At 50.0% G+C, this 287,097-nt stretch overlaps 2 protein-coding genes and 1 pseudogene across 14 annotated transcripts; all 3 read right to left on the reverse strand.

The window, feature by feature from the left end:
- Window positions 1-12,707: 12,707 nt before the first annotated feature.
- Window positions 12,708-204,678, reverse strand: LOC136109597 (dynein axonemal heavy chain 9-like). 13 transcript variants are annotated; one of them, XM_071816766.1, is made up of 69 exons: window positions 204,612-204,678; window positions 203,800-203,958; window positions 202,928-203,008; window positions 202,187-202,317; window positions 200,343-200,554; window positions 199,916-200,149; window positions 197,236-197,403; window positions 195,239-195,355; window positions 194,364-194,514; window positions 193,289-193,403; window positions 191,408-191,476; window positions 190,334-190,460; window positions 188,189-188,444; window positions 186,107-186,348; window positions 183,228-183,363; window positions 181,997-182,193; window positions 181,478-181,902; window positions 179,261-179,483; window positions 176,827-176,993; window positions 175,590-176,460; window positions 172,438-172,568; window positions 171,200-171,326; window positions 167,643-167,795; window positions 166,306-166,431; window positions 165,436-165,675; window positions 164,185-164,345; window positions 162,996-163,152; window positions 161,489-161,593; window positions 158,684-158,841; window positions 158,241-158,379; window positions 156,754-157,041; window positions 156,068-156,278; window positions 153,673-153,800; window positions 153,094-153,202; window positions 152,265-152,412; window positions 150,822-150,996; window positions 147,688-147,861; window positions 146,097-146,304; window positions 141,480-141,645; window positions 138,306-138,408; window positions 136,823-137,062; window positions 128,912-129,073; window positions 127,926-128,122; window positions 124,779-124,941; window positions 122,053-122,176; window positions 119,105-119,247; window positions 115,755-115,916; window positions 114,373-114,606; window positions 108,245-108,505; window positions 104,058-104,483; window positions 100,067-100,186; window positions 90,753-90,941; window positions 88,551-88,786; window positions 86,339-86,461; window positions 84,296-84,500; window positions 79,500-79,664; window positions 77,533-77,673; window positions 73,219-73,389; window positions 71,294-71,416; window positions 57,399-57,592; window positions 52,713-52,861; window positions 48,254-48,381; window positions 37,611-37,838; window positions 33,071-33,262; window positions 32,420-32,611; window positions 31,476-31,646; window positions 28,821-29,003; window positions 19,920-20,309; window positions 12,708-13,560 (listed from the first exon to the last, which is right to left on the reverse strand). In XM_071816766.1, the coding sequence occupies exons 2-69, from the start codon at window positions 203,955-203,957 to the stop codon at window positions 13,333-13,335; spliced, it is 12,927 nt and encodes a 4,308-aa protein (XP_071672867.1). In that variant the 5' UTR covers window position 203,958; window positions 204,612-204,678; the 3' UTR covers window positions 12,708-13,332. The 13 variants fall into 13 exon arrangements, with proteins under 13 accessions (XP_071672867.1, XP_071672854.1, XP_071672855.1 ...); XM_071816753.1 differs by lacking the exons at window positions 161,489-161,593; window positions 165,436-165,675; window positions 166,306-166,431; ... (21 more) ...; window positions 203,800-203,958; window positions 204,612-204,678 and having other exon boundaries at window positions 164,185-164,264; XM_071816754.1 differs by lacking the exons at window positions 115,755-115,916; window positions 165,436-165,675; window positions 166,306-166,431; ... (21 more) ...; window positions 203,800-203,958; window positions 204,612-204,678 and having other exon boundaries at window positions 164,185-164,264.
- Window positions 204,679-209,140: 4,462 nt separating this feature from the next.
- On the reverse strand, window positions 209,141-238,132 carry LOC139829321 (glutamine-rich protein 2-like). The gene is made up of 10 exons (XM_071816359.1): window positions 234,795-238,132; window positions 212,036-212,708; window positions 211,804-211,898; window positions 211,584-211,675; window positions 211,311-211,449; window positions 210,953-211,141; window positions 210,574-210,705; window positions 210,293-210,370; window positions 209,848-210,007; window positions 209,141-209,154 (listed from the first exon to the last, which is right to left on the reverse strand). Exons 1-10 carry the CDS (start codon window positions 234,906-234,908, stop codon window positions 209,141-209,143), a joined length of 1,686 nt encoding a protein of 561 aa, XP_071672460.1. The 5' UTR covers window positions 234,909-238,132.
- Window positions 221,854-228,446, reverse strand: LOC136109472 (fas-binding factor 1 homolog; annotated as a pseudogene).
- Window positions 238,133-287,097: the final 48,965 nt, after the last annotated feature.

Below are 287,097 nucleotides of genomic sequence, written 5' to 3' on the forward strand. Positions count from 1 at the left end.
ATGGGATTGAAGAGCTGCTTTTACCCAAGTCTCCAAGGACTGGGCTGGTAAATGAGGACTGCCTGGGAATGTCACACAGGGGTGGTGCGGTCGGTCTGTCCTGCCCATGTTTGAAGGAGCTTGGCCTGGGGACATGCATAGCTGGCTTTAAATATAAAGAGAATCAGCCAACTGTGGTGGAAAAGCTTTACCACCAGGGGAATCTGACAGTCAGCTTGGACTTCGCTTTAATCTTTAATCTTCTCCACTAACTCAGCCCCCTCAGGCTGTTCGCGTGCTGGGATCAGTTGACTGCAGCCAGCTCACCCATCAGCTCCCTCTGTCCTTCCAGACCGGGCTGTTTTCCACACGGCAGAGCTGGCTCAGCACCACCTCTGTTTGCAAGTGATTTGGTAGGAAAGCAGCACAGCTTTGCTTCACGTGGAGAGGGAATGGAACCAAAGCATTTCAGGACCTGGCTGAATTCAGCTGCTGGTTGCGCTGGTGGATTCCTATCTCTGCTCCACAGCAGCCCCAGAATCATGCCCTAGAGACCCCAGGATTATTCTTTATACTGAAGTGACTTTGCTGCTGGGGATTCAAAGCCCATCAACTAGACCATCCTCCTCCTGCATCTTCTCCCACAGCAGCAGAAAACAACTTTTAACCCAAGCAAGAAAGTGGGAGACATTTTCCTGTCAATCATGAGGCAATGCACACTGAAACGGAGAAGGCGCTGAGTGTTTCATGCATCTGCTGGCTGTAGATTTGGCTGTAGAGACAGAGTTCAGTGGCTGCACTGTTGTTCTGGAGCCCTGCAGGGTGCGGGTGACACACGGCCCAGCTCTCTCCTCAAAGAGCCCTCCTGCAGGCCTCAGCTCATTCACTACAGCCATTTGTCACTGAAGAGTGTGTGAGCTCAGGGACACCCTTGTCTCCGCAAGACCCATCTTGGTGCTGGCTCCAGCACCGGTAAAGGGCTCGTTTTGTTTCCCCAGTGGGAAAACCTAAGCTGCAAGTAACCTTCCTCCATGTCCTTGCTATGGGCTCCTCTGTGACTTTGCCAGGAACAAATTATCTCAGAATATCACAGTCCACTCATATTTACTTTTGCATGAGTGCATGGGAAATCCTCACACTTCAGGACCGTTTCAGGACTGTGGAGGTTTGGGTGTCCCCTGCAGCCCAAAACGTGCTGGCTGGGCCATGGCACCGCTGGAGCGACCTTCAGGAGTAGCGGTTGCTCATCCTTGCATACCAGGCTGTGCTGGACCTGCCGCCCCATTATTGGCCCAACTGTGAGCACTGGGCTGCTAATTCATGACTTTCACCCGCCCCTGTTACGGTTTGGAGATATTTTTCTACAGCAGCTTGGTGTCAGGTAATTGAGCAGATAAAAAGATCAAGAAAAGGGTTTAGCAAAATGTTGGACTATGTGGTTAATCTGCCTTCCACGTCACGTCTTTTTCCCAAGGTAAATTCAAACTAGCACCTGTTTGAGAAGCTATTAGTCAATGCCTGGGCCCTGGTGCATTGGAATTCAAAGGCTTTCTGTGTAACACGAGACCATTTCTCACTGTCTCAGGAGCCGGCGGCCACTGTCTTGATTTGTAATTAACAAACCCACTACACAGCCACAACACGTAAGACCATTCCGGATGTGTCCCCCCACCCTGAACAGCCTGCTGTGCTCTCCAGGACATGGTGGCTGCATCTTTCCATCAGCCACATTTGTGGTCCGGATAGGTGGACCTCAGTGTAGGCATTGCCCTCGCAGCAGGGCTGTGTTGAACAGACTAGCTCTAAACCAATGGATAAAGGATTTTGGCAAGAAGATCCAGGGAATACACAGACAGTTGTGATGGTTGGGGGTACAGCCACAGGTTTAGCTAGTAAAACAACTTTCCAACAAGACTGGAAGCATTTGCTTTCTGGTTTGTTTCAAGATAGATATGGGCACCGGACTATCTCAGGCTGTTCTCCTCTGCCAGGGAAGACCTGCATGCATCTTGTTTTCCCAGTAAAACTCTTGTGGCTGCCATGGTGTCTTAGAAATCATGTTATTAAAATAACTCTGAATAATTATTATGTGTTGTGTATAGCACAATGGAGAGCTGGAAGGGGTCAGCATAGATTTGAGCATGGGGCCACAAGGAATGTTTGGAAGATCCTTCACTACTTGTTCTATTGTCATCAGCTCATCATAAGCCCACGGATGGACAAGCAAGCATAGGTGGGTGGTATGTGATGGCCAGGGTAGGGAGGAAGCTCTTTTGATGTGTCTCAACAGTAGTCCCATCCTATTCTTTAGACACAGATTTAACCTTAAACCATACAATCCACAGTGTGCACATGGAGACTGCGGGGGGAAATGGCCCCTAACAAAACGCTTCTTCAGTGTCATCCCTTCTCATTTTTTTTAATTGTTATCTGCATGAACTCATGTCATTTATTCTACTCTTCTGTTTACTGGCACTGCTGCCAGATGCAGAGGTCATCTGAAGTTGGGAATATCCCAGCCAGCAATCAAATGTCTCATTAATTTGCAGAGATGCCTCTTGTTCCTTTCCCCACACACCATCCTCTGTGCAGTGAGCGTGACACTTTGCTCCAGAAGTCCTCAGTCACATACCCCAGGTGTGCGTTTACTCTATCGCACCAACCTGGCCGGGGTTGACACCAGATGCTGCCACTGACTCAGCCCAGATGTTCCAAACCAAACAAGCCTGAGAAAAATGACTCCTAAAAACCAGCTGATAAGGAAGCTGGCCTGGCAGGTACAGACAAAGGAGGAGCAGGACCAAAGACCTATGGGCAGGCAAAGCAAATACCTAGACTTGCTGAATACAAGGGGTATTGGCTCCACGGTGATCTCCAGGTGGAACCAGGATTGGTTTTTCCAATCAGCCTTGGAAGCACCTTCTCTGAGGAGCCAATTCAACCTTTGGGCTAAAGCACAGGAGCAGAGTTCTGAGTGCAGTGCACACTGTCCAGATGGGGATGGGCTCGTCTCTGGAAACAGCCCTGTGATGACTTTTCTCCAAGGATGGGAAGCAGAAGCAAAGACAATAGCTCGACTCTGCTTCTGCCTGCAGGGATAGGAAGATCTCAGCTCTGCACCCAGGATTACATCTGGGTCGGTAACTAAACACAATGTACTGTAAATAGCCCTGGAAGCAGGGGTGAGTAGTCAGGTATCCTGATCAAAAAACAAGCTCATTTTGTGGTGAATAGCTGACAGGTCTCAAACTTTCAGCTAGCTCCAAGCATGAGCTGAAACTTTTAGTGGACGCACATGGTTTGTCACGAACCCATGTAATGTCACAGAGTGGTTAAAGGGAGGCGCAGAGGGAATGCCCTCAGCTCCCCACCCCCAGAATGTGCCAGGCAAAACCTGAGCCTCAGAGGTCTCCAGCTCCTCCAAAAGCCGAGCTCAGCTGTGCATGCAAAACATCTTCTTTAGCGCCTCACCCTGCCTCTTGCAGAGCTCACCCTGAATCATAGAATCATAGAAATGTGGAATTGTTTCAGTTGGAAGAGACCCTCAGGATCATCGAACGCAACCATAACCTGACTCCAGCCTTTTAGGTGACTCCACCATCTCCCTGGGCAGCCTGCTCATGGGTACACAGGTGGGCAGGACAGCCCACCTGGCGCCAGGTGATGTTCTGGGTGGGATGAGGGCAGTGCACAGGTGAGCTGGAAAAGCAAGATGCTGTAATGCACAGAGGCTGCTCAGCATGAGCACCGAGCAGCATTGCCTGAGGTGGGACATGAGCTGGTTTTGGTGGGCTAGTGTTGCCACTGCAGCTTGTGCTCCCCAGTCCCAGCTTACCCAAGCAGCTTTCCACTAAAACCACAGCTCAGAGCCCAGCAGGAGCAGCTCAGCGGCCTCCTGCCACATTGGAAACTGAAGATGAGACAGGGGTCATGGACATCTAGTGTAACCCCCTACTCAGGGTATCTCTGTTGGTGCCTGTCCATCACGGATTGTGTGTGGGGACATCCCACAGGGCTCCCCCTCCTCTCTGGTGATCAGGACACGGTGGTGGTGGAAGACCTGCAGTGCTGTAACGCAGACATGGCCTGTGTGACATGTCACTGATTTCCCAGTAGAGCAGTGGTAACAGAGCTGCATGAGCTGCTGCGGAGAGCAGAGCCTGTCCTGAGCCTCACAAGAAAATCAGTGAGTTCTCAGCCAGCGATTCCGTTCATTACTGTAAGGTACATGAGCCAGTCAGTGCCAGAAAGCCCCTTCGACATCCCACCCCAGGCAGGTCCCGAACCACTACCTCAGGGCAGCCCTGGGCTCTCGGGGTACCCAGGACCTGTGGGGAGCACGGAGTGGGACATGGCTGGGATAGGTCTCCCTTGGGCCCTTCCTCAGGAGGGTTAACCCCCAGTTGAGACAGGGTTTTGGGGAAAGCCCCCACTCTGCTTCTGGCTGCAGTTGTGACAGCCCAAAGCTCCGCTGCCCTGGGGCTGACGTGAGCAGCAAAGGGCTGGCAGCCCTGCTCCAGTCCCTGGGGACACCGGAGACCTGCAGTGCAGGGGACACTGTCCTCACCATGGCACACACCAAGGAAGCCCCGAGTTCCTGGGTCTGCATCTCCACGGATGTTCTGGCAGCTTACACCTCTGCTGCCTTTAGGTCTCACATCCAGGCTGGCAGCGAGGCACTGCCCCATCCGCTGCCGTTCGCATGAACAGCCGCGCTCAGCTCCACCTGGCCCGATCCAGACCAGAGCACACACTTCCGTAGGCTCACCTGCCTTCCTGCTGGCCCTGCCAAAGGAGATGTTAGCGCATTCATGTCTTAGGTGCAACAGGGCTCACTGGGGAAACTGAGGCACGCACAGTGGGAATAACAATGTGGCACACTCCCTCTGCCCAGCTGTAACAGCACGTGTGATCGAGGGGCAGCACATCCTCCATGGCACCGTGATCTCCTCCTCTGGGGAGCAAGGATGCACCATCCCCATCCCAGCAGGGTTGCATGTGGAGATGGTCAGTCCTCCTGCTGTCCTAGGAGAGGACAATCCCACTGTTGCCTCATGGCCCATCATTACTCAAAGCCTCATCATTCCACCACGGCACGTCATTCCCCCATAGACCACAGTTCCCCCACGGACCATTGTCATCTGCATGTGGGATCTCAAAGCTTGGAGGACCCAGCATGGTCTTCCACCAAAGTTTGGGCCTGGGAAGAAGCTTGCCATCCACCCAGGCTCCTTGGACAGAGGCCTGCACCAGGTGCTGCCACAAGTTGGAGCTGGAGGACGTGTGGGCAGGTAGGAACAGGCCTGCCAGGGTGCATCAAGTCCAGCTGCACCTTCCCCTACGCTGCAGTGCCCATGTTGTCCCTTGGAGGGGCAGCCAGTGAGGCGCTGTGGGATGTGACTCCAAGGTGTGACACAGACGGGGACTCCTGCCCAGCAGGCTGGTGTGAAAGTGGGAACGTTCAGGTCTACACAAGGAGGAACAGATCCTGCTGCTCAGGTCATCCCAGTTTCCCAGGTAAAACATTAGGAGACTAATTACCTCAGCTTGTACCAGCTTTGTTGGGTGGAGGCATCTCCATGTGTTTACAACCAGCATCGTCTCCCAGTCCCATTCTGAGCAGACCTCCCACCACTCCCAGGCAGCCACCACCTCCATCCATTGCTGAATAACTTTCTGGAGAGAGGTAAACCACTCTGTGTTCCGCAAGACACCTCAGATAGCAATTTATTGCTCATTATCTAATCATTTTCCTCCTATGCTGCTTCTTCCCAATAATAACATTACAGTAATTAATTGAAACACTTGTTAAGTAGACAGAGCACAGTCAAAGTGTAAGCAATGTCATAACAATCCAGTCCCATAAAAAGCACACAGATGGGAAGCAGGACAGGATTTTCAAAGATCATTTTGTTCAGATTTATCCTGTTAATATTCTGACAAACTGAACGGACACATCCAGTCAACTAATCTGCCAGGCTGCAGCTAACAAACCTTTTATTTCACTTCAGCAATTATGCAGTCACTGTGTAATTTTCTAAAGCCCTTCGAACCCTGCCTGTCTCTTACAACCATTTCCCCATTTGCGCAGTCCCACATGTACCAGGTGTTTTGATGACTCTCAAGCACGATTCTGCAGTAAAATCTCTATTAAGCAGAGCGGACGGTCCATCACATAGCTCAGGTTTGTGTTCAGCAGAAATCATGAGTCCCCCACAGTGATCCATAACACCCCATGAATTGTGCAGCCCTCAGAATTGTCCAAGCACCATGTCCAGCAGAGCATCATCCACTGCTTTCTGATACCACCCAGGTTGGTTATGCAGCTGGGGGTGGGTCCTCTGGCACTCGGAGCTGTGGGTGCAGAGAACCTCAAACCACAAAAAGGAACATGCAGCTCTTGTCCACAGTAGATTGATGGGCTGGTGGTTTGATGCAAGTTTGTTAAGGTCCAGATTTGACCGCAGGGGTGCACTCCAGATGCTACAAGGGTAGGTGCAAAACTTAAGGCCATCAAGCCAGGAAATTGTAACTCTCAGTCACAGAATCCCGGAATGTCAGGGGTTGGAAGGGACCTGGAAAGCTCATCCAGTGCAATCCCCCCATGGAGCAGGAACACCCAGCTGAGGTTCCACAGGAAGGGGTCCAGGCGGGTTTGAATGTCTGCAGAGAAGGAGACTCCACAACCCCCCTGGGCAGCCTGGGCCGGGCTCTGCCATCCTCACCATGAAGAAGTTTCTTCTCCAATTTAAGTGGAACCTCCTGTGTTCCAGTTTGTACCCATTGCCTCTTGTCCTGTCATTGGTTGTCACCGACAAGAGCCTGGCTCCATCCTCCTGACACTCACCCTTTATATATCTGTAAACATGAATGAGGTCACCCCTCAGTCTCCTCTTCTCCAGCTCCAGAGCCCCAGCTCCCTCAGCCTTTCCTCACACGGGAGATGCTCCACTCCCTTCAGCATCTTTGTTGCCCTGCACTGGACTCTCTCCAGCAGTTCCCTGTCCTTCTGGAACTGAGGGGCCCAGAACTGGACACAATATTCCAGGTGTGGTCTCATCAGGGCAAAAAGCGCGTGGATTCAGCAACAATAATGGATTTGATTCTTCCCAGGATATCTGGTGTTTTAAACTCCAAGGTTTTTGGCCCGCTGCCCTTGCCTGCACCCTGTGCTGGAAGGGAAGGAGGATGCTTCACTGTTTGCTGCTCTGTGACCCCAGCCCTTCCCAGTGCTTGTCCAAGAACAGATCTTGGGGCTAAAAACAAATTCTTGCAGCTTCTGCAGCCCTGAGCAGTGAGTCGGAAAGATCCTGGAGTTTATTCCCAGCCTCTATATGGATTACTCTAAGATGTCTCCAACTTTTTACTGAGAAATGGGAGCAAGAGCTTTGCTGGTGTTTTTCCACTGGATGGAGCAGTCCACGTTGAAGAGTGTGCACCCAGGAACAGTCCGTTGTTTGGGTTCTTCTCATCAGACAGATGTCCCACATGCATTCTCCTCTCATGACTGCCTACCAGCCTGGTGGTGAGCTCCAGCCACCCACAGATCAGTGCTCAGATCCTTATTCCAACACAATGCAAAGCATCAAGACAGAGTCTCATGTGAACACCCTCAACGCCAGAGTCTCCAGGGCTGTGGGGCACGTTTGCTGGACAACACTTCCACTGTGGACATGAACCACTGTTCCCTGCCTAACTGTCATCAAACCTCACACAATGTTACAAATATTCTGATTTTTCCAAGGTAGCATTTTCAACAGTGAGGTGAGGACACCTGAAATAGCCCTTCCCAGAACCTGGGGGCATTGCAGCACTGGAGCTATCACCGCCCGGACCTTCCCCAGCCCAGCTCCTGCCGGACCCTTGGAAATGTTGAGTCAAGGTACTGAACACAGGCTTGTGGTTTCGCCACAACTCAAAGTGAATGCTGTTAAGTGTCCTAAAAGCGAACCTTAAAGTTTTCACACAGGTAAAGACGATGTACTTATAGCCTCAAAGAATCCTTCTGCACCAACAGGCGCATGAGTACTCAAATTATTAGGGCTGCTTATAACTCCATGAACGTCTTCTACAGTCTAAAAGCTTTTTAAATGAGGTTCACAGGCATTACAAGGTAAATGTATTTGTAGATTTGTTTGGGCAATTACAGTCATTTAAAAAACAATGCATTATAATGGACATGAATCTAATAAGCCATTGCTAATTAAATGTATTAATGCCACTTCATAAAATGAATGCATCTAGCTAATACATTACATCTAGTTTTGTTCTGTAAATAATTGAGCAGTGATACATTCAGAATTTGCATCACTGGGCATTGCCAGTGCCTGATAATAGTTGCAATAAATTTGGCCCAGTGGAACCAATCTACTGGCCAGGTTCTCCTTTGATGTGTATAGTCTATGGTTTCCTTTGTTCTGTGAGAAACAGTTGCAGTAGAATGGAGCTGGTTAACCCCAAAATATGGGACACCTTTACAACGAATTTGTAAAGACTTTACTGTGAAATGTGGTCTTTTTGCCAATTGCAATTTGCAGCAGGTACAACATTCCCAGGCTATGGAAAAGCTATTTCTCTGTCCTGGAATAGTTCATTCAATTTTACCTAATATTAAGCGTTCAATAGCACCATTTTTGTTCTTTCACTTTCATCCCTGTGGAAAATGTCACCAGTCTAGAGTTAACTAATTGACCACAGAGCTTTCAAGGAGTCAGGCCTAAAGCCAGGCCTAAAGCAGCCCCAGAGGCGCAGCTGCAAAGAAACACAAGAAAGGATGAGATCAGTCTGGGCTTCCCTGGCCTTGCGTGTGAAATCACAGGATGCAGGATCTGGCAGAACTCCTGGCACAGGGTGAAAGGGAAGGACGCACAGGCTTGACGTCAAATGTAAGAAATTCCATCTCTGTCTGACCTGGTGACTTCATGTGTGTTTGGCTGAAAGACTCGGGGCACTTTGGCAGGTCCTGATCTCATCATAAGATCAGTAAGATGGGCCAGATAAATCACTTGAGTCCATTTCTTTCTGCTGGCTATAGACTATGCCCAGAGACCAGCTCAAATGGCGACACCTTTCCAGTGCACACAAATGTTGCGCTAAGAGTCCAGCTGGTAAGCAAGCCCAGTACTCATCTTCAACGCCGTGATAAGCGGCTTGCTGCATGGTTTCTGCTGGCACTCAGCACCTTGCCAAAGGCCAGAGAGCCTTTTTCCTAGACGTTTAGGAGCATCCCACCCTTGTTTTTTATGTGGGTGCTCAGGGGGTGCAGGAGTAGCAGCAGACTCAGTCTAACCAGTGGGGAGTGCTAAAACGTGAGAGAGATCGCTTCGGTCTGAAAGAAAAGTTAGCCTAAAAAAAGTGGCCACTTTTTGCATAAAGAGCCTTGACTTCTCGCTCGATCCAGGCTCCAGCGGGTCCTCCACACAGCGATGCCCTGGTAGAGTTCAGTGTGTGACCACTGGAGAAGGGACGGCCGGAGGGCTCCTCTGCCTTCGGGAGCAAACTCTCTACTTGCAAGAGGCATTTCTTTGCTCCAGGAACACTTTTTTAAATAATTTTTTTAAAGAGAAGGAAGGGTGAGGGTTGCAGCAGGCCTGGGGAGGTGAGCGGTGAAGCTGGGATGAAGGCTGAGGGGACTGCAGGGCAGGAGAGCGGCCTCAGGGCTGGAGACTGGTCTCATTAGACTTGTTCCAGTGATGGAAAAGTCACTTCCCAGGGTCTTCAGCTTTCCCTAGAAATCAGCCCTGTTGCCAAACTGTCCTGCCCACCCTGTTCCAGATCAGCCTCAGCCCTGCCTTGGATGTCAACCAAAGTGCTGCAGCCCCCAGTCCCAGGTTTGGGGACAAGGTTCTTTGTTGCTCTGTCCCTTCCACACAAACAAGGCAAAGAGTGGGGAGGAAGGTGCACATGGAAATGCCAAGTTGTCTCCAAAAGCTCACCAACAGAAGATATTCACCTTTGATTAACGCATCGCTCCTAATGAATAGCCTGGGCAGCTGTATTTAATTGCCTGGTTTAGGCAGATGTGGCTGGAAAATCTCTCTCCTGTCAGATTTTTTCTCTCCCCCTAAAGCACCACATTATTCACTATTCTCTTGTAACATTTTGCAGCCAACTCTTCCCTGTGATGATTTTCAAAGGATGAAGAATGAGCACCCTGGTGACATTCCTAGTATCTATAAATACCTCCCCACTATCGTGCCTGCCCAACTGGTGAATTATGCAGGAAGATATATATATAATAAAACAATTGGATCCATTTTGTTGTCAACATCCCATTCTTCTTCAGCAGGCAAGAGAACAGCCCAGGCTGCTGCTATGGAAAGAGCAAGCGGTGCCTGGGGAATTACTGAACTTGTCCTTTCCTGCAGGGACGGGGACAGGTTGGAGGGCAACACGGAGCAGAGAGGCCCGAGTATGTTGGTAAAAAAAAGGAAGAGGGGATCTAAGACAGAAGAAGCCCGAAGTTTAGGACAGTAACAGTCTCCAGAATGGCAGAAATCGCATTTACAGAGCACTGAGAAGCTTGTGGTAAAAGAAGCATTGAAGAAATACCAATGAAGGACTAATCCAGCAATGTTATCTGGAGCACGATGCACTTACTGTACATTCTGGTCCTGCTTTTACGTATTTTATTCAGCAGTGCTCTGCTTATGCAACTAAACCTCCTGCATGATAAAACACATGGAAAATTCAATGCACTCAGGTTTGCAAAGCTGTGGGAAGTGACCAGTTTACAGCACATATCTAATTGTCAGGTTTTAATTTAAATTGGGAGGGATTTAATTTAATAGCATCACTTTCCCTAGCTAACAGACCTCTTGTTAGCCAGATCCTCATTATGTGAGGTAGTCTACAGAATCTGTCACCTCATTTATGGGCAGAGAAGCATTTTTAAATACGAAGCTCAAGACAGGTCTCTCCCTTGAATTAGAGATTTGCAAATGTCTTTTACGAAGCCATAACTAGCTTAGTCATTAATTTTAGGGGCTGTGCCTTGGAGACACTGCTTGGCAATTAAACAAAGTTCTTACCAGAAAAGTTTCCCACCTTACCTTTGTCCAGAAGGTCATAGTTCTCCAAGACCGCAAAGACACGGATTTTGCATCTCCTCATTCCTGCAGGAAACAGCTGCCATGTTGCTCAGACCAAGAGAGCTACTTGGGATCTCCTGCAAAGCCTGAGGGCTTTACCCTCCTATGTTACTCTGAGTAGGAGGACAATATGCTGTGGAAAACTGATACACTGCACCGGCAGAGAATGGATCGTGTCCCCACCAGTGTGTGCTGAGGCCACCCACAAAGCTGCTCAGTTTGACATGAGGCTCTGAGAAACCAAACGCTTCCCGTAGAAACGCTGCTGTTGTTTAACCCCGGGAGGCAGCCAAGCACCACACACCCACCTGCCCAGGGGAGAGGCAGAAGGGTAAAAGAGCGAAAACTCATGGGCTGAGATGAAAACAGTAGAAGAGGCAAAGCCACAAGTGAATGGCACACAGGGCTGTGCAGATCTGCGCACAGGGGCACGTCCCAGCAGCCCAGGGAAAAGGGGTGGTGTAAGGCATACAACGATGGAAAAGAAGTGACTGTGTTGCCTGCTGGGAGTGACTGGGGGCACAGCAGGACCATGACACACAGCCACACAGCCAGGGGCTGCAACACACACAGCAGAGCCCAGGTCAGAGGGGGACATCAGCTCTGGTGTTTCCTGGGGTTTCACTTTCTGTTTGTTAGGAGATTTCACACATACTCACCTCTTTAAGATGCTCTAGCTGAGGAACAAATAGGCTGTTGAAACCTCTGATTTATGGTCTGCTCTGGAATGTTTTCCCTGTAGAGCTCTCTGGCAATGCTGGTGGACTCCTGCTCATTGAGAAGCAGCAATGGGCTTGGTCCAGGTGTTGGTGGAGCCTTTCACAGCACTTCTGAAATGGCCAGGGTGGCCTTGGTGACATATGATAGGTCAGAGTGGGCTCAGTAAGTAATCCCCAGATACCCTTTGTGGTTTGTACATGAGTGTCTTGCCCATCTTCCTCCGAAGATCTGCTCCACCATCCTGAGCACTGCACATGCATCACAGCTGCCAACAGACCATCTGGTGCTGCTGCTGCTGCTCGTCCCAGGTGCAAAAACAGCATCACACAATCACAGAATATTTAGGGTTGGAAGGGACCTCTGCAGATCCCCAGTCCAAGCCCTGCTCACGCAGGGTCACAGAGCAGATCACACAGGTGGATCCAGGTGGGTTTCAATGTCTCAGAGAAGGAGACTCCACACCCGCTCTGGGCAGCCTGGGCCAGGCTCTGGCACCTCCCAGCAAACAAATTTCTGCTCATGTTCAGATGGAGCCTCCTGTGTTTCAGTCTGTGCCCGTTGCCCCTCACCCTGGCGTTGGGCACCACTGAACAGAGTCTGGTCCATCCTCTGACACCCACGTGAGATATTGATCCCATTGATCAGATCCCTCTCAGCTTCTCTTCTCCAGCTCAACAGCCCCAGCTCTCTTAGCTTCTTGTCACAAGAAAGATGCTCCAGACCCCTCCCCATCTTTGCACCCCGGATGCACACCCCAGTCTCCCCTCTCTGTCCTTTCTGCTCTAGAAACACATTAGCTCTCACCCACTTCATTGCTAATCATGAATACAACTACCCAAACAGGTGTGTTTGCCCCCCTGACCCTGCATGCACTCTCCACACAGGGAGTGAGCAGGTGATACAGACCTCCAGGTAATCTTTAGAGACTAGCGCAGGAATAATGATTTTTATTAGCAAATTCTATCACCATGAAACATTCTTCTTAATTAACCCCTATGTTGCATTTCTCTGTTGATTACATTTAGTACATTGGATATTAGTGCTGTTTTCACTATTTCTAGAATTTACAGGAATGTTAGCAAGAAAAAGTTTATCTTCACCACACCTACTGATTATACTTACAACAAATAAACATTTGTATAGAAAATAATAAGGTCTGGAGAATTTCACAGGTCACCGGACTATGTAAGGATTCTGGAGAAGGCAACTGACTTTAAAACCACTTTGGATGATGAAAGAGAAATAAACCTTAGATTCAGATTCAAGCTTAGCACTCTCTGGGTGTGGAAGACCTGGTGGTGGGATTTTTCCCAGATTTTCCAGTGCAGCACAACAGGAATTACAGAACATTGATTTACAGCAGTCAAGAGCCTGGTTCATGTGTCCCTCTGCACCTCTGTCACCTCCTTGCGGGCCATATTTAGGCTGTGTGCCCAGCAGTCAGAGAGATGGATCTTGGGTTCAATTGCAGGATATTATTTCTTTAAATTGTCTAAGAAAGACATCATTAGGGACTCATAAATGAGGCGCTCTGCTGCTGAGCCTAGATCTGGAGCAGCAATGCCACACCAGCGAGCACCCACTTGGAGGGATTTTCTCTAGTTTTCAGGTTAAAAGTCCACACGTATGTTGGCCCCCTCTGGCGTGTTTTGTACACAGGACACCGGTACGTACTGCGGATATCCTGTTTGTCAGCAGGAATGGCTTTGATGAAAATAACAGGCATCGCTGGGGTTAGCTCCTTGAGCCTTGCCTCTGCAATTATCCCGGCCTACAAAGGAAAGAAGACAAAGTCTTACTTAGATTTCCACGATACCCATCAGCTGTACCCCAGGACGCACGATCCTCTGTAATGTTTGCACCAGCTGATTGTTTTGGAGAGGTGCAAACGTCTTTCCTGAGATCATGATGGTGGATGAGTCTTTTTGAGGTACGGAGGGTCTGGATCAAACACCAAGTGTAGCTTCTCCCAAGGATACAAGTTCCTGCTCTCATCAGATGCTCAAACCCACACACACCTGAGCAGGCCATTACAGGAGAACGATGTTCCTGGCTATGTCCAGCCACATCATCCTCGTGGAGCTCATACTCAAGAGCAGAACCAGCTCATGGGAAGTGTTGCTTGTGCTGGGACCAGCTGTGACACCTGAGCAGGGCTCTGGATGGAGATGCTCACTTGAGAAAAGCCTCAAAGGCACCAAGCCACTGTCCCACTACGCCACCAGAATTTGAGCATGACCTGGGATCCACCTGTCTGGGCAATGAACGCACACAGCATTTTGTGTGGCCACAAAAGGCACCACAGGCCTTTCCACACCAGCAAGGGGGATTCCAAGAGATTGTTTCTAAGGGAATATTGTCATTTAATAACAAGTCCATATTATTCGCTCCAAAGCAACACTGAGCAGGCTGCCCGACCCGGGAGAAGGAGAGTTCCGCTGACAGGGCATGAAATGAACGGCTTGTTTCTCTAACTTGGGTCTCTCTGGAAACTTATGTTTCTCTTTCTGACAATAAAATGCCCCCCACATCAATCCATTTCCAGGAAAGCCTGCAGAATCACTTAATGGTGGTGAGAGAGACCAAATTAAAACAAATATAGAAACGGAAATAAAACTTCTCAGTGTTAAAGAAACTGCCTCTCACTGTGGCTTAGCCTCACATACCGTTATTATTTCAAATGCTTTTAGATCAGAGTTGTAGGATGAGATTCAACCTCTCCAACAGTCTATTTAGCTCTGCAAATGAGTGAAGAAAAGTAATCTCTCTCACAACACATCTCAGTTTGCTGTACTAATGTACTAATGCCATCTGTTACACTACGCTATGATAAATCCAACTCTGATGTAGGATTTTATATTTCCAATGTGCTGAATAAACATTAAATAATTCTTATAATACCTTGCAAGAAAGCTATTTATCAAACATTATTATGCACTCTTTTTAAATCCGTATCTTCCATTTTTGAGGCTGGATTTTGATCAGATCACTCTTTCTTTTTCCTGCTGACAATTTTTCAAATAGAATTTCCAAGTATATTCTACCTATTTCTGGGTTAACAAGAGTTGAAATATTCCTGAGGCATCTCTATGGAATACATCATTTTGTTATGTCTGGGCTGATTTGCATTTGCATTTTTTATGGCTCTCATCATCAGAAATTAATTCTACTCCGAAAGCAATTTTCCCTGACTACCGGCACAGCACACCTGGTAAAAAGCCACCGTTGTGCACTCAGAGAGCCCAGGCCTCTGATCCTAAAGAATTCCTCACTCCTGCTTGTCCTGCTTCTCAACAGACAATCTGAAGAGTGAACATATTGTGCTGCCACATATTGATGGGTCCAAAGACTCAAAGCAGTTGTCACAAGCCAGGGATGCTCACAGACGGGCCCAAATAGATACACGGTCAGGAAATATCCCCCCATTCAGCTGCTTTTTGGGGTGTTTAGGGCAACAAAGATGCTGAAGGGAGTGGAGCATCTCCCGTGTGAGGAAAGGCTGAGGGAGCTGGAGCTCTGGAGCTGGAGAAGAGGACACTGAGGGGTGACTCATTCATGGGGATCAATATGGAAAGGGGGAGTGTCAGGAGGATGGAGCCAGGCTCTTCTGGGTGACAACCAGTGACAGGACAAGGGGGAATGGGTGCAAACTGGAACACAGGAGGTTCCACTTAAATATGAGAAGAAACAGTAAGGGTATCAGAACACTGGACCAGGCTGCCCAGGGAGGTTGTGGAGTCTCCTTCTCTGCAGACATTCAAACCCGCCTGGACACCTTCCTGTGGAACCTCAGCTGGGTGTTCCTGCTCCAGGGGGGATTGCACTGGATGAGCTTTCCAGCTCCCTTCAACCCCTCACATCCTGGGATTCTGTGTTACCAGTACAGGCACCCCTTCACCACAGCTAATTTGGGGTCAGTTGGCTTAGAAACCTTCAGCAGAGAATCACAGAATCATTTTGGTTGGAACAGACCCTTAAGATCAAGTCCAACCATAACCAAACTCTAGCACTAACCCGTGTCCCTAAAAATCTCATCTCTACGTCTGTTCAGCCCCTCCAGGGACAGTGGCTCCAGCACTGCCCTGGGCAGCCTGTTCCACAGCAAGGCCGGGCTGTCTTTCAGGTAGAGTTGCCGCTCTTTGCAGGGAAGGGGGGCTGAGGATCTGACCAGCAGGTAACATCGCTCCAAGGCTGCACAGAGATCAGTAGAGTCAGTGGCTTCAACTGGACATGGGGAACGAGAAGAAGAGCTGTCCAAGGAGCACACAGTGAAGACGACCTAATGATGTGCTGTCCAGTGAACGCAAATGAGAGAGGAATTTTTATTACTGAGTAGTTTAAGAGTTGAGATACAGATGGAAAAGGGTTTTCCAAGTTGTTAATTTTTGAAAACAGCTATAAGTAAGAGACTGGATGTTGACAGCACAATTTACAAGTGTCCCCTTCAAGGCTCCATTGTAACTGTACCACTGGAGACCTCACCTTGAGCCACATCCTACTCGCGCCCTCATAGCTCCCAAATACACAGGCATTACTGACAGCTGACATCTGCAGGAAAAGGCTTCACCTGATGTCCCAGCTCCCCACTCTGGGAAATATTTCCATTGGATTTGATGTACCTGGTGCCTCTGCAGAAGAAGGTGGCAAGCTGTGATATTTAGGACTGGACCAGCAGAACTGGGCTGTGCCAGGTCTGCGTTGCAAATTGATGCTGTTTTCATCTGCATCCACTGCTGGGAGGATCTCAGATAAAAATGAGCGGCATGGAAGTGTTCCCAAAGATCTCGAGCTACTTGAACTGTCAAATAAATGTTACCGTTGCTCACCACACTGATCTGCCCTTCTAAGCCTCTCTGCTGGTTTAAGACTGGTGCTTTACACAGGCATAGCTTTAAAAAGGACACAGAGACCACGGCTCGTGTGGCTTGAAGGAGGCACGATACGCTGTGCACAGACGGTGCATCTCGTCCAAGGACACAGTGCTGTGCTGTCCACACCTGGCAAAGCTTTGGTGGCGCGTGTGCTGCCAAACCCACCTCTGCCCATGTCCCGTCACGCTCCAGGACCCGCGGTGAGGAGCAGGTCACACACTTGGCCTCAAATTCTCCATTGCTGGGAGCAAGAGAGCCAGGAATCAGTTTGCCATCTCCTGTGGCTTGAGAGAAAATGTCCCATAGTGTCACCAAACTATCTCTCACCGAGTCCTACTGACTTCAACAGTGCTACAGCAACACATCATTTGGACCCGAAAGAATCCGTTTGGTTTCATTTCATCTAATAGCTGCCTGTTGTTTTGTAATAGATGTTTTATAAATATAAGACACCCAAGGGCAAACATAAATGTTTAAATAAATAGAAAAATGTGAGTAGCACAACATAGAGGGAATTTTGCATTTTTGGAGGCGCAATCTAAATGTGAAATATTCTTTTAAAAGTGGAGGTGATCCCCAGAGAAGTTCTTATAAACATGAACTGCTGTTCATATCAGAGGATTAATTTGGAAGGAGTATACAACCCAAAAGAACTGTGCACCTGGTTTAAAAATCCTGCATCCATTAATAGAGCTGCTGCTCACTGCATTACAGGTAAAATGAATAGTTCCACTAGGTGGAAATGATATTTCAGTGTGAGCAGCAACACACGAAAATAAATATTCTTTTCCTTTCTGAAATAAATGGAAGCAGGATACCCAGAGATTATGAATGGTTCTGTAAAAGTAATTGCTCCGTATCTTTCAATCACAAGGAAAATGTTACCAGAAAAACACATTTACTGAAGTCTGGATGGTCTCTGAAGACAAACCTCATTGCTGAACGCAATCACCCACACATGTTATCAAAGGGATGCAGAGGGCCACGTGTTGCCAAAACGATTTCTGGCTTTGCACCATCAAAAATTCTCTCTCATCGCTTCCACTGCCACTCGGGGATAGGTGAAACCTGGGCAGAACTCGGCCATTTTGACCAGGATATTGTATTTTCTAGCAATGGTGGCAACAATGGTAAAGGAACACTTAACAGCAGTCACTGGAATTTGTGTTTAATGGAGTACTCTGCATTCAAGACCAGGGATTTTTGTAAACTTTCTCTGTACTGTTGTGTCCAGCTGATTCATTTCAGCTTAAAACGTCAGGTTTTGAGGGTAACCGAAATGCAGTGTTCCCTGCACTGAGGGGCTGTGGTCCCCAAGAGCCGCAAGGGCTTTTGTTCGGCAGCGACACCAAGGGCTTGAACAAGGGACCAGGCAGGGAACTGTAGCACCAAGTCTTAGGAAACGGGCTGGACTGGTCTGGGTTCTGCCGCTGTGACTGTCAGCGGAGCCAAACCTGTGGAGGCAGGAGATCCGACCTTATACCCACGTGAGATCATCACTGAAATCTTCTGACAGAGCCTTTGCCCACATTCCTGACTGCCTGTGGCTCTCCAGACCCAACGTGCACGTCAAGCCATTTCCAGTGAGAAGATGGCCTGGAGCTTTGACCTTCCCAAGGATTTGTGATAAAAGGCACTGGCTGCCATCAGTCAGTGAGATCAAAGCTTTGCCTAATTTCCTATCTTTTGTGGAATACTACTGCAGAGAAAGAGCTGAAAAATCAGCGAAGAATATTAGATCTGGCTGGGATACGGTGTATAACAGGCATGGTCTCTCTCCTCAGCATCCTGTCACCAAGCCCCGCAACGGATAAAGGAGGATCATGAGGGTTACGATCCCCAAAGAGCTGCCTCAGAAATAAAAGCCTCTTCTTGGGAGAGGGTAAACGTGACACAGATAAGTTGTGGGTGACCCACTTTGATCAGCCTTCCCTCTCTCACAGATCGCGGGCAGCAGGAGCATCTCACCGGCTGCACAGAGCACGAGCTGCAGGAATCACCGTCATTGAATCCTCACGCGCAGCACGAACTGGGAGTCGTGGTGCCACAGGCCAGGCAAACCGAAGGCCCAAGCCCCATTGGGATTTGTCAGCCTAAGGACTCTGGCTCCACAGACCGCACTCCTGACAGCTGACAGCTGTCAGAAGGAACGGCAGGGACAATCGTGCTCCTCTGGGACGCTGCTCTGAGCGGTGCGCTGCGAGAGGAGCGCTGACAGCAGCCCTTCGGCTGCCCGGTTGGTGGGTACGGTTCTTGTCTTACCTGCCCTGAGACTGGCTGTGCTGGAGCTGAAAGGTTCTGGGCCACATCCAGATGGGGAAAGAAGAAGAGCAAGAGCCACTGACACTCTTCTGTTTGTCCAGGATCAGCCCATCCCCGCCCATGCTGAGTTTGCACCCTGAGCCGCATTGACCATACAGGTTAGACCTTCACTAAAGCTCTATTTGGCACCCTAAGTGGGGGGGCTAAAGGATGTGATTAATTTTTCTCACAGACCCTACCTATGCAGATGACATTCTGCAGCACCTGATGGTAGAAAGACAGTGATCAGGATTTGGCACATCCCACCTATTCATCTCTGGGGACACAAAGATGTAGGACAAGAGGAAACGGCCTCAAGTTGCACCAGGGAAGGCTCAGATTGGATATTAGGAAACATTTATTCACAGAAAGGGTTGTGAAGTGTTGGAACAGGCTGCCCAGGACAGTGGTGGAATCACCATCCCTGAAGGGGTTGAACAGACGTATAGATGAGGTTCTCAGGGACATAGGTTAGTGCCAGATTTACGTTATAGTTGGAGTCAATGATCTTAAGGGTCTCTTCCAACCAAAATGATTCTATGATTTGACAAAATCAACAAGGACCCCATGTTTTCTGCCTGTAGTAACACCATGAGTACTGATCACAGTTTAGTCAATGCACACCGCAGTTGAGATTTATGTTGTCAAAAGTAGATGTACCTGTTCAAGTTGGCTGCCCTGAACTCCCTTCAGAGCTGTGGAACAGACAACTCCAAGGTGGGATTCACCTGACCAGCTTGGGTACCCACTCCAGGCTGCAGAGGAGAGGCTCATCTTTCACATCTTTACCATTCCTGAAGAGTCAGCTCAAATTGCTATTTTAGATGAGCACCTGGCTGGGCTGAGAAGTTCTCCAGAGCACAATAACAAGCAATAAGGGTATAACATAATAATATATATGCAATATATATGTAATACGTAATATTCTCTCTCAACAGAAGAGCCTTGGTGAGCTCACCTGTGCATCCCAGCGCGCACCCTCCATGAACAAACCGTGGACATACGCCCCTTCCCGAGGAGGACTGGCAAAATCTTCTCTGTTCTTTTTTGTCACGTCACACTGCAAGGTCATCTTGTCCAAAGGCCACTTGTTCTTTCGGGCTGTGGACTGCATGATGGCTGTCAGGAAAGACTGGGGATTGAAGAATCCAGCAAGCCACACGGTGGAGGGTAAGGAAAAGTCTCCTGTCCAGGCCTCCAGCTCCTTGATGCGAGTAAGCAGGTCAGCAAACCATGTGCCCAGGCTGGCCGTGGAAGGGTAAGCCCTCTTTATCCAGGACTCGGGCACTGTGTCCAAGAAAAGGGCATTCTGCAGGTTCTCCATGTCACTTGTCATGGTCAGTTCACCCTGAGTGAGAAAGGATATAATTAGCACTGGTAATCATTTAACCTGAACAAAGCCTCCTTGAAAGCAGAAGCTAGGAAGTGTGGAAGAGCATGACACCCTACAGGGTCACTAGTGTTCACATACTGTGAATTTCTTCAGGAGTTTTGTCTTTCAGTAACACCTTATATTACATATTCCTGCATTCTCATCTTCCCTTCCGTAAAAACACTGCTTGGAGGAAAAGCTGTGCAACAGAGTGACAGCGAGCATGGGCATCCTCAGTTGTCCCAGGGCTTTTTCTATTTTCTCTCATTGACTGAAGATCATAGGGCAGATTTTCAGAGGTGAAAAACTCTTCTCACGCTGCCAGGGCAGGATCCTGGAGTCTCTGATGATTTACTCCCAAACTCTCCAAATGTTTGTTGTGTTGAGTGCTGTCCCCCTCCTCTCCTCCACTTCCCCTCACTCCCTCCACTATTACTTTGCAGCGTAAGATTTTCTTTTTGACTTCACATGCCTGCAAATGTAATCACAGTTTCTTTCACAGCAGGGAAACACACAACACATTAAGATATGATTCAGCCAAGTGAGATATAGAGAGAGGTTTGGCTTTTCCTTTATCCAGCAATTAATTATTTTTAAAGCATTTAGAAACCTGTATCAGTTTCTCCCAGGCAGGAGAAGAGCTGGAACATCACTGCAGGGCCAAAAAGGGTTTCTGCACAGCAATCCCAGCATCCCTCTTCAGCTGCTCTGCAGAGGGTCCCCAGTGCCTGCTAGTCTAAAATTAAGAAAATTCCTGCTGTATCAAGCTGAAATTACATTGAATCTAAGCAAGAGATGCCAGGATGGCATTAATCACAGAATCCCAGAATGTCAGGGGTTGGAAGGGACCTGGAAAGCTCATCCAGTGCAATCCCCCCATGGAGCAGGAACACCCAGCTGAGGTTCCACAGGAAGGTGTCCAGGCGGGTTTGAATGTCTGCAGAGAAGGAGACTCCACAACCCCCCTGGGTAGCCTGGGCCAGGCTCTGCCACCCTCACCATGAAGAAATTTCCTCTCATATTTAAGTGGAACCTCTTGTGTTACAGTTTCAACCCATTGCCCCTTGTCCTATCACTTGGTTGTCACCAAGAAGAGCCTGGCTCCATCCTCCTGACACTCCCCCTTTCCATATTGATCCCCATGAATGAGTCACCCCTCAGTCTCCTCTCCTCCAGCTCCAGAGCCCCAGCTCCCTCAGCCTTTCCTCACACGGGAGATGCTCCACTCCCTTCAGCATCTTGGTGGCTGCGCTGGACTCTCTCCAGCAGTTCCCTGTCCTTCTGGAACTGAGGGGCCACAACTGGACACAATATTCCAGGTGTGGTCTCACCAGGGCAGAGTAGAGGGGCAGGAGAACCTCTCTGACCTACTGACCACCCCCAAATTAATGCTGAAAGGACAGTTAAGAGAAGCTGTTAAAAGATGCAAAAGTTTTTCCAGCAGGTTGCACAGAGGAGCACACGGACAGGGCTCACAAGCCCTGCCCAGGGTGGCGGGCACTGCTCAGCAATGACGGTGACATGTCATGGTGCATTGTCCCCAGCACCATCTACAGCAAGTGTCCCTGGCACAGCAGAGGCCTCAGCCCAGCCCAAGCTCCTGACAGAGCCTGCAGCTCACCACGTCCCCTGTAGATCTGCAGCTACAGAAGAGGTTCAATACCCAGGTAAGAGACGAGGGGTTGGGAACTCTGTCCATCAAAGCATCCATGCTGATGGAGCCACACAGCACGCAGGAGGGATCAGTGAGTGCCAGTAGCAGGTGACTCCCTTCTGCAGAGGACAGAGACCCCCATCTGCCAACCTGTCTTGCTCTCTGGGGACATTTGCTGCATGGAAGTTTGGATCCAGGACACCACTGAAAGACTGCTGACTACTATCCCCTTGCACTCTTCCACAGGGCCACCAATGATATCCAAAGACGGGGGTGCTGCTGTTCAAAGGGATCTGAACAGGCTGGACAATTGAGCTGGGAAGAACCTCATAGAGTTCAACAGAGGGAAATGCCAATTCTTGCACCTGAACAGGAATAACCCCACGCAGCAGCACATGCTGGGGACCAACGTCCTGGAAAGCGGTTGCAGGAAAGGGCCTGGGAGTCCTGGTGGAGAGCAGCTGAGCACGAGTCAGCAACGTGTCCCTGCAGCAAGGCCACCCGGGCTGCACTGGGAGCAGCGTTGCCAGCAGGTTAGCGGCAGCGAGTGCCCAGCACTGGTGAGGCCACAGCCGGCATGCTGGGTCCTGTGCTGGGCTTGTTCAGCCTCAAGAAAAGATGGCTCAGGGAGGATATTTTTGATATCTATAAATATCTGACGGTAGCAAGTAAAGAAGATGGAGTCAGACTCTTCTCAGTGGTGTCCGGTGACAGGACAAGAGGCAATGGGCACAACTTATACCACAGGACACGCAGGTACAAACAGACCACTTCCAGAACAACTCATCTGTGATCCTGTGACACTCAGGCCAAGCAATCTTCAAAGACAAAAACTTGCAAATCTGGGCTCAGCTTCTACAGGTACATAACGCCCTTCGCAATTTAAATCTGTGCATGCCTTGTGCTCAGCTAGAGGGGTACAACACACCATAGCATTTTGGAGACTTATAATTAATATTGATCACAGGTTTCCACTATAAATACTTATATTTGTCCCCTTCTCATATTGCCAAAATTCATCTGACTTACAATCTCTCTTTGCCTCTGGCTGCGTGTTTTTGGAAAGATTAACTGAAATCAGCGGAGTTGTTGCTGAGAATGAGGGCGAGGGAATTGGGTCAGTCTGTTCACATTAAGAAATCCCAACTGTTCTTTCACAGGGCTTCAGTGCCTCCAGCCATGGGGTCAGCAGAGGTGCCCTTTACTGGGGCCACAAAAATCTATGAAGCTTTAGCAAAAGCTGAAATCTGCTTAAAGCAACCCTAACACATGTTTAGCAATGCTTGTCAGAGTTCAGCAGCTAAAAATCTCTGCCGTTTATTCCTGCGCTGACTGTGCCCCGGAGAGCTCTGATCTGCAGATGACACCGACAGGCGACAGTAGGACAGATCGCAGCTGGACACCCAGGAGACCATGGGACAGCAGCAACCAGCATCCTTGTTGGTGGCCTGTGCTGCATCTGCCACTAACAAACGGCAGTGGGCTGAGTGACCAAGACTTATGGCAAACGAGTATTCGGCACTCTTGAGTTAGCAAGCATTTTCACAGAATCCCAGAATGTCAGGGACTGGAAGGGACCTGGAAAGCTCATCCAGTGTAATCCCCCCATGGAGCAGGAACACCCAGCTGAGGTTCCACAGGGAGGTGTCCAGGCGGGTTTGAATGTCTGCAGAGAAGGAGACTCCACAACCTCCCTGGGCAGCCTGGGCCAGGCTCTGCCACCCTCACCGAGAACAAGTTTCTTCTCAAATTTAAGCGAAACCTCCTGTGTTCCAGTTTGTACCCATTGCCCTTTGTCCTATCATTGGTTGTTCTGCAAACTGACCCGAGCTTGGAAGACAACTTGTCATCGGAGCGGGGAGCCTCTGAGCTGACCACGCTGCTGCCAATGCTACAGTGGGATGCCAGCTCCAACAAAGGGCTGCAATGCCATCCACCCTCCACACCACGTCTTATCAAAGGAGGGAAGGCCGTCAGCTGAATCCAGGCACTGGAAACAGCCATTCTAGCACATCTGGGCTTTTAACACTTTTTTCCCCCCCCTTTTTGTTTCTGTGAAATTTTCCAAACAGCCACAATAATATTGCCTGACACTAAGCAAGGGCAGTAGATGTGTCTCCACAGCACCCATCAGTTCAAACCGGAGCTTTGCAAGCCCCCGCAGCCCTGGGATCACCGCTCAGAGTTGCCCCCCAGAGATCAGCGGCTTCCCATGCAGAAATCCCCTCCCTGGCAAATATTCATCTCTCAACAGGATGGATGGGTACAAGGCGTTATTAAACCTCTGCTCCAAAGCTGACTTGCTAAAAGTAGTAAACTTTTGAAGGCAGCAAGTATCTGAACCTGCTGGGTTTCCCCATTGAGGACAAATTTCTGGTGGACAGAGAAAATCATGCATACAAAGGCTTTAAGGTGTTTTTTTGTTTAAACAGTCTTGAAGTTAAAAGCAAGAAATAGGGTTAAATGAAAAGGTGGAAGCAGGACTATTTGCAATTAGTCCTAAAACACACAACTATAACCACTTTTCAAAATACGTCACCTTCTGTCATTTCACGTGAGCAGTGACCAGGTGTCTGCCACTAAATAATCTTATTATTTCTTTTCAATTATTTTACATCTGTAGGGAATCCCAAAATGACGGGTTACCTGGTAAAAGGTCTTTAAAGTCCTGGGTGATTTCAAGCACAAGAATCCAACACAAACTAAAGATTTCTCATTTTGGTATTTGCCATGAAGTGACAAAGAAACAAAAGGCAGCGCATGCCCCATGCATTTCTTCTTAGGCCGTTTCACTTTATCTATAACACACTTTAAGACAATGTACTGACCCACATATAAAGCTCACACAACAGAAAACCATGTCGTTGTCTCATCAGGGGTTCTATGAGCTGCCCAAGGCTGCTGATGACTTGACCTCATCAGGGGCAGTTGCCGCAGGTTTCTATTGAATAACTTCTACTGAAGCACTGGTGTGACCATGCATGGCAAACAAACCTCCGAGGGAAAAAGTCCTGCACTGGCCACAGCAGGACGCTGAGAACCATGGGGCCTTCTAACAGTGACACTCAAGGGGTTTGCACACTGGGAAAGGGTTTAAAGTGAGTGAAAAGATTGCAAAACGTGTGCGAGCAGTCACATTGATTTAAAGACGTAACTCTCATGATCATATATCCTGTCTGGTTTTATTTCCAGGAAACACATGAATTAGAAAATGTAAATCTCAGGAAGACTTAAGAAAAGCAATTTTTAAAGCCTGCACACTCAAGCAATATGTGCTTGAATCTCCTGTGAGGGTTCGCAGCATCTCTAACAGCTATCTCAAGTAGTTGTCCAAACACAATTATGCATAAATATGCATTTGAGATGCTGAATACTAAAGTACATCCAGAATTATTCAAGTTACTTTTTTTCTGGTTTTTTCCAAAATTCTGGGAGTAATTTTGATTAAAGACACCCTTGAAGGAAACCCCAATCAGCCTGCAGACAGTCCCTCAGGATGAGCAGACTATTGTCACAGATGGTTTGCTCAGTTAAGGTTATTTTCACTTGATACAGTGAAATACCCAGATAGCCTTACAAAACTTGGTCTTACTTTATTCTTTTATAATATTTATTATCCTCATTTTGGAGTCTTACCCTTCAATGAAGTTGCAAAATAGAAAAGCTGCTGGGAAAAATGATGCAGGGTACAACATTAACATGCAAGTGTTTGAGCCCAGCCTCTGGTCTCACCAAAGTCACCCAGAACAAAGGGCTTTGAAATGCAACATGCCAGTTATTTTTGATGGCTACCAGTCTATTGCAATTTCTCTTCCTCTTAATGGGATGTCTCCTATTTTTGGACCAAACAATCACTTTCCGCTACACAGATACAATGAATTATTCAAAAATTCAAATTAGGCGTGACATTTCCAAATCGCCTTCTTTGAGCAGATAGTCAGTTAAAAACAATAAGACTTGCTTCCTCTGTGTTTTATTTATTCTTTACTGAGATCTGTGGTTCCTGTTATATAAACTCTCCTCCTCTGAGCGCTGTCAGTAAAGATCCCCGAGCCCAGAGATTAACGCGCATTAACAGCTTTCCTAGGAGCTGCTCTTAGAAGGAACAATTAAAGACTGATTTCCCTCCCAAACTGAGTGCGAGACCCAGCTGTCACGTCGGGACAGCAGCACTGACGACAAAAAGAGCCAACAGCATGGCCAAGCGTTCCCCGGCCCTCCTGCGGTCCCCAAGGCACAGGGAGGGCTCATGGGGGACGCTGAGCAGTGACATGAGTCATGAACAACATCTCACCCAGCTCTGCAGGGACCCACACACAACCTCTGCTTGCAGGAACAGCATTGCCCACTGCCGGGGTGTCAGACCCTTCAAACAAATCTCCTCAGCACACACAAGAAGGAGAAATGCAAATACAAACAGATACTGCAGCTCACCTGCTCTTCAACAGTCCCCTGGTCCTGGCCCTGTGCTGTCTCTGCACCGCAGCGCCGGTGCTGTGGCGACAAACCTGTGCAGTTGTCAGAGGTGCCTTTTCTGCACATACCACCTCACCACTTTGCCATAATTTATGGCAGGCTGTTGGGGAGGAATTTGCACCCTCTGTTATTGTCCAATTTCTGTGGTTTATTTTGTCTGGGGTTTATTTAAGCCCATGCATCCACTCATTCCCCCTACCAATATTAAATAGCTTATTCTTCTCCACATTAAATCTAATTGCTACATATTGTCCCAGTTACAATTATATCTTGTTTGGTGCTCCAGGACTGAAACATTAAATCACTTCTGTTTACCTGTCTCAGGAAACAGAATTTTCAATTCCACCTTCTGCTAGAAAATAAAGGAAATCCATTCATAATAATTGACTACATAAATATCAGCCTGTTTTGAAACTGATCGTACATACTGGGCCACCATGAAGTGGATATGGTATGTGTCTGTCTTTAATCAAGACAATAAGCATCAGCAGGGAGTTCAATGCAGAAGGGTCTGAGGCAGCACGGACCCAGGCTGCTGGTTCCCAGCGCACAGTTGGGATTTAGGAGCAGCCTAGACCTGCCCCTGCAGAGCTGCAGCTGCCGAAAGCCACAGAGCCACCCCTAGCAGCGCTGCGTGCAGGCTCAGGTATGTCCTGGGAAGATCTCTCTTTGGAGCTGCCCTCAGGAGAGGCCGGGATTGTCATTTGGTCTCCAGACAGGTCCTCCTGGCTCCCCTGTGAATCTGTTCTGCTAGCGGGGTCACACAAAGTAGCTGCAGTTCATTCAAGCGCGATGGTTCTCTTGCCAGGCAAAGTACTTCTGCAAGCTGAGCATTTTGGTGAAATGGGATGACAACTTGTCATTCAGGAAATGATGGGACAGGGAATGCCCAGCGACTGATGTCCTTCCTTACTGCCTCGCACCATGAAATGAAAACTGCCTGTAAGGAGGTTGTAGCATGGAAGGTGTTGGTCTCTCCTCCCAAGTAACAAGTGATAGGACAAGAGGAAACAGCTTCAAGTAGTGCCAGGAAAGGTTCAGATTGGATATTAGGAGACATTTATTCACAGGTTGTGAAGCATTGGAATGAGCTGCCCAGGGCAGTGGTGGAGTCACCATCCCTGGAGGGGTTGAACAGGCATATAGACGAGGTTCTCAAGGACATGGGTTAGTGCCAGAGTTGGGTTATGGCTGGACTTGATGATCTTGAGGATCTCTTCCAACAGAAATGATTCTATGATTCTAAATCATCCAGTGAGCAACTTTGAGTTGATGATGCAGAGAAAGCATCAAGGTAGCACTGAAGCCACCAGCTTTCTGCTGCAGGCTCCAGGCAGCGTTCCCCTGCTATGCTTAGGCCTTTCCAAGGGCTGGACAGCACTCGGCTATGGTGAAGCATATTTCGGGATGACAAGGTGAAGGGGAAGTGTTGCCACAGGACACCAGGGCTGGGCAGGCAGGTCCTCACTCAGCGCAGTCTGATCTCTGCTGGTTTATCCCCTAAGGGGCAGTCAGTAGCCTTTTATATTTTGCCCCACCAACTGCCTGGCAGGGGAGTCAGCAGATGAGTTCCCAAAGCAGCAGATGCAGCCTCAAAGCACAACCCTCCAGCACGTGCTGCTGAACCCAGAAATTCGCATGCTACCTGGTGTGTCCTGCCAGCCCCAGAGCTCCTCACTGTTCTCCACAAGCAACGGTCAAAGCCACCACCCAGAGGGACACACACGACACCTCCCTGGAGCAGAGTCCAGTTTCTGACCAGGATGGAGAAGCAGCTGTGGGTGGAGCAATCACGGACAGTATCTCCATAGGGAAGGTCCACTCCTGACCCTCTTCCATTAGCAAATGACTCATACCCAGCAAGGGGAGTTGTATGTCTTCTAAAACTTTTGAATTTTTAGGCTTTTTCTCTTATAGCTCTGGACATTTTGTGTCCTTACCCACGAGCCTTACCCTTTCCTTTGATTTCAGCTCAGCTTTTGCCTTTAATGATGCTTTGTTACAAGTTTCCCCCAGTAACTGGACATTTTGTGAAAAGATGTGATTTTTTGGCTCACCTTTAAATAGGCCATCTCTCAACTTCTGAGTGACCTACTGTTGCTGTGCTGCAGTATCAGGTGGATAGAACTGCCTCTGTTCCCAAAAGCAGTCTTTGCTTTGTGTATCTTTAACCTCTCCCAGTGCCTGCGGACAATGTGCCATTTGAAATCCATCTGTGAACCCTTCCCCGTGGAGTCGAGTTGGTTTTGCAGCCAGCAGTGCTGAACACAGACTGTGACCCCTTTTATTCCCTGAGCACCTTTTCCATTCATCAAGATTTTTAGGGCAATGCACTCGCAAGCACCCAGAGCTCCTACCTTCAGCCCCAGGTCCAGCTCCTTGAGAGAGCGCTTTATTTCACTGGTGAGGATGTTCATGCGCTCACATTCCTGGAAGGCAACGACAGCGTATGGTGTCCTCTCTTCCACCTTTGCCATCAGTTCTGCGATGTTAAACTCATCCATCAGTTTCTCTAACATCTCTTCCAGAAGAGCTTTCACCTGTGTGCCGAAGGGAAAAGAGAAAGGGATGTCAGTGACCGACCCGCGGAGCTTCCCCCGGTGACAGCTGCCTGAACGCGGCACGAAAACTCCATCTGCCAGTTAGTGTCTCCGGAACAATCAGTGTCAGCTGCGCTGGGCATCGCGCCTCTCAAAGAGCTTGCCCCATCCTATTAAAATTCAAATGCTTACAAAAGTTAATGTCAGATGAGCAGCTTTCAAAATGATGGTTTAAAAATGTCACTATGACTTGTAGCAGTCTCCTTTCCTCTTGAGTAGTTTTAGTTCTCCAGTCAGATCCAATGCAAGACGGTGGACGGGGCTATAGACTGAACTGAGCTTCAGGACAGCTGAGCTTATGAGCTGGTTTTCTGTGGTATATTGACGATTATGTATGTGGTATATTGGTGATTATATAAATTATATTATTAATTATATAAAATGTAATTTTAAGCTGAATTTGGCATTTTGAACTAATAGAGATGTGGAAGAAAAGCATAATGAAACAAAATTATTTTCTGGTCACTATCACAGCTTGATTTGGAAACTTTATATCTCTAAACACTAAACAGGGAAAGCTCCAATGGAACAGGATGTTTCCAGTGTCTAAAAAGTATATAAATCAGATAAAAACCTTTCTGGTTGACAACAAGGCGTGAAGCCCCTCATCTTCACAGGATCAGCTGTATCCTTCATGGTTATGTGGACTGTTAGGCAGCTTGGTATAGAAGTTTCTCATAAAACACTTGACTTCTGTGCTGGAATCTTCTGCTTCTTGGGGATTTTTCAGGAACGCAGAATGCACAGTCACAATTCTATGATCTGATGTGCAAATCTGGGTGTGCAGGTGGCAGAGGCGACCCAGGGTGATTTTATTGCCATGCCCACCAACATTCACATTTTGGACTCTGTACTCCAATTTCCTCCCATTGCTGCTCTTTCAAACCCTCCACACACGTCAGACGTCACCAAGAGGTCGTTATTGCAATCAGCTATGTGGCTAAAGCTAAAGCTCATCTGGAAAAACTCTTCAGTTGCACCTCAGGTCCGGTATAGAAATATTCTCTAATTTCAAATTCCCCTGCAAATCTCTTTGGCTCTGATTTTTTCACAACAACTACAGCTCATTTTCTGTAATGTGGCCCCAGAAACCTGTGGGAATAACTGGACTTGTCACAGCCTCAGGAAAAAGAGAGGCTCACCATCTCCCTGCAAGCTCCCTAAAGCCACCCTGTGCTAGAAACCCTCAAACAGACGAGCTAAGAGACAACTGTTAAATCACTCATTCAAGGACCAAAAGGAAGGGATACAGCCAGTGCCAGTTATAGCTCAGATAATGGGAGAGTTCACCTCCAGAAGAAAATCAGCCGTGGGAGTCCCCCAGGGGCAGCGCAGTGCGATGTGGTTACAATCAGGTTTATTTTGGGCCACTTTGCTTCTGAGAGAGATCACGAAAACCATGAGGACTCCTGTGCTCCTTTGACAGTTTTCCTGACTGTCACCAGGAGGTTGCAGGGTGGCTGTGCCCTGTGATACCACTGTTGGATCACTCGCTGATCATTTTGCTTCTCTGGCCAAGGAGTCTAATTGTATTTCAATAGCAAAAGGACTGGGAGGACAGATGTGCTTACACTGCCTACCTGTGAGCACCTCCTTGGGCTTTGCTACCTCTGGATTGTTACCCACACCTCAAATTCCAGTACAAACTGAAAACTGAGCACTTGCAAGAGCCCCTTAGGAGAAGGCAGCAAGTTCCCCAGCTCCACACCGAGCCAAAGGAAGCGTGTGTGAAACCACAGACTTCATAGAACATTTCTATTAGGCATTCATTAATTTGAAAAGCCTGAAACACAGAGCTGGGAGCTTAAGACTGCAGAAATAAACAACAGAGCAAGTGTTGGCTGGTTTCAGATTCTGTTATGGATGCTCAGGCCAGATTTTAACGAGCTGTGAGTTTCGAGAGGAAGGGCTGAGATCAGTCTGGTACGTAGCCGCAGCGAAGGAGTTCAGCTGGCAATAAGGAGTTACAAGGCCCCTGGGAGCTGGGTGGGACCTGATGGCAGCAGAAAGAGGTGGGGTGAGCTCTGGGTGGCACATTGTAGCTGCCAGATGATGTGCTCGGGGACCCATTGGTATGTACATCACAGCACGGGGCACAGGGACCAGTGGCTCAGAGACAGCGGAGGTCACAGAAGGTTTATTTGCAGTCTCTTCACAGGGTGATAATGAAGGTACTGCAGTTCAGGGGGTAATTAAAACCCACTGTTCTATCACTGACAATACTCCAGTGACATCCCACCACAGTGATGTTCTGCATAATATGAAGCTAGGGGTTTTAGACACTCAATTTGTATCCAGCAAAGGCGGAACAGATTATAATAAGCAGTTGTGAGAGAAATCTGAGCTAGACAAGGCTACTTATGAATGAGATGGGTATCAAAATTCAACAGCTTCTTCCTCTACTGCTCTCACCGTTTCGTCCCTGGTCCCCACTCCTCCTTCGCCCACGCTGGTGTCCCGGGGCTGCATCTCCAGCATGGTGCGGAAGAGCTTCTCGGAGGTCTGGGTGAGGAAGCCAATCTCAGCATTGGGATGGAGGCCATACAGATAAGGAGACTCTGGAGGCAGAGCATCATCTATGTACTGTACAGAGAAATTCAGGTTCAGGTTAGATACAGAGCCGGGGCCACTCTGCCTGTAGAGTTTGCAGTGCTGGAATTATCACCCATCTGAGTAAGTAATCCCAGGCTGATCTAACTCTGCATGTGGCTGGAGCGCCAGCGAACTGATGGCAGAGAGGAACGTATGATTGTTTACAGAACTGCTGCTGCTCCTGCTATGAAAACTCAGTAATTGCCAAAGTTTGCCTTGGCTACATATCTCAGGCCTGGACCTTCTCTAGCAATTATCCACTGTGCATTTCAGCATAATATCCTGAAATCTCTTGTGAGAATTTAGCTTCCAGTAGTAAAGTTTAATGAATAAAACCAGCCTAATGCGCCTATCTCTGCAACTGCATTTGTGTACAAAGAACAGATGAGATCAGTAAGTAGATCAACAAGACCCGTCAGTATTTCTCATCAAAACTGATGATAAAAGGAGCTTGAAAGGGCCATTTTAGCAAACAGTATGCGGATGTAATTTTCCAGGAGCCCCACTCAAGTCTCAAGAACCGATACAGTTGTTCTATTCATGCATGAACAGAATGAGCCCATGATGAAGTAGCAAATTATCATTAGACTTGGTTCATCCAAGGGAATGCTGAAACATCTACAGAAAAAAAGATAATGGGAAATAACAGGAGGTGTGTTGAAACACTGCAGTCCTATTCATTGCCTCCTAAGACAGATTACAGAGCAGTTATGGAAGACATTATGGTTATGTGTATAAACAATGCCAGAAAACAAAGAGCTTACCTGATGATAGCCATTATAGTCCAAGTTCCCTGGGAGGGGGAATCCTGGAGCAAGGAGGAACTCTCCCTCCAGCATTTCGGGCTTAATAAATTCTTCCAGGTAGGTTTTGCAAAGCCGCCTGTCCCAGTCATCTGTGATGTGACCTCCGTACATAATCTCACCAAAGAGGTAGCGTAAATCATCGTATGGGACCTGAAGAATAAAGCAGGAGGGTGTGAAGGAGTTGGGACAGCCGGAGCTCCACCAGCTGTGCTGTGGAACCACACTGAGCCCCAATCTGCACAGTCGGTGCCTCCACTTCACCGGCTCAGTTAACAAGTAAACAAGAATTAGATAGAAGTTAAATCCTGCCCAAGAAAAACCGGATCACAGCAGAGATTTCTGTGCAGCTTCCCACTGAAGTGCAAATTTGTTCTAAGCTCTGCTAAACTAAAGACCGCTATGTATTTTCAAAGAATAAAGACCACAGGCACTATTTGCTGTGGTTTGTGAGCTGCTACAGATGTGAGTGGCACTGAAGCTTCTGATTTCGCCACAGAGGTTTAACAAACTGTGAAGTTATAAAACCAAAACCACCAAGGAAATGGCATTTAAGGAGACTTCCCAGTAGTTTCAGCACAAGCCAGCCCATTTCTGGTCTGAGTTACGTACCTTTGTGCTGGCCTCGAGGTAATTATACAGCACGTTCACCGAGATAGTGAGGTCGCCAGTGTTGAAGGGGTAGGAACGGTTCCAGCCTTGGGGGCCAAATTTGCGCCTTTCTGCCACGGCAGCATGGAAATAGCAGAGGGCAAAGAGGATGCTCTTGAACTCGTTCTCCCGGGTGCACATCTCCAGCGTGTCCTGCAATACAGGCAGAGAGGCAGGGTGTGTAAATTCACACTGCCCTCAGGCTCAGCGGCTCTCAGGGCCTCCCAAATACACCAGACAGTGGACAAGAGTGAACTGATTTGCCCAGTCAGTTCATTTCTGCGTAACAGACCCATTTGCTAATCTTCTAAGTTAGTGCCTTTGCATTCCAAATTCACTGGCAAATTATGATGCATATTTCTGAATTAATATTTTCTTTCCCAACTCAAAGCAGCTTCGTACAGGAACACATACTGACAGGCCTGGAGAACAGGAGCTGAGGGGAAACATCGCTCTCTGAACTGCCTGAAAGGAGCTTGGAGCATGGAGGGGGTTGGTCCCTTCTCCCAAGTAGCAAGTGATGGGATGAGATAAAACGGCCTCAAGTTGCGCCAGGGGAGGTTGAGGTTGGATCTGGGGAACAATTTCTTCCCCAAAGGGCTGTGGGGCATTGGAACAGGCTGCCCAGGGCAGGGCTGGAGTCACCATCCCTGGAGGGGTTTAAATGTGTAGATGAGGCTCTTAGCGACATGGGTTAATACAAGAGTCAGGTTACAGTTGGACTATCTTAAGGGTCTCTTCCAATCAAACTGATTCTATGACTCTATAATTAGTGCACCCATCCAATGCCCCATCACCTGCACGTGCCCCACATCCCATGAGAGACATGGAAAGAGGCACCAGACAGGACAAACGTGGCAGCAGTGGGATCTGGACCACGGCTCCGCAGGAGGCTCCTGCCGAGGACACTGTGCCCGGCAGAACTGAAGTCCATCCTGCCCCTCAAATACAAAAGGTTTCCATGGGGCAGCATTTCGCTGAGCCGCAGGGGGTTATCGCAGAGAGGTCTCTGCACAAAGCCAGCCCTGGTGGGAGCTGCAGCAGCTCATTTACTGACACCATGACTTTGAGCAGCACACCAGGGCAGAGATGCGGGAAACTGCTGAAAATCCAAGCAGGGGAGATCAAACATTTGCAAAAAAACAATCTAATGCAGCCCTTTAAAGTCAGCACAGCAATGGGTGCTTCCTTTCCCTTCTTCCTGGTGACGCTTAAAGTTCGAATATCTACGAACAAATAAGCAGAACTGTGGTGTCGGAGGTGGAGAGTCTGGAGCCTGAGTCGTTCAGTCAATGAACACGAGCAAAGGGAACAGGTCTCCAAAGAACTCTGAGCAGTGCTGGGAATGAGGTTTCAGCAAGCTGGCACCAAGGGGAAGCCGTCTTTATCTTAAAAAATACAATATTTGACCCCTGCTCAGCTGGGGAGCATAACAGAGTCTAGAGTCTGTGCTGGAAATAGGGAACCCATCACTCTAAAGTGTGCAAGATGTTGACTGAGTGCATAAGATGATCAAGAACATCCCAAACCGTGTTTTCCCTTTGATGAGACAGCACTCTGAGCTTCCTTCATTATCAGAAACCTGATGAAGAACTGAATCAAATATGTGCTGAGCACCTTTCTCATTTTAGAAAATGTCCCCGGACTTCAAGGGGAGCCTGTGTGAATGAACATGAAGTTAGAATACAGCTCGGTCACATTCGGCCTCTCCAGTTGTGCATTCTTCCTCAGCTACAAAGCAGAACAACATTCCCTGCACAGAATAACAGTTCTTCTTTGTAGCTTTCAGCTGAAAGCTAAATTTGAACATCCATTCTGTATAAAGCAGGGAAATGAGGTGTAAAAGGACCCTACCCACTCACTCCAGGATTTCTGATAAGAGCAATTTAGAAAATGCTAATTATTATGTGATTGAAATGAGCAGAGGCAGGATGAAAATGTTACTTGGGACAAAGGTTCTCCCCTCCCTTTCTCTCCAGGACATTTTGTGGAGTTCAAGAGGATGAATGACAGTAGATAAAAACAGAATAATCTTCCCTGACTACTCAAAATAATGCTGTGTGGTGCCTCCCCGCCTCACCCGCTCAGCAACATGAGCTCTCACACTCCCGATTCCCTCCATACCAATGTCTCAGGGCAGAAATTGTTCTGAGCTACCCCCATTTCTCTGCCCCATGGACCAGGGCCTGGCGTTCACAACAGGCTGGGGTTGCTCTTGCCTGGTCCCAAATGACAGGAGGCTGTATGGAGAGAAAAGAAAGCAATCCTGCCAGGTTTGCCCTGTGTATTCCCAGCACAGTCGTCGTCAGAATGGAGAGGCCACAGTAACGTCAGCACAAGTGATCCAAAACGGCAGTATGAGGGGTGGTAGTTCCTCCAGGCCCTTCTGGTTGTGCAGGTTTAACAGCCAGGGTCTTGCTGTGAGAGGCTGGCGTGCTGAGGTAACGGTGAATGAAGGTAACGAGCGCTCAGGGTGGCAGAACGTGATGGCCTGTGTCTTTAGGAAAGGTATCACCGTAAATGTGGGATGTTAGCCCTCAGCCTTTTGTGTCATGCAGAGAACGGGGTCAGCAGAAGCACGGCTGCCTGCAGCAGTGAGACGCACGAGGCTCCGGTGCGGTGACACGTGGCTGCTCCCTGGGGACAACGGCACACGGCCCCTGCCCCACGGTGCCCAGAGCCACCAACGGAGGCCACAAAGCTGGCTTGTTCCATCACTGCGTTACAGCTCTAACGCTGATCTCTGCTCTCTGCAGCGCCAAGAAAATGTTTCCCATCGTTTTTACGTGCTCTGTTGTTGTGTGCCCTGCACAAGGCTCAGATGCAGTTCCAAAGAGCGGGGACAGCGGCTGCTGGAACAGGAGCGTGTGTACGTGGTCACCATGCAATACAAGCAACGAGCAATCTGCCATCAGCTATTCTTCTGTGGGCCAGCAGTTCTCAAGATAGCCTTGTCTGGCAAAGCAAGCCCTCCCCGCATGGAGATTTCAGGTCTAATTTACAACACCTGATGTCAGCAAGGTTGGAGCTGAATGGCCTTTGAGCACACAGCATCAAGTCCCTCCACACTGCTCTGCAGAGTGATGTGGGATGTGACCACATCAGCAGTTCTGAACTTCTAACCCTGGCTCAAAAGAAGGGCAAAAAAAGCAACATTTAACCTGCTGGCCTCTCCATGTCTTTGGGTGTTAGATGTAATATGTCTTTTGCCAGTGCAAAAAGGAATGACACAGACACAGAAATCAAGTCAAAACATGACAAAAGTCTACCAAATGCTGCATTCAGAAGTTTGATTCTATAAGAAAATAGCCTTTCTAAGGATCATACCTTTATGACAAAATTATTAAACTGGGCAGAATCATAGAAATATTTTGGCTGGAAGAGACCCTCAAGATCATTGAGTTCAATAGTTAACCTCACACTGCCAAGTCCACCACTAACCCATGTCCTAAGAACCTCATCTCCACGTCTGTTCAACCCTCCAGGGATGGTGACTCCAGCACTGCCCTGGGCAGCCTGTTCCAATGCCCCACAGCCCTTTGGAGAAGAAATTGTTCCCCAGATCCAACCTCAGTCTCCCCTGGCGCAACTTGAGGCCGTTTCCTCTGCTCCTGATGCTTGTTCTTGGGGAGCAGAGCCTGACCCCCCTGGCTCCAAGCTCCTTCCAGGCAGTTCAGAGATCAGAAGGTCTCCCCTCACCTCCTGTTCTCCTGATGAATCCCCCAGGTCCCTCAGCCGCTCCCATCACACCTGTGCTCCAGCCCCTCACCAGCTCCGTTCCCTTCTCTCAACTCGCTCCAGCACCTCAAGGCCTTTCTTGGCGTGAGGGGCCCAAAACTGACCCCAGGATTTGAGGTTTGGCCTCCCCAGCGCCCAGCACAGGGACAGATGCTGCCCTGGTCCTGCTGGTCACACCAGTGCTGGTACCAGCCAGGACGCTGGTGGCCACCTGGGCACACACTGGCTCACGTTCAGCCACTGTCACCAACACCCCCAGGTCCTTTTCCTCCAGGCATTTTCCATCCACTCTTCCCCAGCCTGCAGCATTCATGGGGTTGCTGTGACCCAAGTGCGAGACCCGGCACTGGGCCTTGTTGAACCTCAGACAACTGGCCTCAGCCCAACAATCCAGCCGGTCCAGATCCCTCTGTATGGCCTTCCCATCCTCCAGCAGATCAACACTCCCACCCAGCTTGGTGTTGTCTGCAAACTCACTGAGGGTGCACTCAAAGTTGTCCGGTATCCTGTGACCTCTTGCAAGACAGAGGTCAGTCAGGGTTACCTGAGTCCTCTCTTGGGAAAATCAATGCTTGGAAACAGATCTGTGCCCAGCTCCTGGAGAAAAGAGGAGAGGGTTGTCGGATCCAAAGACTACACAGCACCAATGGACTCGCACATCTGCAGCGTCAATGCCCATGGACATCACCCTCTCCACACGGCTCCAGCAGCTCCAAGGTGACCTGTCGGTCGGTCCCCAGTGTGAGCCCGGCTGTGTTCCTACCTGGTTGAAGTTGTCGAGGGCTTTGTGCAGGTTTGCATGCATCCCGGTCGGGGCCTCGCTGGTGATTTTGATGGAGTTCTCCAGGATGCCCTGGGGAATGATGTGGCTCTCAGGGGAGGGTGCCGGCTCCGCGCTGATGAAGACACGGAAATCCTGGTGGCTGCCCTCGCTGTGCTGCTCCAGCTTCTTCTCCAAGGAGCTCAGCCACTTGGCCACCAGGTGGATGTTCTGGAAGGGACAAAGGGGACAAAGCTTCATCAGTTCCCCTGCATTTCCACCTGTGCTGAGCAAGCACTGAATGTATCGAATGGCACCTGCCAAGGCTATGCCCTACAAGTTGGTACTTGCCCCACTAGTCCCTATGTGCCATTCACAGCCTCAAATATTTTGTCACATTAAGTACACTTGTAAATTCAAAATAATCAGTATAAACCACCAACAATGAAGGAAGCTGCTACTGGGTCATCTGGGTTCTTGGTGACGATGCTCACCTTGCTGTTACGGTAACGTACGGCTGACAAAGCAGAATTACTTCCGTGGATGTACCAAGCTCAAATGGAAACTTTTGTTCATTTTTAACAGAACACTGAGGACCCTCAGTATCAGTTACTGGGTAAACAAAAAGTCACACAGGTGGTTTTTCAAAGACCTTTAACATAAAATACTTATTTATTCATGCAACTAATTAAACACACTTGCGAAGAAACTAAGCAGTACTATGTGAAGGTGGTGAAATGAAAGAAGACTAGCTCAGTTTTTCAGCTGGAGTCCTACACAGTGCTGCAGTTTCCAGGCAAGAAAACAGCTATTGTTTTTTAATATTAGGAATGGGGCAGGTCACACACAGCAGGGATTCATGGGCTAAAATCACCCTCATTTGAAAGCTAGGTGTGTAATCCAAATTGACTGTGTTAATAGGCATTCTGGAAGGTGATTTATCCCATCCAAAGACAGAACAAAGCACTTGCTAAACTTAAATTAAAAGCAGCCGCCAAAAAGATAAACTGCTTGCAGGTGGCAAGGAAATTACATAAAGAAAACATATTAGGGGCTTAGAATGAAAATATATCACCTATAAAAAGCACCAGAAAAGAGCTCTCATGGTTAAATAGCACAGTAATGGGGACCATTAGGAGTAAAATGACATTCTTAGGAAAGTGGAAATTGCGTCCAAATGAGAAAAACACAAAACAGCACAAAATCCAGTCATGGTAAGGCCAAAAAAGGTTTTAAGAAGCAATATTCTGAAAACCATAAAAACTAATAATAAAGCCTTTTCCAGAAGCCAGAAACCTACCAGGGAGCCTATAAAACTGAAAGATGACCAAGGTGTACAGGGAGGAGGCAAGAACGGCAAGGCCACCGCTAAACAGCTCGTGTTTGCAGGAATAGTCACTGCAGAGGGAAATCTATTGCAGTTTGTGCCCATTGACTCCTGCTCTTTCACTTGGCAACACTATGAAGAGTGGGGCTCCCCCTGCCACGAGGTATTTAAACACACTGCTGAACCCCTCGGAGCCGTCACTCAGCTCTCTCAGCCTCTCCTCTTATGACACATGCTTCAATCCCTTAATTATTGGAAAGACTCTTAAACTGAAGCAGTAGATAAAGTTTTTTTCAGAAATATTAATAAACTAGTAATAATAATTTCCTAGGACTAGACAGTACCCACGCTAAAGAAACTTGGATATGGAAGCGCTGCATCACTCCTCAGGATGCACTAAGCAAACTGGCAGAGACTCTAATGAACCATGAACTATCACACGAAGAGCATGAGTAAGAGAAAACCAGGAATCCAAGATTTCCAATCCAAGAACTCAGGAAAAGCTCCTGTGCTTCCGTCTCCTTGCCCAGAACCTCTGCCACATTCTCTGCTGGTTGGTAACTCCAATATTCCCCTCTTCTTCACAAGACTCTGTGGGTTTGTCTTGATGCCCCGAGTCAAATAAATTGGTAGATGGTTCTGCCTCTGAGACAGCAGCTGTTTCAGAAACATGAGTCAAGAGAATTATTGTTCGGAGAAGCCATGGACACCTCACGCCTTCCACTTCTGCTGCTCAAAATCTGATTCACATGGCTGGGAACAACATTTCTTATTTAGAAGTGCATAAATTCAGTGTTCTTCCCTGAAAGGATGTGGGGTTGTGCTCGTGTTACACAGACAAAACAGAGTTTGGGGTGTGCGAGGAGACAAGGAGGAGATTCCTGAGCAAAGGAATCATGGTCTGGGGAAGCATTGCTTTGTTGTAAACAAGGACAGTGTGAAGAGCAGCAGACAAAATACAATTATGTCTGAGTGCTGATGCACCAGCGCTTGCCTGATGCATTTAGGATTTGAGAAGATGAGTATTACCCCTAGAGTCCAGGCAACCAACTCACTCTAAAAACACGAGTCCAATAATCACACACAGAATCGACTGGGTTGGAAAAGACCTCAGAGATCATCAAGTCCAACACTTGGTCCAACTCCAGTCCATTGACCAGATCATGGCACTAAGTGCCATGGCCAATCTCAGTTTAAAAACCTCCAGGGCCGGTGAGTCCAGCACCTCCCTGGGCAGCCATTCCAATGCTGACCACTCTCTCTGCACAGAATTGCTTTCTAATCTCCAGCCTAAATTTCCCCTGGCAGAGTTGAAGCCCATGCCCCCTTGTCCTATTGCTGACTGCCTGGGAGAAGAGCCCAACCCCCACCTGGCTAGAACTGCCCTTCAGGTGGTTCTAGAGAGTGCTGAGCTCACCTCTAAGCCTCCTCTGCTCCAGACTGAACAAGCCCAGCTCCCTCAGCCTCTCCCCATAGGTCTTGTGTTCAAGTTCCTTCCCCAGTCTTGTTGCTCTTCTCTGGACCCGCTCCAGCACTTCAATCTCTTTCCTGACCTGAGGGGCCCAGAACTGAACACAATACTCCAGGTGTGGCCTCCCCAGTGCAGAGCACAGGGGAAGGATCACTGCCCTTGTCCTGCTGACCACGCTCTTTTTGATACAGGACAGGACACCACTGGCCTTCTTGGCCACCTGGGCAAACTGTTGGCTCCTGTTGAGCTTCCTGTCAATTAGTACCCCCAGGTCCCTTTCTGCCTGACTGAATAAAGTAGGAGTGAACCAAAATCTGCAACCAAAGTGTTTCCAACAGCTACAGAGATTCAGTAACACGGGGAAAGAGCTAAACAAAATAGCAGAAGAAAAATTGTTCCTTAAGTATCAGTTTAATCATAGTCTACATACCTGACCTTGAGTATTTTCATCTTTAATTGGTAGTTTCTTCCTGTATCTGCCTTTGTGGTGTTAGATGGTTGAAAAGTAATTGCTTTCACTTGTGTTGACATGAGACCAATGATCATTATTTGTCAGTATCACTGCCCGCTAACAGCCAGCTTAGGGAATATTTCTAATCTAATGATAATTGAGTGCATTTATGTACTATCCTTTTGTGACAGAAGGGATGGAAAAGAGGAAAATATGCAGCAAATATAGGTTCATACTAAGAATTCATAACTTGATCAAACAAGTATCTCTGCAAAAAACATGCTGTGGAGGGGAGTCACAGGTTTGAAGAGAACTTTGCAAACTAATTATCAGCAGTCAGATAACACAGCTTGACAGAACATGACTAATGATAACATGTGTGGTTAATAATAATTGCATGATAAGTCAATTATCAGTAACGATGTAACACAGACAATGCTGCATTAACACCAATCACAGCTGAGCTGCACGTGGATTGAAGCACCACATCCCCTTGCCCGCTTTGAAACCTGCTTGCCACCGATTTCATGGGTCTCTTCTAGGTCTTGTTCGGGAGAACAAGGGGACAATCCAGCCTGTGCGCATTCCTTTGGCTCAGGGCTTCATGTGCTCCCAGTGCTATCTCCAAAACCACACTGCGCAGTTTACACCGCACCGGTTTTACGTCCTCGTTCCATGGGACTCCCTGAAGACACATTTACTCAGGACACCGCAAGGTGACTCAGTGCTTTATTACATTTTTTCTTAGCCAGATTTTGGAGTCTGTGGAAGAACTGTTGTGCAGGGGTACAAGAGAGCTCCCTGGCACCTCTGCTTTGACAGCGCATGTCTAGGTCTGTGCTGCAGGCAGAAATAGGCAATGGTCTCAAACTCATTACCTCGCTTTGTGAATGGAGGGTGGGGGCCAAATCCTGCTAAAGAGCAAACTGCTGAAAAGAAGGCAAAAAAAAGATATCTGAAACATCTTCCCTTGCATGCTGACCGTTACCACAGGACCGGGAGCAGGTACCGGAGGATGAGGGTCTGTGGCAAGAGCCAGGGTGCACATGAAGAAATGGGGGAGTACCGGAGGCTTCGCTTTGGAAATTCACATCCAAGCACCTCTGTGTGTTTGTACTTCACAAGGCAGAACATATATCACAGGGCGCGAGTGTTGCCATGGTAACCATCAGAAATAGCACCACATATATATAAACTGGCACACGCCCCACAATGCGCTCCCTCTGCTGACAGCGACTGCAGACCCTTCACATCTCTGACAGTGCCTTTACTTCACAGCTTGGCACAAATCACCTCCCAGAGCAATGAGAATTACTGGGTTTTATGGAGTCGCATTTTCTTGCGAGGTGCTCTCAGAAAATAGTCACTGCTTTTACAGCAAATCTGAAGCTGAGCTTTACAGTCCAGAGACAGCCCAACACTTTAATACTCACTGCAGTGTGCTGGGGTATGAAAAAGGACAGTGAGGAGGCACTGCCGAGTCTGTTCCCCTGGCCGTGCTCACTGTCAGTGGTAGCGAGAGGTTTCATCGCATGAGAAGATGCCACACACGCTCAGGAACAGCTCCATCCCTGCCATCATGGGGACACTACTGCAGGGCTCGCAGAGCAGACTGGATAAGCACAGACCCTACTGCCAATGCCTGCTCATACGTCTGAGAGACCGAGATATTCCTGAGCAATGAGCTTGCTGTTGCTCCATGCAGAGAGAGGCAACATCAGAGCTCTGGGAGCACCAGAGAAGTTTTCCCCTGTCCCTGGTATGTGCTTCCCCCTCGCTGAGAAATTACGGCAGCCAATCCACCAAAGGTGCCCCCCTTGGCAGGCAGTGGGGGCAGCATCCCATTCTCAAATTGCCTGGCCTCAAGTTGCACTAGGGGAGGTTGAGATTGGATCTTGGGGACAATTTCTTCACAAAAAGGGCTGTCGGGCATTGGAACAGGCTGCCCAGGGCAGTGCTGGAGTCACCATCCCTGGAGGGGTTGAACAGACACGGAGATGAAGTTCTCAGGACATGGGGCAGTGCCAGAGTTGGGTTATGGTTGGACTTGATGATCCTGAGGGTCTCTTCCAACCGAACGATTCTATGATTGTTTACCTGACAAGCACAGACATTGCCTCAGGATGGCAGCACAGATGATGGTGGGATATTGGCTCTTCTGAAGAAGTGCTTTGAAACCTTTTCTGCAATGGCAACTGCTGGTTTGGGTGTCTCTCTGGCCTCTTCTTTCTTTTGAGCCCACCCTTTGCTTGAACCCCGCAGTCCAAAGCTGAGATCTGGACCTCAGCCTAAACACAGCCATTAGTGGTATGGGAATCTGCTGGGATTTGCAAGGCCAGAGAGCAAATGAGCATGAACTACAGAAAATCTGGACTAACCTGAGCTCCCCAAAGTTTTAAAGACAATGTTGGAGCTTATGTTATAAAACTTCATAAGACAGAAAGATATAAAGGTAGCTAGTGATCAGCGGGTGAAATGCACAGCAAAGGACAGTTGCTTGACTGATCTCAAGAAATCAAGGGAGATAAACTTTATTTTCAGGACTCCATTATATTTGTGTTTTAACCCCAAATATGTCCTGAGACAGAGGTTTCCAGAGCAGTTCTACAATAAAACAGGGACTGCAGTAGTTACAAAGGTACAGAAAGCCCAGCAGAAACTTGATTCCATCCCAGATCAATATTTGGGTTACTTTCTGGTCTTTAAGTGGACTTGCAATTGGAAAATCTTGGGAATGGCTGTTGTGACACAAGGTGGGACGGAAAACAGCTGTCTGAAATCCAATGCCTTTCTCCATCAGAGAATTTGTCCAAAAATCATGAAGGAGAACTGGAGGCAGAGTGGGTATTTCTCCTTTTATATACAACCAGGAATGAAAAGATACTGTAGCCGGAAGGAAAAATAGTCTCTTTACTGAAGTAAGGCTTAGTGCCAAACACTTATGTGTGCCTTGAATGGACAATATATCTCATACAGGACAATATATCCCTATTTCTTGTAGCTAGGACTAGTTGTGAAGCCCATGGAAAAAGACTCCATTGTATTTATGATGCAGCGAGAAGGGCTCTGCCGATGTCTGAATCTCATACAGTTTTGCTCTAGGAGCTCCCTGTTACTCCATTTAGTACATGAACCTGACTCAGTGAAGCAACAACCTATGAAAATGGAAATATGCTCAAGAATTAAATTAACTTGATCACAAAGGGAGGGAAGTGACATTTTGGCTAATGGATGAAGACTACAAATAAACTGGGAATATCTGATGTCTGAACTTTTCCCTGCATTAGTTCATTCAGACATGCATCTGCAAACATGCAAACAAATGTCACTGTTTCCTTGCTATTAGGCTGATAAACATCATCTGGTGATTGTGATGGTCACTGTCTTAGTAAAAAGCTTTAAGGTAGGCCCAGAGAGGGAAACCAAGCAGACACAGTTAATGTCAGAGCTTAGTGCTCCCTGATGTGCAAAGCTCTTTCTTCCCTACACAAGGGAGAGCACACGCATCAGAGGAATGGTGTTCATAGCTAACTTGGCAGTGGGAAAGCAGAGATTACAGAACCAATGAGGCTGTAGACATGTCTGGGGATCATCTATTCCAAACCCTCTGCTCAAAGCTGGGTCTGGCAGAGCAGGTTGCCCAGGACCTTGCTCAGCGAGGTTTTGGATATCTCTGAGGATGGAGACTCCATAAACTCTCTGGGCAACTTCTTCCAGTGTTTGACCACCTGCCACAGTAAAAGATAGTATTTACATTTAAATGGAATTTCCTGTATTTCAAGTTGTCCCCATTGCCCCTTGTCCTGTCACTAGGCACCACTGAGAAGAGTCTAGTCTTTGCTCCCTGCTATCAAGTCATCTCTTCTTGAGGCTGAACACTCCCAACACTGGACCCAGCAAGCCAGATGTGTCTCACCAGAGCTGAGCAGTCAGGACCAGTGACCTGATCTGCCAGCAATGTTCACACTAACATGGCCCAGGACACTGGTGACCTCCCTTGCTGCAAGGGCACACTGCTGGTCATGTTCAGCTTGTTGTGCACTGGGACTCACAGTCTTCTTCCTGCAAAGTTGATTTCCAAGCAGTTGGTCTCCAGAGTAAATGGCTGCAATGGGGTTATTCCTCTCCAGGTGCGGGACTTGACTTTTCTACCTATTGCATACCATGAGGTTCCTGCCGGACTCATTCTTCAGCTTGTCCACGTCCCTCTGAAAGGCGGGACATCCATCTAATTTATACATCACTTCTCAGCACTTTTACATTATCTGAAAACTTGCTGAGTGTGCACTCTGTCCCATCATCCAGGTCGTTAACAGAGGTGTTTGACAGGATAGGACCCAGTACCAACCCCTGGGGTGCACCACTAGTGAAAGGCCTCCAGCCGGACTTCATGCTGATGACCATAGAATCATAGAACCATTTCAGTTGGAAGAGATCCTCAGGATCATTGAGTCCAACCATAACCTGACTCCAGCACTAACCCATGTCCCTAAGAACCTTGTCTCAACGCCTTTGATCTCTCAATATCAATGAGCTTTTCCAGATTGCCTTTATTTCCAGGACTGTATCCCACAGGATTCTTCCAAGCAGATTCCTGAAATGGCCAAAGTCTTTATTCTTTTCCCACCTTGCCTACCGTTTGCATGATCTCCCATGAATTCCCGCACTGGTATTACCTATTTTTGTTCAGTTAAAGCAGCAGACACTGTGATGTGAAGTACCTACAAACTCAGGATGGCAGGAAGGACAGGAAATAAGACACAACCTCCAGGCCAAGACCCCATCCATAGATCTACTAAATGTCCTCTTAAGAACAGTTAAGGCTTCACCACCACAGCTCAGACAGCCAGAGGACATCCCAATTCCAGCTCATACCTGCTGTTTCATTGCAGGAATGTCTCTTACCTGGAGCAGCTCTATCTCTTTGCTATTAGTCCTGAGCACATGACCTTGAGCTGTTCTAATAATGTCACCCCATTTCAGCCACTCCAGACCTACAGGCTGCTGCAGTCTTCCTGTAACACATTTTGATCTTCCCTATCAACAACACCCCTTTTAATACTGTGTCAGTGCAAATTCATTAACAAATACTCATTTTTTTAAGCCAAGGTCACATCTTAAGCAAGACTGTCCCTCAGCAGTTCTGCTAGCAACATTCAACTCCTTGTACCTTCCCTAATTCATTCCTGCGTGGGACCATCTCTGCAGCTCTACTACAGTCCAAGTCAACTAGAGCTGCTGTATTTCCTCTAAAACTACAGTTACATCACAGTACAAAGTATAAAATAGACCCCATCCATCTTTAGCAAATTCTTATTACATTTGATATGGTTACCTACAATTCTTTACTTATTTTGTCCTTCAAAGTTTGTTCTGAAACTTTGCATACTGTTGAGTTGTGACTAATTTGTTTGCTCCAATAATTCCTCACTATTTTAAACACAGATGATAAAGAATCTGCTAATTGGTAGTCAGATGGCATCCTCTTGATTTGACAGATTCATTACCAAGACTTGCAATGGACTTGCAGTTTCTTCTACCAGAGTTTTAATATTCTGGGATACAGATTATCTGGCTCTCCATGTTAAGCACATCATGCTCTTTGATCTGATCTTCCCATTTTCCACAAATCTTTTCAAGAGATGTTCGGTTTTGTGGGTGTTTCAAGCAGCCAGCCCTCAAGGACAGCACATCTCACAGCCCTGCAACAGAACCGGCACTGAGACTCTCACAGAAAAAGTATTCCAGGAAGGGACCAGGGAATCACAATGAGCAACTTGGGAAGACACTGGCACTGGAGTGACACTGGCAGCAGGATTAATCTTCCAGCACAGCTGCACGGTGGAAGATGAGAGATTATTGAACTATGTGTGTGAACTTTCACACAAGGTGGGAAGGTCTTCATCATAGGAAGCTTCCATCCAGCAGCAGCTGCAGGGAGCAGAGCCCTGCTGGACCCTCAGACTGTCTCAAGTTGTGGTATCTGGCTGCTCCCTACCTCCTACAGAACTTGCCTAGAGTAACAAGCTGGCAATTAGCGCCATCTCCACGTTAAAATTGAATTCTACTCCTTCAAATGAATGGGAGGCTATGGAGAAGGTGATGCCCGGTGTCTGTGTGAAACTTCATATGTGTGCAACACCAAGCTCCTGCCATCCCGTCCCAGGATAACACCCTAGTTTGGACCAATTCTCCATCAATCCAGCCCCAAAGAGACAGCTGGGGAGGTGAGCAACACCGAGAAGCCAATAGAAGTCCCAAGAGGTGACCAGCAGGTCAAGGGAGGTTGTTCCGCCACCTCTGTTCTCTTCTCGTGAGGCCCCATCTGAGTTGCGTGTCCAGTTCTGGGTCCCCAGTTTAAGGAGGACAAGGAATTACAGGAGAGAGCCCAGCGGAGGGACACAGAGACGCTGAGAGGTCTAGAGGCTGAACTCGTTATCAAATGGATTTTTGTGGAGCTAACCAACACAGCAGAAAAAAACCCTTCACTTTGCATTACCGAATGGAATATCTCTCAAAAAGCTCCATATTCTCTTCTTGACCGTCTCAAAGGCAGAGGCCAGCATTGCAGCCATCTGTATTAAAAGCTCTCGAAAAACCCAGCATTGTCTACCTTGGAGCTTGAAAAAATGCAAAAATTAAAATCAAAACATCAATGGCATTTAATTTAAATCCAAAATCATGACTGTAGGCTCAGATCAAGACTCAAAGATTCCTCTTAATCCAATTCTTATCCAAGCAATTCAGTTATAATAAACATTTATAAAATCCACATCAAGGAAATCAAAGGAGTTCCCAAAGCCTGCAAAGAGAGCTGGAATGACTGACTCTGCATGTTAACAAACCCAAGCACTCCTTGAATAAGTAGCTCCAGAGAGCACTTGACAAAGACAGAGGCCCCTTCACACCCTAAAAGGCTCTGAAACTTTTTGCTGAGTTGTGATAAGAGCTTCATACATTTACCTGTTTGGGATGTGTAAAGGAACTGGCATCGCTGCAGATACACTCTGCCTTTCCTACGGTGGTGCGTTCATCCTCAGTGCTCATTTAAATACATCGTAAGTTTTGAGTGGTAGTAAGAGAACTAGTCTAACAGCTTTTAAGATCAAAGCTCTTTATTCACAAAGCAAAGAAAGGCACGGAAAAGTGTAGCACAACCTTCGCTCAGAGCACTCCCCGCAGCCACACACCCTGCAGAAGGCTCAAAGAACAAGAAAAGCAAAACCACTATGGCCTATAAAAGCAATAGATAGCAGCAGAAACACGAAGGTTTTTGCTTTGGACACACAGATGACACCCTGTCGCATTTCCCACCAGCTAAGGACAGATTGCTGTCACCAAGGTGATCAGCACCGGGTCACCCAGGAATGGTGGGGCTGTTTCCAACGTCGCCGTACCTGAAGGATGACCCAGTGACCCTCCTTCGCAGCCAGATCCAGAGCTTGTTCAGCAACCACCTCTTGACCTTGTCCAAGGGAAACATTGTGGAAATTCCTGTTGTTAAATGTATAACCAAGTTTCTTCCCTAAAAGGAAAAAAAAAGAGCAATGCTCAGCACTTTTACGTGGAACGGCACAGCACAGCCGAGCTCAGGCGGCGAGGCAGAGTTCAGCCTTATCAACAACCCTCACAGAAGAGATATCACACTTCTTATAATGGTTATCTTGTCTCTCACACACTCCTCGCCAAAGCACTGAAAACAGCAGCAGCTTCTTCCAAACTACTTTTAATTACAAAGCAGCATCAACACAAAGGTGCATTATTACAAAGTGTCTCTTGTTTAAAGAACATTATTCCCCTGCAACCTTGTGTAAAAACATATTTTACAGTGATAGGAAATTAAAATAATTTCCTGCCGATCAAATAGGCTTTGAACAAGACATCATTCGGTGGGGAAGTGCACCCTGTGACGCGTGCTAGAACCAGCAGTAAGGTTAGGAACCCTTCAGAAGGCAGCTGAACTGAAATCTGTGTGAGCTTCCTCTGGCCTCGGCCAAGGCCTCCCAGGTTTCTTGGAGCTAGAGATCAGTCAGCCCCCCAGAGTCCTCAGGGATCATCGTGGTCTGTAGCAGGTGTGGAGATGCCTCAGGGTTTACCACAATGCTTGTGGAAAAGCCCAAGAGCAGTGGACCGTGGCAGAGCCCTTGGGACGGGACGCTCCAGGAGCCACTGCAGACCACCCCTACAGTCACACTCACAGGATCCCAGCCTGGTTGGGTTGAAGGGACCTCTGCAGATCCCCCAGTCCAAGCCCTGCTCACGCAGGGTCACAGAGCAGATCACACAGGTGGGTCCAGGCGGGTTTCAATGTCTCCGAGAAGGAGACTCCACACCCGCTCTGGGCAGCCTGGGCCAGGCTCTGGCACCTCCCAGCAAACAAGTTTCTGCTCATGTTCAGATGGAGCCTCCTGTGTTTCAGTTTGTGCCCGTTGCCCCTCACCCTGGCGCTGGGCACCACTGAACAGAGTCTGGTCCATCCTCTGACACCCACCCTGAGATATCGATCCCATTGATCAGATCCCTCTCAGCTTCTCTTCTCCAGCTCAACAGCCCCAGCTCTCTCAGCATTTCCTCAGAAGCAAAATGCTCCAGACCCCTCAGCACCTTTGCAGCCACCGCTGGACTCTCCCCAGTAATTCCTTGTCCTTCTTAAACTGGGGACCCAGAACTGGACACACCACTCAGATGGGGCCTCCCCAGGGCAGAGCAGAGAGGGAGGATTCACCTCCCTTGACCTGCTGATCACAGTTTTCCTCATGCACCCTTCTACATCCCTCTCTGCATGGTGCAGGGTGGGAACCTCAAAACCCATGTCATTTACAGTCCTGCTCTGGAGGAATGGTGACAGCTACTTTGTGTTTCTTCATTCAGTCTGCGGTTTTCCTCCAGACTCCCCTGATTTCTCTGTAGCAGCCCAGCACCTCAGAGCCTTTCAGTGATCATGACTAAAGATCTCCTGTTTAGTTTTCTGAATCCATCTCTCACCCAAAGATGGAGAACACCAGTTTCTCCTCATCTCATAGGAGAAGCAATTGCCTGGAGGAAGTAGTCTCTGCTGTGTGCTCCTCAGAAAATGAGCACCAATTTGTGCTGACGAAGGGAAGCAGCTCAACAAACATCCATGCTGGGTCCGTGCATCGCAGCACGATGCATTCGGTTCAGCCAGGGGGTCAGCACACATGTCCCCAAGTGCTGATCCCGTGGGATTGCCTGCACTCTGCATGCAGATTTGCCTTCCTCCAGACGGTGCACCTTTAATTCCTGATTTCTGCTAAAAGCAGGCGAGTCTTGGGATTCAGCTGTTGGTACATGATTGGAAACAGATGGCCCTAAGTAAAACAAATATCCAAACTCTTCCAGTTGCTCGAGCTCTCTGCTTAGCCTTACTACAGCAACCCTCTGGGATACAGCTCTCCCCATATTTGAGAGATTCCGGTTTTCTTTCTACCATTTCTAGTGGCTTTGAGAGCTGTTCATCTCTGCCTTCAAGACCCACCCTCTCAAGAATCAGAGTACAGTTTGGGTTGGAAGGGACTCTAAAGCTCCTCTAGTTCCAACCCCCCCGCCATGAGCAGGGATGTTTTCAACCAGACCAGGTTGCTCAGAGCCACAACCAGCCTGGCCTTGAACACTTTCAGAGATGGGGCATCCACAGCTTCTCTGGGCAGCCTGTGCCAGAGCCTCACCACCCTCACGGGGAAGAATTTCTCCATCAAATCTCATCTAAATCTACCCTCTTTCAATTTAGTCTTATAAAAGGTATACATATCCATTACATGCTAATATAAATACCTACATATAAAGATGCACATCAGTGTATGTTTGGAATGTTAAAATTAAAGAAGGGATGAGGCAAATTTATAGAAGGTAAGGCACTAATGCAAACCAGGTGATCAATAATAGAATTGATATCGGTTGTTATTTCCACTTCACAGACAGGGACAGGACTGTGCTGGCTGCTCCACCAAAGACGGCGCCAGTCTGCCCTGAGCCGGGACCTGGGGAAGCTTCCCCAGCCATCGGGGTTTGCGGCGGGTCCTCCCCGCGCTGCCAAGCAAAGGTCCCAGGAGCGAGCAGCATCTGCAGGAGGAGATCTTCCATTCACAAGAATTATCTAGCCAGACTTGCTCTTTAATAAAATCTAATGAAGGGCAGAGAATATATTGAATAATGAATCTGATCCAAACCCTGGTGAGGCAGGCTTTAAGGCCAGTAGAGCTGTACTGAAGCAGTGATTTTATTTCATGAGATTTTTGTCACTTTTACTTGCTGTAGCTTTTCTGTCTGACTAACTGCAGGTGTAAACACACGTCTTTACAATTCCAATTAAACCATTCATGGTTGGATTTTAGTGCTTCACTTCCCAGCACAATGAGAGACAGGATCACTGACATGGCAGCAAAGGCAAGCCAAGCACACGACAGGACCTTCCTCGGGGACATCCCCTTCCGTCCACAATAGTAAGACCTGAGTCAGGACAGAAAGAGCACAAAACACGGGCCAAAGTCCAGGAACTCCCTACGAGTGAAATACCATCTGGCTTGTGGCTTAGGTTGCACTGGGCTTTAACATCTCTGAAAGCTGTGGAAATGTGGGTAGAGACTGACTCAAATACTATTTTGGGATGACCCAAAAGGTGCACCACAGAGAGGAAAAGAAACCCACAGGTCAGTGTTCTTCCACTGCTCACCTGGATGATGTTACTGGTTTCTCTGGTTTCAGTGTTACTGGTTTCTCTGCTGGGGCCACCAGCCTTGATGATGATTATTCTGGAGACCTGCCTGCTAAAAACCTGCCAGCAGCTCTACTGTGGTCCTGCGAATTGCATGTCTGTGATTAGAGGCATTTGGACAATGCCCTTAATAACATGCTTTAACTTTTGGTCAACCCTGAAGCGTTCAGGCAGTTGCATTAGATGATAATTGTGGAGTCTTTTCAACTGAAATATTCTATTCTAGTCTAGTCTAGTCTAGTCTAGTCTAGTCTATTGTAATTCAATTCAGTTCTATTCTATTCGACACTCTACTCTACTCTACTCCGAACAGTTTGAATATACAAGACTCCACACTGCTGGGAGCATCAGAGCTTGACCAGAGATCACAGTCCTGGAGATACGTGGAGAAGGAGAAAAGATACGTGCTGAGGAGCACAGCAATTGGAGCAGCCCTGAAACAGCACCCAGAGACATCGGACCCTCTGGCCCAGCGGGATGGAGCCCCTTGGCTGTAAAAGTCTCAAAAGAAGTGGCTGCAGTGACGGTTGGACAATCAGAAGTGATATCGATTCCAGACCTACTGTAGTTGCCATGTCCAGGCTGAACATGATAATTCTTCCACAGAGGAGCTGAGACCCAGAGGGAATTCTGCACGTTGGCACCTTTAGAGTGCAGGCATTGACTGGTGCACAATAGAAATCACTCCATCTGAGCATCCGCACCAAAACCAGCTCAGGAAGGATGGGATTAGAAACGGGAAACTCTGCTGTTAACCAGCAGAATGTTATAGGGAGCTGGTGCTTATTTTTAGCTATCTGACAGCATATTAGATATCTCTGATGTAAATTATAGGTTGTGTTCAAGACCAGCTCAGAAATCGTTGCAGTCTGAGCCACACTGGGAATCCAGGCAATGCAGTGAAGAGACAAGTTTTAATTTAAACTATAGATAAAAATCCAAAAAGCTTTATGGAAAAAGAAAAAACAAAACCAATCACGTCTTCTCACAATTATATATTTTTAACAGATTACTCCATTATCTGCAAAGAGATGAGTTTAAAAACAAACTAACAAAATAGAATAAGAATGTCATGCCAAGATAAATGCAATGTTGCAGTACGCCTAGAGACAGGATTGTTTTACCTTGTTTCTCCACATCCTTCAGTGGGTCGACTCCCGGGGACAGGATAAAAAACACTGGGGTTGCAGGTCCTGATTCCTCGAAAGTCGTTGCGAAATCCAGGGATCTCCCTGCCACGTATTTACTGCCGAGCTTCTCTTCCACAAAATCTCTGCCAGAAAGAAAACAATGTTTTGCCAGTCTGCTGTTGTTCAGAAAAGACAGACTTCCTGTAAATAATCAATTAATTAGTATTCATTTTGCTGATTCAAACAAATGAGAAACTTAATGAAAGAAATGGGCATGACAAATTTTAGAGAGGATCTGCAGGCTGGGCCTCAGGAGCTGTCATTTAGAGGCAATGTTTGGCATTTTTTACCGGGGTAAAATGACACCAATATCTGACAAATGCCACCTGGAGGGAAAAAAGTGGGACCCCCCAGCCCAACGTTGTATTCAGAAGCTCAATGCAAGTAGAGGCTTGATTCTGACAAAGGGATCTCAGCGGAGAAGAAATAGTTAATGTACAGAAAACAGCCGTGTACTTTGTAATCCATACAGCCTTTGAGGGGAAAGAGTGTTCCTTTGGAATTATCACTGAAAGTCACAAAAAGTCCAGATGATTTACCAAATGACTTTGTTCTGGGAAGACAAAAGAGCTCTAAGAATATCCAGTGTGTGTCGCTTAAGCCCCTGCGTGAGAATCACAAGGGAAAATACAGTTGAGTGAAGGGGAAATAAACCTCCGCTCCACAGCATCTGCCTGAAGAGAATCCGGCGAATGGAGAACGGAATCTCCCCAGGGGGAGCTTTCCAAAATCACGGCTTTAGGAAAAGAGGACACAGTGAACATCGACTGAAAGGTAGGGATGTTGTATTCAAACCCCAGGAATCAGCAGCTGCTTTTCTAGCACAGATTCATGACTCAGGCCTTTCGAAAACCTCAGGAACACAGCGAAGGAAAACATCAGCCTGGCGGATGATACCAGAATAAGGCAGGCAAATTCCTTCTAAGAGAGCCGAGAGTCTCCTGCAAGGACTAGCGCAAGGCAGGAGGAACAGAGATGCTTTAGGGATTGCGACAGAAAAAGCTTCCACTTTGTTTGGCACCTCTTTCAAGTAGATTTTTCTGTTCTGGGTCAAGATTTGCTGAAGGGCCACTGGAAAGCTTCAGTCCATAAAATTTAAAGAAGTCCATCAGATACAAGGTCACAACGTTCTTGTCTCAGCTCTATGAAACGACGCCTTGAAGATTCAGAAACACAACTAATGTGACTTGGAGACTTCAAAATGGACCACATGTGCAGGAAAGGAAGATCTCAGGGACAGGACTGGCAGAGTGCCTACACTCGGTGTCTTTCAGCTAAGGTGTTCATAGGCTGGTTCACCCTGTAAGCAGTAGGATTTCAGAAATGGTGGCAGAAAAATAAAGCAAAAATGCCCTGTGAGACAAATGGCTAATTTACAACTTTGCTAGGTTATATGAAGCTTAAAATCCTTTATCTGGGGAGCTGGAGGTGCCAGCTACTGGGATCCTTAGTCCTTCTGCATTGTCTGTCCCTCAGTGGAGCACCAGTGCTTTCGGAAGGACTTCACCATGACCAAGCTATACCCTGCTAGTAGCTGCTGAACCAATCTGACCTCATTGTGGATGCGAAAGTATGGGAGCACATGAAAGGTGTTGCAAGAATCTCCTTGCTGATGTTCTTCAAGAAGACTGAAGGATGAAATAGGTATTTACACTGGAAAATTCCTCTTGATGAAATTATAGAATCATTTTGGTTGGAAAAGACTCTTAAGATCATCGAGTCCAACCATCTCTGGCACCAAATCATGTCCCTAAGAACCTCATGTATACGTCTTTTAAACACCTTCAGGGATGGTGACTCAGTCAGTTCCCTGGACACCTTATTCCAATGCTTTACAACCCTTTCCATGAATAAATTTTTCCTAATATCCAATCCAAACCTCCCCTGGTGCAACTTGAGGTTGTTCTCTCTCATCCTATCACTTGTTCCTTGGGAGAAGAGACCAACACCCTCCACGCTCCAACTGATTCTTAGTGACGGACGGCAGAGCACTGCCCTTACCTAAGCTCTAAGGAGCGAGTCATGATAAAAGTGCTTTCTCCTGGTGGCTCCTTAGGCCTAGGCAATAAAACAGTCTATGCAAATATCCCCAGTGATCTGGTACAAAGAGAGGCTGAAAAACCTAAATTCCAAGATGGGGAAATGCAAGAAGCCTGTACAGGGGTGGAGGGAGGGTGGCATCCATTTCATTTTAGATACTAAAGAGCCTCCTAGACCATCTTTATGGAGGTGTTATATATGACATGGGACATAAAGAGCTTTATGCCTTTCTGAACAGCAGCTGGAGATGGGGCAGGGATATTCTAGGGCACCTAAACCACTCCTAATAACCTCTGGGTTAGGATACTGAGTTACTCCTTGACCGCTTAAATGCACTGAAGCACTTGTCAAGACTCTCAGAGACAGGAAGGCTGGGACTATATTTGTAGTGATGTTAATTGATCATCAGTAAGGTATTTAATGTTGGCATGTTTAACTGGTACATAGAAGGAAGAGATCTGCAAGTTACAGATCATAGAACCATAAGAGTTGGAAGGGATCCCCAAGGCTCATTGAATCCAACTCCCATCCCTGCACAGGACACCCCACAGGTCACCCCGTGTGTCTGAGGACGTTGTCCAGTCTCTCCTTGAACACTGTCAGGTTGGGGCTGTGACACCTCCCTGGGAGCCTGTTCAGTGTCCAGCACCTCTGGGTGAAGAACCTTTTCCTCATGTCCAACTGACCCTCCCTGGCACATCTTCTGCCATTCCCTGGGCTCTGTCACTGTCACAGAGAGAAGAGCTCAGCCTTGCCTCTCCTGCTCCCTGCTGAGGAAGCTGTAGGCCGCGATGAGGTCTCCTCTTAGTCCCCTCTTCTCCAGGTTGAACAAACCAGTTGAGAACTGGAAAAGAACTTTTGTTACTCAATGATGTTGCAGATATGCAAAACTCAATGAATTTGTTAAGACACGTATGACCTTGAAATGCTACTGGCTCTACAGGATCCGTCACTTTTTGAAGAGTCACAGACACAATCCAGCTTTGGAGGTGCTTAGGAAAACAAGAGAGCATAGGACCATTGGCCTTCTGTGTGGCTGCTATACTAGAGGAATATGATACTATCAAGGAGGAATCAGGAAGTCAAAGGCATTTTGACTGTCATTGTCACCACTAATAATTTCACATTTGCTTTTGGGGTATGAGATTTCCCCAAACAAAAGCTCTTCTTAAGCCTCTTGGGTCTAGATTCTAACTATCCTGTATTTCAAGAAGAATTTTAGTCACATACACCTGCAAAGAAAGTCTTGGGGAAGGTGCTGCGGACTGTTAGTCTTCGCACGTGTTTATGTTCTAACCTATTCTGAGATAAGAAACAAACCAAACAAAACCATTTAAATACTCTTCTGTGAACAGAGAAGTATGACATGCTCAAACCCTAAAAATATCCAGCCAAGCTTTTGAACTTGGATTCCCTTACCTGTTCATAAAAGAGAAATATGAAAGGAATTGAGGAATTGAAACTTTATGTTCTGGTTATTTTTGAGCTATGTGAGTACTACCATTTTGGTCGAAAGGAATTAATTAAGCTTGCTTAAATGAAATATGTACTTAAAATTTCAGGAAGACAAATGCTTATTTTACTCAAACTAAATAATGACAGAAAAAACAATCTTTTCAGCTGAGAGAACACATGGATAACCCAGCATTAAACAAGTAACAAATGTAAAAGAAGATGGTTTTGAATGGTATAATTATGACAAATTATAGTTATTTAATTTAATAAAACATTAAGAAATTGACCATAGTGAGACTTCACTCAGTCTTGCCAGCGCTTTTCTGTGAATTTTAAACCAGAAACAGAAATCTAGTTCATCCGCTGAGTAACACAGTCTGGTACACACACCCGTATACATGCACATGCCAGATGGTGGAGCAACACAAACCATTTGGGAGGCAGTGGCATGAGAGCCATTGCAGAAATGTCAGAGCCCAGACTACTAGGACAGAGAAGAAAAAAACAAGTCCTAAAGGAGCAAAGGACCTTTAGTTTCTCCTGGAACAAGCTTTCTCCTACCTTCATGCAGTTTAGATTTGCCTAGTTACCTTCACTACATAATTTACAACTACAACTTTCAGAACTAGCATCACATAAATTATGAATTTTACAGGAAAAAAAAAAAAAGAGAAAGCCTCTACAAGATTTTCCTTTCTATATTCTTGCGCCTAAGGAACAACCATAAAGGATCTAGTAACTAATATCGACTTAAATGAACCCTAGGAGTTGTATTGATCGTTAAAAGTCTCCAGCAGCTGTATAACACCTGTGTGATGATGCTCGTTTCTGACTTGGCATGTCTGCTGCTCACCCAGTGTGAGTTAAACTGTTTCCATCGCTATCGGTGATATTGGGGTTAGACCTCCCCAAGCAAGAAACTCCAGTTAAAATAAATGTTTTGACAGCCTAGCAGAGTTGAGAGATGCCTCATTCAGCAGGCTCCTTTATGGGAAACCAGTGTGCAGCACTCATATTCTGTAATCAATACATCCAAACATATTCCTGAATTACCCCCGTGCCCCACACAACGCACACCCAGCGTTGTCTGCTGATCGAGGGCGTACAGAGCAGCAGGGTCCCCACCTGACAGCGTAGCTCATGCGGTCGGGTCGGACGGCTCTCAGGATGCACAGGCGCTGCAGGGCTGACTTGTTCTTCCACTCCTGGGGGAATTTCTCCTTTTCCGGACACTCAGATTCCACAAATTTCTTCCACCGTTTTGCAGACCCCTCAATGTCCCGATCCAGATTCCTGAATTCCTCCATGGATGAGAGAGCCTGTTAAAATTCAAGGGAGGTCTTTAGAAGAATAATCATACATGCCTTTGAACGATTTTTCTAACGTTACTGACCGCTCATGTGTTGCTCCATCAAAAGGGTCACAGCTGGAGCCTGGGAAACAGCCAGAAACCCACCAGGATCAGACTTCGACCCTTCTCCTTTCCCTAAATCTGTTGTCAGCACAATCACAGGACACGGAATCAACACAGGCCATTTGCAAGGCCACAGGAAAATATGACTGAGGACAATTTCATACTTATGGAAGATACATACCCTGAGATTTTCTACCATGTGTATCCTCTGAACTGAAACACGTTTCATAGAACCTCAGCTCTAAAATCCAAACACAACCTTCCCAATGGTCTCACCCACATCACTGCAATGCTCCTGCCCAGCAGTGAAGCCACACATGGCATCCAGGCCATGGAAGTGACAATACAGGAAAGGATTAAAGAATTCAGGCTGAGAGAGTTGGGGTTTTCAGCAGGAGAAGAGAAGGCTCCATGGAGACCTTATTGTGGCCTTTCCTTACTTAAAAGGGGTCGATAAGAAAGATGTGGACAGACTTTTGAGCAGGGCCTGTTGTGATAGGACAAGGGGTAATGGTTTTAAACTAAAGGAGGGAGATTCAGGCTGGACATGAGGAAGAAATTGTTGGCCCTGAGAATGGTGAGAGCCTGGCCCAGGTTGGCCAGAGAGGTGGTGGATGAACCATCCCTGGAGACATCCCAGGCCAGGCTGGACGGGGCTCTGAGCAACCTGAGCTGGTGAAGATGTCCCTGCTCATGGCAGGGGGGGCACTGGGGGAGCTGGGAAGGTTCCTTCAACCCAAACCGTCCTGTGATTCTATGATTCTATGAATTTGGCATCATTTACAATGCAGTTCTCCATAACTCAAAGCAAGAAGAAATCTTCTCTCCTTTTTTGAAGCCAGAACTCAGAAATCTCAGGTGACAGGCACTTGTGACTCTCAACCATCCCAAACATGCCCGATTTGGATGGTAGTTGGAAATTCTGAGCCCACATCTGACAGGAGAGCGCACTGGTGGCACTCCTGTGAGCCGCAAGTCTGCAAACAGTCCCCTTACTGCTTCAACAGACACGAAGAGAATTGTCACAACAACCGATGGAAAACGTACTTTTGCATCTAGGGTGCTCGGTATCCAAAGGTAAACTCAGGCTTGCCGTGCTCACCAAAACTGCTTTTTATAGTGATTTCATGGTTGGACTATTCATCCTCTTTGTCTTTATACACATGCCATTATTTTTCCCTCCCTGTTGCCCTGTGAATCCACCTCCCTTGTCTGCACAGTCTGGTGCACACACTGTGAAGCCACAGCACTGAGACTTCACCACACAGTCGTGGTGACCAGGGCACCCCAAATCTCAATAAACATTGTGCAAACTGTACATGGGTGAGCGCTTTCTTTGTACAAATATGCATACCATCCTGTGCCAACATAAAAATCAAATCGCTGAGATTTGTACTTGCTAAAACACACACCAAGATTAACTTCTCAGTGCTACAAGGCTGTAGCAGAAACAGGTAGCTGAAGAATGCCCCAAAGTACAGCTGAGTAAGCCAGTACTTAAATGATAATTACAATGAAAATGTAGCTAGATTTTTTTGCTAGAAAGAGGCAACTATAAATGTTATGCAAAGAAATAAAGAATCCAAATTATCTTTCATACAAGTGGCAGCAAAACGTATTGCACAGCTTGTAAGGTTCTTCTGGATTTCAAGCAAAATTCTCGCTGAAACAAACATCTTCAGAGCATTTTGCATAATCTGAAGCTGTAAGCAGTTGAACATGACGTGGAAAAGCCAAGTGGAGTATAAAAGACAGTGAATGAGCTATTTTCCATAGAAACAGAAAGCCACAGAGCAAAGCAGAAGCTTCTTGCTGGGCAGAGGTGTTCTGCACCACTGGTGCTCCAGCTCACGTCCCATCCAGCTCCGTTGCGGAAAGCAACTAAGAAAGCTCCTTAAAAAATGCCAGTGTCACACCTCATTCAGATCAACTGCAAAGATACACACTTGCCAAAGGGCTTCGGAAGTCATGGAAATGCCCTGACAGAAATGCTGAGAGATTGCCCAGGATACAGTGCTGCTGCAAACGAGGCAGAAAACACTGAAGGCTGTTCTGCTCTAAGAGGTGCAGGAGAGCTGGGCTTCCCAAGGAGAGGAGAGCAGCGTCAAACTTTGGTATTTCTAATAGACAGAATTGAGTTGAGCTGGACTTCAACACAAAGAGGAAACTAGGGGAAGAAAGCAGTCAGAAAAAGAGGCTCCTTATGACAAATGGCTTCAAGTTTTTAGCAGAGGGAATGTGGGTAGATGACAGAGAGAAGGAGGTTGCAAAGCTGTTCCTGGTGGGTGCCGTGGATCCAGGCCATTTATTGAATATACACTGACACCATCACAGAAGCAAGGGTTGGAAGAAACCTCTGGAGGTGTCTAGTCCAGCCTTGTGCTCAGACCAGGCCTACAGGCAGTGCTGGACCAGGCCAGCTGTGGCTTTGTCTACCAAAACGCCGACCTCTACAACAAAGCGCTCTCAGCCTCTCTGGGGTGCTCTGTTGTAGAACTGCACTATTCTCCTGGTAAAAAGGATTCTTTTGGTTAATATGTTGAAGCTGAACCTCCCTACCTGCAATTTGTCACAGTTGATCCTAATAACTTTCACTGCCAATAACAAGGAGAGTTTGGCTCTCTCATCCCACAGCTGGACAAATCCTTCCAACTTCCCTCACAGGTCATGAGCTCCAGGACCAGAACTGGAGCTATAGGCAGAGTCGTACTTGCAGATATAACTATAGATGCTCTTCCAACAAATCAAGCCTTGCCCAAAGGCACGAATTCATCAGTATCTCCACAAAAGACACAGGTAAGAGCACAGCATGGACTGACTCAGTTTGGCGCTGACCATCTCCATGCCAAACTCCCTGGGATCCTGAGGATTCCATGAAGAGGAGTGTGAGGAAAGTGGCGATGCAGCAGATGTTCTTTCCATGTACAGATTAACACAGAGAAATGTCAGCGACAGAAGTACTTGCTCCAAAAATCAGTGCCATATCCCACTTTTTGTGAAAAACCAGCAAACGGAGCACAGAACACGAGAAATCGAATTTCACGGGATCAATGCTATCTATTCTGATCTGCCAACACCTTGTCCTCGAAGCAATAAGTGTATTTGATGCACCTCTCATAGCTGAACACAATAGAACGGCAAAAGCTGAATTCAGTGGATTCATCAGTGCAAACACTTATATAAAATGTTTTAACACTGTTGACTTTTGAAGTGACTTACTTAAAATACCACTTCAGAATTTTGGCTGCTGTTGCTTCAAGAAGTCTCTGGGTGATGTTTAACAAGGGAGACTCTGAAAAATTGCTTTCTTCTTACTAAATGACAGCCATGTAATCAGAGATGATAGCCTCTCTCCCCCTGAACAACATGTTGCAGAATCGAGAAAGCCCTACTTGCAAGTATAAAGTCTGTATTATATAAATTAACACTAAAATTTTCATTAGTCAACAACTTTAATTGCATTTATTAGGAGTGATGGTATTAATAAGAGATGTTTCTATTTAAAAGCCAGTGCAATGAAAGCTATCTCAATCAGTAATCTTTCTGTGAATATTAATTGCTTTTCTATACCTCTGCTGTGAAATTTTCCAAGGCACTGACACCAGCCATAAGACTTCACTGTTTCCAAGCAGCAGGAGTAAAGGTGGGAATGGTCCACTGGGACAGCAGGTGGGTACCACCCATCAACCTGTAGCGTGGCTATTTTTGTCCGCATAATGAAGAATCCATTTGTCAATCAGAGTTGTCATGGAAATGGAGACACACAGAAAACATCGATCAAAATAAAATACGATCAAAAGAGCAGGAGGACTAAAGATCCTGTTTTAGAAACTGACCCTACAATCACATCTGGTGGCTGGAAACAGGAGGGTCTTGAGTTTGTATCTCAAAATGAGACTTTGGGAGCAAAACGGGGCTCTTCATATCACATCGAGGCGAGGATTACGGTTTTCTCAGAGAAAATGATTTTTCATTCACTGAATCATAGACAACTTGCTTTATCACTTTGGGTTTTCTTGACATTTTCTCGTCTAAGTCAGAACCAGCTTTAAACCGGAGCCGACGTGGCAGCAGATCTGTGAATGTGACACATTCATGAATGCAAAATACTCTCTTTCCCCCCACGGCTGTAGGAAATACAACATGTATCAGCCATTGGCTTGGAGAAAGAAACCCTAATTGTCACCGCAGGGCAATGCTGGTGTCCTCACAGGGTGTCCTTAATTACAAGGCCTTTCAGAGAGTCAATAAAGGGAAACGGGATCATTGCAGAGACACAACAACGCGGGGGACAGGGACACGTTCCAGATGGGCACAAGGAGCTGAAGATAGGCTCATTTTCCCCTCGCTGCCTGCAGAGGATGGGCTGAGTCTGAAGTGAAAGGAACAGCTTCCAAGGTCTGGTGTCATTGCTACTGCATGTGATTTATCTCCTGCTGCCAAATACACCACACCAAGCTTTTGTAAATTTATTAGAGAAAACACTTGCTCTTGTCGGTGACGGCAGTTATCCTATGGACACCATCTGGGCAAAACTGGCCCCAAGTTTAGGCATTCCTTCAGAATACAGAGCCAGTCAAACCAGCGCTGCCAGAGTGAGCTGCTAACACCTATGAACCACATTCCCTGGTAGCCATGAGACTGGTTATATCTGATTCACTTTCAGTCTTATCTCCTGATACATCTTGCTTTAAAGAAAAATAATCCCACTGAACCTATACATTGAGAAGACACACTTTGCTTGCCTGAAGCTTGGGAAAAACCTCACGCATTTCAAATCGCCTTCTAAATATCTTAGATTAGCACTGCAAGTTCTGCTTATATAGGCTTCTGTGAATATTCATAATTTCTTCCCTTCATTTCCTGCAGGTGGCCCACATCTCGTTAGGAAAACCAGCATCCCCGCAGTTGGAAAAAGCTCCTGGAAGAATGGGAAAGTCCAACCTGCATCTGGCTTTAATTGATAGATTGCATCATTCTGAAAATAGATGTATAGGGAGATGAATTACTGCACTACTGTTAACTAGAGGGATTAATGTAGAAAATGATGGATTATTTGCCATCTTTTCCATTGAGGTTTTGCCTTATATTATTCATTCACTGAAGGTCTTATTTTCTGTTTAGCTGCACTACCTGAATTACAAAACTTATAAGAAAAACGTCTACCCAAGGTAAAAATAAAGACATGATGGGTTTGACAAACTTCAATCAGCTCTTGACACAAAAATGTTGTTTTAATCATCCTTGTTTCTTTCATAAAATCTGATAGACAAACTCACTGCTCAGTGTGTCCCATCTTCATTCAAACTCCTTGCTTTCTCCCCATACCTAAATTGCACTAAAGCGTATGTAGTGCCATGACATGACACTATACAAAAAACCATGCTTCTTCTTATCTGCAGAATCCTTCCTGGAACATCATGACACACAGAACCCTCATGGCTGGACAACAGCAGTGGTCTGAGGAGTGATGACTTGGGTCTCATTACCTTTCATTGGGAAATTCCAGGTGAAACCTGTATCATGAATCAGAAAGCGACAGCTTCAGCACTCAAGTCCTTCCTGCTAGTAGGTTCTTACAGCTCCACTGGATAAGAAAAGTCAGCAACAGAAATGAGAATTAGCCATAATCTTCCTATTCTAGTTGCTTGTAAGCACCCACCAAATTTTCATGATTTTGCCTGCGATGTTTCACAGCTGGGTTCACATTGCCATTTTTCCTGTGTTTTCTGCAGGTGTTGTACAGGTGGTTTTGACAATGCTGCTCTGTCAAGCCACACTTCCCATGGTTCTTCTTCACTCTTTGATGCTCTCCAGCACATCAGGGACACGCAGCCAGAACCAGAAGCAGGCCATGGGTGACAGCTGAAAGGTGGTACTTGTGTATTCCTGAAAAGTTCCCTGTATTTGACTCTTACGAAACACAGATGGGCCCTCACCATGGGCCAATGCACAACAAAACTGAAAGAGAAAATATGTCTCATGGACTGGAAGAGCTCAACTGAAGGATCTGTTCCAGGATGTCACCAGCTGGAAGGCTCTCAAGGTCTGTGGTTCTGTGTCCTGATACAGATCACAGAATCATTTTGGTTGGAATGAGATCATCGAGTCCAACCATAACCTAAATCTAGCACTAAACTACATCCCTAAGAACCTCATCTATATGTCTGCTCAACCCCCCTAGGGATGGTGACACCACCACTGCCCTGGGCAGCCTGTACATATATGTGCACACAGGTATAGACTCATCTCTCAATGAGGCTTCTCACAGCTCTTCTCACAGCAAAAGCCTCACCCAAGGTTTCATGGGGGCACCACAGCAGAACTGGCCTCAAGAACAGGCAACCAGAGTCAAGAAGCTGCCTTGGTGCACTCAGGTCCCTGGCACAATCCTCATCCGTGTGCCGCACGACCTGCTCGAACGAGCTCAGCAACCAAAACTGCAAGCAATCTATGCCGGTCCCTCGCTATCCTCTATCACAAAGACTTTCCAAATGTCTGGTGTGAATCTTTCTCGCATTACTTTGAGATGCACCTTGCTTTATCCCTTACTGATACAGAAAAACTCTCCTTTGGAGTACACATTTGAGGACCATGCCCTCCTGTCCCTGTAATCTTGAGGGCCTCAGACATAATCCCTTCTCCCTCTCCTCAATCTCTTTTCGCAGTCCGGTGTTCAGGTACCTGACACTTCTCACTGCTCTCCTCCACCCCGTTTCTAGAAGGTCCACATCTTTCTCCGAACACAACACTCAAAGATGGAATCAGATTCCAGCAGAGGCTTGGCCAACTCTGAGTGAAGTCAAAAGCATGTACCCATGGCCCTATCAGCCTAAACTGGTTGCACAAGGATGCTCCATTCAGGTACTGGTGATACTGTGGTCAGTGATGCAGTGATCACACGGTGGGGATGATACCAAGACAATGAGTCTCTCCACAAAAGGCCATCTCATGTGCCTCAAAGCAAGTAAGGTTTTGGTGTTACCATCAGGGTTCCAGAGATTGTTCCCAAACAAAATTTGGCTGAGCACTTAATCTGCAGTCTCTACAGGTGTTCATGTGAACCAACACATGCTCTACCACATTTCAGACACAAGGAGCTCCAACAGGTCACAGAATCCCAGGCTGGCTGGAGGCTGAAGGGACCTCTTCAGATCCCCCAGTCCAAGCCCTGCTCACGCAGGGTCACAGAGCAGATCACACAGGTGGGTCCAGGCGGGTTTCAATGTCTCAGAGAAGGAGACTCCACACATGCCCTGGGCAGCCTGAGCCAGGGCTCGGGAACCCTCAAGGTCCTTTATGGCAGATCTGGCTTAAAACGAAGAACTAACAGAGGAGTCAAATCCAAGCCATTTGCCTTCATTGCCTTTCCAAAAGGCATCTTACACATGTAGGAAAGATGATGCCCAAAAGGGGATGAGGGCTGGCTCACCCTCGGCTGTGAGCAGAGCTCAGCTGTCAGACCTCAGAGCTCACTCCTGGGCCCACAGGTCACCGGTATCTTCTCAAGAGTGCACTGCAACTGGTTTGGTTTGGGGTTTTTTTCTGCTTTTTAAGTAAAGCAGATGACTTCAGAAGATGTACAATGTCTACAAAAGACACATTTGATACCTAAAAGATACCTCTGATGAAGCAATTACTTCCCTTTCCTTCCATTTAAAGAATGAAGGAACTTCTACATGCCCAATGAGCAGCTGCCAGCAGGTTTGTGTCGTGGGGAGTGCAGGACAGAGGCTGATGCTGCTGTGGGGGCGTCCAGAAAAACGCAGTTTCCACTGCAACCAAACCAACAAAGTACATCTTGAAATATTTGGTGTAGTCAAAAACCTCTGCTGTATTTCAGATAAACATCAGATCACCAGCCAGAAGGTTAAAAAGAAAAGAAGGGTTATTTCTGTGAGACATTGGGAATGTTTCTCTGAGACTGGAGTGCCAGTGGGGACAGATGAATGTCCTCAGGAAACTTCTAGATGAGAGAAGATAAATGCACGTCAAAGTGTCATAATCAATGATTTCTATCAAAGATGCACCAAAAGGCTGTAGATCTGAAGAGCAGAGTTAATAGAAGATAATTAAGACTATGGTTTTCTGGCTTAATAATAATTCTGAATGTCTACGGGAAGCTGTGAGCTGCAAGCGTTTCATATCTGTCCAGCGTGATCAAAGGACCTTGCTTATGCACAGAGAACACAATATAAGCAGCAGATTGTGTCACAATGAATCCTTGACAAGAATGAAAAATGTTAGTGTCCAGAAAGCACAAAAAGTGAAAGTTGGAGGAGAGAGTTCTGTTCTTTCGTCAAAAAAATCCAGTTTCTTAAATGTAAAATATATGCTTTGGTATTTTATCTCATAAGCCATACACGCGGTCTTATCATCTGCATTCTGCAAAATTATAAATATGGAGTTAATATACTACTTTGTCTACTGCTGTTCTCCTCCTCGAAAGCTGAATTCAGTATTTAGAGCTCATTATTCGCATCACATTTATTAGACAATGCCCTTTCAGTCGCGTTTTCATATCTGCATAATGAAAATCCTTCCTTTTCAGAAAAAGATGAGGGAAATGATTGGGATGAAGAAGTAATCCGAGCTGGCCAGGTGTATTCTTGCTGTATATTAACTAGCCTCACTTATCCTACGGGACACATCTGCATTCCGAGATGAAGAGGCACTGCAGAAAATATCACAAAGAAAAGAAGACTCAGGAAATGCGCATCCGTGCACAGGAGACCCAGCGCCGCCCGCATCCCGCCTCTGGGAACCGGACGGGCGCCCGGCTGATGGGACCGTGGTTCTGCAGAAGGCACGAGGCGGTGTGGACACAGCAGGGCCACAGGGAAATCCACTCACCCAAACTTCAGCGGGCTCAGAACTGCCCCAGTCTTTTAAAAAGGGCAGGTTTGGGAAAAGGCAGCGGTGAAAATGAATAGCAAGGGCATGGCCGTTGGCTGTGCTGGTGGTGGTGAAGCTCAGGAAGAGCTCAGCTTAACTCTGGGTACTTTCGTGTGATTTTTTCTAGGCAAGTACAAACTGCTCTGCTGAACCTCTAAGAAACACATGGGTGGTATTTTGGCACTGGGCACTCAATAGAAAATGCGCAACTATGCATCGTGTGAGGCTTGGCCTGAGCTAATAAGGCAGATTGTGTTAGATCAGGCTTAAAACCATGCTCATGCACCTATAAAGCCGTTCCAGAATAAAACTGCCTCAGACTATGGGGGGAGGGAGTTTCTGTCTGCCCATCTCACACCCAGACGGTGAGGAGAAGACACACACTTTTGTCTTGCCTGCTGATCTGCTCCTGAATCTGCGGCTACAGAGAAAGTCCAGGCACAAGCTCACCAGGAGCCACAGAGCTTGCCAGTGTGTTGCTGGCTCACATTTGACTTTGGCAAACTCATCGGCTCTCAGAAAATTTCGGGACACAGCCCAGGGTGTAGGACAGTCCAGGGTCTGTCCACAGTAAACAACGTATGAGGCCTCTGTGGTTTGGGAGGTGAAGGGAGTTTTGCTGTATGGATTCACATTGTGCCACATCACCCACAGCCATGGCCAGAAGCAGCTGCTGACCCATTTTACTTGTTAATCTGGACATGGTCTGGAAGCCCCAAGAATCATAAAACCCAGTTCAGTTGAGACAATACTCAGCTTCCATCCAGGTGTCAACACCTTCATCTTATGACACCGGAGACCTTCCAGTGAAGGAAAGAAGGAAAAAAAGGGGGAAAAACCCTACAGAGGACAAGCTCTACACTGATTGTATGTGAAGTTAAATTTTGCAACAAAACTATCAAGATGGTCATTTGTACACGGCTGTGGCCTGACATCCTGTGCAGTTCAAGCAGTAGCATCGTTGTACCTTTGCGGTTTAAGATGTATCCAGGTGTATCCAGGTAACCAACAGCCGAGTCAGGAGATACGGACAACCTGGTGCACACACAAAAGACTTCTGAAGAAGTACCAACCAAAATCAAAACTTTCAAGCCGAGTACTGGGAACAGAGAGGGTGAGGAAAGTATAACTTACTGTAATAAAGGAAACTGAAAAAAGACAGAAAATCTCATTAAGAGTAAAAGAATACTTCTGATTTCTCAAGAGATCACTACTAAGCACCTGCAAAAGACAGGCCTTGGAACGGAAACAACCAGCTCTATTGAACACCTGAGGCAGGGACTCAGCAAAGGCACTGCTTTCATTAAATGATAACATTTCCTCCCCTTCCTGCTCTTAACTAACCCTTCCATGACCCAGAGGCAGAGTTTGCACTGAGGATAACGAGTGTCCTTTGCTAGCATCTCCCTGGCTCCAGAGCAGAGCAATTTCCCTCCACAGGTATTAATTCTTCTCCCATACCAGCTGAGTGATGAACAGAATCAAGTTAAGCTCAGAGCAGTTTTTCTCAACCTGTACCGAGTTTGAATTCTCTCCTGTTTTAGGCTATTGTTTCAGCGCTAAAAAGCCTGAAACTCACCTTTTCTTTCCCAATTTTATCAGCAGATTTAATGAAAGATATTACCTTTCCCTACAAACCGTGCCCTTCTGGACAGGTACGTGGGTTTCTTCATTCCGGGGTAAATATTGAGCTGCCCTGGCACACACATGACAGCAAAAAGCTCTGTGAAACGTTTCACTAAACCATAGGATGTTTCAAAAAGATGGACCTGGTTTGAAATCTCTGTATTTCAGCAGCCATGAACTGCCCATGAATCAAACTCTTACTCACTTGAAAGGGCGAGACATCGAGTTTCAATGATTACTGCTAATGTGGTAACTCATTAATCCATTTGTAAATTTTTGTGTAATTGTAACACGTTGCCATGGTGAAATACACTGCTTTGAAATTGGGTCCATCTTTCCGAATCACCCTGTATTTTCCTGAAAGAGGATGGAAAACTAGACCATAAACACACGTCGGATGCTCCAGCATCATGAACTGCACAAATGCAAAGGACTATTAGCCTATATGTATTATTATTCAAAGAAGAACAATAAATAATAATCCAAGTCACACAAGGCTATTTGCATGCCCAGAGTCCTCAACATTTAATGAGGTTTCCTTTGAAGTTAATGTGCCCAAAGTGGGAGGCACAGAATGGGCCATAAATATCAGTATTGATTTCTTTGGCAGGACTGTGTTGGCCTGGAACCCCTGGCGAAAGGAGCGTTTTGTGAAGGAGCATTTTCAGTGTTTCCATAAAAAATTAGCAGAATGCTAAATTCCACTCGGAATTTGAAATATGAATCTGAAATGCACTTTGCTCAAGCTTTGTTGAAGAAACAATTTATTATAGCACTTAATCTTCCTGATGAAAGAAAAGGAGATTTTAGCCTATTAATGAGCTGTATAGAAGCCATGACTAATTAACCTAATTATAGCAGTCTGTGACAAAATGTGATTGCACTAAAACCATGCCTGGAGTAACTAGAGTTGCCAAAACCTCAAAAGCTAATAAACCAACACATATTAATAGAACATAAACAATAATAAAGTTGACACTGGCCAATATGATTTATGGTAAAATCAATACCACGATCATCACAAAAGACAATCTGAAATGCATTCGGTAATTCGATAATATGGAATGCACTATCTGAAAATCCTGAAATACACTGAAGTGGGGCAGATTATTGACCATCGACTGAAACTCTTTGAGATGTGCAGGAGTTTCCATCTGTGGTGGGTGCAATTGCCCCTGCAGCCAAACCAGCAGCAGTTTGGTTCAGGTTCAGAGGAGGGAAAGGCCTGAGCTGCAGCCGTGTCAAGAACTCCTGGTAGGAAACCCACAAGAGATCAGAATGGGAACTGAACACCAATGAGTTGTGGGCGCAGGGAGTCTTGTGTAGACTTTTCCTACTCTGTGCAATTAACTATGAGTCAACCACTTTATTCTATAAATAAGACAGCCTGGCTGAGCTCACTTTGAGTGGGTTGTATGGCAATAGTTGTACTACTCACAGGTCAGTGGATGAGCCCAATTTAAATTTAATAATTTAGCTTAAGTAAATGCACACTAAATACAATTAATCATTTAGAGGTATGAGTTGTATGATTTTTAATATAGTCCTTGCTTCGTGTTACTTGGTGAGCTGGATTTGCTAAAAACTTAAGCTGTGAAGTTGTGCTCATATTTACCAAAAGCAACTACAAACCACACTGAGCACTTGCAAGATAAGGTCCCGTTTGCACTTTGCTGGGAAGAATGGAACTGACTGGGGAACAATAATGATTCCAAGGTTAATGCGGAGACATCACAGACATCTGCGGGACGGGGCCTGATTTGCACTTTGAGGAGAAGAAAGGTTCACACAAAACAGCACCTATGAGACTATGGACCATAAACAGTGCCTGCAAAACAAAGGCACATGTTGGATCAGTGAAAAAGATCCAATTAGAAGCAAGAAGACCCCAAAGAGAAATATTGCTATTGGACTGGATCACGGTACAAATGGTTTGTAAAGATACAAAAGTCTATGGTTTTCTATGCTTGGACCTCTGCACAGGTACCCAGCTTGAGCCAGCCCTCCTGCTATTCTATTCCATTAATCTCTTTTTTTCCTGAGAATTTTGTTTCCCGAAAGTCTGCTCTCCACACAGTTATCAGGCCTCACCTGAAACTTTGCCTCTGCAGTTCTAAAATACAGACTCTGGAGCGAACGGTTATCAGGGAGGGGAAGCACCAGAAAATTTGCACTGCGACAGGTACAGGCTCCTGGAGAGAAGGTCAGCAGCATTTGGCTTGACATATTCCCCCATGTAGTAAATAACAGAGTGAACCTGCCACCCAACTCTTTAAAGTCGCACTTCCCCGCAAAATCTGAACATTGTTCTGCAGTTAGCAGAACCCTAAATTACTCCCTTGTGACACCACCTCAACCAAAAACCTCAACGGACTCAGTGGGAGAGGAGAAGCTGAGTGAAAAGGGCTCGTCTCACAGCTATTGCAAAGCAACGCCTGGTGACAGTCCCCTCAGTTCCTGCCTAACTCAGGATAAGCCTCCAACCCCCTCCAGCAACCAAATCACACCCTGCTGAATCAGGTCCAAAAGCAGCACAATTCACACTTGTTGACAAATAGGAGAAAAGATGGGACAGCTCTTGTCTCTTTGGGTTGCTCTTCCTCATCTCTCACTCCAAACACATGGCAGTTCTTGAATCTTCTCATTGCTCTGATAGTATCTGGTTGCAGAAGGTGTGCCAGCTGTCCATACTCTGTTCCCAGTACATCTCTGCAGATGGTAGTATCTACCTTAAATTCCCACTTCCTCCCAAATACAGCGAAGATCCCCATGTCCTTCACAATCTATAACCACAAAATCAGGCGATATTCTCACTCCTCTCTTACAGAGAGAGAAGCCTAAATCTCTGAGGGAAAAAACACCTTTTTGAGGACACACAGATCATCAGGGGCACAGTCATGAAGAACACACAAAGTCAGTCTTGTACCTACAGAACTCTCCATTTCCATGGCATTTTTGTGCCACTTCTCAGGTACGGTCAGGACTTTGTTCACCAGAAACTATAAGTACCAACCTGAAGGCTGCTGAAGGGCTTTTAGAGGAGATAAGGGATGCTGATTTCCCACAGTTCATGTGAAACAGGTACCTTGATTCCTCCCCAGGAGTGATTAGACAGGAACTCCACGGGGCTTGTGACTCTGGTCTGCGCTGGGTATCTTAGTAGGAAATCCAGTTCTACCGTGTTGATTTCTTTACTCATCAGAAGTATCTGTAAGTCCAAACAAACAAGATAACCTTGAGAAGCCGGGATACAGAGCAGTAATACACTGGAGAGATTAATTATTCAACTCACATAACTGCCAAATGCGTGGCTAAAAATTACACAGTGCTCCATGTTGGAGGGGTGTGATGAAACACACCGTGTGGGTGCTTTGGGTCTCCCCAAAAGAGGACCAGGAATGAGGATGGAGATCGGCAATGTAAGAGGATCAAAACTATGTAGCAAGCGCTGTGATCCACATTCATAGACAGCAGACTGGGGACAAGTCCCTGCCAGCAGAGACACAGGTTGAAGGATGTGCTGCACGTCCCTGCACTTGATATCAGTAGCTTGAGGACAGATGACTTCTTAAAATGAACCAGAGCACGTACATCCCTAACGAATGCAAGGTATGTCTTGTCCACCTCTCACTGTTGTGCTCAGTTTTGAAAGTGAGCAGGGACATACTGAGAGTCATTTGAAAACAAATGAATGAACAAACAAACAAAAATACAAACCAAACCTTATGGTACATGCACCAAGAGAATAAGCAGGTCCCTGAGGTCTCAAACACTACGGAGCACCTCGGTCATTCAGCTCCTACCAATGTTTTTACCACCAATGGTGGCTTTTGGGAATATTAATACATGGAGTCAGACTGCCAGAGCTATGTTGGAGGTAACTCTGGAAAGCTGTACATGCTCCTGAGTCCAGTTGGAGCCACTGCTCCAAGTGCTCTGCTGGACTGCTGAACCATCAGAGACAAACTCCAAAACCCTGAACATCAATTCTGGGTGGAAAAAGAGCAGTTCTAGAGCGGTGAGTTTGCCTTTACTTGTCACAGATCTTAAACTGCATCTCACTGTTGCCCAATAGGCAGTGGCATCTGCAGCGTGCCTGGCATCTTTCCCACCGATGATGGTCGTGAGCTGTTCAGCTCAAGAGCCAACTGGTTTATTATATGGGAGGATCTTGGGTCTCATCACTCAACTGTCTCCACACACTGAAACGCTGGTTTTCCTAACAACTTAAAGTTACCCATTAACTATTTGTAATGCTCAGTGTAGTTACAAGCACAATATGTGCTACTTAAATACTTTATTTAGAGATATATAATAGAAACTGTAGGTATCTTTTTGGTCAAAATTAAGGCTGACATTGCAAAATACAAGCTCACTTTTTACAGACAGATAATCTACTAAGTATATCGTTAGAGTCCATTGTTTGTACATATATATGTGTATGTATATATATATACTTACTTTCCTTTTTACACACAGCACTTCATTATGTAGAGTTGAAAACATGATGCCAATTATTGATCAAGGTTTACAAGACCTGCACAGTGTTCCAGCAGTTCTGACTTTGTTCATATCTGTGTTCGACATATCAGGGCATTTACACAGCCATTCCCCACACAAACTTAATCACAACCTCACCACACCATGCCAAGCACTATTTATTGATTGAATTTGATTTCACTCAAGATGATACTAACACACCAGACAAAGACAGCAGCTATGTAGCACATACTTATTTCAGATAAAACCAGTAAGTCTTCAAGACAGGCTTGCCTTGTCCTTTCAGGTCCTGCAAGTGGGTATTACTCTCTCAGAGTCAGTGTAATGCAAATCAAACACAGCATCTCTGGCTGTTATCAGCAAGAGAGACAGAAAAGAAGTTTCTCAGCCTTTATATTTGCTGCTCTGATGCTGAAGGCCACAGCTGTGACAGTTTGAGCTTTCCCTGCATGCCAGTATCTTTACCTGTAAAATCATTGCATACAAATTGTGTGGACCAGAGGTGTTTACCTGGAAGGTAACTTGAGCGGTGTAAGTCAGTTTATCACACTCGAACAGCCCCCGGGTTGTGTACTGGAACACGGAGAAGGTGATGCTGTCGATGAGGTTCAGCAGGCGCTGGGGTAGGCTCTCGTCGGGAGGTGCCCTCTCAATGGCTTTTTGAAACACAACACTGAACGCCTGGGTGGGGAGACAGAGAAAGATGCCGATGGTCTTTGCGTGCTCCTGGGTATCACCTGAACAGTGGTAATAAGTGAAGCCAACTCAGATGCTTTATCTATGGAGCCAAAAACAAAGTGATCCCCCTGCCCATCAGTGTGGCCCACCAGCTCCAGGAGGCTGGGGAACAAGTCTAGAGACCAAACCCTGTATCTGCCTTCAGCTGCTTTTCCATGTCACATTCCATGTGACATCTGCAGTGACTCATCTGCAGTTCTGTGTCTGGTTCTGGACAAGGGGGACAAGGAGAGTCCAGTGGAGAGACACAAAGATGCTGAGGGGTCTGGAGCATTTTTCTTGTGAGGAAAGATTGAGAGAGCTGGGGCTGTTGAGCTGGAGAAGTTGAGAGCGATCTGATCAATGGGATCGATATCTCAGGGTGGGTGTCAGAGGATGGACCAGACTCTGTTCAGTGGTGCCCAACGCCAGGGTGAGGGGCAACGGGCACAGACTGAAACACAGGAGGCTCCATCTGAACATGAGCAGAAAGTTGTTTGCTGGGAGGTGCCAGAGCCTGGCCCAGGCTGCCCAGAGCGGGTGTGGAGTCTCCTTCTCTGAGACATTGAAACCCGCCTGGACCCACCTGTGTGATCTGCTCTGTGACCCTGCGTGAGCAGGGCTTGGACTGGGGATCTGCAGAGGTCCCTTCAACCCAATCCAACCAGGCTGGGATTCTGTGACTCTGTGATGGTGCTCTCCGGGGTTTGAGAAAGCAGTGACAAGACAGGCTGACTGAATTAAGACACAATGGATATAGGAAACATTTCTCTGACCAAGTGTGTTCTCTCATAGGGCTTTCTCCACAAATGTTGAGCCAAAAGACAGTGGTGTTCCCAGAGGAAAGCCCGCCTCCCATTGCACAAGTGTTTCAAGTTACAAAAAACCAATTTCCCCAATTTAAAAAAAACAAATCCGCCAAGTATTTTACTGTTTGGATTCAGCAAAGGACAAGATGAGAAGGGCAGGTAGGATTTCACCTTGTGGAAGCGGGATTAACTCGTCAGAAAAACCCTCTCGGGATGGGCACATGCATCAAGTGATGCTCTTATATAAGATATTAAGGATCCTTGTAATAACACTTCTGATCTAAATAAGAAAGGACAAGAAAACTTCCAAAGCTGTCTGGAGAAAACCCATTAGCAAATTATCAAATGCAACTGGAAAAATTAAAAAAAAAAAAAAAACTAAATTAGCAATGCAAAGGCTCCATAGACTGGGACCCAGCTAACGGGAAATAACCAGGCCAATACAAATTAATAGCACCAGCTGGACAAGGCATGACTGTGTTGGCAGCATTATTTTTAAGGTCTACAAAGGAAAAATGATGCCTCAACAAATTATAGTAACATTGATACCCACTGCATTATTAAATAATGGTAGAATGGATTTTCCTGCTTACATTTCTTTAAATTGTGTTAAAACATGCTGCAGTTGCATATAAATCTTGTGTGCTCTAATTTATAATGGGCTTCTAGCTGTGCAGTAAGTAGTTTAAAATCATGTCTGTGCATCTTTACACAATGTTTTATGACCTGTCATCAAAATTTATTAGATACAAACATTTCATCCACTAATTTTCTATGTATTTATACACATCGCTAATGTTAACTGGAAAACATAAAACAAACCAAACACAGCAGATGTAGATTAAAGGTGAAACCTCAGAACTCCTCTATCTATTATGTATGTGTAAGGAATGCATCTTTCAAGGGGGACCCTTGCCCAAAAGATATTCTGCACATTTTCCTGATAAAATTATTTCAGTATGTGAGTTGTAGATATCAAAAAATAAGGTTTCTTTGTGCATGAGGCTCCAAATATTGTATTCTCTTCTCAGTTACTTTTTCCAGGTCACTTGTCAAGGTAAGAAATCATCTGGAAGAAGTTTTATATTAGGACACAACATCTCATTTAACCCTTCATGTGCCAAAATGCCTTTCTTGCATGATTAAAAAGTCTTCAATTTATCAAAACATTAAAGCTGGAACTCATCAATAAATACTCTGAAAGGTCCTTGGGTCTATACTGGCCAGACTTATCAAGACTGCTCTGGCAAGGCCAGAAACTGTCTGCACTGTCCTTAGAAGCCGCTCAGGGATAAAGAGAGCACAGGAAGAAGGAACCCTGGCCTGAGCAGCTCCGAAGACAAAGGGGATGGCTTGAAAGAAACTCCACTTGCTAACGGTCAAGAAGCAGAAAACAACTGATTGAGTGATGCCCAAACACGAAGCAAAGACAGGAACTACGAATTCACTCCTGCTCATGTATTTTGTTCCACAGATGTAGCTTCTCCATTGTGGCGAGCAGAGTCGCAGCCTGTTCACACCTGCCATAGAGAGGCACTGGTGTCTCAAAGATAGTCAAGAAACTTGGAAAATGCAGTCAAACTCTCATTCCCCTGAAAGCTACTGGCTTCCACTGGGCTTTGCTGCCACGTGGCGAGTGGGACTGTTCAGCTCCATCACTATGAGCAGTAATAATTACATTGAAACCAACCTGTCGTGCTGGAAATGTTCTCCAGGTGTTCTGGTGAGAACGGCTCTGGGTCCAACTGCTCTCCTAAGGATGGACATCATTCGTAGTTCTCCATGTAACATGTCCACGTACTACAGAGTTACACTTGCTATGCAGGGAAGGGTAGTCTATGTAGACAAGACAGAGTAGCGAGGCCTTTGGAACATAGACCCTTTGGTTATGTCTCTTCTACTTCTATTTTAGGAGCACAGGGTAAGAAGTGGTCTCTCTCCCAGCATGATCCCTGCTGCGGTGACAACACGAGCATGCCTATAGCTGAGTCCAGCAGCCACACTCCAAGGTGGTAACACACCCATAAATTCCACCTGGACTTCTAATCTAAGTACATATAGGCAGCAGGCTTGCTTGTCTGTCTGACAGCCACACAACATTGTGAGAAGAGCAGAAACCAGCCCTCCAGAGGACTCCTCCAAACCAAAAGGTGGTGAACATTCAAGTCATGCACATACTGCCTACTCCTTCACACCAGCCACACGCAGACACTAACCCAGAGTTAGACTTCACACCACGCCCCTGACTGCCCGAAAAGCTTTTGTAAGGGTCACGTAGGAAACATCCAAGCTCCCAAAAGCCCAGCTGCTGGGGACACCTCTTGTGTTGCAGAGATGGCAGTAGGAATGACTTGCCTTTTGTATAGAAGGTGGCAATAAATCCCTGGTGATGTGGTCTCAGTGAGACAGGGCTGTGTATAGAGAGTGACGCGATGTTTTAATACGGTGTTCTTTAAGAAGTCAGGACTGTTTCAACACCAAGACCTTGGATAATTTTTAAGGGCTGCAGCAATCCCTGTTAACTTATGAAATATCTGCACAGGCATTATGACCCTGATGACATCACAGATACAGAACCAATGTAAATATAAAAAGATTAACTGCCGGAGCAAGTGACTTCAAACACTGCGCAAAATCTCTGCATAAATATATAAACTGCATAGAAATAAATACTTTGTTGGCTTTTTCCCCAGATGATATCTTTTAGATCCATTGCTCATCTTGTTCTGCCAGGCCAAGGCTCTGAATATGGAAGAAAGGACAAATTGTAAGGTTCTGCTTTGCGAAGAAACTTCCTGGATTTTTAGAAACAATGCGTCGCTCAGTCAGACCGTGTCTTTTCACAAGAATTCAGCTGCTTAGAAAGAAACCAAGCAAATAAAAATAGCTAATTAAGGCTCATCTAACCTGATCCCAATCCAACCACCTGTGATGGGCTGACTGGGGAATTCGGAGCTGAGTGGGGACCCCGGCCCACGCTCAGCGCTCGGCACAGACGGACCTTTTCTCTTGGCATTCAGACCACCCCTCATCAGTGATGAACGTGCTCTGCTCAGTGTTCGCAGCGAGTTCCCAGTGAGTGCTAAACACTATTGCAACACAAGAGTAATATATGTAGAGTAATAAAGAAATAAACTACAGGAAACTTCCCCCTAAAACCAAAGCAGCAGAATGGGTTCGGTTAGATCACCTTTTTTGTCTGGGAGTTCAAATACCCCCAGGAGGCCCAAGATGACAACTTTGAACCTCAGTAAGACACAGAAGCAGCAGTATTGCCCCCGCAGCCGTGGGGAGGTACCTTCAGAGAGAACTGGTACATGGGGTGGATGGCGTGGAGGTCGCTCATGATGAAGTACAGCAGAGAGGCCCGCGCAGCAGCTGGTCTGTAGTGCTCTCTGGCCTCATTAATCTTGGTTTCTGTCACCTTAGACTCCTGGACCTGGGAGGAAAACACAGAGCAAAAACACTGTCAAAATATCTGTGTGAAATTTAACGTGCAGCCCAGGGGAGGGTTGACATCTGCCACAAAGACCTCAGGCCAAGCAGTGGGTAACCACCCGCCGAACCATGGTGCAGCCAGGCCTGAGCGGCCCGCTCCCAGCATCCCCCTTGCTCAGCTGTATTCTCCATTTAACTGAATTTTCCGTTCTGCTGCCCAATCCTCTGATTCCCTGAGACCCCTCCAGGCTTCTCACTAAGGTCCCTGCTCTTCTCTAACTGGGATTGTTTTTTCTCATCAATGAGTTTCTCCTGCTAATTGTCCCCTCCTGTGCAGATCATTAATAACACAGAGCTGAACAGACTTAGTGCTGCTCTCGAGGCAGCCTCCTCCAAGGCTGAGAACTGCTAATTTACTACAGTTATTTACTGCCTTTCCTCACTAGCACTTAATGCACTCCTACCTTGCTGGCCAGGTGTCTGCATAGCTCTGTGATGGACAGGCTGAAAATCCATTTGGCAGATACATCACACCATTGTCATCTCAGTCCTGTTCGTTCTTTCATTCCACTTCAGCAACATAAAGTGACATCCTCAGGCCTCTCAGGGATTATTTTAGGCTCTGGCTATGTGCAATTATAAGTGTCTTGCAGCACAGCTACATGTCGCTGAGCCAGCGCTGATCCCCACAGAGGTGGAGAAGACATAAATAGAGCAGAAAGGACTTCCATAGGAATGGAAATGTTGACTGAACATTTTTCTTTGGGTAGACAGACCAAGAAAGATCAAGGGTTGATTTGAGAAGCAGACCTCTAATGGACCCTGAGGCAGCTTTCTATGTGGGTATCAGACACAGAAAAAAAAATGGTGCAGACTCCAAAATTCATCCCTGTTGCCACAGAGCTGGCAGTGACCAGCTTTATATTCACAACTTGTTTAGAAATCGAAGCACTTCCAGAACACCTGCTTCAAGAGGGAGATGCCAAGCTTGTCATGTCAAAACATCCCTTCAGCATCCCCTTTGGGGCTTCAAGCAAATGCTGCTTAGGGAGGGGAATGCACTTGATGTACTGTGAATGGCTAGCAGAAATTAATCTGTTTCTTCACACAAAGGAGCTCAGTTTGCTGAGGTTACAGTGCCGAGGAGCAAGGGGCAGTTCTAGACTGACCCCAGCACTCGGGTAACTTGTCCAGGCAGCTCGGGCCTGTGGGCTGGAGGAGGCCACGTCCAGGTGTGAAGGTGAGAGGACCAAGGGAAGCAGTTGAGATTGGCCATGTGCGTGTCCTACCACCATCCTGGCGTGAGCACCACACTTCTCATGTCCCCTCAGCAACAGGGCAAAAGCATCATGCATTGAACTAACACCACATGGCCAGCAAGGTGAACCGGGCGGGTGGCGATGCTGACACTGCACAGCTAATGCAAACGCTGATTTGTACCCTAAGGAATGGCCCAGGTTCTTTCAGATTTATTCAACAGATTCCCTGGTCGGTATTAAAATCCAGCTTAATTGAACAACTGTGATATATTCAGGATTCTGCTGGAACAGTTTAAAGCTGTCTCGATACAGTGTGTAAATTTTATTGTCTTTACATCAGGCATCAACGTTTTGTCTTGGTCTTAAATAGGCCATTTAACATATAAAAGCTCCCAAGAATTAAATGACTTGAAGCTGTCCAGAATGCAGAGCACTTCAATTTACACCACTTCCTATTCTCTACTCAGCAGAAGGGGCAGAGGCGGACAGAGTAAAGTTACATTCTACCCAGAAATCCTTGGAGATAACATAACACGTGCTTTTCTCTAGACTATCACTGTCTTTGTACCTTCTCTTCAATTTCTGCAGCTGTCTGTTTAGTGATCTCCAGGTTCTCCACCAACGCTGTGTCTCCCAGGAAGTTCCCAGACGCTGATGACAGCCGAGAGAGCAAGTTGTCCTCTAGCGTTTTCAAGGTGATTTTGAATCCATTCTGTTGCTTTGTGAGATTTGACTGCCAATAATAAATTCAGAAAGTTTTAGCCACAAAACTTGCTGTAAGGTAGAGATTAACCACCTCTACATGGGAACGAGCTTCTAACTGACAATTGCCATCATTCAATATCGCTCAGTCCTGCCCTCTGTGACTCCTGGGCATGGGCAGAGCTCTGGGGATCGGTCCATATCCAACAAGCCACCAACTCACAAAAATCTTCAGGAGAAATAAGCTCTTTCACTAGAAATATATTACAATGCTGGAAATTAAAATAATCAAGATGGAAAGATCTTCATCCCCCATCTCAACCATACTTCTGGCACCTTTACCTTAGAAATATCTATTTATCTGGCTTAAGTCAGCCTAGCCAGACTCTGCTGCTTCTCACCCCTCCTGGTGAACTTTATATGGAATTGAGACAAGTTCTGGGCACATGGCAGATCGAGTGTCAAAAGCCAAGTGATTTAATGCCCCAAAGACAGTGTTTTGAAAACATCCCCACACCTTCCACCCACCTACAGTCTCTGAAAGAGCCCCAAAAATGGGAAAAGTGACCCTGTGTCTCTTCCAATCCCACAACACATAAGGGAGCCAGCAGTATTTGCTCTGTTGTCAGAGGTTTTCAGGTGGATTAATTAACTCCTTCATTAATAAGTCATCTTTCAATATTTGGGCTGAAATTTCATAGACGTGCTGCACAGACACTCATTCCACATTAATGTCAACCAAAGGATTCAGCAGCGTGTGCACTGAAGCATGCCTTTTATTGGTATTTCAGCTAAAAAAGGCTGGTTTAAAGGCCTGCTCCATAGGCATTACACACAGGAGTTTGCCCATGGTGGTAAATATTTTACAAGTCTCAAAACAGAAAACTAACACAGCTAATTTTGTGCATTCCTGTCATTCAAGCATAGCATGCCTTGAAAAATGACATTTTGCAAGTTATTATTCCAGACCATGGACTGTAAGCCCTGAAGTTATTAACGAGGGCGTGTGTGATTTTTGCTCCAATAGCTTGTAATCATCACACGATTTCTGCAATGCGCCCACGGAAGTGCATTAATTCGGTATCCCCACAACATCCTGCATCTGTTGCAGCTTTATCCTGCTGTTGTTTTCAGCAGTCACAGGGTCATCACTTCTTATTTCTGCAGTGGAGCTCATTATCCGCTATTTCACAGGTGGTCAGTAGGTCAGAGAGGTTCTCCTGCCCCTCTGCTCTGCCCTGGGGAGACCACACCTGGAATATTGTGTCCAGTTGTGGCCCCTCAGTTCCAGAAGGACAGGGAACTGCTGGAGAGAGTCCAGCGCAGCCACCAAGATGCTGAAGGGAGTGGAGCATCTCCCGTGTGAGGAAAGGCTGAGGGAGCTGGGGCTCTGGAGCTGGAGAAGAGGAGACTGAGGGGGGACTCATTCATGTTTACAGATATATAAAGGGTGAGTGTCACAAGGACGGAGCCAGGCTCTTCTCGGTGACAACCAATGATAGGACAAGGGGTAATGGGTTCAAACTGGAACACAAGAGGTTCCACTTAAATTGGAGAAGAAACTTTTTCATGGTGAGGGTGGCAGAGCCCGGCCCAGGCTGCCCAGGGAGGTTGTGGAGTTTCCTTCTCTGCAGACATTCAAACCCGCCTGGACCCCTTCCTGTGGAACCTCAGCTGGGTGTTCCTGCTCCATGGGGGGATTGCACTGGATGAGCTTTCCAGGTCCCTTCCAATTCCTAACATTCTGGGATTCTGTAATCTACAACAGCATTACTTCTGGGTAACAGGTTACTCTGAGAGCCTTCAAAATTTTGTTCCATTAAAAAAAAAAAAAAAAATCACAAAAACAACAGGCCAGTTTTGCAGGATTCACAGCCAAGCCCTTCCTAGCTCAGCCACAGCAGCCACCTTCTGCTCCTCGTCCTGCCTGCTGGTTTTATTGTATTATTTTAGCATCACAAAACAGAGAAAAAATAATCCCTGTATTTTCAGTCTGCTCCTGCAGAACCTGAAGAACCTCAACACTGCCCATCACAGCCCAAACACACAGGGGCTTTCACACACGTTATCTCCTGAATCAACAAGGCAGGACCTCAACTCATGGCTGATTTGCGTGTAGCTTGGGGACCACATGCCAAAATCCTCTTTCTAAGGCAGCTCTCAGCACTCAACAGACAATGAATTGAAGTGAAAAATGGCATTTGTCTCCAAACAGTGAAGTGTGGCGAAGGGGGAGATAATGGGAATCAGCCCTGATAAGACTATGTGGACCATGGGCAGCAACACCAGCACATGGGCCACAGTTACCCACGCAAAAGGAAATCACAAACGAGACTCATTAAAGGCCAGAGGGTTTGTGCTGACCTGCAAGGGGAGGTGTCAGGACTCGGCTTTCCTTGCCTTGGCCTAAACTGGTTTTGGCTTTTCTCGGCTGTGATTATCTCACAGCCGGGTCACTGTTGCCTTAACCGGCTTTAATTGAGAGCCAGAGCAAGCGGGTGTTCTGGACAGACTGTCTAGAACCGACACGCGGTAGGGTGTAAATGTGGTCTCAGACTAAACGCCCCTTGTAACAGGAGCACAATCCTGCGAATCAGATGAAAATAGCTTCAAAGATGAGAAGGAACAGAAAGAATGAATAACTGGGAACCGATGCCGAAAAAGAATATTAAAACAGCCTATGTTGAGAAAACATATAAAACCTGGTAGTATGATTGAAATTGGACTAATAACAGATGTTTGAATAATTTGGGTAGGCTATTAAGTTGTTCGTTACACTAACAACACATTCTGGGCTCTGTTTACAAGGTGTGCTCCAGCTTTGCCCATGATGAGATTTTGAGCACAGTAACTCTTGTGTGTTAGCGCAGGAGTCACCTCCACCTGCCCACAGCCCCAAACCTTCGCCAGACACCAAATGCCTGTCTCATTTGTCCCCAGGCAGAAAGGAGGGATTGAAGCACACTTAAAGAAGTGACCTGTCCTCAGGAGAATGCAAAGAATCAAATCTGGCTTCAAGGAGCTAGCAGACAAGAGCCTTGGTGACTTTTCATGTCAGCAGATAGGCTGGGGACAGGGGAGGCTGCAGCAGCCACCTGCAGTGCCCCCCACCACAGCTAAGGAGGAAAGTCTCTGCTTTTATCCCAGCACAGAAGTGATTTGATTTTTTGGTTGACTGCTCCCCATCCAGCAGAACATCCCAACTACCAGGCTGGTTTTCTGCTGGGGCAGCAGGACTGTAGCAGGAGCAAGGTAGATGAGTGGGAGAGGAGAGGTAGAGGGCTCTGGTATATGTGGTGATACAGAGAAAAAGGTCTTAAATATTCTTACAGGAAAAGAAAATGAGATCCCACACCAATTTGTATCTGCTTAGTGCTCTCTGAAGCGAGACTACAGCCCCGTGTCCCCCACGGCCGGTGCCACAGCTGGCACCAGGGCTGCATTTCCCTGGTCCTGCGCACAACCTCCTCCTTCCACAACACGCACGCCCTGAAGAAGCGAGGACTTCAAAAGATGCGACCCCTAATTCACAGAATTTTCACTATTTTCTAATACACAGCTCTTTGACAGCACGGGAGGGAATTGCTACTGATTTTGAGCCACTAATTTTCAGAGCCTAATTGTGGATTTGTGACAGCACATGGTATCGAATTCATCTTTCTTATTGTGACAGCGACAACTAGCAGCGATGCCACCGAGGCTGAGAGGAACAGTCCTTAACAGAAGAGCAGTTAATGACACCGCTGTGCTAATTGTGGTCACCCCGCCACCCCCTTGAGCTCAAACCAGCGAAGGAAAGCGGCTGTTTGCAGCATTTCCAGCCGTGCCGAGCATGTCCCTGATCCAGAGCCTGTGGGTCACTCTCGGTCCCAGCGAGACAGCCATGGCTCACACATTAAATCAGATGCCATCCTTTGGCTCATTAGCACATGAGCCCGGTTAAAACTGAATGCATCATTAAGACTGCACAGCTAAAATACTTCAGAATCTCATTAAATGAAAAGATTATTACAAAACCGGCCTGGCTTGACTGAACACATGCAGTAAATTTATTCCCACTCTCAGAAAATACTTAGTATTATACATACTTGTTACATTGTTAAAAGTGCTATTAGAACAAAGGATTTTCTTTAAAATGTTGTCTTGAATCTGAAGCCATACGTATTAAAAAAGTGAAAGACATAATACTTTGGCCTGTTACAAACAAGCGGGAGGAAAAACCGAAAAGGGAAAATATCATTACCAGCCTCACAATATTTACAGTGGGAATCCTATACCATAAATGCTTAAAATTAAGTAAGATTAATCCTACCCCCAAAATTAAATCTGTAAACTCCAGAAAAGCCTCATATAATGAGAATCTCAGTTTCCATTTCCAAGAGGAGCAGGAAAAGAAGATTCTTACCCAGATTTTTGGACAAAAACTGTTTCAGTGTTCCTAAAACACCCAAGAAAACAAGAGATTGACGAAAAACATTCCTCAGTGTTTATCAGTTCAAGGGAAATCTCTTGATTTTGGGATGAGCTCAGCAATCTCTGCAATCTTGCATGTGAAACACTATTTTATTCATATATATTTTCATTTTTTTTAAGATTTATATATATATATTTCTATATTTTGTTTATAGTAGAGCCTCCCCATGTAAACTACCAGCTCCTGACCTTGAGCTCTTCCAAGTCAGGCCTCTCCATGTTGACCACGGCCGCCAGCAGCTGGTCCTCCAGCCCATCTCGCGTGACGGTGAAGTTGATGAGGGTGCACTGCGCCTGCAGCTCGGGCTGGAAATGTGGGTTTGCCAGCTTCGTGTGGAGGATGAGGCGGAAAGCGGGGTTGAAATCACACTCCTTGTCCCCAATCTTAATGTACCTGAAATGAGACCAAAAGGAGCAGGAGTGTGCGCCTCTTCCAGGTCGTTTCACTCCAACACAAATGGTTGGATCAGTCAATGACATCTACAAGTGTGGAACTTCCATAGAATCATAGAATCATTTGCTTGGAAAAGACCCTCAAGATCATCAAGTTCAACCATTAACCCAGCCCTGGCACTAACCCACATCCATGAGAACCTCATGTCCGTCTGTCCAACCCTCCAGGGATGGTGACTCCAGCACTGCCCTGGGCAGCCTGTTCCAATGCCCCACAGCCCTTTGGGGAAGAAATTGTTCCCCACATCCAACCTCAACCTCCCCTGGCGCGACTTGAGGCCGTTTCCTCTCATCCCATCTCTCGTTCCTGGGGAGCAGAGCCTGACCCCCCCTGGCTCCAAGCTCCTTTCAGGCAGTTCAGAGATCAGAAGGTGTCCCCTTAGCTCCTGTTCTCCAGGCTGGGCTCTGCTCCCAAGAAACAAGCAACAGGACAAGAGGAAATGGCCTTAAGTTGCACCAGGGAAGGTTCAGATTGGATATTAGAAAAAAATTCTTCACAGAATGGGTTGTCAGGCTTTGGAACAGGCTGCCCAGGGCAGTGGTGGAGTCACCATCCCTGGAGGAGTTTAAAAGGTGTTTCGACAAGGTTCTTAGGGACATGGGTTAGTGCCAGAGTCAGGTTATGGTTGGACTCAATGATACTGAGGGTCTCTTCCAATCAAAATGATTCTATGATTCTAAAAGGAGATGACTGAGCTTTTCAGTGCAGAGGACTCAGCAGTCCCACCACCTCTGCACCCCCATCTCCACTTCCAAACATTTCCATCCCCTTCACCTGAGACCATCATTCCCTCTGAAATGATCCCTCCCCTCCAACCTGCAGCTGAACCCACAACCAGCCACACTTCGCATGATGTTTCCCCCTGCAAACTTCCCAGCCAGCCTCTGTCCCCAGAAGTTTACACCATCCTAGGATATTTTATGCTACTAAGGAAATAATCCTCAAGAGACTCAAGGAATGTGAAAGGCAAAGCTTAATGGGCTTTTTGTTATTTATTGCACAAAGCCAAAAGCAGGACGGTTCTGCAAGGCACAGAGGTCATGAACATGCTGGGCTCCTGCGAGCGAAGGAGCTGCCAGTGGCAGAAACTTTCAGAAGCCCAAATGACGTGTGTCCTTCTAAAGGCAAATGACTTCACTCTGCGAAAGCCAGTGAAACAACATCAAAAGAGTCCTGTAAGCAAGTTCAACCCTGAGCACAGGGTTTTATTTGTTGCCATTATTTGAGCCACACTAAAAATGTGCTTATTTTACTTTACACAGAGAGAGAAGGAAGACGTGAACTCCCCTGCTGCCCCTCTCGCTGCCCTCCTCGGGGCTGGAGGGGACCAGCAGCTGCCGTGAAGAACGTGACCTCATTAAGAAACACTTGCATGCTCTTAATGCCCAAACCTGCAGCTGTATTCCTAAGCGGTGCACAGTGTTTGCTAAAATCCAAGGTTACTTTTTCTTCACAACAGCAATAGCTATTTTGGTAATAATTCCATGTCAGGGTAGCCAATTACAGACTCAAGGTCACTATACAAAAGGAGAATTACAAGTCTCTCTTTTACATGAGGTTTGAGTGACACTGTCCAACAAAATGAAAAGCCTGGGCTTATTTCAAAGCCAGCCTACGACTGAAGTACCCGTGATTGTCTGATTTAAAATGCCCGCACTTCAGAAGGGAGGATGTTAGTGCTGTCATACATGAACACCCACCGTATGCAATCAGGAACAGAAAGCACAACAGCACAAAGAACCCATTCACACATGCTGTTAAACCACCCTCAAGCTCACCTTCCTTTCTTGATTGTTTCTCGCCCTAGTAACGGCCCCAAAACTGGATCCATGGATTCCTCCAGGTTTTCAATCAAAACCAGTTCTCCCGCAGCCAGGGCTCGTTCCATTGTGTCCAAATACCTGTGGGAAACAGCATTGACACTGGTCTCAGCGGGGCTGGATGTGATGCTCTGCAGCAAGGAGGATGCGAGGGGGCAGAGGGGCATCCCACACTGTGGTGGCAGCTGCAGACACACACCAGCAGTTGGGAGAGAAAGAGGGGTCAGACAGTGTCAACACACAGTGTAGGAAGCGGAACTGGCAGAGTCTTGGCTGCCCAACAAAGAGAATCAGGTGTCAGGCTTCCCAAGTACAAGCAATAATAACTGTGTCTTCTGTCCCAAGAAAACAGCATGGAAATCAGTGAACAAAGTTGGGACAATTTGGAGTCATTTTTAGCAAATACTTTGTTTCCACTGGAACCTGCTGGTGCAGTTGATCTTGCATAAAAGCAAGGACGAAAAGCAGGTTTCAGTTCAGTTGTGTCCATGGTTTCGGGTCACATTTAGCACAACTTCTTTCCTCATGAGGGAACTGAGCTACTTTGTCCAGTGCCTAAGTGCGAAACGAGGATGCTCAGCATTGGGATGCTTTGCATTGGGAAGGGCAGGGTCAAGCTCTCGCCTGCAAGGCTTCTCTGCACTTCACACAAGTTACTTAGGCTGGACATGAGGAAGAAATTGTTGGCCCTGAGGGTGGTGAGAGCCTGGCCCAGGTTGGCCAGAGAGGTGGTGGATGAACCATCCCTGGAGACATCCCAGGCCAGGCTGGACGGGGCTCTGAGCAACCTGAGCTGGTGAAGATGTCCCTGCTCATGGCAGGGGTGGCACTGGGGGAGCAGGAAAGGTCCTTTCAACCCAAACTATTCCATGATTCTATTTTACTTCTCTAGAAAGAGGAGAGAAGGGCGCTGCACTGGAACTGAGGATTCTCCAGGGACTGTTACCTCATCACGCTTGCACTGAATCATTCCAGCTATCTGCACTGGCTAAAACTTAGGTTCCTTGTGTGACAACCTTGAAGCACTCCCTCCATCCTAATTAAAACAAAGGATGATGTTATGCCTTAAACATCTAGTTTTTGATATTTTGAGTATGTGCCAGCCTGGTGTATGGCTGGAGAGGGAGGGGGAAAAGAGATGCTGTGTTTGCCCAGTGAGCTGTAATGAATGTTACAGGGTCTATTCCTCTTGTTCCTTCCTGAAGGTTTGTATTTAGGTGCCTCTTGTGGGCTCCTTATTTTTCCCCAGACTGCTTTGAATATCTACAAAGCATGGTGACCGCATTGACCGGGAAAAAGAAAAATGATCTGTATTTTCATCCCACACAAGACCAAATCTAATAACTTCTTGTTATTTTCTATAAGGAAAGTGGAGGAGGCACCAGCAAAACAACCTGGGCAAGGCCAAGTCATCTCTAAATCTGCGTGAGTTTGCAAGCATCAAGTCTGGGTCACTCTCACCTGTTGCCAGTTCCTTCCTCTGAACCACAGAATCCCAGACTGGTTGGTTTGAAGGGGCCTCTGCAGATCCCCCAGTCCAACCTCCCTGCTCACGCAGGGTCACAGAGCAGATCACACAGGTCAGGCCAGGCAGGTTTGAATGTCTCAGAGAAGGAGACTGACCAGAGAGAAGAGCCAGGAGCAGAAAAGCCTTCCCAGAAAAACCTGAGGCAGATCAAGGCAGAGGTGCTGCAGTGAGAACCTCTGAGCTGATGGCGGCGTTGGAGTAGAGTCGCCCAGCTGATCTTCAGGGCATGGTGACCCTCAGGGCAGCTGCACCTCTGTGCCCAGGCTCGCTCACTTCTCCCAAGCCTTGGGAAGCCCTATTCAGCCTCCTGGGAGAAACTGAGTCAGGACATGACACATAAGACAAGCCCGACAGAGGATGCTATAGCATCACACGTACCCAGCCTCCAGCACGTAGGCTGTCTTTATTCACAGTTTCAGAGGAGTTTCTATGGTAACTGAGCCAAGCACTAAACAGGTCCTCTGTTTAATGAGAAATCTTTATCATTTTGGTAATGAATAAGAAGCTAATATGCAAATACATTTGAGAGTTTTCCTCAACGTGATTGGCCCAGCTGGTCACAGTTAAGTATACGCTGTTCATCAAATTCAACAGGCAGATAACCATTACAAGGTATTATGATGTGATAAGGCTGATGTTTACCCCTTCTGCCCAATTCGGATCACTCGGAGGTCTTCGCCATACTTTGTTTTGATCCATTTGATACCCTGCAGCTGCGGATCCACCATGAGGGGCCAGCGCTCGCAGTTGGTGAGGATGGTGGCATTTTCAGTGGACATCCGATCAGCTGGCAGCCCCTCGTTCTGCCAGGCAGCGACATCAGCGTCGTCCGTCAGCATGGTCAGGGGATCGAGGGACGGAGTTACAGGGATTGGTACCTGGGAGGAAAGGAGAAATGCTTCCTAGCGTCTTGGTGAAAAGTGACGAGTGTGACTTGCAACACTGAATCATAGAATCATTTTGGTTGGAAAAGACCATCAAGATCATTGAGTCCAACCGTTAACCCAGTACTTTCAAGTCCACCGCTAACCCATGTCCCTGAGAACCTCATCTCCATCTGTTCAACCCCTCCAGGGATGGTGACTCCACCACTGCCCTGGGCAGCCTGTTCCAATGCCCCACAGCCCTTTGGGGAAGAAATTGTTCCCAAGATCCAACCTCAACCTCCCCTGGTGCAACCTAAGGCCATTTCTTCTCATGCTATTGCTTGCTACTTGGGATAAGCAAGGAAAATATTTCAAGAAAAGTCAGTTTAATTAGAAACTGATAACTTGTATTTATCAGTGGCTTCCCATTCTACAGGATAGTTTGAGCTAGTGTTAGAAGAGGGTTTAAAGGAGGGCCACAGAGATGATCAAAGGGCTGGAGAAACTGCCTTGTGAGGAAAGACTGCAGGAGTTAGGTCTTTTCTCCCTGGAGAAGAGAAGGCTCAGAGGAGATCTCATCACAGAATTCCATACTTAAACGGCAGCTACCTAGAGGACAGAGGCTCTGTCTCACAAGGAGCCACATGGAGAAGACAAGTGGCAATGGGCACAAGTTGCACTGGAAGAGGTTTCATCTCAATATAACAAGCTTTTTACAATGAGAACAATCATTCATTAGAACAACCTCCCCAGGGATGTGGTGGAGTTCACATAACCGGAGGTTTTCAAGATGTAACTGGACCAGGTGCTGGATAATCTCATCAAGGCCCTTCCCACAAAAGCCTGGACCAGATGATCTTTTGAGGTCCCTTCCAACCTGGGTTGTTCTATGATTCTATGATCCTGTTGTAAATGAACACAAATTAAACAAGCATCCCCAAGAGTTTTGCCTGCAGAGCACAAAGCACCCCAAGGGCCACAGTCCAGCCAAGCAGGTCCAGCTCACACGCTGCCATGTACAAGATCTCAGAGACGACAGCTTGGAAGAACATAATGACCACCCTGGTAAGTCTGCTGCTGCGCTACAGAACAGTATTAACAGTTCCAGAAACACTTCTCTGGCTCAGGAGGCCATTTCTGGTTGTGACAACCAGAAAGATATCTGTGCTGGTTATCTGAATAGAAAAGAGCTTTTAATTTTCCATTAGCAACACAGGTACTTCGTTGAAATTTCTATGCACAGAGTCAGATCATTTTTGAAACAACACTGCCTTTCTTAACTAAATTCTTCAGTTAGCGTTAAGAAATGCACTGCCCGGTTGTGACCTTACTTAAAAGCCTCTTGGCATTCCACCAGGATTCATAACATCCAGTTACAGTACTGATGTGCAAAAGCTCAACCCTGCAGGAAACTGAGCACTTGCATTTCCCAATGCATGAGAGGACCTGGTAAAAATCAGTGAAATATTAAACAAGTTTCAAGCGCGACACTCTCCATCTGGTCCAAGCAGCAAGACATGGGGAAAACCAGCTGAGAGGCACGGCCAGCATGAACAGAGCTTGTGGCCAGCATGAAGAATCATCTGGAGTTTTTCCAGGCCTACCAGAGAGCTGGCAGGGAGCTCTGCCTGCTCCAAGCAATCCCTTCTCCAAACCTCCTTCCAGGCCAGCCCTGACACCGAGTTCCAGCTGCACAACTGCGCAGGGCTCCCTGTCTGTGTTGCTTATCAGGATTTTCCTGTGTACACGGAGGAACCAGGTCACTTGTGTGGAGCAAGGACACCACAGCAGCTTCCCCAGAGGGGTGTAAATCAGGCGTGACCAAGTCCTGCTCCTCAGTTCAGCTTGGTGAGGACATTTGGGGGATCAGTCCCATCATTTGGAGGCTCCCCTCATCTGGGGGATCCCCTGTGAACACCACAATTGATGGCCGTGTTAATTCTAGTAACAATTACTTCTCAGAGGAAGCAAAACTTACTTTTAGCTGATGCAAATACGGCTTCCAGATCCCATCCAGGAGCTCTTGACGGTATTTCTTGGTGAAGTATCCCAGGTAGGAGATGAAGGCTGTAATCAGCAACACGTCTCCACACAAGGTGCTCTGTTGCTGTTTGAAGTTCTTCACAGCTTCAGCCCATCTCACATTCTCAGAGGCGAGTCCCCCAACCTAGAATTTCCAAGTCAAATTGATCATTACAGTGGTTCCTTAAGCAATACCTCAGGACCTGGCCATGTCCATACCTTGTTCCTGATGTCAGTTGTATTTTGCTAGAGTTTAAAACCAGGGAATGGAAAATATTCGATGGTTAATTTGCTAACCTTGCCTCATCCCGCTCAGTGAAAGGTTGGTCCTGCAGTTGAATCGCAGGTGTTTGCTTCTCAACTCCTCTAAAATCAAGGGAGGATCCATCACTTCCCCAGCAGGAATTAATATCAAGATGTCAGATGTTAATTACCTTAATGCCACAGATTCACACCTTGTTACACCCTCTCTCACACAGAGCTCTCTTTCTAACAGCCACAACCTTCATCTGTTTCACACATTTTATTATTACCCTGGGTAGACGGTATTTTGATCACAGTCCCCTCGGGTCTACATTTTCCTTGCCCTTAAGTCTCTGTCCAGAAAACGCTTCTTCATGGACATTTTTCATGAGCATTCAATGCATGAACACTCCACATGGGGGGTTATCAGCTTTGAAGAGGGTTGAGCATCTCCTTGTAAAATAGGATATCTCTACAGGTACTGAAAACTACTTTGACCATTGGTACTTTTCAGGGTACCACTGGCCCCTCATTCCTGAAATCTTGCAGTTTGGTGATTATAAGAGATATCCCGACACACTCCCCTTCCCTTCCCTTCCCTTCCCTTCCCTTCCCTTCCCTTCCCTTCCCTTCCCTTCCCTTCCCTTCCCTTCCCTTCCCTTCAGCACTATTAACTGGGAAGCATGGCTTGGAAATACGAATGGGATGCATCCTTCAGGTCCAGAAGCCAGAAAAACCCCAAACAGTTTTGTGTTGACCTCATGCATTTGAGATCGCAAAAGCCAAACCTTATCCTCAAATTCACAACCACTCTGCTGACATCGAGGGGCCCTGGGAGCACCCATGTAATTTAGAGATCCCCTCTGCTCACAGGCCTTTGGTACCAGGGCCAACCGGCACTTTCAATTTTTCCTCTTCAGTATGCAGTCCATGTGAGCTTAGGGTTGTTTCTCCTATTTCTCATTTTCATTAAAAATTCCTCTACATCTTCCTCTTGCAAACCACCCCTCCTAAGTGAGGCAAATGTGAATAATACGACACCATCTCCTTCTTCAAGGTCACTGTTAAATGTTAAATAGGACCAGCCCTAACACAAATCTTTGTGATAAGTCTTGTGAACACCTTGAACAACTCGTTCCTCTAAACTGGGTTATTTTGCCAGCTTGAACTGATGTGCAGAAGACAGGTCCCCAGGACGGGAAGGCACCACCTTCAGATCCTCCTCAAATTCCACCATCACACGTTCCAACTTGGCCAAGTCCCATTCTAGAAGAAACTTTCTGCCTTCCAAGGGTTAGGAATCACCTCCTGATTCCCAACACAAATCTACTCCTGGCCAGTTTCTGCTATTGGTTCTCATGCAGGCACTGTCCTCCAGGTCAAACAGCTCTTCTTTCACCCTCGTAGAATCACAGAACCATTTTGGTTGGAAGAGACCCTCAAGATCATTAAGTCCAACTGTTCCCCCACCCCCTGGCACTGCCCTCTGTCCCTGAGAACCTCATCTCCATCTGTTCAACCCCTCCAGGGATGGTGACTCCACCATTGCCCTGGGCAGCCTGTTCCAATGCCCCACAGCCCTTCCTGTAAAGAAATGTTTCCTAATATCCAATCAGGTTTACCTCCAGATACTTTTATAAGCTGCCAGTATTTTGTGGGGAATATGCTCTCTTGGCTAAGCAAAAAGCCTTGATCTAGTTCCCCTGTGAAAGACAGAACCACAGGACCAGCTCTAGCAGGCCAGACCCAAGGTCCAACTCCTTTGGCATGCTGTCTGCTGACAGCAGCCCTCAACAGACGGCTTGGGAAGGCCTTACAAACAAGTACCTGGTAATGGCTCCGGACATAATCCCCCAGCTTCACACAACTGGAGGTTTAAGGACTTTCTGAAACAGAGCTTAATAAGCACTGATGATTTTGTCCTTCAAGACTGAGTCTAAGCTGCCATGGATACCAACCAACCTTCTGGCATCTACAGCATCCTGTGGCCAGGAGATATACAGTTTAGCTCTGCTTTCTGTAAAAAGAATTACATTCTTTTATGTGCTGCCTGAACTTTTCATTTCCTAAAAGCTGTTGACACAATCACACTTGCGTCACCTTCTCCACACCACTCATGATTTCAAGCCCTTGACACCCACTCTGCTGTCGCCTTTTGAGGCTGAAAAGCTTTAGCCTATTCAATAATTCCTCACACAGACAAAGCCTTTTGATTGTCCTTGCAATCTTTATCTGTACCGAACGATGTAATCTTTATTATCCGGTTTCTTTTCATTGTTACCTTCTCTGCACCATTTCCCATTCTACTGCATCCTTTGAGGTACAGCAGAGGGGGCGGAGGCACAGCTGCACATTCCAGGCTTATTGAGAATGTATTTATATAGCGATATTGTGATTTTTTTTCTGTTTTGTTCTCTCTTCTTTTCCTAATAAACCTTAACATCCAATTTCAGCTTGGGTTTTGGGTTTGTTGGGGCTTTTTGCCTCTGGGAGCACAGAGCTCACATACTAACAGAACTCGTAACTCCATCGTTTCATTCTTGAATGATAATAACCAGCTCAGCATCACTTACAGCCTGTGTAGAGTAAAAACTAATTTTTCCAATATACATTACTTTATATTTATCTACCTGGCATTTCATACCTCCATTACTTGGTATCATTTTTACAATTCTTTATAGACAGTCTCCATCGTTATCGCTTTCATATTACTGAGAAATTTGCGACCTGCTTACACACCATCTCATCCAGATCGTTTATGATTATTCCGATGAACACAAGAAATTGCAGACACCAACAAAAATACATCTGATGGCCTTTCTACCTTTATAAATCTGTGAAAATTGCATTCTGGGCAGCCTGACTCCTTCCAGCAGCAGAAAGAGAAGCCACAGATGTTTCTTTGCACCGTTCATCCTCAGAGCTGTTCCTATACCTGTTTCAGCTGGGTTACTTTCTCATGAACATGAACCAACATCCTACTCACAAAGCTGCAGAGATTTTCCCAGAGCCTTTCGCTGATCTGAGCGCGTGCTGATATTCCCTTAGGTTTGCTATGAAGCCTGCTCTTGATATGATTAACACCACATCTTGTCTTTCTTAGGTCTACATGACATGATCTGTTCATCAGATTGTGTTCTCCAGCTGAACCCCCCAACTCTCTCAGCCTGTCCTCCCAGCAGAGCTGTTCCAGTCTCAGATCATTCCTGTGGCTCCTCCGGCCCCTCTCCAGCAGGTCCATGTGTGTCCTGTGCTGAGGACCCAGAGCTGGACCAGCACTGCAGGGGGTCTCACAGAGCGGGGCAGAGGGGACAATCTCCTCCCTCGATGCTGCTCACACTCCTTGTGATGCAGCTCAAGATACGATTTGCCTTCTGGGCTGCAAGTGCACATTGCCGGCTCACAGCCAGTATTTTACCCCCAGCATCCCCAAGTCCTTCTTCACAGGGCTGCTCTCCATCCCTACATCCCCACATCCCCAGCCTGGGTTGATACTGGGGTTGTCCTGACCCAGGTGCAAGACCTTGCACTTGGCTTTGTTGAACCCCATGAGGTTCACATGGCCCCACTTCCTGAGCTTGTCCAGGTCCCTCTGGATGGACCCTGTTCCTCAGGTGTGTCCCCTGCACCACTCAGCTTGGTGTCACCTGCAAATTTGCTGAGGGTGCACTCGATCCCACTGTCTATGTCATTGATGAAGATGTAAACAGTACTGGTACCAGTGTGGACCTGAGTATATGTAGATCACATCTACACAGATCAGGTATCACATCTTTCCACACTTAAAAGGGGACGATAAGAAAGGAGAGGACAGACTTTTGAGCAGGGCCTATTGTGACAGGACAAGGGGTGATGGTTTTAAACTAAAAGAAAGGAGATTCAGGCTGGACATGAGGAAGAAATTGTTTATGCTGAGGGCGGTGAGCGCCTGGCCCAGGTTGGCCAGAGAGGTGGTGGATGAACCATCCCTGGAGACATCCCAGGCCAGGCTGGACGGGGCTCTGAGCAACCTGAGCTGGTGAAGATGTCCCTGCTCATGGTGGGACTGGGGGAGCTGGGAAGGTCCCTTCAAACCAAACTGTTCAGTCATTCTATCTGTACACCATCTCTTTTCCAAAGCAATGAGTCCTAATCTATTTCCTCTCTTCACATATAGAAGCTATTGCACCCTTCATTGCACTTCTATGTCACCTACAGCCTCCTGAGCTGTGACCCAACTGTGTTCAGCACACACAGGCACACCACAGGTCTGATACAATCATTGTTTAACTTCTGCTCCCTGATTTTTTTCCTACCAGTTCCTAGTATTCCATCTTTCTCTCTTCCTCTAGTCGAGTGCCACGCTGCTGTTTCTGAGAACTCTGTGCAACGACTCCGAGAGCTCTTCTGTGAATGATAATAGTGTAATTAGGACCTATCAATGTAAATGCATGATTACAGTTCGTTTTCCCTGCATGCATTATTTTGCATTTGTCATCACTAAATTTCATCTGGCACATTAGAACATATCCACTCACAAATTCCACCCATCATCCATCATCCCTTTTGTGGTGCACAGATCCACCGACTTGCCCTGGTCCCTGTCCCTTTGATCCTGAAGCATCTTCCCCAGGTTGTCGAAAGTTCACGACATGCCAGACTACAATTAAGGCACTGTAACAGTTCAGCTTGCTGTCATCCCCCCGCTTCATTTTTCAATCCAAAGCAACACTGTCTCTAGTTAGGTGCACTCTTCATACAACCTCAAACATGTATTTCAAAGCCTGGGAACATATTTCTGCCCACAGTCACACAGGTGACACATCTTGGATGTCAAATATACTGCACATCAGTACGGGCTGTCAGGATCTATTCCGAGATCAAAGCCAGAGGTGACACAGAAGATGGTGTGTGTTGCACAACATCAACTCCTGTACACTGCAAAAGCGATCCAGGTCTGACAGCCACACAAGCTGCGTGCGTTCTACCCAGGCCTTTCAAACAGCTGGTGGAACTGGCGCTGACATAACTCGTTCTCGTCCGTGTTTCCAGCTGGCTGTGTTTCGTGTCCCTCAGCTGTGACACCTGCCAGCAGCAGCTCTGTCCTGCAACCCCCCACAATACTCACAGCGTCAAGGAACCCAACAGAGTCTCGGTTCAAGTTGTTCCCTCGCCATGGGGTGGGGAGGAGATGTGATCAACACGGCCTTGGATATGGTGTCCCCACTCCTCCAGCACTTCTCTCCATCTTAGGGCAAGCGTGATAAAATTTCACCTCTAAATAAAAACGCCTCTAAGCAAATGGATACTCTGTTAAACCAACGCTACAAGTACTGCAGCTTATCCCAGCCACAGGCAGAGGCAGGTGATTTCCCAGGGACTGAGGGCTTCTCCTCTCCCAACAAATTGCATTGGACTCTGATAATTTCCACCGGTCACTCTGGTCTTGCCCAGAATTTTAAATCCTCCCTAATGCCAAGAATTTCCAGTGTTTTCCGTATGATCCCCAGTAAGCAGAACGCCCTGGTCACGGCACACCAGCATGTGCTGCAGGACCCTGGCAGGATGCTGCTTCAGTTGGTGTGATCCTAGATGCAGGAACAGCGATTGGCTTCCACCTGTTTTTTCTCTGACAACGAAAGGAAAGGGTGCCTGCCATGGTAATGCACCGTACTTGAGCAGACGTTCAAATTCCATCAAATGATTGCCTCAGCAAGGACTGGCAGGGCTTAAAAATAAGAATCATATTCAAAATAGAAAGCCTATACCCAAGCAATGTCCTTTATCTGCCCAAAAAGCCTCAAACCACCCTCCTCCATCCAGCTCTCTCAGTGCACAGAGCAGACTGCACACACTAACGCATCCTCCTTTCCCTTTTTACCATCCTCTGTTTGCTTCAATGAGAGACTTGAAACACAGGCACCTAAACATTCCCATTTTAAGTACATATAAGAGACTGAAATAGCTATGGGAGCAGCCAACATCACCCACAGGTGACCAGACAGACCCACGCATGGTTTCTCCCACTCGCACACCATAAAGAGCAGGGTGGGAGCAGCGGTTTGTGCATAACCACATCAAGATCTCCTGATGCCTGCACAGGGAAATGTTTCTTTCCAAAACCAGTCACCAGCGCACCCAAAGCATTTCAAGATGAAAGAAACCTGTGAGCGTCCCCAGGTCATGAGCAAGGGAAAGAACACGTTTCAGAGCCAATATATTCCTATTGCTTCACTGAGGTTATACCGCCCATGACACAAACTCCGTGCTGTCAGACCACAGACTAGTGCAGAGATCATTGCTAAAAATGCAGTTGCAACCAAAGAAAGATTTTCTAAAACTTGATTCCTATGTCTTATCTTGATTTCAGAATTGAAATAGTTGCTTTTAAAGGAAATTATCAAACTTAAAAAAAATCATGTAGGAAGATACATCACAGGTGACAATCTGTCACTACAGTGGTACTAATCAAGGTGAAATTAAGCCGTATTCAGTGTAAAGCACACACACACATATTTATATGAAAAGAATTGCAACCATCATTTCTATGTTTCTTTTTAATGAAATATTTTCTTCTATTTTGTGGTTCTTCTATGTGAGCCACAATCTACCTCCATGTCACACGTTCAATGTGATTTTGTTAGTCTGCAGAAAGACACAGGGCAATACTCATCCTTCAAAATCTCCCCGGAAACATCAATGGCTCTTTCAAAAGAAAAAGCTACTTTCCTGTTTTAATTAAATGCTTCAGAAGCATTCAGCGAGATTTAACCTGAAGAACATGAAAGCATAAAACTCCTTCAGCGGTTGCATAAAACAGATCTAAATCGGCACAGGAAGGGACTTTTCTGCTGTTTGTCTTTGACCCCGGATATCTGAGCATCTCAGAGTCCCAAACGCATTTGTCGGCAAAGCAGCCGCCTGTGCCGCAGCCGGGCTGCACGCGGCTCTTCCAACGCAGGCACACAGATATTCAAGATGAAGGGTCTTTTTTCCGAAGTTTCCCAGTACCCAGGCACGTAGCAGGTGAACTCCGCACTTTTGGGGAACACTTTCCTGCCCTTTTTCATGTGTCTGTGAAAACTCACCCGAAATCTAAACAGTTCTGAAAATCCAGGCTAAAGCAATTTGCTGAAGGTCACTTAAGAAGGTCTGAGAGTACGAAATGTGGAACAGAGCACAACTCCACATGTCCAAAGCAAAAAGCTTAACCATTTGACTTCTATATTTATCACTGCATGCTACACTGGGATAGATGCAAACAGATATTTTACTTTATATACAGATTACAGCCAATCAGAGAATCCTGCATCACTTCTAGACATACCTTTGTACTGGGATGCAGCTGCCACCAGCTCCACCAGCAGTAGCAGCTTCAACAACACAGAGACCAACCTGCATCCCTGAAGATGGGCAGAGCAGGCAGGATGGTCTCCTGGAGATACAGGCCGAGTCTCTTGGGAAAGAGAGCGGTTCAAACACAGCATCTCCCCTGCCACTGGGAGGAAGAGCAGCACGGCCGCTTGCCTTTCAGGGCTGCTGCAGGCCCAGGCTGCAGGTCACAAAGCAGGGGCCACACGTTTCAGTGAGTTTTGCCAGGTCACAGGACAGGCTCGGCAGCTGTGCACATATCCCTCACCCAAAACAGGGCACGGGAGGAGCTCTGCACATGAAGAGCTGCAATGTGGGAACGCAACTGCCTAAGTCCAGACCTCCACCTGCATCTTCCCTGCAGGTCTAGCATGTCGGATATTTTAAAAACATGGAAAAATTGGGGCTTTCCACTGAGATTATATCAATGTGTTCAGTTTTTGGCCCCTCACACCAAGAAAGGCCTTGAGGTGCTGGAGAGAGTTGAGAGAAGGGAGCGGAGCTGGTGAGGGGCTGGAGCACAAGTGTGATGGGAGCGGCTGAGGGACCTGGGGGGTTCAGCTGGAGAACAGGAGCTGAGGGGAGACCTTCTGATCTCTGAACTGCCTGAAAGGAGCTTGGAGCCAGGGGGGTCGGGCTCTGCTCCCCAGGAACAAGCGATGGGATGAGAGGAAACGGCCTCAAGTTGCGCCAGGGGAGGCTGAGGTTGGATCTGGGGAACAATTTCTTCCCCAAAGGGCTGTGGGGCATTGGAACAGGCTGCCCAGGGCAGTGCTGGAGTCACCATTCCTGGAGGGGTTGAATAGATGGAGATGACACTCTCAGGGACATGGGGCAGTGCCAGGGTGGGTTAACTGTTCGACTTGATGATCTTGAGGGGCTCTTCCAACCAAATGATTCTGTGATTCTATGATAATGGTGCCTTTGTGTGCAAGAGGGGGAGCTTGAGTCAGCAGAATCAGCTGCTAGAACCAGCTCCAACACCACCGCCTGGCAGGGCAGAGCTCAAGCACCGGTCAGTCTCCTGCAGCCCCGTTCCATTGCTCAGAGGAAGAACTGGCTCGCTCGGAGCTGACAGCCAGTGCGGAAGCCAAAATGCAAAGCATTAAGGGCAATTAAGGCACTGGATGTGAGCTGGGGCTCCAGCTAGTGTGAACAGAAGCCATCATCTCTCAGTGTCTTATCTGTGAAGTAGTGACAAGGGCATTGCCCCTGCAGAGGACTAGGAGGCTGCGTATTTTGAAGATACAATAGACTGCAATGCATAGCGATGGACTGATAATGGAGACATGCACTGCTTTTTTAGAGCTTTTCACTATTAACTTTTCATAATTTCTAAACCTGCAAAGCTACTGGCATATTCCTGTCTTTTTTTTTTTTTTTAATGATACGATTTTTGAGTAATATAGTTTTGGCTCATCAGTACTTGATCAAGCTTTTAAGTAACAAAAAGGAGATGAGACCTGTGAAGAGGGTATAGCAATACGAGCAGTGCCTACCCTGATGTATGAAAACAGCCAATGCAAAATCATTTTCATTACTGAAACTTGCTGCAGTGCAGGAAACATATTCCAAAAAAATGAGAGGATGTAACGTTCTGTGCGCACGTGGTTCGCATCTCAGCAGCACCTGGTACCTCCCATTCATGCCACCAGAGCTGCATCTGCTGACACTCACCAGTCGATTCGCAAGAGCAATGGTACACGCTGTCGCTTCGGCTTCTTGCTGACACTTGAGTTTGTCGGAAGTGGCCTTCTCAAACTTGGCTGTGAGCTTCCTCAGGTTCTCGTTGAGGCGCTGTACATGAGAAAAGAAAATAAAAGGAGAAAATCACAGCACAGTTTTAAGGCAAACCCTTCTGGAGAGATACTCCCCCTGCGGCAGCAGGAGCAGCGCGGAGCAGCCGTGTCCTGGGTTACATTGTGTGCTTGGAACTCACACCCTCAGCGCAGGGCACAGGCGAAGAACCTGCAAAACTAATGTATTTGGTGTGAATTTAAACTGGGAAAAGGGGTCCTTATGGCCAAGCACCTATGAGTGGTGCTATAGCTATGAACAGGGCAGCTAAGAAAACCAAGTCTTTTGTTCTCTGATGCTGCAGCCCCTCTGGTCTCGGTCCAGTCCTTGAGGCTCTGCTGAGTTGTGCGCAGAACCCCAAGGGGCTCCTGGGGCTTGAACCATCGCCAGAACACACCTCCTGTGCCCTCTTTCTAGAAAGGACTATGACATAGAAGTCAATAAAGTGATCCTGCTCCTAAAGCTGCCTGAGCTGCCTTGGACACTGTGACAGAGGAGCGCAAGCAGCTCCAGGTGGGACCATCTCACGTGCAGGCCGGCTGCAAAGTGTTTGAGGGCTGGGAAGGGGCAGAAGCTCCCAAAGCACCTGGAGCCCCCCACACTGTCCCTTTGCTTGGCCAGAGCTGCTCACACTCAGGTCTAAAACAAATCAAGGGCTCCCACAAGCACTTGGAGCATCTCACTTCTGATAAGAGAGGCAGAAGTAATAACCGATTTTATCTCCACCCAGTGCAAACTGCTTAAGGATAAACTGCTCGTAAATCACTCTAACGCTGTTTGAGCTACACTAGAAACAAACCTGAAAATAAAAAAGGATTCTATTCTATTCTATTCTATTCTATTCTATTCTATTCTATTCTATTCTATTCTATTCTATTCTATTCTATTCTGTTCTGTTCTGTTCTGTTCTATTCTATCCTATTCTATCCTATTCTATCCTATTCCATTCTATCGTATTCCATTCCATTCTATTCCATTCCATTCTATTCCATTCCATTCCATTCCAGTATCTGCAGCTCTCCAGGATACTGGAAAACACAAAGCGCTCCCTCCTTGACCTGTCTTGGAATTAATAACACAAAAAGTTTCTGTCCCTGCAGGTACATGAATGCGTGTGCATACGTACACTCCTATATATAAAACCCCATTACACAAGCACAATCTGATACATGAGCGTGAGCTGTGAGAACAGGTCAGAGCTGCAATGCCCACCAGACCCACTCTGCAGTAACACACAAACACATCTGTGTGCAGCTGGGAGGACAGCTCTCACTTCTATATCTACCCTCCCCAGATTTGTAGTGACCTTACTTCCCAGGCAAAGTGATAAGTATTTTTGACAATCCAAATAGTCTCATTTATTCCTAAAAATAGATATGCGGCAGCTCAGGGCCCTGTTGTGAGCAGGTATGAATCAGCCTCACGTCAATGAAGGTATCCAAGATATCACAGTTTGATAAGCAGGGATATCCCTACAGATCCAGCCCTGCGCCGAGCAGTGTGTCATTACCCACCTGCAGAGGGGAAAACGCACCTAAACCAATCAGTTTTGCAAGCGCATGCTGGTGAGGTACCAGTAATCCCCCCAAAGATTGGGGGGATTGCCACTTCCTTAACCAAATCCCACTTCTTCGAAAAAAGAAAGAAGAGAAAAAGCTCAGACATTAAAAGCTTCAGAAACAAGAACCATAAAGGGATAAAAAAATGTTTGCCAGTGCTGTATTTCACATCTGAGATGGGAGAATTAGAGGCTAAATAGCTCTAAATCCAGCCCTGCTCCAGGTGCTGTGCCCACCTCTGCAGCAGGAAGGGGCTACTGGAGGAATCTGCAGCCTTTTCTTTAATATTTTTAGTTAAAAAGTGTAGTAAGCATTTTAAGAAGCCTAGGAGGCATCAAAAGAGCTATATATTTTCTAAAACGAAGATGGAACAGATGAGTCCTCGCACGAGCTGGGCTGGAGGAACAGTGCTGCCCCTCTCTAAGTGCACATCGCAAAGCCGCATATTTCAACACAGAACTGTCAGCCCAGCTGACAACACATGTTGGTTTTTAAAGGGGATTTTGCACACACTGTGGTGTCAGTACGAAGGCACAGACACACAGGATCCTTCACTCATGAAGGAGGATGCCAGATCCACAGCATGTTAAGAAAAGGCAGGTTTGGGGGCACATGTTCCAAAATAAGTCAATATTTTTACTTACTTGTCAATATTTTTTACGTATTTTGATTTTATTGACTTATTTGTCTGGGTTTTTTGTGGGGTTTTTTTGCTGTCTGCAGTGCTGGTCCAGCTCTGGGTCCTCAGCACAGGACACACATGGACCTGCTGGAGAGGGGCCAGAGGAGCCACAGAAATGATCCGAGGCTGGAACAGCTCTGCTGGGAGGACAGGTGAGAGAGTTGGGGGGTTCAGCTGGAGAAGAAAAGCTCCGGGGAGACCTTAGTGTGGCCTTTTCATACGTCAATGGGGTTGATAAGAAAGATGGGGACAGACTTTTGAGCAGGGCCTGTTGCGATAGGACAAGGGGTGATGGTTTAAACTAAAGGAGGGAGATTCAGGCTGGACATGAGGAAGAAATTGTTGCCCTGAGGGTGGTGAGAGCCTGGCCCAGGTTGGCCAGAGAGGTGGTGGATGAACCATCCCTGGAGACACCCCAGGCCAGGCTGGGTAAAGATGTCCCTGCTGCGCTGCCTTTTTTCTTTTTTTTTTTAATTAGCAAAAAACTAAATAAGGATGATGCACAAGATTTGCCATCAGGGAGCTGTGCAGGGACAAACTTTTAGCCTCGTACTTCAGCAGTCATCATCCTGCAAAACACACCCATCATCGGGGACTGAGCGCAGGGAACCAGCCCAGCACATGCTATGAGTGCTCTGAATGAGCCTCCGGTTCCTCTTCCCCCCCAGGAACACACTGGTTTGAGACAATGAGTGTCCTGAGGACCCAGGTGTAGAGGTAAATTACGTTTTGAAAAACTAGGTGGGAATAATAAGAATTATTAATTAGCCTTTCTTTCAAGGTGTAAGCAAGGCTGTCGAAGAACAGATGAAATGTAGAAAGCAGCAGTAAAAAAAAATCTTTGGATTCCCACTCCACACATGAGCACAGAGAAGCAGTTTGCTCCAAAGTGGAGGATTTCTCCCCAGGCAGTGACCAGTGTGACAAGTCACGGAATCCCAGAATGTCAGGGGTTGAAGGGACCTGGAAAGCTCATCCAGTGCAATCCCCCCATGGAGCAGGAACACCCAGCTGAGGTTCCACAGGAAGGTGTCCAGGCGGGTTTGAATGTCTGCAGAGAAGGAGACTCCACAACCTCCCTGGGCAGCCTGGGCCAGGCTCTGCCACCCTCACCATGAAAAAGTTTCTTCTCGTATTTAAGTGGAACCTCCTGTGTTCCAGTTTGCACCCATTCCCCCTTGTCCTATCACTGGTTGTCACCCAGAAGAGCCTGGCTCCATCCTCCTGACACTCCCCCTTTCCATATTGATCCCCATGAATGAGTCCCCCCGTCAGTCTCCTCTCCTCCAGCTCCAGAGCCCCAGCTCCCTCAGCCTTTCCTCACACGGGAGATGCTCCACTCCCTTCAGCATCTTGGTGGCTGCGCTGGACTCTCTCCAGCAGTTCCCTGTCCTTCTGGAACTGAGGGGCCACAACTGGACACAATATTCCAGGTGTGGTCTCCCCAGGGCAGAGTAGAGGGGCAGGAGAACCTCTCTGACCTACTGACCACCCCCCTTCTGATCCAGCTCAGGCACCATTGGCCTTCCTGGCCACAAGGGCCCAGTGCTGGCTCATGGTCACCCTGCTGTCCCCAGGACCCCCAGGTCCCTTTCCCTTACACTGCTCCCACCGAAGGGCAAGCACTTACAGCAATCTTGGCCTTGATACTGGCCAGCTTGTCCTGGGCAGCCGCCAGCTCGGCGTTGGCCCTGCTCAGAGCCTGCCGCTTGGGCTGCACCTCGCAGAACACAGCGTGGAACCGCACCATGTTCACCACCCAGGAGCAGAGCCCGGCCGCCGCCAAGGACTTGGTGGTCACAAATTCGGGTTTAAACTTGGGATCCTGTAAATAGGGCTGAAGGGCTTTGAGGCAGTTCTCATGGATGTTCTCCTTGTCGAACTTGATCAAGGAGTCCAGGAAGCCATCCACCCTGGCCATGGCAGCTTTGGCTGCTTTCCAGCTCCTGTCCTTGGGAATCTTTCCTCCTGGGGCCATCAGCACCATCACGGCTGCGGTGACATTGCTGACAGCTGAAGGTGGTGAGCCAAAGGACCTCAGCTCCGTCAGATTCTTCTGAAAACGGGAAAACAAGGTTGTTAGACAAAAATTAATGGGTTTGCTTTCTACTTTGCAACTAATAGAGTCAGGCTCCCAAGCTATCAATCTGATAAATTGGGTTTCTTCCAGCCCAAACATTCTTGCCTCTAAATCACCGCTGTGCATGTCTGCAGCACATGTGCTCAGTTCCCTGCACCCGGACCAGCCCAGCCCCATGTTCCTCCTCACACTCCCACCCTTTCCCTGCTGCAGGAGGTTTTTTGCCCTCTCAGAAGATCAGGATAAGGAAAAAGGAAAACTTTCCAAATAATAACCTCTTCAAATTGCCCCCAGCCCCTCTAAAACTGCCTTGAAGCTCTTCTCTTTGTGCTCAAATACTCCCTGTGCCAGACACCCTTGCACTGAGGTCTTGTTGAACTATCTGTGTGCACCCCTGGGGCCATCATCCAGCCCAAATTTAGGCACTTAAACAAAGCACCTTTAGCAGGATGGCAGTCATTGGGGTGAACAGACAGTCCCCTCACAAGAAAATCAGCTAATCCACCTCCTCCACTGCCAACACAGGCAGCTTCAGTGAGTCCCTAATAGAAAGTGGGATGAATCTTAACCTAAGTTAAAAAAAGGTGAATTGCGGAGAAAGCACCTATTTCCTAACACCCTTGCAACTGTGACAATAAAGCAGTGCTGAGGATTTGATCTGCTGACATCTTAAATCTTGTCTCCACGCACACACGATTTAGCTTTAGCATAGGAAAAACCAGCGCGGGTAACTCAGCTGCGCTCAGATGACACGCTGTTGTCAAAACAAGGATAAGGGCTGTTTCAACACTGGTTTAAGGAAAATCTATGAATTTCAGTCAGCTCCTGTTTCTATCAGTTCTGAATAGTTTTTAATCTATTTTCTCTGATGTTCTGCTTCTATCAGTTTCTATCTGTGGCAGCAAGGTGCGAGAGTCTGGTACTTCTGAGCATTCATTTTTTAGATAAAGGTATCTGCCACGAATCTATTCCTAAATGTGTCTTCGTTTGCTTTGAGCTTTTCTTAATCATCGAGCTGGCAGAAACAGGCCCTTGGGAGCTGTGTGCATTTCCAGTGTGAAACGTCTCTAATTAACATGCTCGATGACACGGAGCCAACCGTGAGCACAGGCGAGCAGCCCGACATTCCCTCCTGTGTCCCCAGCACCCAGCTCAGCTCAGCCGGGAGCAGCACGGACGATGTGGCCTCTCCGGAGCCCCCGTGTGCTGGGGGTGCTGCTTGGGGGGCTCTGGCAAAGCAGCCTGTCTTTCACAGCCTGCATCTTGCTGGCAATGGGATGCTGAGTGGGTGCTGTTGTTCTTTCCATAGGAAGTGAACACTTCACGGCATGACAGGAACGGGGACGCCACTGCCCTGGGTGGAGGGGAGGATGATGCTGTCCTGGTCAGGAGATGGAGGAAGCCCTGGGCAGCATGGGGTGCCTGGTTTCCTTCCCTATTGTGAGAGTTTCTGGCGCCACGGGAAGAGGACAAGTCAAGCCCATGGTGAGCGCCACGCTGATGAACTTGAGTACCAGGTAAAAGGAGCTCTGCCCTTTTCCCTGACAGCATCAATCTGTTGCATTTTAATCACAGAATCATGGAATCATTTTGGTTGGAAGAGACCCTCAAGATCATCAAGTTCAACCATGACCTGACTCTGGCACTAATCCATGTTCCTATGAACCTCATCTGTTCCACCCCTCCAGGGATGGTGGCTCCACCACTGCCCTGGGCAGCCTGTTCCAATGCTTGACAACCCTTTCCATTCAGAAATTTTTCCTGATATCCAATCTAAGCCTCCCCTCGTGCAACTTGAAGCCATTCCCTCTCATCCTATCGCTTGCTATTCAGGAGAAGAGATCAACACCCTCCATGCTACAACCTTATATCACTCTAAATTCTTCTTCTGCACACCGGAGTATCCCCAGGATGGAAACCAGACAGGACACTGACACCGAGTGCCACCTGCCTCAGGAACCACTATGGCATCCTCAGATGTCTCTGGACCATCTCCAGGGGGATATTCCTTGCAGGCAATTGCATGGCAAGTTTGTTGCTTTTGATACTGTCACTGTTTTCTGCTCTCTGTAACCTGTGCGGAGACTGAGCAGCACTGGCCAAGCACCATCCTCCTTCTCACACGGGCACAGGCTGCCCAGAGAGACAACTCTGCCTCCTCTTGCAAGTGCTTTGTGCCAAGCAGAGACCCACGGGCAGGGGAAGGCAGTCCCGGAGTCGCTGTGCCTTCATCTCCTCCTTCCCTCCTCCCAAAATGAGATGACGATGTCGAAACATCAGATCCCCCGAGTTCCATGTCCTGCACTCCTTAGGGGATGCAGGTGCTGAGGAACAGCCCGCAGACAAATTGCACTGCAAGAGATAAAGGGCATTTTTGTCTCTAAAACCTGATTTCCTAAGTTTTCAAACTCACTGTCACATCTGGCTTTGCATTTTTTTGATTTTGCAGGTGCTCTGTGCTGGGTCTGTCATAACCTGCTGGGCATCCATCATGGTCCATATACTTATTACCTTAATTATTTTATGCATATACTATACAAGTCTGAATAGACATGGTTGTTCTTCTTTTAAACTAGCAGGTGACACTGGCACAGAAATGTCCATGTATCCACATACTTACTGAGCTTCTTGGTAGCTAACTATGTATATTTACTGCTGCATTCTACTTGACAGTTTTTCTCACTATTTTCCATATTAATGTTGCATATAGCAGTGCTGCCCAAAGAAGACAGATAATTGGGGAGAAACTGTATATACACACACAAATATTGCAGATTATTCACATTAGTAAGCAGGTCAAGCTCTCCGGCGCATCTCCGATCAGCAGGTAAAGGAGACCATGCCTTCCAGTGCTCTGCTACTGCAGCTTCACAGGTCCCTAGAGAAAAATCCCAGCATCTCCCTAATCTTTGCCTAACGAAATATTCTACAGCTCCAGCATGAAAACAAAACTAATAAGGAGACAAACATTTTCCCTTTGTACAGTCCTTTCCCTTCCAGGAACAAGAGCCAAAGCAACACATCTCTGCAGCAAAGCCATGTTTTCTGAAAGCTAATTAAACAGCAAACCCATTCCTGATGACGGAGAGTTGTTTTCCTCTCCCCCAACGGGGCTATGACTGAGCCATGGTTTGAGGCATGACAGAGCCTTGCCTTGCTGCAATCATGGGATTCATTCTGATTTTCCAGCTGCACCAGGTGCTTGGCCACTGCTCTGCCCTGGGTGCAGCAGGAGTTTTCTGCTCCAGGATGCCGTGTGAACTTCAAGTCAAGATAAATTGTAGGTCCGTCCAGGTTCCAGTATAAGTTGGGGAATGACCTGAGCAACGTGAGCTGTTGAAGGTGTCCCTGCTCATGGCAGGGGTGGCACTGGGGGAGCTTTGAAGGTCCCTCCGACCTAAACCATCCTGTGATTCTATGGATCTATGATTCTAAGGTGACCTTCCCTTCCTTGTGGGGCAGAACCAACGAGCAGTGGAGCCAGCCAACAGTGGAGAAGAGGTGCAAACGAAACACCCACCTCCAGTTCCTCCTGCTCTCCATAAACATGAGTAAAAGGCAACTTGGTGCAGCCTTGCTGCTACTCTAAGTTACACCAAGAACCCAGTATGCACCAGCTGGGAGGAAGCTGGAGGAGGGTGAATACATTGCCCAAAAATTTGGGCCATCAGATGATATTTCCCCCTGCTCCAATGCAGTCGGCAGATACTGGATTCCCAGGGGAATCTTTACCCTACCTTGTTAAGGGTGTTCAGAGCAGCCTGGGCAGCCTCCAGGGCAGGCTCAGCTTTGGCCAGGTCCTCCTCGCAGTCCTTCTGTTTCTGCTCGACCTCCTGGGTGATAAGTGCCACTTTCTGCTCCTCCTCATCAGCAATCGCCTTTTCCCTGCTCACTTTCTCCGTCTCCACTCCTACCACCCGGATCAGCTTGTCAGCATCCTCATTCTTCTGCTTCAGCTCCACTTCTTGGGCTGCCAGCCTGGCCTTCAGCTCATCCACCTGGAGGGAAGAAACACATGTGGGAGCACAGACATGCACCAACCTGTTCCTGCCCTGCACAGCAGCACAGGGTCACACTCCGGAGGGGCTGAGCAGCACTCAAAAGCACAGAGGGCCTGTGGGCAAAGCAAGCAATGCCGCGGTAGCACAGAAAAGCGGTATTCTAGCTGTTAGCAAGATTTGCTGCTCTCCTTTGCCCATGGTTGCTTGGGTCAGGGTCGGTGTGTGTGGTGCACACAGTGGAGCAGCCTGCGAGCGGTGAGGAACCCAGCAGGGGAGAAACCCCATCAGCAGATGGAGCTGCTGAGGTTGTCCCAGCCCTGCTCCCTGCCTGGAAAGAGGACTGAGGTGCCAGGGCAATGCAAATGCTGCTTTGAGTATGATCTGATGGGAAGCAGGTGGAAACTTTCATTTCAGCTGTTCCTGGGATTGCCTTTGTGCAATCAGGAGCCTCACCATAGGCCAGGCACTTGCAGCAAGCTGTTCTCATCAGAAAACCAAATACACCCAGCTGTCACCTCTCTTTGAACACGAGATCTGGTGTCACATCACGTCCCCTCTAACAGAGGCACGCATGCACTGTACATATGTGTTTGGCAGTGGCGATGACGCACTACAATTCAGCTACGCTTTCTTTCTCTTCTCAGCCTTGACACCTACAGAACAGAGCAGGTGTTATTTTGCCACGTGCAGGTTTTGAGGAGGTCCTGTGCACCAGGAACCCCCTGCTTGCCAGGCACACCCTGCAACACACCTCCTCCCCCCCGCACCCTGCACACACACGGCAGAAGAAGATGCCCATCAGTTCCCTTACAACCATCAGGTCCTACAGACTTGTGGCACTAAGGCCATTTTTCACACCATAAACATCATTATTGTGATCTGCTGACACATACAGCCCTTGTCAGACGCCCAAGGCTTGAGGGACTTTACATTGTGGAATCATAGAATCATTTTGGTTGGAAAAGACCTTTAAGATCACCAAGTTCAACTGTTTAACCTACACTGGCACTAACTCACATCCGTAAGAACCTCATCTCCACATCTATCCAACCCTTCAGGGATGGTGACTCCAGCACTGCCCTGGGCAGCCTGTTCCAATGCCCCACAGCCCTTTGGGGAAGAAATTGTTCCCCAGATCCAACCTCAACCTCGCCTGGTGCAACTTGAGGCCATTTCCTCTGTTCCTGGTGCTTGTTCCTGGGGAGCAGAGCCCGACCCCCCCTGGCTCCGAGCTCCTTTCAGGCAGTTCAGAGATCAGAAGGTCTCCCCTCAGCTCCTGTTCTCCAGCTGAACCCCACAGGTCCCTCAGCCGCTCCCATCACACTTCTGTTCCAATTCGTGATGTCAAATGAGCTTGAGAAGGGATCCCCCATTCAGCTGGCAGCCACGAGGCACAGCAGTGGTAGCAGCTCCACCAAGCAGCTACTCAGACGCGTAAGGTAGGAGCACTTTCAGCAACAGGCTGGAGCGCTCACATGGTGGGGCAGCTCACACTGGCTCTCACTCGAAGACAGAAAGTCTCTTTCTAAAAGCACCGTATCGATTAATTTCCACAGGCTCTGTGCAGACCATGGAGTTTTTCCCTGTCCTGAGGTCAGGCGCATAAAGGATTACTTAATGCTCCTTCAATACATCTTTACCTACATAAAAGTACTTACTAGAAGGGAAGTCAGACACTTGCTTTTGTTGATAATTCCATTTTTATACCAGAAGAGAGAGCAAGATTTGCAATCATATAAACTGAAGCTATTGACATTCGGCATCAGCTTCAAGTGGAGAGCGGTTTCTTAGAAGCCTCTTTGTGCGCTTCAGTCATTGTCACCTCCTGCTGCCCAGCACCACAATGCTGTTTTCACCTGGGCAAAGACGCAACTGTAAATCCAGATGACTCCAGCCTTCAGGAGCATGTAATCCCTTCATTCAGGAAACTCAGCAGCAGCTTCTTGTTCAGCTCCACATCTTTGGGGATTGCAGGAAACTGAAGTGGGAGGCTTCACTGATAGCAGATATGGCTTGTGAGCTTCTGCCCAAAAATGATGTGCTGGATATAGACATGAATGGGAGCTTTAGGGGTTTACGTGGCCACAACAAAACAAGTGAGGGATTAAAACCCACCAGCACTCAACAGCTGATGTAAATTCAGCCCTCAGCACAGCCCCTGAGAACAGAAAATGTTCTGACAAAACCTTCTTTCAGCCAAGCACATGTAATAGCGGAAGGGTAAATGACTTGCTATAACACTGTCAGGATTTTAAAATCAAGAAATTCAGTTGGGGCTTTGCCCGAATGAAACATTTGGAAGGCCAGAGGTGTGTGTTACTGTGAAGGTGTGTGCTACTGCCCAGTTTGGCTTGGGCAACATGTTAAATTCCCAGTGGAAATGATCCAAGTGGGAGCTGAGGACCCTCTTCTAACAGACCTCGCCACATCTGGGGGACGTTTGCTGACCTCCAGCCTCCCTCACCTGTGTAAGGAAACAAATCACACTTCCCCAGTGAGGCTACAGCTCAAACACAGTTGAACAGAGACAATTTAATAGTGTTTGTGCAGTGGAAAGAGAGAAACAGGAGCTACGCCTAAACAACTAAATCCACTCTCTTTAGTGGTATCCTGGGGGCAGCACCAGGAATGCAGATTTATGAACTTCACTCCTCCAGTTTCACCCCCTCAACACATCAAACAAATTTCCTTTAATGCCAGGCTCGTTTCCACAGCAAAACCAGTCTGTCACATCCATTTCTCCTCCCTTCCCACACAGCCTGATGCCCAGACATGAAAACGCCTGATGAGACAGCGCTGAGCGGGGAGGGCTCACACCGCCGCCTCGGGAAGGCACAGCTGAAATATTTAATGCGCTCCCATGGGTGGCCTGCGGAGCCGTCCCTGGCACAGCAATGCCAGGAATAAAGGCATGAAAAATTCTCCTCTTTCTACAAACGTCACGGTAACCAGGTACTCAGATTTCCCCTCTCTCACACCAAAAAGGGTGGCAGCTTGCACACAGAGCTATTTGCTGCTTCTTCGGAAACTTTTGGGTAACACTTCAAGAATAATTGTACAAAGAGAGACCGAGGTGGCAGGAAAAATGACAGCAGACCATCACCCCAGAGTGAGGAGAGAACACTATTAATCTCTCTGTGTGTGGTATTTCCAGCAGACATTGGTGGGTTGAAGTCCCCCACAAGAACAAGGGCTGGCGATCAGGAGACTTCTCCCAGCTGCCCACAGAATATTGCACCTGCCTCTTCATCCTGGTTGGGTGGGCTGTAACAAACCCCCACCAGGATATTGGCCTTGTTGGCCTTCTTACCCATGAACACTCAACCAGGACAGAGCAAGAAGAATTATTAAAGAACAGAAAACCTGCAGGGCAGGTTCCCAGAAGACTCATTTTACCTCATTTTCCCTGCTTTGTTTCAAGAACACAAAATACATCACAAAGGTCAGCGACTAATTGATAGAGCAAGCAAGACTTGGATCTGGAATCCAGTGATGCAATATTAACCAAGGTCATCCAAAAAATGACTCAGCAACGGGCTCTGAACAGAGAGCTGACCTCTTCATGGTGAACATCACTTGGAAAAACAAATGACTCATCCCATGCATCTTCCTAAGTCTTCTATGTCCTAATAACTGGAAGCCGGCTCCTGCTTTTCAGGGTACTGAGGACAGTCGCTGTCTTCAGGGAAAGATGGTGAGGAAACATAGGAAATGGAAAACATTTCTTTAGAAGAAAAGTTGGTCAACAGTATCAAGTTGTCCAGAGCAGGGACAAGGGGTGGAGAGGGGAAACAAGTCAAAGGAGGGGGAAGAGGTTATTTTGAAGTTGGAATGGTTAAGTCAAAATGTACCCTGCAACTATTTGCACAACAGCTCCCTCATGCTGAGGCCACACTGGAAGGTCTATAGAAATGCATAAAACTCATAATTAACTTGTCGTGGCATCCAAGCAGCAGGAAACTGGAGAATCCTGGTGACAGGAGCACTAGTCCTCAGACTTAAGGCCACATCCAGGTATCGAAATCCTCCACCTTTGCTTATAAATTTAAAGAAAAAAACAAAAACAAAACAACCCACAACATATCACTTTCAAGCACCACGACACAGCTTGGAGATGACACACCTGAGACATAAGACTTGTCAGCTCCTCAGCACCAGGACCAACCATGGGTGAGTGTAAAGTTCAGACAAGATTGAACGTTCTGGTATGATTTTCACTACTGCTAAATATCCACACCCTTGTTTCAACTCGGCAGCAGTTTTGACTATTGCACACATCTGATATTTCAGGTGTTTAATTTTAGGCCCCCAGTGCTAATCTCAGATTCAAATTTGACACATTTGTCCTCACTGCTCTGCATCTTCAGGAACCTCACAAACAGGCGTTTCTCACCCAGCTTTACTCCAACCAGATATGAACATCGCTTCCTTTTATCCTTCTCGCGACAGTAAAATAGACAAGACCCCAAGGTGCTGTGGCTCCCCATCTCCTCCCCAGCCCTCCACCACTCCTCAGCACCTCTTCTGTGGCTGGTCAGAGAACCCTTGCCAACAAAACACCCATATGCAGATACAACTGAAGAATACAAAAGGTTCCCATGTTTGACCGACACTACAGGGACTTGTTTCCTCTCAAAAGGTTGGTTTCATATTAGTTGCTTGCAATAAAAAATAGACCTAACCCAAATTTTCCATCACTGGGACACCACCAAAACCAGCAGCAATGCACAGGTCAGCAAAATGATTTCCCCCCATAGGTAGGGTGGGTGTGAGGTCGCTCTGGTTGACATCACTGGTTCTAACTGGTGTTCTCTGCTACTGGCTGTTCAACCGCAGCCCCATCCTTCCGCAGGAGATGACAGAACCTGCAAAGGGGGCATGAAACATGCCCCCTCCCATTCTGTGTCCTCAAAGACCTGTCCTGCACCATGAAGAAAGCAAGTGCTCAAGTGAGACGCAGGCTCTCAGAGCCAAGAGGCACTAATAAAGCCCATACATCACCCTCCAGCGAGGCACATACCCTTCTGAGCACGACAGACGTCGTTTATGTCAGCAGCATTACCCAGAGCACATAGGCAGAAGGGAGTGAACCCGCTAGTCCTTCATTCCCACCAACCCCCTGCATTTCCTCAGAGCAGCTTCAGGAGAGGTCCATTTGCCACAGCAGAAGCTTGTAAGTGAACATTTGAAACAGTTAATAGAATATGAAATGGAGAGAAAAACGGGAGCTAGCAACTGGTGTAGACAGCAAAGCTCTGAAAGGCAGTTTGAGTCACTACAGAGGGGTTTGTGAAATACTCAGAACAACATCCAGTCTTTACTGCACAAGAGTGCCAGTGCTGGTCCTTAGCAGGGCGATTTGGGGATGGCTGGTCTACATTTCAGACATGCAGTAGTTTCCCTCAAAGATGGACAGCATAATGCAAGGAAAAATGAACATCAGCTATATTTTAAAAGGATTCTTGCTGAAGTCATTGTAGATCCCCTGGATGCTACTCCAAAAATCACTGATCTCCCTCTATTTTATAAGGTATTTTGTCACAACTGAAAGATAATAATTAAAAGATGTACATAGCCAGTTGGATCCCTATCTCATTTCAGTTCCTGTGATCTGTCACCAGGGACTGGCACCACCCCAGCAGCAGGGACTGAATATACATCCCTCCCCTTCTCCTTTCCAGTACAGACACAACTCCTGCTCCTCAAAGAACCAGTTCACACCAGACTAGAGCCAGGATCTAGCGCAAATTTTACACCCTGCACAGTTCCAGCCGGTAAAGTTCTCCTTCAAACCAGGATGAGGAGATGCCTCTAACAGAGAAACACGAAAACCCATCAGCTTTTAACCCCAAGGGTTTGCTTACCTGTGCAGATGTGCTCTTGAGCTTCTCCAGGCCATTCTCCAGCCGCTCCATTTTTGCTTTTAAATCCTTGCCCTTCTTCAGTAGCAAATTCTGATAGAGTTTGATTTGCTCCAGGAAGGACTTTGGAGTGGTGTAGTTATATCGTCGCTCATTGCTCAGATACAATCGCGAAATCTCGTTGACACTTGTGTGGACATAGGCCATGAATTTGCTTATTGAATCTTTCACTGAATCCTAAAAGTAAGATGAGAAGACAAGGAGAAAATATTTCAAACTGAACAACTATATGTAGTGCAGATCTGTGCCATATACAAAGGAATTTATTAACATTTTATTCTGCTGCAGCAAAATCCAGGCTGGAACATCTAAGTTGATCCCTTTTCATTTGTTATCTCTAAAATAACTTTGTCTGTTCATGTACTGTATACCTCTTTTTATATCTTTTTATCTCATATTTTATCTTATTCCAAGCAATTTTTCTAGCATTAAGCTCTATAAAATAACAGCCTTTCAAGCATAAATTTGGGCTTTTCTCCTCTACAAATAGGGAAAGCACACACATAAAAAGAAACATTGTAGACTTTATTCTGCAAAAATCCTGCCCAGAAAAGCTAAATAAACATAACTGAATCTCTTTTAGTCTAGCAGCAGGTTGTCATCAATGAGAACTTGACATAATTTTGCCCTTGAGAATTACAGGCGCTCAGACACGCCTGTGGAGAGCAAAGCCCATGTTCCCTGCAATAACCATAAGCATTAGGTTATTTCCTGCACCGATTTGTAAGCTGCCGCTCTTGCTTGCAAAGCAGTGGTGTGTCTGGCAGTGCTATCAGTGCACAAACACAACATGGTGCCCACGGCCATGCTTCAGCCAAGGGCTGTGCCCCTCTCTGAAAAACCTGCTTTGCTTAAGTTAATTAGAATCATAGAAACATTTTGGTTGGAAGAGACACTTGAGAACATCAAGTGTAACGATAACTTAACTCTGGTATTAAATCATGGCCCTAAGAACTTAATCTCTGTCCAACCCCTCCACAAGGATGGTGACTCCATCACTGCCCTGGGCAGCCTGTTCCAATGCCCGACAGCCCTTTGGGGAAGAAACCTTAGTTAATATCCAATCTGAACCTTCCCTGGCACAACTTGAGGCCATTTTCTCTCATCCTAAAGCAGTAGAGAGTTACCAGCAATTCCTCTCTGAACGGTCACCCAGATGTCCTGGGTGAGTGCTGTCCCTGCAGTGCTGTCCCCATCGCGAGAGGCACTGCTTGCACCAAGCAGAGGGACATGTCACACCTGGCTGCCACCAGCACCCCCCACAGAGGAACCCAAACCCAGGCACGGCCATGGCGGCCCCAGATGCCAGTGGGTGAGGTGCTCACCTCCACGGTCTCTGTTTCTTGCAGAAAGCAGAGGCTGACAGACTCGAGGGCCTCCTGCGGCCACTCCTGGAACCAGTCTATGGCCGTGCAGCTGACGATGGCAGGGAATCTCCTGCTGCGGACACGGAGCTTGCTGCCCACGGGCGAAAAACACAGCACAACCTGCAGAGCCCAGGGAAGGAGAACGTGAGAAGACACAGCCAGGAGCAGGCATGGGGTTCCAGCTGCACAGCCCAGCTCAGGCTCTTGCATCCACTTCCAACAGGCACAGACTGAAACACAGGAGGCTCCATCTGAACATGAGCAGAAATTTGTTTGCTGGGAGGTGCCAGAGCCTGGCCCAGGCTGCCCAGAGCGGGTGTGGAGTCTCCTCTGAGACATTGAAACCCGCCTGGACCCACCTGTGTGATCTGCTCTGTGACCCTGCGTGAGCAGGGCTTGGACTGGGGATCTGCAGAGGGCCCTTCAGCCCCCACCAGGCTGGGATTCCATGAATGGAAGATCTCACAGCACCAGCTGAGGTTACAGCAACCTCAGTCCTTGAGCCCTTGCACTTCAGGCCAGCAAGCCTGGCATGGAAAAAACATAATGTGGCAGTGAACACATTTTTTCTCTGCAATAAAGACAAGCAGTGGTGTTAAACATTGCCATGGTCAAAAGCAGAAGCCTGGCACACTTTCAAACTTGAAGCTGGGTTTTAATAAAACCACCCTTCCCTGCTTCAGCAGTGAAACAAAGCTTTGCCCAGCAGGGAACTGGCATCTGTATTCAAGTGGTGCAACCAGGAATTAAAGTGAATGGATCTAAATTCTCCTGGCAGGACCACAGGCCCACCTGGGCTGTTTCCCCGAAAGCAGCACTGAAAAGAGTCGAGGTGGCTCAAACTCAAAATCTGCTTTTATCAGAGTGAGACATTTTTTGAATAGAGAAACCTCAAAACAAAGCAGAACAGAAATAAAAGCATTTATGAATATATTTTCCCTACTCATTGCATTTTTGTGCAGCAGGTCCTTTGCTTTTCAGGCTTTTATTTCAGTCCAGCTGCTAAAAGTTTCTGATTTGCAGCAAATTGTGCAGTGTATGTGGGCCCCTGGGGGTCTCTCTTTGCATTATTCTGGGGCCTGGTCAAGGGGCTGTTACTCCCTTGCCCAGCATCCCCTCTGCCCTGCACCATTTCTCCTTCCTCCAGCCTTATCCCTTCCCTCATCCCCTGCCTTTCCTGCAGGCTGGGAGCCTCCTGCCCCACAGCCGCTTGGCCCACAGCTTCTCTTGGCAGCACAAGCTCTGCCTTTGCCAGCAGGAAACTCCTTCTGGAAGGATGTAAAGTCAGGACAAGGCAAAGTACCTTTCCTCTTTGTTGCCTCACAACCAGCTTTAACAGCAAGATAAGACCCAAGAACCAAACAAAACCTACCACTACTGTTCATCACAGCCCTTTTCCTGTGAGACCGCTGTGGCTCATAAATCCATATGAGCTTTGTTAATTGGCCACAAAGCAGGACATGGACAAGATGCCACCATGCAATGAAGTAGCAACATGTGAGCAAGGACCAGCTTGGGAAGCAGTGTATCTCACTCAGTGCATCATCCCTCTCCTACTTGTTAGCCCTGGCTGGTACCTTAGCAAGTGTCATAGGACAGGCTGCGGTTAGCTCAGATGTCGCTATAGTGGGTCAACACCTCCATCACGATCTGTTTTTCAGAAGCCACAAAAGAACAGCCTGTAACAAACACACTTTAGTTTCCATTTCAGAAGAGGCAGCTGAACTGAGAGCTCCTGCTCCTCTGCCATGGCCACTGCGTGTGGGGACAGACACACAGAAATCCTTCCTGCACCTTCAAGCATACGCCTTGGGCACCTCTACGTTTTTCTGTCAGGGCCAGGCAAGCTTCAGGAAGCTGTCCATGTACAAAAGCCTCTTCACAGGATCCCAGACTGATTGGGTTGAAGGGACCTCTGCAGATCCCCCAGTCCAAGCCCTGCTCACGCAGGGTCACAGAGCAGATCACACAGGTGGGTCCAGGCGGGTTTCAATGTCTCAGAGAAGGAGACTCCACACCCGCTCTGGGCAGCCTGGGCCAGGCTCTGGCACCTCCCAGCAAACAAGTTTCTGCTCATGTTCAGATGGAGCCTCCTGTGTTTCAGTCTGTGCCCGTTGCCCCTCACCCTGGCGCTGGGCACCACTGAACAGAGTCTGGTCCATCCTCTGACACCCACCCTGGAGATATTTATAAGCATAAATAATACTTCCTAGCTGACCCCATCCATCTGCTGTAACACACGGTTAAGGAGAAGGGTAGAAAAAAGAGAAGGGATCAGCCTCAAGTAAATCATATTCACACTGCCCTTCCAGTGCACCACAATAACAGGAATAGATCCATGAGGGGACGGGAGGCAGAAGACAACCAAGATGCTGAAAAGTCACAAAACAGCATCAGGACTCATCAGAAAATCCCCTCTACACCCAGAGAGGGAAAGAGCAGGACTGCATTCCCTCTCCTTGGGCACCCACACTGTGGCATGGTCCTCAAATTTTCCCTCAAAAATTAATTTTCCAGTTGTTCCCCATCCTAAACATGTACCTTCCCACATCAAAAAAGCAACGGGCCACCCTATCTCAGTGACCGTGTCCCACCAACACAAACGGAGCAGTAAGGAGGAGGACATGCTTTCATTGAGCAAAGATCAAGGCTTCTCTCTTTGCCCTCCCCAGCTCCTGGCCCTGTGCCGGCAGCAGTGAGCTGCCCTGCAGAGGGGTAAACACCTTCTGGAACAGTCTCACTCTCCTGTGCGCCTCACTGTGCTTTCCCCGTGAGCTGAGCACACATGGGAAATAGTCCTGAAACTGTTCTGGGATCTTTTGGACATATTCATAAGGTCTTTCTATGCTGGATTATGGGCTGTGCTGGAAGAAATCCTGTAGGCACGTTGCATGCCACTCAGTTTCCAGCACTCTGTTTTTAACATAATACTTCATTTCTTCTGGCAATGGAACCCCAACAACATGAACACTGATCCCCTCAGCAGCTCTTTCAAGCAGCAAGACCTCGTCCTGATGCACCCCTGTGCCCGGCTTTGAAAAGGGAGCGGCTGGTCCTGCTCAGCTCTTGAAAGAGAACATTCTCAACTTCCATAGTGCTTTCTAACACCCAAGAAGTGATGGCAACAGAGAGCATTTCCTGCACTTCAGTACTACTTGCTGAGTGCATCACAGTTCTCATCATGAACAGGCAGAAAAGCCTTTCAGGCTGCGGTCTGACCTTCCTACCAGGCAGCCCAAAGCATCTTCACCCCATGCTCCTGCACCAAGGCAGATGGCGAAGACCTGAACTCCCCCAGCCTGTCTCACCTTCAGCTGCCGTCGAACACGCTCTATAAAAAACTTCCAGCAAGTCTCCCTGGAGTCCACCAGCCCTCGGCCTTTGACTTCATTCCTCACGCTGTTGATTATGTTTTCTACTTCATCATCGGGGAAGAGATCGGGGATTTCACCTGAGAAGAAGGCAGGTTTGGGTTTACTGGTCTGGATTTTGTTGCAGTTGCAGAGCAAAGTGAAGCAGGTGCCTCCCTCTTCAGGGGCTTGGGGAAAACCCTTCCTTGAGAAAAATCCTTGTGCCAGGTGCCCATAGGCCCCAGCAGCAGCAAAGTGGCACAGAACGGCATTCTGCTAAAAAATAAGCCCTTGTGAGAGCAACATTTCTCATAAAAGCATGAGCTAAACAAACACAGAATAAAGCCAAAGTACAGAAAGTCCATTTTTGTCAGATCGACAGTGCTGATTAGATTACAAAAAAAATCGCAAATACCTAATATGCTATACACAATAATGAAATAATTTCAGTTTTGCAAATCAATTAGTTACCTGTACTGTTCCTGCAGCTGTTCAATGCCATTGCCAGTGCTGGTAAAATAACTCCCACATCACCAAAACATTTTAAAAGTCAGAAATCTTTTAAAAACTTTTAAAAGTTAATAGTTATGCAACTGATTGCCAAAAACAAAACCAGCCAATTTTTCTTTTTTTTCTGGTTACTTAATTTATCACCTATTCACTTCCCTTCTGGCTTCTGATTTGATTGAAATCATTATTATTGAGTGAGATACTGTCAATATGAGCACTAATTACTTAGGAAAATACACTAATCAGATATCTGCTTGTTTATAAGAGAGTCTAAAATATATATTCTGTTCTAGCTCCTTAGGTGATGGAAAGAAGTGAAACAAGTAAGAAAAACAAGCCTGCAGAGAGCGGGGAGCAGCCAGAGCCCTCAGGCAGCACCCGCTGGGTGGCACTAAGTCACGTTTTGGGAGGTCATAGAACCATAGAACGTCCTGACATGGACAGGACCCCCAAGGATCATGGAGTCCAACTCCTGTCCCTGCAGTGACAACCCCACAGGTCACCCCGTGTGTCTGAGGACGTTGTCCAGTCTCTCCTTGAACACTGTCAGGTTGGGGCCGTGACATCTCCCTGGGAGCCTGTTCAGTGTCCAGCACCTCTGGGTGAAGAACCTTTTCCTCATGTCCCACTGACCCTCCCTGGCACATCTTCTGCCATTCCCTGGGGTCTGTCACTGTCACAGAGAAGAGCTCAGCCCTGCCCCTCCTGCTCCTGCTGAGGAACCTGCAGCCCCATGAGCTCTGCCCTCAGTCTGCTCTGCTCCAGCTGAACAAACCCAGGGACTTCAGCCGCTCCTCATATGGCTTCCCCTCCAAACCTTCACCAGCTTCATGTCCCTCTGGACACTCTCCAGTAGCTTTATCTCCTTTTCTCCTGTGTCCCCAGCCCTGCACACAGTGAATGCTGCAGGTGAGGCCGCCCCAGCACAGAGCAGAGCAGGACAATCCCCTCCCTGCTCGGCTGGCCGTGCCGTGCTGGATGCACCAGGACACGGGGCCCTCTTGGCTCCAGGGACACTGTTGGCTCATGTTCAACTTGCCACTGACCAGAACCCCCAGAGCTCTCCATGGAGCTGCTCTCCAGCATCTCGTCCCCCAGTCTGTCTGTACAGCCAGGGTTGCTGTGTCCCAGGTGCAAAATCTGGCACTTGCCCTTGTTACACTTGTCATGGTCCCTCCCATGGTCCCTTCCTCAGTCCTCAGTCCAGCCACAATTCTGAGCTGCCTCCCCAGACCCTGAGTGAGGACTTCTGATCTGTCCCCTCTTCCCCACATAGCAGCTACAGGAAAATGTGACACCTTTCTGAACCACCGCAAAATGACCTGGACATCCCAAACCAGGCTGCTTGGCCTGCCCCTTGCTGCAGGACACTGCAGAGCTTCACTTCATGTCATGAGATATTTGTGTCATCTACACAGGTGACAGGAGCTACTCACCAGCCTCCACAACAACCCCTGTCTTTACTCCTGATTACAAATTTATCACAGGCAGGGATTGTTTGCTGCTCAAACCATCTGGCCAATTTACAGTCACATATGTCAACTCTGGAGTTTCGCACAAACTATCGCTTCCCTGTGCTTTTAACTCTCCAGTCCTCACCATGCACAGAGGTCACCCGAACCAGCTGGAGTCTTCCCACTCCTGACTCATAAATAAGGAAAAAAGCATCATGCAGTTGGTAGCAGTGATTTTCCAGGGACTCTGGGGAATATGCCCAGGCTGGGTTACCCCCTGCGGTCACGGTGACACAGCCGCACGCTCCCATGTGCGCTGTAGCTGCAGTGCGCCCTGCATGGGGAGTGCTCCACCACACATACTCATGCCATGTTCTGCAGTGAAACAGAGCATCTGTGTGTAGGCTGGCTATTCTGCAATTGTTTGGGCAAGCAACAACTCAAAAACTTTAATGGAAAAACAAAGAGGAAAAGGACTGCAATGGGACAAGCAGCTAGGTGACGCACACAGACACGGTCATTTGGTGGCTTTGTACCATCCACCAACTTGCAGTCAAATATTCCAGCCAGGAAAAACCTTATTAGGTAACTAGAGTGTGGATGCATGAGATCCACAGGTCAAACTCTTCATCTGTTGATACATTCCTTGGGCTCTGTCCTCAGCTGCAATGTCACAACAGACACGTCTCTTAACTGTAGAGAGTATACCATGAAGTATGGAAAAACTAGGTACACAACATCAGAGAAAGAAAAACTATCAGATGATGGAGTGCATCCTCACAAAGGAGACCTTATCATGGCTTTTAGTCCAGAACTTAACCCACATATCTTCTAGCTCACTTCATATATTGCCCTTCTGTATATTCTAAAACCACAGATGCTACCATGAGCACAACCACACTGAGAAGGGGGAAAGGGGAAATCAAGCAATGAGAGATGTACCTGATGCTAAGAAGTCATTCACCAGCACCAAGAACTGCTCATCTGCCACTTGAGCGTCGGTCATCAGGAACACGATGCCTATGTTCTTCACACCGGCTTTCAGGTACAGGTTTGCCAGGTCTGCCTGGAGGTTGAAAAGCAAGAGGACTTAGGGGGTGCACCTCCATTCTGCAAAACTCAGGTAGGTACCACATCTACAAGCAGGATATTTCAGAATCTTCCCATTAACCAAGAATAAAGCAATGGCAATTAATTAGCGTGAAACTGCACTTTGGCCACTCTCCATCTTCATGGCTGAGCCTGCCAGGTTATATGGGGGAGTCTATCGCTGTCATCATTGTAAGACTTTACCCGGTAAGACTTGACGTTACGGCCAGGTCTGTGTAACACAAAAAAAAAGAGAAAGAAGCCCTGGCCAGCACCGCTACACACAGGGAAATGCTTGTAGCTGGAACACCTGGAGGTCAATGGATGTGGCTAAAGACATCAGTGCAGTCCCTGGTTGTGGAGGCTGCCCTGGGAGTTCAGAAAGGCTTACTGTGGGCACAATAAGTCACTATATGGGGACATTAAAGCACCACAGGGACTGGGAGGGACAGCAGCCACTGAAAATGTTGGTCCTTGGTGTCCCCATGCTGTAGATTTCTCTGATTTCACAACTATACCTGAATTTTTTTTTTTTTTCTGAGGTGCTGCAACACATTTCTTTCTGCTTGTGAAGAAAGGAGAAGGACACCCTGTGCAAACAGGGATGTTTTCAGTTTTATTCCTTTCCAGAGTCTGAGCAGGGACTCGCCCTTCAGTCTCCCACTCAGTGCAGTGATGCTGACAGAGAAACTGCTCATATGGAAAAGCTGTTTCACCTCTAAGGGGACAGTGTCCTGATGAAGGACACAGTGTCCTCCTGATGAAGGACACCAACTTCTTGAAATCCAAGTTGTTCATGAGACGGGAAAAACGCCATCATCCCGCTCAAACTCCATCACTTCCTTCCTGCCCCTCCAAGCAGGATACAAGGCATGCGGGAGACACTGAAGGAATTTACTGGCCTGTGTTCCAGAAACTTTCTTAGAAATTCAGCAAATACACACACTCCCTCAAAAAGAATCATTTGTTACTTCCATCACTGGAAATTTGAATTAGACCAATTATAACAGCACGAGGGGCCAATGCCAGACAGGGTAATCTGTCACCATCCTGCTCTTCCATATCTAAGAAAAAAAGATGACTCCATATTTCATAAACTCTTTGAAAATGAATAGAGAGTGAAGGGAACATCAAATTATCTTCCACCTCCACAGACAGAAGTAAAGACATGCTTTGAAAACAAATTTATTAATGCTGGTTTCAAGCTATGTTCCTAGATGGGAGCACAGGTTTTCTCAATGAATAGGCAGGTAGGAGCTAGAAAATTGTACGAGTGGGGCTGAAGAACACAGAGGAAAGCTGAAAATACCCAATGGATGGAGGATCAGGCTTGTGTGACGTGACAAAAACATGACAAAAACAACCTGTACACAACTACAGGTCATCAGGCCCTGCCTCTGATGGGGAAGGAAGGCAAGGGTTCATTGGCCATCGCATCTCCCGAGCAGAATGGCGTGAAGTTACTGAGGTTGTGATTTTTACAACATTTCTGATGAGAATCCTTTTGCCAGCAGCTAAAATACTTGAAAATCATTTCAACGATATTTTACAATGTTGATTTGTAACTTCTGTGCTCACTAGCCTGCGCATAGATATAAGCACAGGCACCTGTTATCTATAGTGAACCATCCACCATCCCCTCAGTCCCTCCCTCATACAAAATCCTGGTGGAAGGACTGGATACGACTTTGGAACTCTCCTCCTGCTCTCTCCTGCTCCTTTTCCACCTCCAAATCACTCCACAACAGGCACCTCACAGATGAGCTAATTACCACATCTTGGTTTAATTAGAAATAATAGTCAAATACGGTTTCTTGAACAAGCATTAACTGAATGTCCACACCAGGGGTTTATCATCGAAAGCCCAGCGCTGACTCTGAGCCTTGGGCTGGGATGTTGTTGGGTCTGGCCAGCTCAGAGGGCTGGCAGGGGACATCAGGCCTGTCTGCACCCCACAGATGTGTTGGGAAGCACTGCTCCTCTCTGCAGTCCCATATAGTCTCTGGAGCTTTTTACTGTCTTCACAATGGCGTCATTCAACACGCAACAAGACAGAATCACAGGATCCCAGCCTGGTGGGGGCTGAAGGGACCTCTGCAGATCCCCCAGTCCAAGCCCTGCTCACGCAGGGTCACAGAGCAGATCACACAGGTGGGTCCAGGCAGGTTTCAATGTCTCCGAGAAGGAGACTCCACACCAGCTCTGGGCAGCCTGGGCCAGGCTCTGGCACCTCTCAGCAAACAAGTTTCTGCTCATGTTCAGATGGAGCCTCCTGTGTTTCAGTCTGTGCCCGTTGCCCCTCACCCTGGCGTTGGGCACCACTGAACAGAGTCTGGTCCATCCTCTGACACCCACCCTGAGATATTGATCCATTGATCAGATCCCTCTCAGCTTCTCCAGCTCAACAGCCCCAACTCTCACTGAGTCTTTCCTCATCAGAAAGATGCTCCAGACCCCTCAGCATCTTTGTCTCCCTCTGGTAATTCCTTGTCCTTCTTAAATTGGGGATCCCAAAGTTTTCAGGGCAAGTTCTGCTTTTTATTCCCTTCCGCTCCACCTCAGCCCCAGGAGTCACCCACCTTCAGGTCAGGGATCCCGTACCCTTTCCTCAGCGTGATCTGGAAAAGCTCCAGGGAGCTGATGAAGGCCGCCAGCCTGGTCAGGCTCTGCTTCCCGCTTCCACCCACGCCGACCAGGAGAGCGTTCCCTCGGGGGGACTCCAGGATCCGGTTGATGCGGCAACTAAATTGAAGCATATAAAATCTGTCATTAATAAGAGTATTTTTCTTATTCTCTGCCCACTGCTTTTCAATATATATTTTAATCACTAGGAAACCGTAGTCTGAATGGGATGAAAAATGTCAATCTAAGAGACATGTCAGCAATCAATCCCCATCTCTGCTGAGGCCCAAACAAAGGACGTAGCTGATTAAAAAAATAGTTTGGTGGCGATTCAAACTGTGTCCAATATTTTTCCACCTGCCAAGTCCTGCTGGATAGAAATATTTTAAGGTGAAGGCCTGGATGTCTTTGCAGGGAGGACAAGGGAAAATAGTGAGAACAGAACATGGACATGCAAATAGTGAGAACAGAATTCATGGCTCTGGTGCACCTCTCCAGTGAAGGTTCCTCTTCACAAAGCATTTTGGGTTCATGTTCAGGTGAAGGGTCCTGCTATGCATTAAAGCATATTCATATACATCTGGAATAGCATAATACCTGTCTGGAAAATACAGTCCAACATTATTTATCCAAGCCACCATTAAGAGTGAGATTTTGTCACACTTAAAATGAACTTGCTATTGTTTTTCAGGTCTGTTCACTTGTCCTTGAGAGTTCCACAGTGAGCTCTGCCCCCAGTCTATTCTCTTTAAGCAATTGCTGACATCCCCACATGTTAAAATCCCAAGTGAGGGAGGTTTAGAGGATCCTACCTGTGAAAACCTCACTGTCAGGTGTCTGAAATGCAAGCACCATTCCCCTCTTCACATCACTGCCTTTATTCAACTCACTTAACTGAGTATTTTCCTAGACTAATTAATTTTTCAAATAAGACTGCAAGAAATACTGTACTGCTTTATTACAACTCAAGCATCTTATGATCTATGTGCAGACTCCCACAGACTGAGAAATTAAACCCAGAATAGCAATCCAGCTTGTGTGGAGAGCTGGAATGTTCCTGCTTTTCATTCTCTAGCTGGCTGTCCCCAAAAGCAAGGGCACGGGGTGTGCGATGGGAATGGGCACCATGAGCCCCGGGTCAGGAGGTGACTGACCCATATCCCCCACCTCCCCACATACATTAACTCCCTTACTTTTTTTTCCCAACAGAAACTTCACAACAAATTCAAGATGTCATCCATAAGCTGTTGGAGATGGAATAATTTGTGTGTTTCAGCAAAACGCAATTTCCAAATGCGCTGAATCGAAATCACTCAGCTCCAGTGAAAATCATGCTGAATACTCAAACCTCGCCTTCCTGATTACTCACAATATTAACTGGAGGGATACTGACAGGTTTTGTTGAAAATCCCAATTTATGTAAGGTGCAAAAGAAGCACAAGATTAAAATTACTGTCACCTTTCTGCAAGCAGAAACACCAATGGACATCAGGTTGCATATGACTCATTAATACAAAGAAGTAAATGCCCAAACTATAAGGGAAGCCATGCCCCAGCACAGCCAGCACGCTGCACCGCAAAAGGAACAGATGGCTGAGCTCTTAGAACAGAACTGGTTAAACAGCTAGTTAAAAGGAGTAGAAATTTATATATATATATGTATTTTTTTAATTTGCATGAGAGTAACTGCATTAGGTTACCAGGTCCAGCAAACCTGAAATCACCCACACAAGCGTGCAGCAGGACAGCGGCTTCCTTCTAGCTTAGTCACAAACCTGCTCTTCATGATACAATGTTTCCAGGCAAAATCAGTTAAAACTATGATTTACAGGGCAGGTTCATCTTCAGAAATTATCTGAGGCCAGGTCTGCATTTCAGCCCCCAAAAATCAGACCACATCTGGAATATTGTGTCCAGTTGTGGCCCCTCAGTTCCAGAAGGACAGGGAACTGCTGCAGAGAGTCCAGCGCAGCCACCAAGATGCTGAAGGGAGTGGAGCATCTTCCGTGTGAGGAAAGGATGAGGGAGCTGGGGCTCTGGAGCTGGAGGAGAGGAGACTGAGGGGGGACCTCATTAGTGTTTACAGATATCTAAAGGGTGAGTGTCAGGAGGATGGAGCCAGGCTCTTCTTGGTGACAACCAATGACGGGACAAGAGGCAATGGGTTCAAACTGGAACACAGGAGGTTCCACTTCATGGTGAGGGTGGCAGAGCCTGGCCCAGGCTGCCCAGGGAGGTTGTGGAGTCTCCTTCTCTGCAGACATTCAAACCCGCCTGGACACCTTCCTGTGGAACCTCAGCTGGGTGTTCCTGCTCCATGGGGGGATTGCACTGGATGAGCTTTCCAGGTCCCTTCAACCCCTGACATTCTGGGACTCTGTGATTCTGTGGAATTCCCAACAAGCATTTAAATCATGTATAAGAGCTGGAGGTACGTGTCACGATCCATACCACAGGCATGTAAATAGCTTCATAATGATCAACAGAGGCTCGCTATTTTCATATAGTCCCACGTGTCCAGTTTCCACAGGGAATCCAGCTGGACCTCCAGGCATCGGAATGCAAGCAGGCTTTCCAAAGGATCCAGGCAATTTAAGTGCCTCAGTCCATTCAAACTAGTAGCCTGAATTCACGTAATCTCACATTATATACATTTGAAAATCCCACTGAGAATTGTGTAAACGTGGCTCTAACCCAGTTGTGAAAGCATTTAGGGACATCCTGGTGTAACTAGTTCTGTGGCTGGCTGTCAAGTGAAGACAAAAAGCACTTGATCAATGTCATGTACAATAAACGTCTGTGCTGTATGCAGAGCATCAAGGGCCAAAGATGTAACAGCAACCAGACTTCAAAACGACCAGCAGCATGCTGACCCTCCATCCGACAGCCCCGCATCCTCACAGTGTCAAAAGATCCCCCCAGCAGCAGCTGAGAAGCAGGGCAGTATTTGTGCAGGACACACCACGTGGGCAGATGAAGCTTCTGCACACCTCCAGCTCCTTCTGCTCTAATAATGGATACCGACATCCTCCAGAAACCTCCATGGAAACAATCTGCATGGATAAAAGCTACAATGAGAGCATAAAGACAGAAAACTCCCTTACACGTGGCACATGGCGTCCTCAAACAGCACCAGGCTCATGGCAGCATTGACTTCGTTGTAGCTGTCCAAGGCTTCCACAAGGATCTTGTTCAGCTCCTCCCAGGTCGGAACTGGCCTGTAGCTGGGTTCTCCAACGCCTTTAGCGAAATGGCAATAAATGTTCATTCGCTTGGTCTGCTCTAAAGTTCCCTCAATGTCCTGTCAAATTTAAAAATAATTTTAAAAAAAGGTATATAAGAAGTAAAGGAGAAAACACTGCAGCTCTATGTCATCTTTCCAAGTGAAGCACAGTGTTCCAAAAAATGCCTTTTTATGTCCATATAGCTGCACCTGTGTGTTGAAAAAGGGGAAAGAGCGACAAAAGGGAAGGAAAGGGAAAGGATAAAGCCCCAATACTTGCTCTGGACCTTTTGTAAATCACAAGAACTCATCACCTTAAGAGAATGTGAGCACAAGAAAAGCCCCACAGCAACAGCTACAGCATGACACTGTTGCATGGACAATGATTAACAGCCAGAGGAAAAAGCGCTGTCTGCGTTACTGTGATATTTGCAGGACTCCAATGGCAACACTGCCGGGTGATGACAGGACTGAAGCAAAGCAGGTCTAGAGCTTCCATTTGGAAGATATTTTGGGAAAAAAGGGGATTTGTGCCTGCATCTCACTTTACTCCCACCAAGACTGGGGATCTGACTCTTTTGCTTTTGCCACGAGACTCAAGACATTTAAATAAAATAATTTAATTAATTCACAGAGCCGAAATCTCCTCTCCCCAGTGCCCTTAGGGAGAGCATCGTTCACCCAAATACCAACATTGGCAGCCCAGGAAGCGATTGACAGAGATTTTGCTCCTGGTGTCCCACCAAGAGCATCACACTCCATGCAAGTGAGAGATTGGCAGACCTTGGGTCAAACTTCTCTTGCCCAAGGAACCTTTTTCCTGTAAGCACGTACGTTATTATCAGAGTTATGAACCTCAACACTTACGTCATATAATTTCTTCACCGTCTCCAGCTGGATTTTATCAAAGGTACCATAATCCTTTTCTTCAACCATCTTATCCCGGTAGACTCGGTTTGACTCGTGCAGGTAGAGTTTCACCAGGTCTTGGGGGTGCTGCAGACATTCCGGGGTAGAGAACAGAAGGCCCTGTGGGGTGCAGAGAGCAGCAGTAAACCCCACCTTGACCTGAAGGGCCTGATGTCTCCCCCAGCATCCAGGCTGAATGGGGCTGAATCACTCAAAATGCAGAGTTACTGTAACAACCTGCAAATAAACTTCTGAAGAAGCCCCTGGAGAACGTGCCCTTCGTTACCTCCAATTTCCCAAAGCAATTGTATATATTACACCAATTTTAATAGCCAAAGTGCATCCCCAGCGCAGCCTGATCTCCAAGAGTGTGTAGGGTCAGACACCAGCCCGACGGGCGGGTTTCTGCATCCCAACACCACAGCACGGCTGCTTTGTCAAGAAGAAGATAGTTTGGACATCTTAGCGGTGATGATTTTTTTCTAAAATCAATTAATTTTAATTAGGTGCATTCTGGCTGCAGGAAATATTAGTTTCTGTCTGCTTATCACAGCATGTTTACCATGAACTCTATTAAAATGCATAAAAGAATTATATTTCAAAGAGGTGTCACCTATTACTAAGCCTATTAACAGCACCCAGGGTTTTCAATGGCATGTATTAAACAGACAGTTTTTATTCCTAACATCTAATTATTTACACACAAAACATAAAATGTATTAAAAGCAATGTAAAGCAGGCCATCTCAGCTCGATGGATCATGGCTCAAATCATTTGGGTTTCACATTTGTCATTACAGCTGTCAAGCTGTTATTTTATTTATTTCAGAGAAAAGATAGTGAGAAGAGCTGATGACTCAAAGAGAATAAGGTGAAACCCATCAGGTCCTAAAAAAAAGTCACTCTAAAGACACTCCAAGCCACAAAAGTTGTGTTCTTGATGCAAGCAAATGTAAGGCTCAGAGGGAAGAAAATCCACGTTTCACAAATCTGTGAGCAGTTTATTAACTTAACACCTGAACATCTCCCCTTCCTTCACTTTACAGACCCGACTCTCCCGACTCCTCTCAGCAGAGCTACCAGGCTCTGCCACGGCAACCAGCTGCGTCCCCAGAGAGTGATGGGGACGCTCTAGATATGGAAGAAATTGCTGCCCCTGAGGGTGGTGAGAGCCTGGCCCAGGTTGGCCAGAGAGGTGGTGGATGAACCATCCCTGGAGACCAGGCAAGAAAAATAAATAACTTTTTCTTTGCAGTCTAAATAACATTTAAAATAATACTAACTAGTGCAGCATAGCGACCCCTTTCTAGCTGTCCTGCACTGCTGGATGAAGCACCTGCTCTCCTTTCTCCTGACGTTCTTCTTGGGGAGCCTGGAGCTGCCTCAGCACTTTGAGGACAGCGGTGACATGAAAACAATGACAAACACAACAACAGCGTGTGGGCCACAAACTCAAGAGTCCTATTTAAAGCGCCAATTTTTAAATCTGCTCTGATATCAGGGAGGGTTGACGAGAGGCTCCAGTCACCCCCTTGGCACTGCATAGAATCACAGAATCATTTCAGCTGGAAGAGACCCTCACGAGCATCGAGTCCAACCATACCCTAATTCTAGCATGAAACCATGTCCCTAAGCACCTTGTTTAAACACCTTTCAAACCCCTCCAGGGATGATGACTCCACCACTGCCCTGGGCAGCCTGTTCCATAGCACCGTGGTTGCCATGTGCGATAGAGCAGCTGCTGGCACCTGGATCTCTGTTAGGAAGAAAAATAGCAGAGATGGGAAGAGAGAAGGAGGGGGAAGCTGTGAAACCAGACTGGCTCAGGTAACCACACGCCAGCCAAACCCAAGGTAAAGCTGTGTCAAACAACCGTGCCAGACCAAGGCACAAAACAAACTCTTGCTGACCCTGCGCCCATCTCGCCGCCGTCATTCCCAACTCAGCCACAACGTCAGCACGTAACACACAAGGTGCATTTCGGTGCTTCAAGCCTGAAGTTTGCAGGGCTCTTTAGTGAGCTCAACCAAGGGTGAACATGAAAATCCCTCCCCATGCAAAGGAGCGAGGAGTTCACTGGCAGCGGAGCCGACGTGGAGCAGCAGGACACGCCGGATCCCCCGCTGCTGTCTGGCTGTCAGGAGGAGAGAGCCTGCTCTTCCCCAGCTGCCACAGATCTTAATGTGACATGCTGCTTCAAAATCTTGTTAGAAATAGGAATAAAAAGCAAAATACAACCCTGCTGGGTCTATGATTACTATTTTACAGAGATGACAGATATAATTTAGAGCATAATACCATGGTAACCCTTTCAGATGGAAAGAAAGACAGCAGCAGGGCTTTCTCTGGTGGGAGCCAGCGGGGAATGTATTTTTAAAAAGCATAATCCACAACTCTGTCACTGCAGAGACCTGTCTGCTTTAATCAAGGGTAAATTGCTTGGAGCGTACCAATCAATTTAACTCTGCAGTGCATGGTGGGACCCAGAGGCACGAAAAGGTGCTGTAGAAATGCAAGACAAAGTAGTGTCGGACTTGAACCACAGACGGGACCCACTACAGAGCGAAAGTAACAGATAATACCTTCTGATGAGCCCAAAGGATTACAAAGGACTGAAGGGTGACCTTGCCCCTGCAGCAGTAACATCAGTAACAGTAAATTATATACTCACAACAACCAGGAGCCAGGCTGCCGTTCCTGCAGACCTTGCCTAACCCTGCTCCAGCCCCTTCTTGCCTGTCATCCCTGACTGTGGTTTCCAGCCCCTCCTCATATTTCCAGTGAAACGTGACAGCAAATTAAAGTTAGATTATTACAAATTATTACGGTACTTGCTGAGCCTTCTGTAGTCATTTAAAACCAGCCACGAGCCCAGGGGGCTGAAGATGGTCATAGATTTTGAGGTTCCTTGTTATTCTTTTTAAAAATCAGGAAGCAGCATCCTTCAGCCCAGACCCTGGTGTGTTCCCAGGTCAGCAGTGACCCGAATGTGTTTGTGTACTCAGCAGAGGAACCATGCCCAGTGCTGGCTTCCCCTCTTCATCCCCCTTCTTCACCCACAGCCCTTCTGCCAGTCGCCACCTCCCTGGAGACTCATGTTCCCCTTTGGGAGCCAAACCCCCCCACAACACACACATTACCCTGGTGTCACATAGGACAGACCAGCTTATCTCTACTTGAGGGCCTGAACCAAAGTTTCACCCTTGGCCAGCTGACGCCAGACAAGCAGCAGCACTGAGTACAATGCTGAGGCATTTAATGCTGTCCAGCTGAAGGTGAAGTCCAGAGACAAAATCAAATTAGAACAGTGGATGAAAATCATTGTTCTGCAAGGATACATGGAATTTCTCACAGCCTTCCCAAGTCAACACAACTAGATGGTTTGGTAGGGGTCTGGAGCATCTTTCTGATGAGGAAAGACTCAGTGAGAGTTGGGGCTGTTGAGCTGGAGAAGAGAAGCTGAGAGGGATCTGATCAATGGGATCAATATCTCAGGGTGGGTGTCAGAGGATGGACCAGACTCTGTTCAGTGGTGCCCAACGCCAGGGTGAGGGGCAACGGGCACAGACTGAAACACAGGAGGCTCCATCTGAATGTGAGGAGAAACTTGTTTGCTGGGAGGTGCCAGAGCCTGGCCCAGGCTGCCCAGAGCGGGTGTGGAGTCTCCTTCTCTGAGACATTGAAACCCGCCTGGACCCACCTGTGTGATCTGCTCTGTGACCCTGCGTGAGCAGGGCCTGGACTGGGGGATCTGCAGAGGTCCCTTCAACTCAACCAGGCTGGGATTATGTGGGATTCTGTAATGCTGAGGCATTTAGTGTTTTCCAGCTGAAGGTGATGTCCAGAGACAAAAATCAAATGAGAACAGTGGATGAAAATCATTGTTCTGTAGGGATACGTGGAATTTCCCACAGCCTTCCCAAGTCAACACAACTAGATGGTTCATCTCAGGAGAAACCTACTGTACAGCCAGGGCAGCCTAGAAAACAACATGGCTCAAGCAGTTCAGACAGGAGCCCACACAACAGAAGAAGACACCTGTGTCCTTGAACAGCCGCTGGAACCCAGGCTGGATATCCTGACATGTTTCAAAAAGCATTAGAGACCCACACTTGGGCAACAGAGTGAAACCACACCTGTGTCCCTGATGGGGAGCTGGACACCCTTCTGGCCTCCACAGCCTCGGATGAACCTGGATATCCTCACCTACCTGAATCTGAGCACCTTAAACTGGAGCCTAATCCCACCTTAGATCTGCAAAGTGCTGATGTCTGACAAGAGGACAGTCACCTTGGACTCCTTTCACCTCCAGTGAATGAGGTGCTTCAGAAACACAGTTCCTCTGAGCTCTTCTCCGTGTTTGTCCATGAGGAAGAGCTGATGCACTACAGACAGAAATGCCCATTTTTCTCTGCTGGGGGAGAGGACGCGACTCGCCAGGCAAAAGGGAATCCCACTGAAGATACTCAGACCCCCAGAGACGATCATTCCAATCAGTCAGGACAAACATGAACAGTGCTTGACAAAGTCAATCCACTGCTGCCTGCCGAGCCTCCTACCCCTGGGTGTATAGGTTGCTCTTTTCCCTTTGGTTTCACCAATACCTGACAAATCTCTCTGGTATTTTGCCATCATTTGTAGTGAACACCTGGAGTCACCTTCAGCTGAACCCTCGCTCCAAGCAACGCAGACATCAGCCTGACCAGCTGGAGCCAGCTGGCAATGGGTCTTGGGTGCAGAAGGGAAAACATGAGAGCAGTAAGGACCTGTACCTGTTGAAAGGAATTATTGCTGACTTGATTTGGGGCCGTCTTCCTTGTTCTGTGCAACACTCACATGCGTACAACGTCCAAAATCATTAGCTGCAGCAATTAAGATACAAGTTCTTGGAGTGTTGTGTAATGAGGTAATTAGCACAGGACTCCTTGTCATAAGAGCTGTCAGGCAGTTTTGACAAAGGGAATCAAGCTGGGCTTCTAAGGTTGGTAGGTGCAGTATTAATATATAATATATTATGTGTATAACAGTATGTATATAATAGTGAGATAACAACAGAGCCACTGGACAGACTGCAAATGGAGCCATTTTAAGGACCTGTGCAGAGCCAGCAGTATCACAGCACAGCGGCAGCAAGTCCAGGGGCTCACCCCTCCACAGCTGCAATTTCTACGTGCTTTGTGCCTTTAACAGTTGTCATTGGCTGCTTGTATAACTACAGAACAGTCGGTAAAACAACAATCTCCAAATGCCCTTCACACACACAGCTATTGTGCAGGCGGTGTTTGATTGCTTGTCTGGGATTAAAAGGAATTTGAAAAAGGCAACATGCACCGAGCTACATCCACCAGTTCTCCATCTGCCCACAAGCTAAGGAAACTCACATGTCCCTAACCAGGAAAAGGGGGTTGTTTATTCCTTTATCTTTTTTTTTTTTTTTCCCAGTTAGCATCATATCAAGGGTCATGGACCACGGTAGACTGGAAGGTGGGTGGAGAACTGGCTGGCCCAGCAGGCTCCGAGGTCTCACTGGAGCTCCAGTGTTCCGCAGGGGCTGGTACCGGGGCAGTGGGTGTCTCCATGCGGGAGCCAGCAGTGCTCTCCCAGCAGGGCTGCAGCTGGCACTGACCACGCAGAACGCAAAGGGAAGGACCTTGACAGGCAGACAAAAGCTGTGTGAGGTTCAATCCACTTTTGGGGCCCCCAGGACAAGAAAGACATTGACATACTGGAACGAGTTCAACGGAGGCCACCAAGGTCATAAAATGGTGGAGGACAGGACATGCAAGGAAAGGCTGAGAGAAATCGGTTTGTTCAGCTCGGGGAAAAGGTGAAGGGGAATTTTAATTCTGTTTCTATCCCTGGAGATATCCCAGGCCAGGCTGGATGGGGCTCTGAGCAACCTAAGCTGGTGAAGATGTCCCTGCTCATGGTAGGGGTGGCACTGGGGGAGCTGGGAAGGTCCCTCCAACCCAAACTGTTCTGTGATTCTTTGACTCTGTCTACAACTACCTAATAGGGAGTTATAGAGAAGACTGAGCCAATTTTTTTTGGAGGTGTATAGCAAAAGGACAAGAGGTAACAAACTGCAGCAAGGGAAATTCCAACTGAAATAAAAATATATCAGCTTCACCGTGGAGTGGGTTTAGTGGTGTGACAAGGGTCGGAGAGGTTATGGGAACTCCAGTCATGGAAACATTCAAAACTTGGCTGATCAGCCTGACCTGACTTTGAAGCTAGCACTGCACAAGAAGGGTTTGGACAAGAGAGTGTGAGCTAAATTATGAGTTTATGAAGATTGAATGAAAGTAACACATGGAAATGCATTCCCGGAGTCCAGAGCTTCTTTCACACTCAATTTCAGGAAGAAAATTGTGTTCCCGTAGGGACAAACAGGATATCAGGAGATCTCAAAAACTCAAGAATATTTAATGTGAAGGAATAATCAAGAATGAATCCAAAAGGTAAGGAAGGATTTCAAGAAAAATTGGACCACTATTTAAATAAACATTATGAAGCCCAGGAGCCAGACTCCCCCACTCCTGAAGCCACGTGATAAACAAAACAACACCTGAGCTCAGTCGCTGCTCCTGCCCCAGCATCTAGACCTGGCAGGACATTTCCTAATATCCCACAACCTGAGCACCTTTCGAGCAGGTTATAGTTAAAATTAAAGCTTCCCATGGAAATGCTGCTTTTCTCTCTCTGCCTTTCAAAGCACAGATTAACTAGAAGTCAGGAGTTAACACGACCCACATCTAACGTCAAAGGCTGCTGATGTTTAGCTGAGCATAAGTGACAGGTCTGATTCTTTCTTGGCACAAAAGAGTTATTAACTTTTTCAAGGCCCTGTTTCTGCATTTCCCACTACGTCATTACTTCAGTTCTTGTGTGATGGACCAGACCACAAGGCACCGAACTTTCAGTACGTACTTAGGAGAACAGGTGTTAAGAAGGACAGCAAAAAGTTACAAACTGGGGTTCTACAAGAGTTTATGGTGTTCCAAACCTCTCGATTTGGCTGCTGAGAACCTTCTCAAATTTTACTAATCAGCCTTAAACTCTGAAAGGCTCTTTGAGCAGTAATATCTACTGCTTCAAAGTATGAGATTTCAGGGGAAAAAAAAGTCTCTCCGTTGTTAGAAGAAAATATTTCTAAATCTGAACAACTCCCCCTTGGTACAGAACTGGCTCTGGTGGAAATTCAGTTTTAGCAATTAAGTCAAAGCTGGGTTTGATTCAATTATCACCTTTTTAAATGCCACCTTTCATGCACATACTGAGCACCTGACCATCAAGAAGCTCAGAGGACATGCCAGTACAGGCCAACAAGCTAAGCTGGATCTAACTTCAGGGCCAGTAACCTACTAACTATCCACCACCTGCTTCAGTACAATAAAATAATTTGCCTGTGTGGTGGAACAGTGCCATTAATCCCCACATTTACACGTGTGGAACTGAGGCTCCCAAAGATGAGCGCAGCTCCATCGCACTCACCATCAGTCATTTAAGTGCTGAAGTCGGAAGCCCAAAGCTCCCTTCAGCTGGTCCCTTCTACAGCCAGAGGGCATTTCAACCCACCCCAAACCTGCACATCCATCTGGAACTACTCATCCCTCCCCGCTGACCACAAGAGGCTGGAAAGTAACTAAGCTTCTCAAAGCCATGGGCAATGGTTCTGGAATCCATCCAAAACTAACAAGGAATTAAGGAATGGCCTAAGGTCGCCCACTTTACTCAGGGCACACATGTGCTGTGTCATTTTTAGGTAGGAGACTGCATTCTGCCCACCAGAGCTAGAGGAACACAGCTCCGCAGCCTCTTGTAGCATTGGGACAAGCTTCAAGTCCCACAGGACAGCAACTGCACTTACTTGGAAGATATTGGAGAAGTCTCTCAAGTTGAAAATGTAGTGGAACTTGATGGCTGTTGGAAGGAATGTAGCGGCTACTTTCTGGTGCAGTCCCAGGGCAAGGGCAACCAGCTGCTGAGCTGATTTTTGCACAGCCCCCGAGAAATTCCCACTTGTCAGGTGCTGCGTTAAAATGGTGCTATAGATCCTGGACAAGGCATCCTGCCCAGGGATGGACAGCGCGAAGACACAGAAGTGACGCTGAGGGAGAGAAAGGAAGGCATGGAAAGGTCAGAGAGGTAGAAAAACACCTTTCAAGCAAAATGCCCTTGGGGATTTGCTGTGATAATCTCATCTAGGCTCCCTTTCCCATGAAATGCTGGACCAGATGATCTTTTGAGGTCCCTTCCAACCTGGGTTGTTCTATGATTCTCTGATTTGCAGTCCACCTGAACAAGGTTATTTCCCTCTCCCAGTTTGCCAGCAGAGCTCAGGTGGGAAGTGACATCACTCTGCTCACTAAACCAGGGATTTTCAACTGCATCTCACCAATGCTACACTGGAAGTGCAGTCCATTGAAGAGCCAAAGGGCTCTGAAGGTCCCACCGACCTCTGACAAAGCCCAGTCACTGTCTCTATTAAGAGCAGCCCCTGGAAGGTGCCATCTCCCAGAGAACCTCTTTATTAATTTGGAACTTGCAAAGTTGCCCATGGGACACTTCATTTTAACTCCACACCTTGCTGAAGAGGAGCCAGGGTCCAAGCTGACTCTGGTCATTAGGTTTCTCCATGATGAAATGAATTTTGCTCACTGCTACCCAGTCCCTCCATCGGTTGGCAGCTCCCAAAAATCAAAGTCTAATGTTTAAGATCTCTTCCCAAATCTGCTGTTATCAGCAGCGCTTGAACTGCTTTTTGTTTGGCTTGGGGTTTTTTTGTTCGGTTAGGTTTTTGGGGGGATTTGGTTGGTTGGTTGGTTTTGGTGTTCTTTGTTTTGTTGGTTTTGTTTGGTTGCTTGGTTTGGGGTTTGTTGGGGTTTTTGTTGTTGTTGTGTTTTGGTGTGGCTTGGGTTTTTTTTTAGTTTTGTCTGTTTTCTTCGTTTGGGTTTCTCCCCCACACCTCTTTTTACTGACAGCTGCATCAGACAATTCTGGAAAGCAGGCGGCGTTAATGCACCATGCTTCAGAGCTAAATACGAGCTAAATGAAGGCAAAATCTGCCTGTATGGACCAGAAGGTTGTCCTGAAAGTAGGTGTTAAGCTGGCTGGCAACTTTTGACTTCCTCCTCTGACGGAGCTGCAGAATGTGAGGAAAAACAAACAAGGGAATAAGGGACCCAGTTTGGTGCTTCACTATTAGGAATCACAGTCACTCGACAGATTCGTGCCATTTGTACTGATAAAACAACAGCAGGATCTGCCAGTGGTTGTCCTCTAACCTCACGTTTAAATGATCCACCCCAAAATAAACCCAGCGATGCACCTGCCGTTGTGCAGGGCTTTACCTGCAGCCGAGGGTTGATGGTGAAGCTCCCCGCCGTCGGGTTCATGCACGACACATACTGCACGTTCGTGATCTCCTTCAGCGACAGCTTGGTCCGGTCGTACCTTCGGGCAAAACACAAGCAGCAGCACAGTGATCACGGCCTCTGCCTCTCTCAGTACATGTCCCTGGGCTGCCAGAGGCCGCTTGTCTTCAGGGGGTCAAATTCTGCGTCTTGCCAAGATGAGGCCCAGGCCCAGGTTGCCGGCCTATCTGTACATGGCCTGGCACACGCGAGTCCTGCTCCTGGTGGAAATCCTTCAGCTTCAACAACCTGTAGCTAATATTTCCATCAGTAATAAGCACTGAGCAAAGCCCCTGGGCCATACTCTTCACTTGCATGGAAATGGCAGAAAACAGCAGGAGTGTCTCTGGTTTGATCCCAACCCGGGACAGGGTGTGAGAGACTACAAGGGTGACTCTCAACACTGTGGCAAACCCAGCCCTGCAACACCCAGTCATGGGAGACGGGCCATCGTGAGCAGGTGAATGGTGATTTACATGTCAAGGCCGAGGTGACAGCCACAGACAAAGGCTGGGTGACACAGGCAGTGCTGTGTTGAAGGACACGCAGCCTGTGCGCTGACAGGCCCGACACGGTGTCAAGGCCCAGGCTGAGAGACCCTTCGGGCCTCCCCCATCTTCCACAATCACCCCCAGTGACGCCTGCACAAAAGCCCAGGTGATCCCGAGGGCTATAAACCCTATAAAACCTGTGCCAGCACGGGCAGGGTGCCACCCTGGGGACCCTTCCACCCACCGGGCTGACCACGGGAACCGAACCACACACCACAGGGTGCTGAACCCTGACTACAGACCCAAGCATTCCTGCATAGGAACTGGACCTGAGACTACAAACCCCTCAAACACACCATAGAGCCCTAAGGGTGGTGAGACCTTTCCTTTTCCTTTCCCTTTCCTTTTCCTTCCCTTCCCATTTCCTTCCCCCTTCTTTTCTTCCTCTCTCTTTCCTTCCTATATTCCTATTTCTTTGCCTTCCTTTTTGTGAGTAATACAGTAACATAAGGTTTAGAGCCCCACTTGTGCCACAAAACTCTTTCATGTGAATCTTTTCGCTGCTAAACTGTTTATCGATTGAGCTTAAGTAACATAAATCCTTCTGCCACTGAGTCATTTGCCAATTGGACCAAGCTACAAAAAATAAAGGTCTTTTGTTTGTGGACCTTCAGGATTGTATGTACTTTTTTCCAACCCAGGGGACTGACAAATCTCAGTCACACTTCCCCCAACCATAGCGCCGGGTGGTACGTGACAAGGGTCAGCAGGCTGCTGCTGCCAGGGAAGGACAGGGAGTCCTGGGCTCCCTGGTTTAAGAAGGACAAGGAATTACTGCAGAGAGTCCAGCGGTGGCTACAAAGATGCTAAGGGATCTGGAGCACCTTTCTTGTGACAAGAAACTGAGAGAGCTGGGGCTGTTGAGCTGGAGAAGAGAAGTTGAGAGGGATCTGATCAATGGGATCAATATCTCAAGGTGGGTGTCAGAGGATGGACCAGACTCTGTTCAGTGGTGCCCCGCGCCAGGGTGAGGGGCAACGGGCACAGACTGAAACACAGGAGGCTCCATCTGAACATGAGGAGAAACTTGTTTGCTGGGAGGTGCCAGAGCCTGGCCCAGGCTGCCCAGAGCGGGTGTGGAGGAATTGAAAACCATTCCAGTGGTTAAAATTCAGACAGTCAAGAAAACACACCTTCAATGAAAATAAAGAAATAATGGGAAGGGTTATTAGAATGGAGTCGTGAGACAGGTAAACTGAGCCTTGGCAGCTAGGAAGTGTCAGGTAGTCTGTAAACCCTGCCGTACCTAACCAACGGGGAACTGGGGAGGGAATTTGCAGTTGGGATTAGGGGTGGATATAAGCAGTGGCTTTTTGCCCTGTTTTGTGTGCCTACCTTTAGGTGGAACACCCGACCTTGCAAAATCATTAATAAAATATGCTTTGCTGAGAGATCCTACCTGAGCCTATTATATTGGTGAGATGATAACTTCCTGCATGCAATACAGTGCCCAGTGGGCACTGTTGAGCACATGGGCAGAAAGCCTCGATGTGTCTGGGAGGGGACCCACGGCATGCTGCATCCCCCCACACCTCGCTGCATCCCCTGTACGTTGCTGCATCCCCCCACACCTCGCTGCATCCCCTGTACGTTGCTGCATCCCACCGCACCTTGCTGCATCCCCCTATGCCTCACTCCATCCCCCACACCTCGTTGCATCCCTCTGCGCCTCACTGCATCCCCCTACTCCTCGCTGCAGCCCCTTGTGCCTCCAACGCTCCCTCGCAGCTCCCTCACCCTCTATCTGCCTGACTTCCCTGACACCCACAGCCCAAGATTTCTGCCTCCGCTCCACCTTCTCTGTTCCTCGGAAGCTTTTGGCAGAGCTCAGGCATGCACACAGCTGAGGAAAGTGGAAATTGCAATGCGTCCCTGCCCTGTATTCCCTGTGGAGAGAGATGCAAATATTCATGTCCCACACAGAGCTGCTGGCTAAAGTGTAAAACACACCAATCTCCTTCCAAAACAGTCACTGCTTTTCCTTCAAATTACCTCTGCCTAGATAATGGTTGTTTGCTGCTGCCTGACAGAAGACAATGTTAGGTGCTCACAGGAGGGGGGTTCACCCCAGTTGAGGCCAAATCCACAGCCTCCTCTGCTCTCAGCGTCGCGGGGCAGCAAGGCCGAGCATCGCGCTCCCCTCGCAGGCTTTGCACTGGGACCACAGTCACAAGCCACAGCAAGAGCAGAGCAAAGCTCCTCTCAACCCAGCTGTGAGCAAGTAATCAAGCGGTATTAAAGAAGCAATGGACAACGTCCTCGGATACACAGTGTGAACTGTGGGGTTGTCCTGTGCAGGGACAGGAGTTGGACTTGATGATCCTTGTGGGTCTCTTCCAGCTCAGGACGTTTTGTGATTCTAAGTGAATTTATTTGCTGGGGACAGGGGAAGCCCTGAGGGTGCTCAACTCTCAGTTCACCCGGAGCCTCCCAACCAGCTCTAGCCCAGCAGTATGCAATGGGAAGAGGGACCCACGCTTTGAGATTCTCTCAAACCCACTCCCCAGCACTGGAGCTGAACGAAAAGGTCTCTGACAACCAAGCCCAAGCAGGCTCCTACCAGTGGCCGTAGTCCAGGTGCTGCCGGATCAGCGTATGGGGCTGCACTGTCCCGTAAGCGTCCACCTCGGGCATGTTGAGATCATCAATGAAGTACACGAGCTTCTTGGTACCTGGAGGGCCATAATTCCTACCAGCCTTTTTCTCCAGAGGCTTCTCAAGCATACCTGTAGGGAGGCAGAGGTGCAAAGCTCATCTACTGGGAGAGCAACTGCTGCAAAATAAAAATGATTTCTCAGCCCAGCTCAATGCTGTGCTGTGTGTAGCTACAGCGGCCCCTCAAGGAGCTGAGATGTCCCCCAGCTGCAGCTGTATGAGGAGCAGCTGAGGGGCCTGGGGGTTCAGCTGGAGAACAGGAGCTGAGGGGAGACCTTCTGATCTCTGAACTGCCTGAAAGGAGCTTGGAGCCAGGGGAGGTCAGGCTCTGCTCCCAAGGAACAAGCACCAGGAGAAGAGGAAATGGTCTCAAGTTGTGCCAGAGGAGGTTGAGGTTGGATCTGGGGAACAATTTCTTCCCCAAAGGGCTGTGGGGCATTGGAACAGGCTGCCCAGGGCAGTGCTGGAGTCACCATCCCTGAAGGGTTGGACAGACGTGGAGATGAGGTTCTCAGGGACTAGAGTGCTAGAGCTGGGTTACGGTTGGACTCGATGATCCTGAAGGTCTCTTCCAACCAAACTGATTCTATGATTCTACAGTGCAGCTGGGAGCCCTGCAGGGACCCTTGGTCAGCACTTTGGTTTGACTTAAATCAGAAAGCTCTCAACTCTTCCTTCCAAACAAAAATACAACAAACTTCGTCTGCTACAAAACATGTCTACCTCAGAGCAAACAAGAGCTTTTCATGCAAGATAAAGCCTTTTGAATCTCTTCTGCATAATTTTTTAAACGAAATCTTGCTTGCAGAGGTGGCTGTGCCAGAGCAGTGAGCATCCCCTGCTGCCTGCCCCGGCGACACGGCAACTGCAGCGTGGCCAGGGCAGCAGGCACTGGGCGCTGCGATGGAGAAAGGGAGATGGATGCTGTGGGCACAGAAGCCCACGAGCAAAGCTGCTGGTTTTGTGAATATATGCATCTTTTACCCTGTTAGACAAAAATACGCGATCTCAGGGCCAAATTCCTGGACATCTTCAGAACAACCAACATGACACTTTTATTTAAATGCATCAAATAATCATAAGTTCCCTGATCTTCTCACCAGCGTTACCCAACCCTCCAGATAATGTGACAAGACTTAATTCCAACACGAGCTGTCAAATTACCACCTAGTTTCAAGTAGGGTCACGCACGCGCAAAGGAAAGCACGGAGAGAACAGTTTCGCATTTCAAAGCCTTGGAAGACTTCAATTTGTTTTAGCAGAAGGCTGGGGTCATATGTTGCTCTAGCTCATAAAACGTGGGGAATATTTATAATCCTGGGCTGATATTTAATAAAAATCACCCCACGTCGCTGCACATCATGTTCTATAGGTTATTGATTCCTCTGATTGCAGCCCAGGCAACCTTTACTGTCTCAGTAAGTGGAAAAGCAAACAGAAGCAACGCTCCTCTGCCCAGACCCCGGGTGGGTTTTCTGCCCTGTGCTTACTCGAAGAATTTGTTTCATTAGCAGTTTTGGGTTGGCAACAGACCTATAAGGTGCTATAAAGCAGCACACGGTAAGTAGCAATTCTTTGTAATTAGGGAAGACTGGCAAATGTAAACGGGACTGGGAGTTTTTTTTAAGCCATTTATTATCACGTGCAAAAGTTGTTAAGGAAGATTTATATTCCGTTGGTTTGTTTCAGATCACAGACCTTTCAAAACGCTGGGTTTTTCCTGCTTGGGTGCACTGCAGACAGCTTGCCTTGCTCACCACTCAAAATGCAGCTGATTTCTTGTCACAGACAGTTGCTGCACAAAGGAATGGATTGTGCTACGAAAAATGATGAATCTTTTCTCAGCGGAGCCTCTCTCCCCGTTCAATAAAACCACAATATTTGAAATTTCTGGTAGCAAGTTAAATTAAGTGTTTCAAATAAGCATTTAATTTAAATTTAATTAGTCCCTAATTAACATATAAAATCAGCCCTTTTTGAGGTTAAACAAGTATGCAAGAGATTCATCACACTGAAATGCAATTACTGGGGATCAAGTGACATGTTCGTGGAAGTGGTATTTCAATTCAAAGCCGTATCTCACAATAATAATAAGGGGCGGTGTGTCTGTGTGAGATCCTGACACATACTCAAACTAGCACCTCAAAGAAACAGTCTGGACACCTCGTACCTTCTGGTTGGTGAGCAAGGGAGAGGGAAAAAAAGAACCCAAACAAAAAAACCCACAAGATTTATTGCAATTTCTCTGAATGACAGAAGTCAGGGCTACATCTGATGGAGGGGCAGAGGCCCAAGAGGGCACGAAGCAGAGCGAGGCCCAGGGCAAACGCCACAGAATGTGGTATTTAGTCACAATAAACTACAGAAAATCCCCAAACTGGCCCCAGGTTCAGGCAGAGAGAGTGTTGGGCTCCCTGTGCACATGGCGCTTCTGGAAGCCACAGGATGCAGGGATGGGTTGAACAACAACTCTGCTTCCCCTAAGGGCTGCATCTTATAAATCTCTGCAGCAACAGGCACCTTGTCTAAGGAACTACTGGAACTCAAGTTAGGATCTTTTTTAAGTAAGAAAAAATCCAAAATTACTTTGTGCCCATGTTTTACAAATTTAAAGATGTGCCTGCTGGGGAAAAGAATAAAGCAGCCAAGTGACAAACTACACAAAAAGGGACAAATTAACTCTAAAAAATGAGCAGCAGGGATCCAGGCCAAGCAGTATAAATCATGCTTCTCAATGCAAATCTCACCACCACATCTTCATCCACACACAAGACAACTTGCTCCTCTGTGCAGGGGAAGAAAATCACTGACTCAGCCCACAGCTCATGACCAGGGACACGGTGCCAGGTCTGCCTGTACAAATAACACCTGCACACACTCGCCCATCCAGCTGGAGACAAACGGCTGCACATTCACAGAATCACAGGATCCCAGGCTGGTTGGGCTGAAGGGACCTCTGCAGATCCCCCAGTCCAAGCCCTGCTCACGCAGGGTCACAGAGCAGATCACACAGGTGGGTCCAGGCGGGTTTCAATGTCTCCGAGAAGGAGACTCCACACCCGCTCTGGGCAGCCTGGGCCAGGTTCTGGCACCTCCCAGCAAACAAGTTTCTGCTCATGTTCAGATGGAGCCTCCTGTGTTTCAGTCTGTGCCCGCTGCCCCTCACCCTGGCGTTGGGCACCACTGAACAGTCTGGTCCATCCTCTGACACCCACCCTGAGATATTGATCCATTGATCAGATCCCTCTCAGCTTCTCTTCTCCAGCTCAACAGCCCCAGAGCTCTCAGTCTCTCCCCATAAGAAAGAATTTCTAGGTCCCTCAGCATCTTTGTCCCCCACCCAGGCAGCTGGACAGAGAGACAGAGAGACAGACAGCTCAGCCCATTTAGCAGCTCAAGGGCATTTTGCAGAGACCCCAACACAGGGAAAAAAGCAAAGGGGCACCTGGGAGGGAGGAGGGAGACTGCAGCCATCACACACTAGCAAGACCCAAAACCCTTCAGACCTGCCCCAGAAAGCTGCCGTGACTCCACGACACAGCCCCAGGTGACACAGCGTGGGCTGAGCCTGTGCTGTCACCTCTGCGAGTGGATCAGTCCCACAGGGCAACTTTAAACTCTGACACCTTCCTTAAAACATCTGCAGTGTCGGGAGCCCAGCAGAGCACAGACAGGGGCTGTGATGCTCATGGCCGTGAGTGTGTTCGCCCCAGGGCCACCTGGCCAGGAAAAACCCACATGGTGAAGGTTAAAACCTTGGTCTCACTGATGCTGGTCCTGTAGAGGGAGTAAAGGGATTTCAGGACACTTGGGTCAGACCAAACTCCATAAAGGAAGTTATTTTGGTTTACAGTGACCCACAGCTGTTGTTCAACTCAAAACAAGCAAGGTTGTTTCATTCCTGATTAATAAATACATGTAGAAAATTATCCTCTCTCTTTAGGTCAACTGAAAGTGAAAATACCATTCCAAAATGAGTCACTTTTCAACAATTCCCTCTTTCTCTTCATCTGTGAAAAGACTACACAGCAGAACTGACCTTATCCTGGTCTCAAACTTCATCTTTCACTGATGTGCCAAAATCCTCATCAAAGATATTCTCATTAGCACTGTCCTCACTGATAACTGGGATGCAATTCCCATCATTGCACTCTGAGGACAGCTTAGATCCCAGCCAAGCAACCCATTCTATTCAGCACGGGCTTAAATTCAAGCGTATTAAAGACACACCTCAAGTCAAGTACGAGCTGTGTGCTGTAGAGAACAGCAGCAGATTTAAGTGTGTGCTTTGCACAGCCCTGAACCAGAGTCGTGGTGTTCAGAATTCAATCCCTCATGTTGGGAAATGCCATTTTCCATAAAACCAGGAGTCTGCGGACCTGTGAGTTTCACAGTGGGATTTAAGAGTCAGTGGGTGCCAGTGCAGTGCCCACAGTGCACACCCCACTCCAAACCCCGACGGACACCCCAGGAATTTGGTGACCTGCCAGGCAGAAGTGCCATGTCTCAGCCATTGTCTTACCTTGCAGCATGGCAGAGGTGGTGTAGTAGTTAAACGGGACCTTCTTCACCACATAGGCGTCTGTATCCAGTGAGCAGAGCTTGTCCCCCACCAGCACAGACTTCCCCGTGCCGGCGTTGCCCACCAGCATCACGGGGCGCCGGCGCTCCAGGAGCCTGTCCATGAAGTACCGCACACGGACCGTCTCGGTGGTGGGCACCAGGCAAGCCTGAGAGGGGCAAAACGAGCAGGTAAGCGTACCCATCTGTGGCACCACCCCACTGCCATGTTCTGAGGAGACATCAAACTGGGAGAGCCAGGAATGAGTGCGGTGACCTGAGTTTCTAGATGGCGCTAGGAAGGGAACAATACACTGCTACCAACCATTCAAGTCAAACTATCTGTACAGACGAAACAATGACAGCGGGATGCTGAGAGCAACATCTGGATCTCCCCGCAAACACACATTTTGCTAAAATGGTAACAATTTTTACAAGTCATCTGCTCACTGTGGCACCTCTAAAAGGAAAGAAAGGCACAGCTGGCAAACGCAATTCACTACCTGCAGCAACTCTCATTTTTCGTCCAAATCATATAAACAACCCTATTTTCAGCCACGCAGAATGACGAGATGGTGTCTCAGGGACTTTGTCACTACGTTGTCCCACATCCTGCTTCTCTCTGCAGGCCAAACGCACCTCCATCCCGCACCCTGGGCACACCAACCCTGGCTCATAGGTGTCTCTGAGCCTGCGCCTCATGTACATCACTCAGCTCTGGAAGATGGATGGAGGATGAGTCTTCACAATCAAAGTACAGTAAAGAAAGATGGGTAATTGAGTTGTACTTCATAAAGAATGTGTCAAGGGTTTTGATTGTGGGGTGACAATACAACCATGGCAGATGTGTTGTTAGCCCCCTCTCCCCCACCTTCAGCCCCTCTCTCTCCCCCATTCCCACTCAGGACAGGCAATTGGGAGGGAAAGAAGGATAGAGAGAAGAGAATTGGAAAAATTAAAAATGTTTTACTAATGCTACTAATAAGAATAGAGAAAATAATACAAAATATACAAAACCAATCTTGAAAGCCCCAGCAACTGCAGAGCTGGCACCTGAAGTCCTGGACTGGACTCTGCAGCCAACCGGAGCTGGATTCAGTCTGTCATGAGGCCTCAGTTCGCAGGGACGACCAGCAAGGTCCTCTCCTAATCTCGGCCATAAGCAAAATGGACGAGATCCTCGTGATCTCCCACTTTTATATGAAGTGTTCACGTGAATGGGATGTTATACTCTGTTTGTCAGTTTCTTGGTCACCTGTTTCTCATTGCCCCTCTCGCAAGATGCGAATCTGTCCTTATCAATAACCTCACATTCCATTGCTATGTTTACCAAAACATGGATCTGGTTCTCCAGGAAAACGCAGCTGATATGAAGGTTTTACCTGACAGGCAAATTCACTAAAAGAGAAACTTGTTTTTAACAAAACCAGGACAGAATGCCATTCTTATCATGAAGTGCTTGACCTCGAATGAGACTTCAATTGAAATGCCTGCATACAGTCACTAAAATGCATGTGCTCTTCCCAGACAAAACACGTGCAAGGTTCACATACCTGTAAGGGCATTTCTGGATCAAATTCAAACTGAGGAATAAGTTTAGACCAAGGCTCAAACTTCTTCGTTTCTGGATCAATGTAAAAGTCAAAGACTGTGCCCTGAGAGGGAAACTTGATAGTCTTGAATTCTGCCACCCACCACTTGCTGAACTCCACTCTGTAGTCCACAAGCTATAAGACAAAAAGTGGAGAAAATACGCTAATCTGGATCAATTAATTAGTAATGGAGAATGTTATCTATCCCAGTCCACCAGAGTGGGATTAGTCCTTAAAATATATTCCACAGCATAAAGTTCTTATCATTTTTCCTGCTATTAAGCCTAATTTTTCATTTTCTTCATTTCTGCTCATCAGTCCTATTTATTCATCTAAATAATTCATCCTCTGTGTTGATCACTCTTGGTATGTCTGAGACTAGATAGATGGATCAATTTGAAAAAGAGAAATACGTGCCTATGACTAAACAGACCGCTTGATTGATTCTTGGTGCCTACTTCTTCCAACAGACAAGGACACAACATCCGTCTACATCTGTGCTCATGGTTAGTCAAAGCATGCATACCAAAGCCTTTCCTCATCAATCACACCACTCTATTCAGAGTGAGTTGTTGTCTTCTGGCTTCTTTTCAAGCCACAACGTTTCAGACAAGCAGGATTGCAGACACCAGCGTACCAAAGCAGCAGCGAGGGTCTGCCCCTTTGACCGTGCCGTGATTCTGCGCTGCCACATTCCCCTCAAAGCACCCGTTTCCTTGCTTTTCCCCATTGTATCTTTCTACCCATGGAGATTTTGGAGCATCTGAATTTTTTCAAGAACTGGGGTGACAGTTTTGCTTTAGATGCTGGGTCAGGACTCACAAAATGTGCTTAGTCCCCTCCTCTGCCCTAGGTCTCCTGTATGACATTGGGCCAGTCATTCCGCCCAAACACCTTGCCATGTGGACAATGGGAACTGGGGAGAGGTGGAGGGGAGGAGGAGAGGAAAATTGCTGTGAGAAAGATGTTTGTGAAATACAGGACGCATCATTTAGCCCGTTTTAACAGCACAGTTTGTTCCTGGGGTGTCTGCGGGTCTCTCCTCCCCATAGCCATACAATGTGGGGTCACCAACACATTGTCCATAGGCTGCTCGGCCTCCATAAGGAAACCTGGGTTTGTTGCTGAACTGAACCAAGTGTCCTCCATAAAGCCTCCTGAGCCACAGTCCCTCAAAAGACCAGTGGATTTGAAAAACACATTGTTAGTATCCACGATTTTGCAGACTCATGCTATTCAGAGAGGCAGAATCCCTGTAATTCTCCATTCTCCCGTTGTTATAACTCCTCAGCAGCGGCAGCAGAGTAGCCCGCAGTGGAGCGGGACGTGCGTGGCTGCTAAAAGCTTTCCCACAAGGGTGCCCTTACCCCGCACAGCCAAACCGCCTGCAAGCGCGCTGTGCCGCGCTGCCCGCCCTCCCTGACCCCGCGGTTAAATGGAGCCACTCCAGCCCCAGCTCTATTGCCAGAACGGTGTGGAACTCAAACCACTTCCTTAATAAAAACCCCATATGGATTACCGCTAATTTCAGAGCCAGGAAATGGCAAATCTATCATCTGTTTTTATACAGGGGCCCTGCTACCCACCAACAAGCACCGAGTAGTGGGAAGCCTCCCAGACTGTTTCTCCTGACATTTCGGCAGCGAAAGGTCAGCGCGAAGGGCACCTTCGGTGGAAAGCAATAAACAGATTTTATATTGGATCATTTTTCATCAGGCTCCCCATTGCTCGGACTGCTGTATCCTCGCACTCTCAGCTCTGACATTTACAGAGCATCGCGGGCAGCAACGCACAGCCAGGCTCCCGGCGGAGCCTCCCGGAGGGTCGCTGTGCCTGCACCTGCTCCTGCAGCCCACCCAGAGCCACTACCGCAGGCAGGAGCCCGGCCTGATGCACCCAGGACTGACTGTGCGGCACGGGGAACACAGCGGCCAGCTGCCACAGCACCGCACACCAGCATACTTGCGCTTGTACTGCTGAAGCAAAGACAAGTAGTGCTTCCCAGGCTTTATTGTGTTTTGTTTTGTTTCTTTAAGTCATCCTAGACCGGCAACACTAAGGCTGAGTATTTCCCAGCTGGCACATGGGAAATGGAGGCTCCACAAGGACCAAGGAAGCTGGTCTCGCACAGGTCATTCAATGGTCACAAGGTGTGATGGCACCAAGTGAGCACCCAGCTGAGCTTGAGCTGTGTTGTTCAGCACTTCCTGAAGCATCTGATCCTTGGCATGGAGCAAATGTGAAGAGACCAGCAGACACTCTAGGTCTGGCGTTAAGGTACATGAAAACACACAAAGAGACCCCTGGGAGCACTTGAGCAGCCATTAAGAACGGCAGTGCCTCCACCCGAGCTGGGGAGGGGTGTCTGGTGTTACATTCGTGGAGAGACCTCCCGCATAGTCCAGACAACACAGAGTTTGACACAAGCCCAGCGGAGATCAGACGTGGATCTCCAAGCCCTTGACAGCAGTGCAGTGCTGGCAGACCCAGACATCAGGACTACACACTTTAGATCTGAGGATAAGGCGTCCTCTGACTAGGGGATGCAACCACCCAAGAGTAGGTGTGCCCCTGTGGCCACGAAAGTCAATGGCACCTGGGGTGCATTAGGAAAAGTATGACCAGCAGGTCAAGGGAGGTTGTTCCTCCCGCTCTGCTCTGCCCTGGTGACAAAACACCGGCTGGTTTGTGTTATGTAGCACGTCTACCTGTGCAGTCAGAAGGCTGAAAGACTGCTCCACTGATACATCCATCTGATAAATCAGTCTTAATTTGATCACATTATGCACATCCACAGGCTTCTATAAGTTAACCTTATGTTTCTCCCCAGTGAAATGCATCTGCATAAGCAAACATCCCTCCACTTTTACCACTGACCCCTCAGCTGTTCTCCGGTGGTGTTACACCCTGGATAACGAGGCCTTTCGTAAAAGGAATTGTTGTGTTTCTAGTTTATTATCACCTATATGAGAGCCCCAGGAAAACAGCATTACTGGCATAGCACTATGTTTCAGAAAGTATGAAGAAATCAAAACAACACAAAACCACACAAACAAACTGTGTGAAAGATGCTGAAGAGGCATCTTCCGTCTTACCTGATCTCGAAACATTGATCCACCAAAGGCCCAGACGGCAGCAAAGACAAAGTAAAGTTCATAAAGCTCCTTGGGACAGTCAGGAGGTGTGTTCTCCTCTGCCAGGAGACATTCAAGGAGGTAGCACAACATCTGAACCATACTCTGTTCAGGAATGGGAATAATCTTCTTAAATCTAAGGGATGGAAATTAGAAAGCAATACGTCCATCACAACCCAGGAAGACTAGAAATGCTCTTTCAGAATACTGGCATTCTGCTTGTCAGCGGTACGTGTCCTATTCCCAGGTACAATAAAGAGAACACCCATTCTCACACTCAGACCCGCTGGCACCGGCACATATACAAGTAATAACAATAATCAGAAGTTTCAAGCATTTTAAAACTTTGATCTTCTTGAAAGAAGCAGAATGGAAGACTTGCTAAAGGCAATGATTTCCTGCGAGCACGATGAGTTCAAAAGCGGTCAAATAGAGGAGTAATAAAATAAACCCTTTCATCTTGCCATTTTACATTCATTTAAGCTACACTTACAGAATTCCAAACTAATATTGTAGCTGCACTGAAGTCCTCCATAAAGTAATTATAGCTATTTGAAAGGTTGGTTCTACGATTTCTGAATTAAGCAAGCTACCAAAACACTCAGCTCAGGGTTGCCCGCAGCTAATCCCGTGGATTTCACGCTCTGAGACAATGTTCAGCAAACAGAATGGGAAACGTCCGATTGACTTTGCTACCAACAGTCAAAACCAACTTGGTCCCACAGAGAGAAGTTCCCTAGCACAATGTTTAAGTCCTGATTCCAGACCCTTCTGACACATCCCCCTTTTGGCTGACATCTCCCATGCTCACTGATTTTTCTTTTGTTTTTAAAGGAAAGTGCAACTATAGGAAGCAAGTAGAGGATGGGAGATGCTCCCTTAAGTTTTTTGGGACTCTACTTTGGCCAGTCCTCACCACAGTATGAGAAAGAGAATGGTCTCACATGATGATAAGCAAGAACCACATGACTTCCCTGTGGACACTGCTTTAAAGCCAAATCAAGCCAAGAAGCACTAGGACCCTTCCAAATACCCAAGTTCTTAATGAAAAATAACTTGTGGAGTGGGCTCAGGTCTAGCCTGACACATCAGGAGGCTGAAAAGCTTTCTCTTTGGGATCTGCCGGAATTATTTTCCAAGAGATAGAGAGTTGATACAGGAAATACAGTAAAAATCAAATCAAAATCAGATGAAAACCAGATCTGACCAACACGATACAGGCAGGAGCGTCACTTTGCCCACCTCGCCCTGCTGGTTCTCTGAGCTTAAGCCAATGATGCTCAGGGCTTCCAGGGGCAAGGAGGATCATGTGCAGCACAACCCAGCGCAGCACAGCTGGGCTGGACAGTGGCAGGTGTCCCCATGCCCTCACCACGGGTGACACAATCACTCATCAGATGGTACCTTGTTCTGAGGGTGTCCAGGCAAATGGGCAGGTACTTATCAAACAAAATGGTCAGGTTGGCTCTTTCGGATTGGATCTCTCGCCTGTCAATCCAGCTGCTCACTGGAGGATTCCAGCCCAGATCCGACGGGTTGATGTACAGGATCCCTTTAGGCCCAGGGTAAGAGAGAACATATAGTAAAGACACAGCAGAAACTGTTTATTTCTTCCAGCAGAATTTACCAGGTACTTTCACACAACTAAAACCCTATCAAATATGACGGGACACCCCATTACCTGCCCCCTTTTCCTGCCCCACTGCAGAGTAGAAACATGAACAGTGAAGAGACTTCACCCTTGAAACCACGGCGCTTTTCATGACCTTGCCCTAAATTCAGAACATTGTCTTGTCTGAGCTGTTTCATTGCTCTGGGCCCCATTTCCCCATGTGTAAAACTAGGGGACACCTCCATTCCCTTCTCCCATACTTCATGCACTTCTTCAGAAGATCAAGAACTCTTTGGGACAGATACTGTCCTTCTCCTCATAAAGTCCATCCAAAGGGCTTTGCACAACAGGAGCACTCAGCAACGCTGAAGCCATGATCACCCACCAACAGTCAGAGTGCTCTGGGTAAATCTCCAGGATGATGACAGCTCCACATGTGCATTTGGGGTCAGGATCCTCAGTTTGTCTGTCAGAAACCTGCCCTGTCCACCCACGGCCGCTGTGATCTCAGGTTGGGTACTTGCAACAGGAGTCAAGTTGGCCAACAGAAGACTGGTTAATGGCACTAGATCCTCCTGGGTTCACAGCAAATCCCAGTGCGGAGCTCAGGCCAGGACTCACCCGCTCGGGACACGGTTGCTGGGGTGGCTGTGCGCAGGTGGCTGATCTCAAACACCAACCGCATCGTTGGGTTCAGAGGGATTCTCTCATTGCTCGCCAGGGTCAGCACCTGCATTGGGCAGACAGACAGACAGAATGACATCTTCCCCAGGAACAGGAATGAAAAGCATTCAGCACTTTGCACTAAAAAGCTTGGTTGCTGCCAGCACAGTTCCTTGAGGGAAAGCAGCTGATTTCCAGCAGGTAGTAGAACTGTCTTCCATGACTCAAAGGAACAGCACTTCGAGCGGCGGAAAAAGGTGTGGAATTATGACCCCACCCTATTTTTGAAGGGCCTGGAGTTACAATCAGGACATCTGTGATTATCCATGAGCCCAGTTCCAGGAAGGGAAATTACAATGAAACCATGATTTGAGCTATTTCCCCTCATGCACCATTTTCTATATGTGATATTGTTTGGTGTATCTGAAGAAACACAACCGCATTATTCTAGGAGGTGTTATTTCAGCATCTGCATTTTTAGGCTGAACCATGCCATGCAGTCAAAGAATATCTCCTTCTTTAACTTATATTCATTACCTTATTATCATCCATCACAGTATTAAGAGACTCAATCCACATTGGATCAATATCTCCATCTAGTACCATCCACTTGGGACCGTCATGCGTGATGTTGGCCAGCTCTCGCATGATTGATGAAAACAGGCCTGGGAGGGTGACAGGAAGATGGTGATGAACACTGAACTTGACACCTGCTCTAACGGTTTTCTCCAGCAACACAGTAAAAATTACTCTAATTAATGCTTTCCTCTCAAACATGCAAAACTCTATGTGCCTATACGTAAATATTACTATATCACAATACGGTTCTAGTTTGCTTTAAAGTGAAAAAAGGGTTATCAGTTATCACTACTGAAAATGATTGCAGACCTACGCACGAGCTTCATTCCCACCGAGAATCATAAGGGATAAGAAAAATGTACAGTAGCTACTCAAAGGCAAAAGGCGGCATGAATTATACAATGCAGAGAAAACCACCTGAATATGCCTAGGAAATCCTTATAAATATTTTTTTGTGGCTCAAAGTATATCAGGGCAATCAAGATGCATTAAACGCTGGGTCATGGCCTTAGTGAGACTGAGGGGAGAACAAGCACAGAATGACATTGAATGACAGAACAAAATGTTGGTAAAATCAAGGAGAGAGAGGATACAGAGTCTCGAGGGGAGTAAATAATGAATGTTAAGAAGACCACGAAGGCTGGGAATAGAGCAGCAGCACTGCAGAGCAAATGAAAACTCCACAAAACTACTGCTCTCCTCTACATGTGAAAATACCTCGGGAGATGCTGGTCTTCATGAAAAAACATCAGGCAAACTTTAAAAAAAGCCTCTCTTCCAGTGAATTGTGACAAGAACTCTTTTTTTTCTTTTTTTCTCCAGGACAAGCTATTTCTTTGTGATCCAGATCAGGAACAGCTAGTGGCACCATCTGACTGAAGATAAAGCTTGTGCTCAGCAAATGCAGAATGGCTCACCTGGAACAGGTGTGTGATCCCGAGACTGGGTCAACAAAAATAACGCTTCAGCACCTCTGCCTCCAGCCAGTTCCTTACGTGTTGGACACACGCCTTGGGAACCACTCCGACATTATTAGCATCAGAAACAGTTGCTGTCTCAGGGCATCAGGGCTTCCCTCGGATACACCGCGGCAGCGGGGAGAGGAAAGCGCCTCTGTCCTGACCTTGTGCATCCACAGCACACGGCTCTCTTGGGGTTTAAAAGAAGAGTTTTGTTCTGCAAAGAACACTTTTGGTATTCCCATATGGGACCTTTTACCACCTAACATGTAGGACCTTTTCAACTTCTGATAATGTGACAGGATAAAACTGGGGAGCAGAAAAGCAGGGGCTGATCTGTAAGGGAACAGGTCACCTCTTGTTAGGCTCTGGTGAAGATTGCCTTGCTGGTCTTTGACAACATGAAACAACATTTTCAGGAATGGTTACTGCAGAAAATATCTGCCTTGAAAGCTTAGGGAGGAGTGCCACTATTTCATTTAAACCATCGCAGGCCAGAAACCACTGGACAGTCACCTGTAAAATGTCCCTCCTGCTGTTCGGTGTCACCGCTGCCCTTGATCTGCAGCCACTGCTGCAGCCAGTCTGCACAGTTCAGGCTGTACCCTGCACGTCCCTCTGCCACTTTGATTTAGGCTCCCTAATTACAATTAGAAAGAAATTAACCTGGCATTGGAGCAAAGCAGGGGGTCGGGAAGGGTCCATGGCGGGGCCAGGGGAGGTGGGTGGCAGCTCATCTGCTGCTGTGGATGATTTATGGTAATGTCTTCCCTCACCTCCCCCACACCTCCCAACCCCGCCGCACACGTAAATCGAAGCTGCCTTTATGTATTAGTCACAACCCAACATTTCCACTCCAGATTTTCTGTAATCTTCCAGCAAGTTTGAAATGTTCCTCAGGAGTAAGCAGGATCAACAGCTTGGCAAACGCTGGTGTGCTACAGAGATCGGGCAGCCATACTGAGTGGAAAAACTGACGTTAAGGCTGCTGTGCGTGCTATCAGCAATGAAAACCTGGGGATGGGACATTTTTTGGGGTCCCAGTGCACACCACAGTGCAGGAGGGACATCTCTTCCATCACTGGTCCAGCCAACTCCCAAAAACTGCCTGCCCCACTTAGGAACTGGTAAGTGTTGGTATTAATGGGCATTAAAATTATTCTTAGGGCAATAGGATCAAGTAGGCTTATGCTATACTTCCCATTTGAAGATCAAAGAGCTAAAACATCCTGTGTATCCTTTCAACAACAAACTGTCATGTGGCTGTAGGCAGCAGACAAGCACCTGGGCTCTCAGACCTGCACATGAAGAACCAGTCACCCTGCTGCTGCTCGGGAAATTCATTAAAAATACCCGTCTTTATCTACATATTTCAGACATGAAATGACATTTACCGTCTTTCCATTCTCTTGTTGCTGGGCTAATGATGCCAAAGAGCTCATCATTGGTGACTGCCTTGGGGTTGAGGTCTGTCCAGACAGGACGTCGCTTCATTATCTGGTAAGTCCTGTTCAGGGATCTCATCACCTGAGACTTGCCCGTGCCCGCGTTACCCACCACGAAGACAGAGTGCCGGACCGTGAGCAACTCCTCCAGCTGCACCACCTGAGAAAAACACTCCCAAATTTTAGACAAAGATGCCAAACTGAAGTTCAGGTCTATAAAATAGGTCCCACTGGGCCACCTCTTTAGAAAGACGTGACCCTGAGACACAAGCAGATTTGACAATTGAGTTTGGTCCAGCCACTCTAATCACAATGGGTGAAATCCTCAGCCTGCAGATAAACTTCCAGCGCTGTTTATACTTGACAACCACCACCTGATGAGACCCTGCTCTCCAGGGGCTACACTTTCATGAACCTACAAAAGTTGGCCCCTTTGGAAGCCCAGAGACTGATCCAGTGCTGACTTCAGGAGCAGGTGCAACTGCCTCAGACCCAGCACAGCTGACTGCCCTCCAGCGAGATCTGCCTGCAAGGACAATGCTGTGCAGAGCTCTCTTTGTAGAAGCAAAGCTGTTTGAGAAAACCCAAATGATTTGATGGTGATGTGGGTGTAGCAGAAGATCTCTTGGTCTTACTTTGAGCACAAAGTTGTCCTCAGCCTGCAGCCGGAGGTCCAGCACAGCCTGCCTCACAAACGACTCAAAATTCAGGTCACGCTTCCGAGGCACATCCAGTGCAGGGAATAGATCCCCAATCAGCCCCATAAACACCGGCACATCATCCGTCACAATCTTGGGGATGTTGAAGTCACGAAGAGAGCGCATCAGAACCTGGTCTTCGGGTCGCTCTGGGTCATCTCGCTTGAGGGAGCCAGCAACAACTAGCACTGACTTAATGGCACGCAAGCCCCAGTCGTAGTGATCCTACACCAGAGGAAGAAAAAAAAAGAGGCATGAGTTTATGCTTAGACAGTACCATGTAGGGTGAAGAACCACCATTCCCAAACTGCCAGACTAGTAAGCAATGAAAATACATCTAAATCTGTTATTTGCATTGTGGCCAGAGACCTTCTCCAGCCTGAGTGACCTGGTTTCCATCTCAGTAGGTGAGATTCCCGTCAGGGACAGTATTAAAGAGTCAAATAATTCAGCTGTTCAGACCATCACATGGGCTCACAGTTGGCAGTAAGACAGCAGTAGGATTTGCACTCCAGAGACCAAAGCAATTTGTTTCACCTAAATCATAAAGCACCTATAGCAAGGCCAGCCAGCCCCCTGCATCTGCAGGAGCCACCAAGGTGAAAGGCTTGTTAGTCCATTATGAGGCCCCAAAGACCCAAGTTTCTCTGCCCATCACAAGATGACAAGCCTGTTTGGTCTCAGAGGAGGTCCAGGAATAAGGGGTCAGTAAAGACATTGCTGAAAAAGTACCACAAAACGGCATGAGAAGAACTCTCAAGCCAACAAACAACTGTTCATATTTCTGTCCTGTTAACACCCTCCAGAGCACAGCTCGACAGCTGACTGCTCTGTGTGGGACGCCATGGCTTCCACCAGGCCCCTCAAGGCACAGCACCAAGTTTCTGCGACAGAGCATATCCCACCCAGCCTCATGCTGGCACAGCCAAGATCAGGTTTGTATCATCAGGAATCCTGATTCAGGTCTCCTCTGGACCCAGCTTCGATCTACACAAATAATGACAAGGAAAAATCTGATTTGCTTTGCACTGACAGTAACTCTAACAAGACCTGGAACCAGCCTAAGGCTGAACTCAGAGAGGGACACCATAAACCCTTTGCAGGCAGGAGAATCAATAGGAAGAGACTGGAAAGCAAAAGGTCACTGAATACTACCCCAAACATGGTGTCATTTAAACTCACTGAAAGGCCTCCCATTAATGCAGCTGGTCAAATGCTTTTGTCCTTGCAGATGCTCCAGTAAAGCAGTCTGAAAATTTTATTGCTCCGATGATCACCAACCCTCTCCTCCCCCAGCAGCCAGTGCAAATGCAGTCATTAAATAAAAGCTGTGAAACGTTAGCCATGGAGCTGAGCAGCACAGTGCCATGTTTCTGCTGATTTTGGAGATTCATCATACCACTCAGCCACAGAATCAGGCTCACCTGCTTGGACAGGAGCTCTTTGCAGAGTTGGTAGAGAGTAATGAACTTCCTGGCTAACACCCGGGCCTCGATGAATCCCTCAGCCACCAACATAATTTCACAGATCAGCTCAAAGTCTGGCACAACCATCGCACATGGCCTAAAATGACAGGTGAGGAGGCATTGCAGAACAAGTATTTCTTGACTACAGGTCTTACAGGCAGCGCATTTGTAGCTTCATCTTCTAGGCCTTCTTTTATGAGCCAGGTCACCCTCTGCCTTCCCCACGACAAGGGACAGAGCTCCTTTGCCCTGCCTGTGCGTGCCCAGACCCAGGCCTGTTGTGCAAGGCTTAAACTACCTGCGAATGCCCTGTGCAAGTGAATTCCCCAAGGACATGAGGTCGAGCCTGGATGTTCCAAAAGACAGTTTCTGCCAGGTCACAAACCCTGACCTGGACTCACCTGAAGAGAGCTTTTAAATTCTCAGGTAGCTCTGTTCGCCCTGCGTAACCAGGGTTCATGGTGATGAAAATGCCTACTGATGGTACTAAGTTGATGTCTTCTCCAAGAAAATTGAAGGATTTCTTCTTCTCCCGTATTGCATCCTGCACACTCTTCACCTAGAAATCAAGACAGTACTATAGTATCAGCGTTCACTTATGAAAAACACATCAGACAACGGTGCTTCCTTCCTTACTCTTGGCCTCGTGACAAATGGGGCTAATCACTGTTTTATTTTTTACTGGCAGCATAAAGCTTTATACACTGTTTGGAGTACATCAGCATGGCAATATCAATTTCCCATCTCAGTCAAACTCTGGCAAAGCAGAAAAAAGAGCTGAAGAGAGTGGAAAGTCAAAATGCAAAGGAGTTGCAAGACTTCACACCTTTGCTCCATGAGACAATGATGAACGTGGGTCAGGAAGAGCAACTCAGGAGCGGGAAATGTCCCCAGCACTGCCTGCATTCACCTTGGCTTTTGACATCACCTGTGGGACACTGCTCAGCACATCTCACAGCAAAAACACCACCAAAGGCTCCACCATCTCTGAATCAGCCAGCCCAGCAGAGGTCTGATGTGTGAGAGAGACGCAGGGCAGTACAGGTATCCACAACACAGCCAACACCCAAACGCACTCCCCAAAGTCTATCACAATATGGGCCCATTATTCCCTTTACCCATCTCACCTCTCCCCACACAGCGTTGCTCTTCAGGACATCCCAAAACCCTCCTGTGCCTGCTCCGTTCCCTGACCAGGCCCAGAGAAGGGGTAGCACCTCCCAATAAGCTTGGCCTCAGCTCAGTTGTAAACTGACCACTTGATATCACTTTTAAAGATTTTGGGACATCAGATGTTTGATTTAAAACCAAAACCAGAAGGCAGAAGCTGTAAAACCTCTCCTAACACCTTCACTCACTAATATTATATTGTTTTTTATATTTGCCTGATTGCAGCTTTGTTCTGCTCATTCCTCTCCTTCCGAAGAGTTCACCTCTCTGCAAACAGCACCTCAGCGAGGGGCAAATCTCTCTCTATTCACCGCTCTAACCTCACTACTGTTTGCCATCTCAAAGTAAAGCAATTAATCGAATTTTTCCCTGTAAGGAACCATATCGACATTAGCTGCATGAGTAAGACAGCCAATTAAACATCGCCATGGTAACACTCCTAATAGCAGCCAGGAGACACCATGATGGAATGACAGCCGTGCCGCTTTCTTCAGCTGCCACGCTCCAGCCAGGAGCGAGGGAACCATTAGCAGTTGAGTCATTCCTGGGCTTCTTTTGTTCAGCTTCCCTTTTTATTTCAAGATCCTCAAAGACTTTTTTTCAATGACAACTTTAAACTAGGACCTGACGGAAGAGAAATTGAGAGGGAATGGTACATAAACTCTTGTACCTGCCTGGGGTTTCTCTGGGATGCCACATAAGGTACCAATTATGAGTGAAACAGATGAGAAGAATGAGGAGTTCATGGAGGGGTTAAGAACAATGTCTTTGACCGAAACATTTACAGAAGTGTAGAAACTTCTGAGCTTTATATCTTTCTATAACACTGAGCCCAAAAGGGAGTCCAGGAACAATTCAGCACCTCAATCAGATATTAGGATCCTAAAACGCACTCAGCTGACAGTTGGATCCTGAAGAACTTGGGCACTTTGGCACCTCAGTTTTCTGCACTGAAGCCGCCCTAGGCTTCCCCTGTATAAAATAATGCCAGGTTTCCTCATGGGCTGGTAAGAGGAGGGGAAGGAGGACGCGAAGTGACAGATTATATATATAAGCACGAGAGCACAGGACTTTCTGGCACGATGGGGAAGCCAGTCTCCCTTCCAGCCCTTCTCCAGGGATGCTGCTGCGCTTCACACGAGACTCACCAACACAATGCACTGAGCAGCTAAACTACAGAGGAGATGAGAAACCATTTGCCAGGGGAAACACCCATGCCCAGCTGGGCACCGCTCCAATAGCTCTGTCCCAGGTTTAATCCCACGGTGTCAGGGTACCCTGGGCAAGCGCGTCAGCAAGGGCCACAGATCTGCCCCAGATTCCAGCTCCCGAGTGTCACCAGCTGACACTGGCTTTTGGGAGCACCACGGGGCTGCACACATTCCTCCAAGGAATGGTGCCAGTTGGCCAGGAATACCTTCCAAAGCCACTTGGCAGAGCTGTCGTTACAGACACCAGAACTAAATCCACAGCCATATAGTTTTGGAGACAGGTTAAGAAAATTAATCCTGAATGTATTCCCATTTCCTGAGTATGACACACAACCTGTGCCTGACCAGGGGTGATAAGGAACCCCCAGAAGTCCAGCGGATCTGCCCCAAACACCCCTCTTCCCCTCTGTGAAAATTATTCCCTACATTGCAGACTGAGCAGCCGCAAGTCAAGGCAGCTTCTCTGTCTTGAAATGATGTGCTGCAATTATCTCACAGCAGATTAATGACACGAGTGCTTTCCTGAGGAGGAACAGGTACAGAGCCATGGTGCGTAGTGGTCTGGGAAAAGATGCTACAAAGAATTGCCTTGGCACAAATGCTGTAACTGGGGCAAGAAAAGTGACGAATATCTTTGCAGCACGTAACTGCGACATCTTGGCAGTGCTGTGATATTCATGTGATTAATCTTGAGATATAATCCCACACCTGCCTATACACAGAACTGAAACCGGCAATATGCAATTGCCATGTTTACCCTTGCTCCAAAGACTGCAGAATGGCTCTGCTCTGTTTGTATTTATTTATGAGTGTTTCTCCACTCACCTGTACAGCAACCACAGAAAGGACCTCAACTGAGATCCTGTTAAATTCATCAAAACAGCCCCAGGCTCCCGTCTGGGAAAGGCCTTTGTAAATATTCCCACAAGACTGGAAAAACAAAACAAAAACAAAGATTACAAGAGTGAAATCATAAATGGAATCAACTCCAGCAAAAAATTGATTTTATTTCCCAGCCCGTTTATTTATAGCAATTTACAGTCTATTGTGGGTATTTAGAAAAGTGCATGGAAACAGCAGGCACAACTCAATTATAATATTTATAGCTCTGCGCAGCTTGCCACTTTATCTGCTAATTGCACTTTCTCGATATATCTGTGCACCAGTTTCATTTAAAGGTCACTTGTGCTGAATTACTGATGGCCCCGTTTCCTGGGAGAGCCCATAAGCTAAATGAAATATGATCCGAGGCTACCAAAATCACTGTACCGTGCCAGACTGGCAGAGAGCAAGACTCAGCCTAATGATTCAGTGCTCTGTAGTGGCTGAAGGTTCACTATGTTTTGGGTTTATTCTGGGAGAGGATCCTGAGAAAACCAGGACAGGTCCCTCCCCGTGCCAGGGGCTGCCAGGCCGCGAGCACGCCGAGAAGAAACGACCAGGGTCCAACTATCAGCACAGCCTTGGTCTCAACTGAACAGACCAACATTTTTGAAGAATTACACATGAAATCTAACTCCAGAAAGGAAGGGAAATGCATAATGAGGCAGAGAAGATAGTTCGGGTCTCTGCCTCCTGAAGAACCTTGTGCAAATCTTAGAGAAGGAACGGGAGGAGAAGGAAAAGGCATTCAGCTTAAAGGAGTGTAGCAGGGATTTGGAGAGAGGTGATCACAGAATCCCAGCCTGGTGGGGCTGAAGGGACCTCTGCAGATCCCCCAGTCCAACCTCTGTTCACGCAGGGTCACAGAGCAGATCACACAGGTGGGTCCAGGCGGGTTTCAATGTCTCAGAGAAGGAGACTCCACACCCGCTCTGGGCAGCCTGGGCCAGGCTCTGGCACCTCCCAGCAAACAAGTTTCTGCTCATGTTCAGATGGAGCCTCCTGTGTTTCAGTCTGTGCCCGTTGTCCCTCACCCTGGCGTTGGGCACCACTGAACAGAGTCTGGTCCATCCTCTGACACCCACCCTGAGATATTGATCCCATTGATCAGATCCCTCTCAGCTTCTCTTCTCCAGCTCAACAGCTCCAGCTCTCTCAGTCTCTCCTCACAAGAAAGAAGCTCCAGACCCCTCAGCATCTTTGTAGCCCACTGCTGGACTCTGTGCAGTTATTCCTTCTTAAACTGGGGAGCCCAGAACTGGACACAACTCCAGATGTGGCATCACCAGGGCAGAGCAGAGCGGAAGGAACAACCTCCCTTGACCTGCTGGTCATACCTCTCCTAATGCACCCCAGGTACCATTGGATTACTCTCATCCTTCAGGTTTGCTCGGGCCCTGAGCATCCCCAGCCCCATGTGACCGCACTGCAGCCGAGGTGGGAGCCATACCTTGTAGTCCATCTGCTCGGAGCAGTTAAACACGTACACCATGATGCCCAGGGCTCGCCCCAAATCTTTCGTAGTCTCCGTCTTGCCAGTGCCCGCAGGGCCTGCAGGTGCTCCGCTCATGGTCAGGTGCAGTGACTGGGTCAGGGTGATGTAACATCTTTCACAGTGAATGATGAATGAAAAAAGGAAATATGTCCAATAGGTCAACTGTGGGCTGCAGGGCAATAGCACTAGAGCATTGCACTCAGCAGAGCCTCTCCTCTGAAAAGCTGTACGTGAGCAGGGGTCATGTCTGAGCTGAAAGCCTTCTTGGCATTAATTACCACCTCTGCTCAGCTCTGTTTTCTCCAAGAGATACTCATCTTCCACCAAGGTCTGCCCAAACCTCTTCATGTCCAGCTTGTGTTCTCTCTGGATCCTCATACAACTCATGGATATTGGGCACATCTCAGGCAGTATGAGAAAAGGACAGCTTTTCTGGAAGACCTGTCACTGACAGAAACCTGCTCAGGTGGCCTATGAGTGAACCCAACTCAAAGCTGCAGCAAGTCCCAAAGTTTCTCCATCATGTTGATGATGGACACTGGGGTGGTGTCCACATGTGAGTATCTATACTACCTGTATAAGCCACAGAGGTGTAGTCAATATAGCCAACAAAACCTGATGATACCTGGGGGCTTGACGCAGCTGACTAACACAGGTGACTAGAGCCACCTGAGATGCTCTTGGTTGCTGAAATGTCACATAGGGTGGAGAGATATGACAAGGGATCCATAGGAGACTTTTACACTTCTGGATTGGCACCTGGAAGCCAGGTGGGACAACACAGAGTATCTCAAGTAACCCTAGGTGTCCCCACTGAGGCAACGAGGTAGATGTCTGCTTCAAGATGGGATGAAAGCTCTCTGGACTCACCAGCTTTATGGACTGTGGACATCTTGTGCACAGGAAGACACCCACAAGTGTTTTAATGTGTGAGCTGAATCCCACTCAGGGATCTGATGTACAAATTCCCCAGAGGGTACCACCAAAAACCAGATAAGAGTTAGAGCTCGACCACTGGAGTGCTGGGACATGGAGAGAGAACAAGAGGGATACAGGTGTCTGAACTAAATCCATCTTTGGTTGGCATCTCTCTCTCTACCTGTGTGGCAAAGCCCAGCTGTGACATTGTGTCCCAGGGACTTACCTGTCGGTCAGCGGAGTGATCACAAGCCGAGGGGTATTGCCAAGGTATTCATAGGAGTACAGGAACTGGGCGTCACAGATGTTGACAAAGCAGTGCCGTTCCTCATCTGACCATCTGTGCCGGAGCTGTGACAGCCAAATGAAGGCCTGGGCATTGTCCACCTGCAACACACCCACAAACACCATCACAGGAAGGCCGGGGATGCCAGACACATGCAGCTCGGGGGCCAAAATAGCGACTGCTATAAAATTTTCATGGGGGATGACTGGTCCTCACTGCAAGGCAGGTGTGGTGAGGAAGGCCGCCTCCTTGCAATGTGGTGAGAAATGTCACCTCCCCATCTCCCATCAGTAAAGGGGAGGAACCAAATTAGTGACCACATTGGTGGGAGAGGAAAAAATTAATGGCCATGAGAAAGAGCCTTACAAAAAGACTCCTGAATAGATTTAAGAAGCAGCAAGTCATGAAGAAGGTCTTATAATGCAACCAGAGTGAGAGAAGAAGTAGAGGCCATCTAGACAAGGAAGAGGCTGCAGACAGCACCAAGGGAACAGGTTGGGGACAGGTGGACAAAGACAGTCATGCCCAGCGCTCTCTGCACAACCAGCAGGCAGGTCCAGATGCATCACTTCACCCCAGGCTGGACCGAGGCACCACTGAGCCCAGCTGAGCCTTGAAGACAGAAACCCTGTGAGCAGCCTGGCTGCCTCTGAGATGACACAGATGAGGGAAGAGCCACAACCCAATACATTCAGGGCATCTTCCCACCCACCTGCAAGGCTAAACACTTGGCATGGTGTCATGGACAGGGGAGTAGTGTGGGAGAGGTGTTGCAGGAGAAGGGAGTCCCACATAAGTCCCTGCAGCCCCACACCAGACCAAGGAGGCTACAAAGAACAAAGCTTGAATGCTTTTTCTTACTTTCTAAAGTCAAAACTGAGACTGAGTCCAGCAGCCTCCCAACACACCACCATCATCCACCAGCACATGTCTTGGCACCAGGATGCAGTGCCACGCTCTCACTCCTGGTGTGAATCTGCAGCAACTACAAGTTGGTGTTGTATGGCCATGACACAGCACAGCTCTGCAGGCTTACAGGGGCTTTCTGCACACTTGCTACAAACATTGTAGAAATAAATTTAGTCATACGTCTCCCACTGAGACCGGCAGTGATCTGAATGGCCAGTGGTTGGGCCCCCTGAAGCCCCCTCTCCAGCACCCACAGAACTGTGCTGAACTGCCAACACCAACCTTCTGTGCTATCATCTTTGCCACCACATCCCGAGCATGCACGTCGATGGTGCAAATGGTCATGATTTTCTGTCTGTCGCCCTTGGAGAGCTGCCCGATCAGCATGGTAACGAGGGTGTTCAGCTGGGTCACTTGCTTCTTGTGATATTCCTTCATCGCATTCTCGTAGCCTTCCTCCACCCTGGCAAAGGCAATCCCAACCTCGGTTGTCCACCAGATCTGGGTGCAGCAAAGCGCCACCTAGGGAAATAGGCTGGTTCAGTATCAGGGAAAATACCAAAGCTTCCTTATGTTCAAGAGTGTCGGATCCACAGGGAGATCAAGGATGAAACATCCATGACGTGAAATTAAGTATTTTTCATACAGTAGTCACAGCAGACAGTACAACAAGGATCTGCTCCATGACATTCATTTAAAACACCATATCAGTGATAGACACATTTAGCAGCTACTTATAAGTAAATCAGCACCTTTCACATGCCTGACACAGCAGAGGAGGAAGAGTTGGAGACCACGAGGTTGTCAGAGGTGCATCTGAGGGGCTCTTCACTCTTATCAGACCTCACCACTTTGCCTTCCTGCTGCACCTCTCACTGCTCTGGCTGTACAGACTGCACTGCCCAAGCCCCTGGGCTCTGTCACCCAACCAAGAGCCCCAACCAGAGCATGGAGCTCAGCCTGGAAACTCCATCAGGAGACCGCCAGGATAAAGGACAACTCATCCTCCCTCTCTCCTGGATAGCAAGGTGGAGGCCAGAAACATGCCTGTCCACAGCTGCTGAAAGAAGGGAAGGGCAGGACTGATGGGGAACCCAAGAGCTACCTTTCCACGAGCCAGCCTGAGTGGTGATAAGAAGCAGTGGCAGATACCTGGGCAGGATAGTCAAAGAGCCATTGTTCCCTTGGTTTTTCCTCATAAGCCATGACGGCTTCTGTCATCTCATCTCTCACAGTAGCCCTCATGCTGTCTAGTACATGACTGAGCCAGACTTCAACCTGGAAAAGAGATTAAATCCCAGTAACACATTTGCTCTTCTTAAGTGCCTTTGGTAATTAGTGAAGATAGGAAATGAGGCAAGCATCTCAGTTCTCTTTAGACTGGACATGAGGGAAAGGTTCTTCACCCAGAGGTGCTGGACACTGAACAGGCTCCCAGGGAGGTGTCACAGCCCCAACCTGACAGTGTTCAAGGAGAGACTGGACAACGTCCTCAGACACATGGTGTGACGTGCAGGGTTGTCACTACAGGGACAGGACTTGGACTGCATGATCCTGGTGGGTCCCTTCCAGCTCAGGACATTCTATGAGTTAACCAAACCTCACAGCCTCCTTCAGACTGGGTAGATTTGGCTAATTCTGGTACTGTAGGATTAGCATCTACTTCCAGACACCAAGAACAGAAGACAGATTTTTTTCTTGAACTCTAGCTACAGGAGGAACCAAAATGAACTCCGTCAATGAATAATTTGGTCAGGTGTGTTCCACCTCCAGGCCATGACAGAATCCCTGGTGGGATGTGGGCAGTCTGCCAGCAGCAGGAGAAAGATGCTGCCAAACTTGGGAACACAATTCCTGCTGAATTTCATATTTCACAGGCAAAGCCCTCAACAAGAAGACAGACTGAACGCAGCAAGCTCCATTGCTGGGGAGCTCAGTAGCCGGTATTACGTACTTTAGCTTCCTGTAATAGACCATGCAGAAAGGTGAAACTACCAGGATAGATAAGCTGAGCAGTAGCTTGATTCTTACATTTCATACTTTGACTCGTGGTATGAAATAATGAAGACTTGAGAAACAGGTAAAAGGCCTTCTCCTGCCAAACACACCCGTGCAGAGGTACTATGGAATAGCTTAGTCTCTTTTCAGTCTGCATCCCCTCCCTCACCGAGGATATTTGTAGCAAGCTTTAAGACTAACCTTCAAAAGGTCTTAGAAAAAGTCAAATTAAAAACCTAGTCAGAAAAATGGCACAGCTCTTTCTCTCACAGTGGACTGTGACATCCACGTCCCCCCTTAGTGAGGACCTATCCAGAGTGACACGAAAGGTTGTGGTGTAAGGAGGTACTAAATCACCACCTCTTCCAGCTTTTCTCATGCACCAAGGGAGAGCAGTGAAGCTCTATGACGTCTTGGCAAGGGATCTCACACGAGGGGCAGGGGAGCAGACTCCACCGGACAGTTTTGATAGACAAGGACTTCCCTCTCACCTGCCCACTGCAGTCACAGGGCTCGCTGAAGCTGACGTACTCCTCCTCTCTACTGTACATTCCCAGGCCAACCTTGGTTGGCTTTTGCTCAGAGTCCAGCTGGAATTTCATCCTGGCCAAGCTGTCAAAGAGTTTGGAAAGATGACGTTGCACCTGCAAAACGGGTTGTATAAATAAAGCAACCGAGATAGGACGAGCGGAATGAAGATCACTATACATGTCACAAGCAAAATCATGTTAACAAAATATCTTGGATATTTAGGTAGCACCACATCTTCTCAAATGTGGCCAACATACTGCCAACAAAAGCCTCTTGCTGTCTCTTGTAATACTTCCACCTATTTCTACGTAATTTAGAAAACAGACATGCCTTAATAAATCATGTTTCTCCATTGGGAAATCTTCCATACAGAGCAAAAGCATAGAAAACATTGAAACACCTCATGACTCCTACCCCAAATTTCCCTACATGTAGTGATGAGAAGTCTGTAGCCATTTCTCCACCTCATCCTATTCTCAGCACAACATGGAGTTTTCTTCACTATGAACTTCCCTGTTTTTCCACTACTAGAAACTGATTTTGTGCTAGTGAAATATCCTAAATTCTCTTTCATGGAGAAGAAAGATCTTTATTTCTGCCTAAGACCTATGATAAACAGCCCAGACCTCCTATAGAACAACCATGTTCACCAAAAGCACTCTTCCAGAAGGAAAAGAATAATTCAGTTCTTTCCTGTTCACCTCCATCTGAGTCTGCAAAGCCAACAGGGAGATGCTGTGGGCTCTCAACATCAGCATCTGCCTGCTGGGAGCTGAGCAGGTCACCAGCACTTCTTCCAGACCACTGCGTAACACACAACTGCATCACTGCGCGCCCCACGCCAATGAAGGTGAGATTCTCCTAGGATTGACGTCCCCACAGAAAGGGGCAGCTCCCAAAGCAGTCCCAGACAGGAGCTGCCTCTCTCAATTACAGCAGAGAGGTAGAAAAACTCCCATAGGGGAGATGAGAAATGAGGGAAAGGGACCTGGGGCTCCTGGGGACAGTAGGGTGACCATGAGCCAGCACTGGGCCCTTGTGGCCAGGAAGGCCAATGGTACCTGGGGTGTATTAGAAGGGGGTGGTCAGTAGGTCAGAGAGGTTCTCCTGCCCCTCTGCTCTGCCCTGGGGAGACCACACCTGGAATATTGTGTCCAGTTGTGGCCCCTCAGCTCCAGAAGGACAGGGAACTGCTGGAGAGAGTCCAGCGCAGCCACCAAGATGCTGAAGGGAGTGGAGCATCTCCCATGTGAGGAAAGGCTGAGGGAGCTGGGGCTCTGGAGCTGGAGGAGAGGAGACTGAGGGGTGACCTCATTCATCTTTACAGATATCTAAAGGGTGAGTGTCAGGAGGATGGAGCCAGGCTCTCCTCGGTGACAACCAGTGATAGGACAAGGAGGAATGGGTTCAAACTGGAACACAGGAGGTTCCACTTAAATTTGAGAAGAAACTTCTTGTCAGTAAGGGTGGCAGAGCCTGGCCCAGGCTGCCCAGGGAGGTTGTGGAGTCTCCTTCTCTGCAGACATTCAAACCCGCCTGGACCCCTTCCTGTGGAACCTCAGCTGGGTGTTCCTGCTCCATGGGGGGATTGCACTGGATGAGCTTTCCAGGTCCCTTCCAACCCCTGACATTCTGGGATTCTGCGTGAGATGCCCAATGCTCTGATGCTTTCAGAGAAGGAAGGGTGGAGGTGGATTTGTCCATCTAATTCTGACTCACTGACTCACAAAGAACTACAACCCTCCCTCTCTCGAGCTGTGTTGCAAGTGGACGCAGCTTGGTAGTCTTCTCACACACATACAAGCAGGGCCAAACCCTGGGAGGTGCTAAGTACCTCCAAGAAGCAAAGGGCACTCAGCATCCCCCCAGATCACAGAATCATTTTGGTTGGAAGAAACCCTCAGGATCAAGTCCAGCCATACCCTAGCTCTGGCACTAATCCATGTCCCTAAGAACCTCGTCTAAATGTCTTTTAAACCCCTCCAGGGACGGTGACTCCAGCACTGCCCTGGGCAGCCTGTTCCCATGCCCCACAGCCCTTTCTGGGAAGAATTTTTTTATAATATCCAATCTGAACCTCCCCTGGCACAACTTGAGGCCATTAAGCGTATCTTGAGGCCATAAGCTTATCTCTTTTCAAACCGTAAGTAAACCGTAGAAACTTTTTCTTACATGTAGAAGCTTCTGGTCACAAATCCCCAGCTGCCCCTTCCCAGACCCTGTCCAGTCTGGAGGGTTCGGACACAACCCCAGCACTTGTTGCGATCCTGCTGCCAGAGCCCGAACGCACCTGAATCTGCACGAGTTCAGCGCCCAGTTCACGAGGATAATGTCATTGTGTATTTAATCCTCCTTTAGGAATCATCAGACTTCGAAACTACAGTGGGAAGGCTGAGAGTGTATCTATGTATGATCCTGCTTGACATTTACTTTGATTTTACTGCAAATACTTTTGAATAACAGAAAACACCAGGAATTTCTTCTTACTCAATAGAGCATTTCAACACAGTATCTTTGCTTCCTGTGTTTTTTTTTCCTCTTCATTTTAAATATCAATCAACTATGTATTTATGATACTCTGTGGGCTGAAATCACCCAGCAGCAGACACAGATAGAAGCAGCGTTAAAGGTTAGAGGTAAACAACAGCATTTCCAAATACACATGCAAACCTGCTCCATTCCTGTGCTCACATCAATACTGAAAATGGTGGAAAGCCTGAAGAAAGTGAAAATACTCGCTACCAAAAGACAGAATTAGGACTTTGTTCATCATCCAACACTCGCCTTTTGCTGTGAACGTTTTGACTGGTTTTATGCACCAACCTCTGAATAAAAGATGCGTCCCAAACAAGGCCAAGCAGAGCTGTGCAGGGGTGGGTGGCAACCCAAGGAAGTCCTGCCTTGGCCACAGCCACTGTCTGACCACCAGCTGTCTTACCTCTTCCAGGCTGTGTTCTGCTCTTCCCCTGTAAACAGGCCATCCCAAAGACCTTTGCATGGGGGAAGGAAGAAGTGGCTGACTAGCAGATGTCTCCTCTGCCTAAAAACAGAGACGTCTCCAAGCCCTCGGTTGTCAACACTGTCACATTTGAATGATCGGTCTGTGGCTCTTTCAACAACAGATGCTGTTTGCTGGCATCCCAGCTTGGGGAACCAAGCTCAGCAACAAGTTTTGGCTGAGATCCTCAAGAAATGGTTTCCCCCAACCTCACTGTATCCCAGCAGAAACAAACCCACTGTTTTTATGGTATCAAGAACATAGCTCTGCTCTGTGCAGTGCTTTCAGAATCATCTGCAAGCATCACCAGGGACAGATGGGACAACATACAGTGTGCGCATTGCCTTTCAGAGATGACAGATGAAGGCCAGCAGTGAAAGAGTTATTGTTAATCCAAGTGAGGGTGGGAGAAAAGGCACTCAAGAAAGGATAAGCTACAGCTGAGTCCCTAGACAGCATCTTCCACCCTGACATTACTGACAGCTGGAAAATGTGAAGGTGACATAGTGCAAGGCTTACCAGCTGTGGGTTGGTGCCATTGGAAAGAATATCCAATAAATCTGCTGAAGAAACAAAGTAAAATCTGGGAAAGGCCAATCTTTTCATGTCCAAATATTCAGCCAAAGCCTTCTCACACAGGGACAACCTGGGGAGAAGAGCAGAAAAATAGAGCCCAGGACAGGCGGGTGAATATCCTTTAATGTGTCGTGCTACAGTTTGGGTTATCGAGCAGATTCTCCCCTCCCATGGGGAAATGCCAGACATGAGCTGAGCCTGCAGGCTGGTCCTTTACAGCATTTTCCAAATAGATAACAAAGCACATAGTAACTCATAGATCTCTCTCCACTCCCAAGGGTCAAACAGACAAAGAGTCAGAGAATCCTCACCAAAAAGCAGAAACACAGGTGGAAGAAGAGGCTAGAAAGGCTTTGCAGTCTGACTTACTGTTTTAGACAAGCTCTCAACTGCCACAGGTGATTTCACACTAGGATGAAAGTTTCCAAAACTGCTTTTATTCTAATGAGCACATTTTAAAGTCTGATTCAAACCTACTCAGCTTTTTGTGCTTGTGAAGCCTAAAAAGAAACTTGTTTGCTCCGTTCTAAAATGAATCTCTCAGTGTTTACACGTTAAACTGCTGCTGAGCTTTCAAAGTTCATAAATAACATGCAGTTAGTCCTCTGTGGGGAACATGGGCCTTATCTGTTTAGGAAGTAAAATTAGATCTCTATTTTAAATGGATAGTTATTACTGACACAACAGCTATCACATTAACTTGTTAGGTGTGTTCCAGGTAGAGTAGCTCATATGTTAGGTGAGAACTGTATCCATCTCTGGACATTAAGGTCTTTCTCAGGGAGTTTAGTTATACCATCTGTGAAGGGTACACACACAAAGATAATTTTGTTAATTAAAGCACATGGGCTCAGCTCTGCTGCAGATATCCCTGCTTGGACTGCTAAATAGATATTTAAGACACCAAATTTGGGGTGGCAGTGAGGCCACATGTTATTAAAACCAACTGAGTGCCTAGCTTTGTATGTGTGCAAATCAATATTCAAGATAAGAGTTTGCACATACGCAAAGCCAGAATCCACCTTGGGGGCTTCAGGGTGATGGATCATGAATAAAAAGACTCAATGTGTGAATGCAAAGAACGCACAGTCCAGAAGGAAAGCCTTGGAGCACAGGTTAAACCAACTTATTAGAGCTGATCCCAGTCTCTGACAAAATCCTGGGACTGAAGTTGTACCTACCTACTCTGAATGTCCTCCAGTTGTTGGGACAGACCTGGTTTATTGGTGGCCTCAACCACATTTGGGGTTTTCTGAGTTTCATAGGCCAGTTCTTTAAAGTCCACATCAATCCCTTCAAAGCGTTTGGAGTCCTAAAAAGCAACACAAACATGTTCATGGTAAAACATGGATTTTGTGCTAAAGGTCTCCATCCTCTGGGTGCTGTCTTTGGGTTGAGGGGAAAACCTTCTGTCCAGTGCAGACAGGGACCCCTCCACCATTCCAGAATGGCTCTTCCACTGACTTGCCTGAAACTAGTCTTCAAACAGGCACTTGCCGCCTTGTCACTGTATCCCAAAGGGGTTGTGGATAAAGTGCTCCATGCAGGAGGCAATGTCTAGGACCAACCATTTTCATGGGATTGAATTCCCCTTGGAAAACCTCATAAATCTCTCTCTCCCATGTCCAGGTGAAATACCAAGTTTCCCTGGCTGCAGCAGCAGGAGATGCTCCCACACCGTGGAAAGGCTACCAGCCTCATGTGAATGCACTCCTCCCCTCCTGCTACAGCACAGGAATCCCAACACCCATCCACAAAATGGGTATGATGACTCTTGCAGAGGAGAGCCCTTCCTTGCCTTCAATGAGGGTATGGAAACCCCATGTCAGCACCGGAGGCCCACATCAACAATTATGCTCCATATCTAACAGGGACTCTGAATTTCTGGAGCTAAACACTGAAGAATAAAGCAAGCTATGTTGAAAACATCTCTGCTCCTCCCTTCTTCCCAGGTCAGGCCTCCTGAGTGAGGCGGGACACTGAACAAGTGTTCCAAGCAGTCCAGGTAACACTTCCACGTTACCCTGTGTTCAGCCCCAGGAGCAAGGCTCCATCTGGAAGACTGAGCCCTCCCTACACTCACGCCACAGATCCAGCTCCAGGTGAGCATCCCACAGCCTGTCAGCACATCCCCCCAGCCCTGGATGCATCCTGAGGGTGCTCAGCTACAGAGACTTTGAGTTTCAGTCTTTCTTTTAGGGAAGAGAAGCTGCTGACTGAGCCAACAGTGTCCCTGGAGCCAAGAGGGCCCCGTGTCCTGGTGCATCCAGCACGGCACGGCCAGCCGGGCAGGGAGGGGATTGTCCCGCTCTGCTCTGTGCTGGGGCGGCCTCACCTGGAGCATTCACTGTGTGCAGGGCTGGGGACACAGGAGAAAAGGAGATAAAGCTACTGGAGAGTGTCCAGAGGAGGGACATGAACTTGGTGAAGGGTTCGGAGGGGAAACCGTGTGAGGAGCGGCTGAAGTCCCTGGGTTTGTTGAGCTGGAGCAGAGGAGACTGAGGGCAGAGCTCATGGGCTGCAGGTTCCTCAACAGGAGCAGGAGGGGCAGGGCTGAGCTCTTCTCTCTGTGACAGTGACAGAACCCAGGGAATGGCAGAAGATGTGCCAGGGAGGGTCAGTGGGACATGAGGAAAAGGTTCTTCACCCAGAGGTGCTGGACACTGAACAGGCTCCCAGGGAGGTGTCACGGCCCAACCTGACAGTGTTCAAGAAGAGACTGGACAACGTCCTCAGACACACGGGGTGACCTGTGGGGTGTCCTGTGCAGGGACAGAAGTTGGACTCGACAATCCTGGTGGGTCCTTCCAAGTCAGGACATCCTATGGTTCTATGGTTCATACCACTGCCAGACAGCTACTGAGATGCAGACAGTTGCCCAGCAGGATGCAAATGTAAATCATGATGCAATTTCATACATGACATTAGATAGCTCCTGGATATTAAGAGCTTGCTGGCACATGGTACAGCCTCAGGGCACTGGTTATCAGCACCTGTATATATTGCCCAGTGAGCGAGGTGTGCCCAGAATCATAGAATCATTTAGCTGGAAGAGACCATTGCAATCATTGAGTCCAACCATAACCTAAATCTAGTACTAAACCATGTTCCTCATCTATACATCTTCCAGGGATGGTGACTCCAGCACTGCCCTGGGCAGCCTGTTCCAATGCCCCACAGCCCTTTGGGGAAGAAACTGTTCCCAAGATCCAATCTCAGCCTCCCCTGGCGCAACTTGAGGCTGTTTCCTCTGGTCCTGGCGCTTGTTCTTGGGGAGCAGAGCCCGACCCCCCAGGCTCCAAGCTCCTTTCAGGCAGCTCAGAGATCAGAAGGTCTCCCCTCAGCTCCTGTTCTCCAGCTGAACCCCCCAGGTCCCTCAGCCGCTCCCATCACACTTGTGCTCCAGCCCCTCACCAGCTCCGTTCCCTTCTCTCAACTTGCTCCAGCACCACAAGGGCTTTCTTGGTGTGAGGGGCCAAAAACTGCCCCCAGGACACTCAGCACAGCGTGCTCTCTGAAGCAGATGGAGGAACAGTCCAAGCAGAGCAGAGTGCAGGGTTGGAGACAGAACAGTGTGTTGTCCAGGGGTCAATGGGCTGCGCACATCCCCTCGTGGGTGTTCGTCCCACAGTGGTGCTGTCAGCGATGCTGCTCGTGAACAGGGACGGGGGTCACACAGCCAACTGTGGGTCACTCGTGAGTGAAAGGCAGGTTCCTCCACAGGGCTGCCTGTGGGGCCAGGAACAAGTTTGGAAGATTTTCTAAATAATCAAGAGAATAGGGAATAAGACTGGAAGCTGGACTCAAAGACAGCCCTGAGGAGGTCACAACCCTGAGGACGGCATCAATGACAACTCTGCTCAATTTTCTGAAGCTGAAGTGGGAGAAGAGCTGCTCTCCTGCTGCACCAGCACTGGAGGCAGGGAAGCGGATGCTGCAAAGCTGCCTGGTCCAGCTCTGATTTGACAATTTGCACATCTGAGTAATTATCTCCGTCTTCTTCCCTCCAAGGAAAGAGGGAACATGCCTGCATCACTGAAGGAAGCCAGCAGCCTCCTGCTCAGCCTCCAGGAACTCTGCATCTGCTGTGCAGTGGTGGAGGGGAGGAAAAACAGTTTCTCAGCAGGGTTCAGGCACAACCAACAGTACAAAAACATCCTGGGGCAACACTGGGGAAACTGCTGTAGCATTAAGGGAGCCTCCAAGAAAGCAATGCAGCAAGAGAACAGTTCTGCTTGGGGGAACCCGGCAATATAGACAACCTTCTTCTGTGTAATGGAGGCTCTTCTTCAACGCTTTCCACACAGGAAAAATAGGATTTGGGATTTCCTACCTTAGGAAGCTGTGCCCGTATATCTTCTGAGCCTATGAATATGCTCTCCAAGTGAGACCACGTACGCTGCACTTCGAACCAGAGAGAAATGACGGAATCTGTTGTGGACAGCTTCCTCTGCCATATGGACACTTCCTCCAAGAAGAAAGCAATACATTTGGATGTCATTAAATTCTGCAGCTGCACCTGGTTGTCTTCTAAAGTTTCTATGAGTTCCTCATCTGACTTCAGCAACGGGATGTTCGTCCGGGGGTGAGGCTCATACTGAAACTCCATGGTGCTCCAAGTCATTTTTAGCTCCCTCAGGACTTTCTCCATACTCATTTCTCGTACCGCTTTGTCCACAATGCCACGAACCTCATCCTCAAAGTTATGGAGGTTGAGCTTCAGGAGGTCAGCCAGCGTGGTGTCCGAGTCCATCACAAACCTCACACCCGTCACCTGCATCAGCTGATTCCAGTGCCTTTCCCTAATGGCGGGATTTTGAAGTTCTGCCACAGCTTTCAGGGCCGTCAGCATGTTCTTCACCTTGCTGTCCAGCCCAGTGAAAGCATCCCACGCCCTCACCTCCTTATCCAAATTCCGAATCTCTCTTGCAAACTTTTTACACTCCAGATCCATGTTTTCCACGTTAATATCCGCCCATTTGGTGGTCTGCCAGTCATCAAGGCAAGTGCCCACAAGGGAGATCATATCCCAGAGCTCTTTGAGAAGACACAGCTCCTTTCGGCACTGCTTCAGTTGTTTATAATCTGGCACTATGACTTCAAACAGACCAGCTGATTCATAAATCGAGGTCATGGCTGACTCCATTTGTTTAATCTCAATGTGCTTTGTATCCAGCAGTTGATAAGGCTTTTTGGTGTCAAACCTAGAAAGAAATGTTTATTCTTCATAAGTGATATTGTAACAACTTCTAAAGAAAACATAAAACAAATGGTGCCTCTGAGACACAAAGCAGACATGATACGTCTATAGTACCCATTGATGGTGCAGCCACATGGCACTGCTGACAACCCCTTAAAGCAATATTGTGCACTCAGCATCCAGATTGAATCTCTTGCTAACACCTTACAGTGTTTGCAGGGACAAAACACCCAGGGCATAACAGATACAACACCGTGAGCAGGTAGAAAATGTGTGCAAGGGTTCGAGAACACATCCTCAGGACACTCCGAGATGATCCCATGAAGCTTTTCTTCCTCAGGGCTTCTCTGATGTTGTAACTTCACTGTACCTGAATGGTGCTTCTTTCCGAAATCGCTCTCTGAATCTGTGTTGCTCAACATCAAACGCCGCACAGCTCTTGCGCACAACTGTCATTTCGTTCGCCTGCAGAGGAGCCACATGCTGCTTCACAGCTATCGCCAGCTTCTTTATATTGTTCCATTTTTCTGGCAGCTCCTGCAAGCAAAATTTAAATGACGGTAGGCAGTATTTGCTATTTGATATAAGATGTGACTGATCTGTTTATGGACAATCACAGAACAGGAAAAGCAACAGATTCCATGCCTAAAACTGCAAGGAAGTTTTGTTGTGATGCAAAAGCTAAACACAATTTGGGATAAAACTTATCAGTTATCCACAATTTTGAAGACGAATGAAGACTGAGACTTTAAAACTGACTGCTCTGATTGCAAAAACATGTTAAATAACTTCAGAAGAAGGGTCCCAGACCAGATCCTGGGCTCCCAGGATGGCTCAGTGGTTGAGAGAGCACAGTTCTCCTGACACTGAGCCCAGCGGGACCCAGAGCTGGCTGGAGGCAGGAGGGTGGGCTGAGGATGCAAGTTCATCAGATCGTCCGGCTTCCCAGAGCTAATTAAGAAACAGAGCCTGGGAAATTTCCAGCCAGCTCTTAGAGCAGAAGATATTATGCCAGAAGGACTTCTACGGAGCTTTCTGGGGCAAATCCCTCCAGCCTGCCTGTATAATATTAGTACTAAATAAGACAGTTTCTTTCTCAGGACTGCATCCAAGCTGCTGGTGCACAGTACTGCTAACAATCCACCCTTTGCACCTGGGATTTTATTTAGAAAGAGATTTGATTTCTTCTCTTCTCACTAGACTTCTCGAGCCAAATCCTCACCCCAGACAGTGACACCAGCCAGGGTTCTGCTGTCCTCAAGTCCCACAGCTTTGCTCTCCCACTTCCCCAGGTACTGTGCCAGCCTACAGGAAAGACTTTGGGCTTCTTTTCATCCCAGTGCACATAGTTGAGAAGACTAATGGAGATGCACCAACACTATGCAAAGAAGCGAAATAACCTGGAGGCAGCAGAGGCGGCCAGAGCAGGGCCAGTCCCTCCTGAGGGGTCTCTTTCTGGCACTTCATGTTCCAGTCTCTGTAGAAATCACTATCCATGACCATAGCAGGGCACACATGGAGCTGCTTCCTTGTCCTTCTCATACAAACTATCAGCTCCAGCCCATCCATCTTCATGGCCATGGAGGGAGCGGTACCTGGAGGAACTTACTTTGGTTTTCCTACTGTGTACAGCAGTGAATGAATTATTCAACTATGTGTTGCTGTCACTTGCCAGAAAGAACGAAACTGTTTTGTTATCTCCTACATCTGAATGGCTGCCCTGCATACCTCATTTCTTCTGTCAGAAAAATAAATCAGTTGTTCAAATCTACACGCACAAACAGGCACCAAGCAAGCAGCTCTTGGGCAGAGGAATCAGCAGAGCCGGGTTCCTCATAGCACCATTTTTTATGTTGGACTGAAGCTGCTGCAGCAGCCAAAACATTCATTTAATGCAGCTCTTCTGTTTTTCAGGGTGTCTGTAGGAATCCAGTTATCTTTAGGACCCTTACCCGTGTCAGATTTGGTGATACAACCATCCGTGGATCACGGCTGCACCAGCAGAAAACTGGGGGATTGCTAAACCCCGCTCAGGTCCCATCCAAGCCTGCAGCAGAGGGAGGAACTTCTCCCCAAAAAGCTCTGCCTTAAACCTGGTGTCCTACACAGAGCCCTCTGCACACAACGCCCTGTGACTAAGGGGTATCCATCAGCATGCAGCCACACGCTCCTCCACCGTAACATGGTGACTGCTGCCAGTTCCCCAAGGCTGGCTGGGCATCCCACAGGCTTTTCCAACCTTCACCTCATGGTCCCCCGTCCAGAAATGAGAAGAATTCCCCAAAGAAAAATCGATTCATCAGGGCCAGATGTGGAAAGGTGCTGAAATACTTTCATAACGTGCTCCCAGTGATGTTCTTTGGGTCAAGCAGATTGGGTGTTATAGACCTAGTGGAGGACTGAAGTCCTATGAGAAGGCGACTCCTCTGCCAACATTATCCTTCCCATCTCCACAGTTGCCAAGAACTGGCTTATTTAAAAATAATTATAATTCAAACTAATTAACAGATGTATTTGAAAATGCATTAATTTTTTTCAAGAGTAATCGCTGAGAGCTGGAGCAGGCAATTCTATGTTTTTCATACATAACAAAAGGCTTAATCTCTGCTTTAAAAGAAAAATCTCAATATAACTCCAAAATTTAGAGCTATTAAGGCACATCCCACAATAGTAAAATACTATCCACTGAGGCCCTCTAATGACAGGGAGTGGGGCTTTAAATATTCCTGCAATGCTCTTAAGCTCATACTCTTTGACGCTGGCTACTTGGCAAACCGCCGTGTCCACCGCAGCTTTTCACCCACCTCCAGTTGCTTATAGACTTCCTCCGGCAGCTCTTGCTCATACGTCTTCAGCAGTTCGACGGTTTGCTTCAGGGGCTCGAACATGGCATCGGTGACACTGTGCCTTTCCTTAACGGCCAGGAGATGCCCCATGATCTCCACCAAACCATCATAATCGCCTTTTTCAACCTTTTTGCTCAAACCTTTGTCAGCAGTTTTTATGAACTCGTCCAGGTCAGACAAGCTGTAGAACACAAAACAGGAAAGCACCAAATGAGAGCAGTTCCTACCGGAATCATCCAGGCAGCTGGACTGGCACGGAGAGGGAAAGGCCTGGCTAACTCTGCCCATCACATGGCAACATGCTGAGGGCATCAGAACCACAGTTCATGCTCACAGGGATCCATAGATGTGGTACAGCTTCCTGTGAGGAACGGATAAATGGGTTGGGACTTCCCAGGTTGGAGAAAAGGCATTTGAGGAGCACAAGTCTTACGAGGAGAAGCTGAGGGAGCTGGGGCTGTTCAGCCTGGAGAACAGGAGGTGAGGGGAGACCTGATCTCTGCAACTGTCTGAAAGGAGGTTGGAGCATGGAGGGGGTTGGTCTCTTCTCTCAGGTAGCAAGTGATGAGATAAAATGGCCTCAAATTTCTCCAGGGGAGGTTCAGATTGGGTATTAGGAAAAAAATTATTCACAGAAATGGCTGTCGGGCCTTGGAACAGGCTGCCCTGGGCAGTGGTGGAGTCACCATCCCTGGAGGGGTTGGATAGACATATAGATGAGGTTCTCAGGGACATGGGGTAGTGCCAGAGTTAGGTTATGGTTGGACTCTGTGATCTTGATGGTCTCTTCCAACCAAACAGATTCTATGACTCTATCCTATGATTCTATAAGGGAGACCTGTGAGCTCGGGTCTGCGGTCTGAAGAGAGTGAATTTGAAAGGACAGTTTTCATGTCATCTCTTCCAATACAAGAATTCGACAAATGAACCTGGCAGGTTGTAAAGCTACAACAAACAGGGATTCTTCTTCGCACGCTGCCTTATTTCACAGGGTAAGTCTCTGCTGCAGAAGGATGCAGATGTTAAAAATTCACAGCGGTTCAGAAAAGCAACCGAACATTTGTGGGAGAAAAAAAAATCCATCCAGGTCTTTAGATACAAAGGTACAACCCATGACTCTCAAAGTCCTCAGGTATGAATGGTTAGAGACAAGGAGACTATTTGGGGGAAGTTTCCCTACCTGCTTCTTGATCTCACCAGCTGCTGGACACTGTTAGCAGAGCTTGATGGGCTCTTGGATCTTTGGTCCTTTCCATTCTTCCCTTCTCAAAACGCTTACTTTTGAAGTGCCCGCTTAAATTCTGTGGATGCTGCTGGACCAAAACATAGCCCTAAACACTTCACCTATTAAAGACTAAACTGCTGAGTCAGGAGCTCTTAATAAGAACTCCTAAATGCCTGTTCTAACCTATGCAAAAACCTCTTTGCACGGGAATTATCGTGCTGAAAAGAACACAAGAGATCACAGCAGCCACCACACGCAGCAGCCTTCACTAGTACATATGTCTGTAAATATTTCTTCGTAAGCATCCAAGCCCTGTGGCATCCTTCAGCTGCTACTACTCAAATAAACCACCTAACACATCATCCTGCAGAGACCAGGCGGCTGAGCAGCTATTCAGAGCAGGGAACACATGTTAATTCAAAACTTACATCCAAAGCTCCTCCTTTTTGTAACCTTGAAACTGCCTCCCCATGACTGCTCATGCCAGGCAACCCAAATTACTTTTTTTACAAAGAGTGCACTCAAAAGAGCACTGCATTTAGAAACGGAGCAAGTATCTCATGGCATTAATGCAGCTTTACTGATGGCAAATTCAACAAAATAAGCATAGAGCCCTAGAAGAGATTAGATTAGTTGGACCAGGATGAACAGACAAACAGACATCCTGTCCAACACCACACAGTAGGTCGTAGGAGCATCAGCTCGCAGGATGTCGATGGTACCGAGTTCGTGGAACTGTTTGCACTTTACACACTCAGCTGGACCAGCTGCTCCCAGCAGAGACGAGGGGATGAAAGTTAGCAGAGATGCGATGGAGCTGGCAGGGGGTGTGTGCCCCCTCCTCTTGCTCCTGTATTAGCCTTTTGCTTATCAGTGTGAAATGATAAAGCCCAGCCAACACAAGAGAAACCCACTTTGGTTCTGGGAAGAAGAGGTAGAACGGTTCCTACCTGTGCATGACGTGGTCCATGAGATGCTGCTTGAACACCAAGCTCCACCGTTTAATCACATTCAGCAGAGATGCTTTGAAAGGCCGAGCATCAACTTTCATCCAACTCTGGAAAATGCTGATGGGCTCGATGCGATTCACCTCCTCATAGATCTTCTCGTAGGAGTCAATCTGCTCTCGGAACTGCTGCAGCGTGGGAGGTGACTCAGGGACCCCGTTCTCTGCATGGGCCTCGATTTCTGCCGCAGTGAGGATGTGCCCGTAGAGGAGGAACTGGCGGAAGAACTCCTTTCTGTCCTCCCCGTACAGGTAGGAGTAGTGGTCGAAGGCACTGCGGTAATCACAGCAGGCCGCCATCACGGCCTGCACACGCCCCATCAGCTCATGGCACATGTCGGCCAGGTCAGCCATGTCCTCCATGTCAGCCTGGAGAGAAGAGGAGAGGAGCTCGCAGTGATGCGGGGGCAGCGTGGCACCTCCTCACTGCCACACAGCGTGACGGAGCTCCACAGCCACGGACCTGGTAGTGGAGGAAGCCGCTGTGCTCAGCCAGCCTGGGCACCAGCGATGAGATCCGGTAGATGTCGTTGAGAAGACCTTCCACCATGTCGTAGAAGCCATCGTTTGTGCCAGGGTCCAAGGAGGGTTGAAATATCAAATCTGGGATCACCAAATCCAGCTGCACCTCAAACAGGGGAGCAAGCCCTGCCTTGGAATCTGGTAGGGAAGAACAGAGGTGCCAGGTTGTTTTTGAAGGGGAGAAAAGTGATCTAGAGCCACCACTAACATCCCACCACAAGACACACACATGCCCCACAGGGACACCAGGCAGGTGGGACACCCACTCGCTGGGTCCAGTGACATTGTGTCTGCATACAACGCAGAGGGGAGGCTGCCAAACCAGCTGGTGTTCTGGTACCCACAGGAGATACTGGAGAACAGATGAGACACAAGTGATTTAAGGACCAGAAAAATGCTGTGGAGAGAAGCCTTAAAGAGACCAGGCTCTTCAGCTAATCAAAAGGGAGTCTGAGAGCTGAACAATTACAGCGCATAAGTACTTACAGAGGAGAAAAACAACAGGAACCAAGAGGCTCTTTAATTTAGTGGAGAAAGGCATGAAAAAATAAAACACCAACTGGTTTCACAAATGTGAAATTATGTGCTTGTTTTTAACAAGATGGTGAGGAACTGGATGCAATTCTCCAGCTCAGTGTGCCTCCACATCCAGGAGGGAAGCGTTCTGGAGATGTGCTTTAGCTGGACACAGCTGCTCTCAGCAGAGTGACCCTCCGTGGCAGCCTTAGGCAGGAGCTCTGGTTTGGTGACCCCTCTCCTCACTGGACTAATGCTCAGTGATGGAGGTTTTTCTTTCATGTCTTTCATCCACAGAACCAACTCTTGAGACTCTCCACAAACGAAAGGTTGTGTCACCTTGATGCTTTGTGCATGGGAGGTCAGGAGATGGCTGATGCCCAAGAACAGACTTGGGATGATGCCTCAATTTTGTCTGTTCACGAATCCCAGCAAATGGTGCACAGTCATCTCTGTCCCTTCCCTTGAGCAAGGCTTTGCTCCAGTGACCAGGGGACAGAGTTACCCTCTGAGTCTGGAGGCTCCTCCAGCACTTGCTGTAGACAGTGCAAGAGGCAGAGTAGAAAGAAGACCACAAGTCAAAGCACAAAACAGAAACTTCCTTTTGGTGAGACTGAAGATGGTATCACGGTCAGAGCTGAGGAACCAGCAGTTACCTGTGTTTTCGAGGAGGTACTTGAGTGAGCACTCAATGGCAGTGAAGAATCCATCCAGAACTATCTCATCCACATAATCCACATAGGCCTTCCAGATGTCAGATGCTGGGTCTGCAAGTAAGAGGCTCTGGTTTTCCTGGAAGAAAAAGACGACACTGAAATACAATGGGGCTGAGTCTGTCCTACAAGAGCTGCCCACAGCTGAGGACTCATGGCAATGAGCACACAGGTACCAGCCCTGCGGGGGGTGAGAAACCAGACAGACGGATGTTGCTGCTGGTAGCATGGCCACAATTTTCTCCTTCTGTCAAGGGCTGCTTTGTCATCTGAAGCAACTCAAAATAATCACAAGGTAAAAATGGAGTGCGTGAGAGACTTAGCAGCCCTGCAACCTTCTCCTCCCTCTTCTCTGAGGCCAAAGGGCTCGAGGGTGCTTTGCAGACCTGCGCCAAAGGCTCATCCCAATGCATGAAGCCTCAGTCCTTGTGGCCTGTATAATGTTACCTTGGGTGGATGAGTCCTTCCAAGTGGACTGCTTACACCTCTGCCCTACAAATGGTCATCTCGAAACAAGAGAACTTTAAAATTCAGAAAAGGGTTTTTAAATAAACCAAGTGAAAATAGTTAAAGATTGGGATCAGAAGACAAAGGGTTGGCTTACAGCCTCCCTTCTCAGCTTATTGCGTTCCCTACCTCCAGGCAAGTTCACAGTCAGGAAATTCACGGTTTTCTAGGCCACAGAATGGCCCCATCCTTCTTGCGTCTCCTCTTCCACACCCACAAGACCAGCCTGGGTATCCATCCCCTGCACCTCCCAGGCTCTGCCGTGATCCTGTTCCGGCCTTGCTATGCCCTCTGAGGGCTCTTTCTCTTAAGCCTGCCAGGGGCTCTCAACACAGGCACGGGCTCAAAAAAAACGTAAGGTCCAGCTTGCAGTCTGCTGCCAGGGGTTCAAAGCTGGCTGTATTTCATCTCTGGGGACACAGGAGAGGGTGCCATTCCCAGTGGCATGGCAGCTTGGCACACATGAGATCATAGAATCATTCTGGTTGGAAGAGACCCTCAAGATCATCGAGTCCAACCATAACCTAACTCCACCACTAACCCATGTCCCTAAGAACCCCATCTGTACATTTGTTAACACCTCCAGGGATGTGACTCCACCACTGCTCTGGGCAGCCTATTCCAAAGCTTCACAATCCTCTCTGTGAATTATTTTTTCCTAATATCCAATCTGAACTTTCCTTGGTGCAACTTGAGGCCACTTCCTCTCATCCTATCTCTTACTACTTGGGAGAAGAGACCAACCCCCTCCATGCTCCAACCTCCTTTCAGACAGTTGCAGAGAGCAAGAAGGTCTGGCCTCAGCCTCCTCAAGATAGAGTGGCATTGCCAATTGGCTTGAGTCAACCCAGAGTTGCTGCTCCCCAACTTTACACATCAACGCTGAGTGATTAAACTGTTAACAGAGCAAGCCAGGGCTCTGGTGCCTTGCAGACTCACCTCCACATTTTGCTGACACAAGAGAAAGGGGAACTTCACAGGACTGAACACTATGGGAATGCCCATTTGAAAGCACCACCCCCTCTTCACCGTCCCATGCCCTTGTATTTGACAATGCCCCCTTGTCACTGGTGTTCTACTGAACCTTTACTCCAGAGGCCTCATCCTGGTGCAAAAGGGCAATGCAAGCCAGCATCTCACTGTCCTGCCTGTGCTTGTGGGTGCACGTACCCAAACTCTCTGTGCTCTTCTCTCAGCAGCCTCAAGACTCACCTGCTCAAAAGAAGACCTGAACACCCAAGGGAAACACAGCAGACCAGCTCTTGGCCCCTTTGCTGCTGTTCCTCCAGGTTTTACCAGCACAGCAGGACAGAGGCATGGGGACATCCTATTTTGGGCCACGGTGCCTTTCCCTCCCCAGGACCTTCATGCTGCTTTGCAGTTGGTCCTGCCCTGTGAGCCACGAGAGCAGCGGTGCCAGCCCTCCTGCCTTGGCCACAGCCCCATGTTCTCTCCGGTCAATTTAGGAAGTGTTCCCATCTTTTGGGTGTAGCTGGAGGTGGTTGAGCCTGTCACAGCTGTAGCAGCAGGACAACGTGGGCATAGTAAAATCCTCGCCGTGGGTTCAGAGGGTACAGAAGTGGGTCAGAAGCCCAAGTCTGAGTGCAGACAGTGAAGTAAGGTGAGCAACAAGGGCTCAGTGTCCCAGAGAGGGTCAGCCCAGTCTCTCCAGAGTCCAAGGCCAGATGGTGACCCTCAGGAGTGGGTTGGATCTAAAATCCATCTGCCTTCCAGCCAAGGTGCTGTCCCTGACACGCTAAAACCTCTGGGCAGGTGAGGCGCAGAGATTTGGGCTTTCTCCTGCTCTGCAAAGAGGACTCTCAGCTCTGGCAAAGCCACTGGAAAAAACCCAGGGTTCAGACAGCAGCTTTTTTCTTGTTACTCAGCTTCTCCCTGGACTGACAGCGTCACCTCCTGCTCCCACAGAGGAACAACAAGCCTAAAGCAGAAAGGTCAGCCACAGCCAGCTCCATTTTAAGGTGAATATTTCGGAGGAGTTTTTCCTCTGAGCAGGATCCCAAAGCCTGATGCACGACTCCCCTCTAGTGGCTTCACAAGAACCAGGACTGGGAGCCAGACTGGGCTGCATCGGCTCCCACTCCTGCTCCAAACTCGGTGCCTGGTCAGCAGCCCCGCACACTCAGCTGTACCAGCTCACCCATCAAAGTATTCCTTAATCAACAACAGGTAAGTTTTTCAAATGAGTTAAGGGAGTTAATTTTAAGGTGAAGCAGCTCTGGACATTTTCACCAGAGCGGAGAGACACCCAGAGCCTATGAAGAGTCAACAAACCCCTGGAGAAGGTCCCCCCTCACCTTCACCAGCAGATGAATCCTCTGCCCTGACTCTCGGACAAGGCTGTAACGCCGTTCCAGGCGGTCCTGACAGTCCTCCAGGCTCAGCAGCGATTCTCTTTTACAATCTCTTCTCACAAATATGGGCGACGCCCACGATCCCACGATGGTCTGGATCTCCTCAACATTGTTTTTGGCTTTCTGTATCCTCTGCTCGAGGTCATGGACATCATCCATCACCATGGAGATGTGATCCCAGACACCTGGTAAAAAATGAGATGATTGACTACTTTTTTTCAGAGCTGCATGGCCAAGCTCTTGTGCACTCTCTATAAGACTTTTCCCCCACGGTTTCATGTATTTCTCACCCATCATTAACACAAGAGACTTACCACCTCAACCAAAAGAGTCACTTCTAGCTCCCTCCTACCCCAACAATCCATGGTACAGTTGCAGCCTCTGTTTTCTGCCAGGAGCACCAGCACCGTGGGGACGTCTGACACTTCCCCCTTTCCCGTACCCAGATTTAATCTGCTACCAGAGAGAGAACAAGGACAACAGGCTGAGTGTTCCTGCCACTGTCACTAGAGTAGGGACCCACAGCCCCACAAACACAGGCTGTGACAGCCCAAGGTACCAGCGAGGGCTGCATTTAGATTCAGGGAACTTCATCTGCAGGAAAGTCCCTTCATCTTTGTTGTGCAATGGAGAAAGAGTTTTTCAGCATGAGAAATTCTGCTTTGCAAGTTCCCAAGGGAGGACACTTGTTCCTGTTCATACCACAAGCCTGATGACAGAAATATATATTCCAACAGCGAGCAGTTTGCTTTCACCAAGAGGAAACAAATTGTCTTCCTCCATTCTGCTTTGCAGTTAAAACTGATCAAGCAAGAACACTGGTTAAATCATCCCAAAGTCACGGTGCACAAACCTCACCACTAACCACAGTATTTCATCTGGCTGGAAAGGATAACGAGGTGGCCCTGGCCCTCACTGGGAGAAGTCTGTCCCAAGCCAGATGGCTGGGCCAAGGGGTCCCAGTCCCTGCACAACTCAGGGAGAAAGCAGTGCCTTGGGGACACAGGGACACGACCACACAGTGGGTCACTTGGGCTGGCACGGGCAGGGAGCAGACTCTTCAACCCCAGCCTTGCCAGCTCTCACAAACCCCAATCTTGCCGTTTCCTCAGCATCACTGCTTACAGGGTAGCCTCTCTTCCCCAAAAGCCCAGAGGGAAGCTGAAGGGATCAGGATCCTGTCCCCAGCCCAAGCAGATCAAGGTAAGATGGGAAGGAGCAGGCAGGCTGGGGGCTGCCCTTTGTCTCCCCAGTGCTGGCCCTGCTGGAGAGTCCCCTGCCCTGCTGTGAACTGTCACTGGGAACCAGGTGATGGAGGCTGGGGACATGGGAGGAATCTGATGAGACCCAAGTGAGCAGGTTAACCATGAGCAACGTGCCCTGTGGCCAAGAAGGTTGATGGTACCTGGGATGCGTGAGTAGGAGTGTGGCCAGCAGGTCGAGGGAGGTGAATCCTCCCCCTCTGCTCTGCACTCGTGAGGCCCCATCTGAGTGGTGTGTCCAGTTCTGGGCACCCCAGTTTAAGAAGGACAAGGAATTACTGGGGAGAGCCCAGCGGTGGCTACAAAGGTGCTGAGGGGTCTAGAGCATTTTTCTTCTGAGGAAAGGCTGAGAGAGCTGGGGCTGTTGAGCTGGAGAAGAGAAGCTGAGAGGGATCTGATCAATGGGATCAATATCTCAGGGTGGGTGTCAGAGGATGGAGCAGACTCTGTTCAGTGGTGCCCAGCACCAGGGTGAGGGGCAACGGGCACAGACTGAAACACAGGAGGCTCCATCTGAACATGAGCAGAAACTTGTTTGCTGGGAGGTGCCAGAGCCTGGCCCAGGCTGCCCAGAGCGGGTGTGGAGTCTCCTTCTCTGAGACATTGAAACCCGCCTGGACCCACCTGTGTGATCTGCTCTGTGACCCTGCGTGAGCAGGGGGGTTGGACTGGGAGATCTCCAGAGGTCTCTTCAGCCCTCACCAGTCTGGGATTCTGTGAAATCCTGTATGGCCTCTTTTGCCCTAACACAGAGCTAGCTCACCCTCCATCTTCCAGTTGAGTGTTTCTTCTGCCTTCTTCAGCTTCAAGTTAATATCCCACAGCTGCTCCTGTATGAGAGGGTATTCAACCTCCAGGACTGTCTTCAGGACCTTGTTGTATCTGTTCACCATCAGCTCCAAGTTGGCCGCCAGCTGCCGGTATGACTCCTTGGAGGAATAGATTTCTGCTGCCGTGGGTGGGATGGCTCCCAGGCGGCTGCCAGACAGGTAGCTCACCTCCCTCAGCACCGACACCAGCTGCAGAAACAAGGCAGAGAGCTGAATGTGAGACAATCCTCCCCATTCACCTGGTAGACACCCTCCCGTCAATTCTGGGGATCTTAGGGGGTTCCTGCTGTTTTATTCACAAAGCAGCACGCTCTGAGAAGGGCCTGGACGCCTCCTAGTCCAGACCATCTCCCTCCCATTGATCTTTGCCTCTGATTTGCTTCCCAATCAAAGACATATAGCTCTGTTAACTACCCAGCCAGCAAACCCTGTGCAGCCTCTAAAAGCCATGATGATCTCTGGTCCTCTCAGCTATCCTCATCAATACAGTCTTTCAGCAATACTGTGCCTGCAGGAGGAGGCACAACCAAAAGCATCTTTGAGTTGTGATGGAACAGGATTGAGTGGGTTATTAAACTATAAACCCAAGTAGAAGTGAGTCCCTGCAACAAACGGATCAGCAAGGTCTTCCAACGCAATATATCAATTCTAAGACAAAAAAAAAAAAATCTTTGCTCAGTTTAGTGGCTTGTGAGAGGGAAAATGCTCCTGAAACTGCACATGTTGGCTGGGTGACAGAAATTCAGTATATTGTATGGGCAATGGCAGGGGTGAGGAGTATCTACAATACTAAAGTGACTATGTCCACAATGACAAGAAGAGGAAAGAAAGACGGAGCGCAGAAGGGTGAAGGGAGCAGTTTGAGGAGGTGGATGGAAGAGGATGGGATGGGAGGAAGGGAAAAGCAGGGGATTGAGGGAGCAGGAGGCCAAGTGAGATAGAACCAAACTCCCCTCCCTTTTATGCACTGGAAGGTCTGAGACATCCCCACCATGGTGTCAAGGATGTCTTACCCTCTTTCCCTCTCCTCCATGGAAGGTGAGCTCTGGAAGATTCTTTAATGTTGAAGGGTTGCAAATACATCCTCCCTTTAGGCAAAATGAGGTGCTCCTATCTGCTCTGAAGGGCATGAAGGGGCTGCTAAGCAGGCACCTGAGGACATGAGGCAGTCCTCGGTATGGAAAGCTGAGAGCAGCGCAGAAGCACTCAGAGACTGGAGCTAAGAACATGCTCAGCACGGCACAGGCTCCAAACCCTGGCACCAGGGTGAAGGGTGGAAAACATCCCCTGGGGCCATTTGCTTCCCACCTTAGCAAGGAGATTCCAAGGAGCTGGACAAATCCTTTGTCTGAGAGCCAAGCTGGAATGAGCTCTGGAACCTCAACACTTTTCTCTAACAGCAGCAAGTCCCAGGGAAAGGGGGAAGTGTTTGATGTTTTCCCAGGCCCCTGAGATTCAGCACCTCCGCAGCAAATGGCATTTCACATTTGAGAGGCCCCAGCTCTCATCAGGCCCCAGAACCTTTGAATCCACCTCTGCACTCTGCTGGCTTGGACCCTGCCTCTGCTTTGGGCAGGGGGATGGTCAGGCCTCCCTGTGCTGGAGAGGGCAGCCCTAGGGAACAGAGACCTACTGGAAGCCTCCTGCACCACAATTAAGGAAATCCAACAGCCACAACACTGAAGTAACAAAACAAACCTTTCCTGGGATTTTTATACCCTTTCAGGAAGCTCAGATTTCAGGTAAACATAACACGAACCCACGTCTGTAGGATGATGCTCCTACGCTCCCCACACCAGCGTCAAACCAACCTGCTCTGGAGATGTTGACACCAGTTAACATCTGGCTACTCACGGACTTTCTGGCTTTAATTACAATCTGCGCTGCTTAAACTGTAATCCTGATATTTTACCAGGAGACAGAGCCCACAAAGGGGATGGTTAATTCATGTCACCCATCACAGATGCTCCAGGGACCTCAGCAGAACAGATCTAGTAGCGATCCCACCAGACTTGCCATGCACGGTGGGGCACAGCTTGGAGACGTGCCCTCCAGCAGACAGGAAAGCTAGTTCTTACCTGGGGATCAAAATTAACTGTGATCAGTTTGGTTTCTGGATCTCGCCGGATAAGCGGTTGAGTAAGGTTGTACTGTGATTTTTCAGAGACTGTCTGGGACCAGTCTGCATAGAGCTTCTCCTGATACCTGCCGGAAAACAAACAAACAAATTAAAACATCCACCACGTAGCTGCCAAGCCCGCACACCAAGACATATAACCAAATAAAAGCCAAGTCCACTTCTGAGGGCTGAAGAACATCAAGGAATATTTAAAACCCACCCACACCACCTCCATAAAGATCTTGGCTTCAAAGACAAACACCTGAAAACCAGTGACAGCATCAAGTCAGGAAAACAAAGATCCCCCAAGTACCATTCTTAGCAGAGGATTCAAATTTGGGGACAAACATTCAAAAGCTCAGAGCAATCAGTTCAGTTTTAGCATCAAACATTAAGATATTAAGTGAGGTGCAACGAATCCCACTCCCACTTATGGAATACACACATTACAGCCACGGTAAGTACACTGTGAATGGGCACAAGTGGATTGAGACTTCTGGTCAGCTCAGGTTTTCTACCACAGCATCTCCTACATCCAAAAGAATCTCGTTCCAACATTTCTGCTGGGCTGCACAGCCCCTGTCCCTCCCATGCAAACTTCTCATTTCAAGATATCACGGAAAGACTGTGGTGTGTAGCAAAGGATTCCTCCTCCTCTCTCATCACAAAATTCCTTCTGGCTTAGAAAGAGACATTCTCAGGCCCTGGGCTTGCAAATGTGCTGAAAGGTGGTTTAGAGAAGGAGAAGGAAATGGCCTCAAGTTGCACCAGGGGAGGTTCAGACTGGATATTAGGAAACATTTCTTCCCCAAAGGGCTGTCGGGCATTGGAACAGGCTGCGAGGGCAGTGGTGGAGTCATCATCCCTGGAGGGGTGGACAGACGTGGAGATGAGGTTCTCAGGGACACGGGGCAGTGCCAGGGTTGTGTTAATGGATGGACATGAGGGTCTCTTCCAACCAAAACAATTCTATGATTCTATAAGGTTTGGCTTTTTTTCATATAGTTACAGTCTTGCCTGAGCCACCACTTACCTGTCGAGCAGCTGGATCATTTCTTCATACTTCTCTATCACCCTTCTTCCTTCAGCAGAGTCCAAGCAGCTGGTGGCACAACAGACAAGCTCAGCGTTACATTTAGCCCTGTGAGGCTGCAGTCTCTATTTACCCCTTCCCAAGACCACCCACCACCTTGCAGGCAGACCCTGGCTGGGGATCTTACATTCCACCCCACCATATCGCCCAAAACCATTTCACTGCACAAAAGCTCTCCAAGCCCCAGTGCGCCCTTTTGCGGGTGTTTGCATGGCAACTGGCAAACGAGAACCACGTCCTGGGGGAAGAACAAGGGCCCAGAGCTGCTGGAGGAACACTGGTCTCCGTAACATACTCAATGCTCCGGTGTTTGCACAGAGCAGGGCAACCTCTGCTCACCAGCCACCACTTTCTGAGGTCAAAGAGGCACAGAAAGAAGCAGAGTGTGGCTCCCGGCAGATGAAGCTCTTGGCGGTGCCCAATTCATGCCCCTCAAACCGAAGAGCAAAGGTGTCCCAGAGTGCGGGAGGCAGAGCCCTGGCCACGCTGCCAGGGCTGTACAGCCCAGGGAACAGCAGGCCAGAGGAATTCTTATCATGCTGTCTTTTCCCCACTGTTTCATCTACAATATCCAAGTTTTCCTCAAGATGGTTGTTGATTTTGTAGGACATATTGACAAAACCTGAATTAACTTAACCAAAAGCTGGAAAAAAGGAGCGCCTGAGCAGTCACCGCTGGGCAAGTGCTGAGAAACCTGCTGGAAGTAAACAAGTCCTCTGAGCAAATCCAAGTAAATCCCAGCAAAACCACTTTTGTTTCTCCTTTTTAATCCTTTTTCCCTTTCAACAGCATCATGTCACCACCGTTGCAGAGCATGTTATTAACTACTCTAAACAGAGGACAGAAAATCAGTGTGAAATGCAGATCTGGGTCCTTCATGGTGGACAAAAATTTGCCATTTAGGTTCAAATCAGACATGATAACTTGGGCTCTGTGCTGGGAACAGCCCAAGAGTTTGTTTCATTGCACCAATGTCTTTGCTGCTGCAGAATAACTGTGCACTTAAAGACACTTAATGGCAAGATACAGTGAGAGAAGGTTACAAACATGGTACAGTGACGGTCAAGTACATTAAAAAAGTGGATCCATTTACACAGAATCCTGACCAGCACACGTGAAGCCATTCCTGTGAGCTACCAGGTGCAGTCCCTAGAACATCCTCAGTTGTCATAAGTCCAACACTGCCTTGCTTACAGAGCTCTTAAATGTTGTCTCATGTGGTGCCAGCTGTGAGTATGAGGCCATACTTCCCTGACACCATCCGTTATAACAAGCATTTGGGTGATAAATATACCAGCATTGGTTTCTTTCCTTGATCTTGGGAGATGGCTCCTTTGTTTAACGCTGAGAAAGTTTTCTTCTGCCCAACAAAATGCTCGTCTGCTCCCCAACATGCAAACCCAGCTCCATCGACCCATCTCAGCTGAGTCCAGCCCAGCACTTCTCTGCTATTCACAGCTTGGATGATGCCAGAACCAGGACTTGCAGCTGAGGAGGTCCTGGAGAACATGCTGAGTGGGATTGCAGCAGGAAAGGTTCTGATACCTCTTTCAATTGCAACCCGGGAACTATGTCTGAAAACTGAATAGCCCACTGTGCCTCTTAATCGCTTCAAAACAAATCCAGTTAATGAGTTTCTTAAAAAAAATAATGATCACAAGGAAGCTGAAAAGCACCAGTGCAACCACTTCACACCTCTTTGACTAAGAATTATTTCAGCTATAACCATGGGATAATGTTCACCACAGAAAGAAAATCAGATTGATTAGAGAGAAGATAGCAAGGTGGTCATAAAGCAACTTAGCTGGAACAGACACGCACAGATGTGGGATGTGCCTGAAGTGATCAAACGGCACCTGGATTCGCGCTCGCAGCTCCTGCGCCCAGCGCAGCGCTCCAGCCACCGGCGGCATGTTCTTGTGCACAGGGGGGGATCCTGGGGAGGGCACATTGGAACAGCATTTGACTGAACACTGCACTTGTAACCCCAAAGATGCAACAACAGAACCTCATCTGCAGAAAACTGCTCTGATTTCCCAGCTTCCTTCCTTAAATCCAACATCTGCCACACTGATGTAGGTCTGTGACCAAGGCGAGTGCCTCTGGATCTTGAATAAGGAGCTGAGATCGAACGAGAAGCCCAGACTATGTCCAAACCTGAGCTGATGTGAGGTGTCCCTTGCCTGGGACACATTCCCCGCCCCTCACAAACACTGACATAGGGATTTCTGACCAGGAGTTACTTCTGTCCGTCTTATCTAACAGCCACAGAACAATAACCCCAAATTCACAGCAAATGATTCTCTCCATGATTCTCTCCAGTCCAGGACTTGTCTCGTTCCAGTATGATCTTTCTGAGGCAAGTAAATAGGTTATTGTTCAAAATGACACACTTGAATCCTCATAATCTGATAGAAATCCACCCATTCCCCCCTGTGCCAACAGTCACGGGGAATAATAAACTTGGAAAAGGCTGATTAAACCCTTGGTTACAAAGTCCCACTCGCATACTTTGCATTTTAAGCATTGTAAGGGAAACAAAATAAATTCATTCTGAGGAGCACATGAGTGGGTTTGCAGGTCCCATGGGGTGTTGGAGAGAAACCTCCTGTCACAGCCTCGCTGGGAGAAAAGCTCAGCATGTGTCTCCATTCCCAGTCACATATCATGCATACACATTTGAAAAAGGGTATTTTTACTCCTAACCAATTATTTGCTTTAATACTAAGAACAGAGCTTTCCCAGGCATTTCCATTGCCACTAGGAGCTACAGAGGCTGAAAACATCTGCAATTTGTAAAGTTTTGGGTTCCTTAGAAAAATAAATCATTTCCCCCCCAAATTAATCTCAATCAAACTCCCTGTAAAACCCATTTTACTCAGCACGTTCTACCTACCGAGCTTCAGCTCTGCCTGGATGTGCCGGGAGTAGATCAGCCTGGCGTGGTCCAGGGCCCTGCTGAACATGCTGATGAGGACGGAGTATTTGCCAGCAGCATCTGCAGCGACTACCGGTCGCTCCAAAAGGCTCCCGAACATGTCCAGCAGCTGTTGGGGTGAACACGCAGGAAAAGAAGAGGGGAAAAATTCACAACCCCGACTCCTGCAGAGAGATCAGCTGGGACCTTCCTCCCCAGCCCAGATGCTTCAATACTGTCCGCACCGATGGGCACTTTGGAAAAAGGAAATTTGCTCCCTTTGTTACGGGGTCTCTCAGACTTTCTCTGGGGTTGAACCACATTCCAACTGTCGTTCTTCAAATCCTTCAAAATTTGCTATTTTTTTCAAAAAACTTACAAAGATAAACACTGTCACTTGCTAAAGGCTTTTCTACAAATGCTTATATTGATTTTTTAAAAAAAATACCATTTATTATTTCTGCAAGATAGATTAATTGATAAATAAACCAGCTTAGTTTCTAGAAAACCTGTTTCCAAAACTGAAACAGATCCATGTATTAATAATATTAACAAATTGATACTAACAATATCAATTCTCACCAGGAAATCCTAGAAAAAGCATGATTTCCCCCAACTCGCAGACAGAGACACAAATAAATCTCCTGGCATCCAAAAGCTTTGTGAGGGACCCACCAGCCTGAGCATCCCAAACCAAGAGCAGCCCAAAAGCTACAAGTCCCACTGTCCCACCAGCAAACACCAGCCCCATGTGCCTGTGGCTCCAGCACTGCCTGGTCTCCTCAGCGTGATTTTCACCGAGCCGGGTGCCCTGATTTCCCTTTTAGGGAAGAGCAAGGGAGCGATAAACAAACCTTGAAGGCGTGGTCCAAGTTTGAGGCGTCATCAAAAGCCTGGATGAAAATGGTGCCCAGCCGACGGTCCATGTCTTCTACTTTCTGCTGGAAACCAAAGGCATCCTGCTCAAAGTCCTGCACAAAGGCAAAACACAAGCTGTGAGGCTGCAAGATGGCACTAGGAAGGTACCTGTAACTCCTCGATCCAGAGATGCCCTCTCTTATTCACCGTGAACTAAGCCACTCCTCTGGCCAATCTTCAGCCATCGCAACGTGGCAAAGTCCTCACGAAGCTTGAGAACATTTCTGTGCTGTCCCATGGCTGAGATGTTGGCCCTTTCTCTGGGAGGGACCCTTTGGTCCTGAGGGCTTTCCACAGCCCACATGGCACTATCTTCAGCCTACAGGCAAGATGGACTATTTCCACACCCTCTCCCCCACCACTTGGCCTGAAGACCACACCATCATCCAGAAAACCCACGGATGCACCTGCTGAGTCCCAAATCCAACCTACTTTCAAGTCAAAACAAGCCTGTGGTTCCATGGTGAGCTGGTTGTGAGTGAGGCAGTTTCAAAACACTCGCACAGGTTGCCCAGAGAGGCTGTGGAGTCTCCACACTTGGACATATGCAATCTTGGAGATATTTCACCTGACCAGTCACAGTCCTGCTCTAGCTGAGCCTGCTTTGAGCAGGGAAGGTGGACTGGGTGATCTCCAGAGGTCCTTTTCAAACTCAACAGTACTGGGTTTCTGTAATTTCCATCATCTTCTTGCACTGCTTTTCTTGCTTCAATTGTAATAAATCCTTTGAACTTCAAGAGTAACATCTATATTTGTTTTCCTACACGTAAAAGAGTCCAAATCAAGGACTGAACTTGACAGTCCTTGACAGTCCTTCTGTTCTAGCTTGGACAAAACCACTAAAAATGAGGTCATGTGTCTCTTTTCCAAAGGACAAAGTGCAAGGAAATAGCTTTTACTATTGCTACTGCTGAGCTCCAGCAGATCCAGATGCCATGTTTTAGCTAAAAAAAACGGCTCCAGCAGTGGCAGAGGGTGCAAAACTAGAGCACTGAAAGAACAAACATGACTCAGAGTCACACAAATGGCCATGGGGTCACCAAACCCAAGCCACCTCCTGCAGAGCCACTGTCACCTCTCCTCTGTGCCTGCCCTGCTGAAGGAGGGGTGCTATGGAGCAAGCAGCTTTCCAGCAAGAAACACTGGGGACGTGCCACCCCCTGCAGAGATGTACTGGGAGCTGCAGGAAGCAAAGCACGAGCCACCCATCCCCACACCAGGCAGGTCCCAGAGGGCTGGGAATATTCCTTTAATTAAAGCACTACTGATAATAAAATAGAGCATCCTTGAATTCTGAGAGCCCCAGATGCCATGCGTTCATCTAGGCAGGAGCGAACACATCCCAGAGATGATCTGAGTTGGCCCTCATCAGGCAAACTACCTTGTTTTTCCAAAAATAAGACAGAGTCTTATATTAATTTTTGCTGCAAAAGATGCTTACTTTTTTACATGTATAGCTGCCTGGACCCTATTTAAATTGACTTTTTTATGAACTGTAACTAGGGCTAATTTTTTGAATAGGGTTCATATTTCAAGCATCCTGAAAAATCATGCTATAGCTTGTTTTTGGGGTAGGTCTTATTTTTGGGGAAACATGGTAAATACCAAGAGCAGGAAAGCAAAGAGATGTGGGTGTTGGTATAGCTCTTATACCTCAGCAAGCACCATGTACAGCAAAAGCTTGTGCATAACTCATGGAAATCCCAGTTTCCCAGCTGCACTGATCTAAGGTCCTGATCTAGCAAGATATGTTAGATATAGACGTGCAAGAAGTCCCAAATCTCTGCAGGAAAGGCCAGCGGCTCCCTGTTCCCTCCAGTACCAGATCAGATCATAATGAAAGGAGGAAAGAGCTGGGAAGAAGATAGCAGGAAACTGCTGCTTTGGAAACATGCACATGTTCCTGATGTTCCCACAAACTGGTCCCACCTACCGTGTTGGTCAGGTCAAGACAGTCATAAGTTCGCTCTGAAAACACCTTGTATGCCTCCTGGAATTCCTCATACATGTCCAGGACCTGCTGGCCCAGGGTCTTCCCTTTAATCCCACTGAATTCAATTTTCTCCAGTTTCATCAAGTCCAAGGAAGTTGCCAGGAGATCCTTCAAAGTCAACGGAGGGAGACACAGGTCATGATGTTGACAAAAGAAGATGACAACAGTTGTCACGACAGAGTTGCACTTGCTGAGGGACCTTCCCAAGCACAGCGCTGGTGCTCAGGCTGGGTGGCAGGGATGGGAAGGGGGGAGCCTGATCTGCCTGTCCTGAGCATCAGTGGCTGCTCATAACACGTCCCTGCCCAGTGAGACCTGCTGCAGCCACTAGAAATACCATGACAACTGTAAAATCGCTTTTAAGGGTATTTAGAGGACAGATCCAAAGCAGGATATGAGACTCTTATATGTCATCCAGCATAGCTAAGAATCCCAATTTTATAGGTATTAACCAAGGACAGATTTCTAATATTTACAGGTACCCAAACTGTCCAAAGCTCCTGCACAGTCAAACCTCCACGTGTCCAAGCGGGTGTTGCAGCACCTGCCCCGCTGGCCCTCTCTGCTGAGGTGGTACACGGGTCCTTCCCTTCCCATCCTCTGCAGCCTGGAAGTGCCACCTCTTGGGAAAATGTCCCGCTCCCCCAGTGGTGGTGGCAGCACTGGGCAGCTCTGCTGCCATCCCACCTCATCTGTCTCCCTAGGTAGGGCCAAGTAAGGGCTGGTTGAACATCCATTGTCTCAGAGGACCAGGAGAAATGTGCACAGGAATGTACTGGTGGCCACTCTCTGCTTGCACTTGTCCTGGGGCCACCCGAGCAGGGCAGCAGGTTTTACCACAGACACGTAATACGAAACAGTGCAACGAACCAAAGGAAAGGGATCCTTCCCTCTTCACGTGCTCATGGGCTACCCATGCACCAGTGTAACTGCAGCTTTTATGAAAATTCGAAAACAAATGCACATATGCATTCATATTCACTTCGACACACCAGCACATCCGTTTGAACAAATACCTAGTAAGGCAAAAAAATAATGTGGAAATACCAGTTGTCCCTTGCTTTGTCTTGCAAGGTTGCTTGAAATGAAGTGATGAGGGGAAATTGAGACGGAGAGAGATGCAGCAGTTTTCCTCATTAACAGGCTGGTGTGCACTATGCTTTTAATTATTGTTTTACAGCTCACTCCGCAGGCTCTCCCTCTGACTCCAGATACTGCAGCTTCTACTGTCCCTGGAGTGTGGGACAGCCACGGAAGGAGGAAACAGACACTGGTCAAAACACACAGTGCCCCAGCTCAAAACCTCCCCACTGGCTTTTGTCTGCAGCCCATATCCACAGTGTGCCCATGGCATCCATGGAATCCCAGCAGTCAGTGCCCCAGAGCCTTTACAGGGTCCCAGTAAACCTGTCACCAACACTGTCCTCATGATAACCTGCAGTTATTCCTGTGTCTATTTATATTCCTCTCTACACTGACCAGCATAATTTGGTTTATTTCACATAAAACCCTACTGGAAACCATCATTATGAATACTTTTAAAATAGGCACCAGTCATGACAGTTTTCAACATAGTTAATTAAGGAACACATAAAAGTATGGCACATTTAAAGCAGTAAAACTGCAAACACCAGCAACTTGTACACTGGCCATCCAACCCTACACACTGAGAACGCAGCAACAATCAACAAAGAAATTCATTTGGGAAGTGTGTGGAGAGCAGATGAATGTGTGTGGTTAGCCACGTGAGAGATAACAGGTACATGCAATGTCTGTACAAGAGGTACATACAGTATCTGTATAAGAGGTATATACAGTGTCTGTATAACAGGTACATATGGTGTCTGTATGTCTGTGGTCTCCAGACACAGCCATGTGGTAAGGAGAGCATAGGGAGCTCTCACATTCACACTCAGACCTGCTCTCTGCAGAACATCTCCTGTGGCTCAAGGAGCCCTTGGCCACACTGGGAGCTCAGGGATGACACCCCAATGTCCCTACCTCAGGTGACAGATCTGGCAAACAGGGACACCCCTGAGCCACAGCACCCCAGTTTGATGGACTATGAGGATGCGAAGGGACAACCTGGTGAGGAACGTGTCCCTGCTCCTCCCCAGGCCCACGTGGCACAGCCAAGGGGATCCTGCCTTGAGGGGACCATCTGGCCTCTCCAAGACAGGCAGGACCCAGCTCTAGGGTGTCATAGAATCATAGAACCATTTCAGTTGGAAGAGACCCTTAAGATCATTGAGTCCAACCATAACCTAAATCTGTCTCTGATGGCACCAGGAGACCTGGGAGATTACATTGCTTTATTTACAGCTGTGCAAACCACACCTCCAGTAATCCTCCTTTTCTTGCCCCAACAGGAGCAAGGAGTCCAACGGGACTCCTGAGAGCAAAAAACACACCTATCAACCTGACCAGCTTACATATGCACTGAGCAGGACATAGTAAAACACAGTCTTAGACTCGCTGTAACAGGAGACCTAACAGCAAAAGAGTGGCCCCATTCCCTGGTATCAGGTGAAGCTATAGAAAGGAAAGATGCCAGCAAGTGATCTCCTGGCTACAGAGTTCTCCTGAAGGTTTGCAATGTTTTTCAAGACCAGAGTCTCACCTCCACCATCTCCAGTCTCTTCAGGAAGGTGTCCAGCCTCGCAAACACCATCGTGGAGCTGAAGTCCCACTCCCTCACTTCTTGGCCTGGTTCATAATACATGTGCAGTTTTTCCCTTCTCTCCTCAAATGCCTCTTTGAACATGTTCAGGATACCGAGCACCATTCGCACCTTGCCCAGGCTCTCCTCCATGTCCCCTTTCAGAAGGTCTTCTGGAGACAGGTACACCAGGGCCTGGAAGAGCAAAATCACACCTGAGAGGTCACTTCTGCCATCATGGAAAACAAGGACTTCTTGTGTTGAACACATTTGAACCTGTTTATTAAGTTAAATGTTGCCTACAGAATCACTTTTCCAGGGAAGGACAGTAGGAAGAAGGGGAGAGGGGACACAGGGGACTGCAAACACAGGCATCACAGCCACAGACCTGCTCAATGAGAAGGTTGCAGATCTCCTGGAGCAGCACCACTATCCGCACGGGCATGTTGTAGTGCTTGGAGGTGACCCAGATCAAACACACCACGTGGAGCAGGGGGAGCAGGAAAGGCTTCACCTCGCTGAACTCAACCCTCTCTACGTCTTCCAAGCGGCGCTTGAGGGGTGTCAGGTGCAGGTGAACGTCCTGAGCTTCAGTCAAAGCTGTGTTGAGAGACGTGAGAAGTGGTAAGAACCACCCAGCTGCGGTGCGCTGGGTTCCCAGCTAGGTGCTGGCCTCACCACATGGAAAAGTGCCTGGGAAAAGAAACTGTCCTGACAAGCACCGAGCACCCTCAGCCACCTGTGTGCTGCAGGTCACTCACTCGTGAACATCACTCACCTGCGGCAGTAACCAGAACAGAAATAAGCTGATGTGATGGTAGGGGACAGGGAGCTGGGACAGGGCTTCGTGCAGAGCCTGAGTCCACAACTGCTAAAAAGTCACACGGAATTTGCCCAACAGCACCAAAAATACAGTGCTGCCATGGCTGTGAGCCATGGCCTTGCTGTACAGCACGACAGGCTGTACAGCCTTGGCCTGAGCCCTTTTTAGCTCAGTTTTGGCTCAAGCAACTCCTTGTCCAGTGGGCAGATGACGACGGCCCCACTAGTCCTGACTGTAATAGAAAACCTGTCAACAGTAAAGCAACTGATGTCTGACTCGTCAAAAGCTTTAGCTTAGCTCTGTACAGCTGTGTGGTTTTACCCTGAAGAATTACCCCAGAGCGCAAGCATTAATAAAACCAGATCGTTGTGCAATTAAACCTGTGGACCAACAAGAAGTGACAGAAGTGCTTGAATGCATGCAAAAATAACCCCTTAGGCCCAAGACCAAGGAAGAAGAGACTCCCACTATCAGCATCACCCTCCCAGCAAATCCACCAACAGCAGCCACACCAGTACAATGCCAGGGAAAGCGGCAGAGACTTAAAAGCAGGTGCACACAAATCTGAACTGCGCTGTAATGGAAATTAACAATTATAGTCCAAATTATCCAATTAGGGTTAGTATCACTGTAGCCGGATTAAAACCAAATATTTGTTGTATTTTGATTAAACCCTTAATGCATTAATTAGTTTAACAATGAACCCTTGGCTCCTTATATAAGGGGTGTTTCTCCAGCCCATTTAAACTGCACAATGCAGAGTGTGACACAGATCCTTAAGAGATTCAATGTTTGCACGTGACGTGGTGAAGAACAGTGTTTTCTGCCAGCACGTGCACAGCTAACACAGTCTGGATGGTTTCATTGTGCCAGAGAGCAGCTGGGTTGGACATGGATGTCCAGCTGTGTTGGTCTGCAGGGACAGACCAGCAGGACTACACTGTTTTTCACTACAGACAGGGATTTGCAATATTTCCTTGGGCTGCGCTCAACTCCCCTAAGCAAAGCAAAGCAAGGAAATTCAGGCTGCAGTGGCCAAAGTCTGAGAAGCAGCGCTCTAACAAAGCAGTCTTAGGTACAAGATCTGTCCTCTTAGTCTGAACTCCCATTCCTGCATAATAACACCAGAGGAGCTGGTGGAAGTTGAGGTGAGTCCTGTTAGAGTAATGCAAACACTTTATTACAGCAGAGTAAATTCCCAAACCCATTCACCCTGAACTTTGGCAAGAGTCTGGCTCAACAGACCAGCGATGGAGCTTGTCCCAGCCTGGAAACAAAAGCCTAGACTCAAGCACAAGCAGCCCAGTCTCAATTCACAAACTAGAAAGATTTGGCTTGAAATCAGCCACACCAGGCCATGAAGAAAGGCCAGAAGCCAGCACTGTGGTAAAGTTGCCCCAGCATCTCACCTGCCTCAACATCCATTAGCATGGTTTTGAAGGCTGGGATGTAGCTGCTCTCAACTCTCTCCAGCAGCTCCATCATGTTCCTGACCTTCCTCGTTGTCAGCTGGTTGTAAATGCATTCCAGGTCATCACACCTACAGCAACCGAGACACAGAATCACAGAATCAGTTGGTTGGAAGAGACCCTCAAGATCATCGAGTCCAACCATAACCTAACCCCTGCCACTGCCCCATGTCCCTGAGAATGTCATCTCTGTGACTGTTCAACCCCTCCAGGAATGGTGACTCCACCACTGCCCTGGGCAGCCTGTTCCAATGCTTCACAACCCCTTCTGGGAAGAAATGTTTCCTAATATCCAACCTCAGCCTCCCCTGGCGCAACTTGAGGCCGTTTCCTCTGCTCCTGGCGCTTGTTCCTGGGGAGCAGAGCCCGACCCCCCCTGGCTCCAAGCTCCTTTCAGGCAGTTCAGAGATCAGAAGGTCTCCCCTCAGCTCCTGTTCTCCAGCTGAACCCCCCAGGTCCCTCAGCCACTCCCATCACACTTGTGCTCCAGCCCCTCACCAGCTCTATTCCCTTCTCTCAACTCACTCCACTACCTCAAGGTCTTTCTTGGCCTGAGGGGCCCAAAACTGATTTGAGGTTTGGCTTCCCCAGCGCTGAGTACAGTGGGACAGTCATTGCCCTGGGCCTGCTGGCCACACTGTTCTTGATGCACACCAGGATGCTGGTGGCCATGTTACCCACCTACACTGGGCCATCAGCTGTCCCCCAACATCATCTGTTTCCCCTGGGCCTGATTCAGGGCTTCCTCCAGCTACACATGGACTGTGGAAATGGGAGAAAGCTGCATGAGGCACAGACAAACCCTACAGGACAGAAAGTGCTGAGTTCAGCATGACAGCAGCTCTGCTACTGACAGAACATCGCTGAAAAAAAGCCATCGTGTTTCTGCAGGCATTAGCAACAGCTCTCCAGCCAGCAGGGCTTTGCCCCGAGTCAGCCTGAACCAGTACAGCACAAAGGTTTTCAAAGGGCAGGAGGAAATACCACTCCCAGGCTCCTGAGCATCTAAAGCCCCTCTGGCCCTGACAGATGAACAGCAGCCAGCTGAGATGCACCATTTCCAGACAGCCCCCAGCAGGTGTCCATCAGCAATTACTCCTGTGGATGGCTCCTAGTGAACAGTGACGAAAGAGTGCCCAGAGCGGGTGTGGAGTCTCCTTCTCTGAGACATTCGAACCCGCGTGGACCCACCTGTGTGATCTGCTCTGTGACCCTGCGTGAGCAGGGCTTGGACTGGGGGATCTGCAGAGGTCCCTTCAGCCCAACCAGCCTGGGATTCTGTAAAGGGCATTTCTGAAAAAAGTCCCTTGAGGTGTAGCCCCTGTGGTGGGGCTAAGTTAAAACACAGCCAGCTGCCCAGTGACCTCCCAGGCACTTTGCAGATCATGATGATTTTCTGTGCGGGAGCAATTTTCCTTAGTTGAAGCCTACATGAACCCCAGGTGGCCTGTTCTTCTCAACTCATGGAATTAGCAGCTCCACCACCAGCACTCTCCCTCTACACAAAACCAGCACCACAGGGCACCATGCACTGGCCAGGCTGCTCTGGGTACCTGTTCTTCCAGAACTCCAGCTCCACCTTCGGGTTCGGATTGCTGCCTTGCAGGAGAGGCTCTGAAGACTCTTTCCTCAGCGCCTCCTGGATCTGGTGGCTCCAGTCTATGATGGCCGACTCCATGGCATACACCAGAGATTTATCTATCCGTTCCATGCTGTAGTAAACAGAGTACGTGATTAACTTTGTTGATGTGCATTGCTCAGTTGGATCTACTTCCAATGGCCGTGTGGGCAGCTGGATTTTACAGGGTTTCACATTTCAAAACCACAAAACAATCAAACCCCATAAGATTTTGTCACTGGTTTAATATAGGAATTACACTCTGGAGAAAATGGCTGAATGTCTGCAGCAGTGTGGGCAACAACACTGTTCATAAAGTGAATGGTGGAAATGAAGAGCCAGTCGCCACCTCTCTGCACAGCCAGTCATTGTCACATCAGATCCATTCAGGTTCAGGATCTGACCTGGAGACTCACACATCCAGCAAGATTCTCTCTCCCCATACCATTCTCCCTCAAAATATTCTACATCCCTGCAGTCATTAACTCACTTAATTCAGCAAGAAACACCACCAAGTGGGCTGGGAAGCTGAGGACAGGTCACCCCACTGCCTTGGAAGCAGTAACTTCTCACAAAATCCCACCCGCACCACGTCCTGTCTGAGGAGTGATTCATTCCACTGCACCCACACATCTCCTGGGGTTCCACAGGGGCACGCACGCAGCCCAGACACGATGACAACTTGATGTACAAACGCATCTGCTTCTCTGGACCTTCCAGAACCTGTTATTTTGGGGTGGTACTCACGATTTCTCATTTTCCAGATCAATGTCCTCAATTCCCTCTGAGCCAGCTGGGAGAGGCAGCAAGGTCTTGCCATCTACTTGGCCAACAACTGTGAAAATGGTACTTTTGAGGTTGTGGACATGACGCACGATGTCTTGTGACACCACTTGTGGCCAGCCCTGATGGTTCTTCTTGTTCGTCAGGATGGGCACGATCACCTACAGCGGGAGTCACGGAAGACCAATGGAGAAAAAAGTGCAGCAGGAGACGGACAGGCCACCAGGCTCTGAGGTCTGTGCTTGGCCAAGCCTGGAGACCCATATTCATTGCTGTCTCAAGCAGTTCCCATGTGAAATAGAGGCAGCTGATGATGAATGGGCATCTCTACAGGCCCACTTTATACAGCAGAACACCCTTTCCCCCAAATCCAAGCAGCCAAGGAGGGTGGAAGCCAGTAGACAAAGTGAGCAGCCCCATCCCCAGGCTCTCCCAGCCTTTCAAGCCCGCGCAACTGGAGATGGCCCCATGGGCTGCTGTCCCTTGCCCTCACAACTGTCCCCGGTGCTTGGTCCCCATGTCCCTGCCCATGGGCACAGCCGTCAGGCTGCCCTTTGAGCCTGCCAGGGCTGGGCTGAGCTCAGTGTGCTGCAAGGGAAGGTCTGCTGGTACCCCCTGGGATACACTGGGGGTGAGGGTCCCCCAGGTCCCAGCTGCAGCCCACCAAACAGGAGCTTTGCCTTTATCAGCACTTTTACTGACCCGGCAGCATGGGGTTGTGGGGCTGGTCGGGGTTTGCCCAGATTTGAGCTGCTTTTGGCTTGTTTGAGCTGTGACAGCAACACCGTGTCTGTCACCTATCCTGGCTGGCTCTGCACTGGGACCAGCCTGTGGCAACAGCCTAACAAAGCCAGGTTGTCCCTAGTGACAAACAACAGCCCTTTGTGTTACTGGACTCGGGGTGGGGGTAGGGGAGGGGGGGGAGGTGACTAAAGGCATAAAAATAGCTGCAAATGGACATAAAATTGAAACGGAATAAAGCAGCTCAGCACCTCCATGGTGCTGTCCCAGGATGCTGAAGACTCTTTGGAACTGTGGCTGGCTCTGTAGACCCGAAGAAGACCCGACCAGCCACCTTCGTGCCCAGGGAGCCGTGGGAAGGGGGAGCACAACCCCAGGGAACACACGGGCAGGTGCTGACGAGTTCACCTTCAGCAGTTTTAGCTGCATTATTAGCAAGATGTGTCTCTATTACTTAAAGCATGTGGACTGCTAATGCCAGTGATGTTGTAACCAGGCAAATGATAGCCGTTCATTTTCTTTCTGACTGTTAAAATGATAACTGGACTCAGGATGAAGCCCCAGCCCACAGAGCAGGTGTGTTCCCTTCGGCACCGCAGGAGTGAAGCAACAAGTGGACAAGGTCACCAGCTGTGACCCCTCACTGAATAAAGACAAAGTGTGGGCAGAGCAACACACGACCCCAACCCCAGGAAATTCAAGACCTTTTTCACCTTCACGCAGACCCACCCCATCTGCCTGACCCAGCACCACCGCTGCTTTTGCCTTCAAGTGAAGCTTGAGAGGAAAATAGGATGAAAACCAGGCACAATCTGCTCCCTGCAGAAATACTGCATGTCTGCACAGGGGAGAGCAAAGCCTGCAAACACGCAGCTGGGACGCACAATCCCGGCTCCCAAAGGCATCCAGAAAACAGGATTTAACAGGATCTGCCAAAGTGTTCCACCTCACCATCTACCCATAGCAGACGGTGCTTGCAATGCTATTGGCCAGCCGTGATGCAAAACCACTGTTTGTGCAGACTTCGCAAGACCACGGGGCTCATCAAAACAAAAGCTCCCCATATAAATAATGTCTTTTCTCACAAAACCAGGATAACCAGTCTGGCAGCCTGCTCTTGGGAATCCAATCTATCAGTCACCATCTTAATATACCAAACATCATGATCAGAGCTTCTCGAATCCAGCAGCTCCTCTGCTTTCCCATTACAGCCTCATTCCTGAGACTTCTCCAGGTGAGGAGCCATCAGGAATAAACCGAAACAACATTGTCTAGTTCAGGCTAATAACACAGCAAAGCAAAAGCACTCGAACCTCTTGACGATCTCTTTAAGAAAACATCAGCCCACCTGAGATAACCCGACACTGAGCTACAGGAGGCTCCTGAACATCACAAAACACTTTTTCACTATGAGAGTAATCGAGCACTGGCCCAGGTTGCTCAAAGAGGTTGTGAAGTCTCCATCCTTAGAGATACTGAAGAGCTACCTGGACATGGCCCTGGGCAACTGGCTCTGGATGGCCCTGCTTGAGCAGGGGTTTGGAGCAGGTGACCTGCAGATGTCCCCTCCAGCACCTGTGGGTACATCAGTCCCACAAGGACCCCACTGATAGACAGAGCTGATGTGGATCAGCATTCAGGTGGTTTATATGAGTTCTAAAGCCGTCCATGGTACTGCAAAGGGCAGAGTTAAGGGTACAAGTGCATCAGCAGAGAAGGGAGGGAGGCCAAGGAGCCTGTCTGTAGGAGGGGACACCTTCCCCGCTGCCATGTGCGAGGGGCACCCGGTACTCATGGGTGCCAGGGCTCCCTCTGCACCTCCGGGGCTGCCCAGGCCTCACAGGATCCCAGCCTGGTTAGGTTGAAGGGATCTCTGCAGATCCCCCAGTCCAAGCCCTGCTCACGCAGGGTCACAGAGCAGATCACACAGGTGGGTCCAGGCGGGTTTCAGTGTCTCAGAGAAGGAGACTCCACACCCGCTCTGGGCAGCCTGGGCCAGGCTCTGCCATCTCCCAGCAAACAAATTTCTCCTCATGTTGAGCCTGCGCCCGTGGCCCCTCATCCTCACCTCCTCCACGAGGGCGGCAAAGTGCCGCAGGGCATCGGCGGGCAGGTCCCCGCAGAGCAGCTCCCCGGGGCCGGCGCCGGGGGCCCGCAGGAAGAACAGCCCCTTGCGGCGGGCGGCGGGGGGCGGCGGGGGCGGCCCCAGCTCCAGCTCCCCGGCCGGGCCCCGCCAGAGCAGCAGCGCCGGCCCCGCCGTCCCCGCCAGGAAACTCCGCAGCAGCGGCCCCGCCGCCTCCCCGCCTGCCCAGCGCTCCCAGCGCTCCGCCGGCACCCCCAGCCCCCGCGCCGCGCACCGGCACAGCCGCTCGGCGCCGGGCACCGGCTCCACCGCCTGCTCCATCCGGCCGGCACCGGCGGGTGTTTGCGGCGAAGAGCCGCGTTGCCCGGGGGAAGGGACACTGCGAGGAGCCGGGGGCGGGCCGGGGCGGGACCCAGCTCGCCTGGGAGACGCAGCTGCCCCGGGCAACCACGGGTATCAACACAAGCTGGGGATGGAGGGCCTGAGAGCAGCCCTGCGAAGGACTTGGGGGTGCTGGGGGATGCTCCCTCTGGGGGGGGTCTGGATACCACTGGATCCACCTGGGCACCCCCAAAGTGGCTTTTTAGCACTTATTTTTCTCCTGAAAAAGCAAACACAGTGGGGCTTTCTCCCATCCTGCCCCATGGAACCCCACTCAGACCACACCAGTGCTTGGTTGCCCATCACCATTTATTGCAGCTGCTGCCTGCTCAGCGCCCAGGGCGGTGGGACCGGGCCCGAGACCCCCATCCTGCCCGGCTGTCAGGGGGTTGATTCACTGCGGGGGGGCTGGATGGGCGGCAGCAGACTCGGCGCCAGGGTGAAGCGTCTGGAAGACGAGACTGGTTGGTGCAGCAGCACGGCCGTTAGCAGCGAGGAGGGGGTGCCTGGGGGCGAGGGGCAGGGTCAGCCACAGACACCCACAAACAGCGTCCTGCCCCCACCCTGAAGCACACAGGCTGTTGTCCCACACTGCCCAGCACCACACCCCATGTCCCCCCAGCTCCCTCCAGCTCCACCATGAGGAGCGGCTGCCCCAGCAGCCAGTGCTGCCCCCACATCCCAGCCCAGATCCCAGACCCCCATCCTACCCTGCCCAGCTGCGGGCACAGACCCGTCCCCCCAGACAGCAGGGTGTCCTCTGCCCCCCGGTGCCCTGACAGGGCCATACCTGGCCGGCTCCTCAAGGTCGAGGTGCCTGGGGTGGCCCTTGGCGTTGTGGGCAGCTGAGAGCCCCCCACCATGGAGAGCTGCTCGTCCTGCCGGTTCCCATCAGTGCCGTCCTGGCCCAACAGCTGCATCGCGTCCTTCTGGGAAGGGGAGAGCGTGTGACCCAAACACGGGGCCCCATTCCGCATCCCCCAGCAACCCTCCCCCAGCCAGCTCTCCCTGGGGAAACGGAGGCACAGATCTCCCCGCAGGCTCAGCATCCCCTTCCTCACCTCCATCATCTCTGCCTTGTTGGGGCTGCGGGCACTGGCTTGGGACGGCCGTGGGGTGCTGGGCGGTTGGGGCTGGAAGCGTGGGGGCCTGACGGTGTGTGGGCCCCCGCAGCTCCGCGGAACAGTGGGGTACCTGCACTCGCCCGTCCGCTCCCTGTGGGACAGGACACAGGGTGCTCAGTGCCTGGCAGGTGGCACCCCATGTGTCACTCGATTCCAGGAAGGGGTCAGGGGGCGCTCCCTGTTTGGGGGGAGTTACTCACGGTCCAGGCGCCAGCATGTTGACGGGCCGGTCGCAGGACAGGCAATGGAAACCAGGCAGCAGCTGCCTGGAGAGGGGAGAAAAAGGCTGGGGAGCTCCTGGGGGGCACAGCCCCACCTGCACACCGTCCCCTGCCACAAAAAGCCTCTGCACCCACCCCCCAAGATTGGTTCAGGACGGCTCCTCCCACACGTGCCCCCTCATTGTGCCGCCTCCATCGCTGGGAAGCTGCAGCTGGCAGGAGCACAAGGCACAGCCACTTGCTCAGCATCCCCAGGGGCGCTGCCCACATGGCTCCCACGCCAGGGTACCACAGCGGCACGAGCTGGGACAGCCAGCAGGAACAGGGCCGGCACTGCCAAAGCCACCGCTGTCCCCATCGCACTCACTTCCTAGTCCCAGCAGCATCATCACGCTCTGGCTGCAGCGCCTTCTCCTGGAGCTGCTGCCGGCTGAGGCTCTTCCAACGCTCCTCCTGCTGCTCCCGGAACGCCCCCAGCTCCCGGCGGTCCAGCTGTGGACGGGTGACACCCTCAGCCATCTACCCCAGGATGGGACATGGCGGTCCCCAGGGGGACAGCCGGGAGGGGGCACCATCGCAAGGATGCTGCCTCAGGCTGCCAAGCCCCCAAGATGCCAGTTCTGCGTGGAGGGGACGAGCCCTCACCTTGCAGTCCATCTGTCTCTGCAGCTCTTTCTGGAACCGGTGCCAGCTCTCCTCCTGGCCTGTCACCCGGCTCGTCACCTCCTCCATTGCCTTGTTCAGCCGCTCCTCGTACGCCTCAAACTGGCTGCGACTGACTTTGTCAGCCAGGGCGGCTTTGTCTGCTTTCTAGCAACAGGGAAAGGCAGGAGAGTGGTTGAAGACAGGATGGAGGGACAACAGGAGAGGGAGAAGTGGCTGCGTGGCCCTGTTCACCCCATCACCCCCGTGGGGTTGGTCCCACCAGCCGAAGGGACTCAGGATCACAGAGGGACCTGGCAAAGGACCCGCAGCCGGGCTGGAAATCCTCCCTCCCCCTGGCTGGTTGTGCCAGCCAGCATTCAAGGGACAAGGGGTGTCTGTCACCCTGCCTGGGACACCCTTGGCTGGCACCAGCGACCCTCGAGCCCGTACCTCATCGATTCCCAGCAGCTGCAGCTCCTCCCTGTCTGCTTTCTGCTTCTTGAGCCTCCCCAGGGCCTGGGACAGAGCCTTCCAAGGCAGACAGCAGCCCGTGACGCCACGGTAGGGTCGGAGCTGACCCCCGGCCAGCCGAGCACCCCCTGCCTCCCCACCCCATCAGAAACCTCCAGGAAAGGCATCGGGAAGCTGTGCAGGGCTGCGAGCAGGGTGGCAGGGGGACAGATCCCTTGGGGTCCCAGCCTGGGCTCTGCCTGCAGGTTACAGACACTCACCTTGATGTCATTCTGCTCCTGCTGGCGATCCTGCTGGAGGTTTGCAAGGCCCAAGCTGAACTTCTCATAGTCCTTTTGGAGCTGCATGATGCTGGCCTGGAGGCACTTGAGCTGCTCGTCCTGCTGCAGGGACTAAGAGGACAAGGCGGGGCTGAGCAATGGGGGTGGCTGCCCCGCAGGGACAGACCCAGGGTTTTTGGCTGGTGGCCACGGGCTTTCAGTGTAAGCAGAACATTTTCTCCAAGGCTTTAATTCCCTTCCATGCTGCTGACTCCCACAAGCCAATTAGGGGGGCAGCCAGGGGCTCCCCCGCGTTACAGCAAAGCAGAAATGCCTGGGGGTCCTGGCAGTTCAAGCTCCCTACACTGCATCTCCTTACCTGTCTCCTCCACTTCGGGTAACTCTCCACCTTGCCGCCCGCCTTCTGGGCCAGGGACGCCACCTGCTCCTCGAGCTTCTCGCAGCGCTGGAGAAGCTTCCCTAGTAGCACCATGGTGTCCGGGCTGCAGACGTGGCACCCTGCCTGCTCGTGTCCCCCGCTCTGCGCCGTCGCTCTCGGCTCGTCCACCTGCTGGCAGGGGAGGAGGAATCAGCTCTGAGCCGGGCCAGATGCGGCCCACAAGCCCAGGTGCTGTGGAGGTTCCATGGCCCCATCCAGCCAGGGGACGTGGCCGGGACCCCGCCAGGGCTCCCCCCGAGCCAGCGGGGGCTGGGAGCACTGCCCCCCCGGGCCTCACCTCTGCCTGCAGCTGCTGCGCTGTCTCCATCACCAATTTATTCACATACTCGGCCGCAAACTGCTCCAGCTGGGCCTGAGTCGGCTCCTGCTGCTTCCCCAACTCCTTCCGCTCTGCCTTGACCTTCTGTCCCTTGGGCCTGGCCAGCGAGACGGGGGCAGGGGCAGGCTTAGCCTTTGTGGGGGTGTTTGTCACCCCCAATAATGGGATGCTCCCAGACCCCAGGCTCCCTCACAGCCCTGCAGGGTAGGAAACCCTCTCCCATCCTTTTACCGTGGCTGTTGGGTCATCTGGGCGCTGCCGTCTGCTTTCCGGCCGGCTCCAGCCCCCCTCATCTTTCTGGGAGCATCCTCCACCTTGCTGATCTGGGAACGGCAGTGGGGGCAGTGAGGGCACAGCCCCCTGTGTCATTCCGGCACGGGGACCCTTCGGCTGCCCCCTCCCTGCCCAAACTGACATCCCCGCAGCCCCTCGGGGACTTCTGCCGGCTCACCTTCTCCTCCTGCCCGTGGAGGGCCCTGGCCATGTCTTGCAGGAACGACATCTGGCACTTGAGGTCGGCCAGGATGCTGGTGATGCTCTGCCGGCCTAGAGGGACATGGTGCAAGGGGATGTGCTGTCGGTGAGGGCGTCTCAGCCTTGGGGCCAGGCTCTGAGCATGACGAGCCCCTGAGCCAGGGTGTCCTCACACCAAACAACCCCCGCCAGCCCCCCCGTGCTCTCACCTCCCTCCGGGAAGAGCCGGCGCACGTTCTCAAGATCCGCGCGTTCTGCTTTTGCAGATTTCAGCTGCTCCACCTCCTCCTTCAGACCAGTGCAGATGTTGCCAAGCTGCCCAACCTGGGAGAGAACCTCCCGCATCTCCGACTCATAGCTGGAGATGATGGTGGAGCTCGAGGAGCCCCAGGGTTTGGCCGGCTCTTGGGCATCCCCTGGGATGGTGGCTTGGGAGCTGGAGGACCCAGGCTGCACCCCAGGGATGGTGGTGTGGGTCCCAGGTGATCCTGGCTGTTTCCCCAAGGTGCTGGCCTGGGTGTCAGGGGCCCCTGGCTGTGTCCCCAGGTGGGTGGTGGCCTGGGTGCCCTGTGACCCTAGCTGCATCCCCAAGGTCCTGGCCTGGGTGCCCAGGGATCCTGGCTGCATCCCCGGGGTGGTGACACCGGCATCAGTAGACCTCGTGTGGTCAGATGGAGCGCCTGACAACTTCACAGGGGTCACTGGTTCCTCCTGTGTCCCTGCTTGCATCCCCGGGGAGCCAGACCCTGCAGTCCCCTTGCTGGTCTCCATCCCAGGCTGTGTCCCACGTCCCTTCGGCCCCAGTGCTGAGCTCTTCCTGGTCTGGCTGTCCGTGGCCACCTGGGTGGGCTCGGCGGGGGCAGACTGGCCCCCAGCGCCCTCCTGGGAAGAAGAGGCAAAGGGCAGCAGGGTTACTGGCAGCTGGGCAGCCGTGAGGACAGACCCCAGAACCCCCTGCCATGTCCCCAGTCCCTGTCCCCAAACCACCATCTCACGGGGACAAACCCGTGTTCAACATGAGAACCCAAATGCAAAGGGATCACGGGGTCAGCCCGGCCATGGAACCTGGAAGATGGAATCCCCAGGGATGGACCCCCAGCATCACTGCCCAGCACCCCCAACCCACAGGCTGTGCCCCAAGGCAGGAGGGCTGGTGTCCCCGAGGGAGCAGAGGACGCAGCCACCTCCTGTCCCTGCGCAGCCCGGCAGCGTCCTGGGGCTTCCCCTGGAGCTGGGCGAGGACAGGGACACCCGTTCAGATGTGGGTGTGGGATTTAAAGAGAATCCCCAAATGAACTGGGGCAGTAGACAGAGGGACGCTGGGCAGGGTTGTGGCCGGGGGCTGCAGGTGAATTGCACAGGCAGAGCTTTATTTCCCCTCCTTCCCGTCCCATGGTTCTGTTTTTGGGCTCTCTAGTTCAAAAGTGCCTTAGCAACTCTTGGGACACCCTTCCCACTCTTTGCTCCTGCTGCCCTCCACGCTGGTGACACCAGTGGCTGTGGGGCAGGGGCACAGTGTGACAGAGCAGCATGAGCAGGGAGGGACGAGGGCCCAGCTCCCACCTGGGGCACCAGGGGATGCTCACCAGGCCAAGGGTCTCCTGTATCTCCTGGATGTCCTCTGCCAGGCTGGAATGCGCCTCCTGCAGGGCATGCATGTCCTCTGCCAGGCCGGAATGTGCGTCCTTCATCTCCCGCATGTCCTCTGCCATATCAGAGTGCACCTTCTGCATGGCCTCCTGCATCTCCCGCATGTCCTGGGCCATGCCAGAGTGCGCCTTCTGCATGGCCTCCTGCATCTCCCGCATGTCCTCTGCCATGCCAGAGTGCGCCTTCTGCATGGCCTCCTGCATCTCCCGCATGTCTTCTGCCAGGCAGGACTGCGCCTCCTTAAACTTGTTGATCTCCTCCCAGAGATCCTGAAGCGAAGCCCTTTTCTGGGAGAGTGGGTGTCGGGGTGAGCCCAGGGGAGGGTCCCTGGGGACCTGGACCCCGCTGTGCTCTGCTGCGGGAGCTCGGGCTTAACCCAGCCCTTGAGCTGAGGGCGGCACGAGGGCAGCGCGGAGCCCAGAGGAGGGGGCGTCTCGTGGGGGAGCACCCAGGGACCAGCAAGAGGTTCTACCTTGTAGATGTCTCTCTCCTTCTCTTCCTGGCCAGGCTGTTCCTTCGTGACCTTGTCCTTCCCTAAGCTGGGGGTCGGGCTCTGCCCTGGCTCCAGGACGGACAGCTCCTGCTGGTCCGGCTGCCCGATGATCATGGCTTTCAGCAGCTTGTGCAGCGCCACCAAATCCACAACCCCAACTTGGGGTGTCCCGATGGCAGCGTCCAGCATCTCCAACAGACTGCGTGTGGCCATCGCTGCTGTTCTGCTTGAAAACACTGAACCCGAAGTAGGGAGACAGGAGCTTTTCTGTCCGGAGGTGATCTTGGAGGGATGGACAGACAGCAGCCTTTCTCCTGCTCCTTCTTGCCACAGAAAGCGATCAGTCACCAAAACAGATCCAAGTTCCGAAAGCAATCCGAGCGATGGAAGTGATCCAGTCACCAAAGCAATCCAAGTGCCGAAAGTGATCAAACCACCAAAAGCGGTTCAACCACCAAAAGCGATTCCACCACCAAAAGCGATGCAACCACCAGAAGTGATCCCACCACCAAAAGCGGTTCCACCACCAAAAGCGGTTCAACCACCAGAAGTGATCTCACCACCAAAAGTGATGCAACCACCAATAGCGATTCCACCACCAAAAGCGATCCAACTGCCAAAATGAGTCCACCACCACAGTGATCCCACCACGGCAAGTGATCCCACCACGGCCAGTGACCAAATGGGCACGGGGCACAGGTGACAGGGGACAATATAGTGTCTCTGTTGCCTGGCAACAGCTGCCCCAGGAGCCAGCGGGCGCCGCCCTGGTCATTGTGATGAAGTTATCCACGGGATGGGAGGTGCTGAGGGTCCCTCCTGCCTTTCCCACTTCACCACCTACATTGTAGCTGGTGACACCTCATATTTTGGGGCAGGTCACTGCAGCCCGTGCCCAGATTCAAAATACAATCAGACAAGTCATGGGGAATGAAATCTCACTTTACTGAATTAAATACCCTCAGTTTTAATTGCAGAGAGAGTGGCTTTATCCCTGTTGTGTACTCAATCAAGCTCTCCTGACGTTTAATCCTTTCCTTTCCCCACAGCACAGTGGCCTCGGAGGCGATTCCCCTTCGTGGCAGATGTGCAGTGACTGGCTCACGAGTGCACCAGCACCTGGGAACCTGGGCTGAAAACAAGGCCAAAGTGCCTGGTTTAGGATGCCTTTCCCTGCGGCTGATCAAGGCAGACGGATGTCTTTGGAGAGGGAGCTGTTCTGAAGGGATTTCTTCTGCCTCTCTTGACCATTGGCATGAGCCAGTGGCTGCTGACCAGGAAATGTGCTCATCGCTTGCTCCCTCATGAACACTGTCCTGGCCTTTTCAGCTATAAAGAAATAAACCAGAGTATGTTTCCTGTCCTCTGTTGAAGAAGGCGCTGTGAACTGAAGTTGCTCCATAGCTGAAAGGGAGACCACAACACAGAAAGCAGGGCTGCCATGATTCCTCTGAGAGTGAACCCCACATCCCAAAGCAAGCCGGTTCTTAGAGACGGCCAAGTTTCGAGCAGCGCTGTCACACGTGAGCTGCGAGTCACACGAGGAAGAGTTCCGGAGGATGGAGCGTGTCCCCAGATGGTTTTTGCCAGCGCTGACTGAGGAAGAGGCGTCCTGTCCAGGGGCCTCTGCAGAGAGATCTCCAGGCAGAGCAAGACACTGGGGGGCAACAGCCCCTCTCAAACCCCATTTTTCCACCCCAAGTGGCCGCACTGCAATGGGCAAGCCTTCATCCCGGGCCAGAGATGCTGGGTCCAGAAGTCATGGCTTGCTCCTGGGAGGGTCTTTTTGTGTCAGCCACCTCCTGTGTTTCACCACCCATTTTTCACTGTCACTGACTTTCATTTCTTTTCCCTCTACGCTCTCCTCCGGTTTTGCCGTGGAGAGCAGATGCCAACAGTCTATTCCAGCCTTAGGGGATCTTGCAGACTTCTCCTTTGCTGTCTGTGGGGCTGGTGATTGCCTTCTGCTACTCCTGCTTAATTCTGAAGACTAATTCCTGGCAGATGTGGTTGGTGCTGCTGAGCAACACTCTTGGCTTTTTGCTGGTGCTCAGTAGGACACCTACAAGAAAGCAGGTATCAAAAACCTCCAGTTCTTGTGTTGAATGGTGGTGTGAGGAATCATTTAACTTCTCACTTTCATACTGAGCTCCTGGGGTTTTTGGCAAGATTGGCCTCAAAAAGGGCTGGGTCTGTCCTGGAGGATGGTGGGGAGAGCACTAAATTCAGTTCAGCACACAGAAAGCAAGGCCCGTACCGGGAACCGTGTGGGGCCCGGCCAGTGCCTCGTGTCCCAGGGGGCCCTGCCTGACTTTCTGTGCCCTAATGGGGTGCGAAGCCGAGCAGGGGCACAGGGAGCTGGGTGAAGAGGCTCCTGTGGGACCCCAAAACCCTCCCCACCCATCGTGCTGGTCCTCATTGCATCACCCCGTCCCTACCGCTCCCTGCACAGGGCAGCTGGCATCAGAGCAGTGTCCCCTCCCCAAACCCACTGCACCCCAGTGCTTTGAGCACCCTGGATGTCCAAAATGTCCTTTGCATCCCGAGGTGCCCTGCCTGGGCTGGAGATCCTCCCCAGGCAGCACCCATGTTCTGGGGGCGCCATCCAGACCCAACACGCTGACCATGCCGCCCAACTTCCCCGACGCTCTGGCCACGTTCTCCAAGCTGTAAACCCCTGAGAGCCGGCAGAGCAGCAGCAGCCCCATCTCCTCCATGGCCTGTGCCCGTGGGAGCTTCAGCCCCTTCTGGGCTTCCTTGCCCCACAACCACCAGCCCGCCTGGCTGCCCCCTCCTCACCCACCGCCCATGGCCTCCACCACCCCCTGCCCCCCAGAAAGCCACGGCCACCATGGACGGCCAGAGCCGACTGGGCTGGAGGAGGTGGGGGAGTTGGGGGGGTCCAGGGCCAGGGCGTTGGGAGCGGGGGCTCCCCTGAGAATCGCACTGGAAGAATTTTCAAGGTATTATTTCTAGGGTGGGGGGAGCACACACTGCTGGGGAGGGCACTGGCCCTTGAGAGCCTCTAGATGGCCTTTTCTCCCCTCAGTTTTTAAAAATATATATCTAATGTATATAAACATCCTAGTGCCGAAAGTGATCAGTCACCAAAACAGATCCGAATGACCAAAGTGATTCCATCACCACAGTGATCCCACCACGGCCAGTGACCAAATGGGTGAGGGGCACAAGTGACAGGGGACAGTATCTGTAAAGGGGTGAGAGAGAGCGTCAGTGAGACGGCGCAGATCTGAACCCCAAGGTCCCCCATCACTAACAAGGGCCCCCCCCACACCCACCAGGGCTGGTCGAGCACGCCCTGGTGAAGGTTCTCGGTGTTATTTGAAAATGTTCATTCAAAATGGCATTTTAAGAGGTGGTTTCCTCAGACCAAGCAGAAGCCCACAGGCACAGCTCGTTCACCGGCCCTGTGCCTCACCCCAGCGCCGCATCACGGCTCCCCCAGCCCCCGGCATGGGCCATTTCTTACTGAGAAGCTGACGGAAGACCCAGGTAATGGAGCTGTCCCACTGCCACTGCAAAAACGCCAGCCCTGCCGGGGTCATGGCGTCCTCGTGCTTTCTGTACAAGTCAAACGTGCCAAAGGTTCGCACCTTGAGGCTGCGGCTGGAAACAATAAGAGCACAAGAGCTGAGGTGATTCTCTTTTCTTGCAGCACTCTGGCAGGCAACTACTTCCCCACAGCACCCCAGAGTCTGTGAAACAGAGGTGGAAAACGAAGGCTCGTCAAAAATTCTCCCAGCTTCTCCAGCTCTCTGCACATTCCTGCTCCAGGCTGCTGTGCTGCTGGGCCGTCTGCCCCAGCGCGGCTTCCTGCTCCTTCACCGCCAGCCTCAAGGACCGACCGAAACTGTGGGATTTTTCCAGCGCTTCTAAGTTGCTGACATCAATATCCTCGCCGGGCATCGGCCCCAGCGGGGCTGCCCGCGTGAGAGCGCAGCTGGGAATGGAGAGTGGAGAGAAGCTGCTCAACTCATGTACACCGTGACTCACTTACAAAAGACGCACCCATCGTTAACCAATGACACGGTAAACGCTTTCTGAGCACCTGCAAAAAGAAGGGCTATTTTCAACTTTTAGATCCTTCTGCATGACAAGAGGGAGACAGAAGATTCAGTAACGCATTGATTAGAACCAGAGAGCTTAGTTTATACGTATGACGCGTTGCCAGTAAGAAACAAGGCAATTATAACTAACAATTATAACTGAAGCCGGAGGATCCCCAGTGCTGCCCAGCGCTGATGAAATAAAGAATGCCGCCGAACAGTAGCATTGCCTCTGCCTTTCAGTCCATCTCTTCGTTTCCAGAGAGTTCCCGCTTTCTCCAGAGCGCAAGAGACGAGGCCGAGAGAGCCCGGGAAGAGCCGGAGCCACCCCCGCCTCCCCGAGCCGGCCACGCCAGCAATTCAGCAGCCCGAGCGCTCTCCCCGCCACGCCGCAAGCGGCTCCCGCTGCCCGCGCAGGGGAACCGGGGCTCCCCGGCCCGGGACTCACCGGCCGTGCCGAACGCCCGCCCGCTCCGGACGCCGCTCAGCGCGGCACTCAGCAGGGGCACCGCCATGCTGCGCGCCGCCCGCACTGGAAGGGCCCCGTTCCCATAGCGACGGGGGCTGCGCCGCGCGGAGTCCGGTCTGCAAGGCCCCGCAGCCGTAGCAACGGGTCTGTCTACCGCAGCGCCGGGCTGGGAATGCCCCCCTGCCGCGGCAACGGGGCTGGTTAGCGCGGAGCCTGCCTAGAAACGTCCCCACAGCCCCGCGGGACGGGCTCTGCCCTCCCCGGGAACCCCTCCCCATCGCCGGCCTTGCTGCTCCGACCGGGCAGAGCCCGCGGAAGGCACCGGAGAGGCCCCGCTGTCACCCCGGGGTACCCGGACGGGAGGTGAAGCCCAGCACAAGAGCCAGGGGTTTTTGAGAAATCGGCCCACAAAGGAAAAGCTGCGGTTGCCCGTGGGCTGTGGAACATCCTGGGCGTGCTGGGGAACCGCAGTGCAGAGTCACAGAATCGCAGCCTGGTAGGGCTGAAGGGACCTCTGCAGATCCCCCAGTCCAACCCCTGCTCACGCGGGGTCACAGAGCAGATCACACAGGGAAATGCGTGGGGAGGAAAAAACAGCCTGGGCACGTTGCTTGGGATTGTTGTTTTCTGGAAGACGGCCTTTAAAACCAGAAGAACATCGCGGAACAATCTCCAGACCCAAGGACCCGTGGCAACTGATTTCTGCCCTCAAATTCTGGCTCCATCCTTCCAGGTCAAACTGGCAGTTTCTCCAACCACCGCGTGTGGTTTTTGGCTCCAGGGAAGGACGAGTATTTCCTTCCCAGTTCCATCAGCAAAGCAGTGCCACACGCGGATTCACGTGCACAAACTGTCACAGAAATGTTCTTGGCCCCAGGTTTCCGGTATCAGAGTCTCAGACGTTTGCGCTTTAAAAAATACTTTAATTATGAGATAAGAAACAACTTAAAAGGTACAGCAGAGAAACAGGCCAGACTGGGGGTCTCTCATGGAGGGGGAACACAAGGCAAAAGAGACTTGGGCTTTTAAACTCATTGCTCTAAGAAAGCCTCTCAGAAATGGTGGTCAGGAGCAGGGAGGACGGCCGGGACGCTGGGAGAGGTGAAGCGCAGTAGGGCACTTTCCTCGGGATCGCCAGAAATAACTGCGTAACCTCGGAGAAATCGTGGTGCGGCGAAGGGCAGAAGGACGGACGGGATGCTGACAGACGTGAAGTGGTGTATGGCGCTTTCTTCAGGGACGCCAAGAGGATCTTCTCCTTTTCTAAGTCATCATCCCCCTGAGAAGAGAGGAAGGATGGGTGGGAATGATCCCAGGCAGGGCCACAGAAACAGGGTCACAGTCCAGGGTGTCACTCACCAACAAGAGAAGCATCCCAAAGCCTCCCTCGTGCCATGTCCCCCATGAAGGGGACCCCTCCCCATGCTCCTGCAGAGCCCAGACCCTCGCAGTCTGAGCAAGACCCGCAGGGGAAGCCTCCAAGAGCGTCCCTGCCTGGGGAAAGAGCCAGCAGGGACCTGACGGCACAGGATGGGGACATCACAAAGCCAGGGCAAACGGGCTTTAACTCACCTGCCTCTCCCCTCCTGCCCCCTCCGGGCACTGCCCTGGCTCAGAGAGCTCCGCTGAGCCCCTGCAGAGGATGCAGAGGCCAACTCATACCTGAGGTTTATATACAGGGGCACTAAACCAGCCCCCTGACCATCCCAAGCCTCTGGAGACAAAGGTACGAGCGCAGCTGTCCCCCCGCAAGTCCCTTCCCACCTGCAGCGCGTGGAAGCCTCACCCAGGGTGCTGGAAAGACCCTCGGTCGGGGCACTGAGGTCCTGGGCTGCGGTCAGCGGTGCCACAGGGTGGTTGAGCAGCTCCTGGCGGGGCTGTTCACGCCGTCTCCTCTGGTGAGCCGTGCTTGATTCTACTTCCAGTTAGTGTCCTGGCAAATTCTGTTTATCTGCTGTTCCATTAAATGATTCATTTTCTTTTCTACCTGCTCACTTGCTTAAGGCTTGCAGGGAGTCTGCAACTGCCAATCGATCTCTAATGCTTTACTGACTTGCAGCACTACCTGTGCAACAAAAGGGGGCCCCCTAGCAGAGGACATCACAGCGGGTACCCCCAATCGGGGTACGGTCTCATTTTACAAAGCTTTAGTTACTGTTCTAGCTTTACTAGTTGGGCAGGGGAATGCTTCTGGCCAACCCAAGAAGGTCTCTGTTAACACACTGCAAGGCAGAGTTTACTGATGTTGGTTCGAGGAGGCAGCCGTCCGGGCTCAGAGACATCCCTCTCATTTCTCTCTTCCCAGCAGCTCATCTCGCAGTATGAGCTGCCAATTTATTTCCAGTTTCCTGATCAGTGTCTCATTCTTGATGCTCCTTGAAATGCATGGTGACAACTTTCCTAGTAACAGCACAGATTCCAACAACTGGAGTATCACATTTAATCTCTTCTCCTTGTGCTGTTAATAAATGTGGCCCTTCTCAAATGTTCCATGGGCACGCACCACTCCCAAAGCACACTTGGAATCTGTCCAAATATTAATCTTCTTCTCGTTGGATAATTTTAAAGCTCGTGTACGTGCAGCTGTCCGGGCAGAAGTCCCAGGAGACAAAGGTTTGCCTTCGATTACCTCGTGGGTAGTTGTTAGGGCATCCCCCGCTCTATCTACTCCTTGCTTTACAAAGCTGCTTCCATCAGTGAACCAGGAGTCTTCGGCGTCTTCCAGCGCCTGTTCCATTAAATCCCGTCTGCTGGAGGAAACAGCTCCCATTGTTTCCAAGCAATCCTGGACCACAGGCTCTGAAACAGACCCACTGAGGAAAGGGGCTGCAGTGACAGCGTTGGTAACGACAACATTCACATCATCCAGTTCCACCAGTACCGCCTGGTATTCAGGAATCTCGAGGGAGATAACCCATGGGTGCCTTTTTGTTCCAGTACGGTTGGTACCGTATGGGACACTTTCTGTCCCACGGTGAACTCAGGAGCTTCCTGTACAGCGAGTCCAAGAGCTGCCACAGCTCCACGACATCCAGGCCAGCCTTGGCTCACTGCATCTGATTGCTTTGGGAAGCAGCAGCCGCTCGGTTCTGAGCTCTTAATTGCTGTGCCAGAACACGCAGAGCAACGCTTTGCCTTTTGTGTGAGCATAACTCCAATGGCTTGGTGATATCTGGGAGACCCAGGTTCTTTGTTTAGTTGTGCAGATGCCCTCAGATGCTTCTCTTGTCCAATTCAACTTGGAAGTCATTTTGTTTCACGGTTCATAGAAAGGCTTTACTCAAAGTCCATAATTATAAACTCAAAGTCTGCACCAACGTGTCATTCTAAGAAATGCCCAGAGCTCTTTTACCGCTGCAGGTTCTGGTGTCCGGCGAACAGCTTCTTGTCGCTCCATCCCCAGCTCTGGTGCCCTCCAGAGATCTCGATTCCCAGATAAGTCACTTGGTGCTGGATCAGCTGGGCGCTCTGTTGGGAAGCTCGATACCCACTGCATCTCACCAAATTTAGCAAACTTGCAGTGCATTGCATACGGTCTTCTTTGGTTTCTGTGGCTGCTCTTTTATCTTGAATGTCACTTCACTTTGTTTGAATGTTATTATTGCTTGCAATTGTTTTCCTAAGTCTCGTCTCCGTAACGGTTTTGGAGACCCAGGCGTAGATAAGAACTTAGGAATTCCATTTTGTCACTTCACCTTGTTTGTATGTTATTATTGCTTGCAACTGTTTTCCTAAGTCTCGTCTCCGTAACGGTTTTGGAGACCCGGGCTTAGATAAGAACTTAGGAATTCCAATTTGTTTCTCCAGTTTCTATTGGATTGGCTGTTGCAGAAAGCTTTGTCTTCTTGGCCAGTAGCTCCCACCACAGGTACAAAATCTTCATCTAATGGTATCAATGCCTGATTCAAAACCAAATCAAACGTTCCAGTATCAACTAAAAACTCAGCTTCTTTTCCATGTTTTCCCAAAGCCTCCCTCGTGCCGTGGTCCCCCATGAAGGGGACCCCTCCCCATGCTCGTACAGAGCCCAGAAACTCGCAGTCTGAGCAAGACCCGCAGGGGAAGGATCACTGCGAAGGAGAGGGGGACGTGTGCCGGGCCATGGGCCGGGCAGCCCTGCCCCGAACCTCTCGGGATCAGAGCAGAGCAGTAGGAAGATGCAGCTGCTGCTTCGGGGAGCACAGACAGACACTACACAACAGCTCAGCATCCCCGCGGGCAGCGGGTGGGAGAGAGGATGGCCCCTGTTCCTCCTGTGCTCCGGGCCTGGTTCCCCAGAGGTCAGGGAACACCGCGGCCAGCGATCAACATGGGGACACGACACTGGCTGTCGGTACCTGGTGTGTGAAATAGTGCCGGTCAGCACATCCATCTCTCGCTCTTTCAGCCACATCATGTGCTGGAGCTGGTCCTCGTGTTTCTTGCGCGGTTCCTCAACAGATTCCCTGCAGGACACGGGGAAGGAGCCCACCACGGGCTGTTACAAACTGGTGCTCCCCGTGACGGGCACCGTGGAAGAGGCTCGGTCGTGGGGCTGAGCACCAGGTCCCAGGAGCTGAGCTGGCAGGCTGGTCTGTTACGGGGCATCCCACGGGCTGCCATCCCCATCTGGGATGGACCACATCTGGGGGTTATGGGCTTCTATACCAAAATCAGATTTCTCATTGGCCCAAAGTCATTGTTCTGAATAAAAGGGATCTGGGGGAGAGAAAACATGGGGTTCAGCCTCTTTCAAAAGGCAACGCATTCCCTCAGAATGAAGTCTCCAGCCAGATCTCCCTGTGTCTGCCTGCAAAGCAAATCCCCACTCCAAAAGCCACTGGGCTGCCCTCAATCCAGGGCTTCTGGACTCTCCATTCTCCTTTCACTGTCTCCCCAAACCATCCCCTGGTTCCTTCACCCAGACCGGGGGCACCGGCACCACGTGCCGCTCGTGCCGCTCTCAGCCCTGCAGCTCCCGCAGCTGCTGCTTCTCCAGCCGGTGCTGCTCCCACAGCTGCTCCAGGTCAAGCTGGTGCTGCGCCAGCAGCTCTGCCCGATCCCGCGCCGTGTCCTGCCGCTCCTGCCGCAGCTGAGCCGCCAGCTGCTCGTTCTGCCACCACAGCATCTCCACCTGCTGCCCGTAGTTGTCCTTCATTATGGTCACTGAGGTCCTGCCGGGAGAGAGCCCGTGAGGGGTCACAGCACCGAACAAGTGTTGCTTTCCTTGCAGTACCTGGCACTCTGCACCCAAAGGTCACATGGGGATTTAGCAGCAGATCGGTGTTGCTGTGCGCGGTGGGAAATGGAGGCAGGGGCTGCTTCACTCTCTGCATTCTGAGCCCTTAGCCCTCTGCTGCTGCGCAATGCGGTGTCCTGATTGGGGATGTGGTGGCAAAGGGACAGAACCCCCACAGCAGCAGTCGGTGGCCGTTGTTGGCATCTCAGCACAGGGAGGTTCTTCCTCTTTCCCGTCACCCTGATGCTGTTAGGAGCAGACCTGGCCCCTTCTCCTCCCCCTGGGTCACCCATGGGCCCCATCCAGCAGGCGCTGGGGCTCACCTGGCTCTCCAGCTCTGCCACACGGGCCTGGGCGCTCAGCAGCTCTGCCCAACAGTCCAATGCTGCTGGGGAGGCGGCCAGCTGGCTGCAAGAAAAAAGCACCCGATGTGGTCAAGCCGAGGAGGCCACGAAAGACAAGATCCCTCCTCAACGCCAGTTCCTGCCTCGCAGGTGAAAGGCAGGATTCAGCCTCTTGGCTGCCGAGGGAGCAGAGACCCCAACAGCTCCGTTCTTGGTGCTCCCCTGGCTGCATCCGCCCCCTTCCCCGGGCACCCCCAGCTCACACCCCCTGCCCACCGCTCCAGGCACGGGGGCTGCAATTCCCTTCTGAGCCCCATTGGGACGGCACAAGTCTGAACCTGCCGAGGGGAATGGGACTGTGGGCTGGATCAGCGCGACAAAGACCCGCGGCATTACCCCAACTGGATACCAGAAAGTGCTTAACACGAATTGGGTCAATCTGAGGCAAGCGCTGCTGAGAGCTGCTGCTGCAGCAGCCACACGTGGAGCAGACGGGAGTGCTGCGGCCATTGACCGGGCCTTTACCTGCCGGGAGAGCGGGGACCCGGCCCTTCGCCCGCGGTCTCTGAGGGCTCGGCCTTTGTGTCTTGGGCCTCCGAGGGTTTGTTCTTTTTCTCTTGCGCCTCCGAGGGCTCAGCCTTTTTCTCCTCAGTCTCAGAGGGCTTGGCTTTCTACTCCTGGGTCTCCATAGTGTTGGCCTTTATCTCCTGTGCCTTGGCCTGTTCTTCGGCTCTGCTGGGAGCCAAAGCATCGATCATCCAGTCCATTGGGTCGGGTTTAGGCGCTGCCTCCTCTGCAGCCCCAAACTGGCTGGGGGGCTCCATGAAATCCTCATCCTCCCAGCCCAGCCAGTCGTCTCCGGCCCTTCTCCTCCGCACGGGGTTCCGTCTGCGGGGAGGACGAGGTGTGGAGCGGGGCTCTGGGTTTGTTTCGCTGCTGCTGTTGGCAGAAAACCTGAGGGAGGAGAAGCAGTTGCAGACCTGCCTGCGAGGGGACCCGGGGACCTGCCTGCTCCGCCTCAGGGACAGCGACGCTCCAGACACACGCACAGCACCGTACCTCACCAACTGCCCCACCACCGGCTGTACCGCGGGCCTGGAGCCCATCGAGGGCTTGTACTCTCCGAAGACAAGCTCCTTCTTGTTCCCGCGCCCTTCCTCCTCTGTTCAGACAAGGAGCCTTGAGTCAGCGCCCAGAGGAGCAGCTGCTGCAAAGACACCAGCCCTCCCCTCCTCCTCCTCCTCCTCCTCCCAGGCTGCCTCGAGGGCAGAGCACAACCCTTGTGCATGAGCCGCCTTCCGCCCCGCTGACCCAGAGCCCCTTGACCGCCCTGCTCAGCCCGACACAAAGGGCATTTCCCCTGCAAGGCCACGAGAAATCAAGCTCGCTAGCCCAAGCCAATGCTGTCACCTCTGCAGACCTGCCCAACGTCCCTGGCTGGGCTCACCTGGCTGCTTCTGGGACTTTTTATCCACTTTGCACTCCCTATGCTCTCCCGTACCTGGCTTTTCCAGGACTTTGGCCGCGGAGCCTCGTCCGAACAAGCCGTCCAGCGTGGAGCGCGCTGGCCGGAGCTCCGCTCTGTGGGGACACGGTGGCAGATGGTTTCTCCCAGAGGCAGGGCTGTCCCTCCTCACACAGCCTGGCCAGGCTGCTCTGGCTCTTCTCTGCCAAACCAGCTGCTCTTGCCCCTTGCTGGGACCCACGGGCAGAAGCTCCGGCATCCCCCCCCAGCACGGTGGCACCAGCTCAACACTCAGCCCACCCCCTGCGTTACTGCCATTGCCTCCTCACTGCCCTTACTCTTTTTTTGGGCCTTTGCCACGTCTCAGCACATCCAACAGGTCGTCGTCTTCAGCATCTTCAAACATCGACGTCTTCTTCCTCTGGACCGGGGCCACGGTGCGCAGGGGCGTCTGGCGTGGGGGCAGCTCTGGGGATGGGATCGCCCATGAGAGGAGGTTTGAGCAGGGTGGGGTTTGGTTTTTTAAAGAACAAGAGATCAAAGCAGCCCTGCCTGCTCTTCTCTCCCTGGACCATTTACAAAGTCCTTTTTCAATGTCTTTTCCGTGACTGAACCTCACAGCAAGTGACAAAGCGGCAACGCGCCACTGCCTGCTCTGCGCCCCTGCATCCACTGCTGGGACATGGCTGGGGGTCACTGACACTGGGGTTTCCAGCTCCGGCAACACCAGGAGCTTCTTGAGCTTTGCAAGTTTCCAATCAGATTGTTCCAGCCCCTCTTCACCCAAAGGCCCTGCTCTAAACACACCCTGGCTCTTGCCCCAACCCACCGGCTGCTACTGGTGTCCAGAGTGGATTTATCGGGGCAAAGGCCATTTGAGGTGACTATCAGACCCATGAGCGTCCCCGCTGCAGGAACAAGAGGGGCGAGTGCCTGTAACACTGCCCAGTGCAGCTGGGACCCACCCAGAAGTGCCCCAGCTGGGCTTTGCCGTGGACCGGGGATGCTACAGCCACCCAAATCCTGACCACGAAAACTTGTTGTCCTTTGGCACGGTGCACAACAGGCCGGGTGAGGCCCAAGGGAAGATCTGAGCCTCCCTTCCCGGAAAGGAAAGGCCAGTTCTGTAACCTGGGGCACTCCCTGAGCTGTGGCACAACCAACCCCGTTATCAAGCTGCTCTAGAAATGACCGCACTGCTTAATCAGAGATGGGACTGGATGGCTTTCCATTTCATCAGCTGGCACCTCACACAAACTCAGCCAGGCTGCCGATTCCTTTCTTACAAGGAGGAGGCATCCAGCAACCTGCTTACCTTTCCTGCTGCTCTGTTCTGCTGTTGTCTCAGAGCTGCACTCAGTGCCACGTTTTACAGGCATCTTCTGTGGGCCAGAATTGGGTTTCGATGTCCTCAGGAAATCCCAGTCCCGGTCGTCCTTGTCCTGGAAAGCAAGAGGATGAGGACGGGCACAGGGCGAGCGCAGCGGATGCCTCAGCACTGCTTCTCCCTTGGGAGGCTGGTGCTTGGGGCCGCGGCTGCAGCGCACGGGGGCTGAGACGGGGGGATTTCGGTACTTGAAACGCTCTGAGCCCTGAGTCCTGTGCTGAGATCCTGCTGCTGCCTCTGAGAGAAGCGTCAGGAACACCCAAGGCCATTGCTTTGGGTGAGGGCTCTTCCTACGACGCTGGAGCCGAAGCACACCCAGGAAGGCTGGGCTGCAGCAGCGGGTGCCCCCGGGCTTTGCTCCATCCTCGGTACCTGGAAGCCCGTCTCCCACCAGCCACCCACTCCCCTCTCCTGGCTTTTTGCTCCTGCCAGTGATGCCAGAGAGCTCAGCCCCAGCCCTCAGGACATCCAGGCTCTCTCCCCACGTTTGGGCTCACCCCTGCAGCTGCCTTGTTCTCTCCAGTCGGGGCAGGGAGCGGGTGCAGAAGCTGAGGAGGGGGCAGGTCAGGAGGACGTGGGGAGCACGCAGAGATCTGAAAGGCACTCACTCCTTGGTGACCCGCGCGCTGGTCTTCAAGGCTCTCCCACCGGCTGTAAAACGGGGTTCAACTGGAAACACACAGGGAGAGATCAGGATGATGGACACGGGCATAGCCCTGGCCTGGGCACTCCACGGGGGGATTAGCCGGCTTCTCACGGAGCTGCACCTTCCACACAAGGATGGTGACCATTGCGGTAGCCAGGGTTGCCACCTCACCCCAGTGTCCCCCTCCTCCGCCCCAGGCATTCCCAGCAGACCAAAGCACCTGCGCACAGTGAAAGGAGACCAGGCCAGTGCACTTACCACTTAAACCTCTCTTGGCTTGCGTAGCCTGTGGAGAAAGACAAATTCCCTCATTAGAAAACCAAGCCAGTCTGAGCTGGACTGTCTCAGCACACTCAAGCCAGAGGCAGGTTTCTCCCGAGAACCCCAGCAGCACCAGCGACGCCCTCGTCCCGCCCGCGCTGCTTGGGAAATGGCAGCTGAAAGCCCGGGGGAGCGGAGAGATGTGACCCCTTCAGTGACACCAGGGGGCTCAGCCCCTCCTGCCTCGGGATGGCTCCTGCCTCCCAACCAGTGCCAGAGCAGCACTGAGCATTTCCCGGGCCTGCCTGAGCACCCGTCACACTCACCATCGCCATCGCAAGAGCCGGGCTTTCCCTTGCTCCAGAGGGTGTCTCCGCAGATTCCTCCGATGTCAACCCCCACGGGGGGACCGAAGATCCTTGGTCGCGTCCACACTCTGACCTGCAGGGACAGGAGGATTTCCCCACTTGCTGTTCAACCTGCGTCCCTCTGCCACCCCCCCGGCTGGCTCCCTGCTGCTCGGACCTCTCCAAGCCCCTCAAAAACCAGGCTCCAGCTCAGCCTTAAACACACCTGCCCTCGTGCCCCCGGCCCCGAGCACGCACAGGCCTGGTGGCCATGGCCGCGGTGTCCCGATCCCTGGGCTCAGGGCAGCCCTGGACCCGCCCGCAGCAGCACCGCCCGGTCCCGCCCGGCCCCTCCCGACCCCACCTGGCCTGGCCCGGCCCTTCTCCTCTTGCTGGTGCTGGGACATGGAGTCCCTGGTGGGCCTGAGGCCGGGCCGGACGCTCCAGCCCCGGCAACTCCGATACTCCCGGGGGAGATTCAAACCTCTGCAGATCCCCCAGTCCAAGCCCTGCTCACGCAGGGTCACAGAGCAGATCACACAGGTGGGTCCAGGCGGGTTTCAATGTCTCAGAGGAGACTCCACACCAGCTCTGGGCAGCCTGGGCCAGGCTCTGGCACCTCCCAGCAAACAAGTTTCTGCTCATGTTCAGATGGAGCCTCCTGTGTTTCAGTCTGTGCCCGTTGCCCCTCACCCTGGCGTTGGGCACCACTGAACAGTCTGGTCCATCCTCTGACACCCACCCTGAGATATTGATCCCATTGATCAGATCCCTCTCAGCTTCTCTTCTCCAGCTCAACAGCCCCAGCTCTCTCAGCATTTCCTCAGAAGCAAAATGCTCCAAAACCCTCAGCACCTTTGTAGCCACCGCTGGACTCTCCCCAGTAATTCCTTGTCCTTCTTAAACTGGGGTGCCCAGAACTGGACACACCACTCAGATGGGGCCTCACGAGTGCAGAGCAGAGGGGAAGGATTCACCTCCCTTGACCTGCTGGCCACACTCCTACTCACGCAGCCCAGGTACCATTGGCCTCTTGACCACGGGAGACGTTGCTGGCTCACGGTCAACCTGTTGTCAAGCAGAGCTCCTGTGACAGCTCGGCCTTGCCCGGCCTTGCAGCTCAGCTCCTGCTGCTGCTCTCCCGGCTGCCGACAGTCAGCCCGGCATCTTGCACAGCTGCCTGGTTACCTCCTCACCCCATCCCCCCAGTTAGGCCCAGGGGGTGCTTCTTAAGCCCATGGACACCTCAGCCCCACCCGGGGTGCAGGATGGGCCTTTGCTGGCTCTGCCCTGATGCCCAGTGGTTTGCTCCCAGTGCTCCCTCTGGAGGGGGTCTGGATACCACTGGATCCACCTGGGCACCCCCAAAGTGCCTTTTTAGCACTTATTTGTCTCCTGAAAAAGCAAACACAGGGGGGCTTTCTCCCATCCTGCCCCAGGGACCTCCACTCAGACCACACTGGCACTTGGTTGCTCATGGCCGTTTATTGTAGCTGTTGCTTGCTCAGCGCCCGAGGCGGTGGGACCGGGGCCCGGGACCCCCGTCCTGCCCGGCTGTCAGGGCACTGATTTATTGCGGAGTGGCAGGAGGTGCACCAGCAGCTTCGGTGCCTGGGTGAGGCGTGCGGGAGACGAGGCAGATCGGTTCTTCGGCGCGGCGGGTTGGTGCTGCAGTGAGGAGGAGGTACCTGGGGGCGAGGGGCAGGGTCAGCCACAGGCACCCACAAACAGGGTCCTGCCCCCACCCTGAAGCACACAGGCTGTTGTCCCACACTGCCAGCACCACCCGCCATGTCCCCCCAGCTCCCTCCAGCTCCACCATGAGGAGCGGCTGCCCCAGCAGCCAGTGCTGCCCCCGCACCCCAGCCCAGACCCCAGACTCCCGTCCCACCCAGCCCAGCTGCGGGCACAGACCCATCCCCCCAGACAGCAGGGTGTCCTCCGCCCCCCGGTGCCCTGACAGGGCCATACTTGGCCGGCTCATTGAGGTCGTGGTGTTTGGCGTCCCCCTTTGCTTTGAGGACAGCTCAGAGCTCTCCGTTACAGACGGCTGCTTGTTCTGTTGCTTCCCATCAGTGCCGTCCTGGCCCAACAGCTGCATCGCGTCCTTCTGGGAAGGGGAGAGCGTGTGACCCAAACACGGGGCCCCATTCCGCATCCTCCAGCAACCCTCCCCCAGCCAGCTCTCCGTGGGGAAATTGAGACACAGATCCCCCTGCAGGCTCAGCATCCCCCTCCCCACCTCCATCATCCCTACCTTGTTGGGGCTGCGGGCACTGGCTTGGGATGGCCGTGGAATGCTGGGCGGTTGGGGCTGGAAGCGTGGGGGCCTGACAGTGTGTGGGCCCCCACAGCTCCGCGGAACAGTGGGGTATCTGCACTCGCCCGTCCGCTCCCTGTGGGACAGGACACGGGGTGCTCAGTGCCTGGCAGGTGGCACCCCATGTGTCACTCGATTCCAGGGAGGGGTCAGGGGGTGCTCCCTGTTCGGGGGCAGTTACTCACGGTCCAGGCGCCAGCATGTTGACGGGCCGGTCGCAGGACAGGCAATGGAAACCAGGTAGCAGCTGCCTGGAGAGGGGAGAAAAGGGCTGGGGAGCTCCTGGGGGGCACAGCCCCACCTGCACACCGTCCCCTGCCACAAAAAGCCTCTGCACCCACCCCCCAAGACTGGTTCAGGAGGGCTCCTCCCACACGTGCCCCCTCATTGTGCCGCCTCCGTCGCTGGGAAGCTGCAGCTGGCAGGAGCACAAGGCACAGCCACTTGCTCAGCATCCCCAGGGGCGCTGCCCACTCGGCTCCCACGCCAGGGTACCACAGCGGCACGAGCTGGGACAGCCAGCAGGAACAGGGCCGGCACTGCCAAAGCCACCGCTGTCCCCATCGCACTCACTTCCTAATCCCAGCGGCATCGTCACGCTCTGGCTGCAGCACCTTCTGCAGCTGCCGGCTGAGGCTCTTCCAACGCTCCTCCTGCTGCTGCCGGAACGCCCCCAGCTCCCGCCGGTCCAGCTGTGGACGGGTGACACCCTCAGCCATCTACCCCAGGATGGGACATGGCGGTCCCCAGGGGGACAGCCAGGAGGGGGCACCATCGCAAGGATGCTGCCTCAGGCTGCCAGGCCCCCAAGGTGCCAGTTCTGCATGGAGGGGACGAGCCCTCACCTTACAGTCCATCTGCCTTTGGAGCTCTTGCTGGAACTGTTGACAGTCCTGCTCCTGGCCTGTCACCCGGCTCGTCACCTTCTCCATCCCCTTGTTCAGCTGCTCCATGCACGCCTCAAACTGGCTGCGACTGACTTTGTCAGCCAGGGCGGCCTTGTCTACCTTCTAGCAATGGGGAAAGGCAGGAGAGCGGTTGGAGACAGGATGGAGGGACAACGGGAGAGGGAGAAGTGGCTACGTGGATCTGTTCACCCCATCGCCCCCGTGGGGTTGGTCCCACCAGCCGAAGGGACTCAGGATCACAGAGGGACCTGGCAAAGGACCCGCAGCCGGGCTGGAAATCCTCCCTCCCCCTGGCTGGTTCTGTCAGCCGGCACCCAAGGGACAAGGGGTGTTTGTCACCCTGCCCAGGACACCCTTGACTGGCACCAGGGACCCTCGAGCCCATACCTCATCGATTCCCAGGCAAAAAGCAGCCCGTGATGCCACGGTAGGGTCGGAGCTGACCCCCGGCCAGCCGAGCACCCCCTGCCTCCCCACCCCATCAGAAACCTCCAGGAAAGGCATCGGGAAGCTGTGCAGGGCTGCGAGCAGGGTGGCAGGGGGACAGATCCCTTGGGGTCCCAGCCTGGGCTCTGCCTGCGGGTTACAGACACTCACCTTGATGTCATTCTGCTCCTGCTGGCGATCCTGCTGGAGGTTTGCAAGGCCCGAGCTGAACTTCTCATAGTCCTTTTGGAGCTGCATGATGCTGGCCTGGAGGCACTTGAGCTGCTCGTCCTGCTGCAGGGACTAAGAGGACAAGGCGGTGCTGAGCAAGGAGGGTGGCTGCCCCGCAGGGACAGACCCAGGGTATTTTGGCTGGTGGCCACGGGCTTTCAGTGCAAGCAGAACATTTTCTCCAAGGCTTTAATTCCCTTCCATGCTGCTGACTCCCACAAGCCAATTAGGGGGGCAGCCAGGGGCTCCCCCGCGTTACAGCAAAGCAGAAATGCCTGGGGGGTCCTAGCAGCTCAAGCCCCCTACACTGCATCTCCTTACCTGTCTCCTCCACTTTTCATAATTGTCCACCTTGCCGCCCGCCTTCTGGGCCAGGGACGCCACCTGCTCCTCGAGCTTCTCGCAGCGCTGGAGGAGCTTCTCCAGCAGCACCATGGTGTCCGGGCTGCAGACGTGGCACCCTGCCTGCTCGTGTCCCCCGCTCTGCGCCGTCGCTCTCGGCTCGTCCACCTGCTGGCAGGGGAGGAGGAATCAGCTCTGAGCCGGGCTGGATGCGGCCCACAAGCGCAGGTGCCGTGGAGGCTCCATGACCCCATCGAGCCAGGGGCCGTGGCCGGGACCCCGCCAGGGCTCCCCCCGAGCCAGCCATGGTTGGGAGCGCCGCCCCCGGGCCTCACCTCTGCCTGCAGCTGCTGCGCTGTCTCCATCACCAACAGATTCACGTACTCGGCCGCAAGGTGTTCCAGCTCGGCCTGAGTCGGCTCCTGCTGCTTCCCCAACTCCTTCCGCTCTGCCTTGACCTTCTGTCCCTTGGGCCTGGCCAGCGAGACGGGGGCAGGGGCAGGCTTAGCCTTTGTGGGGGTGTCCCCTGCCCCCCAAACTGGGATGCTCTCAGACCCCAGGTTCCCTCGCAGCCCTGCGAGGTAGGAAACCCTCTCCCATTCTTTTACCGTGGCTGTTGGGTCATCTGGGCGCTGCCGTCTGCTTTCCTGCCGGCTCCAGCCGCCCTCATCTTTCTGGGAGCATCCTCCACCTTGCTGATCTGCGAACGGCAGTGGGGGCAGTGAGGGCACAGCCCCCTGTGTCATTCCGGCACGGGGACCCTTCGGCTGCCCCCTCCCTGCCCAAACTGGCATCCCCGCAGCCCCTCGGGGACTGCTGCCGGCTCACCTTCTCCTCCTGCCCGTGGAGGGCCCTGGCCATGTCTTGCAGGAACGACATCTGGCACTTGAGGTCGGCCAGGATGCTGGTGATGCTCTGCCGGCCTAGAGGGACATGGTGCAAGGGGATGTGCTGTCGGTGACGGGGTCTCACCCTTGGGGCCAGGCTCTGAGCATGACGAGCTCCTGAGCCAGGGTGTCCCCACAGCAAACAACCCCCGCCAGCCCCCCCGTGCTCTCACCTCCCTCCGGGAAGAGCCGGCGCACGTTCTCAAGATCCGCGCGTTCTGCTTTTGCAGATTTCAGCTGCTCCACCTCCTCCTTCAGACCAGTGCAGACGTTGCCGAGCTGCCCAACCTGGGAGAGAACCTCCCGCATCTCCGACTCATAGCTGGAGATGATGGTGGAGCCCGAGGAGCGCCAGGGCATGGCCCGCTCTTCGGCATCCTCTGGGATGGTGGCTTGGGAGCTGGAGGACCCAGGCTGCACCCCAGGGGTGGTGGTGTGGGTCCCAGGTGATCCTGGCTGTTTCCCCAAGGTGCTGGTCTGGGTGTCAGGGGCCCCTGGCTGTCTTCCCAGGCGGGTGCTGGCCTGGCTGCCCCGTGATCCTGGCTGCATCCCCGGGCTGGTGACATTGGCATCAGTAGACCTCATGTGGTCAGAGGGAGTGCCTGACAACTTCACAGGGGTCACTGGTTCCCCCTGTGTCCCTGCTTGCATCCCCGGGGAGCCAGACCCTGCAGTCCCCTTGCTGGTCTCCATCCCAGGCTGTGTCCCACGTCCCTTCGGCCCCAGTGCTGAGCTCTTCCTGGCCTGGCTGTCCGTGGCCACCTGGGTGGGATCGGCGGGGGCAGACTGGCCCCCAGCGCCCTCCTGGGAAGAAGAGGCAAAGGGCAGCACGGTTACTGGCAGCTGGGCAGCCGTGAGGACAGACCCCAGAACCCCCCGCCATGTCCCCAGTCCCTGTCCCCAAACCACCATCTCACGGGGATAAAGTCGTGTTCCACATGAGAGCCCAAATGCAAAGGCATCACGGGGTCAGCCCGGCCATGGAGCCGGGGGGATGGAATCCCCAGGGATGGGACCCCCAGCATCACTGCCCAGCACCCCGAACCCACAGGCTGTGCCCCGAGGCAGGAGGGCTGGTGTCCCCGAGGGAGCGGGGATGCAGCCGCCTCCTGTCCCTGCGCAGCCCGGCAGCGTCCTGGGGCTTCCCCTGGAGCTGGGTGAGGACAGGGACACCCGTTCAGATGTGGGTGTGGGATTTAAAGAGAATCCCCAAATGAATGGGGCAGGAGCCACAGAGACGCTGGGCAGGGCTGTGCCTGGGGGCCGCGGCAGAATTCCACGAGCAGAGCTTTATCTCCCCTCCTTCCCCTCCCATGGTTCTGTTTTGAGGGCTCTCTAGTTCAAAAGTGCCTTAGCAACTCTTGGGACACCCTTCCCACTCTTCCCTCCTGCTGCCCTCCACGCTGGTGACAACGATGGCCACAGAGCAGGGGCGCAGGCTGACAGGGAGAGAAGCGGGGAGGGGACGAGAGCCCAGCTCCCTGCTGGGGCACCAGGGGACACCCACCAGGCCAAGCGTCTCCTGGATCTCCTGGATGTCCTCTGCCAGGCCGGAATGCGCCTCCTGCATCGCCCGCATGTCCTCTGCCAGGCCGACATGCGCCTCCTGCATCTCCCGCATGTCTTCTGCCAGGCCGGACTGCACCTCCTTAAACTTGTTGATCTCCTCCCACAGATCCTGGAGCGAAGCCCTTTTCTGGGAGAGCGGGTGTCGGGGTGAGCCCAGGGGAGGGTCCCTGGGGACCTGGACCCCGCTGTGCTCTGCTGCGGGAGCTCGGGCTTAACCCAGCCCTTGGGCTGAGGGCGGCACGAGGGCAGCGCGGAGCCCAGAGGAGGGGGCGTCTCGTGGGGGAGCACCCAGGGACCAGCAAGAGGTTCTACCTTGCAGATGTCTCTCTCCTTCTCTTCCTGGCCAGGCTGTTCCTTCGTGACCTTGTCCTTCCCTAAGCTGGGGGTCGGGCTCTGCCCTGGCTCCAGGACGGACAGCTCCTGCTGGTCTGGCTGCCCGATGATCATGGCTTTCAGCAGCTTGTGCAGCGCCACCAAATCCACAACCCCAACTTCGGGTGTCCCGATGGCAGCGTCCAGCATCTCCAACAGACTGCGTGTGGCCATCGCTGCTGTTCTGCCTGAAAACACTGAACCCGAAGTAGGGAGACAGGAGCTTTTCTGTCCGGAGGTGATCTTGGAGGGATGGACAAGACAGCAGCCTTTCTCCTGCTCCTTCTTGCCACAGAAAGCGATCAGTCACCAAAACAGATCCAAGTTCCGAAAGCAATCCGAGCGATGGAAGTGATCCAGTCACCAAAGCAATCCAAGTGCAGAAAGTGATCAAACCACCAAAAGCGGTTCAACCACCAAAAGCGATTCCACCACCAAAAGCGATGCAACCACCAGAAGTGATCCCACCACCAAAAGTGAAGCAACCACCAACAGCGATCCCACCACCAAAAGCGATCCAACTGCCAAAATGAGTCCACCACCACAGTGATACCACCACGGCAAGTGATCCCACCACGGCCAGTGACCAAATGGGCGAGGGGCACAGGTGACAGGGGACAATATAGTGTCTCTGTTGCCTGGCAACAGCTGCTCCAGGAGCCAGCGGGCGCCGCCCTGGTCATTGTGATGAAGTTATCCGCGGGATGGGAGGTGCTGAGGGTCCCTCCTGCCTCTCCCACTTCACCACCTACATTGTAGCTGGTGACACCTCATATTTTGGGGCAGGTCACTGCAGCCCGTGCCCAGATTCAAAATACAATCAGACAAGTCATGGGGAATGAAATCTCACTTTACTGAATTAAATACTCTCAGTTTTAATTGCAGAGAGAGTGGCTTTATCCCTGTTGTGTACTCAATCAAACTCTCCCGACGTTTAATCCTTTCCTTTCCCCACGGCACAGTGGCCTCGGAGGCGATTCCCCTTCGTGGCAGATGTGCAGTGACTGGCTCACAAGTGCACCAGCACCTGGGAACCTGGGCTGAAAACAAGGCCAAAGTGCCTGGTTTAGGATGCCTTTCCCTGCGGTTAATCAAGGCAGACGGATGTCTTTGGAGAGGGAGCTGTTCTGAAGGGATTTCTTCTGCCTCTCTTGATCGTTGGCACGAGCCAGCGGCTGCTGACCAGGAAATGTGCTCATCGCTTGCTCCCTCGTGAACACTGTCCTGGCCTTTTCAGCTATAAAGACATAAACCAGAGTATGTTTCCTGTCCTCTGTGCAGGAAGGCGGTTCAAATGTAAAGGTGATCTTGCCTGTAAGCAGCACGAACTGCTCTAGAGACAGCTCTTTGCTGGGGATGGAGCTGTGAGAGAGGTTCTCCAGCGGGCACGGCTGCCTCCCTTTTGAAACACGGGCAATCTTTTGCTGGGCTTCCCGTCCCTCAGCCTGATGGCTCTGACATCTCCTCTGATGCTTCAGAAACGGTGCTGCTATCTACACAGCATTGCAAGATCCTCCTGCTCTGTGAACTGAAGTTGCTCCATAGCTGAAAGGGAGACCCCAACACAGAAAGCAGGGCTGCCCTGATTCCTCTGAGAGTGAACCCCACATCCCAAAGCAAGCCGGTTCTTAGACATGGCCAAGTTTCGAGCAGCGCTGTCACACGTGAGCTGCGAGTCACACGAGGAAGAGTTCCGGAGGATGGAGCGTGTCCCCAGATGGTTTTTGCCAGCGCTGACTGAGGAAGAGGCGTCCTGTCCAGGGGCCTCTGCAGAGAGATCTCCAGGCAGAGCAAGACACTGGGGGGCAACAGCCCCTCTCAAACCCCATTTTTGCACCCCAAGTGGCCGCACTGCAATGGGCAAGCCTTCATCCCGGGCCAGAGATGCTGGGTCCAGAAGTCATGGCTTGCTCCTGGGAGGGTCTTTTTGTGTCAGCCACCTCCTGTGTTTCGCCACCCATTTTTCACTGTCAATGACTTTCATTTCTTTTCCCTCTACGCTCTCCTCCGGTTTTGCCGTGGAGAGCAGATGCCAACAGTCTATTCCAGCCTTAGGGGATCTTGCAGACTTCTCCTTTGCTGTCTGTGGGGCTGGTGATTGCCTTCTGCTGCCCCTGGTTCATTTTGAACACTAATTCCTGGCAGATGTGGTTGGTGCTGCTGAGCAACACTCTTGGCTTTTTGCTGGTGCTCAGTAGGACACCTACAAGAAAGCAGGTATCAAAAACCTCCAGTTCTTGTGTTGAATGGTGGTGTGAGGAATCATTTAACTTCTCACTTTCACGCTGAGCTCCTGGGGTTTTGGCAAGATTGGCCTCAAAAAGGGCCGGGTCTGTCCTGAAGGACGGTGGGGAGGGCACTAAATTCAGTTCAGCACACAGAAAGCAGGGCCCGTACCGGGAACCGTGTGGGGCCCGGCCAGTGCCTCGTGTCCCGGGGGGCCCTGCCTGACTTTCTGTGCCCTAATGGGGTGCGAAGCGGAGCAGGGGCACAGGGAGCTGGGTGAAGAGGCTCCTGTGGGACCCCAAAACCCTCCCCACCCATCGTGCTGGTCCTCATTGCATCACCCCGTCCCTACCGCTCCCTGCACGGGGCAGCTGTCCCCTCCCCAAACCCACTGCACCCCAGTGCTTTGAGCACCCTGGATGTCCAAAATGTCCTTCGCAGCCCGAGCTGGCCCTGCCTGGGCTGGAGATCCTCCCCAGGCAGCACCCATGTTCTGGGGGTGCCACCCAGACCCAACACGCCGGCCACGCCGCCCAACGTCCCCGACGCTCTGGCCACGTTCTCCAAGCTGCAAACCCTTGAGAGCCGGCAGAGCAGCAGCAGCCCCATCGCCTCCATGGCCTGTGCCCGTGGGAGCTTCAGCCCCTTCTGGGCTTCCTTACCCCACAACCCCCAGCCCGCCTGGCTGCCCCCTCCTCACCCACCGCCCATGGCCTCCACCACCCCCTGCCCCCTCTGAAAGCTACGGCCACCATGGACGGCCAGAGATCAGACGGGGTTGGTGGAGGTGGGGGAGTCAGGGGGGGTCCAGGGCCAGGGCGTTGGGAGCGGGGGCTCCCCTGAGAATCGCACTGGAAGAATTTTCAAGGTAGTATTTCTAGGGTGGGGGAGCACACACTGCTGGGGAGGGCACTGGCCCTTGAGAGTCTCCAGATGGCCTTTTCTCCCCTCAGTTTTTAAAAATATATATCTAATGTATATAAACATCCTAGTGCCGAACGTGATCAGTCACCAAAACAGATCCAAATGACCAAAGTGATTCCATCACCACAGTGATCCCACCACGGCCAGTGACCAAATGGGTGAGGGGCACAAGTGACAGGGGACAGTATCTGTAAAGGGGTGACAGACAGCGTCAGCGAGACGGCGCAGATCTGAACCCCAAGGTCCCCCATCACTAACAAGGGCCCCCCCCACACCCACCAGGGCTGGTCGAGCACGCCCTGGTGAAGGCTCTCGGTGTTATTTGAAAATGCTCATTCAAAATGGCATTTTAAGAGGTGGTTTCCTCAGACCAAGCAGAAGCCCACAGGCACAGCTCGTTCACCGGCCCTGTGCCTCACCCCAGCGCCGCATCACGGCTCCCCCAGCCCCCGGCACGGGCCATTTCTTACTGAGAAGCTGACGGAAGACCCAGGTAACGGAGCTGTCCCACTGGCACTGCAAAAACGCCAACCCTGCCGGGGTCATGGCATCCTCGTGCTTTCTGTACAAGTCAAACGTGCCAAAGGTTCGCATCTTGAGGCTGCGGCTGGAAACAATACGAGCACAAGAGCTGAGGTGATTCTCTTTTCTTGCAGCACTCTGGCAGGCAACTACTTCCCCACAGCACCCCAGAGTCTGTGAAACAGAGGTGGAAAACGAAGGCTCGTCAAAAATTCTCCCAGCTTCTCCAGCTCTCTGCACATTCCTGCTCCAGGCTGCTGTGCTGCTGGGCCGTCCGCCCCAGCGCGGCTTCCTGCTCCTTCTCCGCCAGCCTCAAGGACCGACCAAAACTGTGGGATTTTTCCAGCGCTTCTAAGTTGCCGACATCAGTATCCTCGCCGGGCATCGGCCGCAGCGGGGCTGCCCGCGTGAGAGCGCAGCTGGGAATGGAGAGTGGAGAGAAGCTGCTCAACTCATGTACACCGTGACTCACTTAGAAAAGATGCACCCATCGTTAACCAATGACACGGTAAACGCTTTCTGAGCACCTGCAAAAAGAAGGGCTATTTTCAACTTTTAGATCCTTCTGCATGACAAGAGGGAGACAGAAGATTCAGTAACGCATTGATTAGAACCAGAGAGCTTAGTTTATACGTATGATGCGTTGCCAGTAAGAAACAAGGCAATTATAACTAACAATTATAACTGAAGCCGGAGGATCCCCAGTGCTGCCCAGCGCTGATGAAATAAAGAATGCCGCGGAACAGTATCATTGCCTCTGCCTTTCAGTCCATCTCTTCGTTTCCAGAGAGTTCCCGCTTTCTCCAGAGCGCAAGAGACGAGGCCGAGAGAGCCCGGGAAGAGCCGGAGCCACCCCCGCCTCCGCGAGCCGGCCACGCCAGCAATTCAGCCGCCCGAGCGCTCTCCCCGCCACGCCGCAAGCGGCTCCCGCTGCCCGCGCAGGGGAACCGGGGCTCCCCGGCCCGGGACTCACCGGCCGTGCCGAACGCCCGCCCGCTCCGGACGCCGCTCAGCGCGGCACTCAGCAGGGGCACCGCCATGCTGCGCGCCGCCCGCACTGGAAGGACCCCGTTCCCATAGCGACGGGGGCTGCGCCGCGCGGAGTCCGGTCTGCAAGGCCCCGCAGCCGTAGCAACGGGTCTGTCTACCGCAGCGCCGGGCTGGGAATGCCCCCCTGCCGCGGCAACGGGGCTGTTTAGTGCGGAGCCTGCCTAGAAACGTCCCCACAGCCCCGCGGGACGGGCTCTGCCCTCCCCGGGAACCCCTCCCCATCGCCGGCCTTGCTGCTCCGACCGGGCAGAGCCCGCGGAAGGCACCGGAGAGGCCCCGCTGTCACCCCGGGGTACCCGGGCGGGAGGTGAAGCCCAGCACAAGAGCCAGGGGTTTTTGAGAAATCGGCCCACAAAGGAAAAGCTGCGGTTGCCCGTGGGCTGTGGAACATCCTGGGGGTGCTGGGGAACCGCAGTGCAGAGTCACAGAATCCCAGCCTGGTGGGGCTGAAGGGACCTCTGCAGATCCCCCAGTCCAAGCCCTGCTCACGCGGGGTCACAGAGCAGATCACACAGGGAAATGCGTGGGGAGGGAAAAACAGCCTGGGCACGTTGCTTGGGATTGTTGTTTTCTGGAAGACGGCCTTTAAAACCAGAAGAACATCGCGGAACAATCTCCAGACCCAAGGACCCGTGGCAACTGATTTCTGCCCTCAAATTCTGGCTCCATCCTTCCAGGTCAAACTGGCAGTTTCTCCAACCACCGCGTGTCGTTTTTGGCTCCAGAGAAGGACGAGTGTTTCCTTCCCAGCTCCATCAGCAAAGCAGTGCCACACGCGGATTCACGTGCACAAACTGTCACAGAAATGTTCTTGGCCCCAGGTTTCCGGTATCAGAGTCTCAGACGTTTGCGCTTTAAAAAATACTTTAATTATGAGATAAGAAACAACTTAAAAGGTACAGCAGAGAAACAGGCCAGACTGGGGGCCTCTCATGTAGGGGGAACACAAGGCAAAAGAGACTTGGGCTTTTAAACCCATTGCTCTACGAAAGCCTCTCAGAAATGGTGGTCAGGAGCAGGGAGGACGGCCGGGACGCTGGGAGAGGTGAAGCGCAGTAGGGCACTTTCCTCGGGATCACCAGAAATAACTGCGTAACCTCGGAGAAATCGTGGTGCGGAGAAGGGCAGAAGGACGGACGGGATGCTGACAGACGTGAAGTGGTGTATGGCGCTTTCTTCAGGGACGCCAAGAGGATCTTCTCCTTTTCTAAGTCATCATCCCCCTGAGAAGAGAGGAAGGATGGGTGGGAATGATCCCAGGCAGGGCCACAGAAACAGGGTCACAGTCCAGGGTGTCACTCACCAACAAGAGAAGCATCCCAAAGCCTCCCTCGTGCCATGTCCCCCATGAAGGGGACCCCTCCCCATGCTCCTGCAGAGCCCAGACCCTCGCAGTCTGAGCAAGACCCACAGGGGAAGCCTCCAAGAGCGTCCCTGCCTGGGGAAAGAGCCAGCAGGGACCTGACGGCACAGGATGGGGACACCACAAAGCCAGGGCAAACGGGCTTTAACTCACCTGCCTTTCCCCTCCTGCCCCCTCCGGGCACTGCCCTGGCTCAGAGAGCTCCGCTGAGCCCCTGCAGAGGATGCAGAGGCCAACTCATACCTGAGGTTTATATACAGGGGCACTAAACCAGCCCCCCGACCATCCCAAGCCTCTGGAGACAAAGGTACAAGCGCAGCTGTCCCCCCACAAGTCCCTTCCCACCTGCAGCGCGTGGAAGCCTCACCCAGGGTGCTGGAAAGACCCTCGGTCGGGGCACCGAGGTCCTGGGCTGCAGTCAGCGGTGCCACAGGGTGGTTGAGCAGCTCCTGACGGGGCTGTTCACGCCGTCTCCTCTGGTGAGCCGTGCTTGATTCTACTTCCAGTTAGTGTCCTGGCAAATTCTGTTTATCTGCTGTTTCATTAAATGATTCATTTTCTTTTCTACCTGCTCACTTGCTTAAGGCTTGCAGGGAGTCTGCAACTGCCAATCGATCTCTAATGCTTTACTGACTTGCAGCACTACCTGTGCAACAAAAGGGGGCCCCCTAGCAGAGGACATCACAGCGGGTACCCCCAATCGGGGTACGGTCTCATTTTACAAAGCTTTAGTTACTGTTCTAGCTTTACTAGTTGAGCAGGGGAATGCTTCTGGCCAACCCGAGAAGGTCTCTGTTAACACACTGCAAGGCAGAGTTTACTGATGCTGGTTCGAGGAGGCAGCCGTCCGGGCTCAGAGACATCCCTCTCATTTCTCTCTGTCTTCCCAGCAGCTCGTCTCGCAGTATCAGCTGCCAATTTATTTCCAGTTTCCTGATCAGTGTCTCCTTCTTGATGCTCCTTGAAATGCATGGTGACAACTTTCCTAGTAACAGCACAGCTTCCAACAACTGGAGTATCACATTTAATCTCTTCTCCTTGTGCTGTTAATAAATGTGGCCCTTCTCAAATGCTCCACGGGCACGCACCACTCCCAAAGCACACTTGGAATCTGTCCAAATATTAATCTTCTTCTCGTTGGATAATTTTAAAGCTCGTGTACGTGCAGCTGTCCGGGCAGAAGTCCCAGGAGACAAAGGTTTGCCTTCGATTACCTCGTGGGTAGTTGTTAGGGCATCCCCCGCTCTATCTACTCCTTGCTTTACATAGCTGCTTCCATCAGTGAACCAGGAGTCTTCGGCATCTTCCAGCGCCTGTTCCATTAAATCCCGTCTGCTGGAGGAAACAGCTCCCATTGTTTCCAAGCAATCCTGGACCACAGGCTCTGAAACAGACCCACTGAGGAAAGGGGCTGCAGTGACAGTGTTGGTAACGACATTCACATCATCCAGTTCCACCAGTACCGCCTGGTATTCAGGAATCTCGAGGGAGATAACCCATGGGTGCCTTTTTGTTCCAGTACGGTTGGGACTGTATGGGACACTTACACAGTCGTTTTCTGTCCCACGGTGAACTCAGGAGCTTCCTGTACAGCGAGTCCAAGAGCTGCCACAGCTCCACGACATCCAGGCCAGCCTTGGCTCACTGCATCTGATTGCTTAGGGAAGCAGCAGCCGCTCGGTTCTGAGCTCTTAATTGCTGTGCTAGAACACGCAGAGCAACGCTTTGCCTTTTGTGTGAGCATAACTCCAATGGCTTGGTGATATCTGGGAGACCCAGGTTCTTTGTTTAGTTGTGCAGATGCCCTCAGATGCTTCTCTTGTCCAATTCAACTTGGAAGTCCTTTTGTTTCACGGTTCATAGAAAGGCTTTACTCAAAGTCCATAATTATAAACAAGAAGTCTGCACCAACGTGTCATTCTAAGAAACGCCCGGAGCTCTTTTACCGCTGCAGGTTCTGGTGTCCGGCGAACAGCTTCTTGTCGCTCCATCCCCAGCTCCGGTGCCCTCCGGAGATCTCGATTCCCAGATAAGTCACTTGGTGCTGGATCAGCTGGGCTTTCTGTTGTGAAGCTCGATACCCACTGCATCTCACCAAATTTAGCAAACTTGCAGTGCATTGCATACGGTCTTCTTTGGTTTCTGTGGCTGCTCTTTTATCTTGAATGTCACTTCACTTTGTTTGAATGTTATTATTGCTTGCAATTGTTTTCCTAAGTCTCGTCTCCGTAACGGTTTTGGAGACCCAGGCGTAGATAAGAACTTAGGAATTCCATTTTGTCACTTCACCTTGTTTGTATGTTATTATTGCTTGCAACTGTTTTCCTAAGTCTCGTCTCCGTTACGGTTTTGAAGACCCGGGCTTAGATAAGAACTTAGGAATTCCAATTTGTTTCTCCAGTTTCTATTGGATTGGCTGTTGCAGAAAGCTTTGTCTTCTTGGCCAGTAGCTCCCACCACAGGTACAAAATCTTCATCTAATGGTATCAATGCCTGATTCAAAACCAAATCAAACGTTCCAGTATCAACTAAAATCTCAGCTTCTTTTCCATGTTTTCCCAAAGCCTCCCCTGTGCCATGGTCCCCCATGAAGGGGACCCCTCCCCATGCTCCTACAGAGCCCAGAACCTCGCAGTCTGAGCAAGACCCACAGGGGAAGGATCACTGCGAAGGAGAGGGGGACGTGTGCCGGGCCATGGGCCGGGCAGCCCTGCCCCGAACTGTTGCTTTATCCATGCGAGCCACGGAACCTGACACACCAATATGATGTTCACAGAGTTCGCTTTATTGTCGGACCGGGCTAGCTTTATAGCAAAGCTGCCCTGTCCACGCGCCTTACAACAATGTGATTGGTTGTAACTCGTGTTATACAATAACATGATAGGCTGCATGTGCTGTCCACGCGCTCTGCACGCATGTGTCCGGCGATTGCTCACTCATTATTACATTCTAATGGTGCTCCTTTAGTCTCTTTTGTCTCTGGCTTCACCTCTCAGCCAGGCTGGCGACAACCCCACCCCCCTAGGGCGGGGGGGGGCTCTGCCACTACATCTCCCCCTCTTTTATTTAATATTAACAATACGCCATATCATGCTTTAAATACAGTGTGAAATACAGGGTAAGAACATTAAGGCTAATACAATTACAATTAACAAGAACAAACCTGTTTTCAATATTCCTTTTAACCAAACAAGGCATTCACCCCAAAAAACCCAGTATCTTCTGTTATTTTCTTGTTCTGCAAATCTTCTATCTTTTTAACTTTTAAGTTCAAACAACACATACAATCAAACTCTTCATAACTGTGAACATGTCCAATAACAAAAAATTAATTGCTGCTCTGTTTTACAAAGTGGTATTCTCAACATTGGCTACATTCGTTGCTTAAAGCGATAACATGTCTGAGGTTAAGGGTTGTCATCACTGCAATCGGTTTCTTCTCTGTTAGCTAGCCAAGGTCTCACCCACTTTGCTGGTATCCATGAATTTTTGTGGTTACCTGTAGAAACACAAGCATATCCCCTTCCCCAGGTTATTAGTGACATAGGACCTTCCCATTGTTGTGTTGTCGGATTAAACACACTAACCTTAGGCACATTTTCGGAAAAATCTTTGACATTTTTGATATGGTGCATAACAACCGGTTCCATTTCAGTTTCACTTTTAGGATTAAGCCAGTTCAGCACATACAATGCCTTCATCAATACCTCTTCTGGGCTCACACCAATTCCCCCTTGTTTTTTCAAAACAGACAAAAGATTTTTTAATGTACGGTGTGCACGCTCAATAATTGCTTGGCCAGTAGAATTATAAGGGATTCCAAACAGGTGCTGTACCTTCCACTGGGTGAGGAAGGCTGCAAGTCTGTCAGAGTGGTATGCAGGACCATTATCTGTTTTGATTTGTGTAGGGACACCCATGACAGCAAAAGCTTGTAGTAAATGACGTTTTACTGCCTTTGCATTTGCTGAGGTCAAGGCTGTAGCCCACAGCAGTCCTGAACAGGTATCTATGGAGACATGAATGTACTTTTGTCTGCCAAATGGTGCAAATTCAGTAATATCAGTTTGCCATAACTGACCTGGCTGCAAGCCCCGAGGATTTACTCCCTTTTGTTGGAGAGGGACTATGCGGGCACAATCAGGACAAGCTGCAATAATGGCTCGAGCTTGTTCCTTTGTAATTGTAAACTGCTTTCGGAGTGCTGCTGAGGATTGATGAAAGAATTCGTGAGCTTGTCTGGCTTGTTCAAAAGGGGATATATCTGCTACTGCCACAAATTTGTCTATGATGCTGTTTCCCTCTACTAGACCACCTGGTATGTTAGTATGGCTTTTTATATGCATGATAAATACTGGTGCTGTCCTATAATCTAATACGTTCCACAAATCTAACAATGCTTCAAACAATAAGGAATTGGAAACTCGCTGCAAAAGTGCTCTATGTATTCTTTGTACAATTCCCACAACATAAAGAGAATCTGTTACCAGATTAACTGGAGAGTTATGCCATTTTTGCAATGCTGCTAAGCATATTGAGGGCAGTTTCTTTTAATATGTCCTGTGTGTTTGCAAGTAAAACATGCTAGGCCACAAGAAGAAGGGCTTCCACCTTTCATTGCAGGCTTACGTGCTGCAGCCAAGGCCGCAGCGTGGGCTTGAGCATGTATTTTTGCTTTTTCTACCTCCTGTTGCATAATTGGTACCTGTGTGCAAGCTTCCACCATCTCTGCTAAAGAAGCAGTTTTTCCCAAACCGGCTAATATCTGTTGGCATTGGGTGTTTGCATTCATCATAGCCAAATCTTTCCCCACAGCAGCTTTTGCCTCTGGAGTCAAGTTAGGAGAGGCATCTATCACTTCTTTTAAACGATCTACAAACTTCATATATGGTTCCCCAGGATCCTGCTTTATTGTAGAATAGGGTGGCACAGGGTTACCTATATTTGGCAATTCTTTCACTGCTGCCAAGGCAAGCCCTTGCGTTTGCTGCAAAATCCTTGGATGAAGTGCTGCCTGAGTAGCACCATCCGCATATTGCCCACGACCCAGTAACTGGTCCATGCCAGCTAACCGCAACGGATCATCAGCTGGTAAACGAACATTTTCTAATACTGCCAATTCCACTTTCCCCTGCCACTTGTCCAAGAACAGCAAATACCCCGTTGGAGGAAGCAATAACTCCATCAATGCCCTAATATCTGTTTGAGTTAGTACTTGCCCCTTGAAAAATGAATTGATTAGCTGCATCACATGCTTATTATCCATACCATATTGCATAACTGCACTTTGCAATTGCTTAACCGTTTTCCAATCAAAAGGCGACCACTGCCTTTGTCCTCTATTATCTATGTGCACTGGCATTGCTGTAATACTACCAGGTAACATGATCCCTTCAATAGTTGCATCTCTGATTACCCCTTGCCAATGTTGCCCTGCATTATAAGAATGATCTCGAGGAATATCTCTACCCTGATGCACAGGGGCAGCACCCAAATTATCATTATTATCACTGCTATACAATTCCCTTGTGTTTCCCTGTGGATCAGTAAGTCGACGCATATTTGCAAACCGATCTGCTAACCCAGTCTCCAGGCCTTTTCCATATCACGCTCTCAAATATTCATCTGCTTCTCTTACAGACCACATCCCATCTTCAACACATTGTCTAGCCCATTTTTGTATTCGCTCCCTTTTAATACGGAGCTCCTCGGGAGTGAGGTCTAATTCCACCCCCTCCCTTTCCTGTTTTCCCCGTTTTTCACATTCCCTGCCAATTGCCTCCAGCCCGTCCTTAATTGCATCTGACGCCTTTTTATATGCTATTAACCGCGAAGTTTTACTGTTACCGCCATCTAGTCGTTTCATAGCTTCTAGAACTTCTTGCATCTGGCTCTCCTGCCGTCTCAGTAAGTCCTTCAGGCTCTGCACGTGGCTCTCCTGGAAGTCAGGGCGATTCTGCAGTGCTCCGTCCTGGTGTTCCATCGGGTCCTCCGGCAAAGGCACGTCGGCTGGATTAACTTGTCCTGGCTTGTTGAAACTTGCCGGTTGCTGCCATTCGTTGTCGGAGCCAGGCAATGGCTCAACGGGCGCAGAGGGTATAATTTGCTCTCCGCCCCAGAACTCCAGATCTGATACGGGACATACCAGCGGTGTTGATTCTTCGGAGTTCTCGGAGGGTGGGCAGCTCGCGGCGGGCGGCTCCGAGGGGACGGCACACAGCTCCGGCTCCTCTGAGACTTCCTGCATTAGCTGCCTGACCTCCCGCCAGGGTCCGGCGAGATCGCAAGCCTCGCGGCTCCCCCTTGTAACCGCTTCCCATAGTTCGGTCCCTATGTCCTCCCATGTACCGGGAGAAAAAAATTCGTCCGTCGAACGAACACAGCCCTTACGCTGGGCGAATAGTAAAAGGCGCTCCACCGCGTCTTTTTCCAAAATTCTTCCTGTTCTTGCAGCCAGCTGCAGAATACTTCTCACTATTATTTTTTCTTCCACGGATGCCGTGTTTCCCATGCCACCTGCTTCTTCGTAGGCCTACTTTCCGCTATGATTGAGCGCTGGGCTGGTGTCGCCCCCAGGTGGCGTCCTCGCGTCTTCACTTCCGGCGATCTTGCTTCGATACGAAGTATCACGTCGGGGTCACCAAAGTGTTGCTTTATCCATGCGAGCCATGGAACCTGACACACCAATATGATGTTCACAGAGTTCGCTTTATTGTCGGACCGGGCTAGCTTTATAGCAAAGCTGCCCTGTCCACGCGCCTTACAACAATGTGATTGGTTGTAACTCGTGTTATACAATAACATGATAGGCTGCATGTGCTGTCCACGCGCTCTGCACGCATGTGTCCGGCGATTGCTCACTCATTATTACTTTCTAATGGTGCTCCTTTAGTCTCTTTTGTCTCTGGCTTCACCTCTCAGCCAGGCTGGCGACAACCCCATCCCCCTGGGGCGGGGGGGGGCTCTGCCACTACACTGCTCAGTTAACAGGGTGTATTATTGTTGCCAAAGTGAAATTTTCTCTGAATTTCTGGTTTAGAAGACGTTAGTTCCATCAGAAACCAGATTTTCAAAAAACACCACTTCCTGTGAAGTGTAAATCATGGGTTCGCGGCTGCTCTTCCTGACGTTTTACAGACCAGATCTCTGCACATTTTGTTGTGATCAAGAATTTCTGGACATGGGGTCTGTGTTTTGCTTTCAGTCTAGTCTGTGCATCTGTCAGTCTCTGGCAAATTCAAATGCTATTTGTTCACTCGAAAATCAGAGCTGAGGCTTCTGTGTCTGAAGGAAACCCTGCTCGCTTGGAATTCGCCAGCGCAGGAGCGGACTGACCAGCCCTTCTGCAGCCTGTACAAAACCTGCGTACGAGTCCTTCCTCTGGAAGGCAGGAGGTGTCACAGTGTGCGGGGAGTGCGCAGGGAGGGAGCTCGGCCCGCGGGACTGATTCCCAGCTCGGGGGGGAAGGGGTTTGGTGCCTCCCTCCTGGCAGCCCTGCATCTCCTTCCAAGGAGTCACTTGTCATAAGCTCTTTTTCTCTCCAGGGAAGCTGTTTCTTGGCAGCTATAGCAAGGTCCCTGCTTGCTGCCTCCTCTTACTCAGAGTGTATCTTGTGAACAGCAGGGAACAACTTCAAAAGGAATCCTACTTTTTTTTTCAACCTACTCTTACTTTTCCAGATAGCACTTCCACTATTTTCCACAGAGTAAAATGAATGGTTCAGCATTCAGGAGCCTGATTCAGGGGTACTTTCTGACCTGAGCTGGCTTGTATTTTTGAGCTCACAGAACCAAACTGTGCCTGATCTAAAGGTAGATATTTCCAGGTTGTTGAGCATTCTGCTCCCGGTTATGTGAGGGTTGAAATGTGGAGTGACCCTCTGGGAGCACCAAAGCATCCAGGGCTTGCAGCATCTGCACTAGGGGTCTTCAAAATATTGCCCTTGTTCTGGACTAGTTTAATGGAGAAGGAGTTTGTGCCTGTTAGCAAATGAACTCAAATCTTCACACTCATTTTGTATTAGGGGAGTAACAATAGGAGCAGAGGAAAGACCCAGGCTGCAGGAGGAAGCACCCCAAGGGTCTACTCTGGGACACCCAGCAGAAGACAGAAACCTTCCACTGTGTCGCTGTGAGAAACAGCAGCAGGATTTTTCCCCCGCTAAACATTGACACGAGCCTGCATCAATGTGACCACCTCAAGGCACAGACATGTCATGTGAAATATCCTCTAGATCTGTCCCAGAGCTGGTTTTGTTCCAAGCAGGTGGAGTAAAATCCACCCAGTGATAACACGGCATGGGGTACAACTGGACCTCTGCAGCTGCACGTCTGTGGTTCACCCGCGGCCTTTGGGAGCGATGCATTGGAGGATCAAAGACTTGCTCCTTAGAATCATAGAACAGAATCACAGAATCATTTTGGTTGGAAGAGACCCTCAAAATCATCAAGTCCAACCCTTAACCCAACTCTGGCACTACCCCATGTCCCTGAGAACCTCATCTCCATCTGTTCAGCCCTTCAGGGATGGTGACTCCAGCACTGCCCTGGGCAGCCTGTTCCAATGCCCCACAGCCCTTTGGGGAAGAAATTGCTCTTGAGACTGCCTGGGCTGTGGTGAGCAGCTCATCACCATTTTGGCCTCAGTCCTGTAGAACAAAACCAGGCAGCTGTTAATCTTTACCTCCCTGAGTGGAAAATGCCACCACAAGGTGTTGTTGAAGTGCGAGCAGTGTTTAGACAGTGTTACCTTCTGAATCCTCCATGTGAGAACATGCAATGCAGTGCTGAAAAGAAGATATGGTAGTTTAAAGACAGGTCCTTGTAAAGAAGCTTATCTTACAGTGTGGGTGGGCAGTCATTGCTCTTGAAACAGAGGAAATGGGGGAAAAAAATAATGCTGGCTCAGAAATGCTCTCTGCCCATCATCTGGGTGTTCCTGCTCTGGCAGAGGGATTGAAGTGGATGAATTTTCAAGGTCCCTTCCAACCCCTGACATTCTGGGATTCTGTGATCTTAGGGACTCAGCCCAGCCCTTCTACCTGAGAAATTGCTAAAGTCAGACTCTGAGGAAGGCCTGAGTATCCTCACTGGATATTTACAGGTAACCCATAGCCCCTCTTCTTCCAAACGCTGTGCTCTTCCCACCTGGCTGGCTGATATGATGATCAGCGGTACTTAGTGACACGGGTTGTCCCTTCAGTACGTTCTTGGCAGCAGATGTCTCCCAGGAGCTGTCCTACGACCTGCAGCTGGCGATCAGCAGTCTGCCACATGTTCCTTGCAGCTTGGCGAGAAACATCCCAATATCCCAAAATGTCTTAATTCATTCTGGGGTCCAACAGCCCAGGAATTTACCTGTATAGGGGTTTACTTGCTTCCAGACAAGCATAGTCCCTCCAGCTGTATTTGCTCAAAATGGCAAGTGAAATCTTGCCTGAGTTTATCTGTGTTATGAAGAAGATTAAGTTCCTGGTTACAAAATTGGAAGTCCAGTTGTAAAAGAGGAAAGTAATAAGAAAAATGCAATCTTGGAATTCCCCCACTACTCAAACTGCTTTCCTTACTGTCCTTGCGTTTCTGGAAATGAGAGTTGTAGGAGGTGAGGCCAGCTCTGAAAGCTGCTCTGTTCCCTGCCCGCTTATATTCATAGTTTCCTCGCTGCTGTTGAATGTAAATGAAGTTTCAAAGCACATCGGAAATGCTGCCTCTCTCCTCCCCATCTCTCTTTGAGGGAATCTGGCCGGGCTTCAGCTTTTTGTGAATTCTTGCTGCTTGAAACTGCAGATGAAGCATCCTTAAGCTTCTCTGAGCTGACTGTCCTTTGATGTTTAAAAGGTTTTGGGGAATGTTGACTCCTCATTTCTCTTCACCTTTTTTTTCCCCTCGGGAAAGCAATTGACTTGTCCCCATATCTGCTTATGTTGTGAAATCCTCTGGGTTCAGAACCATATCACAAATACGTCGACAGGCTTTGTTTCTCCCTGGGACCACACAATGCAGTTTTACCAAAGGAGATGTCAAACCCGAGGAGGGCTCGAGCTGCCTGTCCTGTGCCTGTGCTGTCACCTGCTGGGGCACAAACACTAAAGTCCTTTGGGCTAAAAGACCCATGGACTATAAGGTGATGCGTAACTCTGCAAGAAGACTCTGTGGTTCCTTAGCAATTTAATTTCATCGGCTCATTGGAAAATTAGTGGCTGAGATTCGTCCTGTAGGACCCTGACACAGGCAGCTCCCTGCCCTGGACCTCACTGACACCCCTCGTCTGCGTTTCCAGAGACCTGTGTATGTATGATATATGATTCAAAAGTTGTTCTAAATCTAGGGGATTTCCAAAGCGCTGCAGAACAATTGCATAATGATAAAAGAGCTTTTAAACCCCTCAAAGGTTTGGGTTTTTTTCTCTTTCCGAGGCCATAAAATGAAATGTTTTATTCACATCCATACTCCCATGAGGACATTTTCTGTAATAAAAGATGCTGTGAATGAAACTCTAACACCAGCATTGGATTAGAGCATTTTGTCATTAAACTGCATAGAATTGTTTACAGTCTTTTGCTTTAACTTGGTTAAATTAGTTCATCATTAGTTTCCACAGTGATATTTTCATTTTCCTTTCTCCATGTTTGACACCAAAGCGCTTCAAAGCAGCTTTCCTAGTGAGCCACTGTGTCAGGAGGAGACGTGCTGCTCCCCAAACACGGTTGCCTCTCATTTCTTAACCAAAGTATGTCAAAAAGAATAGTTCCAGAGAAAAATATTGTTGTTTGTTGTTAGGCATGTATGTCTAATTTAATATCAATGTCAAATGCGTGTCAAAAATATATTTTATTCTAACATGAATTATATTTTTTTTTTGTTGTGATATTTACGAATTCAAACAATTCTGAGTGCTCCCTTGCGTTCGAATGCTCGGCTTGCTCAGCAGCAGATGAGGGGCAAACTCGGTCCTGTTGTGCTCCTGTGGTGGGAAGATCAGTCCAACATAGAATCCCAGAATGTCAGGGGTTGAAGGGACCTGGAAAGCTCATCCAGTGCAATCCCCCCATGGAGCAGGAACACCCAGCTGAGGTTCCACAGGAAGGTGTCCAGGCGGGTTTGAATGTCTGCAGAGAAGGAGACTCCACAACCTCCCTGGGCAGCCTGGGCCAGGCTCTGCCACCCTCACCATGAACAAGTTTCCTCTCATATTTAAGTGAAACCTCCTGTGTTCCAGTTTGTACCCGTTACCCCTTTTCCTATCACTGATTGTCACCAAGAAGAGCCTGGCTCCATCCTCCTGACACTCACCCTTTAGGTATCTGTAAACATGAATGAGGTCACCCCTCAGTCTCCTCTTCTCCAGCTCCAGAGCCCCAGCTCCCTCAGCCTTTCCTCACACGGGAGATGCTCCACTCCCTTCAGCATCTTGGTGGCTGCGCTGGACTCTCTCCAGCAGTTCCCTGTCCTTCTGGAACTGAGGGGCCACAACTGGACACAATATTCCAGGTGTGGTCTCCCCAGGGCAGAGCAGAGGGGCAGGAGAACCTCTCTGACCTACTGACCACCCCCCTTCTAACCCACCCCAGGTACCATTGGCCTTCTTGGCCACAAGGGCCCAGTGCTGGCTCATGGTCACCCTGCTGTCCCCAGGACCCCCAGGTCCCTTTCCCCTACACTGCTCTCTAATAGGTCATTCCCCAACTTGCACTGGAACCTGGGGTTGTTCCTGCCCAGATGCAGGACTCTACATTTTCCCTTGTTCTATTTCATTAAATTGTTCCCTGCCCAGCTCTCCAGCCTGTCCAGGTCTCTGATGGCAGCACAGCTTCCAGTGTCAGCCACTCCTCCCAGCTTGGTGTCATCAGCAAACTTGCTGATAGTGCACTCTATTCCCTCATCCAAATCATTGATGAATATATTGAATAATACTGGCCCTAGTACTGACAGCATAGGTCCCCACAACCTTCAGCTTTCTGGCAAGTCACCACTGAAACCTCCCTGGGGGCTGTGGCAGTTTCAATATCCTCCCTCATCATCATTACATCACTCATGTGTCTATAACTACCAGCGGCACAGGTGAGCCCTGGTCACCGCCTGGCTGACCTTTTCAGGCGGTGATGTTGAGATTCTTAGTGAAATATTCTCATTGCTGGGTGCTCTTCTGCAGCGCTGGTGCTCAGCCTGTCACCAGTGATCTATTACTGCCCTGGTAGATGCTCTCCTGTGCTGTTTCACCTCTTGGGTCTTCATTCAACAAAAATTCACACGCAGAGTCAGAGGTTCATCAAGACCAATTTCAAGCTTTTACTTGAAGTGTCTCACTTCAGGAGCGTGTTGGATGTGAGGTGCAGAGGCTCCCTCTTTAGTCAGTGAAGAGAAATTGGCACTTTCAGGAGAACAATGAATTTGTTCTGCAAATGGCCATTAGTCTTGGCCCAAGAAAATATTGGGAGTATAAAGGGTCACTTATAGTTTGATCTGTCACTGCGGGACACCTCAACCAGAAATCTCTTTTCATACAACTGTTTGTCTAAGCACAACTCACTGCTCCTGGAGAGATCCAAGTGCCAGCCCAGGACTCAGGCCTGGATTATGTCTCCTGGCACACACAGTTTAGCTAATCCTCAGCATCAGTCCCTGCGTCTCAGTCTCTGTATATGGAGGTGACAGTGTCACCGCAGGGGAATAAGGTTTGATGTAAACATATCAGAGGCTGTGCATGTTCATTCCAGCTGTGAGGACACAGTGGGGCTGTGATGCCATGACTATCCATGTTCATTCCACCAGGCGGGACACAAGGTGGGCATGATGGCATTGCTGAGCGTCCCAGAGCAGTGGAGGTGGAGCAAGTGAGCTGGAATGGAGAGGTCTGGGCCAGAGGGGTGGTTTATTGCTCAACACCCTGCCCATTTCACCAAACCGTTGCAATGGGTGATGCTGCTGGAGAGGAAGGGAAGACATTTTAATTCATACTTTACAGAGCTACAGGGAAGAGTAGCTGGGTTGTTTTTCAAATTATTAAAATATCATTTCCCAAGGTAATTTTGCAAAATGCTGTGCAGAGAAGTCACAGAATCCCAGAATGTCAGGGGTTGGAAGGGACCTGGAAAGCTCATCCAGTGCAATCCCCCCATGGAGCAGGAACACCCAGCTGAGGTTCCACAGGAAGGTGTCCAGGCGGGTTTGAATGTCTGCAGAGAAGGAGACTCCACAACCTCCCTGGGCAGCCTGGGCCAGGCTCTGCCACTCTCACCCCAAACAAGTTTCTTCTCATATTTAAGTGGAACCTCCTGTGTTCCAGTTTGCACTCATTCCCCCTTGTCCTGTCACTGGTTGTCACCAAGAAGAGCCTGGCTCCATCCTCCTGACACTCGCCCTTTCCATATTGATCCCCATGAATGAGTCACCCTTCAGTCCCCTCTTCTCCAGCTCCAGAGCCCCAGCCACCTCAGCCTTTCCTCACATGGGAGATGCTCCACTCCCTTCAGCATCCCCTCTTGATGCTTATTAGAGAAGCTGAGACTGCCCAAAAGTCTAATGGGATTTTTTGGCTCAAATAAGAAATATGCTCTTTGTGATCATGATGGAAAGGGCATCGGTGTCTGCCCAGTGCCAAGCAGTTTGGGAGCACCCTGGGAGCTGGAGCAGCTGGTCTGTGGAGCTGATGTAGGACAGTTGGTGCTGGTCTGACACTTGGAAAGAGCAGATAATCTGGGATGAGAGTGACCTTCATGCTCAGCCTGTTAAAGAAGTTGGTCTTAAGGGGGATTGTCACTCTATAAGGGAGAACTGGTATTTTTGTGACAACCAGTATGTATCCTGCCTTTGAAATAACTCTTTCTTACTAGTGTGCCATCTGTGTGCCAGTGGGTCATGCCTTTTTTTCCATTATTAGGTTTTGTGTAGCTTCAGTAAAGTAGAATGCCCCTGATTTGTTAATTCCCATCACTCACACAGGTCCTGTGGGCAGCCCGGGTTTGGACGTTTCTGGCAGTTTCCACAACCCAGAAGAGCTTGTGACCTGAGCAGGCAGCTTGGGCTGAAACAGAGAGAAAGGGGTGAGAAAAGGATGTTGATGGGACATTTGTGCCCATCTGTTTGGAAATGAACACCTACCCCAGGACAGATTTGTGCTTTGATCCATACAGAGCCTCAGCCATTAAAATCTCTGCTGGAGGGGACACCAAGAGTGCTCCTCTGGGCTTGGTGGCTTTGACACAAGTTCGGTCTGATATGTCCAGTACCTGTGATGTGCGATGGGACAGCAGAGGTGTAAATCAGGCAGCATTCTTGATTAGCTTTGAGTGAGCAATGTTTATCTATTATACAGCCTAGATCTCCAGTGAGGAAGTAATACCTTAACATACTATCGAATTTAGGCCTTTGTGTCCATCAGAAAAACAACTCATATGTCTGGTTTATGTTTGTATACACAACAGATTGTGAGGCCTCTGGATGCTGCATTAATGCTTACCAATAACTGCGTGAGCTGGGTAGGTACGGCCCATGGCAGAAGCCAAATATTATGTTGATTGCAGACATAAATAATAAAAGTTAGCAGAAAATTCTACCTGGTGGTACAATTTTCAATCAGTAGCCAAAACTGAGTGCTGTAACCTGCTTTGCAGTTATGCTTTTAGTGTATATTTGTTAATGTTAATTAGCACAGGTTGTTCAAATGTATCTGCTAGAAGGCAACATCAGCATATCTTATACTGATGCATTTCCCAAGGAGGCCTCAATGCATTACCTGAGAATAGTCATGCTGGTTCTATAATGAGATCTTTATTATTCTAATAATTATCATGGATGCAAATAATATTTTACACTTAGAAAGCTTATTGTTAAAGGATCTCCACAGGCCTTCCAATCCTCTTCATTTCTAGACTACATCCCAGAAAGACCAATGACTGTTCATGTGGGCTGAATACCACACACAATACTGAAGATAATGGACCTCAAGACACGTTGCAGCTGACCAGTGCCCCTCAAAAGGTCTCCCTAGGAAAAGGACCTTTCATTGCCACTCCAGCAGTTTTTTCAGGAATGTAGGGATCACCGTGAGCCAGCAGAAATTTGTGTTTATATATCTATTTCACAAAGAATTCTCCATCCCTGGAGGCATTCAAGATCAGGGCAGACCAAGCCACAACCCACACGATCTCCACCAGTGCTGCTTCTCTCTGTTGCTGTGCATGTTCTCCAGCATTTTCCCAAGTGCTGTTTTAAACAGTTGGATTTCCACCACCCTTCAGAAATACAGCATTAAGCAGTATTAGAACTTTTCTTAGAAAACTTTTCCTGTTGCACAGTCCCCATTTTCCACTATCAGTCTCACCTTTCAGCTTCAGGCTGTCCCTCATCAGGCTACACTAGACAGTTCTGCTCCTTGCATGGTTATTTAATCACTGTTTGGCCAAACCATGCATAATTTAGTTCCTTTAATCTTTCCTATTTAGCTTGTCCTTCAATCATTTTCTGGCTGTTCTGTTCTGCTTTCTCCATGACCTTGTGGGGATGACATACCCAGGTCTCCTGCTGCACTCCCCTGCATGTGCAGGGCTCCTGCTGTCTCTGTTGCCTCCAAATCTATAGGCGATTCTTTCACAGGGTCTATATGCAGGTTTGTGTCAAATTTGCTGTCCCCTTCTAGTCTAAGTTTTACTGTAATCACTGCACATCTTTCCCTTCGTAACACGTGTTTGCAATCTGTGCTATTTCCTTTGAGGTTCTTGGAGTATTTTCCCCGAGCTTGCTCCCCCTTGCTGTTTCCTGCTGTCTTTTAAACAGCCCTCGACTCTTCACATGCCCTCTTCTGCATTCTCAGGCCTGAACAACAGCCACTCATTCAATTAGAGACATGTTGTATAAAAATCTTAGCCTTATTTAATGAACCTTTTGGATCGTACTGAGGTCCATATAGACCTACCCTTTCTGGCTGTTGTTACATCTGCAGCTAAGTGGGAAGTGGATCATCGTACAGCAGAAGTTGAGAGTTGTGATGTCAATCTGGGCTGAATTTCCCCGGCTAAGATGCAGAAGAAATGGTGTGAAAGGTAGGAAAGTCCTCCTGAACCTTTCACAGGTTCAGATCCTTAAACACAGACTTTGATGTGTCTTCTGAAGCAGAGCCTTCCACACTGAGGAAAGCTCCTTTGGAGGGTTCCTATGTTGTGAGAAGGTATCTGAGAAGCTCCTCTGCCACATTAGGCTTCCAGCTGGAAGAAGATGTCTGAAAATGAGGACATAAAGACTTTACACTTCCAGAACAGAAACTCTACAAAGCTCTTGCCCCTGCAGCAAGGCCGTCCACTTTGAGAGCACAGGAAAGGCTGAATGCTGCCTGGAAAGTGCCAGATACCTAAAGTCTTTGCCATGCAGAGAAGCAATAGAACAGGACCGTATCTTACACTGGTTCATTAACCAGGATGGTAAGAATGCAGGTCTGTGAAGCTCAAGAAGAACAGAAAGGGCATGTTAATATGGGAGCCAAGAGGAGCAGACGCCCCAAGACAAGGTTTAACGTGTCCCCAGCCAAAGAGGAGGGCTTCTCATGCTTCAGCCTTTTTGTGCTTCACTGCGATTTTTTGCTTTTCCTCCCAGGGAAACGCTCAACTGGACCCTGAACACCAGTCCCGGGGGTGGCTCCTGCCCCTGCCTGTCTTGCCTGGTGGAAACATTCGTGTGCTTCCCCAAAAAACATCCACCAGTGCGACGGCTCCGACGCCTGGTGAGTGTGTCAGCCAGCCCATTCAGCGAGGCCCCAGCTCCACCCCATGCTGAAAGGACCGAAACAGCTCCACAGTAAATACAAACATCTAATGGAACGTAATTACCATCTGCTGCTTTCCAAGGCAACACATCCGAATTACCAATTGGGAAATAATTACAGCCCACAAGTCTCCATCACAAGGGCCTCAGCTTCCCTCTTGAATCTGCATAACTTCCCAATTCTTCACAAACTGCAGGCTTGCTGCAGGTGCTGGCACATCTCTCACCTTTCTTTGCTTGCTGAAATGCACCAAACATCAAGAAAGTATTTGCCGAAGGAGTAAATATTAAGATCCATTCTCTGAGGGCTTGTCTGGTATCAGCCAGAGGCATTTTATAATCAATTGATGTTACTTACTCCTTAAGCAAGGATTTGAAGCTGTGAGGGAAGGCAGGGTGGTACAAGCCCAACTTCTGTTCACCAATTTTGACACCTATTTAAAAAATTAAAGCAAAGGAAGGAAAGTAGTTGCTTGCAAGAGGCATGAGTGCAACAACACTGATCACAGCACCAGATCCTCTGCACAAAAGATCCATACACGTGTGCCCATAAGGGATCCCAGGCTGAAAACCCTGAGTGTAAATTAGGCCCATGTATATGGAAAATGCACAGCACGGCCAGCCGGGCAGGGAGGGGATTGTCCCGCTCTGCTCTGCGCTGGGGCGGCCTCACCTGGAGCATTCACTGTGTGCAGGGCTGGGGACACAGGAGAAAAGGAGATAAAGCTACTGGAGAGTGTCCAGAGGAGGGACATGAACTTGGTGAAGGGTTTGGAGGGGAAGCCATATGAGGAGCGGCTGAAGTGCCTGGGTTTGTTCAGCCTGGAGGAGACTGAGGGCAGAGCTCATGGGGCTGCAGGTTCCTCAGCAGGAGCAGGAGGAGCAGGGCTGAGCTCTTCTCTGTGACAGTGACAGACCCCAGGGAATGGCAGAAGCTGTGCCAGGGAGGGTCAGTGGGACATGAGGAAAAGGTTGTTCACCCAGAGGTGCTGGACACTGAACAGGCTCCCAGGGAGGTGTCACGGCCCCAACCTGACAGTGTTCAAGAAGAGACTGGACAACATCCTCAGACACACGGTGTGACCTGTGGGGTTGTCATTGCAGGGACAGGAGTTGGACTCCATGATCCTCAAGGGTCCCTTCCAGCTCAGGCCATTCTGTGGTTCTTTGACTCCATGCAGTGGTCCCCTCTGCTTTGTCTCTGTCTTTCCCCTCTCTCGACCTGGCAGCCGGCGCTGCCTCCCTGCCCGGTGCTGCTGGGTGCGCCGGGGTCTTCAGGCAGCACAGTCACCGTCAGCTGAGGCAGCTCTTGCAGGGTGTTCAGCTCATCCCACAGCAGCACAACAGGACTGATTTCACTGTGTCAGAGCCTCCCTAAATAGCTGGCTGGATATCAAAAGGGAGGTGGAGAGAGCAGCTGCTGATCTGTGCACTGATAATGGAACGATTAGCGAGGCCTGACTCAGATTTTTGCTCCCTTTGCAGGCAAAGGACTTCATTAGTCCACAGTTAAGGGTACAAATATCTGACAGTTACTTGTACTCTGAGGCTTTTAACTCTCCCGAGTGCGCTGTGCTTTTCTCCTATGTGTCCATACGTTAACAAGCCCAGATTGCCAGGGGGGCTGGAAAGCCATTCATACAGAATAGCTGCAGGAAGGAGAAATTTCCTAATACACATTCCTTTTCTACTTGATTTGCAAGTTACACTCTTCCAGGTGCTGTCTTTAAAATGTTACTTTTTGGAGGCACTGTTTGGAGAGAATTGTCCTCCTTACAACTCTGAGAAATGGAAGAATGGTGAGGAATGATCCAAGTAATTTGCCATATGGTGTAGAAGTGGACTTCAGTTTAATTGCCAGAGTCAAGTCCAAGCAGTTGCCCAGAATGAGACAAATCCAATCAGATGAAGTCCTCAGAAGCCAGAATTCCATGCTATTTGACAACACCCTTTACTAGAAGCTGTTTTTTCAGCTTTTTCTCTGTAGCTTACAGCGTGTGGTAAAGCTAAGGTTAACACAGCTGTTTTGTTGTCACAACCTTGTTATGTCCTGCCTTCAATTTATAGACCATTGTCTGTACAGAATGCAATAAAAAAGGTTGTACCGTGACCCAAAAACTAGATATTGGCACTGGAATTGTCCCTAATGGGAAAAGGCCACTATATAATCAGTTAATGAGTGTGAAGGATGTGTTATTGATGTGGGTGAAGTATTACATGGAGCACTGAACACTGAGTTACGGACCAGCCGAAATGATGGGTTGACTTTGGCACTGGGAAAAGAATGTGGAAAGTCAAACACTCAGAGAACTTGGGGACGTCTGTATCCCATAGACTGAAGCAGAAGAGGCGAGGCAATGGTGATGGGTTAAAGCAACATCAGTGTTCAGAAGAATGGTAGGCACTAGGAAGGAGAGCTGGACACATATGACACTTGAAGGGTACCTCTCCTAGGTCAAATACATACTGAGTTTGCGAAAGACCAGGGCTGAAAACAAACAGGCTGGATGATAAATTTTAAATGGCAATGACATACAGAGTAGAAATGACCGTCCGAGATAACGAAAATTTGCTGAAATAAGGTGATCCGGAGAATTTGGTGCCAAATAGCAGAGGAGGAGGCCAGATGCTGGTAAAGAAACAGATCTAAGGAATGGATTTGCAGCAGCAATGAATATGCAAAAGAAATCAGCACAAATGTAGGTGGGGTGACTGTGGAGCAGGGAGGAGCACCTCATCCTTTAAAAATAAAAGAGGGCAGTGAAAGCAAGAAGAGTTGGAGTCCAAGCGAAACAGATAATGAAATAGGAAAGCAGAAAGGACAGTGTTCTCAGACAGAAGATAAAGGAAGAAGACTGGAAACACACAAAGAACAGTAAAAACGTGTATGTGGTCAGGGACTCCTTAAGAACTTCTGGTTGAAGGGAATGTGATGTAAATATAGCATTGAAAAGCATCTGGGACTGTAATGAAGTATCCAGATCGCCCTTTTTATGAAGGCAAATGAGATTGGTGCATATCCAATTAAATACATAAAGGAGACAGCTGCCAGATGAGGGAAAACTTTCTGTAACCTTCTGTGGGGTTTGTATGATCTCCTAAGGGGAAAAACAAAAAAATGGACAAAACAATGACAGCTAAAAGATGTAAAAGATGGTACTAAGATGTTCATCTGCTGGAAGGAGCTCACAGAAGAAAATACTGCTCATAGCATGGGCTTCACTTGAGGAGAAAGCCGGTATCATTGAGGAAAACTGAAGGGAGAGATCTGGGTGAGGGGAAGGGAAGTCTGGTGATCAGAGACAGCAGGAATCCTAGTGAGGAAAGTGAAGAAAGGAAAGGACAAATACAAGCCAGCAGGACTCTGAGCAGTAGTAACAATCTGTCAGAGCACCAGAATGGGTCAGTATAAAAGGACTGGAGTGTTAATGTGGGGAGAGCAGCAACAGAGTGAAAGAAAAACCTAGATATTGTGAAGATGTGAAATTGGAGCTGATGGTTAACAAACGTGGTGGATCAGTAATTGAAACTGGTTCTTGGGCTTGGATTGGTGAGATTACTGGGGACACCGCATCAACCAGAGTCTGGCGTGGCCATTCCTAATCTGGGACAGAAAGGTGAAAGAAGTTCTGTTGGAGAAGTGTTTAAAATGAGATGAAGACTAGGAGGATTTGGTCTGGAAACGGATAAAATTTATGGGGTGTTAGTTGAGGAATTTTGTCATCATAGAAGGATCTTAGTTTCCTAGATAATAGTTTACTTAACAAGAGCAACTCGAAGTGGTAAATCTCTGGTATCTTGCACATGGTAATTCAGAAGTTTCCTTACCATATAGTTACTCCATAAGCATACTCCATACTGTGGAGTTGTGAGGCGTTACAAAGAGCAGGTTGAATTAAATGACCTTGCATGAAATGATCATAAACATTTTCAACTGGAATTAAATAATAGGAGAAAGGTTGGATCTGTGGATAAAATTCTTCAGTTCAAAAAGGAAATCTCTTATAAATTCAGGGCAGCATTTAGCAAGGCCTGAAGAGCCCTAGGACTTCCGTTCAGATACAGGATAGCAAATTCCACTAATAAAACTATTAGAAGGCTGTATCCAGGCAAGGTTTTCAGGGAAGAGGGCTCCACAATTAACTGAATTTAGAAAAGACATATTAGGAACAAACCAAGCCTGGAAGGAAGGAGAGGAACTTATTCTGTAAGCAGTGCAACCAGGAAAGAGTAGTAGCTTATGGATATGTGTTCTGTTCCTGCACTGAGCTCTTCTCTGTGACAGTGACAGAACCCAGGGAATGGCAGAAGATGTGCCAGGGAGGGCAGTGGGACATGAGGAAAAGGTTCTTCACCCAGAGGTGCTGGACACTGAACAGGCTCCCAGGGAGGTGTCACGGCCCAACCTGACAGTGTTCAAGGAGAGACTGGACAACGTCCTCAGACACACGGTGTGAACTGTGGGGTTGTCACTGCAGGGACAGGAGTTGGACTCCATGATCCTGGTGGGTCCTTCCAGCTCAGACTGTTCTATGGTTCGATGATACCCAAATAAAACCAACAAAAAGCTGCAAAGCCTCAAACAAGCTCTCCCAGACCACTTATCCCGTTCCCAGGCAGCAGGACTCTGCCCAGCTGTGGGTGCTCTGCAGCTCACACGTGCTGTTCTGCAGGACGCGCGCTGGCTGGGGGCACGTGCTGGCTGACAAGAAGGCAGCTGCCAAATGGAATGTGTAACAGCTGAGAGATGCCTCCTTTTCCCTCAGTAGAGACACTGATTTGAATCTCTCTCATATACTCACAGAATCTTAATTATCATAGGTGCTTCTACCATCCTGTGAGGTGGGGTTGAAATTGACCGTTGAGTTCAAGAGTTATGGCAGGAGCAGAAGGAGGGGAATTAAAACCTTTTTTTTTTCTATTTTTCCATGGGAAAGAGCTGAAAGGGATTGATCAGCAAAATAGTACCTCTTAGAGGTCAAAAAGCATCATGATGAAGGAAGAACTGTCAAGTGTCAAAGTGAGTTACATGCTAACCCAAAGAGAAAAAATCTCTTTGGTTATGTAAATGAAATGAGGATGAGAAGAGAATATGTGAGGCTACTGCAAAATGAGGGGGGTGCTAAATTAAAGCCTTACTCAGTAAGACTCCAAAATAAAAAGAAGGCTTGGCTTCCATTTTTAATGAGGCAAATGTTGACCAGGTTATCAGAAACAGGATGGACAGGAGGAACACAAGGACCGAGACAGAGCAAGTGTAACCAAGCAGAGGTTGCTAATGCACAACCCAAAGAGGGACCAAACATTTCACTGCAGGATCTGAAACAAGCAGTGGCACTGATGACCGCAGGGATTCTAAATATCCCACATTGGGCCAGTTGCTACAGGCGTGAAGAATGGCGGTTTGCTGGTGTGTCCCCTACCCGTCCACAGCTCTGAGGTGGATCTCCTTAGACATTGCCTTCCTTGGCCAAATCAAACAAACAGCTTGCAAGACAACTAAATTGGGGGGGTTTTGAGCAGCAAATGGGTCCATTCAATCAGACTTGTTGAGTGCAGTGGCCTGAAAGAGGTGGCAAACTTTACACAGTCCCTCTAAGGGACCCTCTAAGGGACCCTCTAAGGGACCCTCTTTGGCTCGTGTCTTGGTGCCATATCCCAGGTCTGTCCATGAGCCTGTTTCCAGCAGTCAGTGCTCGCCGGTTAAATTCTGGCAGGTTTGATTCCCCCTCCTGACCCCAAGCCCCACAGTCCATAAGGTGACACACTCCTCTTGGATGTACCCTTGCTGGGGACAAAACAGGTGTCATCCACCATGGTCATAGGGTCCTGATATGGAAAGGGCAAACAACATGATTTGGAGCCTGAAAGATGCACTCAGCTTTGATACAAGCTTTGAAAGATATTTTGAAGGCAGAAGCAATTAAAGGCATGGATATAAGTGGGAAACGAGCTAGAATGAAGCATGGCTTTATCCAAAGGAGATTATGGCAGGCTAATCCGATATCTTTCTCTGATAAGATAATGGAGCTTTTAGACAAAAGCAACGTGCTAGATAGCATCTTTGTGGACTTTCAGAAAGCATTTGATATGGTGTCACATGAGGAACTGATTAGTGATGCTAGAGAAAAAATGAGTGTTGCAGAAGAACCATAAGGGAAAGGAGGAACTGCATAATGACAAGACAGCAAAGGGCTTGTATCAAGAGGAAAAGTCAGGCTGGAAGGAGGTTGCCAGGCCTTCCAAAGGGCTAGGCTGAAGGCCCATCCTATTAAATATTTTTATTGCAAATCTCAATAAAAATATGTGAAGTTCAAGTGCCTGGGCAGCACTGTAAATCCAATCAAAATCTGCGTATTGAGGCAAGAACCAGACAATCTTGAGGACCAGAGAAATCAAAACTGGAAAAAACGTTCTTCCAAAAAAAATTGCAGCAGAATCTGTTTGTGGAGGAGCCTTGGTGACCCAGGACTCTCTGTGTCCTTCTCTGGGTGTAACTGCTGGTTGCTGCTTTCGAGTGTTTCATTGCAACATTGAGTTTGTCTTGCTGAAGTACCCATTGTTTCTCAGCTTGTGAACTACACCAGTTCTTGAGATTTTCTGATCTGGCCCTTTGGCTGAAGCACCATCAGCTTTGGGAAGGAGGAAGCTTCACGGAGCTGTACAAACCTCAGAAATAGCCATTGCGTGATCATCAGAAACATTATCTTCACCTTTTCTTACATTCTGTAGGAAAAAGCTTCTTGTTGGTCCAGACTTCTGCAATTCTGGAAACTGGTCAGAACCAAACCACTCTGAGTTTATTCAGTCTTTAGGCCATTGTCATTTCTGCCTCTCAGTTACAAAGCAGATTTCCAGGAAGAAAAAGTCCTAATTCTGCTGCAGATGTATTAGAACTAACAGATCCTTCGCTTACCAAAGTGCCGAGCTTTGTGTCAGACTCAGTTTTGCCCGGGTTCACAGGTGTGCTAGATTAGGGGTGGCACCAGGAATTACTGAGGTGCTTCTTAAAATCTGTACGACTTTGTGTCCTGTATATTCCTGTCTTCTCCAGGCCTTTGTGGGAGGTGGAGGGGCAGAAAGAAAAACTCACCCTCTGGAATTTTGCATGTGATGGAAATTCCAGGTTTTGCTCACATGCGGGATCTTTAGGATTTTCATTCTGACCTGGACCACATAGAAATCATTTCAGCAGTGTGTCCTGGACGTGTTGCTTAGCTGTTAAGTCTGGGTGTGAATCCAGCTGCATCCTGACTATATCCTAGGATGCAGCTCCCTACGTATCCCCTCTGTGGCCTGTTTTCTATATAAAAAACTCAGTCCATGGTCTGGAAAGATGTCTACAGTAAACTCCACAGTCCCCGTGTTGGAAAGCGAGTTCTGCAGGGCCCCTTTTTGGATTAAATTGAGTCAACCGGAGCGGCAAAGCCACTGGCAGAGTGTGCAAAGCCCATTTCCATTCCTCTGAGCTGGTGAGCCACTAAGTACAGGCTGTCTGTATAGGAAACATCTGGCCACATGCAGGTACCTCCACCTGAGATGATCCCTTCAGGTTCTCTTCAGAATCACCAGAAAGAAATGGGCATTTCTGAGGTACAGTTCAACACATATATCTGAAAGAAATGCTTCCCGTTTCTCATCCAGCCTGCACAGGGGATGGAGGAGCTCAGGGGCAGATTTCTGTATCAGAGGTGTCAGAAAGCACCGTCTTGGAAGTCAAGGTTCATTTCACCTGACTTCCCAGTATCATGATGCTGAAAGAGCCTCTTGTTGAAAAAAGGTCAGTTCCCTTATTCCTCATTATTCATTATCTTTTCATAGCTAACATCAGCCATTTGAAAAGCTATTATTCCAGCGTGTTTAGTGGTGAAATGGATGAAGTGCTCTTCTCCCCCCATGCTATGACCTCTGTGATGGCTGTGAATAAAACTAATGACAATAAATTATAGAGGTGTTGCTGGATATTGCCAGAGGAGTGATAAAATGTGATGGCAGTTAATAGAGCATGTTTAAGAGACACAAGGCAACTGTTGTCTACCGAGAGACACCCAAATGCATTAGTAAATAGAGAGAAGTGGCATTTTGGCACTCAGGGCTGTATCACTCAAAAGCTCCCTGTGGCTTTTAGCTCCAGCCTCTCTGGTGCTCTGTCTCATAGGGCATCTGCTGCAGTTTTGTGCTGCTTCCCACCCCGAACCTGCTAAAAGCACGGCTGGATACAGAGCTGCCACTTACACCCAAATTCACCCGCAGCGCTCTGCGTTGTACCAAGCATGTTTTACACATACCAATGCAGGCTTACAGGTGTCTCGATCTGTATTGTTCTGATAGATTGTAATTACTTGTCTGCATAAAGAAATAAGTGAGACTTTCCCCAGTGGACAGCCTGGCAGGTTAACCATAGCCCCCAACCCGCCTGGAGAAGATTCTATATGTTCATGTTTAGCTGTGCTGCTGACCCACTTGTGAGCTGCTGGAATGCTATCTATCTCTTCCCCAAGTCTTGCTGCTGGGTGGCTCAGCTCATCTCCCCGTTGGCTGCTTTCCTTCTCAGATGTTACATCCCACACAGTGGGCCCAGTGCCCCAGCTGAAGTGCTGGCACAAGTGACCACACCAGGTCAGATGACCTCTGTCCGGGATAAGTTCAGCAAACGCATGAACGAAGATCATGTTTTTCAATAGGTGCAACATTGTAACAGACATTTTCTACATAGAAAGGCAGAATCACTTTCTCAGATATGCTGCAGTTTAGCAAAACAGTAGATGTGTGGTGTAAATCAAGTGCAGTTCTAGTGCTCGCATACCAGGCTGCAGGGATGGAGAGCGCGGTGCGGACCAGACAAAGGCTCCACTTGCTCCCTTCTCCCAGGCCTGTGTCATCCTCTCTTCACCCTGGCTCTTCGAAATGCTGTCAGAAAGAAGAACAGGCATCTCCTTTGACAATCAGAGCGCAGGCAACTCGCCTGACTGCCAGACGGCTGAAGCTATGGCAGGCGAATCCTGCAAATACCCAGACTTACAAGCAATGAGAAAAGCACAAAGTCAGCTCTTCCTTGCACATCTTTGCCCAGCACGTTCTTAAATGTCAACTGTTTGTTAAATAAATTCATTTCAGGCCATTCTTAGAACAATCAGTGGTAGATATCAATGTATAACGTTTGTGCCTGCCACAAAGGGAGCTGGCTGAGGGAACTGGCTGAAGTCATTGCTAGACCGCTCTCCATCATCTTTGCCAAGTCTTGGGAAACGGGAGAGGTGCCCGAGGATTGGAGGAAAGCAAATGTCACTCCAGTCTTCAAAAAGGGCAAGAAGGAGGACCCGGGTAATTATAGACCGGTCAGCCTCACCTCTGTCCCTGGGAAAGTAATGGAACAGCTTATCCTTGGTGTCATCTCAAGGCACATCAGGGATAAGAGGGTCATTAGGGGCAGTCAGCATGGCTTTACCAAGGGTAAGTCGTGCTTGACCAACCTCATAGCCTTTTATGAGAATGTAACAAGGTGGATGGATGATGGCAGAGCGGTGGATGTGGTCTACCTTGACTTCAGTAAAGCCTTTGACAGTGTCTCTCACAGCATCCTCACAGCTAAATTGAGGAGGTGTGGTGTAGACAATAGAGTAGTGAGGTGGGTTGCAAACTGGTTTAAAGAGAGAAGCCAGAGAGTGGTGGTCAATGGTGCGGAGTCCAGTTGGAGGCCAGTATCTAGCGGAGTGCCTCAGGGGTCAGTACTGGGGCCAATATTATTCAATATATTCATTAACGATTTAGACGAGGGAATTGAGTGTACTATCGGCAAGTTTGCTGATGACACCAAGCTGGGAGGAGTGGCTGACACGCCAGAAGGCTGTGCTGCCATCCAGAGACCTGGACAGGCTGGAGAGTTGGGCGGGGGATAACCTGATGGAATTTAACAAGGGAAAGTGTAGAGTCCTGCATCTGGACAGGAATAACCCCAGGTTCCAGTATAGGTTGGGGAATGACCTATTAGAGAGCAGTGTAGGGGAAAGGGACCTGGGGGTCCTGGTGGACAACAGGATGACCATGAGCCAGCACTGTGCCCTTGTGGCCAGGAAGGCCAACGGCATCCTTGGGTGTATTACAAGGGGGGTGGTCAGTAGATCGAGAGAGGTCCTCCTTCCCCTCTACTCCGCCCTTGTGAGACCCCATCTGAAATATTGTGTCCAGTTCTGGGCCCCTCAGTTCAAGAAGGACAGGGAACTGCTGGAGAGGGTCCAGCGTAGGGCAACAAAGATGATTAAGGGAGTGGAGCACCTCCCTTATGAAGAAAGGCTGAAGGAGCTGGGGCTCTTTAGTTTGGAGAAGAGGAGACTGAGGGGTGACCTTATTAATGTTTATAAATATATAAAGGGTGAGTGCCACGAGGATGGAGTCAGGCTCTTCTCAGTGGAAAACAATGATAGGACAAGGGGCAATGGGATCAAGCTGGAACACAAGAGGTTCCACTTAAATTTGAGAAAGAACTTCTTCTCAGTGAGGGTAACAGAGCACTGGAACAGGCTGCCCAGGGAGGTTGTGGAGGCTCCTTCCCTGGAGACATTCAAAGCCCGCCTGGACACCTTCCTGTGCGACCTCACCTAGGCGTTCCTGCTCCAGCAGGGGGATTGGACTAGATGATCTTCTGAGGTCCCTTCCAATCCCAAACATACTGTGATACTGTGATACTGTGACCCCTTAGACTTGTGGGTGTGCAAGTGGTGTAGCAGCTCACTAACCATTTCCCCTTGGATTCTTGGGGCTTCATTCTGCAGCCCAAGCCTGTCTCCTGTCTCAGGGGGCTGGGGACCTGGAGCACAACCGCTCTGACCCTTAAAGACTGAGGCAAAGAAGACATTGAGTACCCCAGCCTTTCCCTGGTTATCAATTCTCCTTTGATTCCCAAGTTCCAGCCGCAGCTCTCTATTCGGCCAGGCCGGAACGTCTTCCCCGCCGGCTCGTCTTTAGGCAGACGGGGACAGCCTGCGCCTCTAAGATTTCCTTCTGGAAGAGAGACCAGTTTTCCTGGGCTGCTTTGTCCTTCAGGACTGCTTCCCGAGGGACTCTGCCAGGCAGCCTCCTGAACAGGTCCGGGTCTGCCCTTGGGAAGTGCAAGGTAGCAGTTCTGCTGAGCACCCTCCTAACGGCTCCGAGAACAGAATGCTCAGTCCTTTCATGGTCACGATGCCCAAGGCGACCTCCCCGTTGCCCACGAGTCCTTCTGTCTTTCTTGGGATGGTATCCCTGCAGGGCTTGGTCATGTCAGAGCTCACTTGTTGCTGGTGACAGCTTTGCTGTTGGGGACACCACTTTTCCTTCCAGCAGCCCATGAACCAACCCCACTGGTGCCCAGTGCCCTGAGCTCTGCAGGTGGGACCCCTCTGTGCACAGGGACCCCCTGTCCCCGGGGCGGCCGTGCCAGCACCCCCAGCCACCTCCAGCCCCAGCAACCCCGAGCGAGCGGAAACCGCGACTCTGCAAATACCAGAGAAAGTCAGAGAGCACAGGTCTGAAAAAACATGGATAAATGTATTTACAGAGAAAAACACAAGAGTAAACCTCTTTACAGGAAAAACCCCAAACTACAACAAACTATATACAGGAAAAAACCCAAACTACAACAAACTATATACAGGAAGAACCCCAAACTAGAACCAACTATATACAGAAAAATCCCCCGAACTACAACAAACTAGACGCAGAAAAAACCCCCAACGCCAACAACCCAAATACTACGAACACGCTAACATGAACAAACTGCAAAACTCCCTCTTCAGTAGCCCACCCCACCCCACCCCATCTTCAACATCCACATGCAGATCTTCTCCAGCTAGCCATCCACCTCCATCGGTTCTCCCAGATCTTCATCGACTTCCATCTCTTCCTCCACCTCCGCGTCCACTTCCATTTCCTCCACCCACTCATCCACTTCCATGTCCTCCTCCCCTTTCCAGTCCGCATCCATCTTCCGTCTCTTCCCGGTCAGAAGGCAGCGCCGTGCGCAGCGTGGTGTAACCTAAGGCAAAAGCCAAGCGGAAATTGCATTGGTCCTGCCCTGGGCAGCCCAGCAGAGCTGTAGGATGGGGGTCTCAGCACCCCTGAGCCCCTTCAGTGCCCATGGAGAGCTGTGGGGTGATGGGTCCCCTGGGCACGTCCCCAGCAGGAGCTGCCTGGAGTTTGGGCAGCTCCTGGGCCACCAGCAGCCCCGGGCCAGCACCTGTCGCTTGACGCTCCTTTCCTTGCTGCGCTTTGGCATCTTCTTTTGCTGATGGTCCTTGCAGGTCTGTGGGAACAGAGAGGGCAGGGGTGAGCAGCCATGTCCCTGCGCCGTCGGGGGTCCCAGGCACGGAGCCCGGCCCCACACCTCCCTCGGAGCCCAGTAGCTCCTTAGCCTGTGCTGGTGGTTTTTTTGGCTGCGCGCTGCTCCCCGGGCAGGGCTGGGCTGCCCCGGCTCCAGCCTGGAAAGGGGCAGAGGAGGCACGGGCTCAGGCTGCGGGCAGCAGCCGCTGCTCCCGCCGAGCATCCCTCCGGCACGAGCCCAGGGTGCCCTGGGCTCCCCTGGGGCCGTGTCCCCCGGGCAGGGATGCTGGATTTCAGCAGGGGACGAGCAGCCCAGAAGGGCTTCTCCCAGCCCGTGGCCTTGCAGGGGTGGGTGGAGAGGACGAGCTGAGCTCCTGGTCCCCGAGCTCCCCAGAGTGGGTTCCCCACCCCACGCCACGCCATCCCCGCGGTGCCTGCTCCAGCCTGGCCGGGCAGTGGAGGTGCCCAAAGCCGTGGAGCGGGAGCGTACCTCGAGCAGTCGCGCTCTCCTCGTAGAAAACACAGCGAGGGAAGGACGGAGGGACGGAGGTGCTGGGTGTCGGTGGGAAGGGTCGGGTTGAGTGGCTGGGGCACTGGGAACGGGAGAGAAGGGCTGGAGTGGGAGCAGGGCAGGCAGGAAGAACTGGAGAAGGGGAGAGCAGGCAGGCTGTGGTGGCTTCTGGAGGGGGTCGCTGTGTTGTGGTCGTTGCCGGGCACCGGCGCTGCAGATGGAACACGGGCCGTGCCATCACACCTGGGTTGTTGCATGGGCACTCTGGTGTGGGCTGCGCAGCAGGGATGGGGGTGACCCCCTCAATGGTGGTTATGGATGTACCAACCTGCCTTTTCACCAGTTTCAGAATCCCAACCCCTTGGAGTTCCATGCTGCCTTGAGCGGTTCTTCCCAACCGTCCCGTCATGGCCGGCAGCCATCCTCCCCCCTCAGAAAGGTTCTTCTCCGCTTGGTTCCTGCCGTAGCTGAACTTGACCTCAATGTTGATGGCCATCCCTTTGCAGGCTCTCATCTCGCTCTGCCCCTGTACAGCACAGCCACTCTTCCGTGTGGGCACGAATGGCAGCGCAAGGCAGAACCTGGCTAGAATGCAGGAAGACTCTGAAGGCCTGGGGGTGCCAGTGAATTCAAGTGGTGCCCAAGTCATCTTCTCCTCCCTCCTACCGTTGGGAGGAAAGGGGGCAGGCAGAAATGGAGAATGCATCTTAGCTGCGGGCTTGGTGGCTGGTGCCGTCCAGAAGGATGTTGGCTCTTCTGCCAATGGGACACTGGTGATGACTAGAAGCAGCTGGGGAGGGATGGGATCCACCTGTCTAGAAGAGGCGAGGGAATGTTTGGCAGCAGGCTGGCCAGCTTGGTGAGGTGGGCTTTCAACTGAAGGCCTTGGGGACAGTGTCCAAAGTGGCAACGCTCACGCCACCGCATCCAACTGGGGAAGATAAGCCAGGCCAAGCAGAGCAGCGACAAAAGCTCCTGAGCTGCCTCCCAGCATGAGAAGCAGCAGGCCACCCGCCTCCAGGGTGTGGATGGAAGGTAGCGGAGGTGGAATTCACTCCTAGTTTTTTCTCTTCCATAGCCTTTTGGGGCCATCCTCCTCTTGGAAAAAGCTGGATTTCCAAAGGAGACAAGTTGGGCTTTTTCTTTCTGAGCTCTGCAGAAACTCAGCAAGTTGGAGGCTGCAATAGGAACTTGCAGCACAGAGACATTGGCTGTGTCCCTTCCTGCTTTAGAAAGAACAGACTGCTTCAGCAGCCTGGCGGGAAGAATTTTTTCCTGCTATCCAATCTGAACGTCCCCTGGCGCAGCGCGAGGCCGTTTCCTCTTGTCCTGTCTCTTGCCCCTTGGGGAGAAGTTCTTTATCCGCTGCAGAGTACAGCCCTGCAGGCCAGGAGCTGCCAGCTTCTCCAGGAGAATGCTGTGGGATACGCTGTCAAAGGCTTTACTCAAGTCTAATGACACAGCATGCACAGCCTTTCCCTCGTCTCCTAGGTGGGACACCTTGTTGCAGAAGGACACCAGGTTGGTGAAGCGGGACCTGCCTTTTAGAAACCCGTGTGGAGTGGGCCTGATCACATGGTTTTCTTGCCTGTGCTGTGTGCTGTCACTCAGGATGTTGTGCTCCATGACCTTCCCTGGCACCGAGACCAGACTGACAGGTCCCCGGATCCTTCTTCCAGCCTTTCTTGTAGATGGGCGTCACGTGAGCCAACTCCCCGTGAAGCGGGACCTCCCCAGTTAGCCAGGATTGCTGATGGATAATGCAAAGTGGCTTAGGGATCACCTTGGCCGGCTCCCTCAGGACCCTTGGGTGTATCCCGTCTGACCCCCTAGACTTGTGGGTGTGCAAGTGGTGTAGCAGCTCGCTAACCATTTCCCCTTGGATTCTTGGGGCTTCATTCTGCAGCCCAAGCCTGTCTCCTGTCTCAGGGGGCTGGGGGCCTGGAGCACAACCGCTCTGACCCTTAAAGACTGAGGCAAAGAAGACATTGAGTACCCCAGCCTTTCCCTGGTTATCAATTCTCCTTTGATTCCCAAGTTCCAGCCGCAGCTCTCTATTCGGCCAGGCCGGAACGTCTTCCCCGCCGGCTCGTCTTTAGGCAGACGGGGACAGCCTGCGCCTCTAAGATTTCCTTCTGGAAGAGAGACCAGTTTTCCTGGGCTGCTTTGTCCTTCAGGACTGCTTCCCGAGGGACTCTGCCAGGCAGCCTCCTGAACAGGTCCGGGTCTGCCCTTGGGAAGTGCAAGGTAGCAGTTCTGCTGAGCACCCTCCTAACGGCTCCGAGAACAGAATGCTCAGTCCTTTCATGGTCACGATGCCCAAGGCGACCTCCCCGTTGCCCACGAGTCCTTCTGTCTTTCTTGGGATGGTATCCCTGCAGGGCTTGGTCATGTCAGAGCTCACTTGTTGCTGGTGACAGCTTTGCTGTTGGGGACACCACTTTTCCTTCCAGCAGCCCATGAACCAACCCCACTGGTGCCCAGTGCCCTGAGCTCTGCAGGTGGGACCCCTCTGTGCACAGGGACCCCCTGTCCCCGGGGCGGCCGTGCCAGCACCCCCAGCCACCTCCAGCCCCAGCAACCCCGAGCGAGCGGAAACCGCGACTCTGCAAATACCAGAGAAAGTCAGAGAGCACAGGTCTGAAAAAACATGGATAAATGTATTTACAGAGAAAAACACAAGAGTAAACCTCTTTACAGGAAAAACCCCAAACTACAACAAACTATATACAGGAAAAAACCCAAACTACAACAAACTATATACAGGAAGAACCCCAAACTAGAACCAACTATATACAGAAAAATCCCCCGAACTACAACAAACTAGACGCAGAAAAAACCCCCAACGCCAACAACCCAAATCCTACAAACACGCTAACATGAACAAACTGCAAAACTCCCTCTTCAGTAGCCCACCCCACCCCACCCCATCTTCAACATCCACATGCAGATCTTCTCCAGCTAGCCATCCACCTCCATCGGTTCTCCCAGATCTTCATCGACTTCCATCTCTTCCTCCACCTCCGCGTCCACTTCCATTTCCTCCACCCACTCATCCACTTCCATGTCCTCCTCCCCTTTCCAGTCCGCATCCATCTTCCGTCTCTTCCCGGTCAGAAGGCAGCGCCGTGCGCAGCGTGGTGTAACCTAAGGCAAAAGCCAAGCGGAAATTGCATTGGTCCTGCCCTGGGCAGCCCAGCAGAGCTGTAGGATGGGGGTCTCAGCACCCCTGAGCCCCTTCAGTGCCCATGGAGAGCTGTGGGGTGATGGGTCCCCTGGGCACGTCCCCAGCAGGAGCTGCCTGGAGTTTGGGCAGCTCCTGGGCCACCAGCAGCCCCGGGCCAGCACCTGTCGCTTGACGCTCCTTTCCTTGCTGCGCTTTGGCATCTTGTATTGCCGGTGGTCCTTGCAGGTCTGTGGGAACAGAGAGGGCAGGGGTGAGCAGCCATGTCCCTGCGCCGTCGGGGGTCCCAGGCACGGAGCCCGGCCCCACACCTCCCTCGGAGCCCAGTAGCTCCTTAGCCTGTGCTGGTGGTTTTTTTGGCTGCGCGCTGCTCCCCGGGCAGGGCTGGGCTGCCCCGGCTCCAGCCTGGAAAGGGGCAGAGGAGGCACGGGCTCAGGCTGCGGGCAGCAGCCGCTGCTCCCGCCGAGCATCCCTCCGGCACGAGCCCGGGGTGCCCTGGGCTCCCCTGGGGCCGTGTCCCCCGGGCAGGGATGCTGGATTTCAGCAGGGGACGAGCAGCCCAGAAGGGCTTCTCCCAGCCCGTGGCCTTGCAGGGGTGGGTGGAGAGGACGAGCTGAGCTCCTGGTCCCCGAGCTCCCCAGAGTGGGTTCCCCACCCCACGCCACGCCATCCCTGCGGTGCCTGCTCCAGCCTGGCCGGGCAGTGGAGGTGCCCAAAGCCGTGGAGCGGGAGCGTACCTCGAGCAGTCGCGCTCTCCTCGTAGAAAACACAGCGAGGGAAGGACGGAGGGACGGAGGTGCTGGGTGTCGGTGGGAAGGGTCGGGTTGAGTGGCTGGGGCACTGGGAACGGGAGAGAAGGGCTGGAGTGGGAGCAGGGCAGGCAGGAAGAACTGGAGAAGGGGAGAGCAGGCAGGCTGTGGTGGCTTCTGGAGGGGGTCGCTGTGTTGTGGTCGTTGCCGGGCACCGGCGCTGCAGATGGAACACGGGCCGTGCCATCACACCTGGGTTGTTGCATGGGCACTCTGGTGTGGGCTGCGCAGCAGGGATGGGGGTGACCCCCTCAATGGTGGTTATGGATGTACCAACCTGCCTTTTCACCAGTTTCAGAATCCCAACCCCTTGGAGTTCCATGCTGCCTTGAGCGGTTCTTCCCAACCGTCCCGTCATGGCCGGCAGCCATCCTCCCCCCTCAGAAAGGTTCTTCTCCGCTTGGTTCCTGCCGTAGCTGAACTTGACCTCAATGTTGATGGCCATCCCTTTGCAGGCTCTCATCTCGCTCTGCCCCTGTACAGCACAGCCACTCTTCCGCGTGGGCACGAATGGCAGCGCAAGGCAGAACCTGGCTAGAATGCAGGAAGACTCTGAAGGCCTGGGGGTGCCAGTGAATTCAAGTGGTGCCCAAGTCATCTTCTCCTCCCTCCTACCGTTGGGAGGAAAGGGGGCAGGCAGAAATGGAGAATGCATCTTAGCTGCGGGCTTGGTGGCTGGTGCCGTCCAGAAGGATGTTGGCTCTTCTGCCAGTGGGACACTGGTGATGACTAGAAGCAGCTGGGGAGGGATGGGATCCACCTGTCTAGAAGAGGCGAGGGAATGTTTGGCAGCAGGCTGGCCAGCTTGGTGAGGTGGGCTTTCAACTGAAGGCCTTGGGGACAGTGTCCAAAGTGGCAACGCTCACGCCACCGCATCCAACTGGGGAAGATAAGCCAGGCCAAGCAGAGCAGCGACAAAAGCTCCTGAGCTGCCTCCCAGCATGAGAAGCAGCAGGCCACCTGCCTCCAGGGTGTGGATGGAAGGTAGCGGAGGTGGAATTCACTCCTAGTTTTTTCTCTTCCATAGCCTTTTGGGGCCATCCTCCTCTTGGAAAAAGCTGGATTTCCAAAGGAGACAAGTTGGGCTTTTTCTTTCTGAGCTCTGCAGAAACTCAGCAAGTTGGAGGCTGCAATAGGAACTTGCAGCACAGAGACATTGGCTGTGTCCCTTCCTGCTTTAGAAAGAACAGACTGCTTCAGCAGCCTGGCGGGAAGAATTTTTTCCTGCTATCCAATCTGAACGTCCCCTGGCGCAGCGCGAGGCCGTTTCCTCTTGTCCTGTCTCTTGCCCCTTGGGGAGAAGTTCTTTATCCGCTGCAGAGTACAGCCCTGCAGGCCAGGAGCTGCCAGCTTCTCCAGGAGAATGCTGTGGGATACGCTGTCAAAGGCTTTACTCAAGTCTAATGACACAGCATGCACAGCCTTTCCCTCGTCTCCTAGGTGGGACACCTTGTTGCAGAAGGACACCAGGTTGGTGAAGCGGGACCTGCCTTTTAGAAACCCGTGTGGAGTGGGCCTGATCACATGGTTTTCTTGCCTGTGCTGTGTGCTATCACTCAGGATGTTGTGCTCCATGACCTTCCCTGGCACCGAGACCAGACTGACAGGTCCCCGGATCCTTCTTCCAGCCTTTCTTGTAGATGGGCGTCACGTGAGCCAACTCCCCGTGAAGCGGGACCTCCCCAGTTAGCCAGGATTGCTGATGCATAATGCAAAGTGGCTTAGGGATCACCTTGGCCGGCTCCCTCAGGACCCTTGGGTGTATCCCGTCTGACCCCCTAGACTTGTGGGTGTGCAAGTGGTGTAGCAGCTCGCTAACCATTTCCCCTTGGATTCTTGGGGCTTCATTCTGCAGCCCAAGCCTGTCTCCTGTCTCAGGGGGCTGGGGGCCTGGAGCACAACCGCTCTGACCCTTAAAGACTGAGGCAAAGAAGACATTGAGTACCCCAGCCTTTCCCTGGTTATCAATTCTCCTTTGATTCCCAAGTTCCAGCCGCAGCTCTCTATTCGGCCAGGCCGGAACGTCTTCCCCGCCGGCTCGTCTTTAGGCAGACGGGGACAGCCTGCGCCTCTAAGATTTCCTTCTGGAAGAGAGACCAGTTTTCCTGGGCTGCTTTGTCCTTCAGGACTGCTTCCCGAGGGACTCTGCCAGGCAGCCTCCTGAACAGGTCCGGGTCTGCCCTTGGGAAGTGCAAGGTAGCAGTTCTGCTGAGCACCCTCCTAACGGCTCCGAGAACAGAATGCTCAGTCCTTTCATGGTCACGATGCCCAAGGCGACCTCCCCGTTGCCCACGAGTCCTTCTGTCTTTCTTGGGATGGTATCCCTGCAGGGCTTGGTCATGTCAGAGCTCACTTGTTGCTGGTGACAGCTTTGCTGTTGGGGACACCACTTTTCCTTCCAGCAGCCCATGAACCAACCCCACTGGTGCCCAGTGCCCTGAGCTCTGCAGGTGGGACCCCTCTGTGCACAGGGACCCCCTGTCCCCGGGGCGGCCGTGCCAGCACCCCCAGCCACCTCCAGCCCCAGCAACCCCGAGCGAGCGGAAACCGCGACTCTGCAAATACCAGAGAAAGTCAGAGAGCACAGGTCTGAAAAAACATGGATAAATGTATTTACAGAGAAAAACACAAGAGTAAACCTCTTTACAGGAAAAACCCCAAACTACAACAAACTATATACAGGAAAAAACCCAAACTACAACAAACTATATACAGGAAGAACCCCAAACTAGAACCAACTATATACAGAAAAATCCCCCGAACTACAACAAACTAGACGCAGAAAAAACCCCCAACGCCAACAACCCAAATACTACGAACACGCTAACATGAACAAACTGCAAAACTCCCTCTTCAGTAGCCCACCCCACCCCACCCCATCTTCAACATCCACATGCAGATCTTCTCCAGCTAGCCATCCACCTCCATCGGTTCTCCCAGATCTTCATCGACTTCCATCTCTTCCTCCACCTCCGCGTCCACTTCCATTTCCTCCACCCACTCATCCACTTCCATGTCCTCCTCCCCTTTCCAGTCCGCATCCATCTTCCGTCTCTTCCCGGTCAGAAGGCAGCGCCGTGCGCAGCGTGGTGTAACCTAAGGCAAAAGCCAAGCGGAAATTGCATTGGTCCTGCCCTGGGCAGCCCAGCAGAGCTGTAGGATGGGGGTCTCAGCACCCCTGAGCCCCTTCAGTGCCCATGGAGAGCTGTGGGGTGATGGGTCCCCTGGGCACGTCCCCAGCAGGAGCTGCCTGGAGTTTGGGCAGCTCCTGGGCCACCAGCAGCCCCGGGCCAGCACCTGTCGCTTGACGCTCCTTTCCTTGCTGCGCTTTGGCATCTTGTATTGCCGGTGGTCCTTGCAGGTCTGTGGGAACAGAGAGGGCAGGGGTGAGCAGCCATGTCCCTGCGCCGTCGGGGGTCCCAGGCACGGAGCCCGGCCCCACACCTCCCTCGGAGCCCAGTAGCTCCTTAGCCTGTGCTGGTGGTTTTTTTGGCTGCGCGCTGCTCCCCGGGCAGGGCTGGGCTGCCCCGGCTCCAGCCTGGAAAGGGGCAGAGGAGGCACGGGCTCAGGCTGCGGGCAGCAGCCGCTGCTCCCGCCGAGCATCCCTCCGGCACGAGCCCGGGGTGCCCTGGGCTCCCCTGGGGCCGTGTCCCCCGGGCAGGGATGCTGGATTTCAGCAGGGGACGAGCAGCCCAGAAGGGCTTCTCCCAGCCCGTGGCCTTGCAGGGGTGGGTGGAGAGGACGAGCTGAGCTCCTGGTCCCCGAGCTCCCCAGAGTGGGTTCCCCACCCCACGCCACGCCATCCCCGCGGTGCCTGCTCCAGCCTGGCCGGGCAGTGGAGGTGCCCAAAGCCGTGGAGCGGGAGCGTACCTCGAGCAGTCGCGCTCTCCTCGTAGAAAACACAGCGAGGGAAGGACGGAGGGACGGAGGTGCTGGGTGTCGGTGGGAAGGGTCGGGTTGAGTGGCTGGGGCACTGGGAACGGGAGAGAAGGGCTGGAGTGGGAGCAGGGCAGGCAGGAAGAACTGGAGAAGGGGAGAGCAGGCAGGCTGTGGTGGCTTCTGGAGGGGGTCGCTGTGTTGTGGTCGTTGCCGGGCACCGGCGCTGCAGATGGAACACGGGCCGTGCCATCACACCTGGGTTGTTGCATGGGCACTCTGGTGTGGGCTGCGCAGCAGGGATGGGGGTGACCCCCTCAATGGTGGTTATGGATGTACCAACCTGCCTTTTCACCAGTTTCAGAATCCCAACCCCTTGGAGTTCCATGCTGCCTTGAGCGGTTCTTCCCAACCGTCCCGTCATGGCCGGCAGCCATCCTCCCCCCTCAGAAAGGTTCTTCTCCGCTTGGTTCCTGCCGTAGCTGAACTTGACCTCAATGTTGATGGCCATCCCTTTGCAGGCTCTCATCTCGCTCTGCCCCTGTACAGCACAGCCACTCTTCCGCGTGGGCACGAATGGCAGCGCAAGGCAGAACCTGGCTAGAATGCAGGAAGACTCTGAAGGCCTGGGGGTGCCAGTGAATTCAAGTGGTGCCCAAGTCATCTTCTCCTCCCTCCTACCGTTGGGAGGAAAGGGGGCAGGCAGAAATGGAGAATGCATCTTAGCTGCGGGCTTGGTGGCTGGTGCCGTCCAGAAGGATGTTGGCTCTTCTGCCAGTGGGACACTGGTGATGACTAGAAGCAGCTGGGGAGGGATGGGATCCACCTGTCTAGAAGAGGCGAGGGAATGTTTGGCAGCAGGCTGGCCAGCTTGGTGAGGTGGGCTTTCAACTGAAGGCCTTGGGGACAGTGTCCAAAGTGGCAACGCTCACGCCACCGCATCCAACTGGGGAAGATAAGCCAGGCCAAGCAGAGCAGCGACAAAAGCTCCTGAGCTGCCTCCCAGCATGAGAAGCAGCAGGCCACCTGCCTCCAGGGTGTGGATGGAAGGTAGCGGAGGTGGAATTCACTCCTAGTTTTTTCTCTTCCATAGCCTTTTGGGGCCATCCTCCTCTTGGAAAAAGCTGGATTTCCAAAGGAGACAAGTTGGGCTTTTTCTTTCTGAGCTCTGCAGAAACTCAGCAAGTTGGAGGCTGCAATAGGAACTTGCAGCACAGAGACATTGGCTGTGTCCCTTCCTGCTTTAGAAAGAACAGACTGCTTCAGCAGCCTGGCGGGAAGAATTTTTTCCTGCTATCCAATCTGAACGTCCCCTGGCGCAGCGCGAGGCCGTTTCCTCTTGTCCTGTCTCTTGCCCCTTGGGGAGAAGTTCTTTATCCGCTGCAGAGTACAGCCCTGCAGGCCAGGAGCTGCCAGCTTCTCCAGGAGAATGCTGTGGGATACGCTGTCAAAGGCTTTACTCAAGTCTAATGACACAGCATGCACAGCCTTTCCCTCGTCTCCTAGGTGGGACACCTTGTTGCAGAAGGACACCAGGTTGGTGAAGCGGGACCTGCCTTTTAGAAACCCGTGTGGAGTGGGCCTGATCACATGGCTTTCTTGCCTGTGCTGTGTGCTATCACTCAGGATGTTGTGCTCCATGACCTTCCCTGGCACCGAGACCAGACTGACAGGTCCCCGGATCCTTCTTCCAGCCTTTCTTGTAGATGGGCGTCACGTGAGCCAACTCCCCGTGAAGCGGGACCTCCCCAGTTAGCCAGGATTGCTGATGCATAATGCAAAGTGGCTTAGGGATCACCTTGGCCGGCTCCCTCAGGACCCTTGGGTGTATCCCGTCTGACCCCCTAGACTTGTGGGTGTGCAAGTGGTGTAGCAGCTCGCTAACCATTTCCCCTTGGATTCTTGGGGCTTCATTCTGCAGCCCAAGCCTGTCTCCTGTCTCAGGGGGCTGGGGGCCTGGAGCACAACCGCTCTGACCCTTAAAGACTGAGGCAAAGAAGACATTGAGTACCCCAGCCTTTCCCTGGTTATCAATTCTCCTTTGATTCCCAAGTTCCAGCCGCAGCTCTCTATTCGGCCAGGCCGGAACGTCTTCCCCGCCGGCTCGTCTTTAGGCAGACGGGGACAGCCTGCGCCTCTAAGATTTCCTTCTGGAAGAGAGACCAGTTTTCCTGGGCTGCTTTGTCCTTCAGGACTGCTTCCCGAGGGACTCTGCCAGGCAGCCTCCTGAACAGGTCCGGGTCTGCCCTTGGGAAGTGCAAGGTAGCAGTTCTGCTGAGCACCCTCCTAACGGCTCCGAGAACAGAATGCTCAGTCCTTTCATGGTCACGATGCCCAAGGCGACCTCCCCGTTGCCCACGAGTCCTTCTGTCTTTCTTGGGATGGTATCCCTGCAGGGCTTGGTCATGTCAGAGCTCACTTGTTGCTGGTGACAGCTTTGCTGTTGGGGACACCACTTTTCCTTCCAGCAGCCCATGAACCAACCCCACTGGTGCCCAGTGCCCTGAGCTCTGCAGGTGGGACCCCTCTGTGCACAGGGACCCCCTGTCCCCGGGGCGGCCGTGCCAGCACCCCCAGCCACCTCCAGCCCCAGCAACCCCGAGCGAGCGGAAACCGCGACTCTGCAAATACCAGAGAAAGTCAGAGAGCACAGGTCTGAAACAACATGGATAAATGTATTTACAGAGAAAAACACAAGAGTAAACCTCTTTACAGGAAAAACCCCAAACTACAACAAACTATATACAGGAAAAACCCCAAACTACAACAAACTATATACAGGAAGAACCCCAAACTAGAACCAACTATATACAGAAAAAACCCCCGAACTACAACAAACTGTATGCAGAAAAAACCCCCAACGTCAACAACCCAAATACTACAAACACGCTAACATGAACAAACTGCAAAACTCCCTCTTCAGTAGCCCACCCCACCCCACCCCATCTTCAACATCCACGTCCAGGTCTTCTCCAGCTAGCCATCCACCTCCATCGGTTCTCCCAGATCTTCATCGACTTCCATCTCTTCCTCCACCTCCGCGTCCAGTTCCATTTCCTCCACCCACTCATCCACTTCCATCTCCTCCTCCCCTTTCCAGTCCGCATCCATCTTCTGTCTCTTCCCGTTCGGAAGGCAGCGCCGTGCGCAGCGTGGTGTAACCTAAAGCAAAAGCCAAGCGGAAATTGCATTGGTCCTGCCCTGGGCAGCCCAGCAGAGCTGTAGGATGGGGGTCTCAGCACCCCTGAGCCCCTTCAGTGCCCATGGAGAGCTGTGGGGTGATGGGTCCCCTGGGCACGTCCCCAGCAGGAGCTGCCTGGAGTTTGGGCAGCTCCTGGGCCACCAGCAGCCCCGGGCCAGCACCTGTCGCTTGACGCTCCTTTCCTTGCTGCGCTTTGGCATCTTGTATTGCCGGTGGTCCTTGCAGGTCTGTGGGAACAGAGAGGGCAGGGGTGAGCAGCCATGTCCCTGTGCCTTCGGGGGTCCCAGGCACGGAGCCCGGCCCCACACCTCCCTCGGAGCCCAGTAGCTCCTTAGCCTGTGCTGGTGGTTTTTTTGGCTGCGCGCTGCTCCCCGGGCAGGGCTGGGCTGCCCCGGCTCCAGCCTGGAAAGGGGCAGAGGAGGCACGGGCTCAGGCTGCGGGCAGCAGCCGCTGCTCCCGCCGAGCATCCCTCCGGCACGAGCCCGGGGTGCCCTGGGCTCCCCTGGGGCCGTGTCCCCCGGGCAGGGATGCTGGATTTCAGCAGGGGACGAGCAGCCCAGAAGGGCTTCTCCCAGCCCGTGGCCTTGCAGGGGTGGGTGGAGAGGACGAGCTGAGCTCCTGGTCCCCGAGCTCCCCAGAGTGGGTTCCCCACCCCACGCCACGCCATCCCCGCGGTGCCTGCTCCAGCCTGGCCGGGCAGTGGAGGTGCCCAAAGCCGTGGAGCGGGAGCGTACCTCGAGCAGTCGCGCTCTCCTCGTAGAAAACACAGCGAGGGAAGGACGGAGGGACGGAGGTGCTGGGTGTCGGTGGGAAGGGTCGGGTTGAGTGGCTGGGGCACTGGGAACGGGAGAGAAGGGCTGGAGTGGGAGCAGGGCAGGCAGGAAGAACTGGAGAAGGGGAGAGCAGGCAGGCTGTGGTGGCTTCTGGAGGGGGTCGCTGTGTTGTGGTCGTTGCCGGGCACCGGCGCTGCAGATGGAACACGGGCCGTGCCATCACACCTGGGTTGTTGCATGGGCACTCTGGTGTGGGCTGCGCAGCAGGGATGGGGGTGACCCCCTCAATGGTGGTTATGGATGTACCAACCTGCCTTTTCACCAGTTTCAGAATCCCAACCACTTGGAGTTCATGCTGCCTTGAGCGGTTCTTCCCAACCGTCCCGTCATGGCCGGCAGCCATCCTCCCCCCTCAGAAAGGTTCTTCTCCGCTTGGTTCCTGCGGTAGCTGAACTTGACCTCAATGTTGATGGCCATCCCTTTGCAGGCTCTCATCTCGCTCTGCCCCTGTACAGCACAGCCACTCTTCCGTGTGGGCACGAATGGCAGCGCAAGGCGGAACCTGGCTAGAATGCAGGAAGACTCTGAAGGCCTGGGGGTGCCAGTGAATTCAAGTGGTGCCCAAGTCATCTTCTCCTCCCTCCTACCGTTGGGAGGAAAGGGGGCAGGCAGAAATGGAGAATGCATCTTAGCTGCGGGCTTGGTGGCTGGTGCCGTCCTGAAGGATGTTGGCTCTTCTGCCAATGGGACACTGGTGATGACTAGAAGCAGCTGGGGAGGGATGGGATCCACCTGTCTAGAAGAGGCGAGGGAATGTTTGGCAGCAGGCTGGCCAGCTTGGTGAGGTGGGCTTTCAACTGAAGGCCTTGGGGACAGTGTCCAAAGTGGCAACGCTCACGCCACCGCATCCAACTGGGGAAGATAAGCCAGGCCAAGCAGAGCAGCGACAAAAGCTCCTGAGCTGCCTCCCAGCATGAGAAGCAGCAGGCCACCCGCCTCCAGGGTGTGGATGGAAGGTAGCGGAGGTGGAATTCACTCCTAGTTTTTTCTCTTCCATAGCCTTTTGGGGCCATCCTCCTCTTGGAAAAAGCTGGATTTCCAAAGGAGACAAGTTGGGCTTTTTCTTTCTGAGCTCTGCAGAAACTCAGCAAGTTGGAGGCTGCAATAGGAACTTGCAGCACAGAGACATTGGCTGTGTCCCTTCCTGCTTTAGAAAGAACAGACTGCTTCAGCAGCCTGGCGGGAAGAATTTTTTCCTGCTATCCAATCTGAACGTCCCCTGGCGCAGCGCGAGGCCGTTTCCTCTTGTCCTGTCTCTTGCCCCTTGGGGAGAAGTTCTTTATCCGCTGCAGAGTACAGCCCTGCAGGCCAGGAGCTGCCAGCTTCTCCAGGAGAATGCTGTGGGATACGCTGTCAAAGGCTTTACTCAAGTCTAATGACACAGCATGCACAGCCTTTCCCTCGTCTCCTAGGTGGGACACCTTGTTGCAGAAGGACACCAGGTTGGTGAAGCGGGACCTGCCTTTTAGAAACCCGTGTGGAGTGGGCCTGATCACATGGTTTTCTTGCCTGTGCTGTGTGCTATCACTCAGGATGTTGTGCTCCATGACCTTCCCTGGCACCGAGACCAGACTGACAGGTCCCCGGATCCTTCTTCCAGCCTTTCTTGTAGATGGGCGTCACGTGAGCCAACTCCCCGTGAAGCGGGACCTCCCCAGTTAGCCAGGATTGCTGATGGATAATGCAAAGTGGCTTAGGGATCACCTTGGCCGGCTCCCTCAGGACCCTTGGGTGTATCCCGTCTGACCCCCTAGACTTGTGGGTGTGCAAGTGGTGTAGCAGCTCGCTAACCATTTCCCCTTGGATTCTTGGGGCTTCATTCTGCAGCCCAAGCCTGTCTCCTGTCTCAGGGGGCTGGGGGCCTGGAGCACAACCGCTCTGACCCTTAAAGACTGAGGCAAAGAAGACATTGAGTACCCCAGCCTTTCCCTGGTTATCAATTCTCCTTTGATTCCCAAGTTCCAGCCGCAGCTCTCTATTCGGCCAGGCCGGAACGTCTTCCCCGCCGGCTCGTCTTTAGGCAGACGGGGACAGCCTGCGCCTCTCAGATTTCCTTCTGGAAGAGAGACCCGTTTTCCTGGGCTGCTTTGTCCTTCAGGACTGCTTCCCGAGGGACTCTGCCAGGCAGCCTCCTGAACAGGTCCGGGTCTGCCCTTGGGAAGTGCAAGGTAGCAGTTCTGCTGAGCACCCTCCTAACTGCTCCGAGAACAGAATGCTCAGTCCTTTCATGGTCACGATGCCCAAGGCGACCTCCCCGTTGCCCACGAGTCCTTCTGTCTTTCTTGGGACGGTATCCATGCAGGGCTTGGTCATGTCAGAGCTCACTTGTTGCTGGTGACAGCTTTGCTGTTGGGGACACCACTTTTCCTTCCAGCAGCCCATGAACCAACCCCACTGGTGCCCAGTGCCCTGAGCTCTGCAGGTGGGACCCCTCTGTGCACAGGGACCCCCTGTCCCCGGGGCGGCCGTGCCAGCACCCCCAGCCACCTCCAGCCCCAGCAACCCCGAGCGAGCGGAAACCGCGACTCTGCAAATACCAGAGAAAGTCAGAGAGCACAGGTCTGAAAAAACATGGATAAATGTATTTACAGAGAAAAACACAAGAGTAAACCTCTTTACAGGAAAAACCCCAAACTACAACAAACTATATACAGGAAAAACCCCAAACTACAACAAACTATATACAGGAAGAACCCCAAACTAGAACCAACTATATACAGAAAAAACCCCCGAACTACAACAAACTAGACGCAGAAAAAACCCCCAACGTCAACAACCCAAATCCTACAAACACGCTAACATGAACAAACTGCAAAACTCCCTCTTCAGTAGCCCACCCCACCCCACCCCATCTTCAACATCCACGTCCAGGTCTTCTCCAGCTAGCCATCCACCTCCATCGGTTCTCCCAGATCTTCATCGACTTCCATCTCTTCCTCCACCTCCGCGTCCACTTCCATTTCCTCCACCCACTCATCCACTTCCATCTCCTCCTCCCCTTTCCAGTCCGCATCCATCTTCTGTCTCTTCCCGTTCGGAAGGCAGCGCCGTGCGCAGCGTGGTGTAACCTAAGGCAAAAGCCAAGCGGAAATTGCATTGGTCCTGCCCTGGGCAGCCCAGCAGAGCTGTAGGATGGGGGTCTCAGCACCCCTGAGCCCCTTCAGTGCCCATGGAGAGCTGTGGGGTGACGGGTCCCCTGGGCACGTCCCCAGCAGGAGCTGCCTGGAGTTTGGGCAGCTCCTGGGCCACCAGCAGCCCCGGGCCAGCACCTGTCGCTTGACGCTCCTGTTCTTGCTGCGCTTTGGCATCTTCTTTTGCCAGTGGTTCTTGCAGGTCTGTGGGAACAGAGAGGGCAGGGGTGAGCAGCCATGTCCCTGCCCCGTCGGGGGTCCCAGGCACGGAGCCCGGCCCCACACCTCCCTCGGAGCCCAGTAGCTCCTTAGCCTGTGCTGGTGGTTTTTTTGGCTGCGCGCTGCTCCCCGGGCAGGGCTGGGCTGCCCCGGCTCCAGCCTGGAAAGGGGCAGAGGAGGCACGGGCTCAGGCTGCGGGCAGCAGCCGCTGCTCCCGCCGAGCATCCCTCCGGCACGAGCCCGGGGTGCCCTGGGCTCCCCTGGGGCCGTGTCCCCCGGGCAGGGATGCTGGATTTCAGCAGGGGACGAGCAGCCCAGAAGGGCTTCTCCCAGCCCGTGGCCTTGCAGGGGTGGGTGGAGAGGACGAGCTGAGCTCCTGGTCCCCGAGCTCCCCAGAGTGGGTTCCCCACCCCACGCCACGCCATCCCTGCGGTGCCTGCTCCAGCCTGGCCGGGCAGTGGAGGTGCCCAAAGCCGTGGAGCGGGAGCGTACCTCGAGCAGTCGCGCTCTCCTCGTAGAAAACACAGCGAGGGAAGGACGGAGGGACGGAGGTGCTGGGTGTCAGTGGGAAGGGTCGGGTTGAGTGGCTGGGGCACTGGGAACGGGAGAGAAGGGCTGGAGTGGGAGCAGGGCAGGCAGGAAGAACTGGAGAAGGGGAGAGCAGGCAGGCTGTGGTGGCTTCTGGAGGGGGTCGCTGTGTTGTGGTCGTTGCCGGGCACCGGCGCTGCAGATGGAACACGGGCCGTGCCATCACACCTGGGTTGTTGCATGGGCACTCTGGTGTGGGCTGCGCAGCAGGGATGGGGGTGACCCCCTCAATGGTGGTTATGGATGTACCAACCTGCCTTTTCACCAGTTTCAGAATCCCAACCCCTTGGAGTTCCATGCTGCCTTGAGCGGTTCTTCCCAACCGTCCCGTCATGGCCGGCAGCCATCCTCCCCCCTCAGAAAGGTTCTTCTCCGCTTGG

The sequence above is a fragment of the Patagioenas fasciata genome, chromosome 18 (assembly GCF_037038585.1).
Source record: "Patagioenas fasciata isolate bPatFas1 chromosome 18, bPatFas1.hap1, whole genome shotgun sequence".
Classification (NCBI taxonomy): domain Eukaryota; kingdom Metazoa; phylum Chordata; class Aves; order Columbiformes; family Columbidae; genus Patagioenas; species Patagioenas fasciata.

Excerpts from the sequence above, each read along its gene's own strand:
- LOC139829321 (XM_071816359.1), bottom strand. The coding sequence starts at position 234,908 with ATGCGGGAGATGCAGGAGGCGCATGTCGGCCTGGCAGAGGACATGCGG. Across the intron at positions 211,899-212,035 it reads CCGGCTCTTCCCGGAGGGAG|GCCGGCAGAGCATCACCAGC; the intron begins GTGAGAGCACGG and ends ATGTCCCTCTAG. Across the intron at positions 211,450-211,583 it reads CAGATGACCCAACAGCCACG|GCCCAAGGGACAGAAGGTCA; the intron begins GTAAAAGGATGG and ends CTCGCTGGCCAG.
- LOC136109597 (XM_071816766.1), bottom strand. The coding sequence starts at position 203,957 with ATGGAACGGATAGATAAATCTCTGGTGTATGCCATGGAGTCGGCCATC. Across the intron at positions 181,903-181,996 it reads GCGGCTTCCTCCACTACCAG|GCTGACATGGAGGACATGGC; the intron begins GTCCGTGGCTGT and ends TCTTCTCTCCAG. Across the intron at positions 128,123-128,911 it reads CGGTGAAGAAATTATATGAC|GACATTGAGGGAACTTTAGA; the intron begins GTAAGTGTTGAG and ends TAAATTTGACAG.